Raw genomic sequence first — 248,694 nt, 5'->3', positions numbered from 1 at the left:
TAACTGTAAACCCTGTATATGATGGAAACCACTTCAAGCCAGGGAGTGCAAAAGCAGCCCCAGAACCCCTAGTTCCAGCATCTATTAAGGAGTAAGCAAAACAGGTTAAGATTGAGGGATTGTATCCTGACGTGTTATCAATGGTGATTGCTTACAGAACTACAAGGGGTTAAAGCAGCAAGCAGTTTTTTAAGGCAGGGGTTCTCAACCTTTTTCTTTCTAAGCCTCCCCCGCCCCCAACATCCACGGCCCAGCTGTACCACGACAATGGTTTTTCTGTATCTAACAAGGAGTATATATAGAGGGTAGCAATCAGGGCAATTGCCTGGGGCCCTACACCAAAGGGGGCTCCTCAAATCTAGAGTTGCTCAGGCTTTGGCTCCAGCCCTGGGTGGTGGTGCTCGGTGCCCCAGACTGCAGTCCTGTGTGGCGGGGCTTTAGCTTTCTGCCCTGGGCTCTAGCAAGTCTAATGCTGGCCGTGGTTGGCAGACCTGTACACGGCCCCACACGGGCCCCCTGACCACTGGTTGAGAACCACTGTTTTAAGAGAACTGATAGATTGTTTCTCTTCAAAACAAAGGCTAAAAGAAATAGGGGAAGATTGGGATGGGACCTATTCATGTTCATGATGGCCATTGAGGATGATGGTCTGGAGATAATCTAATCACTCCACGGTTGAAAGGAGAGTGGCAGGATGTGGACTGCAAATCTGTGACAGATGTCTGGCAGGGGCATGGATTCACATTCTCTGCCTCAGGGGGAAACAACCACAAAGGGCACCACAGCTGAAGGGATAAGGGCATGACAGTCAGGCTCTTTCCCAGACACTTTCCCCCTTGCAGAGTTTATTCAGCCAGCCCCAGGGATGTGGATTGGGAGGTTTTGAGCTGCCTGGCAGGGAGATTTGACAATCTATGAGGACCACCAGACATCACAGAAGCAAGCATAAAGAACAGGAGTACTTGTGGCACCTTAGAGACTAACAAATTTATTAGAGCATAAGCTTTCATGGGCTACAGCCCACTTCATTGGATATATAGAATGGAACATATAGTGTCAGCAATGCCCCTCTGCCATGTACATTGGCCAAACCGGACAGTCTCCACGCAAAAGAATAAATGGACACAAATCTGACATCAGGAATCATAACATTCAAAAACTGGTAGGAGAACACTTCAACCTCTCTGGCCACTTAAAAGATTTAAGAGTGGCAATTTTGCAACAGAAAAGCTTCAAAAACAGACTCCAAGGAGAAACTACTGAGCTTGAATTAATATGCAAACTAGATACCATTAACTTGGGTCTGAATAGAGACTGGGAGTGGCTGGGTCATTACACATATTGAATCTATTTCCCCATGTTAAGTATCCTCACACCTTCTTGTTAACTGTCTGCATGGGCCATCTTGATTATCACTACAAAAGTTTTTTTCTCCTGCTGATAATAGCTCATCTTAATTAATTAGCCTCTTACTCCACCTTTTTATGTTCTATGTGTATATATCTATATCTATATCTATCTTCTTACTATATGTTCCATTCTATGCATTTGATGAAGTGGGCTGTAGCCCACGAAAGCTTATGCTCAAATAAATTTGTTAGTCTCTGAAGTGCCACAGGTACTCCTGTTCTTTTTGGGGATACAGACTAACACGGCTGTTACTCTGAAACCTGTCAGAAGCAAGCATGGCACTGGAGAAAAGGAAAGAAAAGAGCATTGGAAAGCAAGGGCCTGATCCTGGGTGCCTCCATTTACTTTAATTGTCTTTAAATCAAGCCCTAAGTGCACCACACTCTGGAGACAGCAGAACACAGGACTGATTCATCTATGCATCTGTCCCCCAAATAACTGCTCAGACATACCCTGATTTGAAAAGCATTCAGTGAAAGGGTTCATGGTCCATGGAAATTCTCATCAGTAGCTATATGCAGTTGTTGTAGCCCTGTGGGTCCCAGGATATTAGAGAGACAAGGTGGGTGAGGTAATACCTTTTATTAGACCAAAACTTCTGCTGGTGAGTGAGACAAGTTTTCCAGCTACACAAAGCTCTTTTTTATGTCAGGGAAACGTGCTCAGTGTGTCGATCTTTCATTTAGCAGGTACACTCTGAGTACATTTCCCAGAAGAGCTCTGTGCAGCTGGAAAGCTTCTGTCCAATAAAAGATATTATCTCAATCATCAGTAGCTGTCACCCAAAAGCCTGCTGCTAATAACAGTAATATGAACTGGCAAAATATATACAAACACATCCTCAACGTAGTTAGAAAAGAATGTGGGAGCTGTATGCTTACAATACTACAGGTACACTTCCACATTCAATTTTATATCAAGGCGAATCTTACTTGAAATGAACATGTGTGTGGCCGAAATATGACAGAGATAATCTCCCTCTCTTTCTCCTTTCATTCCGATCCACTAATTGCTCCAATGCAAGGCGGGGAGGGAGAGGCCGTAGCTGTGTGACCAGGGAGCAGCACAGGGCCCTGGGGCGGACACTGGCTTCCAGGCACACACAGTGCAGAACGGTGCCCGGCACGCCGCCTCCTGGCTCTGCAGTCCACGTGGGCAGGCTGAACAGCGCCCAGCGCCGCAGGTGGCGTTGCTGGTGCCCGGAGGAGGAAGCCGTCCCTTTACTGTGCGGCCGCAGGCTGCGGCCCACGTCCGCCCGGCGCGGGAGCCCGGCGCAGGCTCACCGTGTAGGCTGGCGGAGCGGGCGCGGAGGGGCTCTGAGGAGGGCCCCGAGGCGCCTCCCGGGGCTGGGCGCTCGCCGGGCTGCCGCGGGGGCTGAAGGGCGGCGCTCTCCGGCCAGCCCCGCCAGGAGCAGCAGCCGAGGCGCCCAGAGCAGGCGGCCCCAGCGCCGGGCTGGCACCTGCCTGGCCCGTCCCCCGCTCCCTGTCACCTCCCCCCGCCGCCCAGGCTCCCAGGGGCTCCGCGCACAGGCCACTGGGGGCGGCTGCCGCCCCCGGGCCCTGCAGGCCTGGGCTCACTCCAGGAGACAGGCACTGCCGGGGCGGAGAGGAGAGCTTAGCTCGCCCTGGGTAATGTCCGAGCCTCTCCGCTGGGCTGCCCAGGCCCCTCCTCAGAGCACAGCCCCCCTGACACACACAGAGCCCTCCCCCTCCCCACACTCCTTCCCCAGCCGCCCTCCCCCAACCCTTGCACCTACCCGCTGCGTCCTGCCTTGTGGGGGGTCCTGCAAGTTTCTCCTCTGAAGGGCACCCCTGGCTACCGTTGCGGTGTCCAAAACGGAACAGTCTGAACAGACTGGGCCTGATTCTCCACTGCCTAGCACCTGTGCTCATCCTCAGCGACCGCCGTGCAAGTGGGGCTAGCATGAGTAGTAGCATTTTCCACATGGTGCTCCTTTTGCACCGCTGTACATGGCTAGGCAGAGTGCACCGCAGTAGAGCATCAGACTCAGTATTGACACATGTACAGACTCCAGCGAGGCTGGTCCCCTACTGTGTCCCTTTGGTTATGCCCGTGTGACCAAAGCATGGCATTGCACATGGATGTTCATATGGTAAAACCAGTACTATGGATTAATTGTGACACTTTACAAATGTCTCAGCCATTCTCTCACAAAAGCTGCAACACAGATGCAATCCTAGCATCTCAGCTGTGCAACTGCTCATAATTATTCCATACTATTGGATTTACGACATGAACATACATGTGCAATGCCATGCTTGGTCACATGGGCATAACCAAAGGGACACAGTAGGGGACCAGCCTTGCTGGAGTCTGTACATGTGTCAATACTGAGTCTGATGCTCAGTCACGTGGACATTAACCAGAAAGAACATGGCAGGCTGACCAGCCTCCCCAGATTTTATAAATTCCCCTCTGCATAGAACAATGCATTTTGCTACTGTGGCATCTGGGTTGTCATTTAATTAGCTAGCATAAGCTAAATAAATAGGGTTGAAGTAGATCAATAGGAGCCCTCCCAGGAAAACTCACGTGCAGCAGGAAGTATTAGCAGTTTATTAGGTAGTGTTCTCTCCTAGAATCAGTACTGAAGCAGTGCCCTGCATGATATTTGAGCTTGCATATTTTGGATGAGATCTAAAACTAAAGTAATGCAATCTTCTGTGTTGTTTTTGCAAGAGATGATGTGCTAACTGATGTACAAGTTAAATTTCAATTTGGGCAGTCACATTCTGCCTACCTGGAGGTTCAATCAGAGAAGCTGAAATCCCTTCCTGAAAGTGTTGTTTTGTACAGCATTGCTCAGAGAGGTAGCTTCATTTTAGTCTTGGCAGAGGGATCTCGGTATACAATGCTTTGGTATCTTTTAGGATGAAATATGTCATGTACATGTAAGAATTAAATTTACTTTTGGTTATAGATAAATATGGGGTGGGAGGGGAAATGCCATTCAAGAAATACATTTTGGCGTTTCACCTTTTCTGATGGATTTCTCTAGGCTTATGCTATGGTGTCCAGAATTTTCCTGCTAGCAGGCAGCAACTAAGAGAAATTAGAGGCCAGATCACCACCCCCTCTCATGAAGAAACCTACAGGAAGGGGCCATAGGGCCAGGAAAACTCTGAAGGAATTTCCTGTTATGAAGCAGCCTCTCAAGAGGGAGCAGTTTGGGCAGTTGTGGAGTGGGCAGAGGATGGTGCCTCCTAACATCTTAGTAGAATTTATATTGTCTGTTGGGCTTTCCTGCTATTGCAAATACTGAAACTGGGGAAGCCTGATAATATTATACCAGTGAGATTGCAAATTCACTATGTTATCAGGTAGCACTGAGATAAATTAACTTGTTCTTTGACAGGAATATATGTTGAGGCAAACTGTTTTCTCAGATTTCGGCCAATATGTGATCTTAATGGGGCATAATATGCTGTATTTGTAGAATTCATGTCATGTAGCTGTTTCACTTTTACATACTACTTCATTTGTATTAAGATATATAATGTAAAATAAGTCACTTTTTATAAGTTAAAAAAAAATAAAAAAACCACCATGGAGCCTATGGTTCCATAGGGAAATGGAAAGATTCCCTCCTCCCCGCACCCCACGCCTAGTCTAGAGAGAGAAGAGACAGCTGTGTGCATGCAGACTGTACCGGGCCTCCTTCCACCAGCAGCATAACTCTCGCAGGAGCCATTCTGCTATTGATGGGGTACTCCCACGGCAGCACAGCAGCAGCTGCTGAGGAAACACAGAGTAAATGTTGCTATAAGCAATTTTCTTTTTAGTAATGATTCTCTCTTTACTCCATGAGAGAGCATTAAGTGTTTTCCTCACACTCTCTGGTTATTAAGGTATTATTTCAATATTTGGGTGATTCTGTTGCACTTCTTGCTATTAATGTATATACTCCTCTCTGCTGTACAATACTCAAATGTCAGTAAAATAAGTAAAATAGATAATGATGTAAAGTACATAGTCAATAGCATGCTTTAGAAAGGAACAGCTGCTTACAGATTTTGGTCCCAGTCTTCAGGCAGCTCTAGACAGGTGGACCTTTGCACCAATGACTTCATTTAAGACTCTGCATGGAGGCAGAGGTCCATCTGAATGGATTTTTTGCACTTCTGGGGCTTCTAACATCATATGAAGGAAAAGGTATTAAAGGCATCTTGCAGAAATGAATAAGTAGAAAATCAAGGCTCACTATTCATATTTTGTCATTTGCCTTTGCAATAAGAAACAGAGCAAGCCTTAATACAAATTCACACTTTGGATGGTGCAGAATAGAAGAATATTGCAATATTTTTCAAAGACTGTGAAAGATCTCTCAGGCAGAATACATATGGAGAACAAAAAAGTACTGGTATTCATTAAAATTAAACTCTGTGTATGTCCAAGAAAGGACAAAATAATAATCTTCCTTTTCCATAAATAATTTTAATAAAAACACTCTTGGTGCTTTTGTGCCGTGGACAGTATTATATGGATTTTCACTGACTACATTCCTAGATAAGTTTAATGTCAATGAACAGTATGAACATATGTAGAGAAATACATGATAAACCTATAGATTTGGCTCTATTTGGGTTTAATTTTAAAGTTTTTTGTTCCCTGACACACAGTCCTTCATACATAGGGCCCTTTGTTTTCGGGGGGGTTTTTTATTTAATTTTTCTTGGGAATTTATTGGTGTTTATTACTACAACAACAAAAACAGGTGAAAATAGATGGAAAAAACTATGAATAATTTTTCTGGGTAAATATTGGGGTTTGTTTTGGTGCATGGAAGGATGGGGGGGAAGTATTCAGTGGATTACTACTTTGGTTAATGGAATTCAATGCAGTTTGCTGCAAAACTAAAATAGAACTCAAAACAGTGCTACCTCTGAGTTTAAGAAAACAATATAGCTCTAATCCCAATTAAAACTTTTCATTTGAATAAACAGTTTACTGTTGTAGACTTAAAAATATTAGCCTATAAATATTTACATTTAATAATTGGGCCACACCTTTTGCAGTGTATACACTAAATTTAATCCTTTTCTCTTGTTTTTTTTAAACATTCGAATACTTCCTTGTGTTCTGAAATGTATTCTGACGACCGATTTTCATTTTCCTCCCATTTTAATGTGTCAGATCTTCAAACCATTACCTACTAACAGCTTGAAATGTGTACATGGTGAGCGTGAGATTCATCAGTACGTTCAGATGCACACACACTTCAGAGCTTGTGTGCATACCTGTTTGTTTATTGTGTGTATCTTCTAGACTAATACATAGCCTTACTTCAACAGGTAGTTTTGCATATACACACAGACTAACATATTATTGTAATACACATATCTCATGCAATGTATTGTATTTTCCTAATAAAACAAGTTATTTTTTATATATTTGAATTATATAAAATTAGGGTGAAAATTGGAAAAAAACAAATACTTTTTGTAAAACCTGGGATTTTTTTTTGTAAAAATTGGTTTAAAGTAAAATGAAGGGGCTTATTAATAGATTAGGAAATATGACTTTTTATCAAGATATAGATCTTTAGGTTTATATAAAAATAAAAGTTGATATTTTCTTAATAGAATTATTTTAAAAGGGCTACTGCTTTCAAGCCTAGAAAACTACTTTGTGTTACCTCAGTGATGGAAATCTGTTATAAACCCATTTTAATTGGCCAGTTAAACCAGGTTTGTGGCTGTCTGGTTCACTGGAGAAATGGAAAGCAGCCAGAGATTAGCCAATGTTCTTTTTAAACCAAATTATTTTTTTAAATACTTGCTGTCACCATGACTGGATGAGCAATGGTCATCATTTTGGTATCCCTGTTTGTCAGAAATCTGTACCTCCTGTAGGATCCCATATGAACTAATCAAATAGGAAAGATTTACTTAGTGTCTAAGGTTTATCCCTATCAGTGCAGGACTGTTAGCATATCTTCAGTACTTTGTCCAGTATAGTGTTAGGGGCCTCAAGTGATGAGACTTCCTGCCATTACTTTTTGGGGGACTATTTCACCATCTTATTCATATTGTAGTTAAGAAGTTGAGCCTAAATTGATCTTTGCTGATTTTCACCCCATTTCTCCTTGTTGTACATAACGCCTTTCCCCTAAGGAAGGCAAAACCACAGAGAATGCAGTTCACAAGATATGTGCCAAACATAAGGCCACTTTGCCTTTATCCCACCTCTGCACCTTTGCTTGATTACATGTAGATTGTACACTCTTTTGAGAAGAGGGATGTTTTCTTTATATATAGTTTCAGAGTAGCAGCTGTGTTAGTCTGTATCTGCAAAAAGAAAAGGAGTACTTGTGGCACCTTAGAGACTAACAAATTTCTTTGAGCATAAGCTGTAGCTCACAAAAGCTTATGCTCAAATAAATTTGTTAGTCTCTAAGGTGCCACAAGTACTCCTTTTCTTTTTTCTTTATGTATGTCCGTAAAGCAGCAAGCACACCTCTGGAATTACGTATGTAAATAATAAGTATAATAAAATAATAACACTTTTAAAAAGTAAGCTATATGCCATATTCTTGCTTGGCCTTTCTATGAGTGCACAATGGAGGCTTGGGGGTGGGGGGTAGGAGCAGCTTTCCTCTCTCAGTTGGCTTCTGTAAGGACCAGGTAGAACAGTGTTACCTGCACTCAGGAGAAATCAAGGGCTGTCCTCCTTTTCCTTCCCCGGGGGCACAGTGGCCCAAAGAAGGTGGGGGGCAATAGATATGATTCCAAAGGACACCAGTGAAATTCATTTATATTCTGTGGCCTTTAGTTAACTTCACGGGACACTTTCAGGCTAAACACCCTATATTAGAAACATAAATCTTAAACTGTTATGACTAACACCTGACCTTAGACTCCCTAAACCAAAATAATAAACTAACAATTGTTCACTGCTTAATTGCTTTTGCACTTGTCCCATCTTAGACGACACAAAGGGGATGATGTGCACTTTCTGGCTCTCAAACAGTAGCCGCGTGCGACCACATTTGAGTGCAAAATATTGCAGGGGGTTGTTTGTCGGAATAATAACAATATAATAACTAATCCCACAAATGATTATCAGGGAGAATACTAACAAGGGAATCATGTCATCACACATGGAAACGTTTCCATAGAAAAGAACTTTGTGATGCTTTTTGGTGGTGTTGTTTCTCTTTCTTTTAAAAGCACTTTAATGCTGGGTCAAATAACAGCGGATCGGGTCGGGTCACTTATTTCCGCTGTAAGGAAGGAAGGAAAGGGGGCGTGGGGGGGGGAGGTGAAGAAGGTGAGGGGAGACTCGGAAGGAGGGGCTGGGCAGCGCTCTCTGCCCCGCTGCTGGAGCACAGCTGTTGCAGCTGTGGCCGGGAGACGGCGCATGCTCAGGAGGCGGCCGGCGCCAGGGGTTGTCTCCCTGCGGTGCGGCACCCGCCTTGCCGAGCTCGGCTCCCCCAGGGAGGCAGGCGGCGGGGTCCCTCCGAGGCGGTGAGAGCACCGCCGGCTCCCCGCACGCCGGCTGTGTGCCTGGAAAGAAAGAAAGACAGAAAGTTGATGAGCCGGAGCCAGAGGCTGCTGCAGCGTGCCCGGCCGATGCGCTCTGCCCCCGGCCCGGTGGGTGCGGGGGATGCTGGCGGCCCGGTGAGTACCCCACGCATTTCCGGGAAGCCCCTTCCTGCTGCCGCTTCACAGCGCACCGAGGGCCGGAGGGGAGCCGCAGCTGCCTTGGGTTAGATGCACAAGCTTCCCAGAGCCCCGGAGAGGAGCGTGGTTGTTTTAGCCGCTGCACCGGGGCCAGTGCCTCTTTCTTCCCTGGCTCTGCGGCCGCTTGGGGGTTTCTCTCGCCGCCCCTGTGGGGAGGAGCGGCATGGGGCATTTGCGGGAGGCTGGGTGGGAAGGGGGAGCTGTCTCGTGGGCAGGACATTCCACGCTGCAAACTTTCCTCCAGCAAAAAACCAGGTTTGAGGAAGGTTCCTGTGTGTGCTCCTCCTATCGGGCAATCTCTGGTATGCTCTCTTCCCCCTCCTGCAACACCACATCCCTCCGGTCAGACTCTGGGTTGATTGTCCTCTTTCTTGCCCCATCAAAACGGTAACCGGTAGCGCCCTAGCTGGGTGATCATCTTCTTCCCCAAGTTATATAAGTGTCAGTCTTGCTCCTTTCACATGTAATAATACCCGTTTCGTAAATATATTAGGAAAAATATTCCAAGCCTCTCTTTGGAATGGCTGATAAAATCAAAAAGAACAGGAGTACCTGTGGCATCTTAGAGAAGAACAAATTTATTAGAGCATAAGCTTTTGTGGGCTACGGCCCACTTCATCAGGTGCATAGAATGGAACATTTTACACACACACACACACACACACACACGTTGGAAGTTACCACACAAACTGTGAGAGGCTAATTAGTTAAGATGAGCTATTATCAGCAGGAGAAAAAAACTTTTGTAGTGATAATAAAGATGGTCCATTTAGACAGTTGACAAGAAGGTGTGAGGATACTTAACATGGGGAAATAGATTCAATATGTGTAATGACCCAGCCACTCCCAGTCTCTATTCAAACCCAAGTTAATGGTATCTAGTTTGCATATTATTTCAGGCTCAGTAATTTCTCCTTGGAATCTGTTTTTGAAGCTTTTCTGTTGCAAAATTGCCACCCTTAAATCTTTTACTGAGTGGCCAGAGAGGTTGAAGTGTTCTCCTTCCAGTTTTTGAATGTTATGATTCCTGATGTCAGATTTGTGTCCATTTATTCTTTTGCGTAGAGACTGTCTGGTTTGGCCAATGTACATGGCAGAGGGTCATTGCTGGCACTCTATGTTCCATTCTATGCATCCGATTAAGTGGTCTGTAGCCCACGAAAGCTTATGCTCCAATAAATTTGTTAGTCTCTAAGGTGCCACAAGTACTCCTGTTCTTTTTGCGGATACAGACTAACACGGCTGCTACTCTGAAACCTGATAAAATCAAACCACCCAGACCTATTTTGAAACTTCTGCAGCAGAGGGAAATGAATGTGATTAGTGGGTTTGGCATTTGTGTTGTATTTGGAGATACAAGCAGGGGCACAACATTTTGCATTCAGGATCCTCCTGAAAGAGTTACCCCTATACCAGTCGCCATTGTGTATTCTTCGTCCCCATCACTCTACTGGATATACCTTTGACCAGCAGGGTAGTTCAATTTTTGTGCCCCTTCAGTTGTTGGCCACTCAATTATCAATGATATAAGGGATGTCAGTGATGTGTGGCAGAGTGTTTATGACAGGGGTGGGCAAACTATGGCCCACGGGCTGGATCCTGCCTGCGAGCTGTTTTAAGCCAGCCCGTGAGCTCGTGCTGGGGAGTGGGGTCTGGGGCTTGCCCTGCTCTGGCGCTCCATCGACGGTGCTGGGTCGGGGGCCGCACCACATGGCTCGGCCCCGCTCCGGTGCTCTAGCCAGGGTGCTGGGTCGGGAGCTGCTCCGGTGCTCCAGACGGGGTGCTGGGTCAGGGGCCGCACCATGCGGCTCCTGGAAACTGCGGCATGGCCCCCGTTCCAGTTCCTATGTGCTTCAATGGGAGCTGCAGGGGTGGTGTCTGCGGATGGGGTAGCGTGCAGAGCCGCCTGGCCGCACCTATGTGTAGGAGCCGGAGAAGGGACATGCCACTGCTTCCGGGAGCTGCTTGAGGTAAGCGCTGCTCAAAGCCTGCACCCCTGAGCCTCTCCACTCTCCCCACCTCCCTGCTGCAGCCCTGATCCCCCTCCTGCTCTCCAAACCCCTTGATCCCAGACTGGAACACTCTCCTGTACCCCAAACATCCGCAGCCCCACCCCAGAGCCTGCACCCCCAGCTGGAACCTGCACCTCTTTTTGCACCCCTGCCCCAGCCCCGATCCCCCTCCTGCACTGTGAACCCCTCGGTCCCAGCCCATAGCATCCTCCTAGACCCCAAACTCCTCTTAGGCCTAGATCCACAAAGGTATTGGGCTCTTAACTTCCATTGAAATCAGTGTGTATCCCCCCCTACCTTCTCCAGTAGAAGCACTTGTGCCACCATCCAGAAAGGCAGAGTACCAGACGTAATCTTTGATTCTGTATTCTGCACGTGTTTGAACAGAGTTGTATTTAGTGGTTAAAATTATACATACTCCTTACACAGTTTTAAAACAAACCCTAAACTCTGATGATATTGATTTAAGAGGACACAGTCTAAAAAACTGCTGATTTTGTTAATGAAGTTCCCCTCCATCCTGAAAACATTTCCACTGGCGTACTTATCGAATTGTTGTACAATACATTTCCTGAGGAGAAATACCTATGTAGATATCTGAAGTGTGCTTTATGGGGGATGGCCTTACTTTAACTTTCCAACAGGGGTCACTACAGGGCAAACAACATTCATAGAGATTATAGTGTAAAAACAACTACTATTGCGGGCAAAGTCCTGAATAGAATATTTTAAAATAAAATTGCAAGTTAAAGCATTATGTTTTAAATTTATGAACTACAAGTTTTAAGTGGTGTAACAAAAAAGTTTTGAGAAACACTGTCAAGTGTGTTCTATAATTTGTAACTGAAGCAAGTCTGGAAGTATCATACACTCTGCTTCAATAACAACTTCAACCTTATTAATGAAGTGGTTGGTTTCTGAGTTGTTCTGAGGTTGTGGAATCTATGTAATCCACAATCTGGAAGCCTTAGATTTCTCTGTAGACATAATGCTGTGCCTGGTCTGTTTTCATTATACATTCTGGCTAATAGAATTGATGGGATCAGCTGCCATAATTTCATACAGAGATACTTGTCCCTTTTGCAGAGGGCTAAATAGGAGAATGGCAACTTCAGCCTTGAACATCTTGCTTCTCTCCTTTTCCTAAAAGAAATTCCACCACAAATAAGCAAACCCCCAACTACAAAACAATCTTTATTGCTCCTGGTGGAAAAAAATCAATGTTCACATCACAGCAGGAGTCAAATGAATTTACATCAGCCATATGAATCTGGAACTGCTCATTGTCATGGAATGGTGAATATTTTGGAAAGTTCCTGAATGAATGTGATGCAATTACACATTCTTCCTGTTGTGAAAATGACAGCTTTATACTAAGGCCATGTCTACACTACCACTTATGTCGGCAAAACTTATGTCGCTCAGGGGTGTGAATATTCCACCGCTCTGAGTGATATAAATTATGCCAGCATAAGCGCTAGTTTGCACAGTGCTATGTCAACGTGAGAGCTTCTCCTGTCGGCATAAAGCATCTTCGCCACACATGCTGTAGCGGCGCAGCTGTAAATGTAGACATGCCCTGAGTCAAATGATGAATAGCAGTTTAAGGACACAGGTGCATGTTGCCCTGAGAAGGAGAAGCCTTTTGGAATGAGACCAGATGTATTATTTTGAAAGAGATACAGTCCTTTCCATTTTTGATAGGGCCCTGACAACCCTATTTACACCTCACCCTTGAGTTTTCATATTGCATCCCCTGCCACTCGTGTAGACGCCTTGTGGAATGTATTAATTCAGTTGTTCAAATAGCCAGAGGAATCGTTGAATGGCTCCGTCAGCTGCTAGAAGCTTGGAATGTTGTTTGTCCCAGTTCCTGCTGGCCTTGGGAGTAGAAGATTGGGAATTGAACCCAAATCTGCTGCATGGCCATGCAGTGCACTGCGGTTGTCTACAGGTAACTTACAGTCAGTCATGCTTCTGAAATACTCAAATCCACACACTTGTAGCATCGTAGAGCAACTCATTGTGCATCTCATGCTGGCTGCAGGGAATTATGATCCTTGATTTATTGACTACTGCTCAGTTTCCTTGGAGTTGCTTGCTGCTGCATTTCAGCGTAGCAGCCACGTTAGTCTGTATCTGCAAAAAGAAAAGGAGTACCTGTGGCACCTTAGAGACTAACAAATTTATTTGAGCATAAGCTTTCGTGCGCTACAGCATGCATCCGATGAAGTGAGCTGTAGCTCACGAAAGCTTACGCTCAAAGAAATTTGTTAGTCTCTAAGGTGCCACAAGTACTCCTTTTCTTTTTGCTGCTGCATGAGTCTGCTAAAAAGATGTACAATAAGCTATGTTGTCTGCATTCTGTTCCTCTAAATTTGGTCTCCTTGTTCACTTTCTCCTTTCTTGTTGAGGGATGGTATTGAGGATAAAGAGTTTCTGGGGCTACTGCACTATTCATAATAAACCATGGAAATAACATGGATGGGTGATGGCCAGTCATTATTAGCTGCCTCAGATAACATCATACACATGGATGAATTTCACTGAAGTTTGTTGTTTTGGCAATGCCCTTGGCAGAATTCTATGCATTATCTATATGTTATCTTGTATAGCATTCAAGTCCCTTAAAGGAACATTATCAATATGAAAATCACATTTCCATCTGAAAATATTGTTCCTACCAGTTCTTGTTATGGGTAACCCCATAGATAATGAGGACAGAGCAGGCCTGGAGAAAAAGTGTACATTTCTCTATTTTCTGTTGCTCTGTGCATTTGGTGGCACTCTGTTTCACTGTTCTGTTGAGGCCCATGCAGTGCTCTGTGCACCGGCGTAGCGCTCACATGCATGCTCCATTAGACTCTGCAATTCGGTTTTCCACAGTAGGAGCATCAGCAAAGCTGGCCTTTCGGTGCTACTGTTATTTAAATTTAAAAAAAAAAAAAAAAGGTAGTAACACGCATTCCGGTAAAAAAGACTAGAAGTTATATTATGTAGAAAATAATGTGGTGTGCACATCAGCATGCTCAAATGGATTAAGTCCAGGCAGGTTTAATATTTAAGTCTCCCCATTCTTAATAGTTTTGGATTTGATTGCACCCTCTATAATTTGCAATTGCTTTTGTTATAGATAGGGCTCCCTGCCCAGGCCTTATCAATAATGGATTTTTATGGATTGGTTTTAAAATCATTGCCTAGAGGATTGAATAATAATAATAAAACCTCTGGGGTTCAGAGGATGGGGGAAATATCAAATTCCAAATAGCTGTTGCTAAATAGCAGATAAAACACACATTTGGTTTGCTGACAAAACCTTTTTATAGAACTTTAACTTCACATATCCTCTCTCTTCCATTTTCAAGTATTTGAATATGAAGATTTCTTTTCATATATAAAGTTTGTTAAGCTCTTCTCTTTTTTCAGCACTTTAGCTTCATAAATAGTATCATGGCACAAAATCTATGAGAGGAAAGCTTTGTTGCTTAGAAACAGTCTGGCAAGAGACCCAATTTAAAAAACACAGAGAGAAAAAAGGGAAGACAAAAACACGCTCCCTCCTCTGCTAAAAGGGGATGGTTGAAAAAATTCTGAAATGTTAGCAAAAATTTTGGGAAAGAATAAAGAGGAAAAATGTTGGTGACATTCTTGCAAATTCCTTTCTTTCTCTACTTCCTGCCCATTTTTTAACCAGCTAACGAGTTTGTCATTTTTTTCTAAATTTGAAGGAAAAAGGGAAATATTGCAATTTCCCCCGTTTCTTTCTCAACCATTTCTACTGCTAAAGTTTCTCCAGGGATTGATGTTTTCTGTAGTGTAATAAACCAATGATCTAGGTTGGTTAGCTCAGACAATTGAAAAATGGGTGTAAATTGGAGGGAGGGGAGCCGGTGGAGTGACAACTCAACACTTTCTTGTGATTCTTAAAGAAGAAATGATGAAAAGTGATCTTGAAGCTAAAAGGCTAAAATGTCCAGTGTTTCTTCTTGGATTGTAAACTCTTTGGGGCAGGGACTTTTTGTTCCCTTTGTACAGCATCTAGCACAATAGGGTCCTTGGTCTGTGACTGGGGCTTCTAGGTGCTACCAGGACATAAGTAACAAATGAATGAGGGGCACATTAGGTTTATTTTGATTTTGCTCATTTTTTTACGTTTACATTTTTTATCTTATTGTTAATGTTATGTTATCCTTGATAAGACAATATAAATACAGGTAGGTGTGTGTGTGTGTGTGTGATATGATCACAAAGAGTTTTACAAACTGTATAGAAATTTCCTTCCCCTCCCCTCCGAAAAGCAATTAGATTTGGGATACAATGCAGCAGCTATTTAATGTTTATATTATTATATACTATGTCTTTTTTCCTTTGAAAGTTCTTGAAAAATTCTACTGCATTTCTAACATATTCTGCCCTTGTTGTTATGCTTCTGTGGTTCCCACCAGCAGATTAAAATGTGATATATTTTCCCACCTCTGTTACATTCTTACACCTTCCTGTTGGTAGTTTTCCCTGTTGTTTTCCTTACATGTAATGTACACTTTTGTTTACATCACCACTGAATTTGGCCCATATGTCTAATTCTTGTCCATCACTTAATTTTCAAAGGAGGATTGTAAATGTTTTGGCTTATCAGTGAGTGTGTAGTCTCTGTGGAGAACTTAATGAAAGCTCAAGATTTTTATCTCTTTCCTATTTTTTCTTGTTTATTTCCCCATGGAAGCTCAGTTCAGAAGCACCACGTAGTTTTGCAGGGGAGGGTCTTGCTTTCTAGTCCATTCTCTAACTGGGGCACTGCAGATCAGTGGTTTTCAAACTTTTTTTCTGGGGACCCAGTTGAAGAAAATTGTTAATGCCCGCGACCCAGCAGAGCTGGAGATGAGGGGTTTGGGGTGTGGGAGGGGCTCAGGACTGGGGCATAGGGTGTGGGGGTGAGGGCTGCGGGGTGGGGCTGGGAACGAGGGATTCAGGTTTTGGAGGGGGCTCAGGGCTGGGGCAGGGAGTTGTGGTGCAGGAGGAGGTCAGGGCTCTGGGCTGGGGGTGCGGGCTCTGGGCTGGGGGTGCAGGCTCTGGGGTGGGACCGGGGATGAGGGGTTTGGGGTGCAGGAAGGGGCTCTGGGTTTGTGGGGGGGCTCAGGGTGAGGCAGGGTTTGGGGCAAGGGGTTGGGGCACGGACTTACCTCCGGCAGTTCCCAGTCAGTGGCACAGCCAAGGTTTTAGAGGCAGGCTTCTGGCCTGTTCTGGTACTGAGGACCATGCTGCACCCTGGAAGCGGCCAGCAGTGGGTCCGGCCCCTAGGCAGAGGCGCTCAAGCGGCTCCACACGGCTCTCACCTGCAGGCACAACCCCCCCCAGCTTCTGTTGGCCGGGAACTGGCCAATGGGAGTGCAGAGCGGGTGCTCGGGGTGGGGGTAGCGCACGGAGCCCCATGGCCCCCCTGCCTAGAAGCCGGACTCGCTGCTGGCCGCTTCCGGGGCGCAGTGCAGAGTTGGAACAGGTAGGCCCTAGACTGCCTTAGCGGGGCAGCACGGCCGACGGGACTTTTAACGTCCCGGTCGGCGGTGCTGATCAGAGCCGCTAGGGTCCCTGGGTGCTGAGCAAAGCAACCCAGTGCCTTACATGCTGACCCAAACTTTGAAAAACACTGCTATAGATGATTTGCCTCCAGTCATACAGAACATCAGAGGCCTGGCAGAGAATCCAGATTAGAACCCTGAGTCCTGTTAGCTCCCATCTCTTTGCTTCTAAACAAGACCACATGGTCTAATTGGCTTGACTGGAGTTGTTATTGGCTTTGCTATGACAATGAAACTGTTGCTGTGGTCAATGTGCTCTTATGGCCCAGCAAGGAGTTTTCATCCCTTCCTAAAGTAAACCAATTCCTAGAGCAGCCTGTAAGGTAGGGAGTCTGGCTATTATCTAGTAGCCTTGGCACATGCGTCATATTAACAAACTTTCAAGCCCCATCTTCCAGCCTTACCATTTTCGGATTGCATATGGGCTCCGTTTACATTCCTTTCCCTCACTCCCACTGACATCTAATGTGTTAATACTATTTTTCTTTTCCGTTAGCCTGTGGTATTCTATAAATATTTATTTGGCTTCTGCTGGGCAGCTGTAGTGTGAACTGACAGTGTCATCAAAGGAGGCATAATATCCACAGAGGATATTCAGTATATTCTTAATTTGGAGGCTCTGAAAATACCCATACCATTTCCTAAAATTAAAAATCTCTGACATGGTTGAGGTAGGGAGGAGAGAGAGAGAACTTTAAATTAGCGCCGTATGCAGATAGAATGCTCCAGTTGCACCTCAGCATTTAACCATGTCTAGATCAGTCTAGAAGATCTTGGGATTGGTTTTAGCTCTGTGACGCAGGTTAAGAATGCTGCCCAGGAAATGTCAGTGGGCAGCAGCCACTCTGGATGATTTAGGAGCAGCAGTGATTGGCTTCAGAGGGAGCTGTATCTAGTTCTTGTCTTTGTGACTGAGGATTTAAATCTGTGTGGTCAAGTAAAACTAAGCAGGATAATAGATAGGAGTCCTTGTGTCTCTGATATGAGCTGAAATGACCCTCTCCCGCCCCTTCACTTCCTTGGAGTTGAGAGGAAAAAGGAGTTAGGACTCTGAATGATTTTTCTTTTTTTTTTTTTCTGGTTGAATTTTCTCTTTTCATCAATCTGTACTCAGGCAAAAATTGGCTGCCTGGCTTGAGGTTTCTGATGAGGAACTGAGATGGAAAGTGGATGCAAAGCCATTGTCTGCTCTGCCAGCTCTGATCTTACTTGGATTGTTTCCAAAAGCTTAAGAATGTTCATAGTACTTTCCATTTCCAGTGGTGCCTCTTCTCTGGAGAACTCAAAGTGCTCTACAACAGCCTCCCAACAGGCCAGGGTTGGGATTTTAATTAGGATTTAAATCAGCTAGCAGGAAACCTTGATTTATATTATTGACTTCAGTTGTGCTTGTACTTTTTAGTTATGGACCTAAAAGAAAGTTTAATTCTCATTAGTTGGTAACTGTTAAAACATGTTGATTTGCAACAAATATAGCCTTACACTAAATTTGGTGCTTCCTTATGCTAACCAAAAGGGTATGCTATATTTATACATATTTATTTAAGAAATTAAAAATTAAAATAAAAAAATAGGCAATTTAAATACAAAACTGATTTTGATTTTAAAAAATCCATTTTTATCCATTCGTCACCAGTCGCGTGCAGTGGATAAATATCAGTATACCTGTCTAACCGAGGTCAAGTGTCTTGTTCAAAATCATACTGTCTATAAATGGCAGAGTCAGAAACAAAAACCAAGAGGTCCCAAGTCTTCTGATCTAACTATGAGATCATATTGTCTTTCGTAGGTCAGGATCATAAGAATAGACTGAGATGTGGAGTGTGTTGAATACTTCACTTGCTGTTATTCAGAAGAAACAACTCTGCCTGGCCATGCTGAGGTTCTTGTTGGTTAGTGCTCATTCCTGTTTGCCGTCTTTTGCATCACTGACCCTTCCTGCCTGTGGCTCACCAGTGTTTACCGTCAGTGAAATAATATTTTTCCATCTAAATGATGATGGTTATTATTTATATAGCTCTAGCGCTAGACACTTTACAGATAAGAAGCCTAGATCATCTTTTCCACAAAGAACTTACATTCCTTTTCCAACATTTTATTTTGACTGCAAATCAGGGTGTGATGCTTGGCCAGAAAGCGTTAAACATCATGCAAAATAAATGACTCAAATTCAACCCTTAAAGACATGTGGGGAGATAATATTTGTGTTTTTGTGTATTTACATATGTATGCGTAGTGGTCAACAATGTAATCAACAGTCCCTGTCTGTGCTGTATTCTGATCATTCAAAGATCAAAAGAACATCCTAGCATTTAAATGAAGTGTAAACATGGGATATCTCTGTATTCATCTCTCTTTGAAATGTATAGCAAATCAGTGGTGAATGGTGAAGGAATAGGTGATTGTCTTATGTTAATTCATATCGTTAAGTACCGGAGATAGACTGCCTGATGGATAAATTGCCATAATTAATCTGTGTGAATAATTATAATGATGGATGCTTAGGAAATAAGGGCCTATTGTTCCCCGAAGGACTCCAATTTGTCAAAGAAGACCTGAAATTGTATAAAAAGATCCTTGGGTCCTGATCCTTTTAATCTCAGATCTGCTTAAGCTTCATCTGGGGAAGTTTGAATTGCAAGATGAGATCCCAGTTAAACTGGTACAACCTGAATATGATATTGGACATTGGACTTTAACCTATGAACTACATTCTAAAAAACTCTTTGCAACTACAAAGCTCACTATCTCTGCTATGAATCTGAACCTCAACAATTGAACTCATGTCTGTATGTATATTGATCTTTTAATCATACTCTCTTTCTTTTGTTTTTTAACAAATTTTAGTTTAGTTAATAAGAATTGGCTGCATGCGTGTATTTGGGTAAGATTGGGAATATCCATTAACCTGGGAGGTAATGTGCCCAATCCTTTGGGATTGGTAGAACCTTTTCTTTTATATGATAAAATCAGATTTTCAGAAATCTTCATCATATTTGACTTGGGAATCTGTATGGAGGCCTGAGGCTGGGTTACTTCAAAGGAACTGTGTTATTGGCTTCTGGACAACCAATGAGGTAATAAAGAAGCTGTTTTATGCTGGCTTGGTAAATCTAAGTATTGAAATATCCACCAGTTTTGGGGATTATCTGCCCCATTCTTTGCAGTTCATCCTAATTGAATGACCTCGGCTGGCCCCCACTGGGACCCCGGTCACACTGGGGCAGGAGTAAAAGCAAGAAAAAAACCCTAAATGAGAACAGACAAAACTTAAAGATTTTTGTGTGTGTGTGAATCAGCTATAATTGGTGATAGTAAGCTGCAGCAAGATACAAGTGGCATGGTACTAGGACTTTGTAGGGTACAGGGAAAAAACCTGGTTCCATAGGAATGTGACTTCCCCCTATTGTGCAAGATAGGGACAGCCTTGCTGTTTGCCTTTCCATTAAATGTGAAACCTAGAGGAAGGAGAACAGGGAAGCTAGATTATTGTAATTGGCCATGGTGGGGAGAGAAGAGATGGCTACCTGGCTCCTCTGTGTGAAGGTTCCCTGACACCATGCAGTATGCTCAGGAATTCTAGGGGATGTGTATGTTTGTGGTGATTGCCTTCAGCCATTGAAATATTCTTTCAGTACTACTAAATCTAGTCCAGACAGAGTCCTGAGGTTCTTTCCACCTTTTTTCATTTTGAGAGAACCATCACTCTGCTTCTTTTATAATATTTTTGCCCATAGGTGGTGCTAGCCCATTGGGGGGCCACCCACAAACAACACATATTAAAAAAAGCGAATGGGGGCCCGCTTTTGCTGCTTGGGGCCCTAAGCAATATAGCCTTAGTCTGCTTACGCCTAGCGCTGGCTCTGTTTTTGTCTTTAGGCAACCACCACTGTAGCAGGTGAGCATTCTCCTTCCCACGCTGTGCCATCTTTTGATCAGCGAGCAGAAGCTGTTCACAAAGCAGCCGTCAGTATTGACTCTTTAGGAGCAATGTATTGTGCACCAACCAAACCAGGGAGCAGAAGACTTAACACTGTATTGGAACGTAGGTTTCCTGCAGTCACCAACTGTTGGGGTAGCTGATCTGAGAAACTGGAGATATAAAGAGTGTGTGTAGTAGACTTCCAGGGTGTTGAAAGGAAAACAGAGAACCATGTAAAGGTGTACAAATTAGTGAGTAATCGTCTCTATTTGCAGCCCTAAGTAACATAGACAGCACCACTCAGAAATGGAGTTTGACCACAGATTCCATATTGGCATGAAGTGGACAGTACTAGTGGGAAATGGAGCTCTAAATTCGATCCCAAATTATTTTTTGTTAATGTAGTCTCACTGAGTACAGTTACAATGTGCAAACTTAATGAAAAAAGTAAGAGACTGTAGGGGGACTGCTTGTCTTTAGGGGTATTGCCCTATTCTGGACTGTCATAAATACAAAGGGAAGGGTAAACACCTTTAAAATCCCTCCTGGCCAGAGGAAAAACCCTTTCACCTGTAAAGGGTTTAGAAGCTAGGATAAACTCACTGGCACCTGACCAAAATGACCAATGAGGAGACAAGATACTTTCAAAGCTGGAGTGGGGGAGAAACAAAGGTTCTCTCTGTCTGTGTGATGCTTTTACCGGGAACAGAAAAGGAACGGAGTCTTAGAACCTTAGAACTTAGTAAGTAATCTAGCTAGATATGCGTTAGATTCTGTTTTGTTTAAATGGCTGATAAAATAAGCTGTGCTGGAGGGAATATATATTCCTGTTTTTGTGTCTTTTTGTAACTTAAGGTTTTGCCTAGAGGGATTCTCTATGTTTTGAATCTGATTACCCTGTAAGGTATTTACCATCCTGATTTTACAGAGGTGATTCTTTTACTTTTTCTTTTCTTTTAAGAACCTGATTGCTTTTTCATTGTTCTTAAGATCCAAGGGTTTGCGTCTGTGTTCACCGATGCAAATTGGTGAGGATTTTTATCAAGCCTTCCCCAGGAAAGGGGGTGTAGGGTTTGGGAGGATTATTGTGGGAAAGACGTTTCCAAACGGGCTCTTTCCCTGTTATATATTTGTTAGACACTTGGTGGTGGCAGCAATAAAGTCCAAGGGCAAAAGGTAAAATAGTTTGTACCTTGGGGAAGTTTTAACCTAAGCTGGTAAAAATAAGCTTAGGGGGTTTTTCATGCAGGTTCCCACATCTGTACCCTAGAGTTCAGAGTGGGGAAGGAACCTTGACATGGACAGATGGCTCCTCCCTTTGAGAGAGAGAGTGGAGCACTCTGTATGGCTCATGCTTTGGCATTATTTGTATAGTTTGTCATGTCAGTGAAGTGTTATTGAATTGAAATGAATGTGTGTGGGTGTCTGGCTGGATGGGGACACTAAAAACTACAAGGAAGCGTAGAAACAAGGGGAAGGTGAGACATCCAGCAAGAAGAGATGTGGTTGTAGTGAATAATTCAGAGGAAGAGGGGCCTGATTTATCCTGGGCCCTGTAAATCTCGGTTAGATGCATTTTTTGCATTGAATTCATTGTAATAAAATGTCTTTCCTGGTTGCAATAAATTGACTTTGTGGTCAAGTGCCCTGGTATAAATGGAAGGAGTTAGGGTGAAAAATATAAATACTTAAAAAAAAAAAAAAAAAAGAAATTCACAGATCCTATATGGGAGGAGATTAGAGATCAACCAAGATCAGGGCCCTACTGTGCTTGGCGCTATGTAAAGATAGAATGAGAGTCAGTCCTTGCCCTGAGGAGCTAGCAGTGTAAATAGAAAAGATGGCAAGGGGTGGGGGAAAGGAATATAACATACAAGTAGAGTGAACAGTGTGGTGGTCTCCAAACAGCATGAGAGTTCCATGAATGTTTGCCTTTTTAAAAACTTATGTATCTGTTTTATTTTTTAGGTGTCAATTTGTTAGAGGAAGAGTAGATAAATGGGTAGGAAGGGAGGTGAGATGTTAAAGGGGGAGAGGCATGGAGGGAAGGAAAGCAAGTGTGGAGGGTGGGTCAAGTGAGGCTGAAGTGAAGTCACTGTGTGGCGTAAACTTTATCCATGTGTGATAAACATGACATTTCTAGCTTCAGCAAATTGATCCAGCAGGACCTAAATAAATGCTCTAAAAGGTAGTAAAAAGTGGTCATTTTGAAAGCTTCTAACTGTTAACCTCATCAATAAGCTTATATCAGACATTCTGAGAAATTCAAGCTGGGCACATGTGTGCCTTTGGGGAAGGAATAATTTTGTTTTTCTAATACAATCAGTGGGGTAGTTCCCCACTCAAAACAGCATTTTCACACAGATTTATCTGTGGGACAGAGACCAGCGCCTGGCTTGTGTATGTCACATGCTCTGATCACTGTCTCTCATTCTTTATGCTTAAATGGGTAAGAAATTGCAGTTTGTAACTCTGGTGTGCAGCTGCCAGGTAGTGCCTTTGACATTGCAGGAATGAAAAAATGTGTGACCCTTTCCTCCCCTTTCCCTCTTTTTTACCATTTAGAGTCTGGTTTTAGGCTGGACACACTGATCCTGTTCTGTTCACCCTGGGACTGCTGATCTGGGCAGTTCACAGATTCCAAGCACTTGGGAGATCCAGATGAAGAGACAAATAGCTGTTGCTCTCCACCCTTGCTACCGTTGTTCTCTCCCCCTTCCAATCCGAGGGCAGCTGAGGGCCCCTTAAAATGGGCAGCATAAAAAGAAGGTAACATCAAACAGCTTAAATATCAAACATTAAAGACTCTACACTTTAATGTTAACTGAGACTAAAATCGCTTGACAGCTGTTCTTGTCAGTAAAGTGCAGTGCTGTCTTGCCCAGTAGGTGGGGATAGGGGTCAGGGTGGGACGAAGACCTCCTGCTTTTGAGCCTTTTATCAGCATGGCCTGCATTGAGCTACTCCTGCTGCAGCAGTCCCCATGTAGTGCACTCACTTAGGTTGTGTGCTGCTGTTGCCAGGAGTCCCAGGCCTTTGATTGGCAGAGAGAGGCCCACGGAGTTGGCCCTCTTTAAAGTCCGCCCCCACATCCTCCAGCACACAGACAGTCAAGGCTGTTCTGCTTACAGAGTGAGAGAGCGGGCGAATGAGCCAGTGCCTGTTGCTTGGCTAGTGCTGTTTTTGCTGGCAATGGGTAAGGTTTGATCACTGACAACAAACTATTACAGATTTTGCTTCTCCTGCTGGCTCCTCAATCAGCCCAGAAGGATGGGTTTAACTGCTTTGTCGCCATAGCAGCCCTCAATGGATTGTTCTGAAAAGTTACAAGGAGAGCGAGAGGATTTGTTTAAACCTGTGCGGGGAAACTGCTTTCTGCAGCTCTGAGCTTTACGGATTTTTTGGTTTTTTTGCGCCCCTTCAGCACTGCAAAGAGGAAACTGAATGATCTCTGGAGCTGCTGGAATCCAGGTACTGTAGCAGCTTCGTGCAGGTTGTTTTTGCTCCTTTTGGATGAGTTTGAACCCCCTACCACCTCACGCTGAGAATTTTGTGTGTGGTGTTTTTTGTGATGCTGTTGTGCTACTTTCAATAGAGATTAGTTGGGACTTAACTAGGTCTTGTTTGCCAACTTCAGATGGACTCGGCTTTCTTATTGTGTTTGGTCTTTGTCAACAAAATTCCCACTCTCTCTCTCCCCCTATCTCTCCATTGTCCGTGGTATTATTTCTATAGTCTCTGATGTTGGAGTGATTTTCTTCCTTGCTTTCTCAGCATGGGTGAGCTATGCCAAGCACAGGGCTTCCATATCTTCTGTCTTCATGTATGAGCCCAAGGACGTTTTCCTGTCTTGTCCTTCTGAGATCTTAGTTATTGTCCTACTGTTGGTGGAAATATTTAGATTTCTGCCCCTCTCTTTTGCAGGGGCAGGAAAGCACCCAGGTAACTAGTGCTTCTTTGAGAGGGTGGCCTAATATAATCGTAATACAATATAAGGCTCTAATGTCTTTCTTTGCCTGCACTGGGGACCATCAGGTTTATAATGGGCTTCTGCCTATGTAAAAAAACAAAATACTGCTGTGGAGACAGCAGACTTTACTCCTTGGGGTGAGGAGTGGAAAGGGAGTTCAGATCGTCACAGGTCTGTCTGAGATGCAGAAAACCAGAATTGACAGAAAGAGGGGTGTGTGCGTGTACACTTGCGTAGCTAGTTGTATATGTTGATGAAAAGTGCTGTGTAAATGTAAATTATTAATTATTCTGTGTTCCGTTTACCTTTGATTACTTCTTAAAGTTTGTAAACATTTCAGTCTAAAATGGATGTTGTTTTAGCTTGTGTTTTTAACTATATACACTGGTCTTTCTGTGGGCTGCACTGTCCCTTGGGGGTAGATATACAACACAAGATACCCAGTTTCATTCCTTGTACCGTACAGTTGGTGAGGCCTGGCATTCTTCATAATTCAAGTCCTTCAGCCTGGTATAAGTTCTTTGTGCCTAAGGCACCTGTCACTTCCATTAATGTTAATAGAGCTGACACATGTGCAGAGTGGCTAGAAAATAGATGCTTTTTATTTTCTGTTTACAGCATGAATTTAAGATACCTAAATCAAAGGGCTTGTCTTGGGCTTGATTTTTCAGAAGTGTTAAGCACCCACAACTGCAGTTGAAAGTCAGTGGGAGCTGTAGATGCTCAGCACTTCTGAAAAATCAGGCCCTTAACATGTTACTCTATGTTGATACTTTAAAGTAGTCTTGTGATAACAGTTACATTACAGGATAGGAAATGTGGTTTTTCTTAACCTCTACATTTGGCACACAGACATTCACCTATGTTTGCAGACACGCAGCCTGAGACACACCCATGTATACATGTGCTGGTCTCAAGGCTTCAGTTCTGTAAAAATTTATACTTTATAAAGTTGCTTTTAAGTCACAAACAACATGACACCACTGTAGGAGCTTTAGCCTTGGTGATGCAATTGTCTGTTCAGGCTGATTTCTTAAATACTAAATTAAACACAACCCAGCCAGTACCCGAAAGGAAACTCTCTCCTGTACATCAGACACTGTTGTAAATCTACATGGTATTTAATGACACCGTCCCTGGTCATAACTATGCTTTGCAGAAGCCCACTGTAAACATGACTTGCTCTAACACACTTCTGGCAATAACACACGCACATACTCTTGCATTCCAGTGCTCTCAAGTCTACCAGTTTTTTTTTTTGTCCTCATCCAACACAGCAAGAATTGACAGAAAATATTTTTAGCTTTCGAGGATGATGTTCAGCTCCATCTGTCTGCAAAAAAAGTCCATGTGCTGGAGAGAGAAGGGGACTAGTCTCTCATATAGGCTAAAAATGAGTGCTGCTGTTACCGAAAAAAGGGCATCAAATCAAAATAATATATTGCATGTGTATACATTTGACTTTCTCTTTCTTTAGAGGGACACTGCCTTATATCTGCTTGATTTCAGTGAGAACATGAAGAAACCAGTTTGACTTTGTGATGTAGAGACCTTCATTGCTGCCCATCTTGTAAAATCAACATGTGCACAGTAGTTTTTTCTGTTTTTTAAAAAAACAACAAAAAAACCCACAACAATGTATGTGATAACACAGGCAACACATCCACATCTCTGAGAGTAGAACCAGGCCCTCAGGAGGTTAATGGTACAGGTGGTTGTATTAAGAATGGACCACTTTGTGATGTTAGTTGCCACAGATGTCTGTGACTGTAAGATGAAGAAACAAAGTCAGCCATTGAAATTTATCCGTCTCCAGTTTAATTTCATCATGCTGGCTTTGATTCCTGCCAGAGAGGTTCTTAACAGTAATGGGAATCAACCTGTGACCTTTGTTTGACTCTATAGATAGAGCCTGGCATGCAGCTCTCTTTATCTGTAGGTCTGCTGTTGGTAATAGTTTGCACTTCTCTAATGCCTCCCATCTATTAATATTAGAGCATTTTTCCAGCTCTAGTAAATTAAGCTTCACAATATCCCTATGAGACAGAAGTAATATTAATGCTCATTTTTGCAAAGGAGTAAATGAAGACAGAGAGAAATAGCTTGGTTTTTAACCCCATCAAAGCCAGTGGGGACTGTTGGTTCTCAGAACCTCTGAAAAAACAGATCATAAATAATACCTAGCTCTTAGGTAGTGTTTTTCCTCCATAGAAGAGCTTTATGGTGGGGTGGGTGTGTGTGTGTGAGAGAGAGAGAGAGAGAGAGAGAGAGAGAAATATGAGTATCATTATCCCCATGATTTGCCCAGGGTTGTGCAGGATGCCTGTTACAGAGACGAGAGTCACACCCAGATCTCCTGAGACCAGTTTGGTGCTTTAAAGGGACACTATCAATATGAAATCTTGTCAGTTTTAGAAACCTGAGATATAGGTAATTTCAGGTCCTATGTCTTCCCCGCAGACCCCTGCCAACTTTCGTGGCTTTGGAATCATATTTTTCTGTTTTTAAAAGTAGTTTTTCTCTCCCCTGTTGCTGTGTGAAAACCCCACACAAAGAAAAGAGGAAACTCACCTTACAGGGGAAATGGTGAAAATGGCTGTACGCAAAGTACTGTCAAATGCACACAATAACACTGAGAAACAGAGACAAACATTTTCTCCACTTGCCTTTGTACTTGCACTTGTTACAACAGTAGCTAAGAAATTTCCAGACAGAAGTGTTCTGTTTAAGTCAATGGTGTCCCTTTAACCAGCATTCCTGCCTGACTCACATGAAGCAGTGCAGGAGTGCTTTGTGTACACCCATCCTGTCACAGAAATGAGAAGCTGCTGGAATCTCCCCTTACTTAAATAATGAAGAAAGATAGAGGAAGAAGAAAGAGAGGACACAACTCCCACTTCCTCCTATCAAAATGGGTGGGGAGGAAGGCAAGAAAACTGGGCATTAAACTTAGTCAAAGAAAGTTATAAAATAACCCAAATGTAGTGTTTTGATACTGAGATATAGCATCAGTTCCATACCTCTGGTGTGAAGAGAATGTTAATTGCACCCAAGTCAGGAAATGCCGGTCAAGACTGATGCATAACCTTAACTCTGCCCATTAATACATATGCATCACATTAGTCTTTAGTTGTGCGATCACATACTATTTCTCAGCAATGCAATAGAATATTATATCAGTTTTTCTAGAACTCTAGGTACATGTGTATGTCAGGGAGTCTTAAATTCAAGTATGTGGAAAGGATATGGTAACTTATTGCATAACATATCACAGATTAAGCATAACACAACAGACACATAGAAGGCTTTCTGGGGGGGAAGAAAGAAGGCTTGGCATGCAATTAGGAGTGCAGTTTGCAGTACTGTTGTACATGCTTTGTTTTATAGCTGGAAACCACCATAAGGTGCCAAAAGTTGAATCCTGGAGCTGTTTTCTGTTGCAGCCTGTATGCAGTGGAACACCAGCATTTCAGTGGAGCATAACTGGTACTTTGGCTGCAACTAGACTTACGCATCCCCTGATGTGTGAGGAACATAAGGCACTGAGGTACCCAAATGGTTCTTACGTGGAATGCCTCATTTAACCAATCCCAAATTCCTCACAAAGGCAAATCTCCTATGGAAATCTTAAAGTGATTTTCATTGGCATCAAATCCTGCTTTTTCATACGTGCATGCAAGTCCCATTGAAATCAAATGGAATTAAGTGAACACCTCGGAGGGCAGAATGGAGCATCCTGTATTAAAAGGGATACTGTGAGCTCAGTCGTGAGGGACAGGGAGAAGAAGGCAGGGGGAGAACTGATTTATTTAAAAATAAATACATTTTCCATAGAGTGTGGTTTTATTGTTTTTATTTAAAGAATTAAAATGTTCAGAAGGCTTTTTGTGCCCCCAAACTGTGCTCATAAGTTTCTTCTGGGTACCCCTCTCCATTGTACATCCTCTACCCTCCCCCCCCCCACCTCTTTCCTTTCTGTCTGTACACATGCGTGCTTGCTGATTCTTCAGTTTCAGCTCTGCTGCTGTTGGTGGTGGTGAACACCCTTTTGCAGAGCATGTGGCTTGGTGTGCAAGGGAGCTCCTTCCAGTGTAGTGTATGAGTCTGCCACCAACAAATCAGTGAACTGTACACCAGATGTTATCTAATGCACAAAGTAAACAAATTGGGGGGGAAACACCAGGAAAATAATGTTGTTTTCAGTTATAAAGATCTTATGGGTAAATAAGCGGTACAAAGTTTTGGATGAAACTGTGATTTTTTCAGGTTGAGGGTATCCTTTTAATGCCCCTGGCTGTAGCCTGCGGTGGGAGTAAGGTGGTAGCGGGGAACCTTCCTCCTTGGAAGCCAGGAGACTGTTGTCTGGGGGTCTTGGACTATTCAGGCCTGGTCTGCATTTAGAATGTAAGTCAACATAGCTACGGCACTTGGGTATGAAAAATCCACGCACGATCATCATAGTATGCAAACCTAACGCCTGGTGGGGATGCAGCTAGGTTGACAGAAGAATGCTTCCATTGACCTAGCTACTGTTGGTCAGAGAGGTGGAGTTCCTACAGTGATTCAAAAACCCCTTCCGTTGCTGTAGTCTGCGTCTATGTTACGAACTTACAATGGCATAGATAGGGCACTGCTACAGCGCTTGAAGTGTGGAAATGGCCTCGGTGTCAGAGACATTCATGCAAACTAGTTTCGCTGTTTTGAATACACCAAAACAACTTGTTATGAAAGTGCTGAGAGAGAGAGAGAGAGAGAGAGTCAGTTTTCATTGTCCCCATATTGAATTCAAAGATGTGGAGGGAGGAAAGGAAATTTTTTTTGTTTTGCAAAAGGTGTGGCTTGTAAGAACCCGGTTTAAGAACAACTGTCTCTTGTGTGCGCTGCAGCAATGTGGAAAGACCATGCGTGGCTTGTAAACTGATCCACCTTGTTGCTTTCAGAACTTTCTAATCAGGAGGGGAGGTGGTGGTTAACTATGAATAGAACAAAATCATAGCTTTCAGTTTCCAAATATGCATCTTCTCATACGCAGTGTGCTCTCTGAGCTGAGTATTATGTACACAAGCTTTTCATGTTGCCTTAGCTGGCACTTAGCACTTGGGTTTGCTTGGGTGTTTCCTCTTCTCTAGGTCAAAAACCCCACTCAATTTAATGGAGGGTTGTTCCTGTCATCTAGCTTCTTATTTTGGCCTATGCTATTGGCCTCCATGTAGGAAGAACCAGGGTCATACTGTGGCATGATCTTCTGTAAAAGGGTCTGCTTCATCCGCAAAAGGAAACTAGTCCCTTTTCCTTTCCCTTGCCAGCTAGTGCAGTGTTGCTTTTGGAGGAGTAGGGATATTTGTTGTCATTCACTAATGATTGCTGTAAGAAGTTAAATAGCGCTTTATTGGAGGAAATGCATTTCACTTTGAGGACACCTGTGAAGGAGCAGGAGAGAAGGCTGCCAGGCAGAGCAGGGATTAAAGAAAACCTCTGGGCTCAGTTAGCTCCGCCTCGTTCTACCTGCAGCCAATGCCAAGCCTGGAGCGGGGAGAAAAGAAGGGAGCCCGGCTCAGTCAGGGGCTGACTGGTGAAGAGGCAGGAGCTCTCTGTATGCCTGCCTGCCTGAAGGCACAGACCAGCAACCGGCCTGCCAACACAGCCACTGGAGGCAAGTGAGTCTTCCCCTGCCAAGGGGAACCTACAGAGAAGCCTCAACTGTGGGGCAACTGGACTAAGCCAGGCCACGCCCCAAACTAAAGGACTTCCATAGGGAGCAGGCCAGGAAAACAGGCCCTGAACTCCCCCTTATGGCTGGGAGAAAGCTCCATCTCCCCTGTTTAGGGGTTGAGCGACACGGGACCCTGAGCCAAGACCTGAGGGAAAAGGATGAGTCAGGTCACTCTACTGCCCCTGTAACCAACTATCTAGCCACTAGGCTGCCTGGCCACTGAAGACCCTATCACAACACCCTATAGTGTTGCCATCTAAGTAATGATTGGGAGTGGTGGGTGCTTTGACCAGTGGCTTGCAAAATCTGCACGTGCTCCCCAGCAACTGCTGTCTTGGATTCCCTCTGACAAAAGGGAGTCCTTGGCAGCATAGCTAAACTGGTGGACATGCAGCTGTTTACATGATTCGCTCTCCCAAAACCCTGATGGGATCCCATGGATTGGAAATATTATTGGGCCAGGTTTCAGAGTAACAGCCGTGTTAGTCTGTATTCGCAAAAAGAAAAGGAGTACTTGTGCCACCTTAGAGACTAACCAATTTATTTGAGCGTCATGCTCAAATAAATTGGTTAGTCTCTAAGGTGCCACAATTATTGGGCCACAAATTCTGAAGGGGCAATGGAACTTGGAATTCCCATTATGGGGAGTGGAAATAGATTTCAACTTTCTGAAATTATGTTGGCAGGAAGACGATTTAGGATTTTTCATTTATGTATTTACTTATTTATTTATTTTATTTCCACTCGACCCCCACGACCCACACTTAATAGTTAACATCTAGTTCCAAAGAGAATCCTGGTATAAGTGTTAGCTGTTGAGACAATGACCCAGACCCATAGCTGGTGTAAATCAGTGAATGAAGTTAAGATCTGGTCTGGCAATGATACTTTGCACTTGCATATGACTCCCATTTGAAGATCTCAAATATTTGAGGTTTGCTCATTTTTTAAAATATCCCTCTGACGTAGGGAAGTAATATTACACTATGTTACGGAGGAGTAAACTGGCACAGAAAGAGTCTAGAGTAAAGGGACTTGCCCAGGTCACATAGTGAGTTGGTGCTGGAAGAAGAATATAGGAGTTATGACTGGCATTGATGTAACCGATAGGCATCCCCACCATAGTTGGTCTGTTAACATCAAGCTCCTGAAATTTGATTAAACTGCGAAGTAGTCTCCCAAGAGAATAATACTTAGTACTTATATAGTGCTCTTAATGTTCAAACATGGAAGTGCATTATACACATTATTTAATGAATCCTCACAACAGTCCTTTGAAGGGTAGGTGTAACGTTGCACTCTATATGATTTTATAAAAATATGCTAATGAGTGTGAATATAATGTAACTGGGATATGCTTCATGCAAAAGGTCTCTTGTAAGGTATCATTACAAAATTTATAATATACTGAATGTGTTCATCCTATTTGAATGAATGTATCATTCTTGTATCTGAAATTAGAAATATAAAATATAACTCTGAGGGCCTACTGTAATTATGCAAAGTGTGGGCCATTAATGGTGGTTTGGGATCTTGATGGCTCCCGTTAACCAGGACAATTGACTGTAGATGGCTCTGTTTTTACTGGTAAGTCTTCCTGTATACTTGTGTGCTGGGAAATGGATAATGAAGTCTTTCACTGAACTGGAATCCATCTTTAACCTGGTGTTTTTCCATTGAGAAGGAGGGGTGGGAACCCAGAGAGGGACAAAGGATTCCTGCCTTATGCATAAGATACATAAGTGGCTGGAACAGAACAAAGGGCGTGGCCATCATGAGAAATCCCCTAGCTACCACCTGAGCTGGAACAAGGGCTGTACCAGGGGAAAGGAGTGTGCCCAGACTAGGCAGGCATCCAGTCTGTGAAAGAAACTTATTGAAACATCTCTGAGGGTGAGATTTTATCTGTATTCAGTTTTATTACTGTACTAGACTTACACTTGCATGTTTTATTTTATTTTGCTTGGTAATTCACTTTGTTCTGTCTGTTATTACTTGGAACCACTTAAATCCTACTTTCTGTATTTAATAAAATCACTTTTTACTTATTAATTAACCCAGAGTATGTATTAATACCTAGGGGGGTGGCAATCAGCTGTGTATATCTCTCTATCAGAGTTATAGAGGGTGAGCAATTTATGAGTTTACCCTGGATAAGCTTTATACAGGGTAAAATGGATTTATTTGGGGTTTGGACCCCATTGGGAGTTGAGCATCTGAGTGTTAAAGACAGGAACACTTCTTAAGTTGCTTTCAGTTAGGTCCGCAGCTTTGGGGCATGTGGTTCAGACCCTGGGTCTGTGTTGGAGCAGACTGGCGTATCTGGCTCAGCAAGACAGGGTGCTGGAGTCCCAAGCTGGCTGGGAAAACAGGGGCAGAAGTAGTCTTGGCACATCAGTTGGCAGCCCCAAAGGGGTTTCTGTTATCCAACCTGTCACAGTAGGTTAACAATTATCCCCCTTTTATAACTGGGAAAACTGAAACAGGGACATTATGGGATGTGCCCACGTCTACAGAATTAGCCAGTGGCATATCCAATAATAGAACTCAGGAATTGATGATTCTCCGTCCTGTGGCCCAACCACTGGACTAGGATTCTCATGGAATCCCTGTTGCTGGAATTATTTTAAAATAGTCTGGGCACAGGATTTGGCAATATACTTTGGGAAATAATCCTTCACAGGCTAGTGAATGGACTTGATTAACTACTGTGGGATTTTTCTTCCCCTATAGAATAGGTGTATAATTTTTGAAAGAGTTTTTGTGGTTAGTTGACTGGAAATGTCTCATGGACATCTGTGCAGTCTTTCAGTTGTGTCATAAGTTTAATGTGGTTCTGGTTCTCAGTCTTGGAGATCCAGTCCCCATTCTTATCCCCTTTATCATAACTACTGCAACTTATTTGAATGGTGGCTTTAGTCTGGCAAATGTCAATCCTTGCAAAATTGATGTCAGAGGAGGGAAGGAGAAGCAGTTTTTCTGAGTGTATTCATTGTGCAAGTTTGAATACCTACTTTCAAAACAAAACAGCATGTCTAGGAGTTCCTTTCTAACCAGATTCAATTCCGCAGTGGCAACTCCAAACTAACAGGCAGAACATGAGGTACAGGGCAGGAGGTTTGCTGATGAGAGATTTTCATATATATAAAAATGACACACAAGGAATCCTCTATTTCTTTCTCTCTCTTTGTTTTGGTGTGGGTATCTTCCTTGTGATAGCATCATGGACTTTCTAGAAGCCTTCTCTTTTAAATGGAGTAAATTGCCTTTTCAAGACAGTGAATTGAGTCAAGGGTGAAGAGGGCAGGTCTACTGGTCAAGTCACAGGATGTAACTGAAATGAGGCTACTGTGAGGGTAAAGCCTGGTTTGATCCCTAAATGGTGAATGCTTTTAGGGATACTTTTGGGGACTGAGGCTCTCCTATTTGTAGGCCTTGTCTACATTAGCCCTACTAGCCATGAGTCGTATTCCACTTGGCTTCTCAGAGACCATTTTGGAATATCTATTGGGGTCATAATGGTGGTTTGATTTATAATGACCCCTAGAGGGATTAATGGGTAGACCCAGGCTGTGCTAGCATTAAAGATGGTAAGTATATCAAATTTGCTCCTTTTGCCATGCGCCAGCAGGGTCTACACAGGCCTGCTGCACATTAGAACTTAAATCCCTGCTGGTGTGCACTAAGGCACCATGTAGACAAGTTCTAAACAGAAATTACTTGCTGTGCAAATTCATCCTTTTGTGCAAACTCCATTTTCTTCAGCCTAGTTATATCAGGGATGAATTTGGCCCATAATGAACTTCTTCTTAGCTTGTTTTCCTTCTGCTCTAGAGATTCTATCTTTGCTTTATCTCCTTCTTCTGCATCAGTGTTTACCGTGTCTTCCTTTCCCCTGGCAACTTGCAGTAGTGTCTAAGTATTTATATGTCCCCTTGGCCTTCACCTCAGTATCTGAGCACCTCTCAAGCATTTTAAAATAGGAATAACAATTTCTGTTCCTTCCTAGCCTGGAGGAAAACATAACTCGATTAGTTTAGTGGTTTTTGTTTTTGTTTTATTTGTGTTTGTGAGAAACACTTTTTGAAGGGAAGCTAAGGCTCAGAGCTGAGATTTGTCGTTATTTCTGAACATGGAAAGGTCTGTGGCCAGTTATATCAAAGATGGATTACAGAGGTTAGGCCTAGCTCCTGTGACGATTCCCCTATTGGTTGACCATTGAGTTGCTCCAATGGAACAGAGTCATGGGAGGTCATGGTTGTGGAGGGAAGGATGATTTTTTAGGTAGTTTTCGAAGCTCTGGGATATCAGGGCAGTGATTACAAACTGGACTATGTATTCAATAGGGAACCAGTGCAGAGGGTTTGAGAAGTAACATATTGGATCCTGATGTAGTGATGTGGTCGGAGAGGTGCCATAGAAAGCAGACTTGGAAAAAACCTGTTTTTTTTTTTTTTTTTTTACAGATCTTGTGTAGAGCAGATCATCATCCTCCATAATATTGTACAGAAAAACAATGCATGGCAGTTGCCAGTAGCCCTGAACTTTGTGGATTTTCAAAAGGCTTTTGATCAGGTAGAGAATCATTGTGGCAGATAATACGAATCTATGGAGTCCCCAGCAAAATCATTCAAATTATTAGGAATTTGTATTGGAATGTTCAATGTGCAATAAAGATAAACTAGGAGCTAACAGACTGGTTTAACGTGGCTACTGGTGTTAGACAAGGTTGTATCTTGTCCCCCATTTTGTTTGTAAACGCTATTGACTTTGTGACAGACTGTCAACGTGATTATCAACGTTGCCAGTCAGATGCCCTTGCAATCTCTGCTAACCAGATAGGTGTTGTCAATAAATCAAAGATGGAAGTTATGAAAATTAATTTAGGTTGTCCATAGATTGAAGTGTTATGAAAACTAAATCTAAAGCACCACAGAACTGTTTCTATGTACATTTGGTTTATAATGCCAATGGAAAAAGTGGGGTTTTAAAAGAAGCAAATTCCCTTTTAGAGTCTGCAACTCAAGTCCTGCAGCACTTTACTAGAAGCTGAGTGGCTCGAAACTGGGCATTGTATTTTCATTGTGCAAATAAGCAAACAGTGTTAATGGCAGATAATTAAGTTAGTGGCCTTCTAAGCCTTGTTATAGAAAGAGGAGGGTCTGGAACAAGAAAAGAGTTTTAAAAGACCAGTATGCAATTAGGTTTTGTGTCATTTTAAATTATCCCCTTTTTCGTTAAAAAGTGGTAAAATGATATTGGGGAATTCTGTGATCTTATTAGTCGTCATTAATGATGTTTTATTGATCTCTTTTCTTAGAGAGTGAAGTAGTTCAGCAACTAAAAGTAGGTCTCACCCAAGTTCTGTTGCCAGGATATTCAAGTTTTGTTCCTAAAACATCTTTTTACCATCTCTGGCATAGTGCCAGACCTTTGCTTAAAAAGGAAGATTTGAAATGGGTGATAAATGCTTTACAAAAGGGCAGCCTGGAAAAGGCATCTTAGTCAGAGGAGGCACCTCTGATTATATATTGTCCAGAATGTAGCATATTCAGAATACAGGAGCACAAGGGTGAGATTCACCCCTGGTATGAAGGGGGCCACGTTCTAAGTAGGGAGAGTGAATTTCACTACTAAACATCAAGATGGCTTTATGGGTACCAACCCTGCTCTAAAATCGCTGTACTGATTTCCTGATAAAATTCAGAATTGAGATCAAAGTATTTTTTACTAAAGTAAAGCACAAAGGAACTGTGGTAATGCGTACTTGATAGACCTTTTATTACCATATGTTGTTAGTTGCACAGTGAAGTCTGAATCAACAAACCATTATCAGTGTCTGCGATACAACTTCAGGTCTGATTCTGATCTCACTTAAACCGGTTTAATTCAAGAGTAATTCCTCTAAAATTAGTGGAGTTAGACAAATATGAGAGGAGAATCAAGCCCTCACCGTCTGAGGCTGTCTACACTAGCACTTTTGTCGGTCAGGGTGTGGAAAAAACCACCCCTCACACTGACATAAGTTTCACCAACAGTAGCACTGGTGTGGACAGTCTTCCGCCAACACAGCTACCGCTGCTCATTGGGGGTGGTTTAATTATGCTGATGGGAGAGCTCTCTCCTGTTGGCATAGAGCAGCTACATGGGAGATCTTACAGCGGCGCAGCTTTAGCGGTACAGCTGTGCTGCTCGAAGGCGTGTAGTGTTGACATAGCCTAGAGATACAAGGCCTGTAGTAATTGTATGTCTATTGGGGACACTCTCATTACTCAGCTTTCTCTGTAGCATCTCATCTGTCACCGTGACATGAAGACTGTGCAAGAGAGAACCTGTTTGTTGTAGCCTTTGCTTTCAAAATTTTAGAAATGCTAGTGCTTTATTGGGCAGTGTTTTATGTCTCTCCCTGGACAAAAGAAGCTGTATGTAAATACATTTTGTTGTGGCTATCACCATGGCTATTGAAAAATATCCTAATGTAACTTTTATTGCATGTATATACAGTATACATACGTGCAATGTATGTGTATTTCTTGGTTTGCAGTTGCTGTGGTTGAAATTGATCAGGGTTTTCCTGGCGCCTTACCTTGCTTTCATCACTGTTGTCAATAAAAAGGACCAGCTGGCAGGTCAAGGTCCCTCTAGGTACTAGTGATAACAATTATTCTATAATAATGATTGATGCAATAATTATAATCATAGTAAAAACCCTTTTTAAGACAAAGGGTTATGTGTACATAACCTTACAGTTTTAACCCTTTCTGAAGTCTTTTTAGACCCTTCTTTAATTGTAGTTCCTCATGGTAGTTTCTTGACCTCATCTGTGCACCCCTCCATTTTAATACCCATCTTCCCTGGTTAACAATAGTGGTGGCAGCAGAAAACAATGTCTTGCCTTGATTAGTCTACTTGGATCCTCATACCCCATCCCGATGTATATGTCTGGTGATGGTAGGGGTTCTTACACTTCATATATTAGAAAATAAATAACACCGTATCTATTGCTATCTCTAGTTGCAGGCACAGCAAGCATAAAACAACAATTAAAGCAGAACAAATTAACCAAATCTTAACTCAAAAGAATCCTTCCTCAAGCCATAATGAAAGTACAGCATGCATACCCTCCAGTCCACACTAAGGCAAAAGCATGAGTGATGATAAATTCTACAACAAATGCAGATTCTGTGAGAACAAATGGGAAGCAAATTCACAAGCTGAGGGTCCTGCACTGAAAAAGCTATTCCTCCAGGTCCCAGAGTTCAAATCTAGGATCTATAAATGAGCATTCCAGCTAATGTCCATTGTCAGCACAAAATATGATCTCCAAGGTATCTAGAACTGAAACTAAACAGACTTTATTGATCAAAACCTACACCTTGAATTGCATCCAGAAACAAATGTTTAATTTAGTGCAAACTATGGAGCACATGTATGATATGTTTTGAGTGTGAAACACTAAGTAAGCAGGCTGCCACTTTCAGCATTAACTGACGTTTGAGTGGACTTAAGTGTAACCCCATGTAGAGAGCATTAAATGAATCCATTGTGGAGTTGATAACAGCATGGATAACTATGAGGAGGTCAACATCCAGAAGAAGAGGTCACGGTCTTCTCAACAAGCAAAGATGGGGAAAAAAACGTGTTCTTGGCTGGTGATGTTTCCTGGAAATCCAAGAGCAGCCACAGACACAGCAGGATCCTTATATTGTGAACCTTAACACAAGGAATTGATACGCTGCAGTTGAGGGACCAGATGTTGCTTCGCCAGATGTTGGCTGGGTGGAAGAAATCTTATCCACATTGAACCTTAACCAAGTAACAAGCCCAAATCTCAGCTCGGACACAGAGAAAGAAAAGGATATGTCTATGCTGCAATAAAGGACCCACAGTATGGCCACTGCTGGCTCAGGTCCGATGACTGAGGTTTGTGAGGCTCAGGCTGCAGCACTATAAAAGAGCAGTGTAGGCATTCGGGCTTTGAGATCCTGCAAGGCAGGGGAGGGTCTCAGAGCCTGGGCTACAGCCTGAGCCTGAATGTCGAACTCTGCTATTTTTAGTCCTGTGAGCCCGAGTCGGCTGGCCTGGGCTCTGAGATTGGGTGCAGCAGGCTTGTTTTTGCATTGCAGTGTTGGCATACCCAAAGAAGTTATACCACCTGGGTCCGATGAAAGAAGATACAGAGCTGAGTCAGCACACACAAGTGACATGGCAGTCAAAACGGTTTTCCTTGGCAACTTCTTGGTTACTTTGAATGGGAGATGTGCCAGAATAAACCAGTAAATCTTCCATGAGGGCCCATAGGTCAGATGCAGCCTATAAGAGGATGTTTTTCTCCTGTAAGGGCTAGAGGGCCTGGAGCCAGGCAGCCCTATTTGATTATCAGACCCAGTTGGGAAGGGATCAAGTGATTATAAAAGCCAACAAACAGCTCAACTGGGCAGGGGGAGAGCTGCAGAAGGGAGGTTGGCTCCTGTGACTGCCCCTGGAGAAGAGAGGGATATTGACTGAAAGGTCTTTGGGCCCCCAGCAGGCTGTGTTGGTGAGGGGAAAAGCTTTATTTTGTGTTAGGAGTAATAATCTGTCCTGAGGGAAGAGCCTGAAAGAGATCTGAGTATGGCATTAGGGTTTTTTTCCTTGGCTGGTGAGGAAAACCCTAGGCCCAATACCTCAGGGCCAATACTGTCCTCTGGGTCCTTTCTGAAAGGAATGAATGATGCCACCCAAACATGACTCTGCCTTCCCTGCTGGGCACACACCAATATCTGGTGGTCAGTGCTATCAAAGGCAGCCGGCAGATTTGAAAGAATCTATATGGACACCTGCCATTTGTCTATCATCAACAAGACACGCACCTTCTGTCTGAGGATCCTATATAATAATAGAGCTGACTCAATACAACCTTCTTAAAACAGAAAGACTAGAATCAGACTGACTCTTGACTCTGTCAGCATCAAGAGGTGATTTCTTGAGCGTGGGCCTACCAGTCGCTTGCTTATGTGGGGTTGGCACCTTGTCCTCTTAAAGAAAGGCATTGACAGTTTATACCAATAAAGGTCCCAGTGTTCCTCTGATAGATTAGGCCAGCCATGATTAGCATGGCCCCAAATTATGTAGGTGACAGCCCAAATCTTCCACAGCAATTTTAGAACCTCAGTGAGAGTGGCTGAAACTCAGACTTTGCTTTTTCCCAGGCAAGGATTTATCACCCTGGAGATAGCCAAGCCAATCTGAATCTGATAAATCTTGTCCTCAAAGTGAAGAGAAATCTATGCAATGGGAAAACTTGTCTTTGCTTGTGAATGATGGCAGGCAGGCTTTACAGGAGGTTGTGTCACTGTCAGAAGACTGAGAGTCATCTGAACAACAAACGGTTTTGCTTTGAGTAGACTGAGAAAATAGTAATAAAAAATGACAGAGCCCTATTTATAGTGCAGCTTCTATCACTGCTACCACCACTGGAGCTGCACCAGTGTTGAATGGTGGGTCCCATCTATTCCAGCATAGACCAGCCCAAGAGTTACTCTGCCCAGGATACATTTTTATTATTTATTATGGTAATTTATTTGAATTATGATAGCACCGAGACACTCCAAGCAAGGATCAGGGCCTCATTCTAGGCATTGTACATACAAACAAGACTGTCTCTGCTGGAGAGGGCTCACAATTTACATGTTTGACAACACAATGGGTGGACAAACTAGATAAATGGGTGCAGTGGATATGAGCTAACCAAACAGAGCTTAGCAGAAAAACATTTTCCTTGCCCCCCTTCAACATGGTTTCTCTAAATACTCCACAGAAATAATTTTGTGAAGCTTGGGCCAGGTATATAATGCAGCTTTCACATTCTGGGGTGGAATACAGACTAGTGAGGTGTTGTGTCACTGCCTGCCCTGAATGCCCCAAGTGTCTATGCTGCTGTGGTTCTCTTGTCTGGTCGCTCCCAGCCAGTATACAAGCCTGCACTGAGTGTCTGTGGGTTAAGCAGCTCTGACTCAGCTATTCCGTTTCCAGCAGCCTGCTTGTCACATCCCAGCCACACTCTGGTTACCCCAGGCAAGATGACCCTACCAGTCCCAAATTTTCTCAAAACCACGTGGTCTGAAGCTTCGAACACTCAGAGAAATAATAAGGTTTGTTTTCTCCTTTAAAGAGAGAGCCCAACAACTTGCCACATTAACTCCAGTTAAACATCCACTTTAAATCAAACACAGCACTGGTTGGTTTATATTACAAGTAAAAAAGTTCATTAACAAAAGGAGATAGGACTTTAAGTGAGTTCAGGTATAAAGGAGAGAGTTAGAAATAGTTACAAGCAAATCAAAGTGAAGAACACTTTCTAGACTTAGCCAAACAAGCTGCAGTCTTTTTTCAAGGTAGTTTTCTTACCACTCTTCCTTTCATCAGGATGGCCGACCAAACCCTCTGGTCAGGATCTTCCACAAAGTCCAAAGTGCTCAGTTCCTTTGTCGTCTTAGGTGAAAGATAACTTGGGGTTCTTCACCCCTTTCATTTATAGTCTAGTCCAGTGGTTCTCAACTTTTCCAGAGTACTGTACCCCTTTCAGGAGTCTGATTTGTCTTGTGTACCCCCAAATTTCACCTCACTTAAAAAAGACTTGCTTACAAAATCAGACATAAAAATACAGATGTCACAGCACACTATTACTGAAAAGTTGTTTACGTTCTCATTTTTACCATATAATTATAAAATCAACTGGAATATAAATACTGTACTTACATTTCAGTGTATAGTATATAGAGCAGTATAAATAAGTCATTGTTGGTAGGAAATTTTAGTTTGTAAGGACTTCGCTAGTGCTTTTTATGTGGCCTGTTGTAAAACTAGGCAAATATCTAGATGAGTTGATGTACCTCTGTGTGCTCCCAGGGGTACACATATCCCTGGTTGAGAACCACTGGTCTAGTCAATCTTTGAAATGGATTCTTCTGATGATTACTCTACAAAGTAAAGTTTGCTCAAGCTCTGAGGAAAGCAACATGGAGTTTTGTGGTGAAGGAAGCTCCATGCTGACTTCTTCTCCTGCTGGTGTCTGCTAAAATGCAAATTATTCTGTTTCCTGCAAAGTCTTCCCTTTGCAGTGATGCTGAGTGGTTACCTCCTCTCCTTGTTAGCTTGATGGTCCTGTTTATCTTCTATGTAAATTGCACTCCCATTGTCTCCTCTTAATGTACCGTTTAGGTGGCAGAACCACCTTCCTTTGTCTAGGGTGGGGTAACTTTAGGGCTTGTCTACACTGGCACTTTACAGTGGTGCAACTTTTTCGCTTGGGGTGTGAAAAAACACCCCCCTGGCCGCAGCAAGTTTCAGCACTGTAACGCGCCAGTGTAGACAGTGCACCAGTTCTGGGAGCCGCGCTCCCAGTGATGGTAGCTAGGCCCCTCGTGGAGGTGGTTAACGTTGCCAGTGTAGACTAGCCCTTAGTTCTGCCTGGCAGACACATTTTGGTAACAATTCCCAATATGTTTGTAATTTTGCATTTGCCCTTGGTATATACAGCACACAATAATATTGATGATCAGTATGTTGTTAGCTTTCCATTGATATCTTGCATGATACCTTTTTAGATACAGGTTATGACATTACTTGAGGTACAGTGAACTGGTCAGGCCAGCTGCCACTTACCACCAGATATCAGGGAGCCCTTGCCCTCTTTCATTGGGATGCTGTTAAGGTCACAACAGCATAAGTTGTGTGGTGTGTTTTGTTTTTTTTTGGTGTGTGTGTGTTTTTTTTTTTAAACTGTTTTTTTTTCTCTTTAAGTACAGGGCCTATTTGTGTCCACCCATAGGGAGCTGGAATCTAGGTGTAGCACATCCGTTTTGCAGTGCTGTTATGCTCCAGCCACTTAAGATGCTGGAAAAATAATGAACCGTAAAGGATTCTCTGTTGTCAGAGGTGGAAAAGTATCTGTGAAGTCCTATAAGGGTTGCTTCTCGAAGTTACTGGACAACATTTTAGCAGAGGACACACAGACGCTTGATAAATATACAAATGGAAAAGATATTTTAAAATCTAAATGTTTGCAGTTCACTTTCTATGGCATTTGAAATACTAATAATTACAGACAACAAATCTAGTCTGTATCCAGAGTATTTAAATACACTAAAGTTACAATAAAACAAGTACAGGCCCTTTGTTTAGCTCTTGCCAGTGATTGTTCCTCTTGCATATACATAATGAAAGCCATCTGTTATGTCTAGTTTTTCCAACTCTGCTTCCTATGCTGACATTAGGTGGTGTTTGGTCAGTGTCTTCATCTGTAGCTGTCTCCATTAAATTACCAGCTCTCTCAGTGGAGGTAGAATATCAAGGTATAATGTAATTATTAAAGATGTTTGTGTGTAAATCCATTTCTTAATCAATAGATTAAATCTTAATAAACCCACAAACCCAATGTTAAGGTGGAACAGACCTAGATTAGATTGGGTGCTTTTAAGGTGACATGCAGGGGGCCTGAGTTTGAGTTCTGATTTGGCATTGCTGGGCTGGGCCTTGTGGTGGTCGTGAATGAAGAGAATTGTTTGACTCTGTTACTCATGAAGGACTGATAGCCATATGTATAAACCTTAATTTTACTATGTCCATAGCAACATTCATTTTTAAATTAACATAGCAACGCTCAGTTGCTGCTACCATGGTAGTCCATGCACATGCTTGGGAGCTGCTAGTGCAGTTAGCAGTCTGGAGGTGTGGGTTCCATTCCCAGTTCTGCCCCTGAATTGTTGGGCAAGTTCCTCCTCCTGTCCTTCTGGCTGTTTTGTCTATTTAGGTGGTAAGTTCTGAGGCAAGGGCTGTTTATTATATGATTATACAGTGGGGCTCCAATCTCGGGACATCCTGGTGATACTGTAATACAAATAATAGTAACCACCCCGACCCTAGCGCAAACAGGGAGAATGCAAGGAACCTTCTCCATCTCCTGTGTAAGGGCCAGGGACAGTTGCAGCAACACTTGGGGTGTGTGTGTCTTGTTTGCCATCTCTCCTCTTTACTTTGCTATGATGTTATCAGCAGTTTCAAGTGATTAACAAGTGAAGTGCAACATTCTCAAACAAGTATAGACAGACAAGAGTCAGTGTTTCTTCTGTAAATAAAATCCCTAGTTCTAAAAGAGCTGTACAGTTCCTATTCCCCCACCTCCTTTCTAGTTAATCCAGTTGCCACCCTTTATAAACAACCTGTGAAGTGGACACTTCAGTGATAACATCATCTTATCGTGTTCTTTTGCGTGGTGGTTTTCCTGCAGTATTATGTAGAGCACTTTAGAAAAATGGTCTAAAAATGACTACTGCATTTGGCCGCTGTGTTTGTCAATTGTTTTCAAGAAGGGCAGATTGAAGGCTCTCTTGAAGCCTGAAACTGAGCCATTCAGGAGTCTTCAAGCTACTCCAACCCCTGAGGAAATGAAGATCAACACTGCCTGTCGCAAAACAGCTATACAGCACAATGCAACAAGGCTTCTCTGCTCAAGAGATTGTTGGAAATATTAAGGTTTCTGTCACTCCGAATTGAGAGAACTGTGGTGGGGAGGGAACTTGTAATGCCAGGGTTCATAGAAGGTCAGGATTAGGGGTGAGCCGTGGCAGCTTCCGCTTGTGCAAGTTGTTCTGTGCACAAATAATGGGCTCAGCTTTAATGAGTCTTAAACTAACTTCAAATCAAGCAAAGTGCTGAATGTTCTCCGTGTAGGAAATGCACGCAGACCTGAAGTATTCCGGTCTGAAGTGATCTGGTAACAAATGGTCCTAGAGTATACTACAGCTGTCCTGCTGCACAGGATGTCTCTTGGCTCTGATCTGCCTTAACTCCACGGCTATCAAGGGTTAGTGCACTGACTTAGGGGAAAAAAAGGCCTTTCCATCTTCCTGTTTTCCTCTTAAGGGCTGCATGCTTAATGTTCTGTCCCTTCCCTTTCCCACTTTTACAAAGCTTATCGCCACTGCTATAATGTTCCTTGAGGTTTCTATCATTATTCAAATGGTTAAAGTTGAGAAGTTAGTGCTGGTGAAAGGAGCCACACTGATAGCTTTGGTGAACCTTAGCCACAGGACAAATGCAATAGGGACAGTGCCTTCTTCCCTTACATTGTCCTATCAGTGTACATTGGTCCTGATGTGGAGGGGTTGCATTGAGTGGCTGTAGGAGAATTCACTCTGTTTTCATTCACTTCTCAGACTCTTGGCAGAAGTTGCCATCCTAAAGTGCCAACTGGTACTGACTGAGGTGATCTTTTATAATGTGGCCATCAACCGACTAGAAACCACCGAGCTGAAACCATCAACTCCTTTCACCTAAGTCACAGGGTGTAAGATGCCAGCTACTTTCTCTCATTACTGATAGTGTTCTAGAGGTAAAGGGCTTTGTATCCTATAACAAGTCTCCTCAGCCATCCATTTTCCCTTTTTATAATCCTGGAGCCACGTACGCACAGAGGAGAAATAACTGAGGTGTCTTAGTCTCATTTAATTGCTCTTTCCTGACTCTTTTCTTTAATCTACCACAACCTTCTGCAGAGAAAGATGCGGGCAGCATGTCCACCAAGGGATCTTTATTTATGGTGGCATGGGAAGAATATAATGCACAAGGTATCAGATCTGGGTGTGTTTTGTTTTAGTTTACTATTAAAGGGATTCTGTGGTATAATGAAGGGAGCAGGTCTAGCAATTGTTAATAGCTGCAATTAAAGAGAGCAGGATCCTGCTGTTTTTGGTCCCTCCCCTACTCTCGCTCACTGATCTTACCCTACCACACATTTACAAGCTGTTTGCTTAACACTGTTCAAAACAAGAAGTACAGTGTGATGGCTGGGAATGCAAAGATAAGGAGCCATCCAAATCCCCTCTGCTGGAAATAGGATACACTGCATCCGATGAAGTGAGCTGTAGCTCACGAAAGCTTATGCTCAAAGAAATTTGTTAGTCTCTAAGGTGCCACAAGTCCTCCTTTTCTTTTTGCGAATACAGACTAACACAGCTGCTACTCTGAAACCTGTAGATTTTAAGAGGCTGTTGCTTTGTGAAACAGGGTTAAAGAGGCGTGCATAGGATGCACAGGATGTTCAGTGGGAAATAACAGAGGACAGAATGCTTGATTAAGTCACTTCCTTCCAGGTTCAATCCTCTGACTGCTACTGTCTTCCACAATAACATATTTCCGTTTTTACTGCCACACATTTCCCATCCCATTTATTCCAATGGCCCAGTTCACAAGCAGATGTGTGCCTCTCAATTAACATATTGCCCTCTGACAGAAAATGTCTTTGTCCATTTGTGTGATCACTTCCTGTCAAGGTAGGCCAGCACTTCCTGCTTGGGTATTTATTTATTTTTAGTTATTATTGCCTAGGCTGTCTTACTAAGAGAACAGTATCTGCTGAGACTAGTGCTTGTTTTCTCTTTAATAGGTTGACCTCCAAAAGGGGAAAAGTTTAGAAAACCTTAAAGAGTGATACATTGCAAACTGTGGGCCTGATTCTCATTTACTACTGCCAGAGTGGAGTAAAGGGGCCTTAGTGTAAATCTGAATCAGTGCCTTTGTGCTTTGGTTTTATCTTAAATTAAAAATACTAGGAGGGACAGATAGCACCTCTTTTCATCCATTCTCTACCAAACTTTTAGAGCTTTGGAAGAAACCCTGGTATGTGAATTAAGCCTTTGATTTTTACTAATGTTTTGGTGAATATAGAGAATATAAATGTTCAGGGTTTACCATTCCAGCAGCATGATTTGGTGGACTTAGCATAAAGTAGGAATCAGGAACCCTGATTTTTTAAAAAAAATACTTACCTTTATTTTCATTTTGCTGGTATTGTGATGTGACCTGATTGACGTAGGATAAACTTGAGAAAACATAATCAATGATATAAATAACTGATTTGGGGAGGGGGGATTGGGCACTTAAATTTCAACCCAACCTAATTAATTTTTATTATAATTACATTTTAACACTATTTAAAATGATTTTTTTTCTAAATTTGTTGAAAATAATGAATTTGTTTCTAATCGAGTTCCACTGCTCATTTGGGAACCAGTCCTTCAATCCGATTCTTGCAAGATCTGGGCCCAACTCTGCATCTTTGAGCAAGTCACATAATCCCTGTCTCTTTCTCTCTTTGTAAAACAGAGATGATTATTTACCTAACTACCTACCTACTTATGTACATTGGGTGTTGTGTGGATTAACTGGTTAGTGTTTATAGAGCACATGGGAAACATAAAACACTAAAGTGCTGTATATTATTTTTATATTTATCATCACCAAGATAATTAGAGTGGATTCTGTAAACCTTTTTTTTCTATTTCCCTACAAATACCTGTAGTCAAGCTGTATGCCACAAAGCATTGAACTATCTGTCCTATTTCTAAACAGACTAAAGGCTTCATCATGTGAGGTGATGACCACTCCCGCCTTGATCCACTTAAGCACGTGGGTAGTCCTGTTGACTTCAGTGGGACTGCTGGTGCTTATTTGCTCTGCTGGATTGGGGCCAGGAATGCTCAGCACCTTGTAGTATCAAGCCCTAAGTGATGATGCCAGGAATTAAAATACAGTAGAATCTCAAAGATACAAACCCCAGAGTTATGGACTGATCGGTCAACCAGACGCCATGTGAAACCAGAAGTAACCAATCAGGCAGCAGCAGAGATCCAAAAAAAAAGAGGCAAGTACTGTACTGGGCCTGTATTGTGTCTTAAAGATAGGCACATCTGGGCTGCCTGTCCCCACTCCCACTCACAGGGAAGCCACTTACAGCAAGACGCTGGGGCTGGCAGCCCAATGCAGCCGGAGAGAGCAGCGCAGGAGCAGCTCTGGGGTCTGCGCAGCTTTCACCCCTCCCGCCGGGGGGAGGACATGCTGTTTTTACCCCTCGGCTGGGAGAGAGACAAGCTTGCAAACTCATGCTGCGGCTGAATCCTGTCCTGGCATGTCAGCTGGAGCCCGAACTCCATTCCCGAGGTGTCCATAACTCGGAGGTTCTACGGTATCGCTGTTGTTTTGAATGATGCACAGGGTTGGGAAAAGAGCTGTGATTTCAGGTTTGGAAGTGTCACAGGAAAAGAGAAAACTGGCAGTATCCCTGTGTGTATGCGTGGCCACATCAACATACTTGACACACACTAATGCACGTTGCTAGTCTCTGTTCAGGAGAAAAGTGGGACTAGAATATCTGTGGGTGTTGTAGATTAAGAATGAAGTGCATTGACACTGCTGCGTGCAGTGGCAGGAAGCGCCGCAAGTTAGGACTGAGAGCTGTTTCTAAGAAATAGCGGGGAAAAAAGCAATGAAATTCAACATTGCTTGAACATCATCCCCTCATTAAGAATTGTGCGTTTGAATAATTTAACTTTCTGTGTAATAAGTTTTTAATGTGCTAGTCTGGTGCCATATGCAAGTGGGTCAGACTAGTGCTTTATGTACAGTACAGATGGAGATGTCAGTGGAGTAGGAATGAAGAGCTAAAGTTTCGTTGTATGATACCGTACACCATGCTTTTCATGGAGGGCATTTGTTTCTTTATAGGAATTCTAAGGGCCTCACCATTGTAGTGTTTGTGCCAATCCCAGACTGAGTAAATGAGCCTTGCGGCCTGTGACAGTGGTGGGCAACAGCAGCTCAGCCAGCAGTCTGATCACTGCAACTCCAATTAGTTGCATCAGAGCACACCTCTCTATGGGATCTTTTCCCAAGTGATAGAACTGGAATGGCGTGGGAGAGTTAAAGGGCTAACTAACTCATTAGCCCAGATGGTACAAAAGGCACAGGAAGAAGTGCAAATGGAGAGGTGGGAAGGGGGAGAGGTAGAGCCGTGAGAGATCTCTCCTCTCTTTGCCTCAGAAGCTGAGGACTCCATCTTACTGTTGGTATGTGGTGGCATAGTCTATAAAGGTGGTGGAGAAGTACTTTGTAAATGAACTGCATGAGGTGCTTTACCTGGAGTTAGAAAGTAGGTAGGAGAGAGTCTGCCTTTTCCACAATGTCCTGAATAACAACTTGCCATACATAACAATTATGAGCAATGCTGACTATTCCTTTATGAGGATTGGTTGTTCCATTTACCAAGGGTCTTGAAGACTTGCTACAGTACATCTGTAGGTAGATGAGAGTTTAAAATATTTGGTCAAAAATGCCCCTTAACTACTAGACTGTTCTTGGTGGTTTTGGGAGGTCGCCCGTCTGTGAAATAAGAGAGCCCTTCAGAGTAAAGTGTAAAAGTTCTGTACTTCATGGCTCTGTATGCAATGCATCTAAGGAAATGTATGCCTCTGACGCTGACAACGTGATGCATAATTATATTTTGAGTATTCAGTTAGATGGAAATGAGATACTGTATAAAACATATGGAGACTTACCATTGTTGAATTTTTATCTGTAGACATAGGTATAGTATACATATCTGCAATGCAAAGCCAGCGACCTCTGTAGTGAACCAGGAACATGTCCCTTTCTCAACCCCACAAGTTCATTTGTCTTCCCTGGAACAGAGATGTAAACTATCCATACCATTCCCTTGTAAAGGGACACTGCCTATTCATTTTTTTTTTAAACTGACTAATTAAAAAAAAATTCTGCCTGCTCTCTAAGTAGACGTTCTAATATATTTTAAATCATTTTAAATGATTTACAGTTTTGTTAATTAGGGTTTTTTGCTCCTTTGTTGTTGTTTGAGAGTCTCTTTAGCAAGGGAGAAACTGACAATGCAGGGGAACAGTGCTGTCAAATACACAAAGTAAACAAACGTATTTTTGTTTAGTTTCTGAATTTAAGTTCTAGTAATCTCAGTTGTTGTTTGTGCCTTCTGTAGGCACAGCATTTCCAAGCAGAAATGCGATTTCCCCCCCCCCCCCCCAAGTTGAGAATGTCCCTTTTAATCTCAGTCTGTGGTATGAATTTTAAACTAGCTGGCACAATCAAATAGCATCAGACAAAGCCGTTGAGACATGTACATAAGAGTCCAGTCCTGGTGTAACACTTTTAAGCAGGGTAAGAGCCATACTTGGCTGACTGATTGGCTTGTGTGTGTGCACTCTGTCCTGTGTTGGGTCAGGTGTCTGATTAAACCTTGGGCAGTACTGCTATGTAAAGATTGCTTTCCCTTTACTTCTGTAGCAAAGGGTATGTCTACGCTACGAAATTAGGTCGATATTATAGAAGTCGATTTTTAGAAATCGATTTTATACAGTCGAATGTGTATGTCCACACTAAGCACATTAAGTCGGTGGCTAGCATCGACTTACAGAGCGGTCCACTGTAGGTAGCTATCCCACAGTTCCGGAAGTCTCTGCCGCCCATTGGAATTCTGGGTTAAGCTCCCAATGTCTGATGGGGCAAAACATTGTCGCGGGTGGTTTTGGGTACATGTTGTCAGTCGCCCGTCCCTCCGTGAAAGCAACGGCAGACAATCATTTCATGCCTTTTTTCCATGCGGACGCCATACTGCTTTCAGCAGACGGTGCAGTAGGATTGCTAACCGTCGTCATCCACCACTTCCGCTGCAACTCTGCTATGCTGCTATTGTCTCAATAGCGAATTTCTCCATGTTGTCTGTTATGGGCTCCCGGGAATGTGTGTTCTTCCTCAGGAAACATACGCGGTGCTAACTGTCGTCATCCACTGCTTTTGCTGCAACTCTGCTCTCCTGCTCTCATGAATCCATCTCGCAGGTCCTCTCGTCATTCTCTATAAATATCTGTTCTTGTGGCATCCGTCGTCAGCCACCGCCTCTGCTGCAACTCTGCTCTCCTGCAGATGCCATACCATGGGAAGCATGGAGCCTGCTCAGATCACCGCGGCAGTTAAGAGCATTGTAAACACCTTGCGCATTATCCTGCAGTATATGTAGAACCAGAACCTGTAAAAGCAGGCGAGGAGGCGAAGGCAGTGTGGTGACGAGAGTGATGAGGACATGGACACAGATGTCTCTCAAAGTACGGGCATGGGCAATTTGGCCATCCTGGTGGCAGTGGGGCAGGCTCATGTTGTGGAACGCTGATTCTGGGCCCGGGAAACAAGCACAGACTGGTGGGACTGCAAAGTGTTGCAGGTCTGGAATGATTCCCAGTGGCTGAGAAACTTTCGCATGCGTAAGGGCACTTTCATGGAACTTTGTGACTTGCTTTCCTCTGCCCTGAAGCGCAAGAATACCAAGATGAGAGCAGCCCTCACAGTTCACAAGCGAGTGGCGATAGCCCTGTGGAAGCTTGCAACGTCAGACAGCTACTGGTCAGTCGGGAATCAATTTGGAGTGGGCAAAACTACTGTGGGGGCTGCTGTGCTGCAAGTAGCCAACGCAATCACTGAGCTGCTGCTATCAAGGGTAGTGACTCTGGGAAATGTGCAGGTCATAGTGGATGGCTTTGCTGCAGTGGGATTCCCTAACTGTGGTGGGGCGATAGATGGAACACATATCCCTGTCTTGGGAATGCACCACCTTGGCAGCCAGTACGTAAACCGCAAGGGGTACTTTTCAATGGTGCTGCAAGCACTGGTGGATCACAAGGGATGTTTCACCAACATCAGTGTGGGATAGCTGGGAAAGGTACATGATGCTCACATCTTCAGGAACTCTGGTGTGTTTGAACAACTGCAGGAATGGACTTTATTCCCAGACCAGAAAATAACGGTTGGGGATGTTGAAATGCCTGTAGTTATCCTTGGGGACCCAGTCTACCCCTTAATGCCATAGCTCTGTTTGTTTCTACTTGGTGAAAACCCACCCTCTTGGTTCACTCTACTTCCCTGTAAGCCAACTGCCCTCCCCCCTTCGATCACCACTTGCAGAGGCAATAAAGTCTATTGTTTCAAAATCATGCATTCTTTATTAACTCGTCGCACAAATAGGGGGATAACTGCCAAGGTAGCCCGAGGGAGGTGCGGGAGGAGGGAAGCACTGGGTAGGGTGGTGGAGGAGGGAAGGACAAGGCCACACTGCACTTCAAAACTTATTGAATGCCAGCGTTCTGTTGCTTGGGCAGTCCTCTGGGGTGGAGTGGTTGGGTGCCTCGAGCCCTCTTCTCCCCTCCCCCCCACCGCCCCGTTTTTGGGCATCTGGGTGAGGAGGCTATGGAACTTGGGGAGGAGGGCGGGCGGTTATGCAGGGGCTGTAGCAGCAGTCTGTGCTCCTGCTGCCTTTCCTGCAGCACCATCAGACCTCAGAGCATATCAGTTTGATCCCCCAGTAGCCTCAGCATTGCATCCTGCCTCCTCTTAGCACGCTGCCGCCACCTCTCATCTTGCTCGTCCCTCCTGTCCTCGTGTTCATTTTCTGCTTTCATGGACTCTGCCATTGTTTGTCTCCACGCATTCTGCTGAGCTCTTTCAGTGTGGGAGGACTGCATGAGCTCAGGACATTTCATTGCGAGTGCAGTTTTTTTTGCCTTCTTATCTGCGCTAGCCTCTGGGACGGAGATGATAGGGGGAGCATTGAAACATTTGCAGCTGCGGGAGGGAAAAAAAGGGAGAGTAGTATTTAAAGAGACACATTCTAGAGAACAATGGGTAGACTCTTTCACGATGAACCAAGCTGCTAACGTTAAATAGCACATGTGCTTTTGGTACAAGGTCGCATTTTGCCTCTTATGTTGAGGGCTGCTGGTTTGGTGTGAGAGATCACACACGCAGGGCCAGGCAACAGAATTCGGCTTGCAGACAGCCATGGTAAACCACAGTCTTTTGGCTTCTTCAACCTTCATAACACCTGGGAATGGTTTCAAACAGCAGCGCCCTCCTTTCCCAAACCAAGCACCAGTTGGGTTGGCCATTTAAAACGAGGGGCTGCGGTTTTCGGGTTAATGCGCAACACAAACCCAATTTACCCCTCCCCCCCATTCTCTGGGATGATCGCTTCGCCCCTCCTCCCACCACGTGACTAGTATCAGGGAAGATCCCTGCCAGCCAAACGTGAACAGCTCAGCGTGAACCAGTTCCCCCCCCCCCCCCACCGCATGGCTAAAAGTGGGGATGGTTTCTTTTCAGCCACAGGCAAACAGCCCAGCAGGAATGGCCACCTCTGAATGTCCCCTTAATAATGTCCCTGGAGGATTTCTGCTCCATCCCTAGACACGTTAACAGACTTTTCAGTAGCTGTACTGGCTGCAAATGCATCCCACCTCTTCTGGGCAAATTAATCATTAAACACGCTTGCTTTTAAACCATGTATTATATTTACAAAGGTACACTCACCAGAGGTGCCTTCTCCAGCTTCATGGTCCGGGAGCCCGCCTTGGGAGGGTATTGGCTCCAGGGTGATAAACAGTTCCTGGCTGTCGGGGAGAATGGTTTCTCCGCTTGCCTGATGTGCACTCTCCTCCTCCTCATCTTCCTCGTCCCCAAAATCCTCATGCCTGTTGTGTGAGACTCCCCCCCTCCCCTCTTGCAGGTATCCACAGACAGAGATGGGTTAGGGGTAGTGGTAGGGGCACCCACTAGAATTGCGTCTTTTGGAACGGAGTTCTGATAGCACGGATTTGTCTCCCCATACAGCGATCAGATCCAGTACCTCCCGTTCGGTCCGTGCTGGAGCTCTTTTGCGATTCTGGGACTACATGATCACCTGTGCTGATGAGCTCGCCACGCTGGCCAAACAGGAAATGAAATTCAAAAATTCCTGGTGCTTATCCTGTGTACCTGGTTAGTGCATCTGAGTTGAAAGTGCTGTCCAGAGCGATCACAATGGAGCACTCTGGGATAGCTCCTGGAGACCAATACCGTTGAATTGCGTCCACACTATCCCAAATTCGACCTGGCGATGTCGATTTCAGCACTAATCCCCTCATCGGGGAGGAGTACAGAAATCGATTTTAAGAGCCCTTTAAGTCGACAAAAATGGCTTCGTCGTGTGGACGGGTGCAGGGTTAAATCGATCTAATGCTGCTAAATTTGACCTAAACTCGTAGTGTAGACCAGGGCTAAGTCTGTGTTGCTTATCTGCTGTCAGACCAAGAAATCTGCATGGGGATGCAAGGTGTGGGATTTGGTTTCTGAAAAGCCAGTGTACAAGATATGGAAATGTTGTATCAAGGGCTTCTGCTTTAAACTGATATTTATAGTCAGCCCAGCAGTCACGCTACCACAGGTCCCCTGCTTTTTCCGGCCAGACAGGCTGAGAGCACTGGGAGGCAGTCTTGCTTGTTGATCCACCTTTGGTTGGTTGGTATGTGTCTGTAATGTGTAGGGTGTTTCGCCTGGGTGGTAGATGGAGAAAGTGAGGAGGTAAAATATAAGAGCAGAAATGGGTTAGAGCTCAGAGATCCCAAATCCCCTGATATTAAAAGCTGATTAAATCCTAAACAAGTTATATTATTGGTATTATTAGTTTAACAGTTGTTTGAACTGCAAAACCTCATCCCCCTCTACTTTACCTCCTATGATCTCGGCTCCTAGTCAGGTTAAATTAGGAAATGGTGTCTGGCAGCAGCTGACAAGGAAAGTGTAGTGGAAATACTCAGAATGAAGTTCCCCATGCCCTAAATTGGTTCCTTTTGGCTGAACATTTATTCCCCTCTCACTCCACAAATCCTGCTCACCATACTCACACATCAGTAGTCCTAGTGACCTTGGGTGCGATTAGTCACATGAGTTTAGGTGAGCAGGATTTCACTTTCTACCTATAGACCTAGATGACAACTAAAGGCATTTTAAAACTTTAGTATTTGAAAATCAGTTAGTCCAGGGGTTGGCAACCTATGGCATGTGTGCCAATTTTTAGTGGCACGCTGCTGTCTGCTGGACCCTGGTGGTGTAAGATCAGCATTTTAATTTAACTTTAAATGAAGCTTCTTAAACATTTTGAAAACCTTGTTTACATACGACAATAGTTTAGTTATATAATATATAGACTTACAGAGCGAGACCGTCTAAAAAACGTTAAAATGTATTATTGGCACGCAAGACCTTAAATTAAAGTGAATAAATGAAGACTCGGCACACCACTTCTGAAAGGTTGCCGACCCTTGAGTTAGTCTCTCTACTACCCACCCAAATGGATAAGAAAAGTGTTTTCTCCAGGACAGCAAATGAGCCTCAATGGACTTAGGGTTGGCCTTAGCATGGGAGACTTGGGAACCTTCCCAGAGCATCAAAAAAATAGGAGGCATATTTCATGCATGCTGGACGTTACAGAGGATACTCCTGAGGGCATGCTGCGCCAAAAAATTAAAAATGTTGTGCACAATATTTTAAAATTCTGCAAATGTTTTATCAAATAAATGCGGAGGCTCCAGCATAACATTGAGGAACACAGGCCACTGGCTGCACAGAGGTGGGAGATCACTGTGCAGCTCCCCCTGGGACATGGACTCAGCAGTGAGGTTGCACCCAACCCTGACACAGTGCAAGGACCGGGCCTGCCCAAGAAACACTCCAGGGCTGTGCCCCTCCTTGCCAGGTGTGGGCAGGCAGGCTCAACAAGGCAGCACCCAAGTGTGGAGGGGCTTAGTGTGGGGGGGATCCAGGTGTGGGCTGAGAGGTTTCTGTGTGGGGCAATCTGGGTGCAGGCAGCTCAGTGGGGGATCCGGGTGCGGGGGTGGGATTTGGATGTACAGGGGCTTGTTGGGGGGTTCTGGGTGCAACAGTAATGGGCCTCTGCAGGGGAGTCCAGATGAAGGTGGTTGGGGCTCAGTGGGGGGGGCCTGGGTGTGGGAGGGAATAGAGCTTGGCATGGGGGGTATGTGTGTGGGGGACTCAGTGGAGGGTCCAGATGCAACTGGTTGGGGCTTGGTGGCGTGGGGATGCGGGTGTGGGTGGCTCGGTGGTATGGTGCATGGGAAGTTGGGCTCACTGGGGGGGGCGGTTCTGAGTGCAGGGTTGTGAAGCTTGTTGGGACGGTCTGGGTATGAGCAGGCCTGGATGCACAGTGGTTGGTCGGATTGGAGAGCAGCTCCTTGCACAGGGATCCCACCCCCTGCAGCTGAGGAGCGATGGGTGCAAGAAGCGAGGGGTGGGGGGTAGAAAGACTTTGCAGAGCTTCCTTCAGCCGAGGGAGAAATCTGGGGTTGGGCCTGACCCAGCAAGGGAAGAGCAAGTCCCATCCTCCCCAGCCCAGCCGAGACTAGCAGCTGAGCTGGCACAGGGTAGGAGCCACCAGCTGGGTCTTCCCCAGTCCTGCCTGCTGCCTCACAGTTACTTACCACTCTGCTGGCTGCCCTGAGCCTCTGAAACTTATCTTTGCAGAGGGTCGCATGACCACTCTTGTGGCTTCCCTTTCCTTCCCTGTCGGAACGTCATTTTTCTGAAGGGAAGCAAAGATATCTGCGGAGGACACACATTCTGCGCATGCGCAGTGGCATAAAATTCTCCCAGGAGTAAGAGGGATAGAGAGTGTGCTTCTGAAGTTTAGAATTGTCATGCTGGCTATGGGCTATGAAAATCTGGCTTACCCAGGCACTATTTATCCATGTGTGGAACCAACTATGTTAGCAGACAAGGGAATTAAGGTGCTTTTGCCTCAGGAGAAAAAAGGGACGATAGCCCTCCAATGTGCTGTTTGTGACAGGTATATCTGCTGTGACTCCCTGAGGAGCACTGTGGTAAGAAGCTAAAAAAGGGCACCTGGGAATTCAGAAATCACGCAACCTTTGTATCCTTCTCTCAATGCTCTTGCAGTTCCTGTTCAGGACAGATGAAAATATACTAAATAGGGAACAAAGAACATTAATTTGAATCCAGAGTATGTTAATAGCTAAAAACTTAAAAGAAACATGCCTAATTGTTTCCAAAATGTACAAAAATAGCCCATTCTCCAAGTGCATCCCCCTTTGAAGCCCTCCTGAAATGGTGCAGCTAAATCATGTGGAGCCCTGGCAAAGCTGTGTGAAGGAAAGTTTGCATGGTACCTGCCTATGGCATGATTAGAACCAGTTAGTGCTGCGAGTCCTTTGTTTGCAGAGAATCATATTCCCTGTCATTTTTTATCATTCAAATCTCTCTAAATACACTATCCATAACAACTCTGTTGTCATTTTTGTAGTCATGTCACAGTATGAAGACTGAAATCTAATGGAGCCTCATTAAATCTTCTAGGTTACTGTAAATGTAGTAGCTTTATTCACAAAGCAAAACCTTAGCTAGTACATTTCTCCCAGAACTGGTTCAGGTGACTCAATAGCATGACTTACCGTGTTTGGTTTGGAACATCTCCCATTCGGTAGAGTTTATATGCTTTGTTGGAGGCATTGCACTTGGGACAGGAGAACCAAATGCTGGCTACTATTTACAATGTCAGTCCCTCCGGCTGTGCATGTTGGGATTGACATTGGTCTCTGAATGGTTGTTTGTGTGCATATCTTCCCTGGACAGAAAGTGAGAGAGATCTCTGGAGAGAGGGCTTGGGGCAGAAGAAGGGAAGAAGAAAGGTGGAAAGACAGTGGTTCCTGTAGTCAGGGCCAGCCCTAGACCAAATGGTGCCCCAGATGAGGAGAGTCTCCCCACCCCCACCCCATTTGTTAAACCTTGGAATACGTTACAGAACTCCCCAAGCCCGGCACTCTAGGCGATTGCCTGGGTCGCCTGCCCCTAAATCCGGCCCTGCCTGCAGTGGAAGAATCCTCAAGATACCATTTGGATGAATCTTCACATAGAGTCAGTCAGGGTAAAGATTTGGGAAAGACTTTTACCACCAGAAAAGTGAGCGTGTGTGTGTGGGGGGGAAGTTGGGGGGTCGGGGGAGAACGAACAGAGACATAGTTGTGTTGATTCCTCAAGCTCACAATGAGAGAGCCAGGCAAGTATACGCTTCCTTCTAATTAGTGCAGTCCTAGACAGATGCATCCTGCAGCTGCGGGGCTCTTCCTCCTCCCAGATAGACACACTGTCTATATTTAGTCCTTTTGTTAAGTCTGTCTTTGAATCCTTGCCAAGTTCCCTACTTTGGTGGAATGTAAATTCAAGATGTATGAATAATTGTGGTGCTGGACATTGGGGGGTGGGGGTGGGGGGAAGCAGTGAGTCTGAAACATGTAGAGTTGGCAGAAAATTACCTTGTTGTCATTCTGTTTCTAGGGGCAGAGAAAAGAGATGCTGCTTTGGGATGTTGAGGGATTTTTTGTTTTGCCTACTGAAGAAAATGCTCAGTGTTTTTGACTGGGAATCAGGTTCAAGTATTTTCCTACATTTGTACCCCCACTCTACAGTTAAGATTGCCAGGCGTCTGGTTTTCAACTGGAACACCCAACTGAAAAAGGACCCAGGGTGCTAAAAGTCCAGTTGGCAGCGCAGCAGGGCTAAGGCAGGCCCTGACGCCATGTGGCTCCCAGAAGCATCTGGCATGTCCTGGCTCCTAGGCACAGGGGACGGAGCTCTGTGCGCTGCCCCCACCCCGAATGCTGGCTCCACAGCTCCCATTGGCTGGGAACCGTGGCCAATGGGAGCTGCATGGGCAGCGCATACTGACGCGAGCAGTGCGCAGAGCCGCCTGGCCACCCCTGCACTTAGGAGCCAGACATGCCGGCTGCTTCTGGGAGCCGCCTTAGGGAAGCGCTGTGGGGCTGGAGCCTGCACCCTGAACCCCCTCCCACACACCAACCCCCTGTCCCAGGTTGGAACCCCTCCCACACCCAAACTCCCTCCCAGAGCCTGCACCCTACACCCTCTCCCACACCCCAACCCCCTGCCCCAGCCCGGAGCCGCCTCCTACACCCCAAACCCCTCATCCCTGGCCCCACCCCAGAGCCTGCACAACCAGCCAGAGCCCTCACTCCCTCCCACACCCCAGTCCCCTGCCCCATCCTAGTGAAAGTGAGTGATGGTGGGGAAGAGCGAGGGAGGATGGCGTGAGCAAGGGGCGGGGACTTGGAGAAGGGGTGGGGCAGAGGCGGGGCAAGGGTGTTCGGTTTTGTGTGATGAGAAAGTTGGCAACCTTAACCACAGCGCAATGTAATGGTTTATTGTGTCCTTTAAACTCTGATACCATATGGTAAAAACAGATTTTTCCTGGAAGGTACTGGAGAGTATTAGCATAGACATAGAATTAGATCCTCAACCCAGCAGGAGTTGGGGGTTCCTCAAGGTAATCTCAAGGATCTATAAGCAGGGTTTTGTGTCTGCTTCACATCTTAATCTCTGAGCATTATAAAATATTTATATTTTAAAATCTTTATTAATCTAGGCAGGATTTTTTCCAAATTTTATTTAGCACAAAAGAGGTAGATTTTAGAAAACCAAAACCAAAACCCCAACCCATTTAACTTAATGAAGAGTACATCAAAAGTGCAGAGTCAGCAGTGTGCAGGTGTTGAGGGTAATACTGCATCTTGATATCTCTTTTGTATTTAGAGTGGGGGTGGAAGAAATCAATGAAAAGATGTTTTATAAGAAGAAAAATTCTTAATGGAAGCAGTGAATGCTTCTGTGAAGCCCTTCCTGGGATTTGGTTTTGCTGTGCAAATGCGATGTTTATTCCTTTAAAGTGTTTGCTTGTTTATGATTATTCTTCTGCTCTTTTCCTTCATGCTTTTCTTCTGCTTTCTTTCTTGCTCTTTATTTCTGCTGTTGCTGTCACTCCCTCTTCCCTTGCTGCCGTCCCTTTTTTGTTTACAACCCCGTGACACTTGTAGGAGAACTGCCTGCCTCTCTAGCCTGTAAGCCACTGCTTTCTATGAAAAGGTGAAAGACCGCAGTCAGTCTTTCAGGGAATTTATTGCAGCATTCTTGAAGCAGGTTGGCCCTTTCTTACATCATCATATTGCTTCATGCCAAAGTAAATGTTTTCAACTATAGCTCTGTTCTCAAATCAAGACTGAGAGAGCCTGTGTTTCAGAGGTTCTAAGCACCTGCAGCTCCCATAGGCTTCATCTGGAGTGGTGGGTGTTCAGCACGTCTGTAAATTGGGCCTGGTACCATGCCATGGCTTCTTTGCAGAGGACTACAGCACAGATGGGTGATTTTAATAGAGCGAAAGTAGGCGTGCTTCATAGTTCCCGTTGCCATCTATTTCTAGTCCCTTTTACCTTCTAGTAAAGTGTTTATTAATCACAGAAAATGATGAAACCTCAAGGGGAGAGAATAAGAGAGACTTTCACCTGAAGCAAATGTTAGCTCAAACTGAGCCAGTGGTTAATTTTCTCAACTGGACCTGGTTTCTGATCCTTTACGCACCTGGCTGGGAGCGTAGTGAAGGAAATACACTTAGTGCCAAAGAAGAGTATTTCAAATCACTTGAGCAATCACAACGGCCAATTAATAACAGCAATATTAAATTACAGCACACAGTGGCATTGACAGGTCATGAAGGGACCTCTGATTAATCCTCATTTCTGGAAGGATGGTGGCTGCTGCGGTGGGAAACGCAGGGGATCCTTGGGCCTGTACAAGGGATCGGGAGAAAATGGGGGTGATGGGAAGGGAAACCACAGTCCCAGTTGGCACAAACAGACTACTTTTGTTGGACTTCCCATTTAGAACACAGGAATTAAAAGCCGATAAAATTTCAAGCCCACTTCCAGCAAAGCTGTACTGGACTTATTTATTGGAGTAAATGTACATTTTAGCTATAGGCTGCTGGAAAACAAAAATTACTTCTTGCCAGTCCTTCACAATTTTCTCATTTGTGGGGGATGAATGGAGACGTACACTTGCTATTAAATCTCACCGTGCTCCATGCAGTACAATTTCTTGGTCATTTAAATTCATAGCCTCATTTTAAATTTTAAGCAAATCACCTAGCAAGTTAAACTAGCCGTTTTGGTTCAGCTGGGCCTATCGCCTCCAAAAATGTCAGGCCTTTGTATCTACGATCTGAAAATATTATTGTCCTCAGACCATGGCAGTTGATTGGTTGCTGGTGTCTAGAGGCTGTTCTGTGCCTCCTGTGAGTGAGAAGGTACTCAGATACTACGACAATGATCATGGACCAGAACTGACCTTGTGTGATTCCTAGAATCCCACTCTCTGGATGCGAAAGGACTGGGAGTTCCTCAAAAGCAGCACATCCAGCCCTTTGAGAGAAAGCAGAGAGGTGAGGTGCTTTGCGTTGCCCAAAAGTGGGCCACCTGTTGATTACGGGGAGGAGTTGGGAGGCTACAAAGGGAATTTTATATGTTCCCCCTCATCTCAAAGAAAAGTGGATGGGTGTAAAAACAAGGCCTCAAGCTTGCGGCTGATGGTAAGAGGTCAGGTTACCATGTTTCGAGTTCCCAAAAAGAGGACACTGCCAAAGGGGTGGGGGTACAGTTGTGGGGTGCTGGAGGTGTGTGTACTGGGAAAGGGAATTTGTGGGTGTTGGAGGGGAACTTGGGGGGTGCTGGAAGGGGAGTGTGTGTGTATGTGCTGAAGGGGGTACCTGGCACCCCACTCTTGTTTCATGTGACAGTGGCTGGTGCAGACCCAGGACTCAGCGACAGCCGTCAGTCAGTGTTCCCCGTGGGCGCTCCCCTTCCCCAGGGCTGGGATCTAGGACTTGGGTGGGTGGGATCTGGCAGCTGTGAGGGACCAATCAGATGTGGGATCAGGGGAGGGACCAATTGGGAAGTGGACCAATCAAGGCTCTTTCTGAGCTGCAACGTCTGCTCACAAAAAACCTGGAAATTTCCTCTTATTTGAAAAATCTGCTTGGACAGAGGGCGGAAGTTCTAAAAAGAGGCACTGTCTGGGGAAAGCCGGACGTAGGGTAACCCTAGTAAGAGGAGTACTTTGTATGAGAGCAGAGAAATCCTTGGGGTTATGGGGGTAGCCATGTGCCAGATGTCCTTACAATAACTGCTTAGTGGCTTAATTTTTTAAGAAAGCCAGAGAATACTACACTGAAATCTCAGCAAAGCACTTTGATTCTTGGTTTTAAGTTCATATACAGTTTTCCTCCTCTTTTTCATCAACCACAAGAACTACAGGCCACAGACATTCCTGAGAATTGATTCTTCCATTGCCATGATTGGAAGAGAAACCATATTAGACACTTTCAGATCTCGTGATGCCCCTCATATTACAGGAATCTCTTCTAATTGTACACAGAAACAGTAAAATAATCCACCCTTTTGGGTAGGTAAGTGGAGAGAGGGAGTATGTGGCTGTAGGCATTATAAACTGTTAGAACTGGCAGAGTAATGCATCAGAGATTTGAATGTTCAGATAGTCTTTGACATTTCCTCCATATCCACCTCAGAGGGATATAGCTTAACCCGTTGCCATCTGTGAAGCTCTTTGAGGTCCTTGGGTGGAAGGTATAATAGCAGTGCTAGATGCTATTATAGGCTGAACATCTGACCTCTATATAGTGTAGCATAGAAGAATGTCAGGATATTAGGGAAGAGAGTGGAATCGTGTTTCCCTGGCCTCAATTCAGGCCCTGAGGGCTCAGATTGTAGGGAATTTCCCGATACCATACACCCCTTGTGCAGGGCCGGTGCAACCACTAGGCGAACTAGGCAGTCGCCTAGGGCGCCAAGTGGTTGGGGGCGGCCAAAAGCGCGCTCTGGGGAGGCGGTGGAGTGGAGGTGAGCTGGGGCAGGGGGGTGCGGGGAGGGCCGCCTGCAGCAAGTAATGGGGGGGTGGCGCACAGGAGAACCGCTTCCCACCCCAGCTCACCTCTGCTCCGCCTCCTCCCCTGAGCATACCGCCCCACTCTGCTTCTCTCCCTCCCAGGCTTGCGTGCCAAACAGCTGATTGGTGCCGCAAGCTTGGGAGGTGGGAGAAGCGGCGGCGTGCTCAGGGAGGAGGTGGAGCAGAGGTGAGGTGGGGAGGGGAGCTGCTGCACGCGGCTCCCCGGGCCGAGGGGAGGGAGGGAGAGAGGGGGCGTCAGGGAGCTGCCGCAGGGGGGGTGCCTCAGAGCGGGGGGGGAGCTGCCGTGGGGCTGTGGGTGGGGGGTGGATGCAAGGTAGAAATTTCACCTAGGGCACGAAACATCCTTGCACTGGCCCTGCCCTTGTGAGCATTGTGCGCTGCCATCACATTGTTGCCAGCGCCTGCCAGGAATTCTTTAAGTTTATCTTGGAAGAAAGAAATGTTGCTCTGCTCCTCTTCTGTGTTGCAGCACTTAGGGAAGTGAAAGTGATGAGGAAGACTCGCTCAGAGGCAGCGTTGGCACTGCACGGCATTCCAACAAGAGAGAGGTTTTATCGCCTGGACTTCTAGTCACTGGAAAGAGACAAAGTGTTGGCAAGGCCATTATTTTAATAGGGGGTTTTGTCTCTACGTCATTTCTGGTACATAAAGAGAAACCATAAATACTAGTTTGTACAAAGAAGGCAAAGCATGAAACCCAGCAGAACATTCAGGCTAATGATTAACTTGTGTATTTCTACAGTTTATTTCCCTCTCCCCCCACTTCCCACAAAATTATTTGCTTTTCCTGAATGTAAACACAGGCTTTTAGTATGGTCTCCCAACCTGACAAAACTCTCTCTTCTCATGCAAATGTTTCTGCGTCTTTTGCATTTCTGATTACAAAGCCAAATATTCAGCACTCCAACAATACACCCTTGCAGTGTGGCTTGGTTGTTTAGCCCTTGCAAGCTGGTGCCCGTGGCTGGATAATCCCATGTGGTGTGGTGATATATCTAATTGTAACAACTTTTCATAGCAATAGGCATGTACAGTAATGCAAAGTTCCTGGTAGCTAGAGTCCACTGTAAAGAAACAGGCCTGTTTAAAGGAATCATTTTTTTACATCTCATACTGAAACACAGGCAAAAATAGTGAGGCCCTTTGAAACAAATATTAGGTAAAATAATAACTTTATTTTAAAAACTAAATTGCTCGGAGGAAACTCATGCACTGGTTTATTACCACTATTTTAAAAAGGGTTAAATATAGTAGCAGCCAGGGTTGGAGTAAGGCAGTCCAGGGCTCTAGGCACTCTCTGACACAGGGCTCCCAGCAGCCCTGCTTTATCCTGCGCTGTGGTCTTGTCTCGCATTTGGACTGATAGTGGCAGAGGTCACCTTTTCTTCAAGAGAGGCAAGGACAATGGCATGGGGCCCCCTGGTACTTACCCCAGTAATAGAGCATATCCACTTGGATGGATGAGGCCTGCTGCACTGTTACCCTGCCATACACACAGTGTGCTGCTCTGGTGGGCCCACCAGGGCAGTGGTGTTAATTTCAACACCCCATTGAGATGAATGGGTTAGTTCTTTCTCTCAGAACCTGTCTCAGGTTGCCTGCAGACTCAGGTAGACAGTGCTGCATCACCTACACTTGGTCACATTTTCATGGTTTTCTTCACAACCATGAAAGCTGGAAACTCACTTCGTTAGTGAAAGCTGAGATTCTGATGTAATCATGTGACTCTAGGAGCAGAGGTGCTATGCATGGGCCTGTAATGCTATGCTCAATTCGGCCCTGTATTAGCAGCTGTTTGGGTAGGAGAGGTTCCAAGTACAAACCATTCCAATGAACTAGTGCAGAGCAGGTTGTTCCATTTCTAGAGATGTGCCAGTTCAGGTGTGTGCCAAAATTCCTTAGCCACTTTTAAGTTCACATGGCTTCACACACCAGGAGCTTTTCCTTTCAACTTTCAAGTTCATTCAAAGTCAAACTGGCAATGGCAATGCTCAAATGGAAACAGGAAGGCTAGTTAAGCTCTGTTCGTTGCATGTGCATTTTTGAGGGTTGGTTTGACTAAAAGGTCTGTCAGGTGACCAGCTCTCTTGCTTTGAAACCAAAATGATACTACAACATTCCAAATTTAAAAATCTGTGCCTATCCAGAGATTGCAAAAAGTTTTACTTTGAGCTTTGATGAATGATGTGTGCATCAAAAAAGTTCGGCATAAAACTGCAGGGCCTGTTTCCATTTTCAACCCCAGCCCTAGCTGAATTTTGCATAAATTCAGGACCCAGCGTGGTAGTTTCAAATGGCTCTTAAATCCTTTCTTTTGTAGGTTTTTTTCCTTATAAATGGGTAATGAGCACATTTAGGGTATGTCTACACTGCAATTAGACTGTTCCATGTCTGGCCCACACCAGTTGACTGTAGGCTCCCTGGGCTCAGGCTAAGGGGCTGATTAATTGTGGTGTAGATATTTGGCGTCAGGCTGCAGCTTGAGCTCTGGGACTCTCTCACCTTGCAGGGTCCTAGAGACCAGGCTGCAGCCTGAACCCCAAGTGTCTGCACTGCAGTAAAACAGCCCTTTAGCCTGAGCCGCACAGGCCTGAGTCAGCTGGGATGGGACAGCCGCAGGTTTTTAATTGCAGTATAGACATATACTTAGAAGGTAGAAGAGGTAACTTTTTTCATGGCGTTTATAGTATTTCCTCCCTACTCTTCATAGTAATCCCTTGGAAATTTGAAATCAAATTCTTTGTCCTGACTGAGATCTCCTCTATTGTATCTGCACGCATTGGTAGAGCCCCGCAAATCTGCAGATAGCTGCGGACCGTGTTTGTGGATTGGATGCGGGTATACATTTTGTATCTCTGCAGAGCTCTATGCGTTGGCTGCCTGTTGTTAGTCGAGGAGTGGGCAGCTGGTTGCTCCCACTTCTTTGGGGGCAGGGGGATTAAAGAGCTCATTGACGTGTTTGGAGTGTGGGACAGATCTTAGGCCTGTTACTATGCTTGATCTGCTCTCACGATGAGGCTTGTGGCAAACTGGGAGAGGGAGGGCAAGATGCACGTGCATTCTGATCTCCTGATCGTGTCAGTGTTGTAGGTAGAGCTGGTCTGAAAAACTACAAACAGTTTTGTGTTGAACGTTTTTTGTCCTCCTTTGTGTTGACATTGATATCTTTCGGAATCTTTCACATTCAGTTCTTGTCCCAAGTGCAGACGTACCACCAATCCTGGGTTTGCTGTGTTTGGGGCAGCAAGTCTAAGAATAAAACTGTCAGAGTGGCTATGTAATTAAGCTGAAAGAGATTAAGACTTGCTCTGCTCTCAGTTACTCTGGTGTAAATGACTTTGGTTTGTGTTATGGTAGCTCCTAGAGGCTCCAAATGAGATCAGGACCCCACTGTGCTAGGCACTGTACAAACGCACAGTGAGCCGTGGTCCCTACCCCAGAGAGCTAACAGTCTAAATTGACAAACCAGACACTGGGTGGGAGGGGAGATAGAGCTAAGGGAGTTGAAGTAAGTGGCTGAAGGTCATATAGGAGATCCGTTTCAGAGCCAAGAACTAAATCCACGCCCGTTGACTCTGGCCAGTGTGCTCTCCTCTAGACCATGGTGGCTCCCAAAGCAGAAGTAATGCTGTTGAAAGCAGTGTCCAGTATGTGAGCTGTTAAGCATGAGTGACAAACTCTAAAGTGACAAACTAAAATTTTTGACCTATTAACTGCTTACAGTCTCTTGTGGAATGACTTACAAGTAATTGTTTACCAAAAAATAAGAAATCTCAGTTCTTGTGGGAGACTTATAAAGCATGCTGAGTTCTTATGTGCCCCCTATTGCCACTCTCCAACACTTTTCTGAGAACTGTATCAAAAACAATTTTATTAATAAACCAGTTGGGAGAGAAATCGAATGTTCCTGGTTAGAATGGGCGTGAGCTGGAGAGCAAGGAGGCAGAGGAGTTCCTTTGGGATTGTCATGTTGCTCCTTTTGGTCTGGAAGCTCACAGCAAATATCAGCTGTGCTTTCAGAAACTGCTGAACATGGTTTGACCCTTCTCTGACATTGTAGTCAACCTGCACCCTTTCCTGACAACTACTGTCAGCCGAGGCAAATGTCCAGGGCCAGTGCAACCACTAGGTAAACTAGGCAGTCGCCTAGGGTGCCAAGTGGTTGGGGGCAGCCAAAAGCGCGCTCTGGGGAGGCGGTGGAGTGGAGGTGAGCTGGGGCAGGGGGGCGCAGGGAGGGCCGCCTGCAGCAAGTAACGGGGGCGGGGGGGTGGCGCGGCGCACAGGAGAACCGCTCCCCCCCCCCCGCTCACCTCTGCTCGGCCTCCTCCCCTGAGCATACAGCCCCGCTCTGCTTCTCTCCCTCCCAGGCTTGCGCGCCAAACAGCTGATTGGGGGAGGCGGGAGAAGCGGTGGCGTGCTCAGGGAGGAGGCAGAGCAGAGGTGAGGTGGGGCGGGGAGCTGCTGCACGCGGCTCCCCAGGCCGAGGGAGGGGGCTGCGGGGAGCTGCCGCACGTGGCTCCCTGAGCCAAGGGGAGAGAGGGGGCGACAGGGAGCTGCCGCAGGGGGGGCGCCTCAGGGCGGGGGGGGCGTGGAGCTGCCACGGGGGGGCGCCTCAGGGCAAGGGGGGGTGGGGAGGTGCAAGGTGGAAGCTTCGCCTAGGGCACGAAACATCCTTGCACCGGCCCTGCAAATGTCCTAGGGAAGACAAGATGTTTGAATGGAGTAGTCATCATGTTCCACATGGCCTTTATAGTGCTGGGATCGGGATACCGGATGAGATGGACTGCTGGTCTGATCTATTATGGCAATTCCAGTGTTTCATTGACAGGAATCTGGTTATTAAATCAGAATATTATAGAGCTCTTAAGGGGTCACTGTTAGAGCATAATTTGGGGGGAATGGTACATGGAGAGCCTATTTCCTATACATTATACGTGGGCCCCAGCTAGAGTTGCATTCCTGATCCAAACTGTCCCAAAGTTCAAGGGTGTCCCCCAATGCACAGCTACAGACTAGGGACCGAATGGCTAGGCAGCAGTTCTGTGGAAAAGGACCTAGGGGTTACAGTGGACGAGAAGCTGGATATGAGTCAGCAGTGTGCCCTTGTTGCCAAGAAGGCCAATGGCATTTTGGGATGTATAAGTAGGGGCATAGCGAGCAGATCGAGGGACGTGATCGTTCCCCTCTATTTGACATTGGTGAGGCCTCATCTGGAGTACTGTGTCCAGTTTTGGGCCCCACACTACAAGAAGGATGTGGATAAATTGGAGAGAGTCCAGCGAAGGGCAACAAAAATGATTAGGGGTCTGGAACACATGACTTATGAGGAGAGGCTGAGGGAACTGGGATTGTTTAGTCTGCAGAAGAGAAGAATGAGGGGGGATTTGATAGCTGCTTTCAGCTACCTGAGAGGTGGTTCCAGAGAGGATGGTTCTAGACTATTCTCAGTGGTAGAAGAGGACAGGACAAGGAGTAATGCTCTCAAGTTGCAGTGGGGGAGGTTTAGGTTGGATATTAGGAAAAACTTTTTCAGTAGGAGGGTGGTGAAACACTGGAATGCGTTACCTAGGGAGGTGGTAGAATCTCCTTCCTTAGAAGTTTTTAAGGTCAGGCTTGACAAAGCCCTGGCTGGGATGATTTGATTGGGGATTGGTCCTGCTTTGAGCAGGGGGTTGGACTAGATGACCTCCTGAGGTCCCTTCCAACCCTGATGTTCTATGATTCTATGTCCGAATCTATGGTTTTGATTCAGTACACTGCAGAGAGAGAGGGAGGGAGGGAGAGTCCAGATGTGAAATTAGAGTCTGGATCAAAACTCTTATGCAGAGTCTGGAAGCGTTCAGATGCAGGGTTTGCAGTCCAACTCTAGTATGTATGTATTAGTTGTAAAAGATAAAGTCCTTAGAAAATGGCAAGTTCCTCAGTCAAGTTCAGAATATTTATAGATAACAAAACTGAGTCTATAATGGGGGGGGGAACCTCTTTTCTCTCCTCTCTCTTACCACCACCTATCCTTTTTTCTTTTTGCTGACCTGCAACAGAAACTTATGCCTGTTTTGGAAGATGTTTCTTGGCTATCCCCTCTCAACACAAATAACATAAACGCTTCCCTATTATGGCGGTTTTCTCCAGAGTTGTTTCACTGGCCACACAAGATGCCACTGTCAGGATACACAGCCTTGATAGTGACTAGAAAGTGCTAGCTCTTCCCTTATTATAACCTCTTCTCCCTCCGTGTAGAGTTTTGTATGTTCTGTGTGTGTTCATATGCACTTGTGTGGTGGTGAGCAGCAATGAAATAATTTATATTTCTTTCTTGATTTTTCACTGTGCATTCAGTGTGGTTTTAAAGAACATTTCAAAATCTGTCAATTTTTTTTTCATGCAATTCATTGTTGTTCACTGCTGTGGTTTATTGCTTTTAAAAAAAACCTCCTTTGGAGGTTTGCAGTGAAATACCATGGATTTCTAGGGCAGGACTGAAGAGACATATATAAGGCTGGAAGGGACCATTGTGATAATCTATTTTGACCTCCTGCATAACGCAGGCCATAGGACTTCCCTGAATTAATTCCTGTTTTAGAAAAACATCAAAGATCTGCTCTATTTCAATCTTGATTTAAAACAGTATCACCTTCACCGTACACATGCAAGTATAGGGCATTCAGTATTCCTCAGGGTCAGGGGGATCCTGCACCCAGAACATGCATATTTGCAGGGAAGATGGCAAAGTCATCTGGGCATGTTGGATAATTGTAGTGTATTGAGTTGTGTTTGCTGTTCGTAAAGTTCTGCTGAATCTGAATGAAACAAAATTTTGCGGAAAACAATTCTGGCTAAACACTTGTCTCCTGCTCAAGTCCTTGAACTTTTAAAACCAGCTGAGGGCTGCTACAAATTTTGAAATCCTTTTGATGTAAAATTTTTCTCATTGTTAATGTGGGAGAGGTAGTGGCCAAGACGGTGAAGCCTCAAATTCTACTTCTATTATAGCCCCCATTTTTTATTTTTTCAGTGGCCCATACTTTCTCAAACAAACTTGGGCATCGAGTTTAGCATGCTTGGACTCGTCCCAGGATTGACTTGTTCAGAAAGTGTCAACAAAATCAAGGTATTCATAAAGTGAGTGTGTGTGTACACACACACAATTTTAGGTGAGGGTGTGTGTGTGTGTGTCTCAATTTCTTAATCAGTTTTTTCAAGTTAGTTTGTTTCCATGTGGATGCGATAGGATATTAGGTTTCTTATGGCTTAGAACATTGAGGGCACACATGCATAGCAGACTGCGCTGCTAGGCTTGAGGTGAGATCACTAGTTGTTGCTGTTGAGATGATGAAATTGCAGAAGATTTTTATTTCAATCAAAGAATAATCTCCAGGAGCCAAGTTTTCTCAGAAATAATCTATTTTTATGCAACTACCTTTAGTAGTAAGGAGCAAGAGAAGAACAGAGGAAAAAAATTGCTACAGAAGGTATAGTCTCTAAATAGGACATTTTCCAAAGTTTTCTGTGAAGTGTCAGCAGCTGTTTAAGGGCATCATGTTTCCCCAAGGGGAGCCTTTTCTGTAAATACTCTTAGTATCTATGTGCATAGATTTAAGTGGTTTTGGTTTCTTCCAGTCTGGTTGATATGTAGAGAGGGCTTGCTGCTTTCAGCTGCCTCCCAGAGGTTTTGCCATGTTGGTCCCAGGATATTAGAGAGGAAAGGTGGGTGAGGTAATATCTTTTATTGGATCTACTTCTGATGGTGAGAGAGACTAGCTTTCAAGCTACACACAGCTCTTCTTCAGGGCTGGAGGAAGTACTCAGAGGGTACATCCACACTGAGATAAAACACCCACAACACTGAGTCTTACAGCCCAGGTCAGCTGACTCTGGCTTGCAGGACTCGGGCTGCAGGGCTGTTTCATAGCTGTGTAGACTTCTGGACTCTGGGATCCTGCGGGCTGGGAGGGTCCCAGAGCTCGGACTCCAGCCTGAGCCCAGAAGTCCATACAGCACAACACTTTCAAAAGACAAGTCTAGGAGCTTAAATTCATTACTCTGCCAGTCACTAAAAATCATGGTCGTAATACAGACACCAGATTTATGTCTTTTTACAATAATCTGTAACCCACTAACTCCCCTTGTTTGTCCATGACTGTAGAGGTATTAAAAGGCCACTTCACCTTGAATGGTCTCTTAAAATATGTGTTAACTGCTTGTGCTAAACAATCTGTTCCACCTTGTATTTAGCTGTGATGCTCCTGAGGCTAAGAGCTCGTCTACACTTGAAATGCTAACTTTCTGTTGGTGTAGAGCTTCAGTAGACCTTATATGCAAGTGGGAGGGGTTCCCCTTCGCCATAGGTAATCCACCTCCCTGAGTCCTGGTCTACACTACAAAGTTAGGTCGACATAAGCCACTTTGCGTTGACGTAGTTGTGTGTGTCTGCACTTACATTTGTAAGCACCCTGTTATACCAAGAGTTGAGTGGCATTGAGCCATGGTTGATGTACTGAGGTTGACGCACTGCATTGCTTTTGTCAACCTTAACAGTCCTCCAGCACCTGTCCCACAATGCTAGACACTGACCGCTCTGGTCTCAGTTGTGAAATCTATTGCTCAGGGATCACAGAGACCAGAAGGCTCCCCCACTCTCTGAAGCTCCACAGATTTTTGAAATGCCTTTTCCTGATTATCCAGCTTGGTGAGCAAACTTAGCAGCCCTCCATTGTTGTGCACAAGTGCCCAGCTGACCAAGTTGGCTACATGCTCCAGATGTGCTGTGGTTTGGAGTAGATGGGAGATATTGGATCTCCTGGGCCTGTGGGGAGAAGAGGCTCTGCAGGCACAGCTATGGACCAGCTGTAGAAACATTGATATCTAAGAGTAGATTTCATGGGGGATGCAAGAGAAGAGGTAGGGCAGGGACCAGCAGCAGGGCCAGGTGAAAGTGAAGGAACTACAGCAAGGAGGCCCACAGTTGATCCGGTGCTGAGCTGCAGACCTGTTGCATTTACATAACTTGGCGGAGGCCCTACAACCACCCTGCATATCACCATGGAGCTTCCAAGGCGCCCAAGCCACAGGCCCTTGTCCTGAACAGAGAGGACAAAGAGAAGGATGGGGGAACATGTGACTGAGGGGTCCAGCTAAGCCACTTGCCAGGAGCTGTTTGAGACTCCACCACAAACAAGTCAGTCCTGTCAGTGGAGCATGGAAGAACCCAATGTAGAGAAGGATCCTGGGGTAAGTGTAAATGTATTTCCCATTACAGTGATGGCAACTTAACGAGACACAGCTATTAACTTTGCATTAATTTACTTGTACTGGAAGTGGACAAGAGGTAGTGTTATCTGCTTTTCATTCCCCTGTAGAGTCAGGTGAGGAAGGGCATGTGGAGCAGTTTGTTTACATACATAGAGATGTCCCTTGAATCCTCCTGAGAGATCTCAATGAAACTTTCATGGAGGTATTCTGCAGTCCTCTCCTGAAGGTTTCTAGGGATGGCGGCCTTATTTCTTCCTCAGCAGTAGGACACTTTACTTCGGCAGGCAATATACGGGCCCGGGCATCTTTGGGATGCCAGCAGCAGCTGTGCTCTCTCTTCCTTTGTTACCCTCAGGAGTGAGAGATGGGCTAAAATCACCACTACCTGTGGAAAGTAGTGCCAGTATTCAATGCGATTGACCTATGCTCTACAACTGAGCTATTTCCCTTCTCATTTTCCTCACCCCTCGTGGGTCATACTCATCATGGCTGGTGCTGTGAGTGATGCCGTGCACAAGGTCTCTGAAGCAGAAGTGTCAATAAGCACATCTTGTTTAAAACGTTAGGGGGGCAAAGGAAGGCAGTTCAGAATCTTAAGTTTCGCTTGCCATTGTGACTGTACCGACAACAATAGTACCTCTGTGTATTGTATCTGCAGCTGTTGCCATTGTAGCCTGGAGGGGTTCTCCCTTCACAGCTGCAGTGTGTCTGTCAGATAAAGAGGACAGAGAAGACAACTCAGGTGACATGTTCAAGGGGATCCTGCAAGCCACTGCTGGATCACCCTTGAGGCCCTGTGCTCACAGTTAAACATTGTAGCAGCCTGGAGAAGGAAGGAGTGGAGTGGAAAAGCACCAGGACAAAATGAGGCTTCTCTAGCAGCAAATACAAGTGCTGCCGACTCTTGTGAATCTACAGATTTAACACGCCCAGGCTCACCTCCCTTTGCAGTCCATGGAGAACTCCATTGCAGCACATCCCTACACCCCCCTCAGCATTCCATGTGGCATCAGGGGCCACATCCCTACCCTACCTCTCCACCCGTGGGACATTAAGGACAACCTTAAGGACACAGCTTCACATACACTGACCTGTGAAAGTCATGGCAGCTGTATGTGTAGCTAAAATGGATATGAATGTTCTTGCCTTTTGATACATTAAAAACCTAAAACTAATAGAATAGAAGTTATTTGCTTTTAAATTGCACAGATTTTTCTTTTCACTGATTTGTTACTGAATAAAATTCTATTATTTGGAATATATTTTTTCTTTATTAGTTCACATTATATACTGCAGGGTGCCTAGCAGTTCTGAAACCACCCACATACTTGTTACTGTGCAGTGTGACACAACTCACAGGATCAGTGACAAACACACACAGTGTAGTAATCATAAATGTACAGCAAGCGCTGCAAAATTAATAGGGGCATTGACAGTGTTATATTAATACATGTACACCAAGCGCCACACAATTCCTAACAGGCCCTGAAACAGCAGGGCCAGGCAGAGCATGTTACACCATAACGCATTACTGAAGCTCACAGTTCTTACAATCATAGAATATCAGGGTTGGAAGGGACCTCAGGAGGTCATCTAGTCCAACCCCCTGCTCAAAGCAGGACAGAACCAATCCCCAATTTTTGCCCCAGATCCCTAAATGGCCCCCTCAAGGATTGAACTCACAACCCTGGGTTTAGCAGGCCAATGCTCAATTAAAGTGTTCCTTCAGCACCTGCCTGAGCCGTATAGCTTGCGTCTGGCTCTTCAAACTCAGCAGACATCCACTCCATTTCCGCCCTTCACCCCGGCAGCAACTTTCCCCCCGTTGCTTCACAGATATTACATAGGACACAGCAGGCAGCTATAACCGTTGGGATTTTTTTTTTCACTGAGATCCAATCTTGTGAGTGAACAATGCCAGAATCCTTTTGATCTACCAAAAGCACATTCAACTGTCAGCCTGCACCTGCTGAGCTGGTAGTTGAGTCTTTCCTTGCTGCTGTTCGGGTGGCTAGCGTACGGCTTCCTGAGCTAGGGGAGCAAGGAGTAGGCTGAGTCCCCCAGGATGAGTGCTGGCATTTCAACATTGCCAGTAGTATTCCACCGGTCAAGGAATAAAAGTCCCTGCTTGGAGCTTTCTGAAAGGTCCTGTGTTCTTAAAGATGCAGACATCATGCACCTTCCCTGACCAGCCCACAGTGATGTCGGCGAAGTGTCCACATTGATCCACAACCATAGAAAAGTAGCCCTTTCTGTTGATGTTCTCTGTGACAAGGGAGTCTGCTGCCAAAAGGGGGATAAATGTGCCATCTGTTACTTCACAGTTTGGGAACCCCATTGCTGCAAATCTATCCCGTGTCCTGCACATTGCTGAGAGTCACAGTCCTACGTAGTCCTGTACACGTGCATGACAACAGCCTTCACAGTGAAGTTTCCAACTCCAAACTGATTTCCCACTTCTTAGTGTATGTGCAACATGCCTCAGGTGGCATGTGACCAGGATTCATCACCGAATTTGGTCCACTGGTTGGATCATTAGCTTCCCTGACCCGTGCTGGATACTGAAGGGGAGTGCGACGTGAACACTGATCCATGTCGCCCATTTCCCACTGACTGGTAGCAATCCAGCATTGCAAGTTTCCACAGTGCGATTGCCACTTACTTCTCCACTGTCAGTGCAGCTCTTGTTTTGATGTCTTTGCACTGGACATCTGGGGTGGGGTGAGCTCAGCACACGGATCCAGGAATGTGGCCTTGTGCATCCAAAAGTTGTGCAGCTTGTCATCCCAAGCTTGCATTATGAGGCAGTGCTTGTTTCTCAGGCCCAGAATTGGTGCTCTACCATGTGCTCCATGAATGCCAACAACAACCTTGAATTGGTTCTCGCTATGTCCCACAGCAGTCTGCCCTCCAGCAAATCGTCATTTTCCTTGCAGATTTGGTTATTCTTGCAGCTCTGCAAATACCGGAGTGTCCTATACTTGCAATGCTTATGACAATAATGGAGCCGGCGCAGCTCTGCATGCTTCTGTCAGAGATGGCGAATAGCAAGGAAGGACATACGGGTTCATGGGATTTTTTAAAAAGGCGTGAAAAATTTGGGATATAGACTACATTATGGGATGGAGACAGCTGCACACTGGGAAGTTGACCTTCTGCTCCCAGTCACCCCTGCATGACTCATTTTGGACCCACCAGGCATTGCCAAAGCTTCCCAAAAGACAGTGCGCTGGCGGTGGCAGGTTGCACAGTGGGATACTATGATGCACTGCATTATGCATTGATGCAAGCACTTTTGGTGAGTATGCACAGCGCCAACACAAGGAGACAAGTATGCACATGGACAAGCGATATACAGATTATGGCAGCTTAATGCTGACGTAACTTGCAGTGACCAAAGTTTGTAGTGTAGACATGGCCTGAGAGGCAGTAGGTAGGTTGATAGAAAGAATTCTTCTATCAACCTAGCGTTGTCTATACCGGGGGTTAAGTTGGCTTAACTGTGTTGGTCGGGGATGTGGATTTTTCACACATCAGAGAGACATAACTGTGCTGATGTCTAAACTGAAAACTTACTAGCCCTGTGTCTCCACTAGAAATGCTGCAGCAGCAGTGCGTCAGTATAGATCCTCTCTACAGTGACAGTTAATCCACCTCCCTGAGAGGCATTACCGAGGGCGACGGAAGAATTCTTCATTGACCTAGTGCTGTCTACATTGGGGGTTAGGTTGTCTTTATTAGGCCATTCAGGGAATCTCACTTTATAGTGTAGACCGGGCTTGAGTACCTTTCCCAGACCTGAAGAAGAGCTCTGTGTAGCACAAAAGTTGGTCCAATAAAAGATTTTTCCCTCATTCCCCTTGCCTCTCCCAGAGGTTTTGTAAGTTGTTTTGGGGCTCACTAGCCATACAGTAAATTCTCTGCCTCCAGAAAGGAAATCTCTACAATAAACTTCTTCAGTCTCAAGCCAACCTCCTGTATTGAGAGTTATTCATCTTTGGACTGTTGACTTTTGTCTGCTAGCATAAAGATATTGTCCTGTTGCTCTATTTACTTAGCTTAGCACCTACTGGCAGCCAAGCTCGCCTCTTCCGCCCAGTGCCTCCCCCCGCCGGCGCTCCCACTGATCAACTTCTCTTCCTCCCTAGTGCACCTCCTACCCACCATGATCAGCTGTTCCACGGCGTGCAGGAGGCGCTGGGAGGAGTGGGGGTGGGAAGAGGGAGGTGGGGGTTTTGGGGGAAGGGATCGGGTGGGGGCAGAGCTTGGTGTTGAGCACTCCTGGGTGAATTGAAACAAGAAAAACAAACAAAGCTTGCTTAGTTGAAACAAAAAAGTCAATAATTTTATCACATCGGTGTTAATTCATAAGAGCAGATTGCAGAATTCAGTAAAAGACCCATCAGAACTCATCCCTCAGTCACAAACAGTCCTCCTTTCTTTCAACATCTGAAGGAAGAGACAGTTGAGGGTTTTGTGGTCCGGAAGTTGTCTTGCTTTAAGAAACGATTTCTTATCACTAAGTTCTCTTGATGTATCACTACTTTCTTCTACGTGATCAGAAATTAGAAAAATATCTTAACATTGTGACTTACGATAGTGTAGTCCTAACATAAAACTGTATATGAGCATCATGTGCATCCAAACAGATTTGTTCTTAAATTGTTTATCTGCAGTAAAAAAAATAAAAAAATTCTTTTTTAGCTGCTTGTAGGATTTTGTTTTTCTTTTAAAGTCAGGGTGTTAAATACAACAGGAAAGAGTGACATTTCAAACTAGAGGTTGGAGCAGGATATTGGGCATCAGGCATCCAGGGGGTCTATTCCTTTCTCTGCCACTAAATTGCTGTGTGACCTTAGGCACGTCACTTCACCTCTCTGCTTCAGTTTGCCCATTTGCAACCCTGTGAGGTAGTTAATTCACTGAGATTTATAAAGAGCTTGGAGATCCCTGATTTAAAGATTCTATGTACACCAAATGAGTATTACTGTATACTTCTGGGTCTAAAACCTTGACAAGCTTCCCTTTAAGTCTAAGATGTAAACTACCAGGGTGGATTTTCTGATGTGATCTCTTCTGCAATGCCATGTTGTTAGTCAAAACTGTAACTCTGTTCAGTTCTTTCTGTATTGTTTTTGATGGGTGTGAGTCCTCTAGAATTCATCTCACTTCCTCTCCATCCTGAACCAGGGTCATACTTTTCTTCTTTCTTCCATACCGAGACCTCCAGTGACAACAATCTTTTTTTTTTTTTTTTGTTCGGGTGACAAGTTCTGGGCATGGCCCACTCCAGTGCCCATCAGTGACAGTCGACGTATTGTTCTAAAGGGGTCAAGTGATGCAAGATGCTCTTAGCTGGTGCCAATTCAGGGGAGGATCCTCCTGCTTAACTGTTTGCTTTTGTCTGGATTTTAGAGAGTTGGTCTTGTGAAGTAGGACAAATGGAGTTTCATAAGAGCACAAAGTCGGTGCAGTGTGAGAGCTCTGAACTGGATTTGATTCTTTGTGCTACTAATTTGGGGGGAAGGTGGGGGAACGTCTTTGCCACAAACTCAAGGGGAATCTTTGGCCAAAGCAGAGCTTGGGGGAGGGAAGGAGGTAGGTTCTGGCACACATTTTTTCTATAGAATTACAGAGATGCTTTTATAGTGAAGGAGGGAAATCCCCGATGACAGTGGCTGTCTAGTAGCCAGCTGCTGGGTGCATGACTGCAAACATCCGTCTTGTCTGGGTTCTGCTGCGTGGAGCAGCTGGATCTTGTCACCAGCACCATGTTTTCCTGTAGACTCAAGTGAGAGGGCTGCAGGCGACTAAAGGGAAGTATTGCCGTTCCACTAAACCTCCAGTGTTGCTCAGAATAATTATCCCAGCTCAGTAGTGACAACAGCGTTATTCCGCAGCAAATAACTTACTGTAACTGGATCACTTTTCTGTTCAGAGCAATGTTGCATGGTAAATTCTTTCCATCGTGCCTAGACTCCATTTCAGTGTATCCCAACTTGTCGTTGCAGATTGTTCCCGGTCTTGTACCCTCTTAGGGTCTGAACCTGCTCCTGTTGAGTCAGTGGTGCAGGATCAGTCCCTGGAATTGTTTCCTTTCTTGTTTCAAGGCTTGGATCTGACTGTGTTTAATTGCAGTGTTGCTTGGTGGTGTTTTTTTTAATTTTTATTTTGGTACTTTGTGGAGAAACATTACTAGATAATTATTATTATTATTATTATTATTATTTATTTCTTGTAGAGTGCCTAAGTGGTATTCTACAAACATTGGAAGGCTGGATGCACCTCAACAGTAGTGTTGGAAACAATCCATGGAAACAATTGCTGCACGTGAAACTGTGTTTAAAGGCGCCTGAGATGCCGGCACACAGCTGCTATATTTTCAATACACACAAATCTCCCAGTGATTAGCAATGATGGGACGGTAAAAGGAAATGCTAATATTTTACCAAACTCTAATTAAACTTTTGTGCATTTTCTTTAATCTGTCAAGATTGCCTGTGGGGCAAGTACAGGGGAGGAGAATGTGCATGGCTGGAGAGGCTGGATTGGATTAGTAGAGACTTTCTGAACCGGCTTTGACAAATCAGAGGATATACACTACTGGCCTGGAGGCTGCCAGTAAGTCTGCAAAGCAGCCATGAGGCAATTCCGTTAATGATGGAATGATAAAAACCTGCCTCCTCTCCACCTTCCTTGAAGAGAGCAATGCCACGTGAATGCAAGCCGTCCACTAGCTTGATGTCGTCTTCCCACTCCACACATATTCCAAATGTAGGCTGGAGCAGGGAAAATTGGCATTCCTTGAGCAGAATGGAATAATCCCTAAGTCAAACAACGGTTGCACTGTGTCTACTCCAGATATACATAAAAAATTCTCAAAGAGACCAGAATTAATCATGAAGCAGTTAACAATCAAAATACCACCTGTTATTTAAGCACCAGATCCAAGTAAACAGCAGCCAAGACCACTTCAGATTACTTAACCACAGTTTCCAGAGTAGACTGTATTTATATTTGCATAATACTTAGTCACTAGCATCTACAACGTCACAAATGCCAGGTGTAATCAGGACAGCTGGGGCAGAAGTTGACCCAATCTGTTAGCAGGCGTTGAAATCCTTCAGGGAATGGCTGACTGACTTCTGCTGGTTTATTGTGGTAGGTTTGGCTTGTTAATGCTATCCTGAATGTAAGTGAGATGGGAGTGGTTATAGAATAGAGGAATCTAGGATTTGAGACAGAGGAGTCTATAGGGAAGCCTTACGAACAGCCAAGCTAACAAATAAAGGCAAACCCCAGGGAGGGGGATGTTTATATGGATTGCATTTCATGCAGACTCTCTCTAGAACAGCTAGGGAGCTGCACCCGCTTATGCCTTAGTTGACTTATCTCTCTCTGTTCCATGCAGAACATAGGGCCTTCAACATTGCCTCCCATCTTTGACAGTTTCTTGCTTCTGTCTTAGCTTCCTGTTGTCATTTTGTTAGCTTTCAGTTCCGCTTCTACTGTGCGCTTTCATAGAACCCTGGATCTACCTCATCACCTCTTGACCTGGGGATTCCAGTCCAATGCCTGCGTAACTTTGTTATTTGGGTCTTTCCTCCATGTACATCCTAGCCGTCTCCATTTTTCGTTTTGTCCTCCTCCAGACTTCCTCGTTTTGTGAATTTTTTTTCTGACCATCTGATGTTGAGAATTTGTCTAAGGCAGTTGTTTATAAAAACTTGGAGTCTAGGTAGTAAGGTCTTAATAAATCTCCACGTTTCTTATAGTAAGACTGACGTTTACAATGGTGTTAAATATTCAAAGTTCAGTTTGGAGGACAAAATTTGTTTCTCCAGATTGGCTTTAGAGTTAGGCAGGCGTGTTTGGCTTTCACTATTCTGGCTTTAATGCCTTTGTCTGTTCCTGCTGTTGTACTTACAATGCTGCCAAGATGGGAAATATCTGACCCCTTCCATGTCAGTCCTAGAAAGTGTTGTTCGTGTTTCTTGTTGTGTGCTAATTCTCATGGTTTTAGTTTTCTCAGTTGGTCTTGATTTTTCACCCCTGCTAATTGTGCATAGACCTGAATATATTTGTTTTGGCTTGCATGTTTCTGTGGGTATAGGATAGCAAGTTGATGTCATCTGCTAAGTTAAGGTCTTCTAACTTCTGTGTGAAAGTCCATTGTATGCACCTTGTTTATCCTGTGGTCTTTCTCATTACCACATCTGCTATCAGTAAAATGATTATCTGTGACATAAGACATCCCTGTCTGGCACCAGTTTGCTGTTGTATATTACTTGGCATGTTATATTTTCATAGATGCTCTGAATGATGTTCAAAAATTTCTGTTCTAAACTGTTTTATTCACCGTATCAAAGGCATTTTGGAAAGCTATAAAAATTCATGTAAAGGTGTGATTGCCAATCGATCAACAGTTCTGTGATGATACATAGAGTTATGTGATCTATACATGATTTCTCCTGTCTGAACCCTATCTGTTCTTGTCAAAACCTTGAACCTACTGCTTTCTTTATTCTGTCTAGAATGATGCATGTAAAAACCTTACTTGGGATAGACAGCACTTGAATATCCCTCAATTTTTGAACTGACTGATATCTCCTTTCTTTGGCAACTTCACTGTATGAGCCTTTTACAACTCCTTTAGTATTTTTTTTCTTCTTCCTCCTCCCATATCTTTTGTAAGATGCCCATCAAAATGACTTGTGCTCTTCAAGTTTCCCTTAAGAACCTCTGTTGAGATCTTATCTGGACCTGGTTGGTGCCTTTCCACTTTTTAATCATGCTTATACCAAGGGGAAAATAGTGTTCCTTGCCTTTAACTTCCGCTGTCTTGAATTTGGATGAGAGACTGCTATATCCCTGACATTTTATTTACCGTCAGAAGTGAAAGGTCATGCTGGCTGAAGTATTAGGCATGAATATAAATGCTTGATTGGGGCTGGGGAGGTAGAATGGAGTTCTTAGCTCCAGGAAAACTAAGTCAGATGGAGGCTTAAAATATCTTTACTAAAAAAGCAACATTACCTAACTACAGGAGAGGAAGGTGTTTCAATTTATATCAAGCACAATCAATATTTGGTGAACTCAGTCACCTTTTTAAAAAACCTGAACATTTTTGTTAGGAGGCAGAATTAGCATATTAGCTAGGCATCTTAACATAAAATAAAGAAACACGGGCAGAAACTTTAATCAAACTTGGAAATGAGGTGAGAGGCTTAGAGAAAAAAAGGTCACTTGGACATTCAAAATAAATATTTATTAATATTTACTCTTTAAAGCATCTTCAGTCTGGGGCAGGGACCTTGTCTGTAGAGTAACTAACACACTGTTTGGCACTGTACAAATAAACAATAACGCTAATCTTCCTTCTCTGAGGCAGAAGGCGCTGGGAGTACTTTGTGCTTTTTGCTACTGGGGAAGCCTTATATCATGTAATGGTGCCACCTGCTGGCTGGTATGAGTGACACAACCTTAGATGTTGAAGAATATATGACAATGGATCCTTGGTAGTTATTGTCCTATTATGTTCAGCGCTCCCTCTCTCCCCCAAATCTTAAAGCAAAATGTCCCTCTGGTAGGTTCTCTTGGTAGAATGGAGTTTAGAGATGCATATTTTCCCTCGCCAGATGTCCCTATGTTAGCAGGTAGACTAAGGGAGTTGCCTACAACCCTTCTAGCTAGGGGGATTCATAACAATATGAATGAAGAGTTTTTTATATGGGGGAGCAAATGAGAACCTCCGGAACGGGCTGATTTGATCTGAAATGCACCTCTTCCCTGCCTTCACAGTTCCCATAACTTAACCAGGTTGAGGTGGTGTGTAGTCATTCTGCTGGAGTATTGCCAGATGACAGCAGTATAGGATCGGTGCTTCCTAGTTCTGAATAGTAACCATCCATGAGCAAACAAAAGGAAAAAATATAGGCATCCAACCTTTCTGTAAGACTCACTGCTAAAGCTCTATCTTCAGAGAGAGAATATTTCCCTTATGGTCTGAGAGCCAGTGACAGCGCAGGGAGCGACTGAAGCACTTGTCCCTGCTCTTCTAGCCCAGTTCCTCAGATGGAATATAATCTTAGCTTTTGCAACACTTCCCTTGGATCCTGTACAGTTCTCCCTGCAGCTTCCTCATATCCCTTGAAATTAGTCTGAGAGGTCAGTATTTCTATCTAGGAAAAACTGTTTTCATTTTCCTCTTGCATATTAATTTCCAGCCTTCATCACCATTAGTTCAGTCTCATGCTCTCTATTTAGTTATCACTGGAAAGATGCTCATGTGTGTGTGTCTGCTGTGTTACTCCCAGGTGGTGGCTAAGAGCAATTGAAGACCTCAGGGAAACAGATGGCTAGACTCTGCATTCTCCTGATCCTTGCAAAGGCATCTTTGTTCTGTGTCTCTCACCAGAGTCCTTTGGGAGAGTGGCGTGTTACCAGTTTCAAAGATCCTGCCAAGAATCTGTTGAATTTGAAGGGGGTGGGTGGGAGCTGATGAGTTGTGTTTGGAAGGGTGCTGTCATCTAGAGAAGGTTTGGGTGTAAGTAAGAGCATAGTTAGTCTGCAGCTAGAGGAGAGTTGAAGACACCCTCCCCCCAGAACAGCAGAGTCCCCACTAATAACTCACATGCCTCCTTAGCTCTTCTCCTTCCAAACTCAAGCATCTTCATTTCTTCATGCCCCGTCAGCTTGTGTTTGTGCAAAGGGGGCACTCAGTTAAGGAACTTACATTATGTTATGGGTTTAGGACTGTCATAAGAAGGCGGCTGGCTAGACACTTCCCTCAACCAGCAAATCTGGTATTCTGATGTGTACAACATGGCTGACGTCTGAGATAACAAGAGATATTAACCAAGGGGCCCTATCATTCCGTCCCTGAACTCAGTCCATCCCATCCTTCCTTCCCCCGACTCCATTCATAAAGACCTTCAGTAGCCCCTAGATTGGGCTTTGAACTATTTTCAAAAGTGAGGGAAAACCAAGAGGAGCAATGTGACTGCTGGGACAACTGAACTGAATACTAAGGATTGAGTAAGAGGCCAGTACCTGTTCTGCGTCCTATCCCTTTTTCTAAAGTTAAAAGGATCTTGCTCTGAGGGCGATCTCTCATTCCCCTCCAGGACTTTAGTGGGGACATCAGCAATACTTAGCGTGCTGTTCAGTATGTCTACACTGCAGTTAGACACCCATGGCTGGCCTGTGCCAGCTGAGTTGGGCTCCTGGGACTTGGGCTAAAAGACTGTTTTCAATGCAGTGTAGACATTCGGGCTCAGGCTGGAGCCTGGTCTTTAGGACTCTGCAAGGCATGAAGGTCCCAGAGTTTGGGCCGCAGACCAGGCTGGAATGTCTACACTGCAATGAAACAGCCCCTTATGTGTCCATATCCTGAAATGCCAGATTAATTCCATATATTCTTTGGAGGCCATTATTACTTTGCAATTTTATTTTGTGTTTTGAAAATTGGGAATAGATGAGTTAAACCTCCTGGGTTCAGTTTCACGTGGATCACTCACCAATGAAACGTGGGGATGTGTGTGTTTTAGTTGTCTGTCTGTCTGCCTGGTCAGAGTCCCCACAGGTTGACACACCTCTGTTGCTCAGGAGAGGCTGTAGGCCTACAATAGCAGGGTTGGATTGAGGGATGGCCAGCCCCATGTTTGTTTGTGTGACCTGGGTGTTGGCTGTGAGAGCTGAAGGATATAACTGAGTTGCATTGGCAGAGGGGTGTGTGTGAACGGAGGTGGAATCTGCCCAGGCAGCTGCCCACACTGTGTCTGGCTCTACCCACACTTTAATGAGCATCAAAACCATCCAATTATGCGAAACGTTTAAAGGGGGAGACATGGTCAACAATTGTCTGTACAGTGTCAGATCTGAGCCTGTTTAAAGTGTAGCATCTGGTAATTCTGCCGTGACGTTTGGTTGGCTGGCTTTAAGTCCTCTTTAGATCAGCCCTAATGTTTTGTCTCGTTGTTTCTCCTCCCTTTCCTACCGCCTGTTCTCCTGGTTGTTTTATGAAGCTGCCTGTGGATTATGGGTACAACTGCCAGCACAGCTCAGCAAACGGTCTCAGCAGCTACGTTTGAGAACGTTCACGGCAACGGGACCATGGAGGACCGCCACTCGCTTAGCATCCACTCCTGCCAGACGGTTGGCCTCCACAACAACAAAGCCAAGTCCATCATCACCAACAAGGTGGCGCCTGTTGTCATCACGTGAGTAGCTTCAGGCTGGAGTGCTTCTGTAAATCACATAACCTTTGCCCCCAGCCTGTCAGCATCCAGAGTTTCCCCTCTGCTAACATTCTAGGAGCATTGCCCTACTGGTTTTGTTGAAGACTGGGGATTCTCCTCCTTTCATCCTCTCAACCCCCCCAGCTCTATGTGCTGAGAGAACAGACCTTCCCACAATTAATCTCCTGGGGAGAAGCGAGTCCTACAGCCTCTCCCTGCCTCCTGCTTCCCCTGCAGGAACAGCCTTCAAGAGACCCAGGCTCCTCTTTCCCTCCCCTCTCCTGCATCCCCAGATGAGCAGACTATTTGGTGGGTGCAGGATTCAGGACCATCCTTTTCCCCCACCCCACTTTCTCCACCCTGTCCCATTGGAGCAGCCCGGCTCTCGCTTGTCGAAGCCTCTGCCAGTTATCTCTGTGCTGCCAGCAACTGTTCTGCCCCACAGCCTGTGTAGCATATCTGTGGTGGTGATTACCATGTATAGCGCACAATTTAGTTTTGGTCACATGATAACATTTCAACCAGTGGTTGTAGTTATAGACAATATATTGTACTTGGGGTTTACCAAGTGAATAGGATAGGGATGGGTGGCTTTTTTCACAGCCTGTGTCCCTAAGCTTCAATCCCTTGACCTTCTTGGTCCATGATCCCCCTGCTTACTGGAGAAAAAGTCTTTGTCTTAAATGCTGTATGTTTTGGTGTGTGGCTTTCACAGCTACAACTGCAAAGAGGAATTTCAGATTCATGATGACCTGCTGAAGGCCAACTACACAGTGGGGCGGATTTCAGAGACCACGTTGGAACACTACCTTGTACAGGTAAAGGCTGCTAACCCTGTTGTGCCATAAGCACGCTTTGTCACAGTGTATCTAGAGCAAGCAAGTCACATTACCTGAGGTGAAAATTATACTGTGCATTTTATGAGCTAAGGGAAGGGTAACACAGCTGTGCAGATGCCACGGGATTCATTTCACAAACCCTGCAAGCATTGTTATCGGGGACTGGGAGTGAGGTTTCCTTAGAGGCTTTGGATCAGCTAATTTGATCCCAGAAAGGGGTCCCTGTGCTTGTGGGGATGGAGGTGGGTAGCTGTTTGGGGATAGGAAAGGAAAGGGGAAGGAGAGAGAGGCAGCTGAGGTTAGTGTATTGTGTTATGTGAACACTTTCACCCCAGGCAGCTTTGCAATCTCTCTGAGCAGGCAGGCTGATGTTTACAAACATGTGGAAACCTTCATTTCTAGGCTGTGTTCATGTGGGGTCTAAGCTTCATATAGGTATTTCACTCAGCTTTGAAATTGAATCAGACTTGCTGCTCAGTGTATAAACTAATCACCTTCAGGGGAAAGACCTGAAGAAGTTTTTTTCATTGCACATTTGGCTAAGTGAATTCTGAAGTTGTTTTGCATTTCTTAGAATGAGCAGCCACTATGAGCTGGTAAGACACTGTTTCTGCTTGCTGGTACTCTGCTTTCCCATTCTGCTATGTGCTTGTGATCAGGGATGATGGGGATATGGGCACATTGAACATATGTCTAGGAAGAGTTTCTTTTGAGTGAAGTGGTTGAAATACACTTCTTGGTCATCTCTTGCCCCTCTCCCTTCCTGCTGAATTAGAATATGCTCAGTTCTATGTAGATGCATAGTTTTATACAAAATGCTTGTTGTTTCACACTCAAATCATTGTCTTTTCTCCACCACTTATTTTGCAGGGGAAATATTTTATGGTCAGAGATGTATACAGTAAATTAGATGTCTTGAACACTACAGGCACTTGTGGAGCTCCAAATTTCCGACAGGCCAAAGGAGGGTATGAAGTGTTTGGAATGGGACAGCCCAGTCTCAATGGATTCAAGCAGGTGCTGCAGAAACTCCAGAGCTATGGGCACAAGGTAGGGTGTGTGTGTGTGTGTGTGTGTTTGTGTGAAAGAAAACCAAATGCACACCTATCTAGGTGATAAAAATTAGTGTTCCATATTACATGAGATATTCACCTCTTAATGTGCATATATAGTCCCATCCATCAATGAGAATGGGAGTTACAAAATTTATTCCCAGGCCCGACTGAACCCTCGTAGAGTGAACTCAGATGCACTGAAAAGCTGTTTATAATAAAGTAGATGTTACATGGGGGTGGCGAGCTGTCAGCTCCAGAGAGCTGACACCCCGAATCCCCATTAAATTAAATTTAAACTCCCTTGTTTTTAATTTATAAAGGGGGGGAGGTGTCACACTCAGACGCTTGCTGTGTAAAAGAGGTCACCAATACAAAAAGTTTGAAAACCACTGGCCTACAGTGAAAAAAATTCATTGCTATGAGTTTTCCACTGTATTTCTTAATGTGGATCTTAATGTGGAGAGGGGTGTGATAGGGCTCCTGGGATGCAATCTGGACTGTGGGGCCACTCAGCCCTCTGTCCCACCAACCTGGGGTATCCCTCATACTGTGTTGCTGTTTTCAAGCTACAAACCTCTGGCAGGTACTGCACTTACACAGACATCTACAGGCAGGGACACACGCAACTGAATTATATGAATGCTTGTCCTAGCCACTCATGAACCAACAATAGAGAGTCTCCAATCAATTCTCCCCAGCCTTGCACCTCAGAACTGTACTGTCTTGCCCTGCTCAGAAGCCTGACCAGTGTAAGTTCATCCCCTAATCTGCCCCTTCCTCGATGTGGAGAGGACACACACTAGCCTTTGTAAACTGAGCTGAGATTTCCCAAGCACTTCAACCAGAACGCACTGTTTTAGGTAAAATATAAAACAGATTTATTAAGTGATTAAGATATATTTTAAGTGATTATAAGTAGCCAGCATAGAGATCAATGTTGGTTACCTAAGAAATAAATTTGCACTCTAAGTTATATAAACTAAATAGGAATTGAATCAAGCAATGTCTCACCCTGACAGATGGTATATTCCACAATATACAGGCTGGAAGTTCAGAGTCTTTGTCCTCCAGATGTGTTTCCAGGTGTTGAATTGTGGGGGGAGTGAGGCCAAGTCATGATGCCACTTCCCCTTTTTGTAGTTTCTTCCAGCTTGCTGGAAAGATCTGTGCTTGTGACGTGGGGGTCCGCCCCCATTGGTTAAGTATTCTCCATTGTTTATGTGCTCTTTCTGAGAAGTCTTCTGGGATGGCTGTTGGGAAAGTGGATTCCTTTTAATGGGCGACTAGCACGTCTGACTACTCCATCTTTGTACCTGAAAGGCTGGTTGTGAGTGTTCCCAACCTCACAACATATTTCAGTAATACACACATAGCAAAACTTCATAACTGCACATACAATGATAGCACATACAATCCAAGAGGACATTAGTGTTCAACAGATCAAGACTTTTAAAATGATACCTCACAAGACATACTTTGCACAAAATATATCCTAATTATATGGCGGTGGTGAATATGGGGGTTCCAGGGGTCTGCTTTGAGGTATATAGAGTGCCACGTGGGAGAGGCGGGGAAGAGAGTCCATTAAATGTTTAACTTTGTTAAAATAACTCTAGTGTGTTTGATTTGCTCACACAAGCAGGTTAAAGCTGCCACTCTTCTCTGTGCCTACACATCATAATGGGCAGTGATACTTAGAGTAAGTGCTGCAGCCTTAAGCACAATAGGGTGAAGTGAGGATGGATTTCCTACTTGCCAGTGTGAGTGAAACTGTTTGAGTTGTTTGGATGTAATGGCTCCTTTTAGAGTTCTGCAGCTTCTGATTTGCATTGACATATTGGGCCTGTGGGTAACTGTGGACAGTATGAAGTGAAAGTAACTGTATAGTCTCCACAGGCTGCTGATGTTGTGAGTACACTGTAGCTATGACTTTAAGTCAAAATACAAACAGCTCATTGGTGGCCAATTCTAGTTTTAAACAAAAGCCTGTTGGTGTGTGATACAATTACCTCCAGACAGCAGTGGGAGGGACCCAGGAACCTCACTCTGTGCACTGGTGGGTGGGGAATCATAGGAGTGGAATGCTCCTGTGGAAGTTATTAGCTGCAGTCCCCCTGTGGAATACCCAAAAGATAGCATTAGCCTTGAAAGAAGCCGCTCTGCTCACTTGGATGTGGATGGAAGTAGAATGATGCTCTGGGGGTGTTGCCCCTTACCGATTTATTTTTAATCCCTCTTGTTCCCCTTTTTTACTGAGTTGGGCATCTGGGAAGCACTATTCATTGCAGTGAGAGTGGCATGAAAGAGAGGGTTTGCCTTCTGCAATTCACACCAGTCATAAAATGGCCCTGCCTTAAGAGCTGTGACTGAAATAATTACCTCCAAAAATAAGGCAGCCTTCCAAAATTTTATGCCCCCCACTCATCCAGGACAAATACTTAGTGATTAATATTCTCATCCTCATCGTGGCACCAGGAGGTAGGTAATGCACATATTGGTGAATTTTCATGACACCTTTTTAAGGCTGTCATAAGCACCTGTTGTGACAGGATTAAAACTCAAGATCTTAAGTTCCTCCGAACACACAAAACAAATAATGAAAAATAACGATCCTGTCTCTTTAATATTTTCCTTGCACCGTCCCAGTGTTGGACACTGAGACCTTCACTTCCCCAGCTTGACTGGGGAAAAAGATGGCACAGCAGTAACCATCTGTCTAGGTCAGTATATCATGCCTGCCACTATATGCCTCACAAGCTTTTAAAAACCAGAATAAGTGTCTCTCTAGTCTAGTCTCCTCTCTCTAGATGCTGAGCTCAGCTAGGCATTCATCAACCATTCACAAAGCTGGAGCAGTGGAGGCTGTTGGCTGGCATGTACCTGTGTCTTTGCAGGAGTGCATCTTCTTCTGTGTTCGTGAGGAGCCGGTTCTATTTCTACGCATGGAAAACGACTTTGTGCCCTACACACCAAGAGGAAAGGAGAACTTGCATGAAAACCTGCACAGCCTGCCAAGAGGGGTCAAAGTGGACAACATGGAGCTTGCAATTCGGAAAGAGGTGATTGGGAGGCATAAGGAAGCTGTTCCACTGTATGAAATAGCGGGACCTGGGGTGTCTGTCAGTTTTGGTTTCGGGGACTGAGGTGTGTGTTTGGCAGGGAATGGGGACAACTGATTGGAACCACCTGATAATTCTGATACACTGTATAGTGGAGGTTTTTTTCACTGTCCAGTGGGAAGTGACCCTTGGGAGGGGCCATGATTTTTATTTATATATAAAAAATCATTTCTCAGCTTTACTTGGTGACTTTTAATGGCCAAGAAATAGAGGCTAAAACCCCACAGAATCTTACATTGCACTTTGTTCCTGGCCTAAAGAATTCCTGCTCTGGGCCCTCACCCAGCTTTGCAAGTAAACCAAAGTCCTGACCCACAAGCATCCACGCTATTCCACCTTTGAACACCTGTACAGCTCTGCCATTGTGTCTCCACCTAGACCTCCAGCTGCTCTCATGCCTGCTACTTCAGTTCTAGATCTGCACACAATTTTACCAATTCACCTCAGTCCTTATGTGCAACATCCTCCTTCCTGTTCCAGTCCTGAGCCTCTTGTGAGTGGGCACTGCCCGTTGTGCCAGATTGTGTAGCATGAACAAACTTCTAGTGACCAATATGTTGAGCCCAGTCAAGTTGTATGTTTCCTTTGTCTAAAACAGCACATGCTGTATATAAGCGCTGCGATTCCCATGTGCTGCTGGGTTGGTGGAGTTGAAAATGGGGATCAAACTGTAAAGCAGTTTGTTTTAAACGTGATTTTGTTGCATTTGTTTACTGAAGATACATGATTTTGCTCAGCTGAGTGAGAACACTTACTACATCTATAATGACATTGAACACTTCAAAGATGAACCGCACTCTGTGACCATCCAGCGCGAAGAGGACATCCATGTGATGGAGGAGGTGTACAAGAGACCTGTCTTCCTGCTGCCATTTTACAGGTAACCCACAGGCACATAAAACATTCCTGGCCTTTAAATCACCCACATAGTTTGGCAGCCTCCTCTTTTTCTTTTCTGCTCTTTCTTTTCTCTTCCTCTGCATGTTTATTTAAAACAAAGTTTTATTTATGCCATGCCAAGGGAACCAATCAAATATTCAGTCTTATCAATATTTTTCCTAAAGTCCCAGAACTGTAACATAGACCTGGTGTTCTCATAAATGTACTTCTGGGTCATGCTCCCAATCTCCCAGAGGTCACAGATTCTGTGGTTTCAACATGTAATAACTTGAACTCTGGTTAGAGAGAAGGAAGGAAGAGTCCTTCTGTCCAGCTGGAGAGCAACACTGATGGGAAGTTCTGTCTAGTCCACCCTATTGGAAGAATGGAAATTGTGTTATGCAGCCTCAAGGCTGAGAGGTGTGAAGGGTGGGAAGGAGACTCAAACAACCCTCAGTATGGATGTGCATTTCTCCTACCCCCATACAACCATGCTGTTCTCCGCCCAAAGGATGAATGGCAGAAGCACTCTACTTTTATAACCATGAAAGATGCCCCAAAACATGTGGATAATCCTCTTCTAAATTTAGAAACACAGTGACCGTTACTGAATGCATAACTATTTTTAGAGTCGTTCTTTTTACATCATTCCTCTTTTAAGTGAGGCCCTCACACACATCAGAAGGCAGCATTTCCAGTTGTCTGTGCTCTAGAACTTTATTAGAGTGTAAAATCTGCTTATTTTCAATGAATGGCGTTTTGCTCACATCCCGATGAATGTCTTTTTACTGTGTTTGGCAGGTACCATCGGCTGCCATTGCCTGTGGATGGGGCACCTCTAGAAGCACAGTTTGATGCTTTCACCAATTTCCTCAGGGTAAGGACTGCAGACTGTGGAACTGCAGAAGGTGTCTCACATTAGCAGCTTGGAGGCAGTTAAAGTTAAAATATCGGATTGCTGCTAGTCTTTCTGGTCCTGCTAACAGAAATTACTTCACTAACTGTCACCTGCTTGTTGTTTGTTTCCCTCCAGAGAAGCTACTTGGGTCAGATGCAGCATCTGATTTCTAATGAGGTTTCTGTGTTTTTTTTTTTTTTTAGCCAGGTTCCCTCCTGAGAGAAATCTTAAGGGGGTGGCAAATGACTTTGTCAAGGGTACATGAGTCAGTGGCTGAGCCTGGGTTAGGGCCAAGGACTCCCTGAGGTCAAATGTCTTAAGCAGAAGACCAATGGCCTGCTTAATGTGTACTTGTTGAATGGTTTTAATGTTAGTTACCACAGCTCCAGATCCACATTCCAATCTGTTGGCAAGCTTGTGTGTCTGTTTTTAAACTTCTTTTGAAGCTTCTAGCTTTGTAGTATCTGGCCAGAAATACAGTGTGGAACCCCTGTGGTTCGGGAAGGAGCACCTGTCATGATGAGCAACGGTATGGTATAGTTGGATCGAATCCAGTCCCAAAATGGCTTCCAGAGTTACTGATGGGATTGATCCAAGCTCTGACACACAAGCGCAGCGTGTGAGAGATGCCAAGAGCACAGCACTCTGGCTCTTTATTGCAAAGTTCTCAGGAGTGATTGTTTGTCTCCGGGGCCCTTAAAATACTTAAAATAACTTGAGGTCTGAAAATCATGTTTGGATACTCTACATTGCTGATGCACATCTGGCTTGGGTTCATAGTGGTCAAAAGTTTTTTGCCATCTTGTGACTGTTCATTGGCCTCTGAATTGAGTTGGAGGCCTTAGTTCCGTTCCTGGTTAACAATGGCTTTCATTATATTTGGCACTATGGTGGGAGAGTGATCCTTAGAGGTGGTCTCTTCAGGTGAAGGTGAGGTACGTTGGTGGGACATTGCAGGGGAAGCTAGCACTGCTACTGCTTGTGTTGTACCTGTTCCATGGATAAACTGAGGGATTGAGTCTTCAGGGCTGCTGTTCTGGCGCTTCTCACCAGATAACTCTCTCACACAAATAACCACTCATCTTTTGCCTGGCCCAACCCCTGTGTGTGGCTGTACAAAACACTAGCCCCTAGGAAAACGTGTCTATTTTGTGTTAATTTCAAAAAAGATTTTTTTTTTCAGTAGGATTTAAGGGGAGTGGAATGAACCTTTTTTCTAGGAACCAATGAAAATGTCACTAATGCTTTCTTGGCACCAAAATCTGCCTTAGAGTGAGATTTTTTTGTTTAGACTCAAGTTGTCTCAACCCTAAATGGTAAACAGCTGCTTTGAGTTCATTTTGCTTCAGATGTAGTCACATGTTCTTGCTTTGACGCAGTGATTTAGAAAAACTGAGCAACCTGTGTTTATCTTAGTTCCTTCCTGTTTGAGGTGCACACTGAGGGCTTGTGTTCTTCCAAAACGTTTTCCGTCCTGCTTCATGTTCTTTCACGCATTCTCCTTTTTGCTCTGCCTTTTTTGGAGCATATGTGCTGGAAGTAACAGGATGCTTGCTCAACTGATTGGAAACATCACCATTTTTGTACACAGAGAGCTCTGAGTGCTTCTTGTTCCCAAAAGACCAAATGAAATACAAAATCTATTTTCTCTTTTCCTCCACCATCTCCCACTCTGCCTTTTTTCTCCCTAGACCATTTACTTTAGCCATTAATTTCTCTGCTGTTTGTATTCGGATAGAATGTCTCCAGATGTCTTGATCCAGGTATGATAGCTGCTTTTGGTCTAGGGCTCACTTAACCACTTACTCCTGCTTAATTCTCGTCAGTCCTGTAAATTAAGAGCTGCTGTGCTCAGTATGACATTCTGAAGAGTGCAATCAAGACCAGTGAGGGACTGTCTCACCCATGCCTGGCAAACTTGGGTGTCTCTCAGTGCTTTCTGTCTCCCACCTTGGCCACTCACAAACAGCCTTTCAGCATGCAGGTAGCACACTTGGTGTCTGTGTATAGCTGCAGATTGCCAGCCACACATCAGTCACACTCTGGGTTCCACCAGCCTGGGTTACCACTCGCAGGGTGACCCCAGCACACTCCCAGTCTCAGATTTTCCTCCTAATCGTGTGTACTGCACTGTCCAACCTCTCCTGGACAGTCCAGATATATTAGGTCCATTACCACTCTGAGGGAATCAATATACAACAGTTTGCCACCCTAACTGGAGTAACCCACAAAGTTCACAACACTGGATTAGCCTTGATTAAAGAATAAAACAAATGTATTTAACTACAAGAAGATAGGTTTTAAGTGAGTACAAATATAAGGAATTAAAATCAGAAAAGGTTACAAGAGAAATAAAGATAAAAAGCTTCCTAGCATTAAAACTTAACAAACGAGACTTGGTTCAAGGTGAAGTCCCTTACCACATGTTCCCAGTAACATTGCTGATCAAATTCTCAGGCAAGGATCTGCTCCCAAAGTCCAAAGGCTGTTTCTTTTGTTTTGTTTTTTTTTGAGAGAGAGATGGATAGGCAAAGACACCTTGGGATGTTTTTGTCCCTCATTTTTATAGTCCCGTCCCCCTTTGAAATGCATTTTCCTAAGGGTTACCCCTAGGTAAAGTTCATTCCTGGTGTGAGGTTGGAGTTATGGAGACTTGTGGTGAAAGAGGTTTCATGCTGTTGTTTGCTAAGATGCAGGTCTGTTTGTTCCTGCCCCCCTTCCTGCCAAAGAATGGCTGCTTGAAAGGTGATTGCCCATGAATTTCAATGACACCTGGCTAGAGGCCTCATCTTCTTTGTCTTTGAGAAACTGGTTTATCTAGACTTGTCTGTTAAACACATGTCAGACCTAATTTCAGCTTATGTTTATAACTTTATATATAGCATTACTACATACATTTCAACATCATGTTATTGTCCAGAGAGTTACTAGTTTTCAAATGATATCTCACAAGGCATATCTTGAACACAGGTTATTACAGTATTGTGTAGGGTGTGAATAGAAGGGTGCATTCTGTCACACTGTGTCAGACAAATCTAACCCCGTATCCTGTTTCCAACAGCAGGCACCAGGGGCGGATTAGGGCTTTGAGGGGCCGTGGGCTAGAGCAAGTGCAGTCCCCTCCAACCTGCCCGCGCTCCTGCTGGGGAGTAGGGTTGGACTGTGGTGGCTTGCCCCGCTCCGTCCTCCCAGTGCTCCTGGAGCGCCGGGCATGGAGGGGCGGAGACAAGCATGGGGGCGCCCATTTTTTTCAGAGCCCCCCAATTGGCTGGGCCTCCTGGGCAGGGGTCCGTTAGCCCAGTGGCTAATCTGCCACTGGCTGGCACAGCTAGAGCTTCATGGTGAGTGTACAAAACTGGGCAATTTTGGAGTGAGCCACCCTTGAAACCTCAAGGTTGACCTGAGGTCGGATCTCAATGAGAGCACATAATAATTCCATGGAAATGAGCAGTACAATGTAGGTGAAGAATTGAGCACTTCATTTGCTTTAATTACTTTACAGGCTAATTAGAGAGCGTAAAGAGGCCAAAAGGCAGGAACGGGGATATACAAGTTTCAAGATGGTTTGGGGAATTTGCTTTTTCTCTTCAGAAATGATTTTTGGTCCCCATGAAGACATTACCTACTTGAGACCCAGAGTACAAGATGGCTGCTTTACTTGGTAGATATGCTATTTCTGCACTTCCTAGTCCATGCGATTTACTTGGAGTGTATTTATTTTTTATTAATCTAATTTATAAAGTGCACCTAATAGTAACAACTCAATGTGCAGACACCTTGGGGGGGGGGCATATTCCAGAGGGGGTAGGGAGTTACAGTTGTGCTCAGGTACGTCCCTCAGGTCAGAAGGAGAGTACCTTGCCTGTGCTCTGAGGCAGCTTGCCCTGCCCTGGTGAGCTTCTTTACTGCAGTGATGGGGCAAAATGGGAGGGAGCAGGGAGGAAGTGGGGGATGATGGGGACACTGGGGATGGTCGTGGGGATCACGGAGGGGGATGAGGGGCAGCATAGTTCAGGGATGGGAGTCTGGGTGGGAGGTGACCACAGCAAGGAAACAGCCATGTGGCCTGGGTGGATGGGCATCTGGGAGTGGGGGGGAGGAGGGGGCAGAAAGGCCAGGGGCTAGCAATGGAGGGGTGTTTGTGGGAGAAATAAACCCATGGGGGATGGGAGGGCTCAGGGAGGGAGGAAGGGGGGCTTCTGGGACACTGGAGATGATCGTGGATATCATGGAGGGGAGCAGTGGGGCAGCATAGGCCAGGGCTGGGAATCTGGTGGGGGCGGGGGGTGTGTATGGCTGCAGCAAGGAAACAGCCATGTAGCCTGGGTGGATGGGTGTCTGATTTTTTTTTTAAAGATTGAAACAAAGAAAGTGCTGAGCTCCCCTCTGGCTTGTAGGAAAAGAGTGGGGTAGAGTCTGCGTATGTAGTGGTAGCCCAGGGGTGAATGCTCGCTCACTTTGTTGCCCTCCTAGAATCCCAGGTCAGAATTCAAATACCCTGGATTTCCTCCCTTACGTGATGAATCCCTTAGGATTGATTATGGTAGGACCGCAATTCCTAAGGATTTTCTGTTCATGCCATCGTGTCTGCACACAAGTGAACTTCACCTTGCTAAGGCTCTATTGGGGTTGACAAGAGCAGCTCAAGGCCATGGGCCAGCTGAGTTCTCTGGGCTGGAGTGTAACTGCTTGAGCTCTCTGGTTGGATGCTCAAATGGTTTGAACTGGGACTTTTTAATGTGCCAGGGCCCCTTCCTTGTTTCCTTACCCCTCTTCTGAATGGGCAGATCTAAACTGGGAAAATAGGCAGTGTTTAAAAACATGTTTGCTAACATGCTTGAACTATCACGTTTTTCAGTACAACCTATTTCCTAGTCTAGACCGGGTGGGTCAATGTCATATCCCCACATTCCAGTCTTCCCTCAGGTATAGGCTTTAAAGAGGGAAATTGCCATTTTGGTGGTCTTGCTATGTAACAAGAGAGCTACTTCCAGCTCACGTTGGAAATACAGAAAGTAGCATTGATGGCAATGTTTTCACTGCAAAGAGTTTGCCAAGAAAGGATAAGGACAAAGTGGTGTTAGCTGCTCTCTCCCACCAGGTGCAAAGTGCACAACAGGTGTGCAGTGATCCTGTGTCGCCTTCCTGCACCCATCCCTGCAGTGGCTGAGTGTTACATGGATGCATAATTTAATATTATTTCTATTACAATACGTGGATACCTAATAGGGGCTTATAAATTACAAGCTCTGTATACAAAATGGGGTATTAGAAGCCATGCTGTATTGTATAGAGTGATGGGTTGGAAGGTATGGCATATTGTTGCATTTTGAAAGCTAGGGGTATAATTAATCTTTTGTAATTCCACTGACTCCAGGGGTAAAATTGGCCTAGTAGATTTAATTCTTTTTCTGTACTGCTGCAAAAATATCATATGGCTTACATTGTTCCAGAAATCCCCAGCAAACATATAGTTAGTTATTGTTTGTTCCCTGCACTTTAGTGTAACAAAAACTACAATGAAAAGAGAAATTGAAGGCTTAAGCCATAAAACAAGCAGGTCAAATGTATAATTGAAGTGACCGAGCAACACAATAGGTACCCAAAAGCTGGGCTGCTAAGGAGAACCTGGTGTCTGGTGGAGAGATGCAATAGATCTGCTCTACTCCTAAAGCCAAACAGAAAGTAGCAGGTCAGTGGTGATAGAGGAGGTAAACCTGGTCTAAGATGATCACACCATTATCTGTCCCTGGTATTACAGACCTAAGGGACAGCTCTCTGCTTATGCAGCACTGCGTGAACTTGAAACAGCCAAAGGAGTGTGAATGTGACCCAACTCATTTAATTTCTGTGTGCCTGTTTCCTCATGTGAAAATGACGCCGATGATATTGATCTCCCTTTGTATTTTAATGTTTGTCTTATAAGTACTGAGCTGTGTACTATAGTCTCCTTCCTGCTTGCATGTATTCACTGTGAAGCATTTTATGATGCTCTGTGTGAGAGATGATACATTTGTCTCTATCTCAATTATAGGAGAGTCCAAACCTGCTCCTGCTCCAGGACCCCAGCAGACTGCCTCCTGCTTTACTCTTCAGCTGCCAAACTGGTGTTGGCAGGACCAACCTTGCCATGGTGTTAGGCACTTTGGTGCTTTATCATCGCAAGGGAGCAGCACAGAAACAAGAGTAAGCATGCCTTCATCTCCCTCCCCTTTTAGATAGCTGGTGGAATGAAATGGGGAGGAGAGTGCCAAGGGCTTCCTTTAGTACCAGAGCTTCTTAAATAACTAACTTGTATTTAAGAAAACCCTCCCATGTTAATTGCTAAGGGTGCATGTATTGAGGGTGCTTTTTACAGGAAGAATTGAATTGCTGTAGAAATTCTTATAAATTCTTTTGTAAAAGAAAATTTACGCTCAATGCTGCGGCTGCGCCGGTGTAGCATTTTAGTGAAGACACTCTGTGCCAACATTAGAGAGTTAACCCGTCAGCATAGTTAATCCACCTCTGCAAGATGCAGTAGCTACCTCAGCGGGAGAACCCTCCCACTGATCTAGTGCTGTCTACGTCGGCGCTTAGGTTGGTATAACTGGGTTGCTCAGGGGGGTGTGGATTTTTCACACCCGTGAGCGATGTCGTTATACCGAAGTAATTCCGTAGTGTAGACCTGGCCTTAGTGTGATCTCTCCGACAAGAGACACGCTGACTACAGGCTCAGTTCAGCCACCGCACCACGGCTATTCCATTCCTGGCCTTTCTCCCCACATGTCCTTCTCCAGAAGCCAGGCACAGTCTGTCCCATTCACTCTATCCACAGAGAGTGCACGAGGAGGGTAGGTGCTCGGTCTCTGTATTAGAGACCGGAATGTGAGTAAAGGTACTGATGATTTAATTATATTCCCATTAAATGACATTTGGGGCCTGGGGCCCCCTTCATTAACATATTTGGGAGAGTGGAGCCTGCTCCCAGCAATAGCACACTTGTGGGGGTGTGGAGGGCTATTCCCCACAAGAGCACCTTCCATCCAGTGCCTGATTTACTGGTGTGCTCTAACAGCTTATACACCACAGTGAATAGAGGCTCCCAGCCCATTTATAATACACTCCCCTCTCTGGACCACTCCTGCAAGAGCTGCTTTAGGACTGAACATCTCCATACCCTTATCTGTAGCTTCCCCCAGGAGCAGTTTCTCCTGTCTTTCTGAGGAAGGCTTGCAGGTGGCAGCAGCTCAGACCTTGAAGCTATGCTGTCTGTGTAGACTCAGGATGATGATTACCTGCCAACAGTACGCATCCTGGAGGAAAACAAAAATGAAAAATATGGACAGTGTGCTCATGGGAAAGGGATTCTAAATATACATAATATAAAAATAGTACAATCAAATGGATGGATGGTATCCCTTTAATCCAAAGTCATTTCCCTATTTTCAACATAGAGCAAACTATTAGAACCTTTCAAAATGGAAGAGACTTGTAAGCTCAGCTACTGTACACAATCTTGCCTACTGGGTACTAGGTTGATTGGATGAATTATGTGAAACAGGATAGTTTCCTTTAAGATTTTAAACTGGCATAAATGTAAAAGGAAAGCAAAAGGAGGGAGAGAAGCGATGGAGATTATTATAACTTCAAACTTACTCTGTTTCTTTCCTTCCTTATTTACAGCCTTCCACATCCTGCTAATACTTTGTCCAGGGACCGATTTTGGGTTATTCAGAACTTTATTGACATGGTACCAAAAGGCCAACAAATCGTTGAGGAGGTAAGTGTCTGTCTGTGGCTGGGCTTACATTTGTAGGTATATCTCATGCTGGTGGCCTTCAGGCAGGTATATAGCCCTTATGCGGAAGGGATGTGTCTCTGAAAGTGGGGGGGAAGGGGAAGGGAGAGATTCAAACAGGACCAGCTGGGAGAGGGTGAAATCTCATCTCTTGCTTTCAATTACTGAATTCCCTTTTGATCTCTCCAAGGTGGACAGTGCCATTTCCTACTGCTCTGAAATGCATGACATGAAGGAAGCCATCTATGAGTATAAGAAGAAATTGGAAGGGATTGGAGAAGATTACCAGATTCAGGTACTGTAGGGAGCCAAATTACAGAACCATGGTGCCTATTGAAGAGAATAATTCATATTTTTTTAACAAAAAACAAAAAATCTAGTACTAAGAGAATAGGCACCTTTTTGGAGTGAAATGCAAATAGGCTAGTGCAGGTGATGTACTTATTTAAAAAAAATCTGGGGTGAATTTTGCGCTGATGGAAGTCACGAGATTGACAACTCTCCTTGCTTAGTTTAGCATTTTAAACAGTAGCTTGATTATTTGCAGAAGAAGAATTTCATGGCCTCTAATTTAGGATGGCTGTCAGCCCATCCATCAGATATTGACCTCTCTGGGCAATATCTGTATCAGACTCACGTTCGTGCTGACAGGTATGTCTCTAGGAGTGAGAAGGACTGACAGTTTTTTTTGGTAAACATCTACTTTTACTTGTAAACTGAGCACCTGTTTTTCCATATAAACTGAATACCTATCATCTGGAAATTACTGATAGATAATAAACATGGAAGCTCATGATCTTTTTTGCTAAGTCACTTTTTAGAGGAGAACCCTGCTTTTAAATCCACGCACAGGGTGGCTTAGTGGCTGGGGCACTAGACTGGGACTCAGGAAACCTGGATTCTGTTCCATGCTCTACCACTGCTTTGCTGAGTGATCTTAGGCAAGTCACGTACCTTCCCTGTGCCTCATTTCCCCATCTGTAACATGTGTATAACAAAACTGACCTTGCATAAAGCACTTGGAGATCTGTAGATGAAAAGTGTTGTATGTGAGCTAAGTATTGTTGTCGATCCCTAGTAATTCAGACTGACTGTTTTATAGGGATTCTTGGCAGTGTCATAGTGAGAGTTCTGTCCTTCAGTATGACATGGGGGCAGGAGTGACACTGGTGATGGAGCAGCTCTTACGTCAGATTCCTGTCTTATTCCAGTTTACAGACTAAATACTAAGGTTCCTTCAAAAAATGTGGGTGAGAATACAGTGCTTGTGTTAACTTCTCCCATGTAGTTCTGCCAACGCTCGACTTTTTCCAATCCTGGACTTCTCTTGAGCAGAGGCTGCCTCTTGTGCCAAATGGTGTGGGTCTCTTTGTGATGTGGGCATTTGAGACAACCATACTCATTTTACCTGTGGCCGTGGAGTCTTTAACCTACATCCCCAGATAGTGAACTTGTCATTTATTAGAAGCAAGTTACAGGGTGAGTGAAGAATTGAAGAAAGAAGGCTGGAAAGATGGGAATACTGCGTCATTTTTCCTTTTGAAGTCTCCTGTGCTTGAAGAGGTAAACAGGATGTACTATGGAGTTCGGGTGTAAACGAGAGACACTATAAACACGGATGATATATGCTATTAGATTGTGTTAAAAGCCAGAAGACCATTTTTTGGCCAAAGGTTTATGCGGAATACAGAAGGAATGTTCCTTTCTTCCAAGAGAGCACTTTGGGAAGGAAAATTCTCATTCCTGCTGATGAGGTGGTGATGTAGCTGTCTGAGATGAGGTGTTGTGTCAAAATACACAGGTGTGATTTTATCCCTGTCAAAAAGTGAGGTGTGTCTGAGGGAGGAGGCTTTCATGACGTAATGTAAATGACATGCTCTTTACTTTATTTCACTGACTTATGTATAACACTGACTTGCTTATGCCCTGAGGAAATATTTGTGATTTTTTTATTGTTGCTGGGGTATCCTTAGCTGCTGGGTGATTGCAGGAGTGGTTCCTTTTACAATTGTGTGTTTGAAAGTTATCAGGAGTGCCTAGAGCCAGGGATGGGAGCTCCTGTTGTTGGTTGTATAGAGCACAATGAATCCATAACATCATAATAGTAACAGAGCATTCAGGATTAAGCTGCCACTCTGCTTGAACTCCTGCTGCTGCACCTTTGAAGACCAAGGATGGGATAAAGCTTTCTCTTTCTGCTTCCCTTCCAATCTTGGATGAAGTCAGAACTATAATATTATTTCATTAATTTTTTGTTGTACTGAATTTATGGGTGTGCTTTATAATTTATGGTATTAGGAATAAGTCATTTCTGCTACCTTTTGATTGGGACTGATCTCTTACCCTCTCATCCCACTCCAATGCAATGTGGATGAACCCTATATAACGCAATTAAAAAGAAAAAGCATCCTGTTCTTCCTTTTGCTGAAATATTCCCGATCGATTGACAAGAAATGGGAAATTTTAGTACTTGCTGGAGGCAAATACCACGTGAGAGCACAATCAGAGCCATATAGCACATTAGTGTAAAACCAGTGCTCCTCCATTGACTTCAGAGGTGTTATTGCTGATTTATACCAACATATGAGGAGACTCACTATCTCATATGCCACCGCTTAAGACCTCCTCTCTTCAGCAAACTACATGTTCTATCGTTCTTGGGGAGGCTTTATAGAAGACTATCTTTTTATTTTATAAGGCTGTCCCCTGGGGACCTTGGCTGCTACCTCTGTTTGTAGGCGCACCTTCCTAAGTGGGGTGGATAGGATAGGCTGTTTGTTTTCATTCTGCCCACGAGGGAGCATGAGCTAAGACCTGACGGGTCAAGTAACCTCTCAAATGGCCAGGCCAAATGATCGGTAAAATGGAATCTGACTGTATCTAATTTGGGTTTAATTATCACTGATGCTACTGTCTGCCAGTCATCCCATCCTTGATCCAATGGACAAGAAAACTTGCATTAAACAGTTGGTGCTGCTGAGCTGAGATGTGGTTGGCAGGGATCTGGTTAATAGGGAAGTTAACTGTCTTGTGATGCATGACTGATTTTCTATCAGTTTGATTGGGATTCACATCCATTTTAATTTCATACCTCAAATACCATGTACTAGTTAACGGGAATGGCTCAAAGCGGATTTACACTTTATTGCTCACTTAAAGCAAGGGATATCAGAGTAGCTCAAATGTTCCATTCAGTGCTTCTTATGGCAATGTTAAAGTGTGCACATGGCGCCAGATCCTAAACTGGATTAAATTGGTATCAACCTATTGAAATCAATGGAGCTATACTGAGTTACAGCAACTGAGCATCTGGCCTATAGCAAAGAAAAGATAGGAAGAATAGTAGGAGGCCAATATGGCACCATCAGGAGTTCTTTAATTACATGAAAATTAAAGGAATTCCATAAAAAGTGGAAACGTGGACAAATTTCTAAGCACAAAAGAACAGTGCAATCTTGTAGGGATAAAATCAGAAAGACTAAAGGCTGGTCTATGCTACCGCGGTAAATCAATCTAATTTACGCAACTTCAGTTCCATGAATAATGTAACTGAAGTCAACATAGTTAGATCCACTTACTGCAGTGGCTACATTGTGCTGTGTTGACGGGAGAGCGTCTCCTGTTGACTTCACTTGCGCTTCTTGTGGAGGTGGAGTACACAAATTGATGGGAGAGTGCTCTCCCATAGATTTAGCATGTTTTCACCAGACCAGCTAAATTGACACTCGCTGCATCAATTACAGCAGTGCCGATCTACTAGTAAGTGTTGACATGCCCTAAAGTGCAGAATGAGTACATTAGGAGGAAGGGAAAGATGAAGGAAATTGTAGGTCCATTACTTAGCAGGGAAGCAGAACTAATGATGGAGGACACCAAGAAGGCTGCGGTATTTAATGCCTGTATTGTTTCTGTCTTTATTAAAAAGATTATTACCAGATGCTTAATACAATTAATATTAATACCAAGGGAGAAGGATCATAAGCCAGAATAAGGAAAGAACAGCGTTCAAGAATGTTGAATAAATTAGATGTATTCAAGTTGACAAGGCCTGACAAAAATTCTTCCTAGGGTACTTAAGGAAGTAGCTGAAGTAATCTTGGAACCATTAGCGATTATCTTTGAGAACTCATGGAGGATGGTGTGGTCCCAAAAGGCTGGGGAAGAGCATACATAGTACCTATTTTTAAAAAGGAAACAAAGAGGCCCTGGGGAATTATAGACCAGTCAGCCTAACTTTGATACCTCAAAAGATACCAGAACAAATGATTAAACAATCAGTTTGTAAGCACCTAGAGGATAATAGGGCGATAAGCAACAGGCCGCATGATTTGTTCAGAAAAAATCATGCACACCAATGTAATTTCCGTCTCTGACAGAGTTACTGTCCTATTGGATGCGGGGAGCAGTAGACGTGATATATCTTGATTTTTAGTGAGGCATTCTTATAAGCAAACTGGGGAAATGTGGTCTAGATGAAAGTATTATGAGGTGGGTGCACAACTGGTTGAAAGACCATACTAAAAGAGTAGTTGTCAATGGTTTACTATTAAACTGGGAGGATGTGTCTCGTGAAGTTCTGCAGGGGTCTGTCCTGGGTCTGGTACTTTTCAATATTTTCATTAATGACTTGGATAGTGGTAGGGTATTCTTATAAAGTTTGTGGATGACACCAAGCTGGGAGGGTCTTCAAGCACTTTGGAGGACAGTATTTAAATTCAAAATGACCTTGATAAATTGAAGAATTGGTCTGAAATCAGCAAGATGAAATTCAGTAAAGACAAGTGCAAAGTTCTGCACTTAGGAAGGAAAAATCAAATGCACAACTACAAAATAGGGAATAACTGGCTAGGTTGTCATACTGCTGAAAAGGACCCAGGAGTATAGTGGCTCGTGAATATAAGTCAACAATGTGACGCAGTTACAAAAAAGGCTAACATCATTCTAGGGAGTATTAACAAGTGTCATATAGAAAACATGACACGGAATTGTCACACTGCTTGGCAGTAATGAGGCCTCAGCTGAACTATTGTGTCCCATTTTGGGCAGTACACTGGAAAAAAATGGACAAAGAGCAACAAAAATGATAAATGGTCTAGAGAACCTGATCTGTGAGGAAAAGTTAGAAAAACTGGACATGTTTGTTTAGCCTTGAGAAAAGAAGACCGAGAGGGGAACATAAGTCTTGAAATATGTTAAGGGCTGTTATAAAGAGGAGGGTGATCAATTGTTCTTCTTGTCCACTGGAAGTAGGACAAGAAGTAATGGCCTTAATCTGCAGCAAGGAAGATTGAGGGTAGATTTTAGGAAAAACTTTCTAACTATAGTTAAGCTCTGGAATAGGCTTCCAAGGGAGGCAGTGGAATCCCCATCATTGGAGATTTTTAAGAACAGGTTAGGCAAACACCTGTTGGGGTTGGTGTAAGGATCCTGTCTCAGCATGGGGGGATGGACTAGCTGACCTCTTGAGGTCTCTTCCAGCCCCATATTTCTATGATTCAGCAATAAAAGTGTTTGATGGCACTTTTGTGAGTCTTCTCAGAAATTCATGAAATACCGGTTTCCTCCTCCCTACTCCCCTGCCCTTGTTTTTAGGAGAGTTTGGAATATTTCATTGCCCAAAGAGGAGTTGTACAGCACATGGGTAACACACTATCTCAGTGGGCATTCTCTGGTAATTCTTGGCATGTGTTCTTGGCTAACCAGTGGAGATGCTTCACAGTGCTGAATATGAGAGAGCAGCAAGGTGAGGATCATCTTTCATTCATGTTTAAGCTTCAGGGCAGAGAGTTAGAAATCTCCCTCTGAGTCCAGAGGGTTGCTTGACTTTTTCATCCACTTTATATCCCCAGCCTTAAGGCTTCGTGTCTTTGCAACCATCCTTCCAGCAAGGGGTGACTGGATAGGACCCCCCTTTGAAGTCGGTCAGTATCACTCCTTCATGACCTTCCAAAGTCAGTGTTGAGCCATGTGGTATGTCTCCATACCAAAGGGCTGAATGTGCTGCCTCTGAAGTTCTCCCAGCCTCTTTTAGCCAGGCAGCAAGAGACATGCATTGGGAGTTGGTGCCTCAAGTGTTCAGCTTTGCTGATGAGGTCTCTCAGCCAGGCTGATCAAAGGTGATCTTTTATACCAGACAAGGGGCCTCCAATTAGGGCTAAGTGTTCAGAAAAACGCACTGGAACTGCCTGCACAAAATATGTCCCACTGGATCTTTACAGATAGGTTCTTTTACATATAAATGCCTATTTGCATATACAGTTGCAGGAGTGTTCTTCTAAGTTTCAGGCACAATGTAGATATCACTTTATGAAAGTTTGGCTGTAGCTATATATCAAGTGCTTTCTTATTCTGCTGTTTTAAAGAGAAAATGTTGACGCATCCTGCTGACAGGTAGGCTTTGGAACTCAGAAACTGAAAGCTGGAATCTGAAATGCTCCCATTTACCATTCTTTGGGTTGGTGGTATTTGAAGGAGAACTCCTCTTCCTAGTTTGGTCTTTGACATGGGCATGAGGATGGGTTTTTTTTACCCCATGTGGGGGATACAGTTTTTGTTTTTTAAAAGCTAAAGCTACCTGAGACCCATACCAAGCCCCCACTGCAGTGATTTGCTGTGGAGGGAGATGGCTGGTATATATCGTTACTGACAATGGGAAATAAACCTTCAGGGATTGCTGTAAATTAAACAAGAGGAGTGTTTAATTGAAGTTCAAATGTAGCAATAACACTTTTAAACAATGGAAAGTCTCCAGGAAAATTTGCTTATTGGACATGAACTGCATTTGGGGGCAGAAGGGGAGGGAGGGAAGGAAAGAAACCAGAGAGAGTGAGAGATGGGTGGGAGGAGATATTTGTATACGTAGATGTAGGACCAGATCCTCAGCTGGTGAAAAACAATATATTTCCATTACAGTCAATGGTGTTTCAGCATATGCTTAAGGGCTTTGCTGAACTGGGGTCTTACTGAATGGATTGTCATATGCCTGATCATTTTCTTGGGGCTTTTTGGCACACAGAGGAAATCTCTCTCTCACCCCAAAAAAGTTGGAGCTCCTGAAAGGTGCTAACTCCACGGAAATGAAGTCTGAAATCCTTTGTGCACAGAAAATAAGTATGGCACAGTCAGCAGCAGAACATACTTCCATAAACCTCGCTGACAATGTGCCTCAACTCTTGACCAAGAGAGGTCATTTCTACGGATTGAGAGGGTTGTTCATTCACTCCTTCACATGTCTGCTGAGACTGCTAGAATGGGTGTTAACTTGTGTCAAATGAAGTGTTGGCTTTTGTGATCTGGACACCTGTGAACAAAGAAATAGATTAAAACATCCATTAGATGGCAACAAGGTTCTAACATTACAAACCTGGTCTGGCTTTGACCTGGTGACCTAGAAGTAACCTCTGTATACTTTGCTACCAATCCCCTGAGAAATCCAGTTCTCAGCTACTTTGAATTTTGCTAAACTAGTCCCCTCAGGCTGGGTCTAGGTATTGTGTGTAATATAAAAAAAACTAAAAGAAAACAAAAACTTTTTGTGGTGTGTGTGTTAGGAGATTCACCTCAGAGGCAAAATGTGGTAAAGAAAATTAAACAAAACAAGTACCTGGGGAAAAATAGCACGAATACTGATATTAACATCAATGAAAACCTGGCATATTCCCACCATTACAGACTTTGTTTTGAGTTTCCAGAGTAAGCACGCTTCTCAGTCTCTTGATAAATGACGGAGGGCTGGATTTATCTCATGGATCATAAGTAAATATTCATGAGTCAATTACATAATGTTAGAGATTTCCAAGTAACACTTACCAAATCCTCCTTCCCTCCCCTAGTATTACAGGGAAATCTCTTTATATATACACAGCTAAATGTTAGAACATTTTCCATAACATCCTGGGTCTGGATTGGCAATCTAACTGCTTAGTGATCAAATATTTGTGACCTTCTGGTTGATCCTGGGGTGTGTGTGTGAAGAAACATGACCTTCAAGTGCTTTGAAAAGGCATCTTATCTTAACAGTGCCATAACATGGCCTTCAAGTTGTTTGGCTAACATGGGGTGCTCATGCTGTTTCCCCCCAACTCTTGATTTTAGCCTTTTGATGATAGCAAAATTCAGACTGTTTGTCTTTAAGGCACCACAACAGTGTTTGTCTTCAACTTAAGTCTACACATGCAATTCTAGTCAACTTCAAAGAAAGCAGATTTTATTGGCAAATTATCAAACAGAAGAGAGAAGCATTAAATAAAAACAAATTGGAAATAAACTCACCAAATATGATAGCAAACACCACTAGACAGCCACCATGCTTGCATTATATTGTATGACATTGTTACCCCTATGGCATAGCCTTGGCCGTCTCTCACTCACTTTTCATCAACCCATGCCCACAAGAAGATGTCAGTGTCTGAACTTGTTAGCTGCAAGCCATGTGCCCAGGAAGGTGTCAGGACTGGAGCTCACCACAATCCCTCTTTCTTATAGCTGGTTTGCAAAGTTTTAAGTCACATGCTAACATTTGGATATTGCATTGCCCCAGACCAAATGGAGGATAGCAAACCAGTTTGAATCCAGTTGGAAAGGCTCCTGCTGTGTCCAGAGCCCAAGCTATGCAGGAACATTAGGCAATATGCTATTCAAGTATCCTGTCCAACATTGCATGCTTAGCCATAAGTCTTAATCATTCTCAGATAGGGTCTCTGAGATGGGCCAGTGTTTGCATGTTACTGGGTTTTCTCTTCTAGACAAACAGCAACAAGCGTAAAGTGATCTCCCATCCTTGAAGGCAAACAGCTTATGGAGAGACACATTTCATGGACTCAGACTCTGCACTGGTCTTAGGGTTTGGGTCATGTTTAAAGTCTGCAGTTCATATTGAATGGGCTCTATCTCCTGTAGTCTGTCACAAATGCCATTGTTATGGTTTATTCCAGGGGAGCAGCACCAAAGAGTATTTCCTTCAAAGGACTTTGCAGAGCCTTGAGCGCTATTTCTACTTGATTGCTTTCAACTACTACCTTCATGAACAGGTGAGTGTTCTCCCCATTCTCCTTGTGAAGCCTGCCCCTACGCCCGCTCACCCCTCTACTTCATTTCAGCAGCTCTACTGGGGGTGGAAACAAACATGTATGCTGATGGACTGGATGCTAGAAAGCCCAGCTTCTGCCACTTTCCAGACATAGATTTTGCCCCCCTCATGGTGTCTTCAGATGCTCTTGGTTTTATGTTTGGAGGTATAGTTCTAATGGACTACTATGAGTAAAATCCAGTTAGGAGCTGGGGTAATGGTAATGGAGGCCCAAGCCCCTCTCCCACTATATACTGTGTGTATGGTACATGACGTTCCCTGAGAAAACAGTCCCCTTTTGTCTCCCCGAGGAAGGAACCCCAGGTACCAAGTGGTGACTCAGTGAACTGCTGTATCAGCTTTTCACCTGTGGAGCATGGAATCAAATCTTGGCAATTTTCAAGTGAAATTGGTTTGAAAACCTTTACCTTGTCTCTTATTTGTCCACATCACAAAACCACTGGAGAGTATGGTATCACTATGAGCCTGAGGCTTTGGACTGGAATAGGAAGGCGAATATCAGGGTCAGGTTGTGCGAAGCTCTGAAATGGGATTTTTAAAAAAGCGGTGAGCTTTCAACCCTTTTCTGAACTGCTTGTAAGGATTGCCCTGTAAGGTTGCTGTTCCTGTAAGATGTATGTGTAGTACAGTGCTTGCATTTATCTGTTCCTGAACAAAGCATCTCTCTTTCTCTCTCTCCGTGATAGTACCCCCTGGCCTTTGCCCTCAACTTCAGCAGATGGAGGTGTGGGCACCCAGAGCTTTACAGGCTGCAGATGAACATGAACCTGTCAGAGCTCACAGTGACGGGGGAACTGATAACAAAGGGGACACGAGTGCTAGTGAGTGAGCTCCTTAAATCTTCTTGCAGATCCCATCCTTTTCAGGGCACAGGTAATACAATAGGCATGTGAGGCTTATTTCAGCCTCTCTAGAGCCACATACAGTATATCAGAGCCAAACACTCTTCAGGGGAAAAAAAAAAACACCCCATGCTTCCATAAGCTTACAGTGAAAATTCACTCTGATGGGACCAAACCGGAGCCCTTGAGCCCTATGTGCCCCTCAGCATTGGAGTGTTTGAAATCTCGAGCCTGACTCTGTGACTTCGATCCCATCCCGGCCCTTGTGTCAGATGTGCACATTGCAGTGCCCTGGGCAGCGTTTGAAGGGGAGTGGGAGTCTCTTGGTGGAGGCGGTTGTTTTACCATTCAGTGCCACTCTGACCTGGGGAGTGACCAGCTGGGAGAGTCTGTCTGGGAAGACCTGTGATGGCAAAGGTGCCAGCTGAACCAAGAGAGTGGAAATGCGGCTTTCTTCTAAGTTGTGGCTCCAGCTTACTCTGATTTTGTTCTGCTGCAGGTGGTGGATGAGCGTTTCTCCCCAGATGTGCTCAGCACTGTGAAGGAAATGAGGGTAGCTAACTTCCGGAGGGTCCCCAAGATGCCTGTGTATGGGATGGCACAACCCAACTCCAAGGTAAGAACGCAGCGTGGTGGAGATTCTGCCACAGGGGGAGGTGACCAGAGTGCAGGACTGAAACCTTCTGGGTTGTGCCCAGTGCAGGTCGGTTTGAAACATGTATGTTCTGGGGGGGTTCATTTTGTTTCCATTTCCCATAGGCCATTGGAAGTGTGCTAAGCTACCTAACTGATGCAAAGAGGAAGTACTCCCACATCACATGGATAAACCTCCGTGAAGAAGTGGTGCTGGAAGGGAATGAACAAATCTACACCCTCCGGGAACCTGGGAACCTGGAACAACAGATTACGGTGCCTGTTACATCACCTGAACAACTAGAGGTGAACACTCAGCACCTTCTTCACCTTCTGCCTTTCCTGTTCTTGGTGGTAGTCTCCACTGCTACTAGAGGAGCTTAATGCAGTGAAGCAGGCACTAGGAAATGTCTTGGTGCTATTTTGGTCCTGTAACATTTTGTGGAAGCAGCTTGTATTGCTTTATTTACATTGGCATATATGTAACTGGTTAGTGGTTACAAAGCAAATACTACGTGGTAGTAATACTTGAGTAACTACCACAAATTCTCTAAGCCAAGGTGGGTGAGGGGATATCTTTTATTGGACCAGCCTGTGTTGGTGAGAGAGACAAGCTTATGAGCTTACACAGAGCTCTTCTTCAGGTCTGGGAAACTAAGGCCAGGTCTGTACTGCAAATCTATATCGGTATAACTACATCACTCAAGGTTGTGAAAAAACCATGCCCAGGAGTGACGTAGTTATTATGAACTATCTCCCGGTGTAGTCAGCGCTATGTTGACAGGAGAGCTTCTCCCGTCGACATAGCTTCCACCTCTCGGGAGGTGAATTAACTATGTTGAAGGGAGAAGCTCTCCCATCAGCATAAGAGTGTCTTCGCTTAATCTCTACAGTGGCACAGCTGCATGGGTGTGTAGACCTGCCCTCACTCAGGCCTTGTCTACACTACCAAGTTTTGTCGCCAGAAACTGCCTTTTGGAGACAAAACAGTGAGAGCGTACACACCACAATGCGATTTCGTCGGGAAAAATGCCCAGTTTCTGTGACAAAAAACTTCTACCCCTATGAGAGACATTTTTTTCTTTTCCCCCCTCCCTTTATTTTGGACAAAGAGCCAGTGTAGACGCCGCAGTTTGTTTTGTCGACAGAACTGGCTTCTCCCAGTGTCCCACAATGCCTGCCCTGATCGCTCCGCTCAGTGTTTTGATCTCTGCTGCCTTGCAGGCATGCACCCCTCCCCTTTCAAAGCTCCAGGAAGTATCTGACAGCTGAGTGTGCTGCTCCCTTTGGGGAACAAAGAGGAAATCATTGGAATGCTCCTGTTCTGCCCTGCACTAGGAACACAGTGGCAGGCAGACTGCTGTTGTGGGATGGGGGTGGGACTGAGGAGAGCCTGCTGGGCTGCTTTGACATTCCTCAGCACAGAGAGCTCAGAGCTACTCATGATGCCGCTCCCAGCAGCTGAGGAGGATGCGCAGCGATCAGCTCCGCCTTTCCACAGCACTGCACTGTGGGATACATACCCACAGCGCATTGCTCACACTGTCAGTGATGGTGCCCCCAGTCTGGACATGATCTGTCGACAGAGGGAGCAAGTGTGAACACCCTTTGGCGATTTTTATTATGTCGACTTTTGGGTGTTGACAAAGTTTTGTTGACAAAACTTGGTAGTGTAGACAAGGCCTCAGTGTCACTGCTAAATACAAGATTTGAACAGATAGTTTAGCATAAGTAGGTAACACATTTCAAGGGTGCTTAAAGGGCCACTTCATCTTGAATGGTCCCTTGAAATATGTGTTAACCACTTATGCTAAACAATCTGTTCAAATCTTGTATTTAGCAGCCACGCTTGTGAGTTAGGTTATATCTACAGTGTGCACCTTGCAACGGCGTAGCTATGCCACTGCAGCCGCACCAGTGTAAGGTGTGCAGTGTAGCTGCTCTTTGTTGCCGGGAGAGAACAACAACAATGTCTTGGCAACAAAATAAAACCATCCCCAACGAGGGGTGGTCGCTGCGTCGACGTGAGACCACTCCTGCTGATGAAGCACGGTCCACACTGGCGGTCTTTGTCGTTAAAACTTCTGTCATTCAGGGGCTGTTTTTTGACACCCCTGAGTGGCACTTTTGTCATTAAAACCGTTGTCAGTGTAAACAAAGTCTCAGTTTCCCAGACTTGAAGAGCTCTGTGTAAGCGCAAAAGTGTGTCTCTCTCTCCAACAGAAGTTGGTCCAATAAAAGATACATTACCTCATCCGCATTGTCTCTCTAATATCCTGGGACTGACACAGCTACAACAAGGCATATAACACAAATTCAGTAATTACTGTGTAACACGCTATGTTCTCAGGATACATCACAGTATTATTCTAATGAAGAATATAAGAAAAAGAGAGAGTTAATTTTGTTACTGCATAGTGCACGTATAAACTCAATATTTAAAATATAATTCTGTATGGAGTGGTTATTTTTCCCCTCTCAAATTGCTGTACCATGGGAGGGGGGGGAGAGCAGGAGGAGGGAAGAACAACAGTTTTCAGTTTGCTAATAAATAAGTCAAAATACCACCAGCCTTAATGTATACCAAGCTGAAGATGGCAAGTGACCATCAGCAAATGAGATTTACATTGACGTACTGGACACTGCATTTAAAGATATCCCATCCATATGCTTCACAGCAGGGCATGGACCTGTGAGCCACATCAGTTCCCCTCTTCCTCTCACCCCGTTCCCAGCTGGTCACCTACCTGGGTTGCTGCTTATCACCCACCCCAGGGTGTTGTGCAATTGGCACAGAGAATTTCAATTTCTGGATACCAACCAAAGGTTTTTCATCTCTCTCGATTCTTTTCTTTTTTCCTTTTTCCTTTCTGCTCACCCGTCCCACTCTCTCTCTTTTCATGTTGGCAAGTAAGAGAAAGGAGGAAGGAAACCAGTCTCATGACAAATACAGTTTTGTGTGGCATAACATATTTTATATCAGCTGTAACCCTGGGCGTTGTGGCTTTGATACAAAAAGCGCAGTTCTAATAAAATTATTAGTAAACGTTTATACAGCACCCTAAATATATATAATATTTTACAGAATGTGGAATAAAACTCAGCTCCAACCTGGAGATTTTATAGGGTGGCTTGTAAGAGCATGTAAATAATACAGTTAGGCAAAGGAGAACAGAGATGTTCTTGGCTGGGTCTTGAAAAGGGATAGCCAGGACAACTTAGAGGAGAAGGGTGGCCCCATCACAGCGGTCAGATTGTGTGGTGGGACGTGTAGAGAAGGGAGTGTGGAGAGACTAGATTCCTGAGTTAGGCAAGCCCATGAGGGGTTTTAAAATCAGGAGGGCAATTTTAACAGGATCTTGAAACGAATGAAGAGTCAGTGGAGGTGTACAAGCATGGGGCAGATGTGGTTTTGTTTCTTTGTACAAAACAGAAGGTGGGCAGTAGCATTTTGAACATGTGGGAGCTTGAAGAGTTGGAACTTGGGTCGGCCATACAGAACTTGAAGGGAGTTGTCAGGCAACAATGAAGATGTGGATCAGGATTTCAACAGAGGCAGAAGCTGTGTACGAGTGATGTTGCAGAAGGGATTATGGGCACATTTGTACCCCTGGGAGATGAGAGGAAAAGGAGTCAAGGACTGACCCCTTTTCCTCTCAAGAGATTAAGGACAGTAAAAAAAACCATGAAAGATCAGAGTCAAGGTGGGCGATAGAAGCATGTGAATTTGTGTTTGTCTGGGCATCTTAGATGATTAACAAAGTATCATACATTCCTACCTCATTGGCAGAGTCTTTGGGAGAGGTCTAGACCAGGGTTGTTGTAGATCTGTCTAAGGCATATTAGCAGAGCTGTGTGTGTTAAGTTTCCAAACTGTGGTTTTGCACTATGCCTGGCATTAGTCCCTCGCTTCCCTGAGTCCTAAGTTCACCTACAAATTTATGGGGAAATAAAAATTTCCTTTTAGGGTGAAAAAGGAAGAAAGATTCTGAAAACTTATGTTAAGTGTCCATACAATAAAGGAGTCTTGTTCAGGTTCTTTGTCTCTCTCCTGCAGAAATTAGAGTCTACCTTGAAGAATGACGTGCTAAAGTCCCAGAAGTGGCTGGAGGTGTATCTGGAACAGGAGAAGCAGATGAAGATGTTTAAGAGTTGCCTGACCACACAGGAGATACTTAATCAGCACAAGAGCACATGCCAGGGGCTGGTCTACAAACGAATCCCAATCCCAGACTTCTGTGCTCCCAAGGAGCAGGTAATGGAGGAGCTAGAAGCTATTCCTTAGTTTCAACATCAAAACTCCCCTGACGGGGCCATGGTGAATGCCTTCAGTGAGAATCTCCTGAAGGCATTCTACCCCACCACTTTCAAAGGGTGGTGCGTGGGTAGGTCAGCTCTTCTCTCTCCCTTCCCCTCCCAATTTATGATATCTTTCTCCCTATGACCAAACTGATACTCCGCCTCCTTCCCGGTTTGACTTTCTCTTCTGGTTTCCCCCCTCCAAATTGATGTTCTCTCTTCTTTTTTGCCCTAAATTGTCTGTCTGTCTGTCTCTCACTTCCTCTTCCATTTCGCCCTGCAGTTGCTTTCCTCTCTTCTGGCTCCTCCCTTTCCCTCCCCTTAAGGCACTGCAGACTGTTTCCCTAGAGGATTGCGGAGCTGATGCTGTGCTAGGTATATGGTTGCTGAAGCTGACTGCTCCATTTTCTTTCTTTCCCTGTGTTTGTACTCCAGAGAAGTGGATGAGGCAAGTTACCAGTCTCCTGTCTGTTCACCATAGTGGTCCTCAGTGCCTGATGGCTGACATTGCTTTTGAAAAAACAAAGGCAGCATGATTGCAATCCCTAGCATGATGTCTGGTACTGTAACTCTGGGACAATCCTGGCCAGACCGAGATGCTCTGCAGCCCTGGGTTGTGTGTACTGCTTGCGTTCCTGCACAGTTTTATAGACTTATGAAGAGGAGATTTGGTGTGTGCTCCTCTAGGGAAGCTGTGCAGTTGCTTACAATCGCTGAATCCTCTCCAGTACACCAGAGACACCTCCTAGCCTGAGAGTCACTGATCCGTATTCTAGTCATTTGGCCCATGCGGGGATCACGGACGCTTTTGTCCATGAAACTTCATTTCTTTAGTTTTACAGGTCTGAGCATTGATAGAATCAGGACCACGTTGCAGTCATGTTCATTGTGTGTGTTATTGCCATCTGCTGGTCTCAACCTGCAATTATAAATTTGCACCTACAGTTGTTAATCTCAGACTTTCCTTTGCATTTCTGTTTATCCTAGACATCTTATGTCAATGCAAAAGAAATTAAGAGAACTGTAATTAGCATTATCCTAGAGAGATTTCCTATTTGCATTTTCACTAGAGTGAAAACGGATCACCTTGGGATAGCCACAGAGAGATGCGTATTTCTTTACAGCTGCAGAAACTGAGGGATTTAAGACCCGTTAGTCTGGATTTGATATAATCATACACTATTCTTCTTTGGGAGGAGAAACTTTAAGACCTATGTAGTAACACTGTAATGTAGATGGTGCCTTTTACCCTGGTGATAGACCCATTAGGAATACATGAGAAATACAGGGAACAGCTGCTTTTCAAGACCTCAGGGGAAAAAAGTTGGCCAATCATAGGTTGTGCAGGTGAATGCTGCTGGTTCACAACATATCACGGTGTAGGATTAAATGGAGGTCTCACAGAGACTCAGTGGTATCCCTCTTAAATCTGGACTAGAGTATTCAAGTTCCACATTAGGAGTAAGGATCTTCCCTAACTGCTGTCACTGCAGTGCACTGTGCTGCCATTCAGATTCAAGTTAAAGATGCCATGGCACTTTCTGCACGAAATAGGGGGTTACGCCTTTGCTTAGGCCAATATTCCCTCTCTGGTATGGCTGAGTATGAGCAACTGCTGAATGCATCAAAGTCTGTGGCATTTTCACACACAGTCACTGCACTCCCAGTGTGTATCTTCTTGCTTTGTAGCACCCTTTTGGTTACCTGGAAAGTAAAAGGCACTACAGAAAACCAGATACAGTTCTATTAATCCATGGAAGGGGTGGGGGGACGACAGAATCCATGAGTCACACCAAGCAGGGAAAGTCCATATTTAATTCTTTTTGTTGTTCATTTTCAGGATATAGATCGGCTGTTGGATGCGATGAAGAGCGCGCTAGCTGAGGACTCTCACACGGCCTTTGTGTTCAACTGTCATAGTGGCAGAGGGAGAACCACCACAGCCATGGTTATTGCTGTCCTCACGCTCTGGCATTTCAATGTAGGTATTAGCCCAGGGATGGGTCTCTTGTTCTAAGGAGGGTTTGGAACAAAGGAAGCTCCGAGGAATGAATCCCTAAACACCACACCCTAGCCTTGTGAGCAATGAAAGAGGGCTGTGCTGGAACCTCAGTAGGAGCCTTAGGGCTTGGCCACACTTGCAAGTTAGAGCACATTAAAGCAGTCCCAGGTGCCCTAACTCATGATCCGTCCACACTGGCAAGCCACTTAGAGCGCCTGCACTCTGCAGCTGGAGCGCTTCTGGTAATCCACCTCCACAAGAAGCATAACGCTTTCTGCGCCTCGGCTGAAATGCCCCAGCGTCAGTGTGAAAGAGGTGTTGCATTACTGCGCTTTGATCGGCCTCCGGAAACATCCCATAATCCCCTTAAATCAAGTGGCCACTCTTGTCATTGTTTTGAACTTGGCTGCAGGAATGCGCATATGCCCTTTCAAAGCTCTGTTTCTGATAGCCGGCATGCTTATCTGCTCCGGGACAAAGCAGCCATTTGTGTGGAATGCTGCTTGCTATGACTGAACTTACAAGACAGCATGCTGACACGCTCTCAGTTCCCCAAAAGCCCGCTTTCTCTTCCCCCACATACACACAACACACTCCCTGTCACACTCCACCCCACCCCCCATTTGAAAAGCACGTTGCAGCCACTTGCACGCTCGGATAGCTACCACAATGCACGGCTCTCTGTGGCATTGCAAGAGCTGCTAATGTGATCACGCCCGTGCACTTGAATCTGACTGTGTGGACACACTGCAGCGCTTTCCCTACTGCACTGTCCAAGGGCTGGTTTAACTCACAGCGCTCGACATCTGCAAGTGTAGCCATGCCCACAGAGTGGAATAAGGCCTCTAATAAGGTTGTTTAAACTACATTGCTGCTGAGCAAACCAAAGAGTTTTCATTTTTGCTGTGAGTGTGGCCACTTAAGTGATGGAACAGATTATCCACCAATTCCTGCTTCATTACATCACTTCCAGATCTGACAGGTCTGTTTCCTTGAGCTCTGCACTGCTGGGGCTAGGCTGGGGCATGTCCTAATAGTGGAGCTGGAGGTTATCAGCTGCATGAGCAGTGTCACCAAGGAGTTCATTGCAAGCTGCAGCTGTTAGCGGGGTTTTTTTTCAATGAGAAATGTGGATCGGTGTTTTTAAATGACCTTGGGTGTGGCTTTGGATTGTGGAAACATCTCCCTGTTGTGAGCAACTGCTGTGTGCATTAAAGTCTGTGGCATTTTCTCACAGTCACTGCACTCCCAGTGTGTATCTTCTTGCTTTGTAGCACTCTTTGGATTACAAGGACATCTCCCTGTTATTAATCCTTTCTTAGATGTAGCCAGCAAAGAAGCTTAAGAACAACAGCTAGTAGGACATTGTTGTTGTTATTTTTTGCAATTCTTCAGCACCTTCCATCAAAGGCATTGTACTGTGCTTTGTAAACATTAAGGAATTAAGTCACGTTCACGTCATGAAGTAGTCTCGTTTTACAGAGCAGGAAACTAAGGCACAAAAGTTCAGTGACTTGTCCAAAGTAACTCAACAAGTCTGGGGCAAACGTGGGACAAAGGGCATGTGGGGGGCGGCTAGTGGTTTGTGATCAGACATAAAAGTCGGGAAACTTGGCCCTTTATTCTTGATACTTCGAATGACTGCATGGGCAAGTCATTTAACTGCTGTTCCTCAGTGTCACGTTCTGTTAAAAGAAAAAAAAAAAGGCATAAATAAGTGCTTTGAGAGCTATGGGTGAAAAAAGCTACATGTTACAAAGTATTATTTGTAGAGCCCATGCCTCCTGATGCGCAGTTCTTCCCTTAGACCACTGTATTCCCGCATACGGTATTGTTAAGTGGATCAGGAGTTTGCGCAGGAAACTATTGTGTGTGAAAAGAACGAGGAGTACTTGTGGCACCTTAGAGACTAACAAATGTATTTGAGCATAAGCTTTCGTGAGCAAAAACGCACTTTGTAATTGGATAGGTTTTTAACTGCTCAGCTTGGCTTGGCCTCTTTTTGCTGCAGGGCATCCCTGAGATGAGTGAGGATGAAATTGTGAGTGTGCCTGATGCCAAGTACACCAAAGGGGAATTTGAGGTGAGTCCTTCTCCTATATTAATCTGCCTTTATTTCACGGTGTCTTGTGAAATCTCCAGGGGCTGCTCACGTCCTGTTCCTTCAAACAGCCTCAGCATTTCAGCTACTTCATTCAGGAACTGAATTTCCCATTAAGTGATGTGGTCTGTGTTTAGGATTCTGAAGCAGCCAGACTGGAGTCTGTTCACACTATGGTTAAAACTCTGATAATAACAACCCAGATAATAACAACCCGGTTCAAGCCTGGGTCCAGGCATTTGGGGGCTTTTCTGGGGCTCTGACACTGGGGTTCGTATTTGGAGATAGTGTGGTTTTTAAAGCAGCAAAAGACCTGTGTGCAGAACAAGGCAAGGGGATGATGATGGCCTGTTAAAGATTAACAGTTAGGCTGGTCTCAGGAGGTGCTAAATGTCTGTTTCCATCAGCTATATCAAAGCAGAGACCAGGTGTTAGTCTACAGGAGCCATGTCTAAAGAGCCCTCCATTTGTCTATCAGCTGCAGACAATCTGAGTATCAGATAAAATAGCTAGAATAATAAAGTTTTTTTTTTTAAATAGGGCTCTTTCCCCACACCCGACCAGAGAGTAAATGTTAACCAGCTGAGTTCAAGCCTCATTGACCCTCCCTCATCTGCTGATGATGGTATATGATTGATTATGCCCTATTTTATTAACCCCAGCCTCTCCTGTTTTCCCATTGTGACATCACTCTGTTCTATCCATTTTTATTTTCCAAAGGCAGCAAACATTTCACCGAAGTATCTGGCATTTTGCTTCTGAAAGAGGCTTATGAATACCACAGCACATGTGGCAGTTGTATTAGTGTGTCACCTTGGCAAGTCCGCCTTCTGGCTGGTGACCTGCAGGTGTGTAGTACTACAATGGCATCTGCTTATAGTGAAGTCAGATTAAGTTTCCATTGATCACGAAGTAAAATGAAAGATGCTGATGGTTCCAGGGCAATTTCAATTCTGGTCATATTGAAATTTTCCTGGGGAAACAACAACTTGATAACCGTACTTTTATTTTTTACAGTATAATAAAGAGAACTCTGTTGTTGTATCCTGAACTAAAAATGACTCCAAACCCAAAATATAATTACCACCAAATTTATGTAAAGCCCACAAGCTGTTGCTGCTCCTGTTCTGTAGCTGGTTTTGAGACTGAATTGGATGAGAAATGTTTGGGGTTTTTTAACAGAAAGAGAAACTCTTGAAGTGTGTCCTAGCATCTTCAAGGTTCTGCTGGATTGAATCAAGAAACTGAGGTGGCCATGTGTGTTGAGGGAAGAAGAGTGGTCTGTTGGCTGGTCACTGGGCCAGGACCTGGGTTCAATTTCCTGCTTTGCCACAGACTTCCTAGGTGATCTTGGACAAGCCACAGAGTCTCTCTGTAAGGTCTGCAAAATGGGGGTGATAGTCGAAGTTTTTAAGGCCAGAAGAGACAATTAGGTCATCCAGTCTGACCACCTGTATAATACAGGCCCTAGATTCTACCCAGTTACCAGTAAACTGAACCCAATAACTGTTTGACCAAACATATCCTCCAGAAGGGCATCCAGGCTTGATTTGGAGAGAGAGAGAGAGAGAGAGAGTCCACCCTTCTCTTGGAGATTGGGTAGTAGGTCCCTACCTTACATGGGTGTGAGGAAGAGAAATATGTTAAAGACAGAGAGGTGCTCAGATTCTATGGTAATGAGAGCCATATAAGTATCTAGGATAGACAGATAATTTGTATCAACTGTCTGATAAGCTCTGAGGGGTTGTAGCCAGTCAGAGTTCATGGATCTACATGCTCTGCAGTCACTGTATAGATGAGAGTCAGACATGGCTGTTTGGCAATATGCTCTGTCTGTGTTGTTGTAGCAGTTTATTAGCATTAATTCCATCCTAATAGCACACGCTGTTTAAAATTCCAGTTGAATTGAGGGGGAGCAGGTCTGTCCGTCAGTGACTCTGAAAGGAATGAGTATGTAATCAGCACTTTGGGTTTCAGGGCAGAGGTGATAATTACTATGCTATTAGAAAATAGATAAATAGTCTTTGTTCCTTAGGTGTTTTCAGGAGTCTCTTTCGGTGGGGAGTCAGTGAAGACCCACGATAATGTCACTCCCCTGCCTTATATAGCTTTTACATCTGGCGGGAATCCTTTGTTTCAAAGCTTGGTTCCCATGCCAGTTAGTGGGAAAATATGGATATCCCAAGATGGAGACCGGCACCAGGTGACTTGGTCCCATGTCCTTGTAGTGTCACGCCAGTATTACTTGGAGGCTGTTTGTAGGGTTCTCAGGAAGGCTCCCCAGGTGGGAGATAAGCCTCTCCTAGGACTTATTGTTTTCCTAATGGCCCTTCCGCATCCAGCTATTCAGAATGAAAGCATCGGGTCTAGTGGGTGTTCCCCAAGTTTAAACACATATTTGTAATACAGATACACAGTCAATATTCCTAACTTCTGATACAAAAATTATACTTGCATACAAAGAGGATAATCATATTCAGCAATTCATAACCTTTCCAGTGATATCCCACATGACCTATCTTGCATTAAACACATCATAACTATGTCATAATCATATAATAATCTCTCTCTGAAGAATATGGGGTCGCAACGGGCTCCTCCAGATTTAGAGAGTGCAGTCCATCTTGTCTAAAGCTTTTCAGGGGCAAGCAGTGTGTGGGAGTGGGGAGTATAGTGAGGATGCCCCAGTACTGGGCTGGGGGAGATAACCAGCCTTGGTTTAACTAGGTGTTTATGCTAATGGGAGCTTAGTAAGGCAGAGCAGCTGTGTTGGGGACAGATTTTCTCCTACACTAAGATATGCTCGAGGTGGGTGTGGGTGCATGGGTGCTATCAGAGTGCCAGTTGTGGATCCCTAATTTCTCTGTTCTGCACAGCTCCAGCTGTGGTCTTGGCAAGAGCAGCCTGTACATCAGCTGGCAGTGCCAACCAAATGAGAATTGATGGAGTGCATTGAGGTTCTTGCCCACTGCACATGTTCTACACAAGCGTTAGGAGGGAATGATGATGGAAGGGCGCTGTGCTAGCTTGACACCAGCTGAGAGCTCCCAGCCCTCCCCTCTCTCTCATCCCACCCCAAAGGAATTCTGAGTTGGCCACTGGGTGGCCTCTTTGGTCTGCTTGTAAGGAACAAAGGGGCCAGATTGTGGGCAAGAATCTGGCCTTAAGTGCTTTCGGGGTGGTGGTGATTATTTGTATTACTGTAGTGCCTTGAAGCCCTGGTCATGTTTGCTGTACAAGGCTCTGTTCAAACACATAACAAAATGGTGGTCCCTGTCCCAAAGATCTTACAATCTATGTATAATACAAGAGACAATAGGTGGCTGCAAGTGGATAGATTGGGGCGCACAACCTGGAATAGTCCCGTCTATTTTGTGCTCCTCAAAGTGTGTAGGTTTTGGAATGAAGTCGGTTACTACTCTCATACCCCAGGTGGTGATGAAGGTGGTGCAGCTTTTACCAGAGGGGCACAGAATGAAGAAGGAGGTAGATATGGCCCTGGATACTGTGAGTGAGACCATGACACCTATGCATTATCACCTGAGAGAAATCATCATATGCACCTACAGACAGGTGAGTGCGACAGTCGTGCTTCCCAGATTAACTCTCTTCATTCCATATTTATTTTTTCACCCTCCTGCAAATGACCAAGTGGGAAGTGCAGGCACTGTGATTAATGGCCTAGATATCTGCCTAGTTTCGTTTGGTATTTATATTACAGGAGACTCCTGAGTCCTATTGTGCTTGATGCTGTAGAAACACACACAAAGGCATGGTCTCTGCTCCAAAAGGTTTCTTAATATAGCATTGTGGCTTCTTCAAGAGCCTGTGGGTATGTCTGTAGTACCCGCCGGATCGGCGGGCAGCAATCAATTCAGCGGGGGTCAATTGACGCGATAAATTGACCCCCAAGCGCTCTCCCGTCGACTCCTGTACTCCACCGGAGCAAGAGGCGCAGGCGGAATCGACGGGGGAGTGTCAGCAGGCGAAGACACCGCGGTGAATAGATCTAAGTACGTTGACTTCATTGCGTAACTTAGATCGATCCCCCCTCCTCTCCCCAGTGTAGACCAGGCCTTTAGTGTCCTGTCAAAATGCTGTTTTGTTGCTTATTTATTACAGCAAAGCTTTTTGATGCATTACTAGAGAGATCTCTGCATCTCCTTCAGCTGTGACACGCTGGCACCCCAACTCTCTGCTTTTCATTTTTCTTCAGTGGCCAAAGCGGTGTCGTAAAAGCTGCTACGATAGTACTATCGCTTTTCGGCCCAAACTCAGAGCTGGTGCTGTAACTCTGACCAGTGTCTGTTTATTGTCTTATGGGTGAATATTTGAAAAAGAAAATCTGCTTTCAAAACACAACGCTTATGCAGATGGTTTAAACCTTATTCCCTGTGCTAGTTTGTTATGCATTGCAGTAATCTCTAAAAGTATGTCTCTTAAGCACTTGCTAAGGATGGTATTCCTGCACTGTTCCCAAGTGTCACAACCTCTAGCAGAGCGTTTCACTTTTACAGTGTGTATTGTATGTTTCAGTGGTAGCAGGGGTTTGATCATGGAGGGAGGTGGTAGGCAAAGGAAGTTTGAACCAAACCCTAATAAAAAGCAAAAGGATGGCTTCCAGAGATATTTGATAAATGAGAAGGACTGATAGGTGTACATATCACTCCAGGCATAATGGGACAGGTTGGCTTTTGATCACAAGTTCGTTGATTTTTTGGGAGGAGATTAAATCAGTTGGTGCATGGTACTGATTGCATTCAAGACAAAAAGGGCACTTCCTACTTTCAGCCAGCAGGTGGCAAAGGTGCTCTTTACTGTCTCCATTCTGGTAATAGAGTTATGGTCACTTATTTTATTCTTGAAGTGAAATAACTGGTCTTTTAATGTGGGGTGGTCTGGGTTGGGGGAAAGGGGGACTGTGTGTGGGGGGAGGGTACCCAGGAGTTTCCCAATACCTGTAGGAGACCTCTGATTTCCTTCTGTCTCTGCTTTTACATCTCCCTCTCTGAAGAACCTGTATGGCAGGCACCTGTCAAAGCCAAGTAGTGCTCTGGACTCCCATCAGAGCCCATTCACACCACTCCCCTGCCAGTTTCAGTTTCCCATAGTGTCATCTAGCTTCTGCCAATGAATTTACATGAATAGTTCTGAATATTAACAAGCTATTTCTTGCCATGAGCAATAGAGCGTGTGCACGTGGGATTGCTGGCGTGGGAATCTTAAGGCTGCTTAAGGAACATGCTCACAGGATACTGTATACTGTGTATTTTCACCTTCTCTGGAACTAGCATAGAAATGAGAGAAACTAGCACAGAAAATAGTCACAAAGCTAAGCTTAGCAACAAACCCTGCAGCTTCCATTTTCTCGTATGCAACTCCAAAGTGTATACAGCTGGGAAGGCCTGTCTATAAAGGAGACATTGTCTGGACTGACAGGCCCAACTATAAACAACTTTAAAAATATTTATTTTATTTTATTTTATTTTTTTAATATAACCCTGTCTGGGAAAATCTGACTCCCTCTCCTGCAACCCCTTAGCAAAAACCAAGGCCTGTGAGATGGATGAAATTCAAACTTCATTGCTAGTTAGTGCCTGAGCCACAAAACCCAAGAGGGCTGTGGCTCTCCTCAGTTCCTTTGCACACTATACTGGCCCCTACTTGTGTGGTCTATCCTGAGATGCATCTTCTGCCCAGTGTATAGCTGGTATCCTTTTGCAGCTGCTCTGTAATTCAGCATTAGAACTGGAATGTCATTGAGGTTCTGCCCCCTTTCCTTGATAGAACAGTGCATTTCATGCTGGATGAGCATTCCCCTTACCCGGCTGGTTGAGTTGTACTCACTGGGCAGAAGATGCTAGCAGCTGGCCAACTTCTGGGTCGAGGCTTTAAATGTAAGCTTTTGTGGGGTAATGATGATGGATGGTAGAACAGTAAAATAAGAACCTTTTCAGTGGATACTTTTATAAGCTGTGGGGTTGTTTTTTGTAATTCTCCTGGAACACATAAGCCAAAATGTGAAAGGAGTTTTGCCAAGTTGGTTAGGCCCAAAATTCGACTTGCCTTAAAATGTTCTGACTTCTAAATATAACTTGAAAAAGTGAATCGTTGACTTTGCAGCTGAGAACTATTTTAATGCACTATGTGGGACCAAAGCAAGAACCACAAGTTTTGCTCCTTCCACAGTAACTTTACAGCAGCAATTAGCTAATAAATTCCAAGAAGCATGCTGATATAATCCAGGATGCTAGTGCATAAATAAGAAAGTAAACATAAAAGGCATGTGAGGTTTAAGTTTCTTTAGAAACGTGTGTGGGTGGTGTGGGAGAGTAGGCGAAGTAGGAGGGTCATGTTTTGCCATATAGAAAAAGAGCAGAACTGACCGTGGAAGAAACTTGAACAACTTTTAAAAGGGTTTTGCAGCTCAAGTTGAAATATATTTTTAAAAGTATTTGCGGGTAGTGCTGTTTTTGGTTAGTATGCACAGGTTTAAAGTTTCTTTCCTTACTTCAGTGCTGGTGCTCTGAGCGTTAGCTTTTAGTCTTGCAGCTTTTCCATATTAGCATGAAATGTAAATACAGGAAAGGGGACATAAGCCCTGTGTTCTTGCAGGTAGTCTTGTCCCATATCTAGTGAAAGAGTCCTCTTTCCAGTGACCTCAGATCAACCCTGTTCCACGTGGTGTTTTTGAAAATGGAAAGCAGAAACCTTCCAAAATAATAAGTGTGCCTCATGGGTATTAAAGTGAAACGGTCAGATAGATAAGGCCCCAAGTAGAGGTTGAGTATATTACATATTTCTTTAATTATAATTTAATATTGATGGAAATAGTCTCATGATTTAAATAACAAAAATCAAATAAAGGTTGTTCAGAATGTGTTGATTGAAACATTCCCCTGCAGTATTTACAACTTAAGCTCTGCAGGAGAAATGGAAAGCGAAACTTATTGGAAACAAAATTAGTTTGACTAGCTTCTAAGTTAGGTTAAATCAGAAAAATAAACAAATAGCAAAGTGGTGAAAAGTGAATTTTCGTGATTATTTCCCCCTCTATTTATAATTATCCATGGTACTCTTAGGATATGTCTCTGTGGTGTAGTGGTAAAAAAAGAAGTGGGTAAACTAACCTAAACTAAACTCTATGTTCCCCAAATGAGAAGCTACACTACTGATATGTCTACCCTCTGAGCTGGTAGCGTGATTCCCAGCTTGGGGAGACATGCTCATGCTAGCTGTCATCAAACTACTATGTTGTAAAATCAGAGTGTAGCTGTGGCAGAGCAAGCAGCAGGAGGGTTTCGCAGCCCTGAGTACAGGCCCATCAGAGAGGCTAGGTGTGCATTTGGGTCAGTTAGCCCCTCCTGCTTGTGCTATCGCAGCTACATTCAATTTTTAATGCATTAACTTGATGAGAGCTAGTGCAGGTGTGTCTCCCGGAGCTGGGAATCAGATCTTCAGCTCAAAGTATAGACATGCTAAAAAAAACACTGGTAAAGGTGTTTAAATGCCCCCCTCCCCCAAAAGAGACAGTGTCCATTCAAACACTACCTCATGCAAAAGATCATGCTAGTGAGGATCTCTCTTAAACCTTGTTTGAACTAACCGTCCTCCTGTTCCAAACTGGAGATGTGCTGCAATCAGTGCATTTTCACTTTCTTGGCACTTTGAATGGCAGTTGTTGTACGCAAGGATCAGGAAAGGCTGTGACTGAGGCAGGAATGAAGTTTTCAGCCCTGCAATATGTTCTATTCACTGGAGTAAATGGGTTCCAAGCTGCAGAGGAAAAGCCCTGCCCTAGCCCAGTATAAAAATGCCATAGATATTTTGGTTTTGTCTTTTACGTGAGGTAAATTACCTACTAAAAGCCAAACTGCAGTCTCTGAGCCTTCCCACAACATTGGCACAAAGCTCCCCTTCTCAGTTCTGCAGGTCAGTGAAAGGCTAAGGGGAAATACAAGTCCATGCTTCAAACCCTCAACCATTATTTGCTTAAAAAAATATCCCAAAAGGGACAAGTTGGTGCTATAGTTATCTCCACCCTTCTCTTGCTAAATCTGCTCTTACCAAACCCCTCAATCACAGGGATGTCAGGTCCCTTCCCTCTCCTTCCTCTCCCCCCCCCCCCCTTCTTTCTAACTGGTATCAGAGATCTGATTGTAGCCAGATGTGGCCCCTTTGACCCTGCTAAAGTGCCTGCCACAGTCTCTGGATACAAAACAATGAGGCTTTATCCCTCCTCTTTCTCCTGGTCTCATGCACACAGCTCTCTCTCTCTGCAGCTGTCAGACTGATAGGTTTATTTAGCTGGGGCTCATGTTCTTACAACTAGGGAGTCGCCTTCCACGCACAAGTCTCCTCTCCACCCAATATCAACCTTACATCTTCAGAGGGGAAGAGAGAGTTACAAGAACCGATGGAAACCCGTTCTCTGATAAGAATGTGTGAAACACTGAGTGCAGATGTGGGAAAGGAAATGGGAGAAGAGGGGAAATATGTAAATTAAAAAGGGCATTGTTTATGTTACATATTTTAAACTATTCTAAAGGGCCCATATAAAACTGAGTGCTTTGCCAGGAATTAAAATCCCCAGTGATTAAACCAGAATTGATGGCAATAATAATAGTAGCAGAAGCAGTAAAGTGCCCATATGTCTGTAACCTACCAAGCAGCAATAACCCAAAGACTCAGTTACTTCAGATTGTTGGTTCTGAAGCATTAGATGCTACTTTCTCCCTGATATCCCCATGTTAAGTATAGGTAATGTGGCATTATTGGGTGGAGGGCTTACATATAAAAAAATCCTCTATATTTTTACAGAGTTGCCAGGGATAGGAGAATGCACATGGTGAGTATCTGCCCAACCATCCATTCCAGATCTAATGGAGTTGGATGGCCCATTTGAGGAGCTGGATTTTCAACACGATTTCAGCTCTCATTTCAAGGCTCTGGAAGAGTTTTCTCTGTGTACATTTTTAATAAATCAGTACCAGGAGTTCAGGAGTTGTAATCAAACCTACAATAACTAACTAAGCACCCGTGCAGTATGGAAAGCAAACAGATTTCAATTGTAAGCATACAAGGGATTTTTATAAACAGTAAGTACTAAAATATTTTAAAGTTCTGAAATTTGTTCCAATGACATGCTACACACAATGTCTTTTTTGTCATGAACATCTTTCCACTAAAATACAAAACATGTTTTGCTGCTTATTTAAGGAGTACCAAAATTTAATCACCACACCCAAAAATCTCTCACTGTCCCCCACTATTTATCCAGTTCTGCCCTTGGATACATGCACTCAACTCCCATTGAATCGATGGCAGTTGTATTTATGTATTTGACTCTCATGATATAGTGCACACATTCACAATAGATGAGATTCTTGTTCAATGAATGGATATAATAAGAATGAAAAAGTTACAGTGACATTGAAGTCTTCGGTCAAATGCAAGATTACATTACAAGATTACATACTTAATCCTGCCTTGAGTGCAGGGGACTGGACTAGAAGACCTCTCGAGGTCCCTTCCAGTCCTACACTTCTATGATTCCATGATTCCAAAGCTAGGGAAAAGTCCCTTTCCAATGACATGGTCTGACCCTCTGCTCCTGAGCGGCTGAGGCCTTCACCACTGACTGTACCTTCCAGATCATGTGTTTATTTTTAAAGGTCTCCCTGGTACAGAAAAGTCTCCAAACTCCTTGAAGTGAGAATCGAGCCATTGTTTAAAATCCTGGTCCCCTGCTGGACTGCGTGCCACCACCACCACCAGATTGAGAGTGCTTGGTTAGTTTGGTGTGCAGACATTCCTTGGGTGCCATCTGTTCTGTAGGGCAACTCTGTCCTCCTGACAGTGCGCTGAGAAGACAAGAGGTCAAAGGAAGAGCTGAGGTCAGTTATTTTACACAAACTACTCTCAGCAGAAAGGGATTTAGTCTTGTTTCTCCTTTGCACTCAGAACACAAGGCTGCTTTTCCCTGATTCTGTCTCAGATTTTTCATAAATCTAGTGGAAAAAGAAAGATTGTTCATTCCTCCTTGGTGCGCAACATGCCACATAGATCCACTCACCATGTAACTATGGCATTTATAAAACAGTTGACTGAGGCCACCAGACATTCTGCCTTGTATGTAGAAGGGCCAGGAAGAATTTTAGGGATTTTAATTGTATCCATGGGATCAATTACACATGTGTTCTTCTTACTGCTTACCCGAACTACTGGCAGGACACCCTTGTAGGAGGACTCTCCTGAAAAGTGTCCAGTAAGGAGATCTTAGAGTAAATGCATGTATGATAGAAAAAATATACTTTTCTTCCCTCCCCCGGTTTTGTTTATAATTTTTTAATTCCTTCCATTGCATGAAATGATGCCAAGATCAATATTTACAGCTCTGAGCCTCTGAGAAGAGTTATTAATGGGTTTATTTGGCTGGGACACAACTTGCTGTTGAATAAGCCCCATAGCAGGTGAATGAAATTCCCAGGTGGCACGTGACTGAATATTAGCTTACTTCACTTCACCCTATTTTTATAACTGCAAGGGTGGAATTACTATTACTATTTGCATAGAAGCTTCACTCAGGTTTCAAAACACTACATACAAGCAGGCATTAAAACAAACAGGGCCTGTAGTACCTGCTGGGTTTTAATTAAAACCACCCTCAAATAGAAAGTTTATTTAGAAAATACCCACAGCTTTTTGAGTGCCAAGCTCTTCTTGAATTCTGTTGGGGTTATCATTGTGTACTGGATGGTTCAAAACCACCAGCCTTGTATTTTTGAAGTTCTCACAAACCAAGAAAATATTTTCCAGTCAAGCTGGCCTAGGTTGGAGCTACTTGTCCTAACCCTATTGGAAGCCTACTCAAGAATCCTGTTCTGCATTTTTACCAAAGCTGTGGACCCTTAAATTCAAGCCCTGGGATTTATCTAAATCTCCCCTTGCTCCTATTCTTTACATCTAGGGTTCATCGTTATCAGTGGAGTCTGTTTAAATGTTGGTGCCATGCAAAGACACAATGCAGGCATAATTTAATGGGATGGAATGGGACAGTATTTACGTAAAGAAAAGGTCTCAACCAAGAGCTCATTTTGTTTCTTGCTTTTCTAAAAGGATATGGTGGATGGGAAATCTTCTGCCTTAAAAGGAAACACCACAGTTTGAATATGTTTCTAAAGATTAAGGTGTTTCAGTAATTATACACAAAAGTTTAAACAGGTAAATTCCCCTCCTACTCTTCCTCCTTCTGTATCTAAAGCAGAGCTGGGTGTGAGCTGCAAAGTTTTGATCAGTGTAAAGACTCCTCTGGTTTACAGTGGTGACCAGCCCAGGACTGGGAAGACTATAAAGGTGGCATAAAGCATGTTCCCCTCTCCCCCTGTCAGTTGCACTAAGAGCTTCTGGGCCTTATCCATGCAAAGAAAGTTCCCGCACAGGATTAGACAACATGGTTCAAAAAGTATCTATGCCCTGTGTACACAACAGCTCCCCCATGTTAGCACCAGTGGAGCAGCACTGGTGTAATAAAATGGTTCACATTTTCCTAGTGTACACAATGCTTCAGTGTGACATTTTTCTTCTCTGGTGCTCCACTATCCATCCAATTGCTTTTTTGATTCCCTAAGCTGTTCCCTATCACAGTGACACAAAACAGGGCAAAATCTATGAGAGGTGCTTGTGGGCCGTGCCCTTTCGAGCAAATCCTTCCAATAGAAAGACCGACACCTCAGCAGGGCAATGCTGGGGCTGGAAAACCTCTTGTCTGTCTGTGATCAGATGTTTTGAATGTTCTCACGCTGATTCCAAACAACAAATTCAAAATGCCATAAAGAGCAGCAACAGTAATTAAATTATCCATATTACTGTGGCTAGGCTTGCACACAGCTTTCGTAAGAGAGACCTGGAGTTTCGCCCAACATGGTGTCCAAATTTTACAGTTACTAATCAGGATTGTGGCATTGCTGTGCATTCCTTTATTCCTTCTGCCCACTAAGAGCCCATAATCCTCTTCTACTGTGCAGACTGAAAGTACGGCATTCTGCATCTGTGTACATTTCTGCTCTTGGTGTGTGAAAAAAAGATTGCAGGTTGGAGCCCAGAGTTCACTGTGAGACTGCTCTCCCTTGGCATTACTCCTGTTTTCCTTTTCTTGATTTGTTTGTTTAAGATTTATTTGGTTGCTTTGTTCCATTTTCTATTGGTTGGTTGGAGGTTAGATAGCGGGAACAGTTAGTGCTTATATTAGAGCGATTGATTCTCTATAAATACTTGAGTACTATTTTTCAGTGCCCAGATGTGTGCTAAGCCTTTTACAGGACAACTAGAATGACAGAGCTTACAAATGAATTATAAGACGTGACAATGTGAAACAGATTTATTTTTTTAACTGATTCATTTTCTGGAAGAAGGGCTTTACATTCATGGACATTTGTAAGGATACTTCGGGGTAGAGGGGCATGAGGTGTTTGCAGAGAATATTATTTTCCATGATAATTCACTGATATGTAACGAATAGGGCACTACCAAATTTATTGTCCATTTTGGTCAATTTACTGGCCAAAGGGTTTTAAAAGTAGTCAGTTTCACAATTTCAGATATTTACCTCAGATATTTTGTGGTGTTGTAATCGTGGGGGTCCTGACCCAAAAGAGGATTGTGGGGGTTTGCAAAGCTGTTGTAGGGGGGTCATGGGATTGCCACCCTCACTTCTGTGCTGCCTTCAGAACTGGGCTCTGAAGGCAACTTCCCTGGAGCTTCCTGGAGCTGGAGGAGATTCCCAGAGATGGAGGTGGATCCGATCTTCCCCGTGCTGCTGGGAGCGCCACAGCCAGGGACTGCTAGTCCCAGCCAATGGGGGATTAAAGCATGGGCCTACAGGGCCTGTGACCAGGGGCCCTGGCCAATTTGGGGGCCCCCTGTACCACCGTCACTTCTGCACTGCCTCTGGAGATGCGTCTGATTTCCCCACCAAGAGTGGCCGTGCAGGGGAAGGAAAGTCCTGTCCCTCCCCAGCCTGGCCCAGACTAGCAGCTACGAGCCCCCGGCTGGGGCGCTTCCAGCAGAATGGGAGATTGGTTTATTTCACGGACTGTGACACGTTTTTCACAGCTGTGAAATTGGTAGGGCGCTAGTTATGAACAGTAAAACCAGCCAGATCTGTGACAATGGTTTACAGTCCAATCCTGATCCTGTAGAACTTGATGGCAAATCTCCAGTTGACTCCGTTAACTTGCTAGGTTAACACTGCTGGTAAGAGCTGATGTGACTGATTGCCGTTGAGGATGCAAGGTCACAGCAGTAACCTCTGCTGAATCACACTTGTTTGCCAGTGGCTGTTTCTGTTGGGGTGCTGTGGTTGTGGGTTGGGTTTTATTTTTTCCACAGTAGAGCTGCGATCAAATTATCATTTTCAATTAACAACCAAGAACAATTGACTGGAAGAATAAAATATAATCACCCAATAATGTTCTCAGCTTCCTGTCAATTTGACTCTTGATTTATGTAACCCTCTGGGCTCTCAATCAAAAGCAAGCAGTGCATGAGTTGGACTTGGATTGTTCAGTCCCACATGGACCTTATATATGTAGCTTTTTAAAATCACATTTGTAAAACTGGAACTGACATAAATGAAAGAGAGAGATTGAAGGATCCGCATGGGACTTCTGTTTAGTTCTACTGCACTGTACCTTTTATAGATACTTAAGAGTAAAAAATGGACTGCTCACTACTAAGTTAGTTATTTTATATTCTAGAGTTTTTCTTATGGCAACTCTATCTGGCTACAGTGCAACCATAATTTAGACTGGAGTGAATCATTAAAATGAGTGGGGTATTATTTCTCTTTTGTACAACAAGTTCCTTGTGTTCCCTTATTGTCTGAACTTTAGTGAGTTGTAATTTCTTGCTGTACTGTACTAATCTTTATTGGATTAAGTTCGTTGCCAACCTATGACGAACCCCATGTGAAATGGGTGAGAGACCAAGGCAGCTTGATTTCTCATAAATGCATGTGGATAGGGTGAACACTGAGCACTGACTTTGGGATAAAATGATCTGAAACTTACAAAAGTGCTATAAATGTTTTGTCTTTAGTGAGGTGAAAATTTGTGTGATGTCCTCCTGTGTTCTGTTGTTGCCATCCATTTCCAGGCAGCAGTGAGCACAGATGGAAAAGGCATATACATCCCTTCTGTATTTTATCTAATAGGAATACTGTACTCTGTGTTGGCCTCAGGCTAACAAGTGAGGCCAACAAGTTTGATTTGTAGCCAAACGTTTCCAAAGTGGCAGGTTGATTTGAAGCCCATCTGTAACTGAAATGAATTTTATGGCTGCTGTATTGTTTTCCTGGATGAATGTTTGCAGAATTCTGCAATATTAGCTTTTTTAAAAAGTACAGTGCCAACACTGTAAAACATACAGATTCCAGAAGATGCTGCTCAAAACAAACCAACCCACCAATATTGCTAAACACCAAGAACTTCCCTAGCGACTGACCTGTGTGTTGTGAGAAAGATGATACTCAATTGCAAGAGCGCACGGAAGCATGGAATCTTATCTCCAAACTTGCTTCACTTGTGATCTCTCAGGTTCACAGCAGAGACTTGCCAAATTAAAAAAATAAAATAAAATTCACACAGCCAGATTGTTCCCTGTGGAACCATGCACAGTGGGATCCTTTTACATGCAGCTCTTCCTGCTTCTGTGTGAACAGGGGGCTCAGCTGCCTCCAGTCAGGATCAGGGCCCCACTGTGCTGAGTGCTATATGAACACACAAAGACATGGCTCCTCTGCTGAGCTGCTTACATCCTCTGTTACCCCATCGAATTGGTACCTGTCTGTCATAGGGATGTATCATTGAGAACTGGCCTGGTGAGGATTGAAGTCATCACTGGCCACTGCTGGCTGTCCCTTTTTGGTTCTGCTGCCCACCTCAGAGACAAAGTCCCTGCACATCGAACTGTGAAGATTGGACTTGAGGTCAAAAGCATTCACAGCCCTGCCACAGACTGGCGGCAGTCACGCACGGTTGCCCATGATTAACTTGGCTACACCAGATCAGTAAAAACCCTGTGGCGCTCTTCGCTGCCTGGAATAAAGCCATACAGTGTGGTCATGGATATTCAGCACTATGGACCTCCACTGTCCAAGTGTATTGTTAGTGTTTCTTGAGAGGGATTGGCTTATAGCCTGTCTCTGTCCTGGACCTGACTGATAATTGCACACAGCAGGAGCACACGTTCATGCCCTTTGTATTAAGATAAGTCGTATGTTGAAAGTAGCTTTTAGAGTATGCCAACTGGGTCTGCGCAGGGCATTTAGAGCACAGCACATTTGAGCATTTTACAAACCACTCCCCTCTAATGTGCTTTTCCTGAGCCCTGAGCGTGATCCGTGTCATGCAGACAAACCCTGAGCATGAGCAGGACATGTGCTCACTGTGCTGCTGTCACCAGGCCCCGCCATTTCTTTCATGGCCCTCTGTGCGGGCAGTGGTCTCCTGGCTGCGGCCCTTCTTACTTGAATGTCTCCATTAATTAACTACTGAAATCTTTTAAATGGAATAACCAAGACAAGGAAATTCCTGCACCTTCCCCAGCTGTGAATGTTTAATCTTCTTTCAAAAAATGTTAGACCTTTCTCACTGGAATACCTTATAAATGTTAGTCCCAATATAAATGCCACACTTGGCTTGTTACCAGATCAGCTAAACCTCCGGCAGAGGCACCACAAACCTTCCTATAGCACATATTAGCAGCCACTTCTCTCTTGCTTCGTTCCTCTGTCTTGTGGAAGAAGAAGAATCACAGAAAATACTGAGGTATCACTTTCATGCCAGATTATTTTTGGTAATGTGAATGCTGTTAAATCTCTATTTTCTTTTCCTTTCTTTCCAAATTTTTAGATGAATTTTATTGCTCATTCAGCAGAGTGTAGCATGGACTAAAGTCAGACATAGTGCAAGCTTCTCTGCACAGCTATGGCAGCGTACCTGTCCACACCCGTAATATCCCATGCTGGAGAAGTCTTGCTAGTCATTCTGAATCAGGTGTTAGTTTTGTGGTCCAGCTAGGCAATATACTAGGTGAAGTCCACATTCTTTTCATTTATGATACTGGGCAAATTCAAACCAAGGATCTTCAAATATATAAGCCCTGGACATTTATGTACCCACTTAAGCTTCAATCTTGCATTTGGATTCACATGGATGTATCCCCCTGTACTTGTGTGGTGTGCCATTGCCTTTCCTGGGACTCCATGCCACCACAAGGGTCTGTGCATGTGTATCTGATTGTAGGATTGGAGCCTAAATCTTTGTAATTAGAGAGTTCGCTTTCCTTTCCTCAGGACTCTTCAGATAATGCGGAACCCTAAAGTGAATCTTTCTCCTGTAGGCACACTAACCTGTGAAATGAATATCAATAATCCTGTCTTAAAATCAGGTTTTCAGAGGAACTGGATCTATAAAGATAACCCACTTTTGTGAAATTCTACTTGGAAACTGTAGGTACTAAATGTGAGATGAAAGATTGGAAGCTGATCCATTTTGTAGCTGTACACTTTTGGAATCCATCTCCAGGTCCATTAGAACATTTCAAACATCTTGATGAAGCTGCCACATTTTGAAAAGGTGGTTAAGATGACTGTAAATAAGGTGCATGGGCTTAATTACGTGATTTTACCTGCACTGCTGGATAGACTGCAAAAATTTTCCATTGGGGAGCATTACTTGAGAGCCAAAGTTATGTATTCAGGATAGCCCTATTTTCTCTCCTCTTTTGTCGTAGACAGTGTTTCCTATACATGTCTCCCCTCTCTGTTTCCTTTATTGATTGCAAATGTTGATGATAATCAGCCCACCATCAGTTAGAATTTGATTTCTGGAATCTGCAGAACAGCTACAATACAATGGAATAATTGAGGAAAGCAGAAATTCACAGGGGAACTGAAATTTTGTTGTACTGTTTTTCTAACTCACTGCCTGGTGTCCCTTGTTCAGACTGAGTATTTTTGATGGGAAGCAGAACACGCCAAACTACACCGAAAATATATTGGTTAAAGTTCTGCACTGCATCTCACAGGGGACACAGCCCAGGAACAAGGGAGGCAAAGCCCCTTCTGTGCCTTTGGCATTGGAGGTTGCTCCACAGTGTAAATTAGAGCAGCAACTAGGGGTAAGCTAGAGCAGCAACTAGAATAAACGGCACCCCAGAGGGCCCTAAGTTACACCAACATCAGTGCCAGTGTGACCGCGCTATGGTGGCGGGAGAACTTCTGCTGCGCGTGGAGATGGTTTTCTATGTCGACGGAAGAACTCTCTCCCACTGTCATACAGTGTCTTCGCTAGATGCCTGCTGCAGTGCTGACCGTGTAGACATATCCTTAGTTAATCAGGTTTTACTTCCATGGGATCTGTGACATCCACCAGCTTGTTCTCCAGTTGTTCATAGTGTCTTCCAAGAAAATAAGCATAGACTAGCCCTGTATTGCTAATGTAGAGAAACAAGGAAGTTGCTTGCCAGAGTGCCAAAGAATCAGAGGGTGCCAGAGCTGGTCCCCTACGGATACTGCTGAGGGAAGAGCTTCCAGCACCAGTGAATGTGGTGAACACACACACCTAATATGGAATGGACATGAGCAACACATCTCAAAGAACACCAGTTACGGAAAAGGTAACTGTCTTTTTGAATCCCCTATGAACACTCCTTCCCACCAAGAGTGGGAAGTGGGGATCATTATCTCTGATCTCAGGATCATCATCTCCTCTCCTTGAAACTCCCTCTCCCACACTTCTGCTCCTTATTACTCTTGAAGGGTCTCATCATCATCCATCTGATTGAGGAGGATAGGAGGGGCCTCTCTGAACAGTGAGATAAGGCAGCAGTTCTCAACCAGGGGTCTGGGGCTCCCTAGGGGGCCGTGAGGAGGTTTCAGTGGGTCTGCCAAGCAGGGTCAGCATTACACATGCTGAAGCCCAGGGCGGAAAGTTCAAGCCCTGCTGTGTGGGGCAGAAGCCCTGGGGCTCTGAGCCCCACCACCCGGGGCTGAAGCCAAAGCCTGAGCAGGCGCACACACTGTCTCGGCTTTGAATGTGCAATTTTAGTGTCTCTCCCTTCCTCCCTTTTTTAATAATTCTTTGGAAAAAGCTTTTGAGAGACCAGTTTAAGTATTAAATAAACTCTAACTCATGTCAAGGTTTTCAGCAATATCAGGTGTGAAGTTTACATAGAAGATCTATTGTTCCCAGGAGAGGCTGGCATCAACATTTTATCTTGATAGCTGGTAACAAAGTTGGGCTATACTTCATCTTAAGTACTTTAGCATGACAGATTATGGGGGCCCAGAGGCTGAGGGAGAGTGGGGAAGGATCTTATAGATTCTGGTTCAGTAGTGACTTCTCGCTATTTGTGTTGGCGAGAAGTGTAACCCTAGTGTTTCAGAAAGGGGCAGGGTGACAGGTTGTCTTCTAGCAAACCTAAAATGGTTTTAACAGGCTGAAAGAATGATTAGACATGAGGACATAAAATGCATGTCCTGAATTTTTTGCCGCTGGCTGGGAGGCCCCGTATTTTCCTCCTCCTTATTAATTTTTAATAGTAGGAGTTTTTCCCCGTGGGATGTGCAGCTCTCTTCTCTTTGTTCTTGAAAGTTCATCTATTGTATTACTGAGCACTGCAGACCTCTGAGCCAAATTCTGCTCATGCTTACACGGGTGTAAATCTGGAGTAACTCAGTTGATTTCAGTAGAGACTTTCTGGTTTTGCACCAGTGTAACCAAGAACAGAATTTGGTCCTCAGAATTGTTAACAATCCATAACCTGCCTTAAAAAACCTACAACAGAATAATGTAGCTTTGTTTAAAAACATGAATTAAACTGTTTGATCCCAATTTATTTATTTTTGATTTATTCTAAACTAGAGGGGAAAAAACAGTGTCCATCCCAGGCTATGGGTGTCCTTGACAATCTCTTTGAAATACCCCATCTATGCTTAAATAAACAGATTCCCTATTAATAGAATATTTGTTTAGATATAATTACAAATACGTAAAGTTAAAACAAAATCGTGGCTAATCAGTTCCCTGCTTACCTTCCATAGTTACTACAACACATTTCCCCTACCCCAATTGATGACATCACTGACATCCTGTTCCCTGATCTGTTTTTGGTGTTAGTGATATAAATGAGGGGTGGGGAGTGGAAACAACAAAGGATCCTGTGCTTAGGTCTTGGCTAATTAAAATCTTCATCTTTAATGGGATATTTCAGACTTCTCTGGGCCTTTGGAACCAGACTCTCTATTGTTGAGAATAATTTTCTTCCTCTCAAATGGGTAATGTAAACTATTTTAACTTTTGAGAACTGTATGCTAAAACAAGGATTATATTACAGGCGTTAGGCTAAGAACACTTAAGTTTACTTGCATAAAAGAAGAAGAAATAGAACAAGAATAGTAACAAACAATACAGCTCCAGTAAAGAGAAAAGTTTGAAAGAGGAGATGGCGTCCTAATCTAGGATGGGATTTTCAAAGGAGTTGGAGAGAGAGGCACCCTAATCCCATTGAATTTCAATCCAATTTGTATACTTAACGCCTTTAATTCCTTTGAAAATCCCATCCCCCTTTTTCATTTTCATTATAAATGATGAAGGGCAGTCAAGTGACGAATCACTTGTCATATGTGTTCATTTTTAGACTAGTCATTTTTCCCATGGCTTCCTAAATGTTGTTCATGCTGCTGTCCATTGGGAACGTTCTGATTAGCTGATTTTGCCCAGGTATCATAGGTAAAAATCACCCATTGCTATTCTGAAACTACCACTGCTCATTCAGAGCACAGGCACACAACAAGGGAAGATGGAGACAAGGTGAAAACTTTTCCTTGCCTTGGTTAATTTTGGTCAGTCTTTTAGTTTTTTCTTCCCTCTCTGTCCTCCTCTTTCCCTCCCTTCATATATGCTACGCTGTATATACTTTATATTTTGTGTGTGTATGTTGATCTCTAATATAGATATGAAATGCTATTGTCTCAGCCTTTTGGAGAACAGACCCAGTGTACAGTTGCTTCTTCATGACTGTATATCTTTTTCTTCTGTAATTCTCTTCCCCCTGGCTGAAGGGTGTGGGGAATTGTCTGATTTGCCTAATGCCTGTAAGGTTATTTTTCAGTCACTGGAACCAGTTTTTGTTGGAGGACCATTAGACAGCACCTTGAGTGACTTCTTTGCACTTCTTGCTGAAGCGTGGCGGTAATTGCCAACACATGGGTGTTCCTGTGTGTATCCTGTTTCCTACCCAGCTACACCCAATTCACTCTAACACCCTGATAGAAAAACAAGATAGGTACAGATAGTGCATTGAGTTCTGTGCCTATCACCCCCTAGAGATTCTCCTACTTTTATTAGTGGCCAAGTTTTTTCCATGGCACTTCTATATTTCCAAATGCTCTTGTCACAATTGTTCTTGCTACCCCAAATCTCTAATCTGGGATATTTCCATATATTTTTGCACAGCCAGGGCTGAGGCACTAGGAGAAGAATACAGGGTTGGCAGAAAGTGTGGGGGCTGCTTTGCATTGGCTCAGAGGACTAAGTAGTGGGGCTTGAGGCGTGTCTCTGTCTGTCTCTTTGTTTGAAGCACACACAAAATGTAGCACACACAAAAAGTGCCAGATTGACAGCCCTGCAGACTCAAGTCCTCGGTATAAATATAAAACGAAAAAAGACTGTATGTGAAATGGTGGTAGCAGTGAAATCAATAGCAAACTGGCATTGAATTCCACAGGGCCAGTATTTTACACTGTATTTCCAGAGAATGACTGCATGCACACCCCAAGTAGTGTCCCTATGGATGCTCCTCATCAAGATATACGTGTGCCTGTGCACTACTGATTGGAGATTTTTGTCAGCAGTGACTGCAGGTCCACATCTGTGCCCCACACTCCTTTGTGCCCCCAATATTAGGGTATATAGAGAGGGGCAGACCTGCTGCCATTCTAGTTCCTTCTCAACCACCTGTGGCTTGGGATGGAGCATTGTGGTATCCTTCAGTTGAGTCATGAAGCTTGCTACACCTCGCTTTCTTGACCTTTTCCTTTAAGATTTTTCCTTAGTTATTTCTTTGTTTTCTGTTACTAGCACAAGTTTGTGCTTCGAAGGGTTCCACCCACTTTTTCCTTCTTTGCTCATTTTGGGCCCTTGCAGATTTTTTTCCCCTCCAGGCCTTATCCACGCCTCGAGTATGGGTTATTCCCAAGATCTCTAGGCTTCAAACCTTGCCAGACCTGCCACATGTCCTTTCCCTGCAGCGACAGAGATTCAAGCTACCCCCGCTACTTGGGAGAAACCCACGTTCCCTCTAAATGTAAAATCTGTTTAGGATTTAAAAGCAAATCTAGAAAAGAGGGAGGACAGACCAAGTCCTACTTATGGAGCGTTCTCTGAAACCCGCAGGGTCTGAGTCAACCTCCTCTATGTCAGTTCCACTGATCACTCTGCTTCAGCAGTAAGCAAAGACCTTAGGCTTTGGGGTAGTCCCCAGACCTTTCAAGAAGAAGAAGAGACTCCATTCTCCAGAACAAGAAAATAAAAGGGGAAAGTCACCTCCTCAGTCTGGGTCTCAGGAGGCCTCATGTCTCGATGCAGGTACCAATGAAGCTCCCATTCTCTCTGGCACTGCAACCAGGTTACCGACCTAAGGAGACCATGTCATGTACTGAGAGGCAATCTAGAGCAGCCACAATGTCGGCACCTGACTCGCCTCTGAAAGCCTGTACCAAGGTGAAGTCATCCTCTGTACCATCTTCCCTAACAAGAAGAGAAAAGTCTACTGTACCTATTTTGGTGCAGTCTCTTGTACCAGCCAATATTCTTATTCCTGAGGAACAACAGCCAGGGTCACCGGTACTGCCACTGGTACTATAACACAAATACCTTTGAATCCTCAAAGAACCCAAATCACTGTTATTGGCAAGTCACCAAAGAAATGGACAAAGGGTACGAAGTCTCTGAAGTTCATCGGTACCATAGGGTAGTGCGTCTCAGCATCTGTTAATAACTGCAATCTTCCAGCCTTCCCTGGGAGGTACAAAACACTGTACAGGACCTTCCTTTTAAAGGCCCCAAGTTGTTTAAGGACACCATGGATGAGTACCTCCATTCTCTCCAGGTCTTGAGGGTGACACTACAAGCTCTGGGCTTCTATACACCTGAGATTAAAAGAAAATTCAGCAGGTTGCAGAGAACTCAACAATCTTGCCCAGCCCACTACCAGCCCAAGAGTCTGGCTGAACCCCCCTAAAAAGTCCAGATTTCCTAAGGAAGGGTCCTCCCCCTCTTCAACATCCCCCCAGCCACCAACATCTTCAAAATAACCGGTCTGACCCATTGTTCAAGGGTCATGAACTATCTCCTGCTCCAAGTCCTACATTACACTTATTCCCTTCGCACCCTTATTGTCTCTCCCATTTCCTGCCTTCTTGGGACCTCATCATCTTGGACAGATGGATCCTATAAGTAATTTCCACAGGCTGTTCCATCCAGTTCTACTTCTTACTACCCCACATTCTCTTCTCCATCCCTCTTCAAGGGCCCCTCTCATGAAAACCTCTAAATGCAAGAGGTACAGTCCATCCTAGCTCTGGGGGAAATCAGACCTGCCCCACCTGCTTCATTGGGAAAGGTGTTTATTCTCAGTACTTCCTTATCCTGAAGAAAAACAAGGTGGAGACTGATTCTGAACCTTAGGACTTTAAACACACTTGTCCATTCCCAATGGTTCAGAATGGTGACTCTAGGAATAATAATTCCCTCTCTGGATTCTGGAGATTGGTTTGTTTCCTTAACCTTCAGGATGCTTATTTTTATGTTGCCATTCATCTCTTCCTACGTTTTGTGGTAGGCAAGCACCGCTACCTGTATTGAGAGGCTAAAGGGCAGGATCCTACGGCCCCAAGGAAGTCTATCTTTGCCAGATAGGCATAATCACCTTTCCCTATCTGGACAACTGGCTCCGGAAATGCCAGTCGCTCTCAAAGTGCAGCCAGCAAGGCCCTGTCTCTGTTTCAGTCTCTGGCCTCAACGTGGAGATGTCTACCCTAACACCCTCACAATGTATAGACTTCGTCAGAGCCACTCTGGAGTCCTCTTCCATCAGAATGTACTTATGTGGTGATAGATCCACATAATGTCCAACCTTGTTTCAACAGACCAACAGAGTCGATAAACCACTGCAAGAACTTCTGGGCCATAAGGCATCCTGTATATTTGACTCCCCTAGCAAGATTTCACTCCATGTCTTCAAGCATGGTTGAAAACTTTCTACACCTCCCACAGACACAGTCTATCCAAATAACTTCCATATCTTGGAAGATCCTTGACTCTCTGTACTGGTGGAAGGACCCATAAAAGGTAGGGGTGTGTGTGTGTCTGTGTGTGTTTGTACAGCCTCCTCCCACAAGCATTATCGCCAGATGCCTCCCTCATACGATGGGGTACACACTATCAGAACCTCATAGCTCAGGGCAAATGGACCAATCCGAAGGCAATCCAACATATTGGAGCTCAGAGCAGTCCATTGCCCTTGCCAACACTTCCTACCACACATCAAGGACCATCCAATCAGAATAATGGTGGACAACAGAGCAGCAGTGTATTTCATCAATCGGCATGGAGAAGCAAGATCCCAGTCCTTAATGCGCCGAACCCATAACTATGGAACCGATACATATCACACTGCATACAGATCTCAGCGGTGTATCTACTGAGACTATAGGGGACAATGGTGGATTCCTACAGATGACCTTTCAGTGTCTACTATGAGTAGGAATTGAACAACAAAGTGTTCCAAGAGATATATCTTACCGGGGGCCCATCCTCTGGTAGATCACTTAGCAACTCCATGCAATGTGATGCACAGATGATTCTGCTCAAGCGGAAGGCATGGCAGTAACTCAACGGGAGATGCGTTAGGCATTACGTGGCCTCAAGCCCTGCTATATGCTTATCCCTCAATGCCTCCACTGCACAAGCTCCTAAACAAACTCAGACAAGAAATTAGTAGCCATCCACACAGCACTGTCATGGCCAAGACAGGTGGTTCCTGGAGCTGATTCACATGTCCCTGAAGCCTCCTTTCCACCTTCCTCTGACCCCAACACTCCTCACCCTGGTATTGGGACTGGTCACCTACTCCAATCTCGTGACACTTCACCTCAAAGTGTGGCTAATCGATGGCTTTCTGGTATAGAACAAATCTGCTCTCCAGAAGTTCAAAGAGTGCTAGTCAACAGCAGAAAGGCCACAGCTAAAAAACCAAACAAACTCCCAACACTTACCAGCAGAAGTGGAACGCTTCCAGGCTTGGTGCAACTGTCAGGCTATACATCCTCTCGAGTCCTGTTTTGGTTCACATCCTCTATTACTTGCTGAATTTAAAGACCACAGGCTCATCATTGAGTTCCATCAAAGTTCATCTAGCTGACATCACAGCTTTTCATCCGCCCGTGGAAGGGATCTCAGTCTTCGCTCACCCCACTATTGCAAAGATTATCAAAGGCCTATTCAAACTCTTCCCTCCTATCAAGGAACCAGCTTCGCCATGGGAACTCACCTTAGTTCTCAATGCTCTGAGGAAACCCCTATTCGAACCTACGGGGAGTTGTTCCCTCCATCATTGTCCCTTAAGACCTCATTCCTCAAAGCTGTTACTTTGGCCAGGAGGGTAGGGGAGCTTGGAACCTTGATGGCAGACACACCGTACACTGTGTTCTACTGAGATAAGATGACTGCATCCTCGCTCTCTTCCGAATCCCATGTCAATCAGGAAATTCACCTACCCCAGTATTTTACCCCAAGCCTCACTCTTCTAGAGAAGAAGTGAGCTTCCATATACTGGATGTTAAAAGAGCTCTTGCCTTTTACCTCAACAGACTAGGCGCTTTCGAGTTTCCCCTGGACACTTCATTTCTATTGCAGAATGAATGAAGGGACATCCAATCTCCACCAAAGACTGTCCAAACAGGTTGTAGGTCCTGTCATGCTATGAAGCTCAAGAGTTTATCTCCCTCCCAGAGGTATTGCTCATTCCACCAGAGCTCGGGCTACAGAGGTAGACTTTCTCAAAAACGTACCCATTTCAGACATCTGCAGGGCAGCCACCTGATCTTTGTCACACACATTTTTACCCACATTATGTTCTTGTGACCACTTCCAGGACTGACATGGCCTTTGCTGGTGATGTCCTATGATCTGTTCTGAATCCACTTCCTTGGCACCCTTCTCTGTGATGGAGGTACTGCTTGGGAATCTCCTGACGTGGTGCACCCCTAGGGATGCTATTCGAAGGAGGAGAGGTTAATTATCTTGTACAGTAACATGAGTTCTTCAAGATATGTCCCTATGGGTGTGCCACTAATTGCCCTCCTTTGCCACTGCCTTGGAGTCTTTCTTGAGACTTCTGTGGCTGAGAAGAAACTGGAGAGGCGGCACATCCGCCTTTCCCTGAATACCCTCATATTGGGGCACAAAGATGAGTGGGGTGCAGGCATGGACCAGCAGACACTGCTGACAAAAGTCTGATCAAGAGCACACAGGCATGCACATATCCTGACCTAAAACACTAGAGGGGACACATCTTGAAGAACTCAAGTTATTGTGCAAAGTAAGTAACCTCTCCTTCTTCAAGCCTGACCCAGAAGGGCCATCTCTCAGAATGAAAGTGTGGTTCAGTCTCCAGTCTTCAGTCTTAAATCCTTGGCTTGTCTGTAGAGACTGCTAACAAAGTTGTCCGTTATAGCAATGTTTGTGATGTGTTTGTTCACTGTGTACTTTACTGTGTTGCCAAACACTCCACATAGGCCTTTGGACTGCCATCAGAAGTTACTGACACTTCATTTCTATCATCCTGGATTTGCACTGTCAACCTAGGAAATAAAGGTTGTTATATCTCATTAAAATCCTATGAGCCACCCAGTCCCTTCAGCAGTGCTTGCTGAAACAGGCTGCTTTTTACATCACAGTAACTTGGCAGGTAAAACACAGCAAGGCAGACAAAGAGAAGGAAGTCGGAGAAAAATCATCTATTCACCTTTAAAATGATTGTAAGTTTCCTCTTTGTTTTCTGCAGTGTTGTTGTAGCTGTGTTGGTCCCAGGATATTAGAGAGACAAGGTGGGTGAGATGGTCCAATAAAAAATACTTGATTCTCTCACCAACAGAAGTTGGTCCAATAAAAGATATTCCCTCATCCACCATGTCTTTTTGTTTTCTGATTATTTCAATTTGAGGAACAGCCTAAACCTAATGCAAGGGAAGAGCCTGACATCTGTAGAGTAGACTCTCCTTCAGCAAACAAGCACAGGCCTTGAATGAGTGAGAGGGGGGACCAAGAGGATTTGGAATTGAAAGAGCTCCCTTCATCAGCATCTTTTAGCAAATTTCTCCTGCAGCCAGTTCCCAGACCACAGCAACCACTACCCTTTGAGCTGCCTTCCCTTTATCCTCTCTGCTCCCGAGCCAGAGAGACAACTTTGGGCAGCTTGTTAGGTTTCCGTTCATGGGCTCCATGAATTTACGCTTTGGACTATGGCTATAGTGAAGGATGAGAGCAGACTGGCTTTTTATCTATGGAGGGCATCGGTCTCAAGCTAAGATATCATTTTACAGGTCATGTGTCTAAACTTCTCTCCCTGGGGAGGAACAGGCTTTTCAGTAAAGTGAGACACAACCAAAATGCCTCAGACCTCACATGTTACATCCAGCTTTAGCGCTGATCATCTAATCAGTGCCCCTCTAGTTGTTTTTCAATACAAATTAATTGCCCCAACTCTGAACAAGTTAAACGTGCACACTTACCTGCACATCAATTATCACTCACCATACGCCACACAGTTCTAGGCAGATAGTCCATATACCACTGTGCATCTCTATAGCTTTGTATGTAGGACCTCCCCTAAGGATGATATTTGATTATTTGTTTTTAATTACTCAGATCTGGAGGACCTGAGTTCAAAGCGAAACATCTGGGTAAAACGGGGGTAGGAGGGGAGAAGGGCTTTATCCACAGAATATTCACCACAGAGGATGACTTGATAGTGTTCCTTTAAGTGATTAAGTAACAGCTGGATTAATAGGAACTCTCAGGTGTTCCCTTGTGTAGGTCACTGCACTGGTGCTGGTGCTTGGGCATCCTGCAGTGGCATTAGGTGTCATTGGGCCTCCCATGCTGGAAGGAGTCCATTTAAAGGTGAACCTAAGAGTGTTAATAACAATATGGTCAGAGTTATGAAAGTTCTTGAGTTCAGCTCAAGATCCAGGTGTCACCTACAACCATAGGAGGTATCTAAGAATTCTACTTTTTCATTGTCTTTACTTCCTAACCTCTGGAGGTTGTTCATAGCTAATACCTATCTCACATTTTGTACTTTTTCACCTGAAAATTTAAAAGCACTTTCTAAGTGTTCACTAATTATTCCCATATCATTATTTATTTAATGCCATATTATTGTTCTCATTTTAGAGGTAGAAAGAGGTCAGTTACTTGCCCGGGGTCATTCAGTGACATAAGTCAATGTTAGAACTGCAATTAGAATTTAGGAGTCCTGACTGCCTACTGCTGTAACTACCAGGCAAGAATGGGTCCTTTGTTAGCAATGCCATTTAATGGTTATAAGGAAATGTGGCATCCAGACTAGGTCTTGCTACAGTACTTGGCAGTGGGAACTAATTTTCAAAGGTTTTTTTACACAAATGTAAATTTTTTTTTTAATATGTAAAGATACTTGAAATTATAAATCTACCTTGCTTATTTATGGGACACTTATGGGGCGCACTCACCATTAGAGCACCCCCTTGCATTAGGGTTTGATGTTGCAGGTATCTTCAGTTCCAGTACCTCTTCCAGGCCATCTGCCTATGTCTTGGTCTTCCATAGCCAAGCCCTCTGGCCAAGTCACATTAAAGTTCAAACTCTTTCTGGGGTAACAAAAGGTCCAACTATAAGTCCCAAAACAAATACCCACACTAATAATTCTTGTGCCTCCTCAGTCTCTACTGCATTTTTCTGCTTCATCTCTTCTCCTGCCCATACAGAACTTCTCCTGTCGTCTTCTCAACAGGTTTCCTCCACTGTCCCCTCCCTTTGGGGGCTCTGATGGCTTTCCTTAAGGTTCTATGTGCTCCTTGCAGGCATTGTCTTAGGGCTCCTCCACAGGAGCCTTCCTGTTTGCTATGAGTCTCTTCAATTCCTTGTTCCCATTCTGAAACACCAGCCCCAGGTCTGCCTCCCTGGCCCCTTGTTCCAGAGACACAGAGCAGGACTTAGTTCTATTCTGTTGGCTCAGCTCTCCTTTACAGCCAGCCCCAAACTGCGGGGCCTCCCCTCTTCTGAGTTCTTGATTTTGCGTATGTCCTCCTCCTTCATTTCCTCCTACAGCTGGGTCAGTCACTATAATTGTCTCCCTCGCAGATTGAGGTATGGTCACTAGTTATCCTTGATGTTGCTAGTTCAGGGGCAAGCCTGATCTCAGCTTGTCTTAAAGGGCCTGCCAGGCCATTACCGACACCAGTCACAGTTTTCTCTATTGTAGATGCCACATAAACTCTGCTCATAGAATCATAGGACTGGAAGGGACCTCAAGAGGTCTTCTAGTCCAGTGCCCTGCACTCAAGGCAGGACTAAGTATTACCTCCATGCCTGACAGATGTTTGTCTAACCTGCTCTTAAAAATTTCCAATGCTAGAGGTTCCACAAACTCCCTAGGCAATTTATTCCAGTGCTTAACCACCCTGACAGGAAGTTTTTCCTAATGTCCAACCTAAACTGCCCTTTTTGCAATTTAAGTCCATTGCTTCTTGTCCTATCCTCAGAGGTTAAGAGAACAATTTTTCTCCCTTCTCCTTGTAACAACCTTTTATATACTTGAAAACTGTTATCATGTCCCCTCTCAGTCTTCTCTTTTCCAGACTAAACAAACCCAATTTTGTCAATCTTTCCTCATAGGTCATGTTTTCTAGACCTTTAATCATTTTGGTTGCTCTTCTCTGGACTTTTTCCAATTTGTCCACATCTTTCCTGAAATGTGGTCCCCACAACTGGACACTAATACACCAATTGAAGCCTAATCAGCGTGGAGTAGAGCAGAAGAATTATTTCTTGTGTCTTGCGTACAACACTCCTGCTAATATGTCCTGCTTCACTTATTTAGTATTGTAAACAGTTTATTTTCAAATGCTTTTCAGTCCACTTCTAAGCTGCGTTGGTAGAGTGAGGCTGTGTTGGCGGGGTGATGGCAGCTAACTTTTTGCTCTTATTAAATCAGATTCTGCTACAACTTCCAAAGGATCAGAGCCATGTGGATTGTGGAGCTGGCTAAGTCATGCAGTTGTCACTGCAAAGGCTTTTCTGCTAGATATGTCAGAGCTGAAACAGATCTCGGCAGTCATGCCTATTTCTCATGGTGACCAAGGCAAACAACAGATTGTTAATCTTGATCCTTCTCTCCTGCCACTCGTTTTGGTACCACATCTGCAGGCAGTAAATTTTCAGAAAGTAAAGTTTTCCTCATCCAAGTGTCCCCAGGAGGCATGTCCTTTGATGGGTTACCCGGGAGTTTCCAAGATGCATTTCAAGTTCTGTTGGCGCTTGTTCACTTGCAAACAAGTTTTTGTGCTTTTGGCATTTTCTGTGATTGTGGATGATGATGTCATTCTGTAAAGACATATATTTATTCTGTACCCAGGATAGGAAAAGACAAAGAGATTTCTGGACACCCAGAGGTGCACTCATAGTTGATAGACTTTAATTTAGGTTAGATTGGAGGCCCCAACTGGTTCCCATCGCTGTCCTAGGTGATATGAGCATATGGTGGTGTAAGTGTGGGTACCCATCTAGTGCAGTTTGACCTGGCAGAACTTAAACCTGAGCCTGGTGCATGCTGAATTTCTCCCCTCCCCTGGCCTCATGCTGATGACAGACCTTACAGACCTCTTGGCATTTTCAAAGAGTGCTTCATGTTCTTAAAGTTCCCTCTCCGTTCGGGGGGCTGTTTGGCAGCATTAGCGTCTCGAGGCTGTTGAGCTGAATGAGATGCATTAATATTACCATCTGGCGTTTCCGTGACACAGTGAGTTTACATGCTGGCCTTTCACATTGGGAAGCCTGAGTTAAAATCCCAGTTCAATCACAAGTGCAACATGATGGGCTCATCCTGGTCCCTAGTGGACAACCGCCTAAAGCTGCTGCTCCATTTGGTGCGCTCCATTTGGTGCACTCCCGTGCAGACTGCACTAGTGATAAAGGCTGCCTTCCCCATTGACCATCCTACTGTTTGAAGTGATTGTCGTAGTGGTGGTTCTGATCAGAAGCTCTAAAGTTATGCCTCTGAGTTCTGGAGCCTGGCTCTTACTTAATAACCACCGTCACCGTTTTCATTAGAGCATAAGCAATTCTCCTTTCTTAATCCCCTTTTCTCCAAATCAGGGAGCAAATATCTGAGGATATAAAAACATTTTCTTCTGATTTTTTTTTCCCTTTTCTGTGTTTTTGTGCTTTGCTAGTTCCCTTTCTCTTGCCCATGTAGTACTCTTAGAGCAGGTAACAAAAGGCTGAGGAATTTGGAAATGTGTTATTGACTGACTTATATGGGGAAGTTAATAGAAACAGCTTTGTGACAGGGATGGGTTTGTGAAGTCAGTTCCTTACTGGTTCTGTTGACGTGAGACTCTCTCTGCTGCTTTCTGTCACCGAGGGTGCTGCAGTTTCAGTTAAACCAACTTTTTAAAAACCTCTCATTTATCACTGTATTTTGCCTACACAGTGACCACTTTATAAAATAAAATATGTTCATGGGGCTTCTGGAAGAGTTAATGTTTTGCACTGGCCTGTAAAAGATCTGGATTTCACACCCATTCTCAGGAGCTGGGGGTACAGGGATTGAAGTGTCTCCTAACAGCAGCGCCTTCAGATGATTACAGGACAGTTCTTAGCTCTTTGCTGTGAGTGACTGAAGGCTATAATGTGAGGCTTCAAGTGGGAGGGTGCAGTTTAAAGCAAGGAAAAATAAGGGGATACTTAAGGCTTTGTTAGAAATCTGGCACCCTTCCATTCAAACAGTAACGTGGTCCTTTTATAGCGACTGGTTAGTAAGTAAGAAAAGCAGCTGTTTGACAGCGTGAAGGCATTTCTGGTAAAGTTACATTTTGGAGAAAAGCCTATTTATTCTTCATGCTCTTGCTCTCCTCCTCCCCCTCCCCTTCTAGCTTAGAGACATCTGAAGAGATTTACATTTTCAAATTATTGTGTCTAAAACTAAAGTTACAGCCCAGGAGTTCTTGTTTGCCATCATTTAGCCCAGAGGCTCTGGCTGTGGCTGAGCCCAATCGCCTGGGAATGGAAACTTCGACAGACCTATCCTAGGAGCAGTTGGAGTGGTGCCTCTGTACTATATTCTACTGCTGTGTTTCTATATACACATGTGTGATGTGAGACCATCAAGGTAGATCTGTCTCAGGTGCATTGTCAGACACAAGGCCAAAGACTTTCAGCCTCCAAGAAGCGTGTGTATATTTTTCTGACCCTCTCCCCCCTGCCCCCCTGCAGTTTAATAAACATGTAAAATAAGAAGTTTTTAATATGCATGCTAAATGTTTTTTTTTCTTTTCAAACCTTCTCTTTTCAGTAGGGGCTTGTTGTTGAACAAAACATCTGCTTTTTAAAATGATACAAAACCTTTTAGTGTGTTCTGTATGATTTTAAAATAATTGAAAAATGATTGTAAAGCACGAAAGGTCTGAGGAGGACCCCAGCACATTCACTGACTTTGCTGCCTACAGCTAGTTAAGCCATGGAGCTTTGTCTGTTTAAACCAGACATGACTCAAGATGAAAGTACTCTATGTAGAGAAATTTGAGGAAGTATAAGTTTATTTTTAATGAAGAATAGTTAGCTCTTTTCATCAGTAGGTCTCAAAGCGCAGTAAAAAGGAACTTCAGTATAATTCATTATCCCCATTTTACATATGGGCAAACTGAGACACAGAGTGATTTGCCCAAGATCACCCAAAAAGCCAGTACCAGAGCCAGAAATAGAATCCAGGTCTCCTAAATCACAATCCACTGCTCTATCCACTAGACAACACTGTCCAATATTAAATTACTGATAAAATGACCATCTCCTTCCCCAAAGTCATTGCATTTATCGGCTGTGCAGTGTGCACTCTGTGAGTGCATAGTATCATAGAATCATAGAACTGGAAAGGACCTCGAGAGGTCATCTAGCCAGTCTGCTGCACTCAAGGCAGGACTAAGTATTATCTAGACCAGGGGTGGGCAAACTTTTTGGCCCGAGGGCCACATCAGGGAATAGAAATTGTATGGCGGGCCATGAATGCTCACCAAATTGGGGTTGGGGGGTTGGAGAGGATGGGGATGAAGAGTTTGGGGTGTAGGTGGGTGCTCTGGGCTGGGACCAAGGGGTTCAGAAGGTGGGAGAGGGATCAGGGCTGGGGCAGGGGCGCAGGTTCTGGCTGGGGGTACAGGCTCTGGGGTGGGGCTGGGGATGAGAGGTTTGGGGTGTAGGAGGGTGCTCCGGGCTGGGATCGAGGGGTTTGGAGAGTGGGTGGGGGATCAGGGCTGGGGTTGGGGCGTGGGGAGAGGCTCAGGGGGCGCAGGCTCCAAGCGGCACTTACCTCAAGCAGCTCCCGGAAGCAGTGGAATGTCCCTTCTCTGGCTCCTATATGGAAGCTCAGCCAGGCGGCGCTGCGCGCTGCCCCATCTGCAGGCATTGCCCCTGCAGCTCCCATTGGAGCGCATAGGAGCTGGAGTGGGGCCATACTGTGGCTTCTGGGAGCCACATGGTGTAGCCTCGACCCTGCGCCCTGACCCAGTGCCCCAGCTGGAGCGGGGCCAGCTTAAAACGGCTCGCGGGCTGGGCTGTAGTTTGCCCACCCCTTACCTAGACCATCCCTGACAGGTGTTTGTCCAACCTGCTCTTAAAAATCCCCAATGACGGAGATTCCACAACCTCCTAGGCCATTTATTCCAGTGCTTAACCACTGTGATGAGGGCTGTGCCAATGTCCTATGGAGTTCTATGTGAACACTGAGGTAGGGACCAGTCACAAGATCATGAAAACTTTTACATCCATTTTAAAACCTGCTTCTGTTGCAGGGCCTCTGGAAAATGGGTCCTCTCTGCAAGTTCCAAGGTCTGTAGGTGCTTTGGGCTGGCCCTAGTTTATTGCACATAGACTAGGAGCACCATTGCTGCCCTCCTATGGGTTGTGCACATCTTTCTGTATTAATTGAAATTACTTCAGTGGCTGATGTATATGTTATCATAGGATGGGAGGGAAGGGTCTAGCTCCTAGTGACTGATAAACATAAACAGGCTCGAGAACATATCAGCCAAAATAGGAATTTTTCTCCTAGTGGAAACCTTAAACTTGCTGTCACTGCCCAGAGAAACTGCACCTGCATTCCCCCTCTGTTGTGGTCCAGCAAGGGCATTAATTTCTAGGCTCCCAGCTCCTAGCCATCTACTCTCTGGGGCAGAAACCTGTCTCCTACCCTCCTGGCCAGAGTTTTCCCTGCATAGTTCCCTACCTGCGCTTCCCAGGGTTTGCATTAGTGTAAGAGACTTTAATTCAGTAACGTTTTTCCAGGGTATTGCAGGAAACTGCCATATCAGTCAGTGAATTTATAAGTAATCAGAGTTCACAAATTGTCCTTCCCCGGTACCTCCCCAGTCACAGTTTAGAGTGTTAGAAACCAGAAAAGCTCCAATGTATGAACATGGGTTGTGGGGAGACCGAGTGAAGAGTGAAACAAGAACAGGAGTGGGAGGAATGGCTTCCAAAGGTGCTGTTTTTCTTGTCACTGTTACTGAGTGGTGTTGGCTTCCTTGGCTGGTCTGGATTTGCTGGTGACGTGATGCTGCAATGTGTAAAGCTGAACTGAGGCATGTCCTTGCCATCAAAAACATTTTTCTGCAGTTGAGAAGTTTTGTTGAACTTCAGTGGTGGCTCTAGGGGTGGGGTGGTTAGGAAGAGTGTAGGTTGCCTGTCTGGAGAGGGATGAGACATTAGGAAGAAATCTGGACTTGATATTGATACATGGGCAGTGAAGTGCCCCGTCAACATCGCTATTATGTAGAGATCCCAGTTCTGAGTGATGCATCAAAATATGTTGGGTGCAGGTATGGCCCTGTCCTGGCTTCCCTGGGAAACAGGTACAGAATAAGTAAGCCTGTGTGTGTGATGCTTGTCTTCCTTTGATTTTTCAGGAGTTGGTACTGTTGACAGATGTATGAAATTTTACCAAAATAATATATTCCTGCTTTTGTGGGTGAGCAGGATTTTGGTGGTGATGCAGGCTCTTCAGTCATCTCACATATTAAAATCAAATATAGTTCCCTCACGGACCTACGCTTAACTTTCTGTTTACTGATCTACTGACTGCATAAATGCCAAATCCTGAAGATGAGCTTATGGCAAACTCATTACATTAAACAAAAGAAACCTGGGTCAATTCAATCCTCTTCCTCTCTAGATATAATTGAAAAATGTGAGAACTCTGATTAACCCTTTAATAAAGTGCCTGCAGTCTTTAATTTTTCTTTTTACTCTGTCATTCATAATTCCCTCTCAGGAGCTTGAAATAACTGAAATAACCAACTTCATCTGTTTCTTTTTGGTACATATTGATTCTATCCTATCAAACTTTCCTCTGTTTCTTATGGAACAAATGTCATGTGGGTCACTACTTGCTAGGCATCTGAACACGAGGAACAGGAGTTCTGATTTTCTGAGGTGCCGAGCATTCACCACTTGCATTGGTGTGAATGTGGGAGCCGCAGGCAGTATACAGCTGAAAATCAGGGCACGAGTTCAGAAGCTGTCCAGGATGGATTTAAAATGTCATTGAATCTCACTACAAAATCTTTCATTTTAACAACCTCAAAATTAATCCAAAAAGTGGCTGTGTCTCACTTCAGATTCCAGAGACTTGGTGTGTCTGGTGTAGGTAGAAAGTCAGGGGAGGATGGGGCTACTTCGCTTAGAGAATATAGGTCACAAGTCAGTGACATTCATTCCTATCCTGAAGGGGGGGGTCTGGCCCCAAAGTGTGGGAATGTCTGAACATATAATCAACTTGGAGAGTATCCTTAACGGAGAGGATTAACTGCTAGTCACTGAGAAGGAAATGTGTATTCAAGGCATTACACTAATGGACTTTGAATCAGGCGTGGTTTAGATTTTAAAGAAACATATGGTCTCAGTAAACTTGCAAATTTTAAAGGACAGGTTCTGTCTGAGGCCAGGCCATAGTCCTCTGCAGTTTATTTCTCCAAGGTATTTTGAGCCACATTTAGAATCATCTCTGCAATGTAGGTACCTGCAAAGTAATAAAAAAAAAAGTTCCCTTCACCACCCCACCCCACCCAAAAGTAACAGGGGTAGGGGTCGAGTTGGTGACCGAGCCTGTTCTTGACTTAGCATTTGTGCTCAGGGTACCTGCATTGACAACCCAGCTTTGGTTACAAGAAGAAGCAGGATTCGTGATCTCAACCTAGTGCACGACGATCTGCATTACAAAACTGCCACACAGTTCAGCATGGCCCTAGCATTAAGGTGAGACCCAGGAGGCACCCAGGGCTGAAATAGCAGGAGTTACTGCAAGTGAAAATAGAAATGTATTTGGTAAACAATGGAGAAACAGCCTTTTTTCCTTATCTATTTCACTCCAAAATGTTGGGGTTTTTTTAAAAGAGGGGTGGGATAGGAGAGGAGAGAGAAAAATAACTCCATAGGAGAGAGCAGTATCTTTCCTAATAGATTTCTCCAAAAGAATTCGGTTGAGTAGTTTAAGGTATGCCCTGACCTTGCTTTAAGAGGGTGAGGGAGAGATTGTCTAAATTCTTATTTTGTTGGTGTTGATTTTGTTAAAGAAAAACCAGCGATGTCACCAGAAATTCAAACAAGATCGAAATGCACTGGTTGGGCCCCCCAGAAACTGGTGTAGGCTCTCTAGCTGGCACAGCAGTAGTTTAATCACAAGCCTAATCCCCTGAGTGGTGGTGGTAGACAATACGTTGATTATACAGTTGCATCAAAAAAAAAAAAAAAAAAGAGGGCACTTTTCATTTTAACTCCATTAAAAACAAAGGATAAAGCATTGGTGGCTTACTAGCCCGGGAACGCAGGGTTAGTCAGAGGATCAGATTTCTGGACTGAGATCTTGGGAGCATGGGGTAGGGAATACTGTCTCAGAGACCCACAGTCCTCTCTAGTGCCCCCTTGACAGAAGAAGCAGTATTGATTGATCCCAGGAGGAACTGCAGCCTGATCTCTGCAAATGGAGAGTTATCTGGGCCTATCACGCTGTCTTTTTCAGTGTTCAGGCTGGGGGTAAGTCTAAGGCGGAGAGAAATTGGTATTTCTCAAAATGGAAAAAGACAAAATAAAGAAATTCTTTTCTCTCTTCGGAGATGGAGGCATACACAGTGGATATTTCCTTTATGGGACAATCCTATAGAGTCCAACAGACAATAATAACTTATCTATAGATTTTTGACACCCCCTCTCCCCCAATAGATTGTAATAAAGATTTCTCTGCCATAGAATTCTGTAGAATGATTTGAAAAGCTTATAGAAAGGATATCATTCTCCTTTAAATTCTGTAGGTTTTTAGAGTAATTTCTTTAGGACACTGAGGGCTTTTCCATAACTGTTTATAAAGAGATTAAAACTCCAAATGATGGATTGGAAACTCTATTCCTTTACACAAAAGAGCAACCTTGTTTCAGTATATTCTCATCTGCCACGTTGAATGAATGCCTGAATGTTCCTAGCATCTCTAGTTCCTTGGGGCTCTTAGAATGTGAAGTTACTCTTGTAGCACATGTAGGCCATAGCCAGTATATGATCTGCCACAGCCCCTTCATTTGTGCATTATGCATGGGATTAGAAGGCTGTTTTTCTTTTTCTAGCCACAGGGAAGTGCTTCCTGTTCTGAAACACGATCCACTTCCATTTAAAACCAATCTGTAAACAGTGTTACTATTTTCAGTCACATATAACAGTGAAGAAGGCTCAGTCATGATTGTTACTGTACCTTGGGATCTGTGGCAAAAACTATATATTCTCTCTCTGGCTATAGGAAAGAGAGGCTTGTAGGTCTACCAGCTGATTTCTAGAGTCTCCTGCTTATTCATTGTACACATGATTGTATTCCATATCTTTTGGAAAGATATGAAATACATAGAAGTATTTTTTTTCTTTTTACATAAAAAAGTGAATATTTATTAAGATTGGAAGTGAAAAACTCACACAATTGGCTTCTGTCAGTTATGGTGTGAACATTCCACTGTGCAAGCGTCTGATCACAGCTCTGCTAATACTAACCTGCAATACATGTCATCCTATTCCAGCCATGAGCCACTGGTCCGCACCACCTGTACCTTGACCTACAACCATCCCTGGTATTCCAGCCCTAGGTTACCATACAGCTTTGCAAATGCACCTCTATTGACTCGACCTGCAAAAGCCTGTTCTTATTTCAGTCCTGGTTCTCACACAGGGTTGCTGTCTATCTTGTTATTTCTAGGATTGCCCTCATTTTGATGGGCCATTACACATCCCACAAACCTCACCATAAAAATACCCACAATAAAGACAATTCTGTCTCATTTTCCTGTCATTTCGAAAATGTACAAATGGTTGTAAAACCTCAGAAACAGAGAAGCCTCCAGTGTTCATGTCTGCTTTTGTTTGCACATTCCATGCTTCCTATGGATTTCCACGCTTGCAGTAACCAGTGGGGAAAAGTGCAGATCTATTGTCAGTATTCATGTGTTTTATGTACCCATTTTCAGAGACATAACTGATGTCAATTTCCCTGGGGAAAACACTGGTAAGAGGCTGATGTGACAGAGTACCTGCTTCGGGGGGAGAGGGAACTGGTGGTGGGTTTTCTTTTGCTGACTGGATTGTTGGTCATGGTGCTTGTGAATTTGCAGGGAGTCGGCTCGGTCATCGAAACCAAATCTTTCTGGAATGTTTTTGCTGGCAGCTATGCAGTATATGTCAGGGAAGGTGCTGATACCTAGCATAGTAAGTGGGCGATTAAACCAAGATGGAGTGTTCAATGTCTTGGCAGCCTAATATTTTGTACAATATTCATTTCAACAGAGTCCTTTCAAGTACTGAATATTTTTGAAGTAAAGGACACATGAATAAATACTTTGTAATGAATTAACTTCAGGTCTAAAGTGGCCTTTGAACCAGGCCACAGATAGAGCTTTCTGACTGACCGTCCGTGATCTCATACACATGTGACTAATAATGCCCAGTAAACGCACACTCATTCTGTTATATCAACTCCATTTCATAATAGGACTAAAATACTTCATGCTATGCACTACATGGTAATAATTATTACACTTCTTGGGTGGTTAAAGTCATTTGGCCTCAGCGTCTTGCCTACAGCACTTCCAGAGACATGTTATAATCACCTGGAAATGTGCTGCCTGTTGTGTCCTATTGCTTAAATAGTTGGGTGTCTCAGTTACAGGCATTAGGAAAATATCTTCCCCGCATGTGTCATAAGTCGTTAGAATAATACAGCTCATAAAGGTGTAACTCAGTGAAAGACACGCATTTTGGGGGGCCATGTTTTGCTCTTCTGTGTCTTTCACTCTTCCCCAGTCCCTCTCAGGAAGAACTATCCCCTTATAGTCAGATCAGTGCACCACAGGCAAAGACTAATAGCGGCAGGAGCTGCAGGAGAGTGAATTTACAATCATGGGGCTGGTTAAGATGAACCAGGTTATAAACTGAACAGATAACTATAAGGAGGGTTTGTGTTTTAACTGCCCTTCTGCTTATCGGGGCTGCCACATGTGTGAGGGACGAAGTCACTCTTGCCTCAGGAAGGTTAATTTCAGTAAAGTTATAACAGATTCTCTCTCTTCCTCAGATATTATTATTCATTATTTGTATTGTAATAGTGTCTAGGATCCCCCATGATGGACCAGGGCCACTGTGCTGTACGAGCACAGAACAAATGTATACTGTACAGTTCTTTTAAAAAGTAATGGTCTTAAAGTCCTGTGGGATAAAATGGTCAGAGAAACAGTCTGAAGTAAAACTAAAGCTTTTACAGTATCTAAAACAATTACTGTGTCCCCTTTCTCTGAGGGTATGTCTACACTACGAAATTAGGTTGAATTTATAGAAGTCGGTTTTTTAGAAATCATTTTTATATAGTCGATTGTGTGTGTCGCCACACAAAATGCTCTAAGTGCATTAAGTGCATTAACTCGGCGGAGTGCTTCCACAGTACTGAGGCTAGTGTCGACTTCCGGAGCATTGCACTGTGGGTAGCTATCCCACAGTTCCTGCAGTCTCCGCCGCCGATTGGAATTCTGGGTTGAGATCCCAATGCCTGATGGGGTAAAAATATTGTCGCGGGTGGTTCTGGGTACATGTCGTCAGGCCCTCCCTCCCTCCATGAAAGCAACGGCAGACAATCGTTTCGCGCCTTTTTTCCTGAGTTACCTGTGCAGATGCCATACCACGGCAAGCATGGAGTCCCCTCAGCTCACTGTCACCCTACGTCTCCTGGGTGCTGGCAGACGCGGTACTGCATTGCAGCAGCTCATTGTCTTGTGGCAGCAGATGTTGCAATAGGTCTGATAACCATTGTCATCATGTCCGAGGTGCTCCTGGCCACCTCGGTAAGGTTGGTCAGGAGCGCCTGGGCAGACATGGGCGCAGGGACTGAAATAGGAGTGACTCGACCAGGTCATTCTCTTTAGTCTTGCCAGCAGTCCTTCTGCCGAGCAGCCAGGAGATGAGGATGGCTAGCAGTCCTACTGCACCGTCTGCTGCCAGCCAAAGATGTAAAAGATAGATGGAGTGGATCAAAACAAGAAATAGACCAGATTTGTTTTGTATTCATTTGCTCACCCGTCCCTCCCTCCCTCTGTGAAATCAACGGCCGACAATCATTTCGGTGAGGTCTGTCAGGGGCACCTTGAAAATTTTAATGGAGATTCAGTCCTGCCTGAAATACCAGGGGGAGGGATAGCTCAGTGGGTTGAGCATTGGCTTGCTAAACCCAGGGTTTTGAGTTCAATCCTTGAGGGGGCCGTTCTGTATGACAGTTGTTGTTTTTTTTTCTCCTTGATGTAAAGCCACCCCCTTTGTTGATTTTAATTCCCTGTAAGCCAACCCTGTAAGCCATGTCGTCAGTCGCCCCTCCCTCCATCAGAGCAACAGCAGACAATTGTTCCGTGCCTTTTTTCTGTGCAGACGTCATACCACGGCAGGCATGGAGCCCGCTCAGATCACTTTGACAATTAGGAGCACATTAAACACCACACGCATTATCCAGCAGTATATGCAGCACCAGAACCTGGCAAAGCGAAACCGGGCGAGTAGGCGACGTCAGCACGGTGATGAGAATGATGAGGACATGGACACAGACTTCTCTCAAAGCACAGGCCCTGGCAATGTGGGCATCATGGTGCTAATGGGGCAGGTTCATGCGGTGGAACGCCGATTCTGGGCCCGGGAAACAAGCACAGACTGGTGGGACTGCATAATGTTGCAGGTCTGGGACGATTCCCAGTGGCTGCGAAACTTTCGCATGCGTAAGGGCACTTTCATGGAACTTTGTGACTTGCTTTCCCCTGCCCTGAAGCGCAAGAATACCAAGATGAGAGCAGCCCTCACAGTTGAGAAGCGAGTGGCAATAGCCCTGTGGGAGCTTGCAACTCCAGACAGCTACCGGTCAGTTGGGAATCAATTTGGAGTGGGCAAATCTACTGTGGGGGCAGCTGTGATGCAAGTAGCCCACGCAATCAAAGATCTGCTGATATCAAGGGTAGTGACCCTGGGAAATGTGCAGGTCATAGTGGATGAATTTGCTACAATGGGATTCCCTAACTGTGGTGGGGCCATAGACGGAACCCATATCCCTATCTTGGCACTGGAGCACCAAGCCGGCGAGTACATAGACTGCAAGGGGTACTTTTCAATAGTGCTGCAAGCACTGGTGGATCGCAAGGGACGTTTCACCCATGTCAACATGGGATGGCTGGGAAAGGTACATGACGCTCGCATCTTCAAGAACTCTGGTCTGTTTCAAAACCTGCAGGAAGGGACTTTATTCCTAGACTAGAAAATAACCGTTGGGGATGTTGAAATGCCTATAGTTATCCTTGGGGATCCAGCCTGCCCCTTAATACCATGGCTCATGAAGCCGTACGCAGGCAGCCTGGACAGTAGTCAGGAGCTGTTCAACTACAGGCTGAGCAAGTGCAGAATGGTGGTAGAATGTGCATTTGGACGTTTAAAAGCGCGCTGGCACAGTTTACTGACTCGCTGAGGTCTAAGCGAAACCAATATTCCCATTGTTATTACTGCTTTCTGTGCACTTCACAATATCTGTGAGAGTAAGGGGGAGACGTTTATGGCAGGGTGGGAAGTTGAGGCAAATCACCTGGCTGCTGGTTACGTGCAGCCAGACACCAGGGTGGTTAGAAGAGCACAGGAGGGCACGGTACGCATCAGAGAAGCTTTGAAAACCAGTTTCATGACTGGCCAGGCCACTCAGTCCTACTTCTTGTTCAGCCACTTGCTCAAACAAGTTTATTTACATTTGCAGAAGATAATGCTGCCCACTTCTTGTTTACAATGTCACCTGAAAGTAAGAACAGGCATTCGCATGGCGCTGTTGGAGCCGGCATCACAAGATATTTATGTGCCAGATGCACTAAAGATTCATATGTCCCTTCATGCTTCAACCACCATTCCAGAGGATGTGCGTCCATGCCAATGACGTTCTGCTTGATAACGATCCAAAGCAGTACAGACCGATGCACGTTCATTTTCATTATCTGAGTCAGATGCCACTAGCACAGGTGGGCAAACTTTTTGCCCTGAGGGCCACATCTGGGTATAGAAATTGTATGGCAGGCCATGAATGCTCACAAAATTGGGTTTGGGGTGCAGGAAGGGGTAAGGGCTCTGGCTGGAGGTGCGGGCTCTGGGATGGGGCCAGAAATGAGGAGTTAAGGATGTGGGAGGGACCTCCGGGCTGGGGCAGGGGTGTGGGGAGGGCTCATGGGTGCAGGCTCTGAGTGGTGCTTACCTCAGCCAGCTCCTGGAAGCAGCGGCATGTCCTCCCTCCAGCTCTTACACAGAAGCGCAACCAGGTGGCTCTGCACGCTGCCCTGTCTGCAGGCGCCACCCTGCAGCTCCCAATGGCCACATTTCTCGGCCAGTGGGAGCTGCAGGGGTGGCACATGGGGCGGGGGCAGCGTGCAGAGCTCCATGGCTGCCCCTACGCGTAGGATGCGGAGGGGGGACATGCCGCTGCTTCTGGGAGCCGTGGCCCCCAATCCCACTCCCCATCGGGAGCTTCAGGGCCGGATTAAGTTGGCTGCGGAGCCGGATGTGGCCTGTAGGCTGTAGTTTGCCTACACTAGCAGAATATTGATTTTCTTTTTTTGGTCGTTCAGATTCTGTAGTTTCTGCAACAGAGTGTTGCTCTTTTAAGACTTCTGAAAGCATGTTCCACACCTCTTCCCTCTCAGATTTTGGAAGGCACTTCAGATTCTTAAACCTTGGGTTGAGTGCTGTAGCTATCTTTAGAAATCTCACATTGGTACCTTCTTTGTGTTTTGTCAAACCTGCAGTGAAAGTATTCTTAAAATGAACATGTGCTGTGTCATCATCCGAGACTTCTATAACATGAAATATATGGCAGAATGCGAGTAGAACACAGCAGGAGACATGCAGTTCTCCCCCCAGGAGTTCAGTCACAAATTTAATTAACACATTTTTTTTTTAATGAGCATCATCAGCATGGAAGCATGTCCTCTGGAATGGTGGTAGAAGCATGAAGGGGCATACAAATGTTTAGCATATCTGGCACATAAATGTCTTGCGATGCCGGCTACAAAAGTGCCATGAGAATGCCTGTTCTCACTTTCAGGTGACATTGTAAATAATAAGCGGGCAGCAGCATCTCCCATAAATGTAAACAAACTTGTTTGTTTGAGTGATTGGCTGAACAAGAAGTAGGGCTGAGTGGACTTGTAGGCGCTAAAGTTTTACATTGTTTTGAGTGCAGTTATGTAACAAACAAACAAAAAATCTACATTTGTAAGTTGCACTTTCATGATAAAGAGATTGCACTACAGCACTTGTATATGGTGAATTGAAAAATACTATTTCTTTTATTTTATCATTTTTGCAGTGCAAATATTTGTAATATATAGTGAGCACTGCAAACTTTGTATTCTGTGTTGTAATTGAAATCAATATATTTGAAAATGTAGAAAAACATCCACAAATATTTAATAAATTTCAGTTAGCATTCTGTTGTTTAACAGTGCAATAATCACGATTAATTTTTTTGAGTTAATCCTGTGAGTTAACTGCGATTAATCGACAGCCCTATTTATTACTGAAATGGAAGTTGAGGACTACTGGAAAATATTTGTTTAATCAAACAATGTTAAGTTGGGGATTACTGGAAAATATTTGTTTAACCAAACATTAGCCTCCAATTTTCCCCACTAACTCAAAGGCTAGGTTTTCCCTTTTGTAGCTTTGTGCTATTCCTAGATGATTTCACCCTGACAAAGAGCATGAAGGGGGGATTGTGGCAGAATGGAGAAATATGATAGTGACATTCGGGTCTAGAAACATTTAGCTTGGGGATGCAATATTTATTTCCCAAAAAGTAAGTTAAGTGATTTGAAAAGTAAAAGCAACTATATACCTTTAGGAGGAGAGCTGAGCGAATAATTCCCAGCAAAGGAGTGATCTGGTGAGTTGTGTGTCTTTTCTGCTTATGGAATGTTTGTGAACTGATGGTAACTTTCTTACATGTATTTGTTGTTTTGAAATTATTTGCCAATTTATTTTTTTTAACTTTGACTTCCTTATTCCAAATGTGTTTTGTTGCTTGGTTGTGATTTATTAAAATCACATTGCACACCAGCACAAGCTTTAACGTCAGGTTTTTGTTAGAAGTGCATGCAGAAAGCCAATTTAAATTTTGCATTGTGTGAGCATTGAGACATGAGCTTCAGAGATTCCCTTGCTGAGAGCAGATATGCTAGTGGATCTGATTGCATGAATATTTGTTGAAACAACGCAGAGAGCACAAATGGGTTAAAAAAAATCCTTCAAATGAATATTTGTGGAAACGTTTGGCCTACATACCATGGTGATTAGCAGCTTACAAATATCTAGATAGAATAGAATAGACTATTTGCCCAGCTCTATTTATGACAGGGGATGCAGATTTGTACTCATACCAGCGAGTCAGTGAAGCTGCTGTATTAGGGGATTATAAAGTGAAACTGAAATGACAAAAGGGGATGGGAGTTCTGTGTCGGGAATACTTGCAGGATCAGGCCCTAAGTTTTCCCAGAACAGTACTGAAAGTGTAACTAAAGCTTCTAGACAGCAACTTAAATCTTTCCCTTCTCCAGCAAACTCCCTCTCCCCAAAACAGCCATTTTAGACCACCAGTCTGATCGGCTTTCTCCCCAGAGATATCATTCTAGCAGGTAATATGTCTCGAAGGCCAGGCCATGTGTAATTAGAGCAGCTTTGGAATGCTGTGAACTGTCATATAAAAATGATTCAGAGAAGAATTGCTTTCCAAAACCAGTTAACGCCTGGCTTAAAATAGATCTGACGGGTCATTCTTTTGGCTGCCAAAGCCAGCACAGAAATTCTTGTTCGTTTTTTCCACCTCCACTGTTGTCACCACCATTCTCCTCTTCTTCACCCAAGTTCCATTTATTTTATGGCAAGACACATTGCAGTTTTCAGTGTGATATTAACTTTTTTTGGTGATATCCTCTAGTTTCCCAGGCAACCAAACAGTTACACCATCAAGATCATGAGTTTTAAATACAGTGTGTGTAGCGGGTCGCAGGTGGGGATAAATGCACTCTCCCTCTGGCATTAGCAGAGCCAAGGAATCTGAATGTTCATCTCCCTGTGTTGGCTTGTAAAAGATGGTCTTCATTTAGAGATGAAGTGCCTACATATTCCAAATCTCTAAAATGGTAGCTATTATATTTCTGTTAGTCACGCAGGGCAAAAGCCTGGAACTAGGGTACTGGTCTGGTCAAGCTGCATGCTAAAGCTGTCTCTGGGAGTAGTTGAAAGGAGTCTTTACCGCTTTCCCTTGCCAGCTGTGGAGTGGGAATGGAGCCACTCTGAACTCATTATTTTAGCCCTAGAGCAGTAGGAATACCCTAGCAGCCTATATTCTCCCCCTTTGCAGGGAAGTTAGGACCAGTGGGTGCGCCAGCCATGATCCCCTTGCATGCTGGGGCACAGGGAGATGCTATAGAGTATAGTTCCATTGTGCATATGATTATGGACTTCCTATGTGCCCTGGGATCTACAAATCTTGCTCCTATCCCATGGCAGAAATGCACCAGACCTTACATAACTCTAGATGAGGGGGCAAGGTCTGACACTACTGCTTTTTTTTGCCTCTCCCTTGTGTGGATTCCCAGAGAGCTGTAAAGCTTTCCTTGTAAATAAGTCAATCCAGGAGATAACGGTTTGTGATGACAATGGAGGCAGAGCTGAAATCTCCAGAACCCCCTTGAGAAAAAATTAACTCTTTATAGCTCATTACAGACCATTACATATCTACAATACAGTAGAACCTCACTAATTCACCTCAGCACACTTGAGAGTTCTAGGGCAAAAATAGAGGTCTCTCCCTGCTTTGTGGCAAAGATACCAAGGGCTGTTTGACTAGTAGTGTTCAGAAAGATGAGGGTGAGAATAAATCCAATCTGGACTTTTAAAATCAGGTAACTTTTCAAAAACCTTTTCATTCTGGTTGTGGTTTAGGTTGTGTGGAAGGTTTATATAGCTGCCTTGCGTAGTCATCTTGATGTGAGTGAATTTCCACAGTACCAATGTCTGTATAGAGTCAGTAGCCCAAAGCTTATGCAAATGGCTCATGCTATACCAGGAACATTTGACCAAATTTTGTATCCGGTAACCACTGTCATCTAAGCATGCAGCTGAGTCTGCATACCAGCAGATGGATATCTTTCTGCTGTTATGTTTCCCATATTGCCTCCAAAGTGAAAATGGAGCTGAACTCACTGCAGCTGTTATTACAGAGCTGAAGCTAATGTGGAAAGAATTAGCAATTATCCATGGTAAGTCTCATCATCCACAAAGTCAAAGATTTGTTTAGTTTTTGGGAAAGGAGATATGAAGAATTGGTTTGCAGTAATGAAAAGTGAAGATAATACCAGTGCAAGGCTATTGGGATCTAGTTCATTCAATTTCACAAAAAACACAGGCTAAGGGACCGGACAATCACCATGTACCATTCTCTTCAGTGGAGATGCAAAGGTCTGACTAATGTAATTGGACCATATTCTGTTCTTGTGTATGCCCTGTAACATCACAGTATTTGCACTAGGTTGGATGGGGTGTAAGTAAAGGCAGAATTTGGCACATCATCTCTACAACTGGAAGACATAGAATGGATGCAACCAGAAGGTGATTTATTGTCTGTTTAGCCCTGTAACGGGGTCAGCTGCCTCCCAAGCACCCCTTGGTGGCTAGGGGTGGCTCTGTGGCACCTTCCCTCCGTGTCCCTTCTTCCTGGGCTCCTCAATAAACTTCACACAGGCTTCTTTCTGTGCATACACCACTCACTAAAGTCTGGGTTTATTAATATCACACTTGCAAACAAAACTAAAGTCCACAAGGTCCAAGTCAATTCCTGTTTTAAGCAGGCCACTCTAAGCCCTACCTGGCTGAAGTCTTGTTCCCCTAATGCCTCAAACTTGCCTGTAGGAGTCTAACTCTTTGCAGTTTCCCCAGCCAGCTTCCATCTTTATAAGACCTAGTTGCCTCTCCTTCAGCCCACTTGAGCATCAGGTAATTGGTCACAGAGACACTGGACCCCACTCCCTCTTAAAGGTGCAAGTCAACCTACGACAAGGCCCTACTTACAATCAGAAATCTCATGACCAATCAGATTTTCATAGCCAACATCCTTGTCATCAGCACCAATCCCACTAGTAGTACTTGCACAATCTTCCAGAAAGAAGGAGAAAACCTCAGTAAGCAGATAAATAGGACACATGATTCTTGGCAAGTATATGGAGAGTGAATGATGCAATTAAGTAGAATCAAACTTAGCTGGAAGAGAAGGTTGCTGGAAAAGCAGGAGTCAATGTAGCTGTACACTTTGCATGTTGAGACAATCCCTAGAGATTGAAGGAAAATTCTTGGTGTTATTTTAAACGTGTGTGTGTGAGAGAGAGAGAGAGAGACTACATTATTGGTGGCCTTTCAGGGTTGTGGATGGCTGGGAAGCTGTTTATACTTCCACCTACTGAGGTGATGCAGTGACCCTGGTGAACAGCAGGAGGATGGGGAAACTGAGCAGAGCCCAGGAGGGGCTAGAGCTGAGCCCAGGGGAAGGGGAAGGCTTGAAGAAAGATAGAAGAACCTCTGGAGAGAAGGGCTGTGCCCACCTTAAGACTGGGACAGAAGCCTTTTAGTTTGTGGTGTTTGGAAGACATGAACTTTTTTGTGACTTGGCCGGAGGACTAAGGCACCTTGGCAACCAAACCATGCTGAAGGCTGAGAGAGCCATCGCAAACAAGGGTGATTGCAGCTCCACACTCGGCATGCTCTGCACCCTGCTACAATATTGACATTGGTTGAGATTTTCAAACTAGCCTAGGGGATTTGGAGGCCCACTTTCCATAGAGGAGAACTGGGCCTCCAAATCCCCTAGCTAGCTTTGAAAATTTCTAACTGCTGTCTTTTTTTATATCTGTTTATACCATTTTTATTATGCACCTACTTATGGAGCATGTGACATTGCTTGTGTCAATCATTGTTAAATAAGAAGTTAATTTCTTATTTAGAAATATTGAACCTATTAAACTGAGATATTTTTCCCTAAGTGTTTTACCTGAGCTCATTGGAACTGTATTTTTTGCAGTTGACCTGCTTCAGTGCCAGCATCCATCATTCTGCTATAGCTTGGTATAGAATAAGATTTACTATGTGCTTATTGCCATAACTATTTTATATGCTACATTCCTGCTCATTACCTGAAATGATCATAACTTCAGGCCTCCCAAGCCTGCTTTCTGAAGCAGGAGACTCCTGCAACGGTAACATTTATCCTGCTGTCCCTCATGATAGCTCTGAGTTCCTGCCAGAGGGAGATTTGAAGTCCTGGCTCTGTGCTAGACTGCAGACATCACCAGACACCTGCTGTTCCCCCACTCAAGCCAAGGGTCTGAAGCTGTTCCGGCAAAGCCTGCTACTTTCTGGCATGCTGCTCATCACCAACCAGCTCCTCTGTTACAGATACCACTGCTCCTTACTTTGCCTGAAACACAAGGCCAGAGGCGGGGAGCCAGCCCATGGTCACAAGAGCACTCCTCACTCTAACATAAGAGTACTCTTCTGATCAGTGCGCAGCTCGGGCCATGTGTTCCAGCTGGAACATGGAGCACTGAGAGTCTGTGGGAAAAGAGAGGACCAGCACTGAAGGGAAGGGATACTGACAAAAGCAGGGACAGCAGGAGAGAGGGAGAAATTACTGGGCAATGTAAGCGTGGGCAGAGACATATGTGAGTAGAGAGAGAATTTGGTTTGAGGGAGAGAAAAGAAGAAATGACTAGGAGTTAGAGGACGAATTGGGAAATAACAAAGGAAGACCAGTGGAAAGAAAGCTCTCTAGTCTAGAAAAAGGGAAGAGGGTTAATTTTGTTGGAAAAAGAAACAGAAGAGAAAGTGAAGGCGTTAAAACCAGACAGAAAGGAGGAAGCTGAACACTGAATGAATTGACGATAGTAATGGAGGAAGAGAATAAAGACATTTAAATGGGAAAGAAAAAGCAATAAAAGTAGCCCACCACTTTTCTGTGCTCTCCCCCCTAGGTTTGGTAGTGTTCCCCTGGTGAACAACCCACAGCTTCACAGATTTTTGGGAAGAGGGATTCCAAAATATCTTGGCTGTGGAGGTTTGAGTCCACTGCTTCCAAACCTTACAGTTGGTCATATATTTGTAAAATAACATACCATAGCAGGTGTGTGCAATTAGAAACAAGAGTTTCTCAGATATGGGTGATTGCTGATTTGCTAAGCAATAAGTATTGACTTTTCCTTATCCAGCTGCACAGAATCTATTTCTAAACTGCTTAATTCTATAGCATTTGAAAACTACATTTTGGGTACTCCTCTTATGCTTTTTTATCTGTTAATATTACTAGATGAAAGGCCATCCATCTAATAGGTTATTTTAAAAAATGGACAAGTTTTTCAGATAACCAATTTTGAACGGAAATGTAATTAAAAGCAAAATTGTCTTGTTGCCTTGAGTATTTGGCATTCCAGCTTCGTACGTACTCTGATGTTTTTGCTTCCTTGTTTTCCTGTTACTGTTTTTCTCTCAAATATTAATAAATAAAAAGCCTTAAATTAAGGCAACTATTTTGTGTCCTTCCTTTAGAGATATGCTCTCCTAATACTCTCCTCAGTTACATATGCTCCTCAGTGTGTAAGTGGACTGTGGAACTCCTTGCTACAGGAGATTGTTGAGGCCATAAATTTAGCAAGATTCAAAGAGGGATTGGATATTTAGATGGCTAACAAGAATATTCAGTTATCACAATTAGTGATGATACATTTTGGAAAGGGTGTTAAATCTCATGCTTCAGGGCTTAAACCAGACTCTAATTCAGGGGTTGGCAGCCTATGGCACGCGTGCCAAAGACTGCACGCGAGCTGATTTTTAATGGCACGCTGCTGCCTGCCGGGTCCCAGCCGCTGGCCCTGCTCAGCCCACTGTCGAACCCAGGCCAGCAGCTGGCTGAGCAGGGCCGGCTGCCAGGACCCCGGCAGGCAGCAGCGTGCCATTAACAATCCTGCCCGCCCCGGCCCGCTCTTCTCTGCCCCCATGCCCCCCCCCCCCCCCCGTGTGGGGGCATGGTGAAAAAGCTTGGTCCTGCCGGCTGCTGCTGCAGGGCAGGCAAGCTCCCCCCACCCCGTGCTGGGTTCCTGCCCCTCCTCCTCTCCCTCCCTGCCACCGATCAGCTGATGGCCCTTGCGAGGGAGGGGGAGAAACGGAGCCGCAGCGCGCTCGCTGCTCCGGGGAGGAGGCGGAGAAGAGATGGGGACGGGGCCTTGGGGAAGGGGGGTGGAATCAGGAGTTATCCCCTCCAGCCCCCTGCCATGAGCTGCTCTGGGCAGGGAACTGGGAGCACCCCCAGGACCCTAACCCACATCCCCAGCCCCCTGCCCTGACCCCTGCACCCCCTTCACAACCCCAGCCCTGACTCCAGCACCCCTACACACACACCCCAGCCCCCTGCCCTGATCTCTGCACCCGCCACAGACCCCAGCCCTCTGCCCTGACCCCTGCACCCCCCCACGACCCCAGCCCTGACTCCTGCACCCTCCCCACACATACCCAGCCCCCCCACCCCCCCACCCTGAGCACCAAACAGGAGCTCCTGCACCCCCCGCCCCGCCCACATTCCCACCTGTACCCCTTGCACCAAATGGGAGCTGCCCTGGTAAGCACTCCACACCCAAACCTTCTGCCCCAACCCTGAGCCCCTCCCTCATTCTAGCTCCTGGCCAGACTCTACACCCCAGCCTGATCCTTCACCCCCAGCTCAGTGCACTCCCACCCTCAGCTCAGTGCAGAGAGAGAGGAAGAGAATGAGCTAGAACCAGGGAAAAGGTAGGTACCCACTCTATGTGGGCAGGGCCGGGATCCCAGACCGGCAGCAGGCTGAGCGCGGCCAGCAGCCAGTACCCTGGCTGGCAGGAGCCGGCGGATGGAACCCCAGACTGGCAGCAGGCTGAGTGGCAGCGGGCTGAGCTGCTCAGCCCACTGCTGGTCTGGGGGCCCAGCCGCTGGCCTCACTCAGCCCGCTGCCGGTCTGGGGTTCTGGCTGCCGGCCCCTTGCCAGCCGGGGTCCTGACCGCAGGCCCCACTCAGCCTGCTGCCGGCTTAGGTGAACGGAACCCCAGGCTGGCAGCGGGTGGAGCAGGCTGGCGGCATAAGATCAGCATTTTAATTTAATTTTAAATGAAGCTTCTTAAACATTTTGAAAACCTTGTTTACTTTACATACGACAATAGTTTAGTTATATAATATATAGACTTATAGAGAGAGACCTTCTAAAAAACGTTAAAATGCATTACTGGCACGCAAAACCTTAAATTAAAGTGAATAAATGAAGACTCAGCACACCACTTCTGAAAGGTTGCCGACCCCTGCCTAACTAGTAGACACTGGGATGTGTATGTGTTGTGGGGTAGATCATCCCACATCTGCAGGATTCTTACATTTCCTCTGAAGCATCTGGTACTGGCCACTGTCAAGATACTGGACTAGATGGACCTTGGGTCTAATCCAGTCTCGCAGTTCCTAATATTGCCATTTTGGTTTGTTTTTTTCCCCCGCACTCTAATGAGGAGATGCTATTTGCAGACCAGTTTTGGATTTTCTTTTAACAGTTTGAGATAGAGACGTCAAACTACCTCTTAAGCTTGCTCATCAGCTGAGTGATTGTTGTGCCACTTCTTAATTTTGATGCTGGTATAGTGGACCAGAGTGATAGGGAACATCATGCTTTGTCTGTCAGCCTTGACTTGCATTCATCTTGGAAATAACAGTAGTTTTACTTTTCTATTAATATAGATCTCTGTGTGGCTCTCACAAGCTCTGGACCCTCCTTGAGTTAGTTATCCTGAATCTAGAAGGACCTAGTGTCTGCTTACAGTGTGGTGTTCAAGGGGAACACAGGCAGAGTCTTTTGAGAGCTCAGCAAGAAATTGTGAATCAAAGAGCAGACACCTGTAAATCCATGTCTCCCTTAGTCGCTGCTGTAATACAGTCAGATTAGGGACAGGAAGTGAGGAAGAGCCAACCCTCAGTTCCCTAGTAGCTATAGCCATTCAAAAATAGGACAGCCATAACAAAGACAGGGTATAGTTTGTAGTCTGGTGAGGCAGGGAATGCCTATTCCTGGACCTTCTCTATATTACACATGTGCCCACAAGCACACACATAGCAATACCTTTTCTATTTTTGAGGGCTACATCTTAAAGAGGAACTCTTTATACAGTTGAAACCACAGTTTAATAAGAGCTTGAATTGCCAAGCTAAACCAGGAATAATTTTCAAGTACTTACTTATTTTTGTCACCAGCAGAAGGCTGGTTGGGCCTTTCTTCAGAAATACTCCATTCTAAGATGATTTCAAGGAGCACTAAGATGTACTAAAGGTCAAGACAGACTGAGGTCTCAAGTAATTAATGGAGCAGCTATAAAGGGCCACGGACTCAGAAAGCGAAGGCTAATGTGCACTTGTAAAAACATTCCTCTACACCTGGGTCCACATTTGCACACGCAAGTATGGAAACTAACTCAATGCGAGCTTGGATTGGGGCTCACATTTCATAGTGTCCTTAAACTTTAAAAGGTGGTTAGGCTACGTTGCCTTTTGTTCCCATGGATGCTTTTGCAGCAGCCCATGATTTAAACACAATGAATCGTTTTCTTCATTTTCTACAGGTAGCAGAAAATGAGAGGTTTTTTTGTAGGTAGCCTGCAGTGGGATGGGGTGGGCTGGTTGACGTTCACGAAGCCTAGGGCTTTATGTATATTGAATCCACTTGAGACTGTTCCTCAACTTCATTTTTTGATATAAGTGTTGTGCGATCACTTGTTACATTTGTTGTTGCCAAGGAGACATCGTGTGATACCACTTTAAAAAAAGAAAAAACAAAACTTAAATTTGTTGACTCCTCAGCTTTGTCTCTTCCTGTCTTGGAGAGGCATAACCCTTTAAGAGAGGAAAAACTGATCACAAAGTACTTTTTTTCAACCGCATAATAGCCTGTCAAAAAATGGGCAAGCCGAACCAGGACAGGCACTTGATAGGGCAGCAAGGGAAGGGATATAGTACTTATTGAGCAGGGAGATTTGTCCAGTAAGAACATAATGGCTGACCTGGTCAAGGAAAGCAAGGATTCTTCTACAAGGATTTACAGGGATTTATACCAGCAGTATGTGGAAAGACCAATGAGAAATAGTGAGAGAATCCTTGGATTGGGGATGCTGTATAATAGGCCAGAACTGCTGTGCATTGTGGTGTGAACAGAATGTGTTCCAGGAAGTAAAATCTACCTGGTGTGCAGTAGTGCTGAGGAATCACAATAACATGGAAGAGCTTTAACAAAAAAAAAAGTGAAACTAAAAATAAACTGTACTTGAACCTTCCTGGAGCAAAGAGGAAGCAAAGACTTTTCACCAGGGTCTGATGTGAGATCATCACATTCATTCAAGATTACAGGATAGATATTGTCCTAAATGTCATGGCTTTTATTTACCAGGCTGTATCTGACTTCTCCCTCATTCTTGTAAACATTGGTTTGCCCTATGATGGGAAGGTGAGGTTGAGGAGCTGGCTCAATTCTTCTTCCTGGGCATTTGGAGACTGGGGATAGTGGATAAATTTGTGCTCATGTAGGAATATTGTGAGAAACTCCTTCAGGGGGACTTCACTGACAGACAAGATGATGTGAGGAAAGGCTCATGGTTTTATGCAACTTGTTCTCCAGTGTGATAGATTCTTTATGGCTTCACACCTCCCACCAAATTATGGGGACTTCTACTTGGAGGAAGCCTTACAGGATTGTCAATGTTTCTTCCCCACTCTGAACTCTAGGGTACAGATGTGGGGACCTGCATGAAAGACCCCCTAAGCTTATTTTTACCAGCTTAGGTTAAAAACTTCCCCAAGGTACAACCTTTGCCTTGTCCTTGAACAGTATGCTGCCATCACCAAGTGTTTTAAACAAAGAACAGGGAAAGAGACCACTTGGAGAGGCCTTCCCCCAAAATATGCCCCCAAGCACTACACCCCCTTTCCTGGGGAAGGCTTGATAATAACCCTCACCAATTGGTACAGGTGAACACAGACCCAAACCCTTGGATCTTAAGAACAATGAAAAATCAGTCAGGTTTTTAAAAGAAGAATTTTAATGAAAGAAAAGGTAAAAAAAAAATCACCTCTGTAAAATCAGGATGGTAAATAGCTTACAGGGTAATCAGATTCAAAACATAGAGAATCCCTCTAGGCAAAACCTTAAGTTACAAAAAGACACAGAAACAGGAATATACATTCCATTCAGCACAGCTTATTTTACCAGCCATTAAACAAAAGAAAATCTAATGCATTTTCTAGCTAGATTACTTACTAACTTTACAGGAGTTGTAAGGCTTACATTCCTGATCTGTTCCCTGCAAAAGCATCACACAGACAGACCAAACCCTTTGTGTGTGTCTCCCTGCCCAGATTTGAAAGTATCTTGTCGCCTCATTGGTCATTTTGGGTCAGGTGCCAGCGAGGTTACCTGAGCTTCTTAACCCTTTACAGGTGAAAGGGTTTTGCCTCTGGCCAGGAGGGATTTTATAGCACTGTATACAGAAAGGTGGTTACCCTTCCCTTTATATTTATGATGATACCAATGGATTTTAAAAGGCGAATATCTCAACTGTAGGAATATTTTTAAAGGGGAAGAAGACTTTTTTTGCAGTAGATCATTTGCTAGAAGGGAGAACCCCTCAGTGATGGACTATCTTTTAAAAAGTAGAAGGCATTCTGATCCTTGTGGAATTGCTGAACTGAAAGCCTAAAATGTTATAGTAAGGGGTGCCTTAAGTACAGGCTGAGATTCCAGTGACTAATTTCTTAAGGATCCCCCAATCAAGTAAAGCTAACTGTATTCTTCCCTTCCACAGAAATAGAAAGAACCATCTAATGTCATTGTGATGATATTCCTTGCTCTTGACTATTCTGTCCAGATGAAGAAATAATGTACTCTTATTTCTTATAGATATCCTACCCCTCCTGCTTACATCAGCTCAGAATTAGGCCCATGGTATATAGATCTTTGTTTTCAGTGCATTCTTGTATGTGGTGTTCAAATGGAATCCGTGATGGTGACTTTGAATCATTCCAATTATGTCATCCTTCATTTCAGGGAAAAACAGCCAAGGAAGAGAAGGAAATGCGGACGTTGCAACTGCGGAGCCTACAGTATTTGGAACGATACATCTATCTGATCCTGTTCAATGCCTACCTGCATCTGGAGAAGAAGGACTCTTGGCAGAGGCCATTCAGTGTCTGGATGCGTGAGGTAAGAATTCTCCTAGCTCCCACAGTTAGCACTTAGGAAGAGAAATCAACTGCATTGAGTGTGTGTTAATGGGGCCTACACTCAATCCTGCATTTGTATTGGTGAGGAAATGACGACTGGCTCAGGCAGCTGGTTTTTCTGATTACCAGTGTGTTCATGACCAAAGGTTTCACCAAAGCAGTATTTCATAAACCTGTTCTTCTCTCATGTTTGCAGTGGACCTCAGAAATGGCTCATCTTTGTATATAGGGTTTACATGCTAGCCCATCCACAAATCAAATTCAGTTTGGCTGAATGCCGAAAAACTATTGCCTGGAAGGGGAATGGTGATTTCTGAATACGGAAAAAGACCCACTTGACCTACTGTATAGACTAGGTGCAGACCAATAGAATAATTTTCTCCAGTCCTTTCTCTTGGTCCACTTCAACCAAATAAAGAAGCCAAATGAAATAATTTAAAACGTGTTTCAAATTTATTGCTAGGGACACAATTGCTTTATCAGATAGTATCAGCAATACACAATCCCACTATACAGCAGCACATATTGGTCCTTATCTGGATAGAAATTGTTAATGTAAATGAAAAAACCTTTTAGGTACATGGGAGGTAAGCTTCCTATCTGAGCTAGTGAAGTGTGTACTTGAAAAACTTCCATTAGAATGTGTGCCCCAGAGTGTGGGTGCTTAGCTGAATTTATCCAAACCTTTGGTCCCTTAGTGTTCACCATTTCCCCACAGTAGGCCCTAGTCAGCTGCGCCTTCCGCTCCAGCTGCAGAAGTAGTCCTGCCATTGCAGGTGAGAAGGGGCAGGGATGATAGGGTGAGTGTAAGGACTTCCCCCAATTTTCTCCCTCTAAGAAACTTTATGAAAACCTCACAAACATGTGTGTACTTTGGGTACATTCATTTCAAGGGATTGTGATGGTGGTTTGGGCTGGACCTTGGGTTTTGTTTTTGTTTTGGGGGGGTTTTTTTGGGTGGGGGGGGCATTGTTTTTTTATTTTTAACTGAACCCAGCTATGAGGTTCCAGTGACTAGTAGTACATATAATAAAGTAATCCTGCCATTTGTGATACAATTACCCAAAAGAGCAACTTTTTATTTGTTACTTGTGTTTTTTACTTTCATCCCCGGCCACGTTTCTACTTCCTCATTGTCAACAATTGCTCACAGCCACTAGCTCTTCACCTTGCCTCCACTCAGAGTTTTCACAGAAAGAAACACAGACCTCCTAGAAACCGTTCACTTGCAGTCATATGTTGCTGTAAATCCAGAATGGGTTGTTGCCACTGCAATCCTGGATTTACTCTCATGGAAAACAGCTGTTTTCTTCTTTTGAGCCATTGTTTTGGCATCATTGACACTGATTAGTATCTGAATGAGCACTTGTGTTATGATGTCCAATTCTGTGTCACACCATTTGCGTCTTCATGTCTCGACGCAGTGTCCTGATAGAGTGATACAATATGATCATATCCTCAAATAACTTTTGGGCTCTGCAGTTATCCTGTAGCGTAGGTGTGGGACTAGCCCATGAATCTGAGGATGAGTGGTAATTCAAACACATGAGACATGACCAAAGAAAAAAACTCAAACCCTTTCAAGACAGTTTTAGACATTTCAGCTGGTATATACAAGTCCCATTTCTTTTGACCATCCAGAATCCTGCTGTGAGCCTGAATGTTTGGTATTGTTTAGTGTGCTGGTAAGATGGCAAGTGGTCCTTTTATGGAAATCTCCTAATTTTAAATTGGATCTCCCAAGCATTGCTGCTGCCTCAGTTTGACTCATTCAAACAGGAGGCTTAGGGACCTCCTAACTATTTTGTCTTCAGTCATGTTTAAAACTACTGACTATCTATTTAAATAGCAACATTTTGGGCTGGAAGGAGACCTTGCAGCCAATCTAGTTCCTCCACCTATCTGTCTGCTTTGGTGCCCTATAATGTTTTTTCCCCAAAAATGCCTGTTTCAATTTCACTCCTGTTTTGAGTGTTCCCAGTTACATCCTCTATTCATCCCTCTGATTGCACCTGTCCTACATACTAAATATTCCTGAACTCCCACAAGTCCTGCTGTTTTTTTATCTGCAGTTCATGCCCTCTTTTTTGGAGTCACTCTGTGATACAGTCCGACCTGTGATGCATCCTACACTTCAATTTAAACCTGAATTAGATTAACTGAAACCTATTCTGGGCAGCTGGCACTGTTTACATTGTTAGAAAAACGGAAGGCAATTATGGTTTGACAGTGCATGGATTCCATGAAATTTCCCTTCTTTACTCCCCTTGCCTCCACATTGTAGCCAGTTCATTGTCCTTCTAGACAAATAGGAGGGGATGGCATTCATTTTAGTACCCATCAGCATCATGCTTCGGTCAGCCAGAGGTCACTGCTGAGTGACACTAGTTACCCCCTCCCTGCCATCATCCTATCTGAGATGACGTGCATCACAGCATTCGCAAGCTCAGATCGATGTGAGAAAGTTGTGCCAATTTATTGAAGGTGTGATTTTTTTAAAAAACTGATTTAGTTAAACTGGTGCAAAAGGCTATATGCATGTTCTTACTCTGGTGTAAACCAGGCTTATTTTGGTTTAGCTTAAAATGGTTAGGAATCAGTTTAACTAAACCAAAACAAGTGTGTCTACACAGGGTTTTGCACAAGTTTGATTATATAACTTTTTAAAAAGATATCTTCTGTCATTGCCACTGTTCAACATCCTAGCACTGGTACTGCAAGATTCCTTGATGTTTATCACCAGTCCAAATTCCTGGCATCACTGGGACGATCAGTACAAGTGTAGAGATGTGAAAAACAGAAGCCACCTTCTTTTCCAAATGGCCTTTGTGGGTACCTGGAAAATTTGATCTCTTTGCTGCATGTAAGGTTGTTGACAAATTCGAAGGTGTTCAGAAAAGAACTACATAAATTATTTGAAGTCTAGAAAAACTGCCTTTCCAAAGCACCTCAGTCTATTTAGCTTAACAAAGAGATGGTAAAGTGATGCTTTGATCACGATTGATAAGTACTACCTGTAGAGAAAATTTCTGATAGTAGAGGGTTCTTTAATTTAACAGACAAAGGCATAACAAGTTCCACTGTCTTGAAGTTAAAGCAAGACAAATTCAGACTAGAAGTAAAACATGTATTTTTAACAGTGAGGGTAGTTAACAATTAGAACAGCTTATGTAGGGATCTGGTCTCTTCTGTCACTTAAATCTTTTAATAAAGTTTAGGTATCCTAAAAGATGTGCTCTAGATCAATCAGAAGTTATGGGCTTAATGTAGGAATCACTGGGTGAAATTCTATGGCCTGTGTTATGCAGGAGGTCAAATTAGATTATCTTCATGTCTCTTCTGACCTTAAATCTATGGATGAAATCCTGGCCCCATTGAAATCAATGGGAGTTTTGCCATTGACTTCAATCAGGTCAGCATTTCATCCTGTGAATCACTGCCATTATGACATTGCTCCTTCCTCCCTCCCCTCTGCACAATTACCTTGGAAGAAGAATTTTGCCTTTACAGTTAAATAATGAGTATTTTTCTGTTTCTTTATTAACCTGTCGTTTTCCCATAGTACAAATCTGAAAGCAGTATCACCCATTGTATTGAAACATACGACTCAGAGCTCATGTATATGTTTACAAACTAGAGCCTCGATGGGGCTGGGATATACAAAAAGTGCTCCATTCAAAAATTCTCTGGGTGGTGTCAGATGAAAGTAAGTAACTAAGTGAAGGTGTCCAAGCTGAATGCATTAATGTTCACACCTAGACCAGCTCTTAAAAGGTGACCTAGGAAGGGAAAAAATTGGGCTTGTGCTCTCCTTACTGAATTAATGCGATGAAAGTCTGAAAGCTTTTGTGTCTAGGAGGGACGGGATTGAAGGAAATGGCAGGTTCCTGCTTTTTTAGCCCCCGCCCCCCCCCCGCCCCCCGATTTTGTTTAAGCATTAGAAATTCAGGTCTTGTCTGCCCTGGCAGACTCTGAGATGACTGAAGAACTGGTGAAATGACATCACAAAAGTCAAGTGTGTGAAAAGTAAGCAACTGAGAGGTGAAGGGAATTTTAGTCAGTGTTTAAAACTTTCACTAAAATGTTTTCAGTTGGGAGGTTTAAGTTACATTCCTGTGTCTGTATTTAGACACCTAAATAAGTGTATAGATTTTCAGTGGTGCTGACCACATAACAGCTCCACTGAGATCCATAGGAACTGCTGAATGCTCAGCACCTTTTGGAAAATCTGGCTTCTGATTTAGGTACTTAAATAACTTTAGGCCCCTACTTTCTTTTAAAATTTGACCTTTTACATTTTTTTTAACACCTATGTGGGATCAGTGACTCATGAACATTTTGGATAAAGAGTGTCTCTTTATTAGTGTCAAAAACTGCACCCTTTCCATTAGGTGTTTGAGTTACAGTAACCATACTGTGAGGGCTAGACTACACTTAAGACAGTGCAGCTGTACCACTGTAGTGCTTCAGGGAAGACACTACCTGTGCTGATAGGAGGGCTTCTCTTGTCAGCCTAGGTACTCCGCCTCCCCGAGAACCAGTCTACTAGTGCTGTCCACCCTGTGGGTTGGGTAGATTTAACAGCGTGGCTCAGGGGTGTGGATTTTTCACACTGACCTAATTTCCTAGTATAGACCAGGCCTGAGACCCTAGAGGGCTCTTCAGTGAGGGAGAGGCAGACTTGCAATCACTGACATTTCTGAGGTAAAAATCAAACAGAAAAAGAATTATTTAATATCCCCCCCATCCCAAAAAAAAAACAAACCAAAAAGTTAGGTTCTCCCTTACTACATCATAACGATGTTAAACATGGGTACAAGCCCTTTTTTTTTTTTTTAAAAGAGCAAACTTTTGCAGATCGCCTTGACTCCTAGTCAGAAGTGATTATTCCTGGTGAACCTTTTGAAATTATGAAAACTGTCTTTGGAAGTAGAGAATGGACAATATAAATAATAAATTCATCCCCACTCCACAAACTAGACCAAACCCTGCACTGTCTTTAGTGCTGGACATAGGTTCCTGCATCTGACATATCAGGGTCCCTCTTGGGGAATGGTTATATTCCAGTGGTAATTGCCATGATTGAGACAGCTGCTGTCAGATGGAAACAGCTGAAGGGTATGCGTATATTGTGAAGCCTGTGAATTCTGGACTCAGATTGCTCCCATCCTTCTCTCCCTTTTTCTTTCCTCCTTCTGCCTCTTAGCTGCCATGGTTTCTCTGCATGGGGGAGATTTTTGCTGGAATTTACCAGTGTACCTTTTTGTTCTTTCCTGCTGTCTCCGTGCACTGAACTTCAGAACGTCTGGCTTCTGGGTTGCCGTTGATGTGTTAATCTCAGTTCGTGGTTTGGTCAGATGGACGTGCACAGAAGAGAATGGAATTCATGTGCATTCTTGATAGATTATGGCTGATTTGTCAGCTTTTGCAGCTTTGATATTTTGCTTGCTCGTTTTTCTTTTCTGAAGTGAGTTTAGCAACAGTAAGAAGAGAATTTGTTCATATATGTTCTAGAAAAAGTAGCAGGAGGGAGCTCCCCTCCCTGGGGTAATAACTGGACCACTTTTGCCATCCTTACCAACGGACAGTAGAGTGAAAATCTCCCAAGTAATCTTATGATGATGATTTGATAATGTCACCACTAAATCAGCTCCTTTGCCTGTAAGGGTGCAATGGGAGGGAAACTTGCTGCAGGGATATTTCTGCTACCGCTGGTTGAGTGCTTTTTGGACTAAGCTAAAGGAGATGTAGCATATTTTGATGGTGGGAGTTACTCACTAACTGGCTTTTGATTTATAGCAAGGACTTCCATGAGAGAGTTTGGGATGGATACAGGCTAGGATGTGGGGATAATTAAAGTGTTTGTCCCACATTTTAAGAGCTAAGAAATAATTATATACATTATCTTTGTGTGACCATAATTGAAGAGATATCTTTGTTGTGCAGGACCATGTTATCTGACTCTTGGATCTGGCAAATCTGGAGTTTTCTGTGGTAGCACCACAGCATCCTGCATTAGTGAGCCGCTTGGGAGCATCCTGAGCTATTTCTTTCAAGAGTTTGAGCAGATATCCGACAACCAGGCACAACTCTACAACAATCTAATATAGCGGGTACTCCTAAGGGCCCAAACTCGCTAACCTCAATTTCTCATTTTGTGTATCTGGGGGGTCATGGCCATAGCTAGCATGGAGGGCGGTCCAAGTCCCACTCTCCCAGGATGGTGTGGAAATATGGTGTGTATTGTATCTTAATTTTAAAACCTGAGGATTGGATAGGAAGGAAACTAGGGACCCATCTACCATACAAGTACAACCAGGTGTTTGCAAATATTCTGTGAACACCTTTATCTGTTAGATGTGTTCTTAACAATTTGTGGCCCTACAACAATTTTTCACAACAGAACCGTGTATCATCTGAGTTTGTGCATCCACACCTACACGCTGGTTAATGATGTTTGCACCTGTGCATTCTGGGAAAATCTGAGCAGCTATCCTATATTGCCGCAGAACATGCACAGAGTGGTGTCAGCAACACATGCAGCAGTGTGCTCGGGGATGTCCTGCCTAACTGCTTACACAGGCATAGGTATAGGGTCTCATTCACATGGCAAAACAGGTTACAGGAACACAAACATGTGCTGGCTTAGGCCCCTTGCAAGGGTGAAACATGGTGAGTTGCCATGGTTACAAACTGAGTAGAGACTAACCACTAACTGGTTACAAACAGTTAAAAATTGTATTGCAGACAGAATTTTAATCATAACTTTGGGGTGATGGGGTTTAGCAACACCCCTGTTTACCTCTTCAGATCATGGCTTGGGGTGTGTGTGTGTGTACATAAAATGTTTGTAACATGAATTTCCATTTCCTCTGTACGCTTTTTCTGCTGCTTCTCTTTCCTGGTTTATACACCTGGCAAGTATCCTTAGAGGTTAATAGCTTTCTTGTCCTGGAAATAGTTTTTGGATTAAGATGATTTTATCTTTTGTCTGCTAGGAGCTTTGTTAATGGGGCCTTGCTAGTTTAACTTTCAGCACACAGCATAGGTGTACCCCCCTTCCCTCCCACCCATAAAACAACGCACAGTAAAAAACCTGAACCCTCCCCCCTCCCCCCCCCCCCACACACATAAATGTTACTGTTGAAAATGAATCCCTGTAGTTTGAAATGGTTTGGCTATTTGTACCTCTCTAAACAAACAGAACAGGAAACAATACAACTCTTCAAACAAGTCTGGGCTGGGTCACGTCTCTAGGGGATGAGGTCATGTTGAGGAAATGAGGGAGATAGAGTGCAATCCATTAAACTGAAAGGACGCTTGTTGGGGCAGTGAGGCAGAGACAGGCTGCTTCTTTCTTTTCTCCCCCCCTTCCCCTTCTCTCTTTTTTATGAGGTATTAAACTGCCCCTTGAAAGCATTCTCCTCCTCCCCATTATTCCCAGGCACAAAGGGCTTTTTGAGGCTTCTCCTTTATCAGGACTTTGGCATCTCTCATATCCAAGCAATCAGCTCTTTCTGTGCAGCAGTCCTACTCATTTGACGCAGGGAAGGTTTTGTAGATGCGTGCAAAGGTTGGTTGAGTTGGTGCACTCTCCACATCTCTCAATGCAGAGATTAAACTTGTGTGTGTGGCGTGTAAGGGGGTGGAGGGGTTAGCTGAACTGCACATTTGTACAAGCTCTGCAGAGGTGGGCAGTCCAGGAAGTCCCAGTGCACTTAAACATAAAACTCAAACAACAACATTTCATTTGCCTAGAATTAAGATTACTTAGGTGCAACTCTCAGTAACGCGGTCAATGAAAATCAAGAAAATCACTGGTCAGGGCAACCTTCATTCAAGTTCTTTAACCCTCCACAATCAATATATGTTGGAAGTGTAAGGGAGCTCGCTGTGGAAATGGCGGGTCTGGGTGAGCGTTTGGGTGTTAAAGGTTCTTAAATGTCCCCCATCACTGTAGAATGGGCATGGATCAGCGTTCATGTCATGCTCCCAGTCAGTACCTGGCCCGGGCCAAGAAAGCTGATGATCTAATCAGTGGACGAAATTTGGGAATGGATTCTGGTCACGTGCCACCTGAGGTATGTTGCGCATAAGCTAAGAAGACTGTAGAATCAGAGTGCCTGTAATACCAACATTGATGCATCCTCCGCACATGTGACAAATGCTCTGTTAACATCTTAAACTATCACATGATGCTCAAATCCTACATCTTAAACCCAAGTTAGAATTCTTTTCAAAAACGTAAATGATGGCTCCTAGCTGCAGGAGCTGAAAGGGAGCAAACTCCATTCTGCTTCCTTGGCCAGCTTAATCTTTTGGCATCCAGGTGGTCAGACTTCCCATGGTGATGTAGCATGATGGGATGTCATGAATTCTGCCAGCAAGAGTTAACTGGGACAAACTAAAAGGGTGATGGGGACAAATATGCTAAATATGAAGCAGCATATTTGTCAATTCTCTCCCTCCTCCACTGTTTTCTGTAGTAGACTGTTGTTCTTGCTTCATGCAGTTGTACCCATTGCAGTGTGAACATACCCCATTGCACTTCTCACCTGGGGAGTTTAATCTAAGGCTAAAAAGTTAAATATTCTGGCAAATTGCAGCCCTCTCCCATGTCTCAACCCTTCAAAGGCTTGATCTTAAAACTAACTGAATGCGTACTGTACATGAACACAAATCAATTCTGAATGCTTCTCTGTAGTGAGGCCTAGTCTGAAATACCCTCCCTCTATACAAAGCCATAGGTTTTTTTTCCTCTAAATGCACTTCTTTATAAAAGCCACTGTTCTATTTTTTTAAGGACTTACTGGGTCCCAAAGACCCTTTTCATAAGCAGAATTCATTGTATAAGGAAGAATAAGCTTGATTTGAACAGCATAAACTCTGAGTCTGAAACTGTAAACCACAGGTCTAATTTCTCCAGGGAGAAAATACAAATTCCATTTCTTAAATGTCATTCATACGTTTTATTTGTGTGTGTGTGTGTGTGTGTGTGTATATATATATATATATCATATATATATAAAATATACACTAAACTGTTTATAATGAGCCACACCAAAACCCTGGATCCAAACAGCCTGAACTTTGGAAAAGTTCTGATCTGGAAAGAAACATCATAAATAAATGTTTTATTAATTTATTTGGATTTATACAAATCAGACATTAGAAAAACATACATACTCTGGTCTCTTTGCTTCATATTAACAATACAAATACTACACCAGCAAAACTAAACCTAGCAACTTGCCCAAACCAGAAAATAAAATAAAACTAAAACTACTCAAGTCCCAGCCCTGAACACACCTTTCCCTCCTTGGAACCTGGGAAAAGAGATTAGCTTTGCAGTATTCCCTGAAGGCTAACAGATTCAGGCTATATTCGTGTAATGTGGTTGCCTGTGCCTTAAGGGGACAGTGGCCTGGAGCTGGCCAGCCCCATACAATTAGCCCTGCTTGCCACACCTGGGATGGAGTGTGGGGTTTAATTAATAGAACCAGCTGAGTGTGAAGGTGCTGATTCTCCTATGATCAGCAGCAGGAAGCTGCAGAGAGAGAGAGAGGTGCCCTGGGAGAGAAACAAGAGTGAAGCTGGAGTGAGAGACTTCAGCAGAAGTTTGTGAACGCAGGGATTGGCTAGTGGGCACGAGGAGGCTCTAACAGGGGACTCTGAGGATATGTCTACACTGCAGTTAAACACCCATGGCTGGCCCATGCTGGCTGACTCAGGCTCACAGGGCTCAGGCTAAGGGACTGTTTAATTGTGGTGTAGATGTTCAGGCTTGGGTTGGAGCCCAGACTCAGGGACCCTGTGAGAGGGAAGGATCCAAGAGCCCAGGCTCTAGCCTGAGACCAAAACATCTACACCTCAATTAAACAGCCCCTTAGCCCGAGCTCTGCAAGCCTGAGTCTGCTGGCACGACCAACCCTGGGTTTTTAATTGCAATGCGGACATACCCCGAGAGTATGTCTGCACTGCTATTTTTAGCCCCAGGACGTGAGCCCCGAGTCAGTTGACTTGGGCTCTGAGACTCACAGCTGAGTTTGTTTTGTTTTTTATTTTTCCCCCGTGTATATGTACCCTTAGTCATTCAGGACAATCCAGGAAGGGTATGACCTGGGAGACCCCAGCAGGAAAGCGTGGAAGTGTGGATTTTGGGGAAGATTTTAAAACTTTATTTTGGGTCCGATTTTGTTGTTTTAAAAAATCCAGTCCCAAAGAGGGGTGTGGATGAACCAAAGAAGAGTTGTTTTGATAGTTTGGTTGTAGGGGCCCTGAGCTGAAGAGGGAAACCAAGGCAGGGTGCCTACAGAGTGATGCTAGGCCATAAGAGGGTGCTTGGGAGGTGTCCAGCCCATTTACAATTGGACTGGGATGTACTGAATTCTAAAGTTCAGAGCCATCCACAGAGAAAGCTCTATCAGCTGCTCCAACTTTATTAAACTAAAAGTGTTCCAAACTGAGCACCTCTAATTGTAACTATGGTGATATCACGCTGGAAGAGAGACCTTATTGTTAGTGTACATGTGTGCATAGGGCTCTATACATTTATAAAATCTTGTCCATGCATCTGTGGTGCATCTCAATTGCACCTAGGCATCAAATACCAAAATAAAATCGAAGATGCAGTGTTTGCAAGTGACATGTACTCTTCAGCTGCGGTAACTTAGAGTGACATTCGATTTTGGGCTTTGAATTACCTTTAAATTTTGTGCAAAATATTGTTTTAGACGTTAACGTTGAAGAGAGACTGGGAAGACACTAAATTTGCACCTAAAGAGCCTCAGTACAGTGAAAAAGGATCTTCCAAGATTAAGCAAATAATGAGGAGGCAAGTGAGGTGTACATAGGTGGTGTTTAGTTATTGAGTCATTCTGAGCCCTGGTCTACACTAGGACTTTAGGTCGAATTTAGCAGCGTTAAATCGATGTAAACCTGCACCCGTCCACACGATGAAGCCCTTTATTTCGACTTAAAGGGCTCTTAAAATCGATTTCCTTACCCCACCCCTGACAAGTGGATTAGCGCTTAAATCGGCCTTGCCGGGTCGAATTTGGGGTACTGTGGACATAATTCGACGGTATTGGCCTCCAGGAGCTATCCCAGAGTGCTCCATTGTGACCGCTCTGGACAGCACTCTCAACTCAGATGCACTGGCCAGGTAGACAGGAAAAGAACCGCGAACTTTTGAATCTCATTTCCTGTTTGGCCAGCGTGGCAAGCTGCAGGTGACCATGCAGAGCTCATCAGCAGAGGTGACCATGATGGAGTCCCAGAATCGCAAAAGAGCTCCAGCATGGACTGAACGGGAGGTACGGGATCTGATCGCTGTATGGGGAGAGGAATCCGTGCTATCAGAACTCCTTTCCAGTTTTCGAAATGCCAAAACCTTTGTCAAAATCTCCCAGGGCATGAAGGACAGAGGCCATAACAGGGACCCAAAGCAGTGCCGCCTGAAACTTAAGGAGCTGAGGCAAGCCTACCAGAAAACCAGAGAGGCGAACGGCCGCTCCGGGTCAGAGCCCCAGACGTGCCGCTTCTATGACGAGCTGTATGCCATTTTAGGGGGTTCAGCCACCACTACCGCAGCGGGGTTGTTTGACTCCTTCAATGGAGATGGAGGCAACACGGAAGCAGGTTTTGGGGATGAAGAAGATGACGATGATGATGAGGTGTAGATAGCTCACAGCAAGCAAGCGGAGAAACCGGTTTTCCCGACAGCCAGGAACTGTTTCTCACTCTGGACCTGGAGCCAGTACCCCCCGAACCCACCCAAGGCTGCCTCCTGGACCCGGCAGGTGGAGAAGGGACCTCCGGTGAGTGTACCTTTTAAAATACTATACATGGTTTAAAAACAAGCATGTGAAAGAGTTAATTTGCCCTGGCATTCGCGGCTCTCCTGGATGTACTCCCAAAGCCTTTGCAAAAGGTTTCTGGGGAGGGCAGCCTTATTGTGTCCTCCATGGTAGGACACTTTACCAGTCCAAGCCAGTAACACGTACTCGGGAATCATTGTACAACAAAGCATTGCAGTGTATGTTTGCTGGCGTTCAAACAACGTCCGTTCTTTATCTCTCTGTGTTATCCTCAGGAGAGTGAGATATCATTCATGGTCACCTGGTTGAAATAGGGTGCTTTTCTTCAGGGGACACTCAGAGGTGCCCGTTCCTGCTGGGCTGTTTGCCTGTGGCTGAACAGAAATGTTCCCCGCTGTTAGCCACGGGTTGAGGGGGTAGCCACGCGGTGGGGGGAGGCAAAATGCGACGTTGTAACGAAAGCACATGTGCTATGTATGTAATGTTAACAGCAAGGTTTACCCTGAAAGAGTGTAGCCACTGTTTTATAAAATGTGTCTTTTTAAATACCGCTGTCCCTTTTTTTTTCTCCACCAGCTGCATGTGTTTCAGTGATCACAGGATCTTCTCCTTCCCAGAGGCTAGTGAAGATTAGAAAGAAAAAAAAATGCACTCATGATGAAATGTTCTCTGAGCTCATGCTGTCCTCCCACACTGACAGAGCACAGACGAATGCGTGGAGGCAAATAATGTCAGAGTGCAGGAAAGCACAAAATGACCGGGAGGAGAGGTGGCGGGCTGAAGAGAGTAAGTGGCGGGCTGAAGACAGGGCTGAAGCTCAAATGTGGCGGCAGCGTGATGAGAGGAGGCAGGATTCAATGCTGAAGCTGCTGGAGGATCAAACCAGTATGCTCCAGTGTATGGTTGAGCTGCAGCAAAGGCAGCTGGAGCACAGACTGCCACTACAGCCCCTGTGTAACCAACCGCCCTCCTCCCCAAATTCCATAGCCTCTACACCCAGATGCCCAAGAACGCAGTGGGGGGGCCTCCGGCCAACCAGCCACTCCACCACAGAGGATTGCCCAAAAAACAGAAGGCTGGCATTCAATAAATTTTGAAGTTGTAAACTTTTAAAGTGCTGTGTGGCATTTTCCTTCCCTCCTCCACCACCCCTCCTGGACTACCTTGGTAGTCATCCCCCTATTTGTGTGATGAATGAATAAAGAATGCATGAATGTGAAGCAACAATGACTTTATTGCCTCTGCAAGCGGTGATCGAAGGGAGGAGAGGAGGGTGGTTAGCTTACAGGGAAGTAGAGTGAACCAAGGGCCGGGGGCGGGGGGGGGGGGGTTCATCAAGGAGAAACAAACAGAACTTTCACACCATAGCCTGGCCAGTCATGAAACTGGTTTTCAAAGCTTCTCAGATGCGTACCGCGCCCTCCTGTGCTCTTCTAACCGCCCTGGTGTCTGGCTGCGCGTAACCAGCAGCCAGGCGATTTGCCTCAACTTCCCACCCCGCCATAAACGTCTCCCCCTTACTCTCACAGATATTGTGGAGCGTACAGCAAGCAGTAATAACAGTGGGAATATTGGTTTCGCTGAGGTCTAAGCGAGTCAGTAAACTGCGCCAGTGTGCCTTTGAACGTCCAAATGCACATTCTACCACCATTCTGCACTTGCTCAGCCTGTAGTTGAACAGCTCCTGACTACTGTCCAGGCTGCCTGTGTATGGTTTCATGAGCCATGGTATTAAGGGGTAGGCTGGGTCCCCAAGGATAACTATAGGCATTTCAACATCCCCAACAGTTATTTTCTGGTCTGGGAATAAAGTCCCTTCCTGCAGCTTTGAAACAGACCAGAGTTCCTGAAGATGCGAGCGTCATGTACCTTTCCCGGCCATCCCATGTTGATGTTGGTGAAATGTCCCTTGTGATCCACCAGAGCTTGCAGCACTATTGAAAAGTACCCCTTGTGGTTTATGTACTCACCTGCAACACTATGCGGTCCCACCAGTCTGTGCTTGTTTCCCGAGCCCAGAATCGGCGTTCCACAGCATGAACCTGCCCCATTAGCACCATGATGCATGCATTGGCAGGGCCCATGCTTTCAGAGAAATCTATGTCCATGTCCTGACCACTCATGTGACCGCGCTGACGTCGCCGCCTCGCCCGGTATCGCTCTACCAGGTTCTGGTGCTGCATATACTGCTGGATAATGCGTGTGGTTTGTAATATGTGCTCCTAATTGCCAAAGTGAGCTGAGCGGCCTCCATGCTTGCCTTGGTATGGCGTCTGCACAGAAAAAAGGCGCGAAACGATCGTCTGCCATTGCTCTGACGGAGGGAGGGGCGACTGACGACATGGCTTACAGGGTTGGCTTACAGGGAATTAAAATCAACAAAGGGGGTGGCCTTACATCAATGAGTATTTCAGGCAGGACTTCAGGGAGGGTTCTAATAAGAAATGGTGCACCTAAGTAATTGTTCTTATTGGAACAAGCAGGTTGGTCTGGCCTCTGATTGATACATGGCTAGATTTACCTCGCTGCACCTTCTCTGTGAGTGACTGCAGTGTGACCTAGAGGAATGAGTCCCCTAGACGGGGGAGGGGGGAAGAAAATGAATACAAAACAAATCTGGTCTATTTCTTGTTTTGATCCACTCCATCTATCTTTTACATCTTTGGCTGGCAGCAGACGGTGCAGAAGGACTGCAAGCCATCCACATCTCATGGCTGCTCGGCAGAAGACGGTGCAGTAGGACTGCTAGCCATCCTCGTCTCCTGCCTGCCTGGCAGAAGATGGTACAGTAGGACTGCTAGCAATCCGTATTGCCTGCCTGCTCACCATAAGATGGTTCAATAGGACTGACTGCAGGACTAAAGAGAATGACCTGGTCAAGTCACTCCAAATTAAGTCCCTGCACCCATGTGTGACCAGGCGCTCCTGGCCGACGTGGCCAGGAGCACCTCAGACATGACAATGACGGCTACCAGTCCTACTGTACCGTCTGCTGCCACAAGGCAATGGGTTGATGCCGCTGTGTAGCAATGCAGTACCACGTCTGCCAGCACCCAGGAGACATACGGTGACGGTTACCTGAGCGGGCTCCATGCTTGCCGTGGTATGGCGTCTGCACAGGTAACTCAAGAAAAAAGGCGTGAAACTATTGTCTGCTGCTGCTTTCACGGAGGGAGGGAGGGAACGGGGGCCTGACGATATATACCCAGAACCACCCGCGACAATGTTTTAGCCCCGTCAGGCATTGGGATCTCAACCCAGAATTCCAATGGGCAGTGGAGACTGCGGGAACTGTGGGATAGCTACCCACAGTGCAACACTCCGGAAGTCGACGCTTGCCTCGGTACTGTGGAAGCACTCCGCCGAGTTAATGCACTTAATGCACTTAGAGCATTTTCTGTGGGAGGACACACACTTGAATATATAAAACCGATTTCTAAAAAACCGACTTCTATAAATTCGACCTAATTTCATAGTGTAGACATACCCTGAGCAATGTAAGAAGGTAAAATAGAGTGGACAAAGGGACGAGAGGGGGCTGGGACTCTCTCTCTCTCTTTTTTTTTTTTTTTTTTTATCTGTGCATTGAGATTTGCCTCTCTCTCATTTGTGTAGGCAGGAAGTGGGGAGTCTCTGGCTTGTGTGTTGTGGGAAAACCTCCTCCCCTCTCTGTCTCAATTAGCCCTGCTAATTCATATTGGCATGTTTGATCTTTTCGGAGAGAGATGAAAGGGGCATCTGCCAACTCTGGTTACAATCAGAGCCTGCCCGATCTCGATTGAAGGGACTGTGCTGGAAAAGGACATTCATCACTTTGAGGGGAGGGAGGGGGAAGAGAAAAGCGCCACGAGTGCCCTGCCCAAATCAGGGGTGTAGAATGCAAGGGGAGGAAGGAATGTTATCTGCACTGCCTTACCCAACATTCTCTTCGAAAACAAAATCGGAGTTGAAATGTGCTCCGCTGTGTTCAAACTGAAATAGCTGAGGGAAATGGCACCTCATTTATTTCCTTGTTTTCATTGCCAAACAGTGGGAGTAGGGAGGGAGAGGCAGCTTAAGTGCTTCTAGTGCCCTGAGCAAAACTGAATTACAGAGCTAGTCTTGCCCACCCTCTTTCCTCCCCCCCCCCCCCCAATGCGTGGTTAGACATGAGAGAGTATGAAGCAACAGATCTTTGCTGACTAACGAAGCATTGGGATTCCACTTCAAAGGTGCCAGCAGAAGCTTCTTTGTGCTCTTAGAGCCTTTTTACACACACAAGTTGTACTTTTATAGTTAAAGCAGTACAACCCCGTAGTGTGGCTCTACCAGTAAAAGCTGCTTTATAGCTATTCTTGTATAGGCAGGGGAACAAGCTATACTGGTATAAGTTACCTTTATACAGATAAAACTGCATCCACACAAGGGATTGTACCAGTATAACTCTAGTGGTATAAAGTCATACCCCTAACCAGAATTGTACTGTTGGTACAATTTTATAAAACGTATACCAGCGTAGCTATGTTGGTCAGAAATGATGCTGATGTCTCTATCTTCCCATAGCGCTCTCGCCATCAAGAGTGTCTAAGCTTTTTCTGCCTTATATGTTCCTACATGGAAACTGGAGTCTGCACGTCATTTAATTCTCTGCCCTTGCATTTGCCTAGAGGATTTCATTATTCCTAAAGCATCCTTAGTGGATGGGAGGGATGGCGTTGTCTAGTCTGGAGTACCTTGTGGCAAACTGCACTCACATCTGTGATTTTTTTTTATACTAATATTTAAAATTTCCCTTGCCTTTGTTTCCTTTCCACTCTTAAGGGGCTCTAAAGTGAGAGGTTCAGTCTGTGCCCTGGGGATTAGTTTAGAATGTTTTTTGTTTTCCTGGCTCATAATGCCACCTGCAGTAGGCCATTTCAGGCATCATAAAACGAGGGGGTTCAGCGCTCAAAGCTAGAGAGAGGAACAAGGTGCAGTAGCACCATGAGCCCCCTCACCACTTACAGCCACTAAAAATTCCACCGCACTTTTAAAGAGTAGTGTGTTAACCCTGGTGTCCTGGCCAGATTCCAGCCTGGGTCATTACACTTTCTGAGGTCTGATTATCCTTTTACTTACAGTAGTAAATGAAGTTACACTGTGAGAGGAGAAGGCCCTTCCTGTCTAAAGTCCCTCTGTCATTTCAGTTGGATACAGTATTCCCCCCACCCCCCGCCCCCAATATTAAGTAGCATCACTTAAATAGTGGCATGATTCCACATCAGAAGTGACTCTTTACAGTGGCAGGTGAATGATCCCTGTATATTACCTCTGTAAAGTGCTTGAGATGTTTCAGAATGAAAAATGCTATATAAATATAAGCAAGGCCCTAGGTCCTATGCAGCAGGAAGGCAAAGATTCAGGAGTGTCTTCCCAAGCCTCCCCATGCACCGTAATGAAGTACAGAACAGACTGTATGGTATACCTTATTTTTGCATTTGATGTTACATTAATGTTGCACTACCCGTACATATTCAGTGTGCTGCTGATTTTATTTTTATATTGATAATGCAAGATTGCATTGTGGAAGTTATGGGGATGAGGAGGAAGCTGAGAGTTTTGGTAACTGTGCAGGGGACAGATGGGGTGGGAGCTAGTAATATGGAGAGAGATGCACTTCTTCTTTCTCTTCTGCCTTCTAGACAGGGGTGAAAGTCACTTTAAATTTGGGGACGGAGAACTAAATTCCTCATTTCCTACTCCAGCAAACATCCACTGCATCCTGGCCTACTCTCTGCTCTATTCCCAACAATGGAGAAGTACAAACTAATATGTGTGAAATAGTTAACAATGATGACATATAATGTACTTTCATTAGGGTTCAAAGTGAGATGGATGGGAGGAGTTCACACTTCTCAGAGTTCTGGTTTCAACCAGTGAGCAGTTTCAGGCAGGTCTGACTGCATTGGTAGATTCACTTTACGTTTTGCAGGCTTTCTTTGTGAGCATGGCAAGTAGAGACTTAATTTTTTAAAAACAAATGAAAGCTGAGATTCTGGAGCCAATTCAAAGAAAAAGCTGCCCTGGGTCCAGGGTTAGCTGTACCTCAGTTCCCTTTCTGGTCTCTCTAAATCACCCCCTCAGGGGATAAGCCTCTTGCTCTGACCAGTTTTGCATGGCATTTTGCCGTTCTCCCTCTCTTAGGGGCTCTGGTTATGATACCTTGTGCACAGCAACCGCTTGTCTCACTGCAAATCTGATTTGGTTCCAGGCACCTGCGTTTCTTCCCTTTGGGAATCTGTGACCAGTGCCATTGAACAACAGCCTTCTCAAAGTATTTTTATTTAGTAGTTGGGACAAAGCATTAAAGAAACAAAAAAAGATTTTAAAACAACTAACAGCTGACACACACATTTAGTCTCATTACAGGAATAGAACAGGCCCAATTCACATTCTCTTAAACCACCAAGATCTTTCTGTGCATGTCTGTCTCGCTCTCGCTCTGACTGGTTCCTTCTGACAGGTTCAACAAAGCGCCACCCTCCCCGTGTGGGGCCTGCGTCAAATTACCATATTGCTGAATCATTTTTTTGTTTATGGGCCCAGGTGTGAAATATCCTGGTGCCTGACAGTCGGTTTTTCCAGTCAATTGAGCATGCAATAGGGCCTCTCTGGGAGAATGCCCTCTTGATGGCTGCTGCAGTGTTTGGACAGTTAGATCCATTCAGTCTCAATGGGTTGTAATCCCCAGCCTGATGTCTGCCTGTCTCCTGTGGGTGAGTGCGTTGGAACTGTCTGCTCTCCTTTGATAGTCTAACACACCGTCTTAGAAGTCAAGCACATAGAGCACATTATGATTACAGACTGAAATGAGCAATTGATAGAGACACTTCTGGACACATATCATCACAGAAGGACAATTATGTGACTGATTACATGGCCATGTAATCACATTATGCAGGAGGATCTGAAGACAAGATGGTATGATGATCATCATTTTCAGCACCGTAGAGTACAACGAACCTACTGATAGGATTTAGAAGGAGGGTTCTAAAGTGGTATTTACTGTCTAAACAGTAAGGAAACATCACGAAGGATTGACCTAATGCTGACCATTATTGAAATGCTTTTTGGCCTGTTGAATTTTGGCAAAGGGGAAAGTTATGAAAAAGTCCTTATTTTATTCATGTGCAAATGAGTGCCCTCTACATTATAGAATAAAATGGCAGCTCCTCTGCTACACTCTTCAGTAAATCACTAATTAGGTGCAAGATTGGCAGCTAGCTTCCCAGACTGACAGCAGCTGGATGGGAGAGACAGAGACAGATGAAGGGTGTGTGTGAAAGTGGAAGTTCTGGGAAAGGATAAGATCAAGTCACTCGGAGCATCCCAGTGCTGAATTAAAAACAGGCATTGAGACAGGAGCTCAAACAAGCAGCTATTTATTCACTGCAGCGGCTTTGTTAACTGAAACACACACTGGGCATGATTCTCCTCTCGCTGAGATCAGTATAGAGGGATAGAGGTAAACTTACCTGTTCAACTTAACTTCAGCATTTCCTGACTGAGTGGTTCACTTTGCACCCTTAACATTCTTTATTGTGTGGGGTGGCATACAAAGTGCAGAATGTGGTTTATGTGTATATAACATCTTCAGTAAGAATCCTGATTACCAAACATTTGAGACCTCTGGTCTCACTGGTTTGGTAGAAGACTTCTCTCTATGCCAACCTCTGTCTCTCACCAAACTGTGCAGTCTCTAAATCGATACCCTTTCTTTCTTAAGAAACACACTGACACATGCTGGATAACTTCCTATATGAGTCTTTATCTTCCCGCTGAAACCAAATTACATTGTGTGGATGTGGCTACAAGGCAAACCTTGTCTATATTCACTCTTATAGCACTTTTCTCTAAATACAAGCTTACCGGTTGTTTTTTCCTGAGTACTACAGTTGTAATGCTTTTGTTGTCTGTGTAAGCGCTGAGAGCATCTGAAAATCTTTTTTTTTCAATCGGTGTATAGGACCATGCATAAAAAGTGAGCTATCCAATAGCTTTTTATTTGAAAGATGTTGACTATTTATCTAGTTGACAACCCTGGGATGCTACATCAGTTATCTTCCATCCCCATGGATAATACAGAGCGCTTCCCCTAATGAAGAAGCTGTCATGCGTTATCAGGCTGCAGGAGCTGTCTGTTCAGAGAGTCCAGGCATTAACAGAAAAGAAATTGATTGTAACAGGACTGTTTCCTTAGCATGCCCACAGCAAGGGCAGTGTATGTACACTATTTAAATCTGTCTCCCTTCCACCCCTGCTCACTTCACATATCCATGATGGGGGATGGTTGAGGCTAAGCTTGAGGTACTTCAGGGGAGGCATGTGCCTGGCTTATGGATAAAAGGAAGTCTTTGGGCTAAAGTTCTGTCAGTCCCTCTCTGCCCTTTCATAAGCACTACATTTTTAGCAAAAACAAGGCAACATTGTAACTTTTCCAGAACTCCGCCAAAGCTAACAAACCCTGCAAATGCTAACACAAACAGTTAAAAAGTGGCTTATAAAATGTTTAAGCACCAGATGTAGGAAAGTACGAGGTTTTATTTGTTACCATATGTATGACCATAGTTCAAGCTTTTGTTAGGTTAAGTATGTACTGGACCTGTCACAGTGCCTCTAACTACCCGCTCTAACAACAACCACAGCTCCTTTAACTACCCAGACATCTGTTGGAAAAGTAATATGGTAAAACACAAGATTTCCAATAAGTTCTTGCACTATATTGGGGACAACTTTTTGTTTGAGAAAGTGTAGGAAGTAACCAGGGGAACAGCCATTTTAGACTTGATTCTGACCAACAGGGAGAAATCGGTTGTGCATCTGAAGGTGGAAGGCAGCTAGGGTGAAAGTGGTCATGAAATGATAGATTTCATGATTTTAAGAAAAGGAAGGAGTGAGAGCAGCAGAATAAGGACAATGGACTTAAAAAAAATAACAACCGACTTTAACAAGCTCAGAAAACTGGTAAGGTCCCATTGGGAAGAAAATCTTTAGGGATAAAGGAGTTCAGTAGAGCTGGCAATTTCTGAAGAAAATAATACTAAAGGCACAACTGAAAACTATCCTGATATGAAGAAAAGATCGGAAGAATAGTAAGAGGCCAATATGGCTCCATCAGGAGCACTTTAGTGAACTGAAAACTAAAAAGGAATTCTACCAAAAGTGGAACATAAGGAGGAGTACAAAAGAATAACACAAGCATGTAGGGACAAAATCAGAAAGGCAAAGGCACAAAATGAATTACAGGTAGAAAGGAATCTAAAAGGCAATAAGAATATGTTGTTTAAATACATTAGGAACAAGAGAAAGTTGAAGAATGTGTAGATCCTCTACTTAGCAGGGAAGGAGAAGCTAATAACTGATGACATCAAGAAGGCTGAGGTGTTTAATGACTGTTTTGCTTCAATATTTACTAAAAAAGGTTTATGGTGACCAAATACAACTAATATTAACAACAAGGGGGAAGGGACACAAGCCAAAATAGGGAAAGAACAGGTTCAAGAATATTTAAATAAGTTAGAAGTATTCATATTGGCAGGGCCTGATGAAAATCATCCTTGGGAACTTCAGGAATGAGCTGAAGTAATCTTGGAACCATTAGCAATTATCTTTGAGAACTCCTGGGGGAGGGGAGGGCCCCAGAGGAGCGGAGAAGGGCAAACAAATTTCTACCCTTCATCCTGAAAAAAGTAGATGTTTTGTTGGTGGCATTATTAGATACTGTGTGACCCAGTATGCCCAAAGGTTTGCCTTTTGGTGATTTATTTGTTTTTGTTTTTGGTGGAGAGTTGTGCCAGGTTGGTGACCCATGCTAGTACTGCTGAAAGGAGCTGTTAGGAGAGGAGACCAGAAGTGCTGCAGTGTTGTTAAAAGAAAAGGAGTACTTGTGGCACCTTAGAGACTAACCAATTTATTTGAGCATAAGCTTTCGTGAGCTACAGCTCACTTCATCCGATGAAGTGAGCTGTAGCTCACGAAAGCTTATGCTCAAATAAATTGGTTAGTCTCTAAGGTGCCACAAGTACTCCTTTTCTTTTTGCAAATACAGACTAACACGGCTGTTACTCTGAAACCTGAGTGTTGTTAAAGATTCCTGTAATAGGAGCAAGTTTTGCACCAAGCAGAGGGAGAGAAAAATCCCTTTTTCTTTTTTCCCTTTCTTTCCGTAGAGATATGCAGAGCTGCAGCAGTGGACATCTGCTGCCTTCCCCCTTACTCACATCATTATCCCTACCATTGTATAGAAAGCACATTTCTGTCAGACCTTCTTGTTTTGTGTGGTGTTATTTCTAATCCTGTTCACTTACCCAGGTGGTTTTACATCAAGGGCAACGGGAATGCCATCCTGGTAAACTTCTGCGCTCGATATAATCCAGCCTGTATACTCAGAGGAAATTTAAGACTCTTCCTTCTCCCTTTCCCCCTCCTTTGCTTTCAGGTGGCGACCAAGGCTGGAGTTTACGAGATCCTGAATCAGCTGGGGTTTGCTGAGTTTGAGAACCTAGAAGACAAGTCTCTCTCCAAGCTCCGCTATCGCTGGCAGGAACAGAGCTGTAGCCAACTTCCATTCCGAGGGGAGTTCATTTAGGACCTGACGCTGTGAGGCACCTTGGGAATTTCTGCGTTTCTCCAGACTTGGCTGGTTCTCTTGCTTTTTATGGATGGGGGGAGGGAGAATTTGCCTTAAGGAAAGACTTTGTTTCCAGAAAGATTGGAGCGGGACGGAACACATCTTAAATTGACTTTAAAAAAACAAAAATTTATAGTGTTCTGTTAGATACAATAAAAAATATTGTAAATTAAATAACAGGTGTCTAATTGAAAACATTGTGTAACCTTTAAAAAAAAATCTCTGAAATGTTTAAAACAAAATCTTCTTAATTTAGTGAATGTATTAGCAGCAAGTGCCAAATTTTTCATGGCCTTCCTCACTTTCCCACTATAGCAGTGCAGTCTATGCACTATATACAGAGAGAGTCATATAAATGTAAAAGAATTTGCAGGCCAACTTGGGATTCATGAAGAATCCCGTAGCCACTAGAATGAGATCTGGATTTTTATGTTTGTGCATATTTATTACACTTTTTAAAATTAACTTTATTAACAAACTAGAAGTGTTTGAGAAAAATATAAGCCAATAACTTCCCACAGCCCTGCTACAGTCAAAAGCCCTGTTTCCAGAGCCTGTATGCTTATGCTGCAGTATGGCACCAAAGCTTCTGTTTAGCAAAAAGCCACATTTTGTGGATCCAGAAATAAAAGATGAAATCTTGGCCCAACTGAAATCAATAGGAATTTTGCCATTGAAACCAGGATTTCACACAGTATATCTAAAGCAATTTAAAAAAAACCCTCACAGAGGAAATAATAAAAAAGAAGAGATTGGAAAGATTGAAAAATAAGGTGAATCAAGTGTGTTCAGATACAGAATAAAGTCGCATTCTCGCTATCACATCTGAGGGAGAGGCTGGTTGCAGAAGGTTTAGTGAGCAGAAATGGAATAGTCCAGAGCTAGCATGAACAGGATGACAAAATAAGATATGAAGTACAAATGCACAAGCATGCAGTCTGTCTCTTTCCAAATCTGCTTTCATCGGCTGCCAGCAGTTCAGGAGGTGCATACATCAGAAATTAAAAAGTGAATTTTTTGAAAAAATTAAAATACCAAGAGGTGTGTATTTTATTTGGAATTGTTCCTATTGCTACTTCAAAATCCAAGCACCAACGCTTCTGTTTATCAAGCATTTTATTTTTGGCTTCTTTCTGATGGAGCATTTTGTTTTCTTTTCTTTTTGTAAATGCAAAGCATCAGATCAAGTATTTTACATCTCCAGCAGGATATTTTAGGGTTTAAATTATTTGCTGGTGATATAACCGAATAGATAAATTGGTAACTTGCAAGAGGCAGTTGCTATTTCTTTTTCTTTTGTTACCTCTAACACAGCCATCTGACAGCATAAAATGTTTTCACTTCTCGTCGTCGCCTATAGTAACTGAAAGGTGGCTATGTTGAAGTGACATAAAACCAAAATAAACTTGCTCGTTGAAGGTAGTTTATGGCACCGGTATGCAGAGAACTTTGAAACAGCCCTGTTCTTGACTGATTTCTGTTACAAACAGATGTATATCAATTTTTGTATTCAGTTCCTTTCTGATAATGGAACAGACACTGTATTTTTTGCAAAACTACTGTACAGCTGTATGCCTCCACTTTGTTTCTAAATTTTGTGTGATCTTTTGGGTTTCTCCATGTGTGTGTTTATTATTTCTTTAAGGTTAAAGATCTTTGTGGGGAGTAGGGTGCCTAAATACCTTTGAGGATCTGTGCCTAAGTGTTCCCTGCTTTGCCAAAACAGTTTTGCAAGAAATTCTTGTGACTAACCTGATAAATTCATGTTTTATAGAGTGCTACTAAGAAATCTATCATATTACAGGTTTCCTGAAAGTTGTACCTTTAACATTTGTTGTAATTGGGCAAAGACCATTGCGTTTCTCCAAATGGACATTTTATTCCTTAAAGGTATGATGTCTGGGGTGAATTCTGGCTCCATTGAAGCCAATGGCAAAACTCCCAGTGACTTCAGTGAAGCCAGGATTTCACCCTTCATGTCCACATTTCCACAGGCCATGAACATTCAATGTATGGTTTCAGAAAACCTCTCTTGTACAGAATCTTTCTTACTGGGCTTCAACATTATTCTGCATAGACTGTCATAAGGCAACAAAAATGGCTAAAAAGCAATAAGCCCAGGTACTGGGTAAAGCAAATGTGGTCTCTTTACCACTCATAACCAGTTCTAAGAGGTGCATTCAAAGCACCAAGCCTAGAAGAAATTGGAGACAGACCCTGCCTGCCCTTCCCTCAACGGGGACTTCACATAGATCCTTTAAGGCATAAAAGGCTCTGGTAATTCAGCGGTTGATGCAACTGATGGTCTTTGACGTCTCTTAATGAAATTAAAATTATTCTGAAAGGGGATTGTTATCTGGGATCTAGGTACCTATATATTGGTAATTTCTGGGGCCACATTTTCTCTTGTGCAACTGAATAGAATGCAAACTCCTCTGAACAACGGGTAAGGATTTGTGATTCATTAACAAACTTTGGGTATATTTTCAAAGGGAGCATTTCTCTTTTGACCTTGTTTTGGGTCTTTTTTAATGCCACTTTTTAACCTATGGGCCTGAATGACCCAACTGCATGCTTTTCAAATGTAATATTTTGCTAAACCCCACGTTTGTCATAACATTTCCTCACCATGAAAATGGACGCAGTCAGGCAGGAAGTGGCTGAGTCTAGAGGAGAAGAATGCTCTTTGCACTCATATGCTGGATCTGAGTTACCACAATGATGCAAAGAAAATACAGGCCTATTAAAATGGGAAGTGGCTCAGTTTTGGAAAGTTTACCTTAGTCTGGCATGGGCTCATTAATTTGGTCTCACCAACAGACATTTCCTCCCTGTAAGTGCTGCTATATTTTACAAAAGTTTACACTCCAGCTAGTCATCAAGTATCCCCTCAAGCTGGCTGTTGAATCTATTCCCTGTGAGCTACTGTCCAAAGAACCAATCTACTGTACTTGGTTATAAGATGTTCGTGTAGCACGTTTTTGGACACAGTGCTGGGCACTGCTAATGTTCCTGTTTTCCAGGGTTGCTGGGTGAATTCAAACCAGGGTCCAGGAACTTGGAAAGTCCACAAGATTGCCACCAACTTCTCCACCATTCCCATTAGTCTGAATTTAAACTCTGCTTATTAGTGCGGGTTGAAAAAAAAATCAAAACATTTTCATAGCAAAGAAGAACAAATCATTCACAAAAATTCCATGAAATAATATTCCCATTTTTTAATTAACTTTACTGCCTATGTTGACTGGTTTATAGCTAATATAAATAGTGCCCGGTATTTCACAGTGGTTTATGTACAGCCTGCTAATCCATATGAGAAATCTGTATTTTTTAAAATCCTGTCAGATATAAAGTGCGAAGTAACTGAAATGCTGTTTGTATAGCTATCTTTGTGTGGCAGCTAACACGTGGTTCTTGCTCCCCTGGTCGTTTAAGACACCAGACATTTTCGGGGGATGACCGTTGCTTAGTGGATGAGACATTGAGTGGGTGGCAAGCGTCACAGAAGGTTGCCTTTTGACTTAAGGCATCATTTTCAGAGGAGCTGAGTGCCCACAACTCCACTTAAAGTCCTAATGAGCTGCAGGTACACAGCATTTCTGAAAATCAGGTCCTTTGAGTGCTTGGGGTATCTGCCCAAAACGTTATGGGCGGTAGTTGTGTGAAGGATGGTGGGTTGGGGAGCTCACCTGCACTGTCCCTTAGTTTGTGGAAAAGGCCAGGTGACAGGGGACTTACAATAAGACAGAAAGCAGTTCCCAGGTGTGGTCATAATATTCCTCTTAAACATTCATTACTACCCTTGGTTTCTTATTTGTTTATTTTGTAGTTGCTCAGCCTTGCCCTGCAGGCAGACCAGTATCTCTCTAGGTTGTGGGTGCAGTAATGTCAAATTAGCCTTGAATACACAAAATAGCAACTGAACCTCTTTAATGTTACAAAATGTTCTGATTAGCTTTTAAAAAATATTCATTTTATTACACCTCTTGCCATTTCACCCCTAGGGAGAAAAAGCCCCTTTCCAGCTTTATCAGTGTAGACTAGAAACTTGAATGACATCACCTGGATTGCGATGTGAAAGGTCTCTTTCCACAACTCCATCTTTACATCATGCTGTTTTAAAGAGCAGCTCAAACTTTGGAAAAACTCAAAAGAAAACAAAAGAAAAATCCAGGAAAATGGCCTTTTAAAAAAACCCATGAATTCTGTGCGTGGGAAAAATTGCCATTTTCAATGTTTTTCATTTTTTAAAAAATTTAGTGCCTTTCTCAGTATTTTGAATTTTCTATAGAAAACTGTAATAATAAAAATGTGGTTGAACTGGCTATTGAAATTATACATTTACTAGAAACTGGATTTTCAGTAAATGAAAAATTATAATCATTTTGATACTGCTTTTGTTGTGTTCTCAAAAATTCTAAAAGAAAATCTGACAAAATGTAATTTGCAGCGTAGCCCCTATAATTCACTAGTTAGCACTAACCTAGGCTACTTTACTGATCACATTCCTTGCAAATCTCCCTGCTTCTCCTTTAATTGAAAAGTAACTTTTTGTTTAGATTTCCCATTTGTTCAATCCAATGAAACTTCTGTGATTCTCTTACCTTTTGTCCACTTTCATTTCTGGCCTCTTTACAACAAGAATTTTTTCCCCCAGGTAATGTTTCTGAGAGTATTAGATCTTTTAGGGCTAAATTCAGGCTAGTGGTGAGAGTGACCTGCCTCTTTTTTCCCCATGTGCATGCTCCCTAAATGAGCACATATATGACCTGTACAAGTGACATTAGTATGTGCCTGTATGATCCTGAACCAACCCAATGCACAGTCCTGTCACCCATTTGATGCCTGCTCATTGTGGAATAATTTTCATGGGGGCCTTTACATTGGGACCATCAACTTGGACAGGACATCTGCAAATGGGCATATATATGCAGGGGTTTCTACCATTCCCAGACAAGGGGATATTGCTGTACCAAACTGTTTTAGCGCTATTCATCATTCTCTTGGGCCACAAAGCATTCATTATGTGCCATCTCCATAGCAGGTGTGTTATATTTCCATTCTCTTCTCCACAGTTCGAGCATTCTGTGATTCTTCTTTTCTGCTTTCGGTGTTTTTAGCCCCCTGTGTTTTTACTGTTTTTTTTTCCTGGTAAACTGCTTTGAGTGACTATTAAATGGCATATTTACTATAGGTATCTCTTAACTGAGTTCTTCCATGTTAGTGAAGAAATAGGTTAAAGCATAGGAGTTCAGGTTTTTTAGACTTGGATATGCACATTTCCCCTAGTGTGTTTAATAGTATGAAGCTGAGACTGATTCGTATTATAAAATTGGCAGCTTAATGCTGCTCACAGGGGAACAGGCCTCACACATTCTTCCTCTTTGGAATTTACCCATCCCTATATACTTCTATTTTTGACTGCCAGCCAGGATATGGTGTGCTTCATGATAAAAAAAAAAAAAAAAAAATCTTGGTAGGATTTTCAAGTTGGGAAATCCTAAATCTTCCATTTTCTGTGGCAAGAGTCAACTGTGGGAACACAATTCTACTAAAAGTTTGGGACATCTTATTCTCTTTGGAAAAGAAATACTTAAATCACTCAGCAATGAGATCAAAATATCTATCTATCTTGTTTAGTACAGTCTGCTAATCTGTAGAACCTTAGTCTTGTTCCATTTGGTTTGTGTGGGGTATTCACACAGCTCACTAAATCTAACTGTATTGCATGTAGAGCCTGGATTTATAATGATGTGTGTGTGAACTGAGATGTTTGGTACCCTTTCTAAATGTCATTTCAAATTCATGCCATTCTAGGAGTGAGCTCTGTAGCAGCCTTTTTGGGCCATATTTCTAAATATGGCCTCAAATTCTATGCCAGCCAAAATGCTGAACTTGTTTTCACCCATGGTATTGGGATTCATGCACTTAGCTCTTATTATTATTTGTATTATTGTAGTGCCATTTTGCTATCCATTTTGCATGAACAAGTACAGTTTTCAGGCTGATGCTGGGGCACTATTACCAGAGATGACCATCACCTCATACCCCTGAGAGATGTCAAAATGGGGGCAGGTGCTGTAGAAGCCCCTCAGATGAAGCCTGTGGATTAGCTCGGTTTGAGGTTGTATTGCATTTTTTTCTCTTCACTGATTGCAGAACATATTAGCACAGACCATGCTAATTATGGCCTTGGAGTTCCTGTTCTGAAATAGTATGAACTAATTACCTAAATTAGCACTACTGGTTATTTGTGGAATTCTTTCTTGCTGTTTTCTTAATTGCAACTGGAGGAATCTTTTTCTGAGACTGGCTCCACAGGCCACTAAAAGGGCAGAAAGGAGGCGGAGAGATGTGGGGATACATGGAGCCATGACTCTGCTCCCCCAAATGCATCACCCAGTAAAGGCTAAAGTATGCTGTGTGCAGTGCTCCCTCTCCACCACTCCCCAACTACGGACAGGTGGCGTTCCAGGGGAATTTTGTCTCAGTGGGGCACAATTACTTCCTGGAGCAGCACAGCAGTGGCTCCCACCCTACTCAGGTATTGAGCCTAAGGGCTCAATCTAGCTCTAAATTTGTACTACCCCAGACACACCAGTTATTCCAGCAGGGGCTGAAGCTGTGAAAGGAGACGTGCTCTGGTTTCACACTGCCCATCACATGCTCCCTTAACAGGTACAGGTGTGTGGAGGCAGTTGAGGTGGCTGCAAAAATGTTTCTCTAGTCAAATCTGTAATACAGCTTCTCAAAGGATGATTCAAATGATTTTTTTCGCTGCAATAAAAGGTAGGGAAGATCACTGTGAGCTCTGAGAATAGGATAGATATAGGGGAGAGGAAATTCTGGCCCTGCTGAGTGGGTGGACCCTTGCTCCAATAGGGCTTTGCGCAGGCACAAGAGTTCATTTGCAAGGGTGTGACTGCAGGAATTTGGCCTGAGACTGAATTTGGGGTGGGACGGCCATAGCAGATGTGGATTCATAGAATCATAGAATATCAGGGTTGGAAGGGACCTCAGGAGGTCATCTAGTCCAACCCCCTGCTCAAAGCAGGGACCAATCCCCAACTAAATCATCCCAGCCAGGGCTTTGTCAAGCCTGACCAAGCTTTTCATTCCAGTATTTTCATGTGTATTTGTTTAAATAAAAGGTGATATCCATTACTTTTACCATTCAGAGATTTTTGTGATTGGTGCATGTGATGCCAAGTGTCACAGAAAGCTAGAAAATGAAACCCTTTTGTTGGCTAGGAAGCTAGTAGAAATTAGGAGCTCACACCACCACCACCCTGACGCAAAGGATCAGATCAGCTGACTACTGTTAAGAACAGCAAAACTGGACTGGAAAAATCAGTGACCACAGGCTCTCATTTCTAGTAGTGCATCTGCCCTGAATTTGTGTACCGTGTATTGTTCAAGCTGCAGTGATGGGTCTGAGACAGAACGATAGCAAATGGGCATGATCTCTATTCCTTAAATGCAACATTTAAGAAGTATATTTGGGAAGTGTGGAGCAGGAAAAGGTGGAGCAAAATCTCAATGCTGTCTCTTTCTTATAAAGCAGACTTTTTATTATCTTTTCCTCTTTGTGCACAAGTTTCCATTGAACATCCTTGTGACTGAGAGAAGGTTTCTTTAGAAATGAAGGACCTTACACTAAGAGAGAGGGAAATGGAGAGAGAGAGAGTTTCTCCCTTGACAGATAAAACATTCAGTTCTAGACCGGAATGATCTCCATCCTATAATATCTCAGTTTCTATGTGGTGCTGAAGATCCCACAAGTGTTAGGAAAGAATGTGACATTCCTTAGGGGGGCTGTTTCCAAGTAATAGGATCTTTACTAACTACCTTGCACCAAACCAAACTGCTGCATCAGCAGAATATATGAAACAGTGGGAGGAGAGGGTGAATTCTAGGGATGATTGTGGTACAGTCACAATCCACCATCCCATTGGGGTGGGTGATGGGTGTTGCTATGGGCAGAAGAACAAGAAAGCTTAGGGGAGGATTGTGGAGTGAGAAAAAAAAAACAGATGGGACATTAAAGAAGGTGAGAATGCAATGCTTGTTTTGCTTTCTGTTTAACATATGTATATATAGTTGCAAGTTGTCCGGAGTAAATCCATTTAAAAATAACAAACCCTCAAAGTATCAAGATGACCTCATTGAATTAGAAGCATACCATGGAGCCTTCGAGCTGGGAGAGGGATTTCTTGTCACTTACATCACAAACATATTACAGGAAGAAATTCTTTTGCCCCCACCAACAGGGCAAGTAAACACTTCAAGCTACCATTACACCAGCCCAAGGGAGAGTGGGTACACTTGATTGTTTCTGAGCTGGCTCTTTTGGGAACTAAAATTCTAGGTGAAATAATTTTTTAACAGCGGAAGTAATTAACCATTGGAACAGTTTACCAAGGGTTCATGGTGGATTCTCCATCACTGACCATTTTAAATCAAAACTGAATGTTTTTCTACAAGATCTGCGTTAGGAGTTATTTTGGGGAAGTTCTATGGCCTGTGTTATACAGGAGATCATACTAGATAATCAAAGTGGTTCCTTCTGGCCTTGGAATGAATGAATGCCCCAGAGCCATTCTAAACCTCTGTGGTGTCAAAGCCTCTGGATCAGTAGATTATCCCTTGTGCTGCTCCACGAGCTCCCAGTGAATTCTGTGGTTCCACTATTTGCTGAGAACATTTCCTCAGGTTGAAGTGAATGGAACGTCAAGCTGTAAGAGAATTATATTAGTAGGATGTATGTTGAAGAATCAGGATCACTGAAACCCTTGAGGCATACACTACATACATGATCACATCCCCAATATCAGACTCTTAATGGAATGAGACTAGAGTAAACCCCCCACTGTCCGTATAAGAGGACGAGTATATACAATGTTATCATAAACATAGACACCATGGGACTTGCTGGCACAGCAATTATTCCACTAACCTTTTTTGCTAGTGGTGTCAGTTCTTTGGCTAATACATTTCCATCCTGGCTCAAAACGCCCTGACCAATCCCATTCCTAGCCCACCCTCACCCCGTCCGTGCTCTCTCCCTCCTTCTCTCCCAGTAGTGCCGTTGATGCACATCTGTCCTGTTCTGCAGCAGCCTTGCTATTCTAGTCTTGGACCTTTCACTCAACTTTCCCATACACTTCATCCCTGACCTGCAGCATTCCCTGCTGTTACAGACTTGGGCCTTTCTGAGGAGGTTCTGCTGAGTGTGTGATGCTGTGGTTAAATGAGCAACGTGGAGAACGAGGAAGTCACCACCCCAGACACATTAGTCACCTGAGGTCAAAGGCTATTCCAATAATTAATTATCATCTTCCTCCTCTTCCCCTTATTTGTTGAAATTCCTTGAAATTGTAGCCATCATCAGCAAGGAAGAGGTTTCAAAGATTTCTTTGTCTGGAGCTGCATGAATGTTCCTTCTAGTTTATGCCATGTCTCAAGGGAAATTGAAGATTCTTAGTCCAAAGAAAATATCAGCAATTGAAAAGCATTCAGACTGAGACAAGGAAAATATGGCTGTGTATATTAGGAACCTGTTATTAAAATATGGTTAATGAACAGAAAACTGACCTTGTTACTGTATCTTCAATTAACTGAATTTGATTAAATCAAGAGTTTCGTTCCATCAGTCCTGTGGAGGCAAAAGCTGCCTCACACATCATTAATGAAAGCACCAGCTAACTGACTCCAGAGTCCTTATTGCTGGAGATAATGTATGACGCGGGAAGGACCCCACTTGCTTTTCAGACGCCAGGCTGCGTTGCACGCATCCCAGCCTTGGACATTAGAAACAGAGTAAGTCCTGCAGACACTGAGTCCATTTAAGGGACTCTAGGGGCATTCTCCTCTCAGAAATGCTTGTAAGATAGAAACTCAAAATTGTACTATTTTCAGGCAGATGGTTGTCTAGTTGACCTTTTAACTGATAACTATTTTATTTAAACCCCAGGGACCTTATACTTTTTTGTTAGACTAAAAAAACAACAACCTATACCGACCCTATAGTTCTTTTAAAAAAATCTGCTCACACAATTTTTTAAAAAATATTCTGATTTAGCTGATTGTTCAGATATTTCATTGTTCAATGTGCAGGTCCTGTCCTCCTAGTACTGTTTGTCTGGAAGCTAGAAGTTTGCAGCATGAGCTGGCAAAAAAAAATCCTGTTTTGACTTGTAAACGGAGCATGTTTGATCGAGAAGGCAAAGGAAGGAGCATAAATATTGGACACTGAGATGTCATTTAGACAGAGTCACTTTTCCGACCCTCTCCCCTTTTTAACATAAAAGGGATGTGGAACTAATGACCTGAGGGGCAACCTCTTGGAGCTTTTTAAAGCTGAACTTTTAACATAAGAGACTCTTAATGATGGTTAAAAAAGGAGGTAACAGATTTGCACGGAGGCCAGGGACTAGAGGAAGGAGATGGTGCTGTCTAATTTGAGTGCAGCTGCTCACCTCAAGCAGAGGAAGCACCTCGGGGTGCAGCCAAACCCTTTCATTACCTCCTTCAAGTGTTTGCATCCCCCTACCCTTTGTACGGGTCAGCACCATCTGCTACTCCTGCTGAGACATGTGAATGCCTAAAGAAAATATTTAGTTCCAAGAGAGGTGATAACTGTTTAGGTTTTTGTTTTGTTTTTTGCCCTGAGTGACAATTATATCTGTCTACAGAACCGCTGCACTGCTGGGGACTTGTATGCTTGGCCACACACACTGGGAAAGAAAATAATTTGTTGCATTAAGAGGATATAAGGCAGCAGCGCTAGCATGTTTTAGTCTTGGTTTTGCTCACTGTGTCTAAGAAACACTTGGAAATTGAAACTCAGTATGTGCTGCATACGTGCATATTGGATACTAAGTGTGATGATTTGGAACCACACTAATGTCTGCTCTTTTCCTGGAAGGGCTGTAATATCATGATCTGGACATATAATGTTTATATCTAGAGCTACTCTAGTCTAGCTTCATCTTGAAAGACGCATGAAAAATTAGCCATTGCATGGAAATATAGGGCCCAGTCCTGTGAGGACTGAAATTGTATCCAGTGATGCAACTTAGGTGCTAAATTCCAGAGATAGGTGCCTAAGTGCCCATGCGTGGCACCAGTGTGATCCATGAAACTCCCACCTAGCTGCTGCCTAACCTACAGGTGCAGAGTGAGTTTAACTTTCTGTAGTAAAAGTCTCCTAGGTGCCTAGGTTCTAGACCCTGGGGCATGTGCATTGCAGTCCCACTCTAAGCATCTGAACACCCATCTACCACATAGGCCCCCGAGTGAGTCACAAACTGGGGGAAGATAGGCATTTGGCCATTTATGTCATGTGGGGCCCAATCTGGTGCAGGATGGGGTGGAGGAGGTGGTGGTGGTGCCCACCTTATAACCTAGCCCCGTGGTTAGAGCAGTGACATGGGATGTGGGACACCCAGGTTCAATTTCCTCAGAGGAGACAGAGGATTTGAACAGGGGTCTCCCACCTCTCAGGAGAGTGCTCTCACACTGGGCAATGTGATATTCTGAGGTGGGCCTCCCTCAATCTCCTGCCTAAGCTGTTCCACTCTGAATAAATCAAGAAAGGCTACGTCTACACTCGTCACTGTACACAGTTACATGTGCGTTGTTGTGCCATAACCTCCTTATTGTCCACATAGCATGTTCCTGAAGGAGAGCGCACAGTGTGAGAGCTAGCACACAGGAGGGTGTAGGTACGTATATACCTGCACTGTGGCATGGACAGCTCTACAGTGCAGTGCGGACGTGGGCAAGGGGCATGTACCAGGTCACAGGTATCAATAGTCCTCCAGGGCCATTCCCACAATGCACTGATCCTTTTACTGCCTGACCCTTACCAAAGGTGTAGAGGTCCCTGATCCTTCCCTCGGCCCCAGTTGTCAATGGTAGTAGCGACCTGCACTGAGCACTTCAGTTCTCCTGTGAACTCTATTGATCAGCACAGGTGAGCGTGGATCATGCTCCAAGAGCAGCCACCTGGTCTCCAGAGCACACCCAGGTGCTGATCACTGAGTGGTGAGAGTGCACTACCCTCCAAGCCTTAGCCCAGAGCAGCAGGGACATACACCTGTACCAGGACATGTCATGGAGGCTAGAAGAGACCGGCATTTCCTGGATTCTGTCCTAGTGCTGGGAGCGCATGAAGCACCTCAGGCTCTGTCCTGGACGGTGAAGGACTCTAACGGTCGCTCTGGGAGGGGACCTAGCATATGCCCATGTTACAATGAGCAGGACTGGGTGCTCTCCAGGACTGCAACTACAATGCCTGAAGTGACTTACAACCCCCTCTTTAAACCTGCCAGCCTCCTCATAGGATGGGAAGCTGATGAGGGGCAGGGCATGGAGGCAGCAAGGACCTTGGAGGAAGTCCTGGGAGACCCAGAGGAAGACAAGTATATGATTCTGCACCTCTACCCAGCAGACCTAGTTGGGGAAGTCCTCCCTCCTACAGAGGACCCCCAAGCTGCAGCAGGAACCAGAACCCAAGGCTGGTAAGTTACAATATACCCCCACACTCCCTGGAAATATTCCCTCTTGCTCCCATGATACATGTCTGAAGCCTCCCCACTCCACCCTGACATGGTCCCTGAAAAAGACACGACTGTAAATTGAGACTAAGGGTATGTCTACACAGCCAAAGAACACCAGCAGCAGCAAGCCTGAGAGCCTGGGACAACAGACTCAGGCTTGCGGGGCTTGGGCTGTTTGCCTAAAAACAGCAGTGTACACATTCAAGTTAGAGCCTGGGCTCCAAGGCCCTTCCCTCCTGCCAAGTTTCAGAGCCCAGGCTCGAGCCCAAACATTTATGCTACTATTTTTAGGCCTGCATCATGAGCCTCGCAAGCTCGAGTCAGTTGACCCAGGCTCTGAGACTTGCTGCCGCAGAGTTGGGGTTTTTTTTTTTTTTTTTTTTTTTTGCTGTGTGGATGTAGCCAAAGGAAGCTAAAACCCTCATCTTTATTAACATAATTCATCTTGCCTCAAGACAAGACTATTCCCTTACAAAAGTTTCCTCTATTAATGTCCAGATGCAGCACATTGTACTGCCCTGGCGGTCTGTTTGTATCATCCATTAGCTTTTGTCTTTTATACTTAGATTGGAAGCTCTTTGGGGCAGGGGCTGTCTTTTTGTTCTGTTTGTACAGTGCCTAGCACAATGGCGTCCAGATCCATGACTAGGGTAGAGGTAATACCAATAATAAATAATTATAGTAATGTTCTGCAAACCCCCTAGGCTATGGCTTATGCTGAGCAGAACTTTGCAGTCAGACTGAGGTGACCTTTCATCCTTGTAGGAAGTGGGGACTTTCTGTACACAACTGCCAATAGTATGGAGGAGAAGTGTGCATTGAGCTACCTCCTTATTGCTCAATACTTTTTAAGTGGTACCCTGGCCAAAAAACCAGTTTTACCAACCTCGCAAGCAAGACCTTTCCCCTTCAGATCTGCAGCTCCTTATTGGACTGCTAACTAGAGAGGTTTCTTATTCTGTTATTGTTTAGTAAGTTGGAGGGAAGAGTGCTCCTTTCCTCAGGGCTTTTTACACTCAGTGAAAAGGACTTGTGGTGTTTTCACACTTGGCTTCCTGCGAGGAGGTGGCAGCTCTTCATTCATTGCTTTAATGTGAGTTTAAAACATCTAAATGGGAGGGAGAGTCCTGTCACTGTAACTCCTCCTCGCCTCCCCATCTGATCTCATCCTGGTACAGCTCAGAAAGGAACTGTGTTAGGGCTTGTCTGTACTGAAAATGCTACAGCTGTGCTGCTCTAGCGCTTCAGTGTAGACCCTGTCTATGCTGACAGGAGGGATTCTCTTGTCAATGTAGAGAATCCACTTCCCCAAGAGGCAGTAGCTAGGTCAACAGAAGTATTCTTCCATCAACCTATCGTGGTCTACTTGGGGACTTAGGTCGCTGAATTATGCTGCTCAGGGGTGTGGATTTTGCAAATCCTTGACCGACGTAGTTAACCTAATTTTTTCACGTAGACCAGTTCTTAGACAGCAAGAGAGAGAACTGGAAAGTGAAACGTTAGGAGGTACTGATGGGTTGCCACTGATAAAATCTGTCCTGCAGATTAAAAAAGCGTTGGTTATAATCGATGGGTTATAAGGGGACCACCACTACCATAGCTGCTGTCATTTAGCATGGCGCCTGATCTCTTAGGTGGCCTCTGAGAACACCCACTGAATCAGGCCCCGCAGGTGAGATAGGTGGAGAAATGCCTAGTTTCCTAGAATTAGGAGCCAAGCATCTTGGTGGTGTCAGGATTTAGGCAGCTGTGTGCACGCCCAGCAGCAGAAATTGAGATGCCTAAGGTTACTGACCCCACAAGAACTCCGAACATTGCCCCAGACTGCTTCCGATATGGATTGACTTGCTGGTTATCCAACCACTTGCGCACACTTGACTACTGCTATAGACTGTCCCCTAGCCCACCTTGACATTACAGTTCCATGCTTTAGGATGGGCTGAATTACAGTTCTATATACACTCTAACTATTAACTTTCTTGGCATCTTTTTTATCACAGATAACTGGGCTCCCATCATCTGCACCAAGCAGCGTTGGTACAATGCTGGGCATCTCTCCAGAGAGCACCATTGTCAGCAACCATTGATCCCAGGTATTTAAATTCTTTCACTCTCCTAAGTTCTCTGCCTGTGATATCCTTTAAGGTGAATTCCCCGCCCCTCCCCACCCTGCCCCCGGTATTGTAGCCTCAGTCTTACCAATGTTCACTCTAAGTTCCCCTGCTCACTGTGTTGCCACCATTCAGAGTTGGTTTGCAAGATCTTATAATCTTCCACACACATCATTAAGCCATCAGCGAACAGCATATTCCAAGGCTGCTCCCTTTGTAGATATTCACTTATCATGTCCAAAACAACCGCAGACAAAAAAGGCTCAGTGTTGACCCCCTGGCGCAGGCCAATGTTTACCGAAAATTCTCTGCTGTCGACCCACATGCTTTTCACTACAGTAGTCACTCCGTCATGCATGCTCTGGATAATATGGACAAATCCTTCCAGCACATCTCTCTATCGCAAATTCCATCAACCTGCTTATCTTGGTACCTGATCACATGCCTTCTCCAAGTCCACAAACACCGTGCCCAGTTGCTGTCTCTTTTTTCTGAACTTCTCCATGAAGAGTCATAGAGCAAAGGTGGCATCAATTGTACTCCTTCCTGGCATAAATGCACACGGACCCTTCCAAATTTCAATCGTTCCATGCAGACATTTTTCAGTAATCTTCTCCTTATTTTCACAGCATGTGATGTCAGGTTAACTGGGAAATAATCAGCGCATAGCATAAAATGGGCACCGCAAAGCTTTCATTGGGCATTTTCTCTATCTTAAAAATATCGTTGAACAGACTTGTAAAATAGCTGCCTTTCCTTCCCATTGACTTCAGTGCAGCCACCTGGTGCCTCATCTGGTCCAGGTGCTGGAAGATCTTAAAGAATAATTAACAAACTGAAAATGAGCTACATCTGCCAACTTGGCAACATCTGAGAGAATTCAGGTCACATTAGAAACTGCTGAAAACCCACAGATCGAAGGGTAAGTTCTGTAAGGACTGTTTGTCCATTGCAACTGAAAATATTTTGGGAAAATACTGCAGAATTTACCTGAGAAGACTGTAGCAGTCTGATTTGATGTGGTTTTTCATGTGTGTAATAAATATTTATTTAGCTGTCTGTCACATTATAAGAAATCACTGCAGGTTTCCTTTAAACAAAATAGCTCAAACAGCATGACTATGGCAAATCCTTCCTTTGAGGTGTGTCTATCAGCATCTGACTTGGTTTGCCTCAAGGGTTTTATACAAAAGAGACTTGGGGGAAAAATAATTGAAAAATATTCTGCTATCCCCAATTACCCATTAAGAGTTGCTAATGAATATGATACTGAGTCACTAGATAGCTAGTGTGAATCCAGCAGTGTGAGAATGACTGTGACACCCATGAAAGGTTTATTTTGCTCTTTGATGTTGCTAGACATGTGTCCTGCCCTCAGGATCACTGATCATCCAATGAGAGTCTTTTTTTCTCATGACATAATAGATTCAGTTTAATATTTGCTAGAACTTGTGTGGGTGCAGTTCTTTGAACACCGCTGGAACCTAATCTCCTAGTTCAGAAGAGCTACCAGCTCTCCTCCTTACGTAGTTGAATTATACTCTTTTTTTTATGCCCCATTTGAGTATATTGTCCCAGTTCTGAGAGGTAGTGCAATGTACTTATGTTAGGACAGATGACTACAAGCTGGGAGGGGCTGCAATGCTTTGGAGGATAGGATTAAAATTCAGAATGATTTGGACAAACTGGAGAAAGGGTCTGAAGTAAATAGGATGAAATTCAATAAGGACAAATGCAAAGTACTCCACTTAGGAAGGAACAATCAAAATAGTCCTTATATGCACACATACAAAATGGGAAAAGACTGCATAGGAAGAAGTACTGAGGAAAGGGATCTGGGGGTTATAATGGATCACAAACTAAATATAGGCCAATGGTGTAACACTGTTGCAAAAAAAGAAAACATAATTCTGGGATGTATTAGCAGGAGCATTGTAGGCAAGACACAAGAAGTAATTCTTCTACTCTACTCTGCACTGATTAGGCTTCAGTTGAAGTATTGTGTCCAGTTCTGGACCCTACATTTCAGGAAAGATGTGGATAAATTGGGAAAAGTCCAGAGAAGAGCAACCAAAATGATTAAAGGTCTAGAAAACATGACCTATGAGGGAAGATTGTTTAGTCTGGAGAAAAGACTGAGAGGGGACATAACACTTTTCAAGTACATAAAAGGTTGTTACAAGGAGGAGGGAGAAAAATTGTTGTTCTTAACCTCTGAGGATAGGCCAAGAAGCAATGGGCTTACTTTGCAGCAAGGCTGGTTTAGGTCGGACATTAGGAAAAACTTCCTAACTGTCAGGGTAGTTAAGTAACTAAGTTGCCTAGGGAGAGTGTGGAATCTCTGTCATTGGAGATTTTTAAGAGCAGGTTAGACATACACCTGTCAGGGATGGTCTAGATAATACTTAGTCCTGCCTTGAGTGTGGGGGACTGGACTAGATGACCTCTCAAGGTCCATTCCAGTCCTATGATTCTATGTTGGGAGATCTGTATTCTATTTCCAGCTCTGCCACTGACCTGTGATGTAACCATTGACAGGTTACTTCATCTTTTTGTGCCACTGTTTCCCCTTCTACCCTTTGCCCTGGTCTACGCTGGGGGGGGGAGGGGATCGATTTAAGTTACGCAACTTCAGCTACGTGAATAACGTAGCTGAAGTCGATGTACTTAGATCTACTCACTGCGGTGTCTTCACTACGGTGAGTCGACTGCAGCTGCTCCCCCGTCGACTCTGCCTGCGCCTCTCACGGTGGTGGAGTACAGGAGTCAACAGGAGAGTGCTCGGGGGTCGATTTATCGCGTCTAGACTAGATGCGATAAATCGATCCCCGCTGGATCGATCGCTGCCCGCTGATCTGGCAGGTGGAGTAGACATACCCTTTGTCCTGACTAAATAGACTCAGTTCTTCAGGACAGGCACTGTCTTGTATAATGTGTTTGTCAGTGCCTGACACAATGGGGCCCTGATCTAAATTGGGGCCTCTAGGTGCTACTGTCATACAAATAACCATTTCTTTCCAATTCATTTCTGGACTCTTAATACTGTAATTGTTGCTCTAAACACAAAAGCCGCCTCAACAGAGATTCAAAATGCTAGCGCACTGTTTGTACACTGAAGAAAATGCATTAAAAAACCTACCTCGGAGAATTTTCTGTAGCCTGAGAAAGAAGAGCCAAAGATTCCAAGAAGTCTACATGGGGCTTTGCTGTCACCACACTAATTCATGTGGAAGGCTTTCAGATGTTCTGATGATGGGCAGCAGCACAACGTTAACTAGAAAATATATCTGGGGAGCACATCTCTTTTTATATATTGGCGATCAATAAATAGTTCTCCCCTTCCTCACTCTACCTCTTTCTTCTTTCTGTTCTTTTTCACTCTGCTCTTGGAAATATGCTTTTGAGCACGGTTGGGTGGTATTGGAATTGACTAATGCTGAAATTGGTAGATGCTTGAAGTATGTGCATGTGTGTACAGATATGCAGGCCTACGTTTTCAGCCCAATCAGTGTTATTACTAGCAGTATTGTAAGAAGGACTGGCCTCTTTAAAAGGGAGTAGGCCAGGCTCTAGCACCTGTGACTTGTAAGCTGCCACCCAGTTGGGGTTAAAAGAAGGTACCTGGGCTACTTGGAGACTCATGAAGTGGCAGGAGAGAGCTGCCAGCGGGGAGTGGGTAGCAGTCAGTGAGGAATGGGGCAGCTGAGAGTTGCCTGAGAACAGACAGAGAGACACAGATATCTGCCTAAAGAAGAAAGGAGAGAGGCAGGAGTAGCAGAGGAGAGCAGTGGTTAATGGTGAGACCTAGCCAGAGCATGGAGAATCCCTGCTGAGTTAAAGGAGAGCCTGTGCAGACTCCTAGGAAGAAGGGGAAGAGGCCACCTGGTTAGGATATGCTGAGCCCAAAACAAGAAGGTTGTGTTGGAGGGTGGATCCTGGGAGAAGGTTGGCGTGGGTGAGTGGAACACTGCAGGAGGCCCCCTTGCAGCAGGCCTGAGTGGAGAGCTGAGCCCAGAGTAAAGGGCTGGTCCTGGAGGGATGTTCCCTGATCAGGGGTAGGACCATGGGGAAGTTGGGCTGACACAATGGGGCCCTGATCTAAATTGGGGCCTCTAGGTGCTACTGTCATACAAATAACCATTTCTTTCCAATTCATTTCTGGACTCTTAATACTGTAATTGTTGCTCTAAACACAAAAGCCGCCTCAACAGAGATTCAAAATGCTAGCGCACTGTTTGTACACTGAAGAAAATGCATTAAAAAACCTACCTCGGAGAATTTTCTGTAGCCTGAGAAAGAAGAGCCAAAGATTCCAAGAAGTCTACATGGGGCTTTGCTGTCACCACACTAATTCATGTGGAAGGCTTTCAGATGTTCTGATGATGGGCAGCAGCACAACGTTAACTAGAAAATATATCTGGGGAGCACATCTCTTTTTATATATTGGCGATCAATAAATAGTTCTCCCCTTCCTCACTCTACCTCTTTCTTCTTTCTGTTCTTTTTCACTCTGCTCTTGGAAATATGCTTTTGAGCACGGTTGGGTGGTATTGGAATTGACTAATGCTGAAATTGGTAGATGCTTGAAGTATGTGCATGTGTGTACAGATATGCAGGCCTACGTTTTCAGCCCAATCAGTGTTATTACTAGCAGTATTGTAAGAAGGACTGGCCTCTTTAAAAGGGAGTAGGCCAGGCTCTAGCACCTGTGACTTGTAAGCTGCCACCCAGTTGGGGTTAAAAGAAGGTACCTGGGCTACTTGGAGACTCATGAAGTGGCAGGAGAGAGCTGCCAGCGGGGAGTGGGTAGCAGTCAGTGAGGAATGGGGCAGCTGAGAGTTGCCTGAGAACAGACAGAGAGACACAGATATCTGCCTAAAGAAGAAAGGAGAGAGGCAGGAGTAGCAGAGGAGAGCAGTGGTTAATGGTGAGACCTAGTCAGAGCATGGAGAATCCCTGCTGAGTTAAAGGAGAGCCTGTGCAGACTCCTAGGAAGAAGGGGAAGAGGCCACCTGGTTAGGATATGCTGAGCCCAAAACAAGAAGGTTGTGTTGGAGGGTGGATCCTGGGAGAAGGTTGGCGTGGGTGAGTGGAACACTGCAGGAGGCCCCCTTGCAGCAGGCCTGAGTGGAGAGCTGAGCCCAGAGTAAAGGGCTGGTCCTGGAGGGATGTTCCCTGATCAGGGGTAGGACCATGGGGAAGTTGGGCTGGCTGTGTGGAACACTACAGGGAGTCCTCTCATGGGAGACTTGACTCAGGGCTACTGGAGAAGTTTTGGGAAAGAAGGTAATCTGGGGGCTCCCAGCCTGATGGCCTGAACAGTGGAGCCCTGGAACAAGAGCAAAAAAGGTCTGGGGACAGACTGGTTAATGACTCTCAGGAGGGTGAGCTGGAAAAGACATCCTGCAAGGGGACACAGAAAACTAATGTGAACCTGTTGTACTTTGGGATTTTAGGGAGAATGGTTTTACTATGAGGTTTCTGTGGACTATGGTAGAGGTACAGGAATAAATTATGCCTACAGGCAGGCTTTTGAATTAGACATTGAGAGAGACTGTGTTCCTTCTATGGCTAGACCAAGGGGAAACTGAGGCAGGTTTACCGGTTGTGCCATAGCCTGACACAGGTGGGGGGATGCCTTATGACAACTATCTAATATTGGATATTATATCTGTTATGTGTAATATAGGACACATGATGGGAGTGGATAAAGGTTTTATCAGCATGAGTGCAATGACTTCATATGCCCTTAGAGTGCAAGATTGAGCAACTTCATGGTCCTTCTGCCCTAAAAATTGTGCCAGACAGAGCTCACAACAAGCCAAGAAGTGTGGTTCTCAACCATATTGCTGAAGGAGCAACCAGTTATCTGCTTTCAAGGGTACGTGTGAGCACACTGGGGCCTCCTGAGTCACTTATACAGGGGGGAAGGAGGGGGAAGCAGGCAAGGCAGCAGCTACTGCTGCAGTGGAGGCGTTTGGCTTGAACTTCTCTCCTGTTACATTTTAAGCAAGGAGATACTTGCCAATCTTGACTTAATAAATAAAATATCCTTCTGAAGGGTTGGCCAGTTTTAAAATGTGCCACTTGTTGAATGTGTTACTACACAAGCTCCAGAATGATGCATGAACAAGAAGGTAATTGGTGAAGGCCTGTGGGATGGGGTGAGTGTTAATGTGACCCACAGCATGTTTTGGGCTACCCATGGTTGTCTAGACCTCAGCTCACTCTTCTAGACGTGGGTAAAGTGTATGTTTGCTCTTGCGCTGTAAAGCTGAAAGGCTTTCCAGCTTTCCAGCCGGCCGCTTGCTAGCTGTAAAAAGGCTGCTGCTGACCTCATGGTTGAATTGTAACTAGGGTTGGGGGTGTGGGCAGGGGATGGGGGAGCTGGTGCAGTGATGTGGTGGTCTATGGCTGGAACTCTTTCCTCCCCACTCCCTAGGGAGCTCATCACCTGCCTAGAAAAAGGAGTTTTTCATGAAAGAGCCACAGTTGTGCACGGTGTAATAAAAGCAAGAGGAAGACCAAGGACAGGGCAGGTAGGCCCGTTACTCAATGAGGGGGGTGGGAACAACAACAGAAAATGTGGAAATGGCAGAGGGGCTAACATATCTAACATAGTGAATGCCAGTGAAAATGAGGTAGGATCAGAGGATAAAATAGGGAAAGAACAAGTTAAAAATTACTTAGACAAATTAAATGTCTTCAAGTCACCAGGGCCTGATGAAATACATCCTTGAATATTTCAGGAGCTGACTGAGCAGGTATCTGAGCCATTAGCGATCATCTTTAAAAAGTCATGGAAGATGGGAGAGATTCCAGGAGACTGGAAAAGGGCAAATATAGTGCCAGTTTATAAAAAGGGAAATAAGGGGAATTACACATCAGTCAGCTTAACTTCTGTATCTGGAAAGATAATGGATCAAATAATTAAGCAATCAATTTGCAAACATCTAGAAGATAATAAGGTGATAAGTTACAATCAGCATGGATTTGTCAAGAACAAATTGTGTCAAACCAACTTGATAACTTTCTTTGACAGGGTAACAAGCCTTGTGGATGGGAGGAAGTGGTAGACGTGGTATATTTTGACTTAAGCTTTTTATACTGTCTCACGTGTTCTCATAAACAAACTAGGGATGTGCAACCTAGAGCTACTATAAGGTGGGTGAATAACTGGTTGGAAAACCGTTCCTAGAGAATAGTTATCAATGATTCACAGTCATGCTGGAAGGGCATAACGAGTGGGGTCCCGCAGGGATTCGTTCTGGGTCTGGTTCTGTTCAATATCTTCATCAATGGTTTAGATAATGGCATAGAGAGTACACTTATAAAGTTTGCAGATGTTACCAAGCTGGGAGGGGTTGCAAGTGCTTTGGAGGATAGGATTAAAATTCAAAATGATCTGGACAAACTGAAGAAATAGTCTGAAGTAAATAGGATGAAATTCAATAAGGACAAATGCAAAGTACTCCACTTAGGAAGGAACAATCAGTTACACACATACAAAATGGGAAATGACTGCCTAGGAAGGAGTACTGCAGAAAGGGATCTGGGGGGCATAGTGGATCACAAGCTAAATATGAGTCAACAGTGTAACACTGTTGCAAAAAAAGCGAACATCATTCTGGGATGTATTAGCAGGACTGTTATAAGCAAGACACAAGAAGTAATTCTTCTACTCTACCCCGTACTGTTTAGGCCTCCACTGGAGAATTATCTCCAGTGGTGGGCACAACATTTTCAGGAAAGATGTGGACAAATTGGAGAAAGTCCAGAGAAGAGCAACAACAATGATAAAAGGTCTAGAAAACATGACCTATGAGGGAAGATTGAAAAAATTGGGTTTGTTTAGTCTGGAGAAGAGAAGACTGAGAGGGGACATAACAGTTTTCAAGTACATAAAAGGTTGTTACCAGGAGGAGGGAGAAAAATTGTTCTTCTTAACTGCTGAGGATAGCACAAGAAGAAATGGGATCAAATTGCAGCAAGGGAGGTTTAGGTTGGACATCAGGAAAAACTTCCTAACTGTCAGAGTGGTTAAGCACTGGAATAAATTGCCTAGGGAGGTTGTGGAATCTCCATCATCGGAGATTTTTAAAAGCAGGTTAGACAAACACTTGTCAGGGATGATCTAGATAATACTTAGTCCTGCCTTGAGTGTAGGGGACTGGACTAGATGACCTCTCGAGGGCCTTCCAGTCCTATGATTCTATGAAAAGGCTACCATTCCCCTTCAAACAGGAAAATCCAGAGGGCGATCTCTGCATGGTGCCCCTTATACAGTTATTCCAGATTCCTTCCATTAGGTGATAAGTTGGAGAGGGGGTTCCCTTCTATTGAATGGGCTGCAGAGTGACCGCCAAAGCCCATAGATTGTGGAGAATCTGCCAGAGATATGCAGCCCTCAGCATTGAGGTTGTCTGCCTCTGCACTTCCTTTGGGCCCTTAGCTCTGAATAAAGAAAAGGAGTACTTGTGGCACCTTAGAGACTAACCAATTTATTTGAGCATAAGAGCCACGCTGCCTGAGAGTCCTTTGCTGGAGGGAGCTCCCCAGAAATGAATCAGCCATAGGCTGCATTAACTTTTGGGCAGAATCAGTAGTGGCAGCTACAGTAGTCATACTGAATTAATCTGCCTGTGGGTCGATTTGAGAATTTTATTACTAGAGGTGGGCCATTTGTGCAGAAGGCTGACAAAATTAAAAAAGAAATTCAGCTGCCAATAAAGAAAGACCTTGATTGCAACATAAGTATTAATGTTTCTATATTTTAAAAAAGTTTATACATCAACATTGTTACCTGTGTTTGTGGCAATCTCTAATCAGAGAGGTGACAGACGATCACTGGCAAGCTTTGTGAAGAGTGATTTGTACGAGGTCAGGTCAAAGCGCATGCACTGATGACGATGCTCATCTGTTATGTGATTGTGGTGTTGGTTTTTTATAATGTTCATGGTAGAAAACCAAGATCCACAGAGGTACGTTGATCCAAACATCATTAAAAGATAGATGGCTAGATACTGGCTATTCTGTAACTGGTCAGCATATTGAGTCCAGAAATCATAAAGTCCCACTTCTCTGAATTTTTCCTTCAAGACATCTGAGCTCTGGAGCCTTACAATTTCTAATTGAAGGGCACCTTCATCAATTGAATCAAGAATGTTCTTTGCTTCAGAAGGACAAGGTCCATAAGCAGAGACAATAAACAGATCACAAACAAATAAAAGAAAATCTTTTGGCATTTTAAAATTCTCACATTGCATTTTAAAATTTTAGATCACATTGTTTAGGAATTCTTGCATTGTTTTCATCAAAGTTTCAACTGTAGCAACAACATTAAAGTGCAACATCTTTCCTGGTAAGTCTGAAAGATTTCAAGATTCCTCCTAAAGGCACCCACTCTTGCAAACAGATCCCTGATACTGCTTGCATGGCCTTGGGGCTGCAAGTTGAGGGAATTCAAGTGACCAGCAATACTGCACAGCAAAGCTCTCTCTGACATAGAGGGGACATCATTCATAAATTCCAGGAACTCCCAAGCCTTGCTGATCTTGTGATTTGAAAGAAATTCTATTATTTCTTTTTGAAGCACACACAACCTCTCTAACACACTCCCCCTACTTAACCAGCGAATGTTGTTGAGCTGCAACAGGTCACTGTATTTGGCCGAAATGTCTTGTAAAAGAGCTTTAAAAAGACGATGTTGCAAGCTAGAAATTGAGTGTATGGAGTTCACTAATCTCATCACAATGCCCATTGTTTTTTTTTAAGTCCCCAGACAATTTACTATCCAGGACAGGCTGGTGAATGATGCAGTGAAGTATATTTAATGAAGGGTGGAGCAAAGCCCTTCTCTTTCCCTTCCAGGGAGGGAACTCCGTCTGTAACAAGCAAGTTTACTCTTTGCAGATCGAAACCATTTTTTTCAAAAAAGCCTTTTGCCTTTTCAAAAATGATCTCTCCTGTGCTGTAGGTTACTAAAATTCTTAATTGAAAATCTCACTATCATAAAATCTAACAAACAGCGACAGCTGGGCAGTGTCATTTCAATCGCTTGATTTGTCCACTGCAAGAGACACGTATTTGGCCTTTTTTTAAATCGGAAAGCAGTGCTGACAAACAATCCTTGTGAATCACCTCCAATCTTTGCACTGCCGTGGAATCAGACAGGGGAACTTGCTTCACGCTGTTCGTCATATCATCTTTGTTTTTATCTCCAGCAAAAAACTCCTCCAGCATGCACTCCTTCACAAGCTCGGCATCCAGGAAAGGCTCTTTCTTTTTAGCTAGTACCCACATTATCTGAAGAGAAGCAGCCGGTGCTTTTTCCTGTACAGTCGCTGATGTTGTGAGAATGACATTTGAAGGGAGATACGAAGACATCAGATTTTTAATTTTGTCACGTCTTGCAACGCTGCCAGGAGGACAGGCCACGCTGAAGTTACTGTGCTCTGATTCAAAGTGGTGCCTCACCTTGACGACCTTACAGACAGATACAGTGGCTTGGCATATTAAACACAGAGGGTTTGTGTTTAAAGGACGTGGCATAATAAAAAGGAAATCTGCTGTCCAGGTTGGTTTAAAAGCTCAGGTCTCACTCGTGACTTTGCAATATTTACTTCCCCTCACATTAACTTTTTTTTTCTCCATTTCCATCACTACTGAAAAGATGGATGGCACCCAGGACCAGCCTTAGGGAAAATAGTGCCCTGGGCGAACTTATATTTTGGCATCCTTCCTTTGGGTTCAGCCCAGCAGCATTGGAACAATTTTTTAGAGTGGGGGTGCTGAAAACCCATGAACAAAACTGTAAACCCTACATCTGATGAAAACCATTACAAGCCCGGGGGTGCTGCTGCACCCACAGCACCCTTAGTTCCAGCACCCCTGATTCAGCCCCGGGTGGTGGGGCTCCGGCTGTCAGCCTTGGATGGTGGGACTCTGGCTGTCAGCCCCACGCAGTGAATTTAATTATAAACTTTTTTTAAGGTGAGCAGGCAGGCCACACAGGAAGCCTTGGTGGGCCACATTTGGCCCGCAGGCTGCCTATTGAGTATCTCCGGGTTACACGTTTCAGAGTAGCAGCTGTGTTAGTCTGTATTCGCAAAAAGAAAGGCTTATGCTCAAATAAATTTGTGAGTCTCTAAGGTGCCACAAGTACTCCTTTTCTTTTTACTGGGTTATATGGCTCTCTACTGGTCTTGAGACAGGGACTTAATGGTGCTGAAGAGACAGTCACCAAGCAGCTAATTCTTGTAAGGGGGGCTTGATCCATGCAGAGACCATCATACCCATTCATTGTTTGTAACTCTTCATAATGTAGCTGCAAAATAAAATCCCTTTCCCGGCCACGTTTTGTTCATTTTTTTCCATTTGTTGAACGTTGATCTCCTTTCTAGTATTTCTAGTGTAGTGTGAAATGAACACGGCTTTATGGTGATGTCAATGGTGGGGGAAAGCTTTTGAGAATTGGGTGCTAATGCAGAACTGCTGGGGGGGGGGGGCATCAGAACAGTGGTTACTGAGTTTCAAAGAGAAAACAAATGTGTGTTTGAACAGGGCATGTGTAAGAACAATGCATTGAGTTCTTATTCTGTGACTACATTCCTATGGTCACAAACTCTTGAAGTTCCTGGTGCCGCTACTCAGAATCTTTTGTGGGAAATGTGTGTGTAGCCAGCTGACTGTTTGATATGCAAGATGGTGTAAAAAGCAGCTTTGTTCTACTGAGACACACAAAAATGGTGTCAAATCTATTTAAATGGAGAATTAAAGCTTCACGTAGGATTCTCACAGCCCACTCTGTGATATACCAGTCTAACTGCACTCCTTTCCTTCTCTCTGTTTCAACAACTCTCTACTCATTAGTTATCCTAACCATCAAGTGGAAAACTTTTGCTGTACTTTGTCATGTTTGGCCCCTGCAGTGACGATGTGACCACAAAACCCAAGTCTGTAGCCCTCTCTAATGTAAAGACCTCCCTCACCATGTTGCTGAATTAGCCAGGGAGTGTGTCATTCTTGATGGCATCATCTAAGGTTGTTTGTCAGGCTTATTGCTTCTGACTCACCCGCTATGACATACTGTCTCCTCCAACACAGAGGCAGTCAGACAAATTGTCCAACTGCTTATAATAGCCTCTTCTTGCTGAGAGTGAGCTTAAACAATTGAAATGGAGAATAAATGTGCACACAAAGTAAAATGATTTTGGACTATACATTTTGTGATGTTGCACTCCATATGCTTTATGAAAATATGCTTATGAATGTGAATATGATGCAACTGGAATATGCAAAAGGTCTCTTGTAAGGTATCATTACAAAGCTTATGATCTACTGAGTGTGTTCATCCTATTTGTTTGCATGTATCATTTCTATGTCTGGAGTTAGGAGAATAAGATATAAACTTGTATTACTGATGTAAACGTATTAAGTGGAAGCCATTAAGGGTGCTTCAGAATCAATGAACTATAAATGGCTCTGTTTACTCGCAAACCTTCCTGTGTACCTGTGGGCCAACCCACGAAGAATGGAGGCTGGAGGTCTCACAGGACATGTGACCCAGAGAGACAAAAGATTCCCTTGTGCCAAAGCTATAATAGAAGGTGGACAATTTATGAGTTTACCCTGTATAAAACGTATACAGGGTAAAACGGATTTATTTGGTGTTTGGATCCCATTGGGAGCTGGGTGTCTGGGTGCTGGAGACAGGTAAATGGAAGAGATGTTTTCACTTAAAGCCTGCAGCTTTCTGGGCATGGCCCGGACCCCGGGTCTGTGTTGCAGCAGGCTAGCATGTCTGGCTCAACAAGGCAGGTTTCTGGAGTCCCAAGCTGGCAGGGAAAATGGGCTCAGAGGTAATCTCAGCACATCAGGTGACAGTCCCAAGGAGGTCTCTGTGATTGAACCCATCACACACTCCCCTTCTTAGCAGTGTTGGTAATCTTGACAAATGCCACTGAATAAGATCTAACATTTCAAAATTCTATTTGGTGGCACTTATATCGGTCCATGCAGCTGGGTGGATTTCTGTATGCTGAAAGAGAATTATACTGGTGAGTAAAGATAAAATATAATATCAGTTCTTTGGTGATTGAAGTCATCAGTTTTGTGCCTTTCAGCTTCACTAGAGATGTGCAATAGAGTAATCGCTCCCAGCGTGCCTGGATGTTTTAGATGAAATACCTGCCATTTTAGTGATGTGGTCAAATGTTTATGTGAAATAGTCACTTGACCAGTTGACCAGTAGTAGTCACTTGACCACTTGACCAGTTGTGCTATGAAACTCCAGCCAACACTGTACTAGACACTGTACATACACATAGCTAGAGACAATCCCTGTCCCCAAGAGCTTACAGTTTATATAGACAAGACAGACAAAAGGTGAGAGGGAGAACAGAGGGGTGACGTGATTTGCCCAAAGTCTTGCAGCAGGTCAGTGGCAGAGTTGGGAATAGACCTTAGATCTGCTGATTCCAGTCCAAAGCCTTATCCGCTGATGGAATTACTAACACCATTATCCCTTTCCAAAAAGGAATTTTTCTAGGGCAGTTGAGGAATGTCATCATTCACAAATGACACTCTTCATCCCATTCAACATTTCTGCAAATAATATGGAACAGTTTTTTGTGAATTTTGGGAAAACTTTTTTGGATCTAGCTCTCATTCCTCAGGGGTGTTGCAGTGAGTCTGTGTATTAAGGAAGGTAAATTTAGGGGCCTAATTAGAGCAGAAACCAGCTTGATGCAAGAGAAAACAAAACTGATGAAAATATTATTTGCACACTTTTAAAATGAAAACAGGGAGTAGGAAAAGTTATGGTTAATTATCATATGGAGCTCTTTGCAGTACAGTAGAGTCAACTGGTCAAATAACTATTTCACTTCGTCATTTGACTATATTATTAAAATGGCAGGTATTTCATCTAAAACATCCAGGCATGCTGGGAGCGATTACTGTATTGCACACCTCTGGTGAAGCTGAAAGGCACAAAGCTAATGACTTAAATCACCAACAAACTGAAATTGTATTTTATCTTTACTCACCAGTATAATTTTGTGCACTTCCAGTTGCTGAGACTATGCTTTGCAGCAAACAAAATTCCACTTCCCAGAGGCCAGATGCTGGCTCTCTAATCCTTGAAGTGTCAGGGAGACATATTCCTTTGACATCAGGGAGATATCTGACCTGGAGTCTTCCAACCAACTTCAGCAGGCTTGCTTCATGCTCATGTGCAGATCTCTGGTCACAGGCAACAAAAAAGATGATGTGGTTCTTCTAATTGAAGTGGTAAAAGGAATGCATATGTGAGTCTTACCTGCTCTGATGCAGCAAAGACTCTTTGGTGTGGGGTTGATTATTGAATAACGTGCTTTGGTGTGCCCACCCCCACATCCTTTCCTCTTTTTCTGTCTTGATTACCGTGTATGTGCCGGAGTGTCTCAAGTAGAAATGGTTGGTACTGGAAATCTTTTTCTTGATGTTTGTAAGCTGAGGCTAAGAAACGTCATGGAAACTCTTAAAAACATCACTTATGAGCCTCTGGAAAACATTATTCACATTGAGTATTTTCAGCATTGTGGCAACAGCACTGATGGAGATTTAGAGATGAGAAGGGCACCACGGCCTCCTTAATGTATATTTCTCCAATGCTTTTACCAGAGTAAATATCAATACAACAGTGCATTTAAAAGCTGCCACATTAGCAGGGACATACCCATGAATAATAGTCCTGAGTGTTTCACTTTTCCAAAGAAACCAGCTCATTATGTCTTATTCATCTCTCCCTAACTTTAGTGAAAAGGCATGTCATTCCAAATATCATCTAGGTTACCATGGGGGTCTGAAGTTCCTGAGTCTGGAGCATCAGTGCAACAGATGCAAACAAATATATGTATAAAATGAGAATTAATGTTAAAGCAACATTAGGGTTCAAAATCAAGAGTTCAAAAGTCAGTACACTGAAAAGTTACACTAATTCACTCACAGAACCCTTGTTCCATTTGTTTTTACTGTATGTCAGAATCATTAAGGACTTGATTTTCCTCAAAGGTGGTGAGCACCTGCTGTTCCCATTAACTTCAGCGGGAAGCATGGTGGCTCAGAACTTCTGAAAATCAGACCCCCACCTACATTTAAGAAGTATATAGAATACTCCTTGTGTGCCATGTCGCTGAGTTAATGAGGTGGGAGTTACCCCAACTTTTCCATTTCCCAGCTTCTGCGTGCTTGATTTTTCAAGCTGAATGTTGCATTAACACTAGTTCTAGCGTCAAAGAGTCTTCTATCTAATTAGGCAAGAGAGACAAAGAAAGTATTAGTATCCCCATTTCACAGATGGGGAGACTGAGGCACAGAGGGACTGTGATTTGCTTTTGGTCACACAGGAAGTTTGTGGCAAAGCCAAGAGTTTGAACCCAGGTCTCCTGAGTCCCAGTATAGTGTCTTAACCACAACACCATCTTCCTTCATGAAGGATGGCCAGAGTCAGATATAACAGTGGTCCTCAATCAGGGGTGCATGTACCCCTGGGGGTACTCAGAGGTCTTCCAGGGGGTATATCGACTCATCTAGATATTTGCCTAGTTTTACAACAGGCTACATAAAAAGCACTAGCAAACTCAGTACAAACTAAAATTTCATACAGACAGTGACTTGTTTATACTGCTCTATATACTATAAACTGAAATGTAAGTGCAATATTATTATTCCAATTGATTTGTTTTATAATTATATGGTAAAAATAAGAAAATAAGCACTTTTAAAGTAATAGTGTGCTGTGACACTTCAGTATTTTTATGTCTGATTTTATAAGCAAGTAGTTTTTAAGTGAGGTGAAACTTGGGGGTACACAAGACAAATCAGACTCCTGAAAGGGGTACAGTCGTCTGGAAAGGTTGAGAGCCACTGAGAAGTGGGACCAAGTGCTGTTCCCAGCTCAAAGCCTGAGTAGCCAGAGAAGAGAAATCCTTCTTGCCAGCTCATAGAGTGGAAGCCACAGGGGGACAGTAGCCCCTAGGAACTATCTTTGCAGAGGAAGTGACCAGAGGATCAGTACAATGCTTGATCTGTAAGCCATTGCCTATCCCTCTTCTTTCCCGCACCCACAAAAGCAGCAGGTGCACAAGGGTGCTTATTACTCTGGGGAAATTGTGAGCAACTGCACAATGCAGAATTTTGCAGAAATTAATGTTGTGCATGCCGAATTTCCTCTCTCCCCATGCCGAAATGGGCTGCAGTGCTGCTGGCCACCACTAGGGGCCGCTGACCCCAGCAGAGCCCCATTCACAAGTAGAAGACATTAGCAGAGGGATGGGGGGAAGGAGCTGGAGGGTTCTCGGCCGCTGCAGTTACCAGCATGCCCTGGAGGAAGGAGGCAGCATGCGGAAAATTCCATGCCAACCTGGGACCCAACATCAGGCTGTTTCTCCCTCTGGATCCCTTGGCTCTGGGCATGATAGGGGTAGAGGGTGTGAGCGTCTGGGCTGCGGGAGGGCCCTGCAACTGGGGCCTGGGGGGAGGGGGTGTGAGTGTCTGTGCCGGGAGGGGGGTGCAGCTGGGCTCAGGGGGTGGGGAGAGGATGTTAGTGTCTGGGCTGGGGGGGGGCCATGGCTGGGTTCTAGGGGGGAGGAGGTGTGAATGTCTGGTCCCCCAGCTGGGCTCTGGAGGAGAGGAGGCAGAGAAACAGGAACCAGGCTGTTGTAGGGGTTTCTTTAACTCTCTACTCCTGGGGGAATTTTTATGTGTCTGTATTGTTACAGACATACTTGCTGACAGGTATTTTGAAATAAATTACCAAAATAATTGAAACCAGCGTGATTATATAGTGTTAATTTGACAAATAAAATTGGCAGAATTTTAAAATATTGTGTGCAGAATTTTTAATTTTTTGGTGCTGAATTCCCTCAGGAGTAGCTTATGCAGAGCTTTGCTCCACAATGTGCAGGTTTCTGCACATTCTCTGTAGCCTTGCAGAATCTTGCCTCTCTTCAATGGTTCAGGAGCTGCCATGCCATCCACAGTGGAGGAGATATTTAGTCCATTGGATATACTGTGCATTAAACACATTGATACACCAAAAGGAATTTGGTGCAAGGAGCTCCTGGCCCTCAGAAACCATGTATAGGCTTTGAAGGTCAGGGTGAGGGAACTGGAGGAGCTAAGGGAGGCAGAGAGGTATGTTGATGAGGCTTTCTGGGACACTGTAGATTTGTACCACCTCTGGTCAGACAGTCCCTGTGGTGTTAAGAAGGATGAAAGGCCCAGAGAAGGAGAGCAGGCAATGGGAGCAGAGGGAAACCTTCCCATAGTTGGGACCCTCCTTCCAGATTATGATGGGGTATCCTCTCGCACTGAGGTTACCTCTCCGGGGGAGGGAACTCCAGTCATTAGGAAAAGGCAGGTGTTAGTAATGGGAGATTCGATCATTAGAAACATAGATAGCTGGGTTTGTGAAGACCGGGAGAATCGTATGGTGACTTGTTTGCTTGGTGCAAAGGTTGCAGATCTCTCGAGGCATCTAGATAGTCTTATGTGTAGTGCTGGGGAGGAGCTGATGGTCGTGGTACATGTAGGTACCAATGACATAGGGAAAGGTAGGAGAGACCTCCTGGAGGCCAAATTTAGGCTGCTAGGAAAGAGACTGAAATCCAGGACCTCTATGGTGGCATTCTCAGAAATGATTCCAGTTCCACGCGCAGGGCCAGGTAGACAGGCAGAGCTTCAGAGTCTCAATGCGTGGATGAGACAATGGTGTAGAGAGGAGGGGTTTAGATTTATTAGGAACTGGGGAAACTTTTGGGATAGGGGGAGCCTGTACAGGAAGGATGGGCTCCACCTAAACCAAAGTGGATCCAGACTGTGGCACTTAACATTAAAAAGGTTGCAGAGCAATTTTTAAACTAAGAGATGGGGGAAAGCCGATTGCTGCAGAGGTGCACGTGGATAGGACAGAGACTTCTCTTAGAGGAGAGTCTATTGATAGAGATTCTCTAGGTTTTAGTCAGGAGGAAAGGATGGAAGAGGATAAAGCCAGATCAGACGAGAAACATTCACATAAAGAATCTTACACATCAGAAAAGGGCAGACAAATAAACAGTGACAAGTTTTTAAAGTGCTTGTACACAAATGCTAGAAGTCTAAATAATAAAATGGGTGAACTAGAGTGCCTCGTGTTAAAGGAGGGTATGGATATAATAGGCATCACGGAAACCTGGTGGAGTGAGGACAATCAATGGGACACCATCATTCCGGGGTACAAAATATATTGGAAGGACAGAACAGGTCGTGCGGGGCTGGGGTGAGGGTGGGGAGGAGAGGAGAGTGGCACTATATGTGAAAGAAAATGTAGAATCAAATGAAATAAAAATTTTAAATGAATCCACATGTTCCATAGAATCTCTATGGATAGTAATTCCATGCTCTAATAAGACTATAACAGTAGGTATCTGTTATCGACCACCTGACCAGGAGAGTGATAGTGACGATGAAATGCTAAGGGAGATGAGAGAGGCTATCAAAATAAAGAATTCAATAATAGTGCAGGATTTCAATTATCCCCATATTGACTGGGTACATGTCACCTCAGGACGAAATGCAGAGACAAAATTTCTCAGTACTTTAAATAACTGCTTCTTGGAGCAGCTGATACAGGGACCCACAAGGGGAGAGGCAACCCTCGATCTAGTCCTGAGTGGACCGCAGGATCTGGTCCAAGAGGTAACTATAACAGGACCGCTTGGAAATAGTGACCATAATATAATAACATTTAACATTCCTGTGGTGGGAAGAACACCTCAACAGCCCAACACTGTGGCATTTAATTTCAGAAAGGGGAACTATGCAAAAATGAGGAGGTTAGTTAAACAGAAATTAAAAGGTACAGTGACTAGAGTGAAATCCCTGCAAGCTGCATGGACACTTTTCAAAGACACCATAATAGAGGCTCAACTTAAATGTATACCCCAAATTAAAAAACACAGAAAAAGAACTAAAAAAGAGCCACCGTGGCTTAACACCCATGTAAAAGAAGCAGTGGGAGATAAAAAGGCATCTTTCAAAAAGTGGAAGTCAAATCCTAGTGAGGTAAATAGAAAGGAGTATAAACACTGCCAAATTTAAATATAAAAATGTGATAAGAAAAGCCAAAAAGGCGTTTGAAGAACAGCTAGCCAAAAACTCAAAAAGTAATAACAACATGTTTTTTTAAGTATATCAGAAGCAGGAAGCCTGCTAAACAACCAGTGGGGCCCCTGGAGGATCGAGATACAAAAGGGGGCACTTAAAGATGATAAAGTCATTGCAGAGAAACTAAATGAATTCTTTGCTTCAGTCTTCACGGCTGAGGATGTTAGGGAGATTCCCAAAACCTGAGCCGTCTTTTGTAGGCGACAAATCTGAGGAATTGTCACAGATTGAAGTGTCACTAGAGGAGGTTTTGGAATTAATTGAGAAACTTAACAGTAACAAGTCACCGGGACCAGATGGCATTCACCCGAGTTCTGAAAGAACTCAAATGTGAAATTGCGGAACTATTAACTATGGTTTGTAACCTGTCCTTTAAATCAGCTACTGTACCCATGACTGGAAGATAGCTAATGTAATGTCAATATTTAAGAAGGGCTCTAGAGGTGATCCTGGCAATTACAAACTGATAAGTCTAATGTCAGTGCCGGGCAAATTAGTTGAAACAATAGTAAAGAATAAAATTGGCAGACACATAGACGAACATAAATTGTTGCGCAAAAGTCAACATGGTTTCTGTAAAGGGAGATCATGTCTTACTAATCTATTAGATTTCTTTGAGGGGGTCAACAAACATGTGGACAAGGGGGATCCAGTGGATATCGTGTACTTAGATTTCCAGAAAGCCTTTGACAGGGTCCCTCACCAAAGGCTCTTACGTAAATTAAGTTGTAATGGGATAAGAGGGAAGATCCTTTCATGGACTGAGAACTGGTTAAAAGACACGGAACAAAGCATAGGAATAAATGGTAAATTTTCAGAATGGAGAGGGGTAACTAGTGGTGTTCCCCAAGGGTCAGTCCTAGGACCAATCCTATTCAACTTATTCATAAATGATCTGGAGAAAGGGGTAAACAGTGAGGTGGCAAAGTTTGCAGATGATACTAAACTGCTCAAGATAGTTAAGACCAAAGCAGACTGTGAAGAACTTCAAAAAGATTTCACAAAACTAAGTGATTGGGCAACAAAATGGCAAATGAAATTTAATGTGGATAAATGTAAAGTAATGCATATTGGGAAAAAATAACCCCAACTATACATACAATACGATGGGGGCTAATTTAGCTACAACTAATCAGGAAAAAGATCTTGGAGTCATCGTGGATAGTTCTCTGAAGACATCCATGCAGTGTGCTGCGGCAGTCAAAAAAGCAAATGGAATGTTAGGATTCATTTAAAAAAAGGGATAGAGAATAAGACAGAGACTATCTTATTGCCCTTATATAAATCCATAGTACGCCCACATCTTGAATACTGCGTACAGATGTGGTCCCCTCATCTCAAAAAAAGATACACTGGCATTAGAAAAGGTTCAGAAAAGGGCAACTAAAATGATTAGGGGTTTGGAACAGGTCCCATATGAGGAGAGATTAAAGAGGCTAGGACTTTTCAGCTTGGAAAAGAGGAGACTAAGGGGGGATATGATAGAGGTACAGTAACTCCTCACTTAACGTTGTAGTTATGTTCCTGAAAAATGCAACTTTAAGTGAAACTATGTTAAACGAATCCAATTTTCCCATAAGATTTAATGTAAATGCGAGGGGTTAGGTTCCATGGAAATTTTTGGGGGGCAAACAAAAGGCATTATATACTGTACAGTACCATACTGTACTGTGGTTGGGAAGTACCCCTGGCTTACCCCACACAGGCACAGCCTGCTGCAGGCAAGGACACTTGGAAGCACCTTCCCTGCAGCAGCAGTGGCAGCTTACCCGGAGAAGAACAGGCGCTGACTTTGCTAGGGGATGCTCCAGGCCCACCTCTTCCTGTCCCTGCTTCGCTCCAGGCCCACCTCTTCCCACCCCCACTCCACCTCCTTTCTGGAGCACGCCGCATCCCCGTTCCTTCCCGCCCCCACCCAGAAAGTCCTAAGCACTGTCAAACAGGTGTTTGGCAGCGCTTAGGACTTTCTGGGAGGGAGGGGGAAGAGCGGAGACATGGTGCTTCCCTGCTCCTCCCTCTCCCTCCCAGTGCTTCATGCTTAGGACTTTCTGGGAGGGAAGGGGAGGAGTGGAGACGCGGAAGTGCTGGAAGGAAGGAGGCAGAGAAGAGGAACTTGTGCAATGCTCCCTTGTAAAGTCGCTGCTCTTCCACAAAATCTTACAAGCAGTGGACAAAGCAGGCTGCCAAACAACGTTATAAGGGAGCATTGCACAACTTTAATCGAGCACGTTCCCTAATTGAATAGCGACGTAACTTTTGAAACAACGTTAAGTGGGAGGACATTAAGTAAGGAGTTACTGTATATAAAATCATGAGTGCTATGGAGAAAGTGAATTAGGAAAACTTATTTACTTGTTCCCATAATATAAGGACTAGGGGCCACCAAATGAAATTAATGGGCAGCAGGTTTAAAACAAATAAAAGGAAGTTCTTTTTCACTCAGCGCACAGTCAACCTGTGGAACTCCTTGCCTGAGGAGGTTGTGAAGGCTAGGACTATAACAGGGTTTAAAAGAGAACTGGATAAATTGATGGAGGTTAAGTCCATTAATGGCTATTAGCCAGGATGGGTAAGGAATGGTGTCCCTAGCCTCTGTTTGTCAGAGGGTGGAGATGGATGTCAGGAGAGAGATCACTTAATCATTACCTGTTAGGTTCACTCCCTCTGGGGCACCTGGCTTTGGCCACTGTCAGTAGACAGGATACTGGGCTGGATGGACCTGTGGTCTGACCCAGTATGGCCGTTCTTATGATCTTAAGGAAGGAGAGAGAGCAACAAGCTTCTGCTGTAGTAACCATTTATGGCAAAAACTGCAGTGCATTATGGGAGTGATTATTTATGCAAATCAACAGAGGTGACTGAGTTCCAGTTAGCAATACTAAGACTAGAGTATGGGGGGGTTTAGACACATTTGTTTTCCTGTTTTAACTGAACAGGTTCTGGCTGGATTAGGTTCACCTCCAAGAGATGGCTGGTTGTTTTAGCTGTGTGGTCTACATACCTCTGTTCTCAGAAGAACTGATTCTCCCTGCCACTGAAAGTGGTACTTCCTGTAACGATGGCTTGCCAGCAGTCCATATAAATGGACTGCTACTGTGGTGTGAATTTTAAGTGCTGTCTTCTAGGGCTGTTACTGTTGGGAATGATGTAAAAAAATATAGTTGAATAAGATATGGAGGAATTGTAATGTACAGGAAGATGCCTGATGCGTATTCAGTAAATTTGTATTTCCCTAATTCATTTCATCAATGGAAAGTACCGGTTAGTACTGAGAGTTCCGATATTAATAAGGGAGGCACTGATTTTCCACTACTACTATGCACCTTGTGTCGTCATTTACACTTATGCAAAGTGAGCATAAAACACTACCAAATCAGAATAGTACCTGTTTGCCATCCACTATTGTACTCGTTTGCTCAGGGGTATACTGCACAGAGTGCAAGGCAGTGAAGAATCAGGACCTAAACATATTTTTAAATGTTTGGTCTGACAAAAGCCAGGAAACTTCCACTCGTAGAGCGGTATCCCATCTCCCTTTTGCAGCCTCATTTTGGGAGGCATTTGTACAACAACAAACTAGTAAAGCTGGTTTGTAAATTCCAAAATACTCTGCACTGTCATCATAGGGGGTTTTGGACAGTTTGCAAGACCAGCTCAGCTGTCATGAAAATAACGAATGATGGCTATGGATTGAGTTAATGTGACAACTGCCATTTTTATATTACTGCACACAATATACTAATTTTGAACATCCACACGTGACATTTGAATGAAACAGTCTTAATATTTTTTACTTAAGTGTTGGTTCAGTATAATAACCTTGCATTTTTTCTTTATTCCTATTTTCTTTTAATATGTCATGGACAGAATTACTACTCACGAAAAAGGAACAAATACAGTAGCAAGAGGAGAGCCTGGAATAATGTACGCAAACATCGTATAATATACTCTACGTACGGCATCTCTGTTAATACAGTCCTAAAGTGCAACATCCCCTGTTGATCTAGTCCTGGGTTTTACACAGCTCAGTTCTGCCAACAAACCTCAAACTCAGGGCTGGCTTTAGGCATTTGCAGTCCGACTACTTAATAATTACATGATAAGCTTGCCACTCATTGCAAAAATCATTGGGTCACCCTGATTTCACTAGGCCTGCCTTGTGTCCTGCAAGCCCTGCTTATCAGATAGTTTTAAAGCACCAAATGCACATGCAAACTTAATTTTACTCAAAAGTACCTGCAATTCTGTTTATTTTCTGACATCAACTGTGGAAGAAAGGGCGGCAAATGTACAAAGTACTGTGAAGGCCAAATCAAATGCCCAGTCCTCAGCCAGTGTAGCTGAGTCAGTTGCTGGGAAGATGAGTTTGGTGTTAGAAGGAAAAGGAAGATAAGGCAGCACTCTCCTACCTAAGGCTGCAGAGCCACTACACAGAGGATGAAGTAGCTTTTGTGGGCCCTTATTCCACTCTCCTGCAAGGGAGTATCTGCCCACTGGCAGAAATTCTGCTTTCTCCTCTGGCTCCCCCAGGTCTCATCTTCATCCAGCCCCTGCAGTTACTCATCAGGGACCCCACACCGAGTACCACTCCATGCTGTACAGGAGGCATGTAATCCTTCCTTTGCTTACCTACGAGTAGAGACACACAGGTTTGGCAGCCATTTGAGGCTTGCCTCACCCGAAAAGTTATAATTTAAAATGAATAAGAAATACAGGTATATAGCAATTCCAAACACATCAGCTGGACTGTGGCATACAAAACTATGTAGTTGATCAAAACTCTATTTTCTCTGTATTAAAGCTTTCAATTTCAAAGGAGTGTGTCTGCCAGCAGGGGCAGTAGACACTTTGCGAGCCAGAGTTCAGACAAGTGTTTTAGATCGGACACACACTTTCATTCAAATATTAGTTTAGTCATTTCTCTTCATCTAAAGTGAGTCATTCAGACTGAAAGTACACAGTTTCTTCTGTGTGTATGGAAAAATGAATCCTGGGCCAAATTCATCCCTGATGTAACTCCATTGTAGCCAACAGAGTAAAAATAGCTAGATATTATTTTGTCCTGTTAAATTTAGACACAAAGCCAAATGGCTAATTCTATTGAAAATATATTTGCAAGTTTAAATTGGGGACCACGCTCTAGCTGCTTCCTACATGCTTTTATTACTATTAGCAATCATTTTTAGGCTCTGAATTGTAAAAGTATGTGCAAATGCAGTTGTTCCCAGTCAGATGCTCAGTTTGTTTTTTACACACACCCCTCTTGTTTTGTACACACACATTTCACAGTTTGGCCTCAAAGCAGAGGTGCAAGGAATGGAGCCCCGTTAACTCTGCCAGTTCTCTTTTCTCATGTGGGGGAATAGAACTCCTTAGGAGTTAGAGTTAACATTGCTTAACGTTTTTCATAAACCGAGAAGAAAATATAGCATAAAGCCAATATTCCACTGGCATATTGTACCAAGTTTCCCATTTAGGTTCTATTTGAGTTAAATCACTGAAGTGAGCAGGAACACAATATTTGCAGCTTTGTCTATATGAGGTATAAAATGATAGTTGACAGGAGCTAGTCCATTGATTTAATTCGCAACACCTGCTATCTTGCCTTACAGATGTAATGGGACATTAGGGTTCATTAAAGAGAATGGGAGTCATGCAGCTAAAATTCCATGCATCTCTTTGGGAGCTTATGCCCCAGGTCTTGTTACCAGAATTGTAACTAAACCAACTTGCCTAGCTGTGTGTTGCTATGGAAGCTTTGCACAGCTGTAGTTGACGTATAAGGCTCAGTTCTGTTTGGCTCTGACTGGCCTACTACAAGAGGTTGAGTTTCCTCCATTGCCACTGCCTTATGTGGGAGTGGAAGATGCTTAGGACCTGCCTGTATCAGCTCCATAATAGCTGCCAAAGGACAGCAGAGTCCGTATACATTGCTCTTGTTTGCGTGCTTGCACCTATCTTCCTTCAGTAATTCCAAGAGGACTATATAGACAAAATGCACCATCTTACCATACCCTTGTCTTGGATTTGGCTACCCATCCATAGTTAGTAAAACACTTAAATCCCACTTACAGTGAGACATAAGCATGGGCTTAAATCTTTTGTTAACTAGGGGTCTCAGTGCTTTAAATTAAGCTTGTTGCAGTCAGAAGGACCAGAAGCAATACCTCTCCCTTGAGAATATTCCTGATTTCTATCTTGGCCATGTTTTAATCTTACTTCTGGCAGAAGCAAGAAAGAGGTACATTTCAGAGATCAGGGTTTACCTATTCCCTATTTATTTGAATGCTAGGCTGGAGACGGGATGAAGAGGGGGCCAAAAGCATGCACTTGAGCTGACAGAAGCCATCACAAGGGCCACAGCTATTGAGCCATAGAAATGAAATAATTAAAACCATGCTGGGAATGCATGTGGTGCTGTAAAGCTGCCACAACTCGCTCTGACATAATTGTTCTTTTAAAATAATAGTAATTCCCATGTTTTTATTGCTATGAAGCACCACTGTACATGAAACCCTCATTAAACTGTTGGCCCTCTGCAAAAAGAAAGCATCTGTGTTTCATTTAATAGCTAAAAAACAGTAATTAAGAAGCTTTTGTAGAGCCAGGTCTTGGAGAGCTTAAAAAAAATCCATTTATGCACAATACCATCCCTCTGAGCATCATAAACTTTTCTTTTTCCCCCATCTTGTCCTTCCAGCCCTGTCAGACCCTCAAGTGTAATTCATTTCTGTGCCAAATTGTTGGTTTCCATTTCAGGGTACTGGAGCGAACTCCTGAGAAGGCCCTGGATCAGAGCACAGGTATGCTGTACAGTGCTTGAGTTTATGTATGTGAGTGTGATGCATATGTATGTATAAAATGAATGTTATGAAAGGAGGAATTTTGGACTGTAAATATTTGGTATAATTGGAAGTGTATCAGACCCGCTAGCTTAGTATTACAAAAATTTACCAGAAACACTTATAAAAGAAACCATGTGTTCTGATAAATATTGTAATGCCAGATACCCATACTTCTTAGATGGTTAAGGGCACTTGGGCATTCAGCTTCCTGCCTCACAAGTAACTGCTATGACTGCATGCTATGTTGTGTTGTACATAGGCCCAGTTAATGCACACCAACAGAAAAAACTCAGGGGAAAGCTGAAGCTGGTTGGAAAAATCTGAACTCAGGGCTACAGAATTTCCACATCATGCTATCAGATGGGAGGGGGCTTGTCTAACTCAGATCTGGGAGTATAAGGTCTGAATGGGAAATCTCCTGGTTATCAGGACATCCTTGGAGAACCAAGGCATCAGTGCAGAAGCCCTGACCCTCTGTTGTTCTCCCTGACAGTCCTTGTGACAGCCCTGGCCAGCCAGTCTGCACCTGGCCCAACCCTCCCACAACATGCAGAGAATGAAAAAATAGCATGTGATGAGATGATTGATGATAATAAAGCTTAAATGTCTATGAGCAAAGCCCTAGACTGAAATGCCTTTGTTCAAAAAGAAATACATACAGCCAACTCACAAATTTGTCAACGAGCAGGTCACCATTTCCTCAATCTGCTGACCCCAAATGGAGCTAACTGCAAAGAATCAGTTGGGTGCTCTGAAGAGTGTGTCCACCTCTAGGTGGGACAAACTGTGTGTATGTTACCTAAGGTTGCTCTGCAGCTTGAACCATCAGGATCCTTTAAGCCTATAACCAGGATGCCTATCATTTAAGTAGGTGCTTCAGTTACTTAGCCAAGCCAGGAGGAGCCATACTAAGCTTTTCTCAGCTGGAAGCTTAGTAATTTTCTTGTATATTGAAGCTTTCCCTGATAAGGAATAGTAAAGGAAAGGATACAATAAAAATTTTTTTTGTGTTTTTAGTTTATAGAAAAACTGTATGTCTGTACTGGTCTCTCTTTTAATCACCTTCCGTTTTAATTTTTTCTGGCTCTTAGAAACCTCAAACACTGGTCAGAGGCTGGGCTTTTTTCAGCCAACAAAAAGGGATTTACATACCAGGGTCTGCCTGATGTTCTTAGGCTAGCAAGGTTGTGAGCTCTCCAGTAGGTTGACACACAGTCAAGTGACCAGCACAGTATACCTAGCACCTGACATCTGCCACATGCTATTGTCAACCATACATTTGCTTTCATCTTTCCAACGACGTAAAAGTGTGTAGAGCCCTGATTTCATTTTGGCTTTAACCAGGCCTCCCTTCTCGTGCCTACAGTTCTCCAGGTACAAATAGCTGTGGCTGTAATTTTGCTCTCCTATATGAGTGCAGACATAATTTGTCATTTAGATGTTTTGCTACCTTATTATACCAGCATATCAGCTAGTAAGACATATAAATGACAAATTACACCTGTTTCGCACATTTAATATGCAAACATATTTTGTGGACAAGAGAATTTCCTGTCCATGAAGAATTAGCCTAGCTTTGGGGTGTTTTCTTTCTGAATTTCCCAAACACTTTTGCAAATGAAAAAATAATTTTCATGGTTCAGGAACCAAACAGAAGACATTGAAAGATACAGTTAAATGAAATTCACTCTAAAGTGCTAACTGAATTGGCAGGGATCATACTGGAACCCTAACCATTATTTCCAAGAACTGCTGGGGGACAAATGAGGACCCAGAGGAGTAGAAAAAGCAAATGTCTTAGCTTTGAGAGAGAGAAAAGGAGATGTGGGATTTACACACCACTACATTGTAACATTAGTGGGAGCTTGATAAGAAATTAATAACCCAGTCACTGTGTACTGAGAGGAAAACTTGGCAATAAATAGAAATCCACGTGGTTTTGTCAAAAACATATGCAAAGTTAACTTTTTTTTATCTTAGAGGAAAAAAGTGCATTGAATGCCATAGCTCTTTTTTATGTCTACTTAGGAAGGCATTTGCTGTCATTCCATGTGACATTTTCTTAGGGAAACTAGAGAAATGATGTAGACTGGGTAGAGCAACTATTAAATGGAGATAATTAGCTAAAATTCTAAACTAAGTTGCATCCAAAAAGTTAGGTTGTGAGATGTTAAAATCAAGTGGTGGGGTTTGCTTTTATTTTGGTTTTTACATATAGAAAGTAAACTGATGTTAAGCACTGCCTAGAATCGGAACCACATTCTCTGATGTGCAGTAACTTATTTTCCTGGGGATCAGAGGGAGTGAGCTGGGCGTGCGACATGCTCCACTAATCCCCGGCTGGTAGAATGGCCATTAGGCCAAGTTAGAGCAGCTCTGTTGTCTAGCAGCTGCTTTGATTTGTGCTGGAGGATGGCTTGGTTCTCTGCCATCCCCAGGATCAAGGGGAGGAGTAAGATAGCTCAGAGCGACCCTTGCTTCTGCTCCCTGAGCTTTTGTTCAGCGCAGCTGGGGATTGCATTCCCTTGTGAAACTCCCAAACTCATCTTGGTCCCAATGTCATTCAATCCGCCTATTCATTAATGTCTTGGAAAGATGGATTGGAGAGTATGTTAATCAAATTGGTGGCTGGCATGAGCCTAGGAGGGATCTCAAATTCTTTGAAAGATACAGTAGGATTAAAAACTCAGCTGGTATTTATAAAATGGAGAACTGGGTCAATATAAATAAATTGAGCTTCATGGAAGAGGCTCTCATGAGCAGGAGTGATAAAATGCACAACTACAGACTAGAGTGCTCTAGAAAAGGGTGAAATCAGAATGGATAATACATTGGACGTGAAGCAAAAGGATGCTGCAAAAAAAAAAAAAAAGAGAGAAATGCTGCATTGGTGTTAGAGACTGGGCCATGGGTGGTCTGGTCTAGTGGCTAAAGTTCAGCCTACTGGTTAGATCTGAGCCCAGGAATGAGCTGAGGGTCAATGCCAGAGGGACAGAAGCCAAATGCCAGAGCTGAAGAAAGGGTAAACAGATTATAGGTCAGAGGCAGAGCCGAGGATCAGTACTGGAGAGGCGGGAAACGAATGCCAGAGCTATGGGGTCAGCCAGAGTCGTAAACCAGAGGTGGAGCCAAGAATGAATACTGGAGAGACAGGAGCTGAAGGGGAACTGAGGCGGGAGCAGAGTCTGGAATAGGAACTGGAACAAGGGCTGCACCAAGGGCAAGTGCAGCTGCAGGCATGATTCGCATTGAGCAGCCAGAGCCAGCGGCCAGGCAGCTGCTCTTCCTGACCAATTAGGTTGTGAAGTCAATCAGGTAGTCTGCTGCAGGCCAGCTATGCCTGTTGGGTTGCCAGGAGACTGACTCTGCTGCAGGGCCTGATCCCTGACAATTGGTTAGAGAAGTATTGCATGTAAAACATACGAGGCAATTATTCTGCTCTACTTGGCTTTGATTAGCGCTACCCTGAAAAAAGACAGAGAAACTGGACAGAGTTCAGAGGAGAGAGAAGAGAGAAGAATTCAGGAAAGTCTGACCTATGGGGAAAAGTTAAGTGAATTGGGCAAGTTGCACCTAGAGAATAGAAGATGGAGGGGAGACCTGGTAGCTATCTACATCTTTTGCAAAGGGATGTTAAAAAAATGGACAGGGATTAATTACATTCATTAGTAAATATGGACAGAACTAGAAGTAATGGACTTGAGCTGCAGCAGGGAAAGTGTATATTTCACACTAGAAAAAACTTCATAGCTACCTGTATGAAAGCAATAACAGAGTGAACCAAGCTGCGAAAGGAAGATGACTGAAGATATTGAAGGCTAGACTTGAAATACATCCCAGGGGTGGTTTATGAATAATGAAAGATCTAAAAGCTCTCCTAATGCTCCAGGATGAGGACCGTGGTTGAGAGCTTCCTTCCTCTGGCACAACGGAACTTTCTACAGTAAGGACATAGCTCATTGATGCAGGAAACAGAGCTTTCTGAGGGACCAGTCCGTGACAGCAGAATAAACTCCCCCAGGACTAAAGACCATCACAAACTTTACCATCTTTGCCTCTAAGTGCAAGGTACACTCCTCCAACCTGGCCTTCTCTAAAATAAATGGGCCAACATGTACACTTAAAAAACTCTACAAATACAAAACCCCACCAACACAAAATATTCCATTGCACACACAATTCCCTACGGGGGAGAGGAGGAAAGAAGAAACAACCCACACATGACCAATGTTCGTCATGTCATTTAATGCACTTTTGGAAGGCACTTGGCGAGTGGTGTAAGAGCCAGTTTTGAATAGAAATCAGTCCTGTCATTACCTAGAATGATCTATATGACTCACCAGAGGTCGCTTCCAACCCCGATGATTCTATGTAATAAGGAAATACTATACCTGGACCAAGTTTCCATAGATAAATTATTAAACATGTAAAACCAGGACTGTACACTGGAAACACAGGTACAATCAGAGGTGCTGCAACAATTGGTATAGTGGGGGTGCTGAGCTATGGAGCCAAACTGTAAACCCTGTATATCATAGAAACCACTTCAAGCTTGGGGGTGCTGCAGCACCCCCAGAACCCCAAGTTCCAGCATCTGGGGGTGCAACTTTCATCAACCCTGTTTTATTCTTTTCAGCCAACCAAAATAGGACTTAATTGTAAAAGCATCTTCCATAGTCCAGTGCAGAACACAATACTTCATTCTTGTCAATCCACAGGCATTTGTGTAACTTCCATCCTTCTATTTTTATGACCAAAGTGTCTCACTGTTTAATTTGGTGAGACTAATAGCACTGTCTGGAGCTAGATATAGTGTAGGCAGGTGCTATGCAAGCTTCTCTTGGATAAGGTCTGCCAAAGCCTCTCATTCCTGACATCTACACTCCCTGCTCTCTGCCCTCCTTGGACACTCTTCATTTCTACTCATGTACCTGAATTTTGACCTGTAGCAATTGCTTTTGTTGATATTTATCTAATATGTGTGGTATTTACAGAGTGTACCCATCACCGTAGTATCTCAGGCCCAGATTTTTAAAGGTATTTAGTTGTTGTTCTCAGGGTTGTAATGCCTAACTGATTTAGGAGCCTCAGTCTCATTTTCTGAAGGACTTAGGCACTTAGGAACAAAAATCTGCCTAAATCTCTCTGAAAAATGAGATGGAGGAGGCTCCTAAATCAGTTAGGCATTGCAATCCTGAGCAACAATCCTTAGGCCCACGTTTTTAAAGGTATTTATGTCCTAAGCAACCTTGCTGAGCAGTGTGACCGCTGTGGAGAGTTGGGTTAAGGATTTGTGATCCGGGCAAACATCTCCTGGGAACTATACAGAGCCAGCCTGATTTATTTTACGGGTCACTTGAGGCAAATTTTAACTCAGATCTTCAGAAGTTAATTTTTGGCCTTAGTGGCTTGGGTGAGACCCTTCACAACAAAAGAAGTTAGGAGGGTGGGCCAGGGGGAATCGTGCTCCTGGCACACAAGAGTTGGTCTGCACTGTCACTTAACTTTTTTAGATTGTAGAGTTTTTAAGTACTGAATTATCAGGTTAATCCTAGCCTGAAAACTAGGAAAATCTGCACTGTTTCCCCATCACTCCCTATTTTCTTGGAGGTCACAGCCTTTGAAGTGATGTCATTTGTATTTTTGGTTTATGCACTTCAGTGTGGACTGAAGCTTGTAATAAAACCTCTGTGTGGCTTTCTTATTTAATCTGAGGTTGTGCAGACTGTCTGAACTCCTCTGTGGTTTCGCTGACCTGGAGTTCAATGTCCGCTTCAATCATTCTCTAGGTTTGATTTATAATTATAAAGAAAGGACCTTTTTGTTGTTGTTGTCTAATTTACACTCTCATTTTCTCCCTCTCTCCTCCCCCACACTTCCTTTGTTCTTCTTTCAACAGTGTGTGACTTCCTAGTGGTTGGTTGCTTTTTCTAAAGCAGAGAAGAACTTTTCATTGACATGTGTCATGGTAAACGTTTATCTGTGAAACTCTGCTTTCTTCTGAAACTATTAGTTATTCCTGCTTCGGATAAATGGTTCCTAGAAGGAGATCCATTTTAACTCTATCTTTTTTCACTAGCTCCCTCATTAGCCAGTTACAGAGGAGGTTGGAAAGCATCCAAGCTTGTCAGTATAAATCCTAATGACCCTGTTTCATCAGCTCTGACCTTGCAATCAAGTTTCTGAGATTAGCTGGGGTTGCACTTGTTTCCATACCATGATTTAAGTCTCTGGCACATTTTACCTGTTTTTCAGCTCTACAGTTTCATTTACCAGCTTTCCTATTTATCATTGTCTCTCCCCATCCCCACCCAAATCTGGGAGGTTTTAGGCCAGAAAGTTGGCCAAAAGTTGCATGTCAGCCCATGCCCTCAATAGTTTGAGGGCATGGGCTGACATGTAATAGTTTGAGGGTATGGGCCAACATGCAACTTTTGGCCTACTTCCTGGCCTAAAACCTCCCAGGTTTGATCACGCAATATCACCAAAGAAAATCTCTTTCAGGAACTCTGAGGCACAAAGGTAGTTGGAGCTTTGCAAAGAAAGACTTTTGTTAATTAATCTAAAAGTAGCTAAAAAAAGATAACAATATTGGTGAAAGGCAGGCTGTTTAAGTGCTGCTTTGGCTCCTGGTTCCTTTCTGCAGGACTCAGGTGAAGTTTAATGGAATGATGCTAGATCACAAAGCCCAAGCGCTCAAGGAGCTAAGAGCTGTATTCAACAAGTGTGTCTTAAACAAAATAAAAAAAGACACTGTAATGAAGTTTTAGGCTCAAACTTTGTCTTCTCCTTTGTATTACATTAGCACTTTTTTGCCCAGAAATTAAAGAGTAGGGAAAATCAAATGACCAGTGGCCAAAATCATCCCCCCGTCTCTCTATACTAAAATCTTGGGGGAAGCCACAGATAGAGAATTGCTGACTCTGACATAATTTCCACCAGAACCCCCAGCTGACCTTTCATGAGGTCCCAAATCTCTGGCTAGCAAGAGGGCAGACCAAGGTCAGGAGGGGGCAGAGACAGGGACCCATCCACTATTAATGCATCACCATTCTCATCTCAACAGTGCAGTGATTGAGCTAGAACGTTAATAAAGATGGAGCCAGTATTAATTAATTTGCACGCATGCTCTGTGCTGTTGAGCAGCACCACGAAACAGGTGTGGTCTGGGGCCAGATGGGGAGTGAGAGCTGAGTTGCCATTGAGCCAGAGGTCGAGGGAAGGAGAGTAGAGGCAAAGGGCCTCTGCTTGTCCTGGCCCTTCCTGCTCCCCCAAGATTTATGTAGATCTTTGGAGTGCAGAGGCTGAACCCTCTGATCATTCTACAAGGGTGTCAGGACAAACACTATTCTGGAGACAATCCAGAATGAACTCTGTGAGGGAGCTCACTGATTTTTCCAGTGTCTGCACAGCGAACTGTATGGGCTACTGTATTTATAGGGCTCACATAAACCCAATGTATCATGCTTCCTTTGCAGAAACATACAATTAGTAACTTCTGTGATGGCTTGGACACAGAAACCCCCTTGGGAACTGCCAACTGATGTGACGAGACTACTTCTGCCCCTGCTTTCCTGCCCTGGCAGCTTGGGACTTCAGTACCCTGCCTGGTTTGAGCCAGATGCGCTAGCCTGCTGCAAACCCAGACCCAGGCCTGAACCACGTCCCCTAACAGCTGTAGGCTTAAGTGAAAGCAGGTTAAGAAGTGTTCCTGTCTTTAACACTCAGATGCTCAACTCCCAATGGGGTCCAAACCCCAAATAAATCTGTTTTACCCTATATAAAACATATACAGGGTAAACTCATAAATTGTTCGCCCTCTATAACAATGATAGAGAGATTTGCACAGCTGTTTGCCCCCCCCCGATATTAATACATACTCTGGGTTAATTAATAAATAAAAAGTGATTTTATTAAATACAGAAAGTAGGATTTAAGTGGTTCCAAGTAGTAACAGACAGAACAAAGTGAATTACCAAGTGAAATAAAATAAAACCCGCAAATCTATGCCTAATACAGTAAGAAAACTGAATACAGAAAAAACTTCACCCTCGGAGGAGGTCCAGTAAGCTTCCTTTTATGGACTAGTCTCCTTCTAATCTGGGTCCAGCAATCACTCACACACCCTGTAGTTATTGTCCTTTGTTCCAGTTTCTTTCAGGTATCCGTGGGTGGAGAGTCTATCTCTTGAGCCAGCTGAAGACAAAATGGAGGGGTCTCCCACAGGCTTAAATAGATTTTCTCTTGTGGGTGGAGACCCCTTCCTCTCTCCTATGCAAAGTCCAGCTCCAAGGTGGACTTTTGGAGTCACGTGGGCAAGTCACATGTCCATGCATGACTCAGAACTTACAGGTAATAGCCATGGTTCACATGCTACCTTGAATGTCCTCATGTAGACTTCTTATGTGGATTGGAGTCTTCCAAGATCCATTGTCCATTAAGTGGTTCTTGATTGGGCACTTAATTTGCACATTCCTTTCTCAAGAAGCTGACCAAATGCTTTACTAAGGCTACTTAAAAATCAAGCAAGTACACAACCAGTATTTATAACTTTGAATAGAAAAATGATACATGCATACAAATAGGATGAATAGATTCAATAGATCATAACCTTTTCAGAGATATGTTACATGGCATATGTAGCATAAAACATATTCCAGTTATGTCATATATACATTCATAAGCATATTTCCATAAAGCCTTATGGGGTGCACTGTCACAACTTCTTTTACCAGAGCGGCATTGACATCACTGATAATTTGACAAAGGACAAAATCCATTGAGAAAGAAATTGCATTTTGAGCTTCTAATCAAGTTACTGTAAGCTCTGCAAACGGCTCCTTCCAGCTCAACACCACGGCACCAAGTCAGCTAAAAGGGAGCAGATGCTGTGCTGAGCTTCCCAGACAGAAGACAGGTGTTAAAATCATAGAAACATGGGTTGGGTGAAGGTCACAAAGGGAAATAACAGGGGTAAATGAGTGCTAGAACAACAATCCCAAGGACCAATCTGGAGCACCTGCAGTTTAGAGTTATAAGAAAGAGAGAACTCTTCCCTAGGAAAGAGCAGCACTGATTTCTATCAACCAGCACAAGAAGGAAATTTACCTCTGTAGGGTAACATGCATTCCATTCCATGGCAAGCCATTTGGTCCCCGTGCCATATAAATGTCTGGAAAGAAGGATACTGGATTGGAGAAATGCCACTCAGATGACAGACTATGGTTTTAGACTGCTGCTGTTGGGAGGCCAAAACTCCAAAAGAAAGGAAAAAGAAGAAAATATCTTCAGTATATTTTCACAGCCCGTTTGAGTCTTTGCTCCTGCAGGTTAGTGTGGAGATGCTGGCAGTTCAGTGTGTGGCCTCAGGCCTGAAGGAGCAAGGTTACTGCAGGTGAACCAGGTGCTAAATCATGGTAAAACGGGAAACTCAGGACTCCAGCAAGCATTTGGAGATCACCTCAGGGGGAGGAGCGGATGAAAATCTTTCAGTAATTGTAGTTCAGCAGAAAAGTCTCGTAATTGTGGATCCAGTTATAGAAACCCATGCGGTTAATAAATGATGGACATCCTCATAACCCCATTTAGTGGAAGATTTACTATTATCAGGAAGGAGTTTCCCTTCATTTGCATATATTTCCTCAAGATCTCCCTGTAATAACTTGATTTCAGAGTTTTTGGTTTATTGTTTCTAGTAAGCACCATAGAATCTTTTACCAAAGTGAAATGGCTTAATGTAACGATGGCTAAGAGCATCTCTATGACTTCATGGAAACCTAGAGGGCAGTCTCCCTTGCAAAAGCAAGCCATAAAATGTGTTTGTGTTTTACTAGTGTTCTTGGAAGGGAAGAGGTTAGGGCTCTGTTCTTATATGACATAACTGTAGTTTGCATATCTGGATGGCCTTGACTGCCCAGGGGAAATGGAGATTTTCACTTAGGCGTTTTGTGAAATGTATCAAAGTGACTTAGTCCCACTGAAAAGCAACAGGACGTAAAAGTGGAATTTCACATCAGTGGTCACTAGTTAAGTGCAGAATCTTCATTAATAATTCACATAGTGTATACTGTATTAATTATCTTTCAATTTCTAACAGTGTCTTGAATAAAAGATGCAGCAACGCAGAGGCATTTAAGATGCTTTTGAAAAAATTTGCAAGACATTTGAAACTCTCATTAATGTTTCCAGTAGCCCACAATAGTTTTGGAGCCTCAAAATAGGAACTTGGCCAGATTTTCAGAAGTGCATACATATTTTTACAAGTGTCCTTATTCACATGCTTGCAAAATTGTCAGTGTTGGCATGCAGCTCCTGATTTGTGCACACAGATTGATATGTACATCTATACGTTAGGAACACACTGGAATTTGTGAGTAAACAAGTCAGGCATGTGCATTTTTGAAGAAAAAGGCCTTTAAACCTTTACTACCATTTTTTTTGCCAGGGATCCGTACAACCCTCTTGAAATTTGCTCAGTGTATCCCCACATCCTGCCTCTAAAACCCATATACCACTTGAAAATGCTCATTTCTTTCATCTTAGTAAGTGTTGCCCTTTTCAAAATCTTGGAGACTCTGTTGGGAGCAGCTTTTTAATATGACTCTTAAAATAGACTCACAGAACTCGAATGCTGGCCATGGCACGTATGGTGACCATGTTGTCTTTGCAGCGAGCCTCGGGTAAGCCTGCCCTCATCTCACTATTTTTCATCTCCACCCTAAGTTGTGTAATGGCAATTTGCAGGATTGTCTTTGCATTGCAGTGCTGAGGCCTAAATGTCATTATATTGCACGGTGATGAGACAAAACAGGATGACAGAGCTTCACAACATTTTAGTTATTTGTCCTATGGGGCTCCAGAAAAGGTGATCAGCCCACTGTGCAGGTGTGCTCTTCCCCAGAAAGGCATTTATTTTACTTGCCCTCTCTCCTTATTTTGGTACCACTTCTGCAAAAGTCTAGCTGTGTATCTGTCATTTACCTAAACCTTCAAACCGTTTCAGTGACTCCCACTTTTTTGCTGCAACCTCCAGATGCTTTTGATGTTAGACTCAACTCCGTATTCTGGCAGACAGCAAGCCTTTTTAATGGGCTTGGGAGGGGTAGGTATGAAGACTACAAATGACAGGGGAGGGAAGAGTGGGATCTGGATTTTACCAGTATTTTAAGACAACTTGACAAGAATGTAATGTGCATTATAGAGATTAAAATTGCTTCGTCCAGGATGTGGCTCTGGAATTCTCTGGGGAGCTGTTTTCCTGGCTTGCTCTGTCCCTGTAAGGACTTTTCCATGACACAGATGGGTTTCTCTGCTCATAGTTAACATGCTTTTTGTACTTGCTGTGGGGTGGGGTGGGGGGGGTCTGATGTTTTTTCTTGCATCAGGGATGCTTCCCTCTCACCACTCATGGTGCAGCAGTAAATATTTTCCATTTTAATCTAATCACAGCTCTGCACGTCTGAGGGATGAGGTCATGCTCATTCATGGAGAGACTGTCAGCCGCTTCTCTTCAGTCCTTTGAGGGGGAGGCTGTCACTATCTCTGTAAAGGCAGTAGGACCATGGACACCACACTACGCTCAGTAGCATATACTGGTGTTGAATGTTGTCGTAACAACTTGTGCAACAATGCAGAGCTTAGGAACAAACTAAAATCATGTGGACTCCACCTTAATCAACCACATCAAACTTCCTCTCATATTCATTCTCTCTCTCTCTCTCTCTGTATATATGTAATGTCACATATGGTGGCAATCCACCGAGCAGCTTCAGTCACGTTCAAGAGAACATAAAACAAAACAAACAGCCGGAGACATGTCCTCTTTTTCCATTCCCAAATTTAAAATTTTCTGCCCAAATCCCCCTGCCCTGAGGTGCAGGATGGTCAATATTAAGCCTTGGAGCAGCTGACCGGTTGAATGTCCAATATCTTTTACCACATCAGGTCTGTAAAGTGGGATCTTTATATCCCTGGAAAGAGAAAACGTGCAGCTTTCCAGTGGGAAATTAAGCTCTCATTTCTAGCCCTGGTAGGTCCCAAGATATTGGATTTTAAAATCATGATATTATGGGTAGACAAGCTATTTTAGGTAATGTGTAGAGATTTCTCACATTTTATTAGTTATAACTCTCCTCTCCCTATGAGGCCTGCACAGTTGGACTCATGGTAACTAAGGCACATGGAGGCAAAAAATAACCCCAATTAATTTTCTTTCGAACTCCCTCCAGTGTGACTAAAATAGATCTTCTGTAAAATGTGGCATGTACAGAATGCATTATAGTATGGTATAAAAGTTATACTGGCCCTTGTTTCGGATTAGCTGTCTTCACCACTTCTTAGTAATTCAGACGTTCCAAACACAGGCCAAGTAAACCCTTAGAGCGCACCACACGATCACACACAGCATGTAAGTCTGTGAGTGAATGTGCATATGATATGATTTTATAGTTATATGTTTATTCATGGTTTTGACTAGAAAGGTGTTCATTACAAAGAACAAATGTAATCCTGGGAACAAGAGCAGTGCTCAAAATGAGCGGGAACCAAGCGTCGATGCTTTTTTTGCCAACGGAAGCAGAGCGCCTCCAGACGAAAAGAGAGCTGCATAGTTTTTCACTTGGACAAATGAAAATAATGTAAATATTGAAAGGACCAAATAAACAGCTACGGCAAATAAAATGAAAATGAGAGGGGAGAGAAATTGAATCTATTCTCCAATACTTAGTTCTGCTTTTCCTTGCCCACACAGCACTGCAGGAGTTCTCCACTTCTTTTTCCCCAAGCACTGAAACTCCACTCTCCAGATTCTTCCTGCCACAATCCTTGTATGTTACTGTGGGTATTTACAGGGGCTGTAAAGGCCTCTTAGCTGGATGAAGGACAATTCCCACCTGATGTAGGACCTGCAGAGGCCAGTCATAGGTGGTTTCACAGAGGCCCCTTGCAAATCCCAGGGTAGGAGGGGTGCTATGCTGCAGAGTAGCCCATAGCCAGCCTGGAGGAGGGTGTGTGGCTGTGTCCCATAATTAGAGCAACTCCTGGTAGCTCCAAATTACACCATAGGCTGCACTGGTCCCTGGAGCAGCACTGAATAGGGAGGAGGTCTTAAAGCCAGCTTTGTTCCCCTTCCCCAAAGGCTGTACCTCTGGTGGTGGAGGACAGACGCAGGTGTCAGCAAGCTGGAGGAAAGACTTCTGATGCAGATTTGTTGAAACTGGGGACATATCACTGCCGCAGCATGTTGACTAGAGAATACCTCTCAGCACCTGAATTATGAGAAGTCCTTGGGGAGGGTAGGCTCTCTATAATTAGTGTGGCCTCTTAATTTTGTACAAGAAAGGAGCAATATGCAGGAGCCCGGGTCCAGGCTGGTCCTGGTACTAAGTCTCCCAGAAAAATA

At 44.0% G+C, this 248,694-nt stretch overlaps 1 protein-coding gene across 1 annotated transcript; it reads left to right on the top strand.

The window, feature by feature from the left end:
- The first annotated feature begins 8,672 nt into the window (after positions 1–8,672).
- PALD1 (phosphatase domain containing paladin 1) lies at positions 8,673–196,202 on the top strand. Its single transcript, XM_037904726.2, has 20 exons — positions 8,673–9,050; positions 83,097–83,291; positions 84,025–84,127; positions 85,019–85,198; positions 88,098–88,262; positions 89,042–89,202; positions 90,003–90,078; positions 96,134–96,285; positions 97,765–97,861; positions 98,070–98,174; positions 106,813–106,908; positions 107,654–107,788; positions 108,309–108,425; positions 108,569–108,748; positions 112,500–112,697; positions 114,582–114,722; positions 116,755–116,826; positions 120,277–120,417; positions 171,946–172,101; positions 194,397–196,202. Exons 1-20 carry the CDS (start codon positions 9,037–9,039, stop codon positions 194,544–194,546), a joined length of 2,634 nt encoding a protein of 877 aa, XP_037760654.1. The 5' UTR covers positions 8,673–9,036; the 3' UTR covers positions 194,547–196,202.
- The last annotated feature ends 52,492 nt before the right edge of the window (positions 196,203–248,694 follow it).

Source organism: Chelonia mydas, chromosome 7, assembly GCF_015237465.2.
Source record: "Chelonia mydas isolate rCheMyd1 chromosome 7, rCheMyd1.pri.v2, whole genome shotgun sequence".
Classification (NCBI taxonomy): domain Eukaryota; kingdom Metazoa; phylum Chordata; order Testudines; family Cheloniidae; genus Chelonia; species Chelonia mydas.
This window is presented reverse-complemented; position numbering and strand designations above follow the sequence as displayed.

Bases quoted from the DNA above. Each gene is read 5' to 3' on its own strand.
- PALD1 (XM_037904726.2), top strand. The intron at 85,199-88,097 runs GTAGGGTGTGTG...GTGTCTTTGCAG, and splicing joins TCCAGAGCTATGGGCACAAG to GAGTGCATCTTCTTCTGTGT. The intron at 172,102-194,396 runs GTAAGAATTCTC...CTTTGCTTTCAG, and splicing joins TCAGTGTCTGGATGCGTGAG to GTGGCGACCAAGGCTGGAGT.